Here is a 288,358-nt window from a genome sequence, read left to right as displayed (position 1 = left end):
TGAGACACAAAGACCTCTTTTTCAGGGGAAGCCTGGCCGAGACAGCAGCAGGGTTAAAAGTTACAACAATAGGACAGATCTTACACAGGATCCCAATTTTTTTTTTGCAACTGGTGTTGCAAGACAAAGAACTAACCGTGGTGAGTTCACTCTTTCGACTGCGGTCTTTCTTCATCTTCCCTCCAGCTGCCCGAACACTAACTCTGTTCTCGCCACCCAGGAAGCCTCTGCAGCTGGCTGCTCCACAGAAGCATTTCTGTGCTTCTTTACTGTAAGAAAAGATTAAACAAAAAAAGTTAAATTACCATTGCTAAAGCATCAACTAAAGAAGTGAAATAACCACTCTTTATGAACACATCTATGAGAACATATAACATTATCGCAATGTCAGACATAAGTGTTTCCTGGCATGCAACATAAACAAAGACTGCACAAAATGAAAAGTGTCAAGAAAAAAAAAATAACAGCAAAAAAAAGTACCCGTATCTCTGAAACTGGTAATCAAATGTCAGTTCAGTTCCTGCAGTGACAGCCTTGGAGGTGAAGAAGCCGACTCTAAGCTGGCCATTGACAGTCCACTAGAATGGAATAAAAACCATTATCAGGTAAGTCAGCTTTCTGTTAGCTAATCTAAAATAGCACTAATTTGTCAGCGCTTTACCTTTTGGGTCTCACAGTTGGGCTCGCAGCTATGGTTCATAAACCGTGAGCAATTACCCTTCAGTGTTGCATCAATGATCTGGAAAAAACACAATGCAATGTCAACTATATCTACCATTTCACATGAATCGTTAAACCAGTTATTATACAATTGAATTATTAACATTAACATTAAATACAATGAGTCATATCATCACTTACCTCATTATTCTTTAGAGACATGAAGTAGTAGTGGATGTTCTTATTGCGAGCATATTCTTTCACTCTTGTTTTGAACTCCTTGTGGTCCAGTACTTCCCCGCAATATTCCAGTACAAAGGTATTTCTAAGATAACAATGAAAATACAATATATTAATAATAATAATAATAATAATAATAACAATAACAATACAACACAATCGAGTACGTAGCCCCACAACAACTACTGATTCTGTGAATCTTTTAATTAAAAATGCTGCAGACACATTTTAAAATTTTAGAATGAAAGATTAAACTTACGATGCCAAATCTCTAGCTGCCCGCAGACCCCAGCCTTTGTCTTCTGTGAGGATAACCTCAAAGTCTGCGTGTTGTTTCATCTGAAAGCGTCGATTAGAGCAATAGGCTCCATTCAGGCACCGTGACGAGCTGAAGAAAAAAAAAAAACACCGTTCAGGACTACATAAAAACCTACACAAATTTGATTTATACTCTTAATAGGAAATCTGTGCTACTACATTCCCTAATGCTCAAGCAACAAATTTGCCAGGGTGTTAAAAATCAGAAAAAAGTACTGAAACAGTATTAACAGTACTATACATTTCTTCACTAATTGTGCAATCCTTTTCACTACTAATTCAATAGGCGTTTCTTGTCTTTTTGTTTTGTTTTTTATTTCCAGGCTTTCCTAACATATGAACCCTGCAAATGTTTCATATTAAAAGGTGCATTCTTGCACAGCTTTCTCTGTTACATTCAACTTACCACTCGATCATCAGCAGCCGGTTCAAACAGTCTTCCCCGCATGCTAATACTCCCCTTGAACGTTCCTCTCTAGGCAGTACTGGGCACTCACATTGCATTCTCTTGATATCTCGATGAGATTTACTCTTCTTTCTGCAAAAACAAAATGTAGAAAGTTTCAAGCAAGTGTTTGATTATGAGGTTAAGCTTTATACAAACAAAATGATTTGTTCTATTAATCAACAACTTACCTCTCAGTCAGATAAAGGTTCTCCTCAATCAAGTCAAAGTAAGGGGGCATCTTCTTCGACTTGGAAAAGTCTTTCCATTTATTGGCATCTTGAAAGTCTCGCAATTTGAGTGATGGACGCTGAACTTCAGCTTTGACAGGAGTTTCCTTGGAGATGTCAGCATCTCCTTGACGCTCCCTCTTTCCTGCAGGCCCAGCTTCTGCCTCATTGTCTGAATCAGATTCAATCTCTGGCCGCCTTTTCTTGGGAGGGCCCCGGCCCCTGTGGGGTCTAAAATTTTCTTCTCTAGGGGGGTCAGGCACAGTGTGGCCCCTGCTGTTACTGCTTATTTCATGCCCTTGAACAAAGCTTGATGACCCAGGAGTGTTAAGTCCACTGCAATCAACAGCTTTTTTACTGAGATCAGATAGTTTATCCCCATTGTAGTCGTCGTGGTCATTAGTCAAAGAGTCAGGATGGATTTCACTTGCAAGGTCCTGATAATGTTCATGCACATGGAGGTAGGGTAGTCTGCTCATCTGTGTGTTTGGGGATTGGTGGTTCCAGGTAGCATTACTCAGCCTGTGCTCCTGTCTCTGAGGAGAGTTTTCAGTCAGCTTAGTGTTTGGTAGTTGTGGCCCATGACTGCTATCAGGCTGCTGGTACGTACTGCTGGGCTGTTCTGCTTGCGAAAAATCCCAACCCAGGCTAAATCCATTCTGGTCATTGATATTGTCTGCACTGGAGAAGTCATCTTGTTGGTATTGGGAGAATACCCTGTCACCTCTGCTGTTTACATTATGTGGTGTGTGCCCTTGCTCACACAGTCTGGAATTATCAAGGCTGTTGACGGGATCTGCGACACCTCCATGGACGCTGATATGTCCAGCTATGGAAGGCTGCACACTGCTGGAGCTGGAACCCTCCAAGTGACTGGTGCTATCAATCATATTACTCTGGGATTGACACAACAAGCTGCTATGAGATAACTCATTAACACCAGCACAGGGACCACTGGTCTCCACAAATGCGGAAGGATTAGCCTGGCTTTGTTGTGGGCCTTGATTTGGGACTTTGTCAGTATCCATATTCTGCAGCTCTGAACTATTCAGTAGACTGCATGTGGAAGACCCTGTGTCCTGTGTATCCATTGTTAGAGAAGAATTCTTTGGCACCACCACCACAGAGTGCAATCGTTTAATGGCCTCGCCGCAATCAGAGTCATACTCAGAGTTGTCACTATCACTGACCTCACTCTGTCCTCCTAATGCATCCTGATTAAGTAATGTTCTCTTACTCAATTTGCTCCTGTTGGCGCTGCCCTTGGATTTTTCTTCGTGATCGTCACCATTCCAACTTTGCATCTTTTCGGCTTTGTCGTTCTGTGATGTGTCATGTACGTGCAGAGGCTCCTCTAGGTTTGTTTTTTGAGAAACACTTTGTTTTAAGTCACAGTGGTCAATGCTGGTGCTGGCTTCTGAAGGCTCACTTTGGTCTTTAAATGTATCGGTCATGGATGTGCTGTCTGAGCCAACTTCATGCTTAGAAATTTCAGTCTGCTTAACCAGTTTGGAATGTGTTTCGGCTTCTTGCTGTATAGTACCTTTAATGTCAGAGTCTTGTTGGCTATTGTCTTTAGAAAACTCAATCTTTTTAACAGAGATTACTTTTTTAACAGTAGGCTTAATCTCTGCACAAACTGTCCTCTGCGAATTATCACTCTCTGAGGTGTCCTGACCAACAATATCCCATCTGGATTTTTTGGTAGTACTGCTGCTCTTTTTAACAATATCTATATTTTGCTGTTCATGTGTCAGCTGATCCTCAGATTCAAGACATGATGTATCAGATTCGAGCAGCAAACTTGTGCCAGACGGCTGGTCGACTGTCATAACTTTAGAGACCTCTGGTTTAGTGTTCTGCTGGACATCAATGGTGACAGGTGTGTCTGTTGTATCAAGTAAGGAATTTTGCCCTGGTGAAGAGTCGAGAACTTTGTTGTCCTGGTTGCACATTAAACTATCTTTACTACTGCATGAATTTAAGACCGCTACATTTGAGTTCTCATGTGGTTGATTTTTAGAAGGAAGGTCACCCTGCACATCTGTCAAGTTTTCCAGGGTAGCATTTACATGCTTTAGGCCTTTACTTGAGGTTATAGCTGAGGTCTCAACTTCAAGGCCTGAATCTGTTTCTTTCGATATCCTTGAAGACGATTCTTGCAAGCTTTTATCAGTGCAGTTATCTTTAAAATCCTGACTAGTATTTTCATTTGAACCTTTTTGGGAATCTGATTTTTCTTTTTCACCCTGTGAACATATTTCTGTGGTGCTGGCACATGATGGTGCTTTGCCAGGGCTGTGAAATATGTCATTTGATTGTCTATCATGGCCGCTGGTTTTCACAGAAGATCTAGAAGGGGCCATCTGCCTCGAGTCTGACCTACTGGTTTTCTTTTCGGTTTTCTCCTCCGAGGCAGAGCCTTTGTCAGAGTCACTGGAGTTGCTTTTTTGTCTTTTTTCATATGTTTGAGAGTGGGTATGCGTACTGGAAGAAGAGGATTTGCTGTTGGTCTCTGACTTGTGATGGGTGCTAGATTTACGGTAACTGGAGTCCAGATCAGGAGAGCACTTGCGTTGTGAATCAGAGTCTGATAGTCGCTTGGAAGTCCTTGACTTTGACAATTGTGTTCTTTTGTCGAACTCTGAAGAGTGAGGAGAATCTGCAGATTTTGAGGCTTTCTCAGATTTTGAGTAGGAAGATGTTTTTGAATCTTTATGTGAGCTTGAATGGACAGACGATCTACTGGAGTCGCTTGTCCTTGTTCTCGTCTTCCTGTGGTCGTCCTCTGAGTCTGAACTGTCTCGAGTTCTGTCAGTGCGAGAGCGAGAACGTCTTCTCTCTCTGCGTGGAGAACTCCGGTGTGATCTCCGATCAGAATCGTGATAGTATGACCTTTCGGAGCGCGATCCTCTGTCGCCTCGGGATCTCTCTGATCTGGAGTGAGATGAACTGGTTCGAGACCCTCTTGATCTAGACCGTGATCTAGACCTGGTTCTTCTGCGATCTTTGTCTGATCGAGATGAGCGTGAGGAAGTGTGTCTAGAATCACGGTCTGATTTGGAGTAACTAGAAGACCTTTCATGATTCTCTGACCGCTTAGAGGAACTTTTTTCCTTTTCTTTTTCCTCCACGTGTGAACCCAAGGAAGCCTTTTTTCCCTCCTTACTTCTGCTATCAAAGTTTGTTTTACTTCTGGAGTCAACCGATTTGCGACTAGATGACAACTGGCCTGAATCTCCATCTGAATCTGAAGCAGGGAGAGCACTACCAGATTGGGACCTGGTTTTCCTTTTGTCTACCTTACTTTCCTGCTCAGCATTGTTGGAACTCTCTCCATCTTTTCCTGAGGAAGCAGCTGGCTTCTTAGGGTTTGGGGTTACCCTTGTCTCAGGGGCTTCAATGAGAGAATTCTCAATGGGCCAGACACTGACGACATCCTGAGGCTGGGGTGTTGAAAATTCAGTTACATTTGTTGGTTTCTGCAGAACCTGCAATTCAGGAGAGCACGGCTCCTCTGGTACGACTAATGTTGGTTTCTCTTCAGTCACAGAGACACTGAGAATTTGCTTCTTGAAATGCATCTTAGCTAAGCCGGGTTTCAGTGTAGTAGCTGAGGGGACTGGTGTTTGAGAAGGTGTCTCTGCTATCAACGTCTGCACCACTGGTGTCTGGTTTTTCTCCATTTTGCTGTCTGGAGTCTGCCCCTCTTTGTCCGGGGGTGACTGTGGCAAGGCAGCGTTCGGCTCAGCAGCAGACTTTTCAGGAGTGGAAGGGATAAAGAACAAGCTCTGCAGTGGCTTCTTGGTCTGTGCGAAGCTGAAGGACACTTTCTGACGACCCTGATCCTCTAGGTTGACCTTCATCTTGGTCCCTTTAGGCAAGAGATGGTTGGATAGCATGACTCTAGGAGACAGGCTTTTGATTAGAGCTGCCTTGGATAGGCCTTCCACCTTCACCTACAATAAAAGAGAGACCAATTGTAACTTGTGTTTTTTTTAACCGTGAAATTAGACATAAGGGGTATTAACTTTGTTTAGGTAAGACTTACCGAGGCACCACTCCCCTCTTCTCTGTGGTTACATAAGAGCATCATGGGAGCATAAAAAAAGAGAGGAGAGACAGACATCAATGAATACTGTTCACACAGCACAACAACATTAAGATGATCAGGAGGGATATGAGAATAGAAAATTCTCAATGTACCCCTTGAGGGAAGTGAACAAATCCCTGAACATATTGCATGTGCTCCAAACTGTGAATGACTTCGATGCACAACACCTGCTGCCCAATTTACAAGTGTTTGCTTTACTCTTTCCACAGTCTGCTCCTGTGACTCTGTTTTTCCAAAAATTGAAGATATACCATTAATAAACATACTCTAAGATTTGTTTCAACATTTAATAAAACACTCAAGCTATAAAATATATATTTAACCCACATTTGTCATTTACAAAGTATGTAGAGTGACAGGAAATAGGGAGAATAGCTGACATAAGAAAACTCCTACGATCAATGCTGGCTCAGGGCAGTCAAACTATAGTATGTGTCTAGGCTACATGCTCAACTTGGTGCAGTGATAAACAGACAGTGATTGGAAGTAATGGATTGAATGGCAGGTAAATGACAGGAAGCCCTTCTGTGGTTGCCAGGTTCACTGGCCTATTGATTGCAAATATACTGGATCACGCCAAACTTTACATGGAAAACAAATTAGGATAGCTGAAAGAAGGGAGTAGGTGGTCATAATACCTTGAGTAAGAATAAAATAAGAATGTGTTATTCATTTAAACTGAAGAATTACTGTGCTTTTTGGTGACAATCATTCATGCCATCCAATGATGTTGGTAAATGTAGAAGGCATCATAATAAGGGGTGCATGGTGCGAATGGTACTGAATGTTTCATCCACCAAACCTTGAGACCAAATGCTGTTTTGGGGAGGACAATATGACAGCTCAGCTTAAAATTTTTTAGAGGCCCAAGTGGATACAGAAAAAGCCATGATAAACCTAAACCTAACCCAAACGGGATTATATTGATTAGAAGTAGAAGAGTGTAGGTGTAAAAGAAAACTGATGCACCCATAGGAAACCCATGCAAACACAAAAAGAGCATGCAAGCTCAAACAGGATGGACAGGGTTGTCATTCAACCCCAGGATCTGTCTGCTATTGTGAAGCTACAGTGCTAAACAACGAGCCACCATGCAGAGAAAAGAAACGGTAGACCTTTTGTTAAGTATAAAATATGTGTCCAAGGAAATGGGCTCATTGCTAGCCTATAGGGCTTAACAATTCAGAAAAAATATGTAATTCTAATTACTTTGACCCACTTTGTGTGTGTGTGTGTGTGTGTGTGTGTGTGTGTGTGTGTGTGTGTGTGTGTGTGTGTGTCATTTTCATTGAAAATGATGATGAACACGGTGTGATTTACAGCGAGAATCTTTTTTTCTAAAGTCTTCGGAATGGAATTTGTAGGACTGGACACTTCAGCAGTATATTTACACGTTTTGCATTTCACAAATATCGCACTTCCTGCTATTCTGTTACTGAACTATCGTTCTTAAAAAAAAAAAAAAAAAAAAAAAAAAAAACCCAACATGATCAATTGTCCAGTCCTAGTACATACTTTAAATGTCTTAGGTTTTCATATCCTACTTGAATTCAGAAATACATTCTTGTCAGACATGAATATGGAAAAGGTTAGGCTAAGTGTACCTGACCAGAATTCATAATACACTTTTTCACAGAATACAAAGCCAGTGAGAAACCAAGCAAATCCACTGTGGCTATGAACAGAGGGAGCTGCAATCCCTCAATGGATTTTTTCAAAGGCAACGACTATATGAAACTAAAATCATTCGTGTGACAGAAAAGGCAATCTGTCACACTAATCTTTTTATTTTTGATTACATGCAATTGAGGTTTCCTGACAGATAATAGTTTGTTTAATCTCTCATTAAAGAGAACACTGAAATCAATGATAAAAAAATCATCCCAAATGACCAAAAACAAAGAAACACGGAGATGTAAGTATTACTCAGCAGTTAAAAAAAGTGAATAATTGGGTTTTTGCTCATCCTTATGTCCTATTTTGGTATGTGTGTTCCTTAGGGTAGGCTCAATATGGGTGCTGGGCAACAATTAGGTCATTTAATGCTTTGGGATTACATTTTTTTTCTTCCCTTTTTCTCTGTAACCTTCAAAATGAGACATTTCTGCAGTGACATTCTGCTATACAGAAAGCCTATAACAAACAGCTGACAATCAAATTATTAATGGACTGGCTCTACTAGCCCAAGAACTTTACCTTTTTAGTTTGATGATGCAGAAATATTTTATAAAATACAGGAATGTTATTCCTACTGCAATACAGATCTGTTTCATGTTTTTAGCCAATAAACAAACTGTGAGTGTGACTGAACATAATATCAAATAGCAACCATTGTGGTCATCCATTGTTTATGGTGACACAAATTGAACCTGAATTTATCTATAATAGTGTCTCCTGTCCTACTGATATCGTTATTTTGTTCATGCTAGAGAATTAAGCCTTTACTTTTTACTTTGAGATGATTTTTTACCATTTTATATGTTACTGTCACAGGCACCACTGTACTGGATGCTGTATGTGTGGCTAAACTACACAAAACACAGTTTAGTTATTCACTGCCAAGTCAAAAATAACAACATAGATGGATAGAAGCATGTGAAGAAAACATGGCATTAGATTTCTAAATTAAAAAAAGAGTCCAAAACATTTTGCAGCATATAGTCTTGTTGTTTAATTGTCATAACTATCAGTGCATAAATAATGACAAGGCCTTAGGCTTAGGATGACCTTGATATCAAAATGTTTAGATGCCTGAAATATCTGCACAGTGTGCACCCAAAACAAAGTACATCTTGGAAATCATACTCAAATTATTTCAAATTTAATATTAAACTACTTTAGACAGATCATACACTTTAAGTTGCATGTTGTGCTGTCTAATACCTGATCTCTGACTTGAGCCGAGTGTCCATTGAGAAACTTGTCTAGGATTAGTAGGCCTGAAGAGGCTGCTGGCCAAGAATAATCCAAATCAGAGAAATGAGCCCTCCAAAGTGACGCCACACCTGACAAAAAGAAAAATAGGGTTGTAATGAACTTAGTCTGTTTTGTCCACAACAGTTAATAGCTGCTCTGTTAGGATTTTTTTTAATATATAACTTTGACATTATGAAATAGAGAAAATTAACTTTAAAAATGGTTGCGGCTTGTGCAAAACAATTTTTTATATGCACGCTATGTCAAAAAATGTGTGGTGTCACATGCTTTCAACCGTTGAATATTAACGACTTCTGCAAGCTCCCTTCCTGAGATTCTTGTTATCGTTGCAATGTGGCAGAGATACCAGTTGCACGTTTTAACATCAGTGTCTTTTAAGAGACAATATTTCCCATTTTCTCACTTTGTTGGTCTATTATACTTTATTACTGTCGCCAAACTTGCATTCACAGAAACAACAAAAGTAAACCGATGATTTATAAACAGGACTGATGGTCGAAGATGAAAAACATGGATGCAGGGCGAGCAAATAACATGCACCTAATTATTATTAGACATTTGAATCGCAAGCAAATGTTCTACAGAAAACCAAGGTTGTACAATATGGATTTATGTTAAGAACAAATTAACACAGTTGTGAAAACAAACGGTGAATGGTTGAAGCAAAATGGGAAACTAACTAAAGCATGGCCTGTGCGGGATACAGCCAAAACATGGCCTTTAAAAAGGATGGTTATAACACTATGAAAACGAGTAGAGGATGTGTAACAAACCACCAATTTAGATAAATATGTTTCAGTATGTGCTAACTAGTCATACAACATGTATAAAAGTGGTAAGCAGGCAGGTAAGATGGCATGAGCTTAGCTGTTCGACTGTGGTGCTGTTTTATACAAAATATCACAACCAGCTAAGCTAGCTTGGGAAGCCAACATTAACAGGGAGCTTTCGTGTGCCATCTTTAAAGATAGCGTTAGCTCCTGTTGTGCTATGTACATTATATGTTGTTAATATGGACCGGCAAACAATCATATCATTGAAAATATAATCAGCGCGCTTTCGGTTACGCAGAAGAGGCAAACAACCATTTGTTTTTATAAACGAAGACGACTAGCCGAGGAGCTCTACTAGCATCAAGAGCTAACGCTAGCTAGGCTAGTCAACTCTCACACTCCACTAGCAGCCACTAGGCTAACGATACTGGCGTTCACTTCAGTTTTAGCTCTCGAGCTTCACTAAATATGTAAATTAAAAGTAATAAACTTCTCAACTAGTGGAGAGGTCGCTACTTTTCTAATTGAACGAGTGGACAGGAAGGGTTTATTTATACGTTTCCGTTTGAGGGTATAATGGAGCCGTACAGTCGAGTCTGTGCACCCGGCTTTACTAGCATGCTAGCTAGTGATGTTTTGTCTTGCTTGTCTATACTGAGATGGCTAAATTAACATAACGCTAAATAAAAACCGGCCGATCACAAGGTACTCACTTTACGAAGTGCTTAAGGTCACAAGGTTCCCCCATCTTCAAGATCACCGGTATTCGACCCTTTGTAAAACATCAAGCAACAATGTATGCCGACGTCAAATCCATACGGGGCTGTCGGAAATGAGGCTCCGCTGCTGTCGCTGCCGCTGCTGCGCCCCAGCTCCAGCTTCAGCTCCAGCCTGGGTCAATGTCGCTACTATCTAGTTAGCATGAGCTCACATAGTTAGCCAAGAGTTAAAAGCACAGACCAAGAACACAAATGACCACGAAAAACAAGCCCCAGAAAATGCCTCGATTTGGCCAACCTATAAATAACAATATGACTGACAAGCCGATTTGCTTGAAAGATTATAAACTTATCTTTTTGAATACCTTTTATTCCACACACCGATCCCCACAGTGTACCTTTTGCTGTGGCAGCTGTGTTCACAACATCACATGATGTGGGAAAATAGCTGGCGCGAACCCTGGAGCGCACTGCGGGCCCATTGCGACTTACTATATAAAATCTGTTAAAATAATCGCCTAACTCATTTTTTCAAGTTTTGCAGGAAACACAAAAAACTTCACCAAAAGTGTAACATATGACATTTATTGATCATTTAACTCAAAAAGGATGTAACAAAGGATGGCTATTGACATAGTAATGACACTGTGTGTAAATTATGTAACTTAAGAGAAATAAATGACTTAGGCAATTTTTTGAACATGCCTTTGTGACTTAAGCAAGTTATGGTAACACTTTATTTTGAAGGTGTCTACATAAGAGTCACACAAGCCTTTCAGAAACATGACATGACAAGTATCATGAGCATTACTGTAATGTTACTTCAAAGTGTCATTAATGTTCATGACACATCCCATGTCATGTTTATGACACGCTCGTGTCACTCTTATGTAGACACCTTAGATTAAAGTGTTACCAATATTAGTGTCAACAATAAAACACTAATAAACTAAACTGATAACTAAACAATCTCCCTCTAGCTCTCCTTTGCTGGGTTCTTATCTGATGCCTATGAATGTGGCAAATTGTCAAAGAAGTGATGATCTTAAAGGGGTAAAATCATGATCTGATCAACTGAGGATGGAGGAGATTTTACCATTGGTGGCCGGGGCCATGAGGAGATGATTTAGGCAAAACAAACAACAACAAAAAAAAAAACAACAACCCAATTTTGACAAAAAATGACTTAGACTTCTATTTTAGCAGTGTGACGATATGTTGAAAGTGCGACAGGGTGGTAGAACGCAGAAGTGTGTGAAGATAAAGGTCTGTGGGAGATAGGGAACTAGCAGTCGCATGTTTTGCATATGTAAATAGTATTTCCATGAAGCAAGTTTATGAAAACAAAATATTACAAAACAATATTACAAACTCCGGTACAGTAGGTGGCGATATGCACTGTTCATGTTTGTTTTGCAGCCAGTCATTCCACGTTAGGAGGAAGAAGAAGAAGAAGAAGAAGGAGGAAGCTCTGCGTCCACTTCGAGACAAGCGCGACACGAAACCGAAGACAGTTTCTCCTGAGGCTCAATTTAACTGATCTGAATCAATCCGCTATTCTCGATTTGTGAATCTGTGCTTGTCAATTGTGTAAGTGTTGTCGTTGGTTAGCTCGATATACTGTTTTTTTTCCAAGGGATACATTCACATTGCCGCATGTCAGTGTCGGTCGTCACATAAGCTAACGCTGAAGCTAAAGGCCTAGCTAGCTGGCTACATAGCTAACGACAGCTATGTTTGACATTTTGCTGAGCTTTGTGTGATCCAGTCAGGTGTGTGCATTGTTCGCCACATGTATAGCGTACGACCAACGTAGTAGCCGAGATATGTTGCATGCCACTTTGCAGTAGGTTATAGATTATGAATGTGTGACGGTGTTTTTAATGGCGATCAGTTTGCTAACGCTATGTGCTTTTGGTGGTGTAGTGTTGCTGTCTGTCTGGTTAGCCAAGTTGGGGTAGCACTGTTCTTCAGTAATTTTGTAACCTACGGGTGGATTTCCCTACATGGATGGATGGTGGATTTCCCTATATGGATGGACAGCTTGTGTGCCTTATCTCTGTGTCACTTATACGATATGCTAAACCGCTGTTGTATCTCTATGACCAATTTGGATCTCAGCAGATGCTAACCGTAATCCGTTAGAGCTAACGCTAGCTACCCTGAAAGATCGTATCGCGTTTTCATCACAAGAGGTCGCATTTCATCACCCTGTTAAAATAATCGCCTAACTCATTTTTTCAAGTTTTGCAGGAAACACAAAGAACTTCACCAAAAGTGTGAATTATTGATCATTTCACTTAAAAAGGATGGCTATTGGCATAGTAATAACTCTGTGTGTAAATTATGTAACTTAAGATAAATAAATAAACTTAGGCAATTTTTGGAACATGCCTTTGTGACTTAAGCAAGATATGGTAAAATTTTAATTAATGTGTCTACATAAGAGTCACACAAGCCTGTCAGAAACATGACATGGCAAGTATCATGAGCATTAATGTCACTTCAAAGTGTCATTAATGTTCATGACACATCCCATGTCATGTTTATGACACGCACATGTCACTGTTATGTAAACACCTTAGAGTAAAGTGTTACCAATATTAGTGTCAACAATAAAACACTGATAAACTAAACTGATAACTAAACAATCTCCCTCTAGCTCTTCTTTGCTGGGTTCTTATCTGATGCCTATGAATGTGGCAAATTGTCAAAGAAGAGATGATCTTAAAGGGGTAAAATCACATGATCTGATCAACTGAGGATGGAGGCGATTTTATTGGTGGCCGGCATCATGAGGAGATGATTTAGGCAAAAAACAACAACAATTTTGACAAAAAAATGACATAGGCGATTATTTTAACAGTGTGACGATTTGTTAGTTATGTGATAAGGGTCAATTGAGACCAGCCTTTGTCATATCTCTGTTGCAATATGGCGATGTTTCTGTTTGAAGAGGGGATACCGCCGCTATTGGATTATTGCCAGTTTCTGGAACGAACAGACTGCATCAGTAGTGTAGATTGCCAGACAATGCAATCCACAACAGTGTTTTTTTCTGCCATGAATGGAATATACTGGAACGGCTGTTAGAGGAGTAGGAGCAAGGTGGTTATGCAGTAGAGGAGCCTTTTTATGAGTTACAATAATTTTATTGTGTATAGTTATGTTGGATCAGTTATCAGTTTTGGTGCTTTTTGGCATGTGGTTGGTGAGGGACGGATTTGGAGCCACTTTGGTTGAAATGTAGCTGGTGCGTAGTTCCAGAATACCACTGCCTTTTGGATGACATTCACTTGGCTGCATAATTGTGTCCCAGTTGAAGAATTTCAAGACCGAATTTATGATGGATCAACAAGGCTGTCTCATTCTGGAGGACCCTCCAATAGCATCATTGTTACTGATCACCTTGCTGGCAGGCTATTGGGAAATATTTGGTGGTGGTAAAATGTCGGACCTGGATTAAGCATTAATGTTGGGGAAGGATACTTGTGAATTTATGGCTATGGTAACTACGTGGACATTTGCATTCAGACCCATTGACCCATTTTTTGTCTATTAGCCTTTTGTCTTTCCAAGGCAACAACCTTATCAGCTATATTGTTTTATTGAACAAGTGGGTTTCATCACAATTAAGTTGCAAGATGACTACTTGTAAATCAGTGAAGTCAGTTTTGGCTTTCATATCAACTTAGATTTCACTGCTTTAATTAAATTATATGGGATAAAATTGAATTGTTAACCAGTGGTGTAAATGATGAAGGGTTTGATGATGCCATATTATCCATTTTGAGCCAGTGGCAGACTACATTTTTTAATATTCTGGTGAATAGTGTGCCATTGTACATATTTTACTCTGTTGGTATAGCGGACATTTAAAGGGAAGGCAGATGCGAGTGTGATCTATAGTATGTGTTGAATTATCTTACCCTCACAAATTAGAATTCCTTGTCCGTTTCAGTAGCGGCTGTTGTGGACATTGATTGTAATGGTCTCCCTTGTCTCTGATGCCGTTTGTCTCACAATTTGTGTTCCACTTCAGTGGTGATGAATTGGAATTCCAGGAAATTGAGGCTGAGCTTGAGAAGCTCCGTTGGCAATAATGCTGTTCTATACCCTTCTGTTTGCAGGTGCTGTTGTTTGTACATCAGCATGGCGGTCGTCATCCGTTTACAGGGACTAAGAGTCACAGCAGGTTCTGAGGACATTCGCAAGTTCTTCACTGGCCTCAAAATCCCAGATGGAGGGGTGCATATAATTGGTGGGGATCGAGAGGAAGCTTTCATTATCTTTGCTTCCGATGAAGATGCAAGAAGGGCTATGACACGGTCTGGAGGTTACATCAAGGGCTCACCTGTTACATTACTACTAAGTAGTAAGTCAGAGATGCAGAACATGCTTGAAAGAAGCACAAGAAACGCAGAGCTAGATCAAAACAGACGACTTGAGGAGACTGCAAAACATGCTCGAAGATCTTTGGACCCTGAGGTGGGCAGGAGATCAGGTAGCAGGTCTGATTATACCCCTCCCCCCCAGCACCAAAGGGGTTCAAACACTAATGGTGACTCTGTGTACGTGTTTCTAGGCGGAATGCCTTTCTCTGTCACTGAAGCAGACATTCATGAATTTTTCAGTGGTTTACGTATTAATGATATGATCTTATTGAAAAATTCACATGGTCAAAACAATGGAAAAGGTCTCGTCAAATTCGCAACAAGAGAGGATGCAAACGAAGCTCTGGAAAGGGACAGGCAATACATTGGGTCAAGGTATGTTGAGGTTTCCAAAACGACAGCAGATTATTGGCGTCGGACTACTGGTAAAGGTTCAGCAGATCTCAACATGGATGTCAACTTTGAAAGGGACAGGTCACCTGTTCGCCATCAGAGGAATCCACATCATGCAAGGTCACAATCACCTTTGACACCGCAGCCCTCTGCTCCTTCCGATGAGGAATACTGCGTTTTTTTTGGACAATCTGTCCTACGCATTTGAAAAGGATCACATAAAAAGGCTTTTTCGTAATGCGAAGCTTGAGGATGATCAGATCCTGCACTTACTTGGTACTGATGGGAGAAGAACCAGATCAGCATTTGTGCTGTTCAAGAATCTGCGTGACTATTGTGATGCCTTAACTCCTGAAAAAAGGCAATTTTTGAACCGCTGGATTTCCACTAAGCCAATCTCAAGGGAGAAAATGGTCACCCTTCTCAGAGCTCAGAGCACGGATGTCAGATCTCCTGGAAACTCTGAAATGTTTCCAGAGAGGTCTCCATCCTACCCCCCCAGTGATCCTTATGACTCGGAGGAGAAAACATGTCTGTTTGTGAGAAACCTACCATTTGATGTACGGAAAGTTGAGATCATTGACTTCTTCTTTGGGCTTAATGTCACAGAGGACATGGTGTTAGTGCTGCGTGACAATCAAGGTGCTGGAGTTGGAAAGGCTTTGGTTCTCTTCCGCTCTGAGGCAGAGGCCATGAGTGCCCTTTCTCTTAATGGACAGAGGTTTCTTGGGTCAGAAGTCATACTGAAATGCATTTCACGTTCTCAGATGCGGCAGTTGGGTGTTGAACCACCTATGGTGCAAGAGCCCATTGTGCAGGAGCCACTGCCAAGAGAGGAGAGGTACTCGGGCAGGAGAAGCGGGGCATCCTATCCTGGTGACACAGACTACCCTGACTTTAGGATTCCTCGTGATGGTAATATACCAATGACTAACGTACAGGCTCCTATCCATGGAGGCTATGATTATGAGCCCCGTACAGTAGGCCCTTACGCTCCACAAGAAAGAGGAAATGGCTTTTGTGAGGGCTTTGGTCAGCCAGGGCGGCACCTGGATGGCCCCACCTGTGTGCAGCTACTTAACTTGCCATTCCAAATCCGAAATGAGGAAATCTATGACTTTTGCTATGGATATCGCGTTATCCCTGGATCTGTCTCACTGCAGTATGAGCCGAGTGGAAAACCTAAAGGATCTGCAACTGCAATGTTTGAGTCCCGTCAGGAGGCATTGACCGCAGTTCAGGAACTGAGTGGAAGACCAATAGGTCCAAGAAAAATACAGCTTTTGCTTGTGTGAAAATGACATTGCTTATCATGCCATCTAACAGTGTTGTGTGGACATAATCAAAATGTTGATTCAAGTAAGCAATGGCCTTTGCTTACTTTCCTTTTGATTTCTTTTTTGATATGGTCTGATTTTGACTTTGGACTTATTTTTATTTTGATGGCGTTGTTGTTGTTTTTTTTAAATGAAAACGGTGAGTATAGGGCTATAGTTCTTTACTAAGTGGATTTGTTTTAATTGTTTAAACAATGTAGTTGGTGACTAAATATGCTTTTTGTATACAATGCTAATTCTAAATACCGACTTCCTGAAATACTAAGTTGTTGGTTTTCTCACTGAAGTGTTTTTGTTTTGTTTAACATGCAACATGCTGTGGGAAAATGTATGTAAATATTATTTTACTAAGTGTGGTTGTTGCAGAAAGGTCTTGTAAAAATGCATACCTGAATTGTCAGCTTTTCTTCAAAGATCTGTCACAATGTAAACTAATTTGACTTGCAACATACATCCTTTATATACAAAGAACCAGTTAATTGTCAATAAAATGAATCCCTTCTAAAAAAAAAAAAAAAAAGGTTCAGTTTGTTACCTCCTGAGTGTTTTTTGTTTGTTTTTTAAATCCATCAGTTCAAGAGCAAGACTTGTAAAATGAGAGAAGCTAATGTGTATTTCTAATATTGAGGTTGCCCTTTCCCTTAAGTATTTTAAACAAAAAATGATTTGCATAGTCTTGGGCTGCTTGTTAGATGGACTGTTGCTAAAACACATTGTTATGCTTAATTTTTTTATCATCAACCTAACAGAAGATATCCAGTCTGTCAGAGCACTATTTGAACATTTTAGCAGTCTCTGAAAGATCTTCTTGCTTGGACCCTCGAAGAACAGGTGCAAAATTTATTTAAGAGATCTCAGCATCCTAGGTAAAAGCTACATATATTAACATATATTGCAGTCATTCTGGTTTTCCTTTTCTTACAAAGGGAAATGAAACGTTAAAGTATATCTGAAAAATCCATTTCCTCTATGGCATGGGTCTCAAACTCGCGGGCCAATTGCGGCCCTTGTGATGAGATTTTGTGGCCCCCGCCTTGATGTGAAAGTTTAATGTAAATTTATATGATTGGCACTTTACCCTGTTGTGTGTGGAAGGTCCCCTTAATTACTTTTTTGGTGGGGTAATTTTTTCCTTTTTTTTTTTAGTAATTTTGTATGTTTTTAGTAATTTTGTGTATTTTTTTGGTAATTTGTGCCTTTTTTAAAGTAATTTAGTGATTTTTCAGTCATTTTGTGTCTTATTTTTAAAGTAATTTAGTGAATTTTCAGTCATTTTGTGTCTATTTTTTAGTAATTTTGTGTCTTTATTTATAGTAATTTTGTGTCTTTTTTTTGGCCATTTTGTGTCTTTTGGTCTTTTGGTGTCTTTTTTTAAAATAATTTCGTTTTTTTCCTGTCTTTTTTTAAAAGTAATTTTGTGTCTGTTTTTGGTCATTTTGATACTGCCTCCAGCGGCCCCCAGGTAATTTGAGTTTGAGACCCCTGCACTTTGGTCTTGATGTTTTGTCATTGTGGTTTTATTTTTTACATTCTATGGGTCTTGGTAAGTACAGATTTTATTTTGAAAGCTGTCTACCGGAAGTTATAGTCTCGCCTTGACTACCATGACACATTCCGTGACACCGGTGAGGTGAGCAGGCAGAAAATCACGTCGAGGTAAAATTAATTGCAGGTGAATACTTTTTAACATAAAATCTCATCTTTATATTTTAAAAACGACGACGGAAAAAACTCGTATCAAGCTGATAATAGACATTAGCTCAGTTTTGCTGGTTAGATAAACGGAATTCGCAGAGTTCAAACTTGTGCATCATTTTGTAGTTTGCTTGTGACATCACTAACTTATTTACAGTCTTGTTTCGTTAATGTTTTAATATGATGTGTTAAATCGTTGAACACAGTCGCGACTGTGAGACTGATTGGTAAAGGCTAATGTTAGCCGCTGTCCGTTATCATGATGTACACAGATGTCTGCCATGAAACATGGTGATGAGCAACAGGAACCTTCCACCTGTTTGGCGTCTTTCACTCCCAGTTATCCTAGAAAGTTTTTCTAAAAATAGTTTCAAACGATTTGTGTTCACAGATGTTAATTTGTGTCAACTTAACTTACAGTTAACAAAGCGTAAAGCTAATAACGTTAGGTCCGTTAGGTTAAATTCTTCATGTTGCATTGCTCACGTTAGCTGTTATGCTAAATTACACTCAGCCTCGCGCATCCCTGGTCAGTGCTAAATGATTTTATTAATCCTTAATAATTTAGCTTTCTGATCCTATACTTTATTTTAGCTAATTAACCCTCTGGAGTCCATCTATTGAAAATACACATGTTTTATTTACAATAATAACCTTTTTGATATATCATGTAGACAAGCTGAGAAAGCCAGTTGAAAGTGCCATTTATGTTTCTAGACCTTTTTTTTAAATTGTGAATACTAAATACTTTATATTAAATACTTTATTATAGGGACCACAATGGAAATAAGCCTTAGGGCTTTATTGTGTCATCCCTGACTATTTTTTTAATCTATTTATATAACGTATGACACAGGTTGCTGTTTCATATTTTTTATATCAAGAATGGTCAAATAAAATCAATCAATAGATCAATCAATTTCTTTCTACAAAGAAAACTATTACTATTTTTAATTTACATGCAAATAGACTGTTTTGTAGTTTCATTATTTAGTTTTCCTCACTTTACTTTTTCATAGACACCTGTGTATTTTGTTTGTATATTGGCTTCCTGGCAGCTTTATATTTTGTTAATTAAAATAAAATGAAAAGTCTGACTGAAAGCCATGTTTGTGTGGAGAAAAAGGAGCCATGCATGTGATGTAAGGACTGACTGAAAGATGCTAAACACAGACAGAAATTAATGCATAGGAAGTTGACAAATTTGAACCAAAATCTCCTGGATTTCAGAAGTTTAATATGTTCAATCCAGCTCTCCGTGCAATGAATTGAGATAGCTATATCAGTTGAAAACTGGCTTCTGAACAGATTCTCAGAGTAATCATAATAGGCTACTAATTCTGACATGCAGCAGGTGGCGGTGTCCCACCACAGGGCCCCTAATGGTCTGAGAATCCCTCTTTAGAATGCACTGATGTAATTATTGAAAAATGAGTAATGCCTGCCTGTAGTAATACAGCACTATGCCATGTTAATGTGATGAGTAAGCCTTGTAGAGTGTAGTAGATTTACCCTCACTGCTTTAACCTCAACGACACCAGAATGGAGGTATCAAGGAGAAGAATCCTCCAAAAACATCTGGAGCCTGCAAGACCCCTGCGCCGCTGCCTACATATTGACAATGGTAAGTTGGTCAAACTTTTAAGGATATCAGTTTGAAATACACTACTGGTCAAAAGTTTTAGAACACACCAACTTTTCCAGAATTTAATTGAAAATGATGCAGTTTAATGTCTCAGTGTACTCTGAAATTAATGCACATTTGCAACATTTAAAATTATTTATTGAGCATGATAGTGTTTTGAAAGTAAAAAAAAAGATTCAAAATCACATTTTATGTTGGACTAAAGGACTAAAAAAAGACACAAAATGACAAAAAAAGACACCAAAAGACACAAAATGACCAAAAAAAAGACACAAAACGACTAAAAAAAGACACAAAATGACTTACAAAGACATGAAAAGAATTCAAAAATGGACAAAATAGCCCCAGACTCCATAGAGTTAAGTTGTTAACCCATTTCTTGTTCCCTGAAAAAGGCCTACTTGTATAATTCTGAAATGTACATTATTTTCCAGTTTTTGTTAAGCTTACCTTTTTTTATTTACCTCTGGCAGTTCACCACTTACCTTTGTACCCTTTCAAGCTGTTCATTTGACTTGAACTGCTTGAATTTCAATAAAAAACTGGAAAAATTGGGGTGTTCTAAAACTTTTGACCGGTAGTGTATATTGTATAGTAATATAAAAAAGGCATGCTCATATAAGAATTGTATCACTTCATCTAGAGCCCAAAATAAATGCTGCAACATGTGCACAGTCACTGATGGAGGAAGAGGATCAAGAGGTAAGAAATCCCAGAGAAGATGCTATTTTTAGGTTGAAGCTTACAATTATTTTCATTATGGATTGTTCTATTGATTAGTTTCCCAAGAATCATCTTTAAAATGTAAAAAATAAAATAGACAGGAACAGTCAGTCACATTTTAGACCATTATACTAGACATCATTCTGCATTTTTGCTTAATAAATGATAAAACATTATCAAAATTGTTGTAGATTAAATGCCTCCTGGCCAACTAGTTAATTCAGCACATCAGTATTTAAATCTCACCTATTAGTACTATGCATTTTCTCCCAATAAAAGAACATTGGTTGAAGTATTTGCCTGTCAAGCAGTGTATTTAGACAATATGTTTTCTAAAACTGTTCTAATGTTGCACTTGATAGACAAATATTGGCATAGAGCAGTTCTACAAGATTGTCAACCTTCACAAAAAGAAAGAAGGTAAGACATTGCTTCAAATGAAACATGCATTTCTGCTCATCTGGAGCCTGGATGTTTTTATTATAATGCTTATGTGTTTACTTTAAGCAGGGAAGTTATTTTCCCGAATTGTTATTTACAGTAGTGGCTTGGCACGAGGCGTCTGCATTGACAGATTAAAACCAACTTTTGCCTTTAAAAAAATGTTTCAATTGAACATTTGTAATGCTGTACTATATTTTCATAGGCAGAATATCTTACACAAGAGATTTTTTAATTGGTCTGGCAAGTTGTCCTGAGGCCAGGAAGAAGCCCGAATTCTTGCCAGTGCACCCCATAGTCCTTATGGAGGCAGTAAGTTGGGTGTTGGCTGTTCAATTTTATGGTGGTATCATCTCCAAATAATAACTCTACTTTTATGATTGAGATATGTTTGTTTACTATCCCAACAGAGAGATCGGCTTTATGAAATGACGTGGACCGGGGTAAAAGAAGAAATGTGAGTTTAATTTTTTTTTTTTTCTGTGTGTATTTATTTTTATTGTTTTCATAACAGAAAAATATAACCAAATTATATATACAAATTAGAGATAGTTGGTGGAGCTACACAGAACAATACATGTTTTTTTTTTTGACAGTTTTTGACATTAGACAAACAAAACAAGGGTATAACATAAATGGCACAGCAACAGAATAGCACTAATTCAGTTTTTAGACATTAAATCAAGAAAAGGTTGCCATATTTTATTATATTATATTCTTTAGTAGATATGATGTACCTGATTTTCTCCAAGTGTAATACATTTCCCAGCTCTCTCAACCACATTTCAAATGTAGGAGCCCTTTCAGATTTCCAAAACTGTAGAATTAACTTTCTGGCTAACAATGTTGAAAGGGAGATAGCCTTTAATAGCTTCATAACTACTTTTAACACTATCTGGATTAGCCACTCCAAACAACACGGTGAACAGGTTACACACTGCAAAAAAAGAAAAGTTGGGTGAACTCAAAATTTCAAGGCAACAAACTTGGATAACATTTAAAGTTGGACAATTAAACTAAATATTTTAAGTTTTGTTTTTGAGTTTGCTTAACTCTGAATTTCTCTGGCACGATTGTAACGGCGCTATGAAATGTCAGCTAATGTTGCGACCACAATTTTGAGTTAGCATTGATACGCTAATGGCTACTCTTGCCTACTAGCTGTCACAAGCAGTGACGCTAGCATCCGTTAGCCGCTAGCGTCAATTAGCCGCTAGCGTCAGTTAGCCGCTAGCTTTCGCTAATGACCAAATTTCCCAACAAAGAAATAAGAGTTATCAGACCCTTGTCCCTTGTTGTGAACCCCAACTTAAAGATATAAGTAACAACAACTCACCAACTTGTTTTTGAGCAGACAACTGCCTTCCTTTGTTGTGCTAACTTACATTATTGCCCTAAATGTCAATAATTTATATTTCCAAGTTTTACCAACTTAAATCACTGTTTTAGGCCAAAAAATGCAAGTTGGCTTTTTTGCAGTGTATGGATGATTAAGGGCCTTAGTGAAGAACTCAAACAAGGATGACCAGAATGGTTGTAGCTTATGACACGAAAAAAATAAGTGGGATAGTGTTCCTTCTTCACTTTGACACCTAATACATTGGGGTGACACATCCCGAAATATTTTCTGTAGTCTTGAGGGATAATGTAGTCTATGTACTACCTTGAGTGAGTTTAATTTTTGAATGTGAACTCAGTGTAACATTTTCAAACCTTTACTCTAACAAATTAGAAAATGTAGTGGTTGTTCTGATCATTGTCTTGCTGTATGCTTTTCTACTGGTGTTAGGTTCACTTTGGTATCCAAATATAACTAACAGTATACACATTACGGTACTTAAAATAAATAAATTGTCAATTTCATTTTCTGTTTTTAGGGTGGCAGAAAGACTTCACTCCGCTTAATAAATTTGCACAGGTGTCCTCATCCCAAAGTGTTTCTGTTGTTGTTGTTTTTTTGCTTAATGCTTTTCTTGTTGAATTTAATCTAACTTGTGAAGTTTGCATGTTTATTTTTTTGAATGAGACTCATAACAGTTTGAGGTGAAGTTGCACAGCCTAATAATACAAAAAAAAAACTACTTTATTTTCTTAAGCATGAGTATTAGTATTGCATTTTGGCTTTAATTTTCTGCTGTGAAAGATTTTGACTTGAGTGAAGTTTATACATTTTGTAAGAAAAATAATTTAAAAAAAGGTTTTAAACATTATATATGAATGCCTTCTCGTGATCTGTGGTGTTAATGTTTTGTTTTTAAGAAATGCCATTTAATTCAGACTCCTCATCACTCACATTAGTCTTAAAAAAAAATCCTACCTGAAGTGCCAGTGGTCAAAATGATGTTTGTCATCAGCTGTGTTAGCAGGGGATCACTTATAAAGGAACGTTGAGCTCAACAACTTGTGGTGTTTCTTTTCCATTTTCATTCTTGCATGTAAATAAAACTAATAGTGATTGCATACATTGTAAATAAAATCAAAGATTCATTGTCATAGATATGTCTAATGTGAAAGACATTGCTCAACAAACAGAAAAACATAACCTAACAAGTTCCATCAAGTATATATAAATTGTTTTTGAGGGGTTTTTGGCCTACAACTCCTCTATCATTCTCAATTCCATGAAACTGCTAAAAAATTATGTGGATTATCTTGAGTAACAAGTTGATGATTTCTGAAAAAAGGTTGAATTTCTCCGGATCTGTGAATCCTGTTTAAAAGATGTCTTTGAAGTATACAGTCCATAATATTATATATTGATCCAAAGAGATATCGGGTTTTTTTTCCATTTGGAGAGAGAAAGAGGAAATAAATCAAAAACAGCTGTTCGAATTGTTTTATCTATTTCTCTCCAGCCAATATCTCAACAGTCACAACTCGCAAATCACTTGCAACTCACACCAAGCAATCTAGGCTGTTAAATAGGACTACAGGGAACAGAACATTAATTAATGCAGCTTTAATTGTAGAGAATCTAATGTAATATTCCACTTTAGGGACTGATATGGCCTCTCTCAACAGGAACAAATTAATAGTTATTTCCTAGATGTTTGTCATATTCAACACCATCACTACAAAACCATATTTGCACGTTGTCACTTGTTTCCTTTCTTTCACTTGTCTATTTGCAGTGAATGTGAGGGAGTTTAATATTAAGCCCTGTATGTATTTCATAATAGAACCAAGAAGGAATGTGTTGTAATGTATTGAAGGTACTCAGTATTAAGAAAACTAACATTATTCAGTTTTTTCTGTCATTAAAGGGAAGTCAATATTAGCAAAGTGTTGAGTTTTTACAGGCCAGGGGAACAAAAAAAAGTACTTAATACATTGAGGTTAATTAAGGACAGATCTTAACCTTTTTTTCCTAAGTACTTGGGTTCACCAATGGCAAAAGTTCTCACCCAGTGGTAGGGTCCCCCAGGACCCCCAGGACTCCTTGATGTGTCCCCAGAAAAATGCAGAATAGTTTTTTACTATTTAGTGCTCTATGGAAATTAGGCCAGTGTGAATAGGGGTCCTAACAGTGATTATTCTGATTAAAGGTCTCACTTCCTCATCAGTTATTATCTCATTAACTGCAGTTGACAGTTATACAATTGTTAATCTCATAACAAATCATGGATGGATTACTAAGGCCTTTAGGGCCCCGTGTCAGGGCCCCCTGGCCTTCACCTGCAAAATGTCACTTGATGAAACAGGTACCAACCACAAAAATACAAAATTATCTACCACAGAGATGAAATGAAATGATTCGGAAGACGACAAAATGATTACTAAGAGACACAAATTGACAACAAAAGACATCAAACCAGTGGCGGTTCTAGACCAGTTTAACTGTGGGGGCCAAGCAGGGGCCAGTGTTTAATCAGGGGGGCATATTTAAAAAATGGCAAAGATGATATTTAAGCATTCAAACCCTTCATTTAGCTTATTTAAAAATCTAATTTAAATATGTTTGGAAGATACAAATGCACTGATTGAAACAGTGAGACTTACCAACAATAATAACTATTTTTGTTCGACAATGACATTTCTAATTTTTGTGCACAATTACTTTCTTTTATTTTGAAAGCTCTTATTGCACAATTAAACTATTATACAATGTTCACATTCTGGGTTCATTTTGTGTACAATGATATATTGTTTAAACAGAAAATAGGTAAGAATTGTTCTGTCGTTCATCGTTATAAATTGATCATTTTATTATTAATTTGACACGGGGGCCAAGGGCTTCTACACAGGGGCGGAGGCCCCTGTGTAGAACCGCCACTGCACCGAACCATGAAACGTTGCAAAATGTAATGAAAAACAATATAAAAAAGGCTAAGCCACCACAAAGTCTGGGTCTTGCTCCTGTATGCTGGAGAAGTGGTGGGCCTTCTGCATGTGCCCATTGTCTCATTATCTGCCCATAAACAGCCGGTCTGTGACCTTTTGTGAATCAATTTAGGGTTTGGCATATAACAGTAAAACGTACAGTACAGGCCAAAAGTTTGGACACACACCTTCTCATTCAATGCGTTTTCTTTATTTTCATGACTATTCACATTGTAGATTCTCACTGAAGGCATCAAAACTATGAATGAACACATGGAATTATGTACTTAACAAAAAAAGTGTGAAATAACTGAAAACATGTCTTGTATTTTAGATTCCTCAAAGTAACCACCCTTTGCTTACTAGAATATAAGACATGTTTTCAGTTATTTCACACTTTTTTGTTAAGTACATAATTCCACATGTGTTCATTAATAGTTTTGATGAATCTACAATGTAAATAGTCATGAAAATAAAGGAAACGCATTGAATGAGAAGGTGTGTCCAAACTCTTGGCCTGTACTGTATGACTAATAATAATGAATCATTTTGATTTTGTTCCATCACCCCAGTAACACTAATCTGGGCTATTGTTCTGATGGGTTTGAGGAGTGTCTATTATGTGGAAATTATTACCACTGTCATCATAATATGACCTGACTAAAGCTGCCAGGAATCATTTAGCAACATGGGGATTTTCATTATAAGCTGTGGTTTTCTGTGCGGACATCAAAGGATATGGTAGTTGCACGTCTGCTGTTTGGTCACATCTGTACGTGACCGAGGCTCACACCCAGTCCTCCCATGAGGAGGCTGCTTAGGAAGCTCGTGACGTGTTCGACGTCACGTCCTTGTTGGCTGGGGGTTCGTGTTACGGCGAGGACGTCAGATGTTCAGAGAGCGAAATTAATTTGTCAGCAACAGAGGAAGAGGACAGCCGGACAGCAACATACCGAAGGTTAGCGTCTTTCTGCTGTTTCTAACCTTTTGGCTTCCGCTGATGATACAGATTCAGATAATTGTTTATTTTTTCTCACGCCGCGAGCGATAAAGTGCTGCGTGACACAGTGTGTCATTAGGACTCTACGCTGCGGTGATGCTCTTAATTTGAAAAATGTCTTTTTGTGTTTTAGTTTACGCCAATTTCTCACCACAAGTAAGGTTAAGCATATAGCCCCAGTGTGTAACTGTAACATCAGGTGTTGTTAGATGTTATGTGATTTATTTTTTTGTATTTCTTTCCAGGAAGATGAATCCAAAGGACGACAAGCGGACCGGGCTTACCAGCAGGTGAGAACTTCCTCTATCCCAAGTTAACTCCCAGTTCAAACGTCGGGTTTAAATTATGTATGTTTTAAAACACTTAATATGCTAATTACTGCATGCTACGCTGTGAAGTTAATTTTGGATTCAGAAGCTAGGCGTGGCAGGATATCAGGACACACTTGTTTTCGTACAGTGACAGGTACGAAAGGTATGTTAAATGTTCTAAAATCAGATTAGTCTGGTTTAGTGATTCAATTACAATGGAATTTCATATGCAGTAGCCTACTCCATTTATTGTTTACAGCGGACAGGTGAACTTACAAATAATGTTTCTTATACTTAAATGGTCATTTAATCACATTATATTTCTTAATACATTTTCTCCTTTTTCAAGTGTGTAGAAGCCTTGATACTAAATTGCCAGATTAAATTCAATTAAGCTAAATAACAGTAAAAGATCTGTCTGGTTAATGCAATACAGGTCACCAGCACCACCAACTACACCCTTCATACAGTTGATTCACCTATTATATGTAAAGCAGTTGAAACAATAATGACACACATTAAAGTAGGATTGATAGCGGGACCGTTGTATTAGACTACATTAGGTTTAACTGTATGCACATAAACTTGCAGCTGAGTGTAAGTTTAGTTTCAGTTTCACTTATAAAGTTTAACAAGGCAGAGTATGTCAGCATAAAACATTTTTTTTAAACAGTGAATCCTAAAATATGCCAAACATTAGGTGAAGAACACAAACCCTTAATGTTAGGTCATTGACACTTATACAATCAATATTTTGAGATAACTACTTATGAATTTGTGTGATACAATGTAGACAAAATGTGTAAAATTAAAAATAAAAAAAATTAGATTTGCTAAACTTACTTTTTAATCAACTCTTCAGAAATACTCAGGATAACACACAGACTGGTTTTCATTTTGCCCATTTTTCAGCAGAATATAGTCCTAATCAAACCATTTCACAATTAGATCTGTGGGTTTTTACAAATTAAATTTTCCACCACCTGTTTACTTGAGTGGTGATGACCAAAGTGACACATTATATGAAAAGCACCCAGACCAAACCTTTATGGACCAAAAAACCAGCAGTGGATGGCTCCTCTCTCTCTCCGTTGCAGGACGGAGAGATTCAAAAGATCCTTCGCTCCTATTATTATTATTATTATTATTATTATTATTATTATTCTCTCCTACAGACATCAGACTGTCTCATTCTAACCACAATAACTGAATTTCCCCTTGGGGGTAACTAAAGTAATTTTGATTTTGATAGATTTTTGTTGACTATCAGTCAGGAAACAGGCATGTAACATCACTGTAGACCCTCCACAATCTGGACACAACCTGTTCCGATCTTTCCCCTCTGGTAGGCGCTGCAGAGCCCTGTTTGCCAAAAAAGAGCCATAGTTTAATTCCTATTTTCCTGAATTGTATGTGCACCCCTGGTTGGCTTAGTTCAGAGATGTCAAACTCTGGCCCGTGGGCCCAATTTGGCCCGCAGTATAATTATATTTGGCCCACGAGGAAATACCAAATGACAACCAGAGCTGGCCCGCTGGTATTATACAGCACAAATAATACTACAAATCCCAGAATGCTCTGCTGGTGTTTTGGCTTGAACACAGTAGATCAGTGTGTAGCAAACTGAGCAACAAGGCTTGAATGGCTGCACATTCATTGAAGAGTATTATTATTAGTCATTTGGTTTATTATTGTTATTTTATTCTTACATTTATTTTTAGCCTGTGGAAAAAAGATTACTGTTAAATTTAAATTTAAAGAAGGCCGCATATAAAATAAAGGGACGTACGATTTTTATTTAAATTTTATTGAAGAAATGAATGCCATTGATGTGTTTGTTTGTTTTATTTGATATTCGATTTTGCATGTTTGCAATATTAAGTTATATCAAGCTTTGCTTGTTCCATTTCGTTTGAACTTGTTTAGGTCCATTTTTTCAATAAATATCAATGTTGGCCCGCGACTTTGTCCAAGTTTTAAATTTTGGCCCACTGTGTATTTGAGTTTGACACCCCTGGCTTAGTTGATTCTGATTCTTATCATTTAACACTGAAAGTATTTGCTAGATAACATCGGGTTTACGTGAGGAAATATCTTATCTTTTTTTTAGCTGTGCCTGAACTCATCTGGCATCTCAGATGTGTTCAGCCAATGAATGAATGAAATGAAATAGCAACTCAGGCTATAACTCACCTTTTAAAATCTGTTATCCTCCTCGAAGCCCTGTTTCTGTGCACAACCCACACCTGGATGAACTGAAAGATGACGTGCTCTACCACTTCAGTTTAGGAACCAGAACTCACAACCTACCAGCCATGTTTGGTGATGTCAAAGTAATGTATTTTATGACACTCTTTTGTTGGAATATCACCTCCATATTCATCTTTATTCTGCTATTAATATGTTGTGTGTCTTTCAGTTTGTGTGTGTTGGTGGCAGTCCTTGGAGAATGAAATCCTTCACTGAGTACATTGCAGCTGAGCTCAGTATGGAAGACCCAAAAGCAGAGTATCCAAACATCTGTGCTGGAACGGACCGCTATGCTATGTACAAAGTCGGCCCTGTGCTGTCTGTCAGTGTATGTAAGACCTTTTTTGATTTTTGATTAATTCTTCTTTTCGAACCGAAAAAAATAAACAACATAAACTAAAACAGCGTAGGCTAGATGCATATACATATTCATACACATACTCACATAGACACCATTAAACAGATGTACACAAACATATAAACATTTACACACATACAGTATATAAAGCCCTATACATATACATGCATCTGCCCCGTTTAAGTAATAAGATAGAAATAAGAACCAGTTAACTTAATATTCAATATGCATTACCTTATATTATTTTGGTTCGAAAAAAAAGGAAGTAGGCTGAAGTATAAAATACTTATCTAGGCCTCTCCCCTGATACTCAACACTTCAAAAATAAGAAATTATATCTCTATATATAGCCACTTAATGTCAAATAAATATGTATTATTATTATCATTATTTATTTACTTATTTTCTTATTAGTCAACCATAGTATATCAAACATCTTAGATTTTGAGAATTTCTATTACTCCCGCAAAGAAAACAAACAAAGAAAAAAACAACAACAAACAAATCAAAACACTGAAGGCAGTTACAAGAACGTCCTCATCCAGCTTGTGAGCTGTACTTTTTTAGCATATCATTTTTCATAATAAGCCTTTTTAACTTAACAATTGTTGTGCATGATTTCATTTCATCGCTGCAGTTATTCCATATTCTCACTCCTTTACTTGTAATGCAGTGATACTTTGAATTGGTCCTTATCAGAGGTGTTTTTAGTACACATATACCTCTCAGGGCATGTGTACTTACTCTGACCTGAAACAACCCCTGAATACTTTGAACTCTGAATACCTATCCTAACATACAATAGTAAGCATCCTAATAATCTGCATACTAGGTGTACTTCTACATAGATGTGTGTGACATGTCTGTGCTTTGTTTTGCAGCATGGGATGGGCATCCCGTCTATTGCCATAATGTTGCATGAGTTGATAAAGCTCCTCCACTATGCACATTGCACAGATGTTACAATTGTACGCATTGGGACATCAGGTGGAATAGGTAAGTTTTTACCTGGTAATACATCTGATTATTCATGTATTCAATTCAATTGGCTTTATTGGCATGACGTAACAATGTACACTACCGGTCAAAAGTTTTAGAACACACCAACTTTTCCAGAATTTAATTGAAAATTATGCAGTTTATTGTCTCAGTGTACTCTGAAATTAATGCACATTTAAAATTCTTTATTGAGCATGATAGTGTTTTGAAAGTAAAAAAAAGATTCAAAATCACATTTTATGTTGGACTAAAGGACTAAAAAAAGACACAAAGTGACCAAAAAAAGACACAAAATGACCAAAAAAAGACACAAAATGACTTCCAAAGACATGAAAAGAATTAAAAAATGGACAAAATAGCCCAAGACTCCATAGAGTTAAGTTGTTAACCCATTTCTTGTTCCCTAAAAAAGGCCTACTTGTATAATTCTGAAATGTACATTATTTTTCAGTTTTGGTTAAGCTTACCTTTTTTATTTACCTCTGGCAGTTCACCACTTACCTTTGTACCCTTTCAAGCTGTTCATTTGACTTGAACTGCTTGAATTTCAATAAAAAACTGGAAAAATTGGGGTGTTCTAAAACTTTTGACCGGTAGTGTATTATTAAAAACTAAGCGTTATTGTATATATTGGTAGTGTATATATTGCCAAAGCAAGCATCAGAAAAAAAGATAACAAGATAAGGAAAGCAATATTTACAATAAATTATTATATTTAAAAGAAAAGAAAAACTAATAACAATAACAGAAAGCAATATTTACAATCATTGAATTACAATCAACATATAATTTATACAATCTAACTGTCCCAGCAAAAAAAAGAAGAAAAAATAAAATAAAAACAAAACAACCAACAGCTGTGATTCACTCGCTGTCCCTCAGTGTGTGACAGGCAGAAACATAGACTGCTGCTAATCTACAGTTATATTCACTAACAAACTATAAATAATGGTAATGCTCCAAGGATGCTAGCTTCTCTCTGATTGGGTAAATCAACTAACCAAACTTATATAAGAGGAAATGACTTTGCTTGATTTAGACTTCCTGTGTTGTCAAATGTCCTTGCTATCACATGTGAGTATTTGGTATTTTCCACAGATATCTTTTCTTAGATTTACCACAAGAGGGAGCCCAAAGTCCTTTAGGTAGAGGGGCGTCATTACAGCTTTTTGTGTATGACTATAACCATGACTACAGTATATACATTATATAATAGTAGACTGGACCACATAATTAATCTTAGACATGTATTTATTTGAAATATTTAGAACAAGAGGTTTAAAGTGATAGTTTAGCTTTTTTTTAGTATGAGGTTAGATAGATAGATAGATAGATAGATAGACAGACAGACAGACAGACAGACAGACAGACAGACAGACAGACAGACAGACTTTATTTATCCCAAGCTGGGAAATTACAGTGTAGCAGCAGCATTACACACAGAGACAATAACAACACAATTAAATAAAAAGAACAACCTAGGCATACTTCAAGCAATAAAATATAAAATTACAATAAAAATACAATAAAAAATAAAGTGTCTAAAGAAGGAGTATGTATTAAGGAGTAGAATAGAATTCCAGTGCAGAATAAATATGAATATGCAGTATAAAAATGTTGGTGCTATGAAACAAATAAGGTGCAATGAACAGTGTGCATAAAAAACACATAAAGTGCATAGACAGTATGTAATGAACCAGAATATTATTTGTAATTGTACAGTGTGATGGCATGTGGAAGGAAAGATTTTTAATATCTGTCCCTATGACAGCGTTCTTATCTATTGTCAGTGTATTACCTACAAAAAACAGTAATTTTAACATGCATAACACAGAAGTTTGTGGTCCACCACTGCCTTAAATGTTTAGTTTCTTTGTGCTATAGTGAGACTGTTTTAAATCAAAGGGTTAGTTTGGATTCACCACCAGTCACAAGTACCAATAAACCTGAACTTTCCCTTTAAGCATTTATTCGGATGTTTCTCAATTTAAAATGAAGGTGATCCTTATTTCACCAAATGTAGTCTGTATCAGTCCAGTATGTTGTTTCAACATGCATGAAAAATACTTCTTAATTATAACTGTCTGTACTGTCAGACTAGAATTTGTTTATCTAATTTGCCATTTTTTGTTTTCCAGGACTTGAGCCTGGCACAGTAGTGGTCACCAAGCAGTCTATGGACGCCACCTTCCTGCCCAAGTTTGAGCAGGTGATCCTGGGGAAGACGGTGGTGCGCAACACTGATCTGGATGAAGGTCTGGCGGAGGAGCTGTTCCAGTGCAGCAGGGAGCTGAACCAGTTTAAGACGGTGGTCGGAAAGACCATGTGTACACAGGATTTCTATGAAGGTATAATTTGTAATGCATTGATGTGTTAATCCAATTTTTCTCCAACATAAGAAATGTTTCTAGCCTGGCTAACACCAGACTAATCACAAATGAGATTCGGTCTGGAAACCAGCCGTTCATTTCTCCGTAGAGGAGGTGTGGTTTACGATCCTCCGGAGCCGTTTATTGGACGCTAAGAATGTCTATCAAAGCGTCTGTAGGTAGCTCTTAGCCAATCAGATCAGTTATACCAGATGACGTAGTAGAGCAACAGAGATGGATGTTTGTTGTGTGTGTGTCTGTGAGAGAGTGTTGCTTGCTGCGTTGCTCCTCCAGTTCTCGCTTTCTGCAAGATTTTTTATTTTCACGCTTTATTATTTTATACTTTATTTATGATCTCGCTACGAGCCGGGGGACCTTTCGCCTTTCAACTTTGGCTGTAAACTATTTAAAACACCATCTACAGCTAAAGAGAGTTTCGCGTCTGCTGCAGCCATGTTGGATCCGTAAGAAAACTACAAAACTACAAGCTTTCGTCTGCCGAGTAGTACGCGTCATCGTCTTGCCGTCCCTCCCCGCTCTGTGATTGGATCCATAAAACAGGGCTAAGAAACCTCTCTGGTTGCCAGACTGGATGGAGGTTCGAAATTAAATTTGAGCGCGCAAGGCAGTCTGGGTATACCCAGGCTACAATGTTTCATTGTCATGTTCATCTTTTAACAATATTTTCTGTCTGATCAATCACCCAGGCCAAGCTCGTTTGGATGGAGCTTTCTGCTCCTACTCGGAGCAGGATAAACAGGACTACCTCAATAAAGCCAGGGAAGCGGGAATCTGCAATATTGAAATGGAGTCGTCCGTTTTTGCTGCTATGTGCAAGCTGAGCGGTCTACGAGGTAAGATAATACAATATCAGAAATAAATTGTAGCTGACAAATTTTTCAGTGTCTTAACCTCCTGAGAACCTGCGTCCTCATATGTGGACATTACATTTTAGGTTTGCTGGACCTTTATACTTCATTCTGCTTAACTATGACATGTTGTCCTCAGCAGTACACACTCTAGAAAATAGATCAATGAGTGAAAAAATCAGATGGCAGCATCTTAGTAAAGTCAATCAACAGCTTATCCCCAGAAAAAAAGTGGACCAGGTACAAAACCTGATCCGATTTTATGGTTAAAACGTGTTTATTTGTGCTTAATAATGTTTGTAGTTTGAGATTCTGTACAAATTTGACTATTTTTAGCAATAGCAACAAGCTACAACTGCTAATCAGGAAGTTCTCATTTGACAATGAATAGATTTTGCTATCGTTCTTTCAAAGAGAGGCTGTAAATTTATGGAAATAAACAGATTTACACACTGGTGAATTAATTGTGTAAAATAGTAAAATAACGCTTAGTTTTTAATAATACACTACCGGTCAAAAGAATTGAAATTATTGAAATTCAAGCAGTTCAAGTCAAATGAACAGCTTGAAAGGGTACAAAGGTAAGTGGTGAACTGCCAGAGGTAAATAAAAAAAGGTAAGCTTAACCAAAACTGGAAAATAATGTACATTTCAGAATTATACAAGTAGGCCTTTTTCAGGGAACAAGAAATGGGTTAACAACTTAACTCTATGGAGTCTTGGGCTATTTTGTCCATTTATGAATTCTTTTCATGTCTTTGTAAGTCATTTTGTGTCTTTTTTTAATCATTTTGTGTCTTTTTTTAGTCATTTTGTGTCTTTTTTTAGTCCTTTAGTCCAACATAAAATGTGATTTTGAATCTTTTTTTACTTTCAAAACACTATCATGCTCAATAAAGAATTTAAGATGTTACAAATGTGCATTAATTTCAGAGTACACTGAGACATTAAACTGCATCATTTTCAATTAAATTCTTTTCATTTTCACTGGAAAATAATGTACATTTCAGAATTATACAAGTAGGCCTTTTTCAGGGAACAAGAAATGGGTTAACAACTTAACTCTATGGAGTCTTGGGATATTTTGTTCATTTTTGAATTCTTTTCTTTCTTTGAAAGAAAGTCTTGAAAGTCTTTGAAAGTCATTTTGTGTCTTTTTTTGGTCATTTTGTGTCTTTTTTTAGTCATTTTGTGTCTTTTTTTTTGCCATTTTGTGTCTTTTTTTGTCATATTGTGTCTTTTTTTGGTCATTTTGTGTCTTTTTTTAGTCATTTTGTGTCTTTTTTTGGTCATTTTGTATCTTTTTTTTAGTCTTTTTGTGTCTTTTTGTCATTTTGTGTCTTTTTTTAGTCCTTTAGTCCAACATAAAATGTGATTTTGAATCTTTTTTTTAGGAAGAAAAAAGGTAAGCTTAACCAAAACTGAAAAATAATGTACATTTCAGAATTATACAAGTAGGCCTTTTTCAGGGAACAAGAAATGGGTTAACAACTTAACTCTATGGAGTCTTGGGCTATTTTCTCCATTTTTTAATTCTTTTCATGTCTTTGTAAGTCATTTTGTGTCTTTTTTAGTCATTTTGTGTCTTTTTTGTCATTTTGTGTCGTTTTTTTAGTCATTTTGTGTCTTTTGGTGTCTTTTTTTGTCATTTTGTGTCTTTTTTTAGTCCTTTAGTCCAACATAAAATGTGATTTTGAATCTTTTTTTTACTTTCAAAACACTATCATGCTCAATAAAGAATTTTAAATGTTGCAAATGTGCATTAATTTCAGAGTACACTGAGACATTAAACTGCATCATTTTCAATTAAATTCTGGAAAAGTTGGTGTGTTCTAAAACTTTTGACCAGTAGTGTACTTTGTTTTTAATAATGCTTAGTTTTTGTACTTATCATGTCCTACTAATCCTAAATATTTAGGAGAAACTAACAATACTTACCAAACTAAAGCTTGGCTCTCAGAAGGTTAAAACACAGGAAGTTGTCTTCACCCTTCGTTGAGTTTCTAACATTTCTGTCTTGTTGTGTAAAGCGGCCGTGGTGTGTGTGACACTCCTGGATCGTCTGAAGGGGGATCAGCTGAACGTCTCTCATGAAGTTCTTCACAGTTACCAACAACGTCCGCAGATCCTGGTCGGCTACTACATTAAGAAACAGTTGAAAGCATTACGCAGCTAAGTGCAACTATAGCACTGGTGTGCAAGCCACCGTACATGATGCAATGCAATGACTCAGCTTTAAACATCCTTTCCTGATATTCAATAGCCATAACTTTTATACCGCCATAATAATCACTGAATTTTGAAATGATGTTCTGCCTTTTATTTATCCTGTAAGCACTTGTTTAGTTGATTGATTTCACCACCCATTACATTTTGTTTCCTCATGTTTGTAACTGAAATACAATGTAACTGGGCCTTAAATGCTATGTAGTAGTATATGGGAATCAAATGTCTTATTTTTGGCTTCCTCTGTTTTATATAACAGGTTACATTCCTTTTCCATTAAACCTGAATCGCCTCAGGACTTGATGTGTGCTTTCAACGGTGCTATAACAAAATCACCTCAAACTGTCATTATTGAAATCTTTCCTTGAAAACCAGAAAAAAAATGACACTGATATTGATGCATTTGTGGTCTAATGACGATATTAGTTGGTTGTTGTTTCTTGTGAAGAATATATATTGAACAGTTTGTTATATTCACTATTAGGCTTCTGTGTTGTTTCATTCAGAACTTAAAAACTGCATCAAAACATCACATATTTTAAGAGAAAAATCCACTGAATGTCTTATCACTAATAAATCCTCATGCAATTAAAGTTGTTTGTTTTATGTTCTTGGTCATGAGAGCACAACTCTTCAAAAAAATGGTGAAGTTCTTGAAGATGATCTCTTGAATCTTTAATTTGGCTGATAAATGCTGAAATTATTTCTTCCTCTAAACCAGTAGCTCTTAACCTTTTTGAGTCGCGACCCCCAATTTAACATGCAACCCCCCCTCACTGAACAGAATCTCACACGCACAGTCCAGATCACCCAAAAAAGAAACAAAATGACCAAAAAAAGGAAACAAAATGACCAAAAAAGACAGTAAATGACCAAAAAAGTTAACAAAATGACCAAAAAAGACACAAATTGACCACAAAATGATCAAAAAAAGACATAAAATGACCAAAAAAAGACACAAAATGACAAACAAAAAAAACACAAAATGACCAAAAAAAGACATTAAGTGACCAAAAACACATGAACACTTTAACACAGTGGAGACAGAGCTGACTCCCAAAATGATTTGGCGACCCCCAGAAATCATCTCGCGACCCCAATTGGGGTCGGGACCCCAAGGTTGAGAACAGCTGCTCTAAACTGATGCCCACCTAGGAACGTGCCTGCTGACTTCAGATCATTCAGCCTATTGTGAACCTCTTAATTACTTTTTTGACAGATACCCTAATGAAAATAAACAGCATTACTATGAGGTACAACTGGGGGTCACTGGGTTCAACCTGAATTTCCACAAATAGGCCTATCTACTGAGATACATGTTTTTATTTTGGAGGACATTTGAAAAAAGAATAAACCAACTGTACACCTCAGCGTCACTCTTGGAGCCAATACTGACGTCAGATGACGCCGAAGTTTAAATTAAACGGTCTGACTAATAGCAGGCGTCATTTTTAATAATATACTTTTGGTAGTAGGATAAATGGTCACAATTTATTGCAGATTGGCTCAATAAAGTCTTCTGTATACTTATTAACCTGTTTGGGGTTTTTTTGTTTGTTTTTTTTAGAAATTGCAAGATGAGTTGTAGTGTTAACAATGATATAGCTAAATGTGTATATTCAGTAGGCTGTTTCTCATAAATGTGGATACAGTGAAACACAAGTCGCAAGTATCCGGTCTGCAGATCGTATTTATCGACTTCCTCGTGCCTTAGTGCTTTAATATCCAGCTTTAAGTAGCTATACGTTTCTCTCAGGATGCTGAAAACCTCTCTGCGCGTCAGAGCGCGAGAGGAGGGTCTGTTTGCGCGCTCCCGTGCGTGCCCACCTCCTGTTTGCCATCCGATCCTACCCCGGTCTATTCGCTGACTCAGTGCCTTAAGCAGCATCACCGTTCACCTGAACAGAGCTACAGCATCCTCTGCGGAGAAATACATCAGCCATGGCCAAAACAGCATCCGGTAAGCTTGTTCACACTGGGGATTATGTTAAAAACAGCGCATAGGTAGATGGAGAGCCTGAATGGATGGATTGAAGTGCAAGTGACAGATCGTTTCTGTGTATGTCGGCCCGGTATTGTTCTTCTGAAATGGCTCCACTCAGGAATGTTCTTTTTTTTTTTAATGATTAAAACCAAAATCTGTCACCTTGATATTTCTCTATCGTCTGTGAGCCTTTTGTCTCAGCTCGAGACTGTGGTATTGACAGCAGGAATGTGGGCAGACTAGACAAGCAAGCCTCCGTCATTAGATTACTAAAATGTCTCCTTCGTGATTATCATCCACATCAATGTGCTACTCATCTTTTTTGTTCTTTTTTCTTTGATCCTATATTGTGTATCCGTTTATAATGAGATGATACGGGTTTGGCCCTTGACAGCTTTATTTACAACGCCGCACCTGCGGTTCATGCTACAGCGGCCCCAACATGCAGCATAATGCAGACGGACCCCACCCAAGATGCTGTGCTGCCGACCATTTAGCCGACAGCAATGCTGAGAGAGCTTTAGCCGTCTGCCTTTTACAAATTACCAGCTATGATTATTTCTATTGTTATTTTAAAACGTGTTTATGTACCATTAACGTCTTCTGTACGCGATTTGTTTCATTGGATTTGATTTATTTGGGATTGCTCCTTTTATTTGTGCCTATCCCCTAATTTCTTCCTTGCCAAGGATGCATCACCAGCTGTTACAGATATATTTTGCAAAAAAATACCTTGTTGGCATATGAGCAAATAAAAAGACTTCAGTTAGGCGTAGGAGTTAGCACACTGAATCTTATAATAGGCTTCTCGAGCCTGCATTAGTCATCCCCGCTGATGGACAGTTATTGTTGTAGGCCAGGCATTTAGCATATTTGTTTTCATGGGTTTGTTTAGCTGCTGTTTATCTAAAATATTAATGTTGCTGTGATAATAAGCAGCCCATTTGGTTGCTTTAAAATACAGCAGGGTGTGCAGACTGGTTTCATTCTGGTATGAGTGGTAGCAGAGGAGACAGGTGCATGGCAGGGTGGGAGGCAGGCCAGCCCTGCAGCAAGGGGCCACTAACACACTGGCCTTTGCAGCAGAAGGCTTAGACAATCTGTAGTCCCCTCTGAACAGACGGGCACTTAGTCAAATGCCAGGGAGAGCATGGAAAAAGTGACAGAATCTGCAGATGAGATTAAAAATAGTAAGTAAGGAAGTCAAGATTATAAATCAACTTTATTTGACAGCTATGACGGCAATACCCAGCAATAAAACAGGATCGGACAGATGGAAATAAATGCTTTTTATTATTGTGATCAAAAGATGAGAGAATTAGCTGAGACTTCAACAAGAAGTTAAATAACTTGACGCAGGCCTGTTTAATCACTCGAGCAGATAGATAGATAGATAGATAGATAGATAGATAGATAGATAGATAGATAGATAGATAGATTACTTTATTCATCCCCGAAGGGATGCAGGTGACTATCAGAAAAGGGGCTTTTATTTCTTCATTCAAATGAGTCACACATGTCTTACCATAACATCCAATGAAAGAGTCTTAGTTAGATCAGCCTTTGCTCACACATTCATCCAATAAATTATTAAGTAACAGGGCACTGATATTGATTTCAGGCACACTAGTTATATGATGCTAATTGTTTTACTGTGCTAATTTCCCATTCCTAACTTGTAATATCTTAATTTTGCAATATCTTAACATCCGTCTGTGATGTTATCTGCTTCTCTTCCACCAGCATATAAGGAGAAGATGAAGGAGCTGTCCGTCCTCTCCCTCATCTGCTCCTGTTTCTACCGAGAACCACGCAACAAGCTTGTGTGTGAGTTTGAAGGTATGTATCAGTTGAAACATTGGTTTTCTTTTGGCCCCTATAGACTTCATCCTCCCTGTGAATACGGATGTTAGTAATAATGACACTGGTTTTGCTTGAGCCATCATCCTGATTGTTTGATTTACAGACATGGAGGTGAAACCTATCAACAAGCGAGCCTCTGGCCAGGCCTTTGAGGTGATTCTCAAGCCTCTTTCTCCAGTGTCAGATGTAGCCCACAACCTCCCCTCACCCCCCAAGAAGGACATCTCCTTGGAGGACATTGAGAAGAAACTGGAGGCTGCTGAGGACCGGAGGAAGGTAAGTATTTTACCTGTATAAAATCAGGCTGTTTCTAATTTACTGTTTGTACTTTTACCTACAAAAAGTAATGCAGTATAATTCATATATAGCAAACAGAATTTAGAACCAGGAGGTGCAGATTATTTCTACCTATATTGATGTGTGATGCTAGGTGGACGCCCCTAGTGGCTGAAATAATTATGATAGGAGCAAACGAGGAAGTCGTAGTATAAGAGCTGCATAAGAAGGATCACACAGGACTTTGACCCAGGAAACCTGTTCCCATGTAAAACCACCCAGCCAAGGTTGTAATATACAAGTTAAGTTTCAATTTAACTCCTAAGTTAGCTTCTGTTTGTAGCTAGGTAGGGGTGTTGTAAAGGAAAGGCAAGGCAAGTTTATTTATATAACACAATTCGGACACAGGGACATTCAAAGTGCTTTACAGGGGCAAGATTAAAATACATAAAACACATTTACAAGACATTTAAAAGCGAATGAAAAAAAGGAAAAAAAAGTGAATGAATAAAACATTTAAGAGCGAATGAATAAAAATGACAGGTTAAAATGGAAACAGAAAAGTCTTCAGACTTGATTTAAAAGAGCTGAGAGTTGCAGCAGACCTCAAGTTCTCTGGGAGTTTGTTCTAGAGATTTGGTGCATAAAAACTAAACGCTGCTTCTCCTTGTTTAGTCCTAATATAACTCTGGGGACTGTAAGTAGACCTGTCCCAGACCACCTAAGGGCTCTGGAAAAGATAAAAGGTCTAAATATAATAGTTCTGCCCTGGTGGCAAAATGTGGACAAGTTTTTGAAAGGCCTGTGTGTTTTTAGTATCAGGAGGCCCAGGTGCTGAGGGCTTTGGCGGAGAAGCGAGACCATGAGAGGGACGTGTTGCTAAAGGCCATGGAAGAGAACAGCAATTTCAGCAAGATGGCCGAGGAGAAGCTCCAGCTGAAGATGGAGCAGATCAAGGAGAACCGTGACGCCCATCTGGCAGCCATGCTTGAGCGTCTACAGGAGAAGGTGAGTAATACAGGAATTTCTGTTGCTTGTGTTTTTTTTGTCCACTGTCAAGATAAGTATAACCGAGTTTGAGGGCAGCTTGATGACTAAGACTATGACTATTCTCTCTGTTGTTTTTTTAGGAGAAACATGCAGCTTTGGTGCGCAAGAACAAAGAGCTGAGGGAAGAGCTGACAGCATGAGCCTCACACAAGTCCTGACTTCCATAGTCCATCACTGTCCCTCCATCCAGTCCCGCTCCCCTTCCAAGCCCCGCCCTCACCTTCCTCAGAACAGACACCCAATCCTGGAGGTTTGAAGACCTCACCACCACATCACAACACACCACACCACCAGTACTCACCACTATCAGTATTATCAGTGGATACAAACTTGAATGGATTTGTTGATTTTAGAGAAAACGTGCGAATATGGCTTTTATTTTGTAAATAATTTTTCTTAAAGTCTATCTATCTATCTATCTATCTATCTATCTATCTATCTATCTATCTATCTATCTATCTATCTATGGTGAGTGAAGTACATACAAAGATTGTACTGTACTGCACTGTACAATTTCAAACATTTTGTTTGTGATTTATATTAATGTTTCAGTTCTTGAAATTTGACTCTACAACCATTTTCTTGTGAAAGCTGTCGGTGTTGTGAGTTGGCTGTAGACTGACATTTGCAGTGTTTCCTGATGATGTCATGATGATGATGATGATGTTTCTGTGTCTTTGTAAAGAATGATGGTCGGTGTAGCTACACCCAGGCTCCTCGAGAGATCAAGGTATCCCATCTGTATCTTCCTCACGCACACCCACTCATTTCTTAACACGCACGCTTGGAACTTAACAATACGCCAAACTCCACAGATCCATAAAGTGTCCACCTCCTCTGGTATGAGCTTGATAATGAACTTGATAGGTGCTTTATTGTTATTAAGAATGTCTTTGCCCAATGAGAGCAACTGTTTCTACATTTGCAGATTCCCACTTATCCTGACTACGCCATTTCTTAAAAGATTCTATCTTTAGCTAAATCAGTAGCTCCGTCACATCCACAGTATTTGGGCACTAAGCTCTTGAATGTTATGACACCATACTGGTACCATGCATATTGTCTTGGACAGTGGAATGTGCTGTTGTCCCACCTTGATATCGAAAGTGTGAACATAACGTATGCCTGTGTGGGTGTGTGTGAATGCGAATTTACCACAAGGCATCTCTAGCCTCTGCTCTCTTTAGGGGATTAGATGGAGAATGGATGCAGGACGCTTTACATTCAGCACACTGAACTAGTCTCTTTTTAATATACAGTACCACTGATATCTGCCTGCATCCTCTGCTGCTTGTGTTTCTCCCTTCATATATTTCTCTGTGAAAGCTTTGCTGAATAAAGGTTTGAGGTTCTGTGAACATGGCATGCACCATCTAATATGTTTCTGTGCTAAAAGAGGAGGGAAAATGTAAACTGCCAAATAAAAGAACCAGTTATCTACACATCCTGAGAATCGCCGTCTTCCACTAGTTGATTTTTCCTTCTTGTTTCATTCTAATGTAAATAATTTGGGATATTTTATACAAATTTTGGCATAATTTAAGGTATAGGCAGGTTTAAAAGGAGTACACCAAATTATCATATATTAGACTTTTATTACATATATTAAACATACTGTATAAAATTAGTCTATGATCATCATCAGGCATGTAATAGACAAAGTTCCTCCACTAGGTGGCAGTGACAGATTTATTTTTTAAATCAAAGAAACCAAGCTGGAGCCCACACCAATGCAAAAGTACAGCAAAAGTTCAGGTGCCAAATGCATAATATTGAAAACATATAATTAAAATAATAATAATTATAATTAAAACTAGATCGTTTGTTTTGTCTTTTCATAAGAATATTATACTTTAGTAGCAACCTTTATACAAGCTCAAAGTGCTTTACAATAAGGGAATTACATGCACCGAGTGCTTCACTCACAAATAGATTTGTAAAGATCTATTCGAACATTACATGCACTCTGTGCTTCAAATGCAAATAGACCCATTTATGATTTGGAATTTCAATAACATCTTCATTTAGAGGGAGCAAGATTTGTTCAATCACTACACCAAATACAGATACTTTTGCATATCATGTTTTAAACTGACTGTTATTTATTATATTATTATTAACATGAGGTCTAAGGGCTCAGGGAACAAAAAATGCCCCTCTTGGAAGCCTGAGGTGCTCCATGGATGATTAAAAGTGACTCATTCAAAAACAGTAAACCCCTAAAAATCTGTGTCACAGAATCAACACGGTGGAGCTGAATAGTGATTTATTGGTCCAGCTGTCTCGTGTATTGTTGTTACTTTTTAACCGCTTTCCTCCAATGTCCCCATCCTGTTCACACTATTGTCTCCGTTTCAGACCAACCCGAGCTGGTGAGGTCAGGGCAACATTGTAAAGGATTTCCTCTGGCTCTTAATGATTTCCTGGGTATTCAGAAGGGCAACAATGCTCTCAGATTTGGTTACTTACCTGGCACACAGTAAAGGAATTGCCTTTCAGTCAATAACCGGCGCCTTATTATCTCATGATTAACTTCTATGGGATTGTTACAAAAATGCACCTGCAGATTATATGTCATTTGGGAAGATAACGTCTAACTCAGATGGAAATGAGTCTGTGTATAAAAAGACTTTGTGGCATCATGGTAGCAATGAACCTTTGTACATTCTAATAAGAAAAAGAGCAGAGTTAGAGGAGCAAATGAAACAGAAACAAAAACTTTGGTTTCAATCCATGTTTCATACTTTTAACTCAATTTATTGGTACAAAAATATTACAAATAGATACAACAATGCGAGTTTCCAGTTCTCAAGTGGTTAGTTTTCCAACAATGGCACATATATAACATTCATTTACACAAGTTCTCATACCACTAAAGAAGCAGACTGAATTAAGTAACTCTACATTATGTTAAATACAGACATCCGGGCTCGACAAATGTAGAAGTTTCAGTATGGTCTGTAAAGTTACACCTCTACATTTGTGCTTACAGTAAATCTATTCATGGCCCATGCGTCATATCATATCCGTCCTCAGACTGGAGACAGTGCATGTTCACTAAATTAGTCAATGAATAACATAACATTATTTGGAAATGTTGTCTTTAGAATAATGACTGAGAGCAACCTCTTCCACTTTTTATTTATACATAATAAAATAAAATCAGTTTAATGTCCCCCTGTGTTTTATTGCTATAGAAACCGAGGCAGGTTGTCCTGCCTAGTCTGTGGTGGTGGGCACAGCTCAGCTGTTGCCTTCAGTCCAGTTCTTAGCTTCAGAAGGCCCCGATCTCCGTGCCCCACGGCCTGTAAGGCTTCGACAGGGTGGAGGAGGGGCTCACGGCGCTGAGGGCTGTCGGGGACACCAGAGGCAAAGCACCGAAGGAGAGGGGGAAGGCCGACAGCGAAGAGAGGGATGAAAGGAGCGGTGTCGAAAGCTTGGATGTTGGCACAGACAGACTGAGGGCCAGCGAGCCATTGGGAGGCACCCTGAGGGTCTCTGTGGGGGGCATGACACTAAGTCTGGATGTCCCAGATGCCTCAGTGGAAGGGGATGAAGATGTAGAGGAAGAGGAGGAGGAAGAGGATGGGCTACTGTTGCTTCTGGATGCAGGTGTCCTGCCCTGGGGGTGCTGCAGGAGGAGGGGGTGGGCGAGATGGGCAGGGGCAGACCCGTAGGCAGACCCCCAGGCTAAGTGTTCCAGTCCAGTGTGCACCTCCCTCTGAGAGGCGTAGTTGCTGAGATGTGTCACCAAACGTATACGGAGGGGGTCTGAACTGTCCCGACCCTCGATGATGCTCAGGTAGCGAGCCGTCTCCGCCAGGCACTCCCTGAAGCCCAGGCTGCGGTAATCCTTAGCAAGAGCATGAGCCTCAAAGTAGCCTGTCAGGATAAGAAGCACAGTGGTAAGACAAGAGATTCACAGAATATTAATTACAAGATTCATTTACTTATTCAAAGGCTGTGTTACCTTTGCCACCAGATGCATGGAGCATCTTCAAATGGTCCACCGTCATTTGCAAAATCTCAGCTTTTTCCAATTTAGCAGATCCCTGTAAAGGCATTTCAAATGTCACTTTTAATGATATTTATATTTTATATATAGAAAAAAATGAATGGCCAATGGTGTGCTTGCCTGTAAGGAAAGTATGGAAGTATGAGCCTTTTACCTGTTTCTCAAAAGCACTTGGCACCAGTCTTCTCAACTCTGAAAGGCTATTATTGATTCGATCTCGTCTCCGTTTCTCAATAATCTGTCAATGGGAAAAAGACATAATAATTTAGGTCACATGTGATAGAAAAAATTGTGGGATCCTGCAAATACAAGTGCGCAACTTGGCACCAGAGATGATGAGTTCACTTACCCCTCTGCGCCTTTTTCTGGCTTGAACTTGGGTGGTTGTGGAGGGTGACATCGAGCCGTGAGAATCAAGTTGACTGAAAGGTAAAACAGCAATAAATTATTTTTTTTAATGAAAGAAAACGTGCAGTCCTAATCATTTTTTTTTTTTTTTTTTACAAAAGCACGATTGCAAATTAAAATGCACGTGAAGTTTGCATTAAATTGCAGTTACTGAAATAAAACATAAAATGTAGATAATATGATATAAATATAAGACAGTGAACATACCCATTTTCGTCGCCACTATCCTTCTCCACCTCAATATTGTCGTCCAGGTCGCTGTCCGACGAGCTGTAATTGTGGCTCCGCTTCATTTTTCCAAACATACAGATATCAAAGTAGTCCTTCACACAAAGCTCCGCGGTGCACTGACAGCAGAGAGTCTGTGCAACAGTTTAAACGTCAGACCTGCTCTCTCTGATCATTTTCACACCGCGGAGAGGGGGGCGGGGCCTGCGGGATGAAGTGGGCGGTGATTGAAGAGACTGGAGCCTGTTAAATTCAAGATGGCATTTGAATGACATATGCTTTACAAAACAATGAACAAGCACAAAGTGTTAGAGAAAAGCTCTGATAGAAGTGCTGAAACTCACGTGTGCACTGATTTGAATTCACGTTCAAAATGTAATATAAATTATTTTTAAATGCACAGTTCACCTCAAAATTAAACATTTTCCTTTTTACCTGTAGTCAGTGGTGGAATAAGTATTCAGATCCCTTACTTAAGTAAAAGTACTAATAGCAAACTGTGAAATTACTCCACTATAGTAAAAGTCCTGCATTCAAAACTTACTGAAGTAAAAGTACAAAAGTATCAGCATCAAAATGCACTTGAAGTATTAAAAGTACTTGTTATGCAAAATAGACCCACTCAGACTGTTTTATATATTCCAAATATATTATTACATTATTGTTATTGATGCTTTTATGTAAACAGCCTTTTAATTTTCTTAAGCCAGGGCTCATTTAAACTACTTAATATACTGTTATGAGTCTAATCACTCTAAATTAATCACATTTTTTGCGTTAAATCTCAAAGTGAAAAGCAACTAAAGCTGTCAGCTAAATGTAGTGGATAATAAAGTATAATGTTACATAAAATGGAAATACTAAAGTAAGGTACAAGTACCTCAAAATTGTACTTAAGTACAGTACTTGAGTAAATGTACTTAGTTACATCCCACCACTGCCTGTTGTGCTATTAATTAATCTAGATGGTTTGATGTGCGTTGCTGAGTTTTGGAGATGTCTGCCTTCTTTAGAATATAATAAATGTATGGTGAACTGTCCCTTTAATATACGTCTTTTAATAGAGAGTCTGACAGCTCAGGCTGACCGGTAGACTCCTGGCCTCAGGTCCCCAGTCTCCCTGCTGAGATCCCAGTTCATGAGCAACAGGCCCCATTATTGCAGGAGCCCTCTTCTTCTTTGGTGTTGTGGAGGACACACGGCCTATTAGCAGAGTGTGTTGTTCATTGGCTGCTGTCAGCTGTGTGGTTCCACAACAGCATTGATCAGCCGGGAGGCCCAACATTAGTCCGTCAGCGTTGCCAGGCTCTCCTAGGAAACCCCCTCCACCTCCACCTCCTCCCAGTCACTGCAAACAGGTCAACTGACTGGCGCAGGCAGACCTTCCCAGGGAATCATTCATCCACAGTGAGCCTCGCTCTGCTGCGTAGTGGGAAAAAGAAACAGACATGCTTTCAGAAGCTCAAGCTACATGCAGCCATATAGGAATATTTTGCTTATGACCTACACTGTAAACAATTGTCTTGTAAATTAACAGTAAAATACTGGCAGTAGGGTTGCCAGCGTTCTACTGTTAATTTTACAGCTCAGCTATTGTTATTTACTTTACAGTATGTTACTGTGATAAAAACATACTGAATTACAGTAAAATCCTGCATTTCATTGATTTTTACAGTAGACTAAAACACAGTATAGTGCTGAAGCTAGTTGCAATATTGTTGCAGTATACAATGCAGTCATTTTTGGTAAATAGAGCATATTACTGTCTGAAAGCCAATTACTACGAATTAAGCACTGTCTTCACTGTAACCTCAGTAATTTTAATATTCCATATACTGATTGAGTTAGTTAAGTAAAATACAGCCATTAAAATATGTGGACAAGAAGAGACTTAGAAAATATCATATATATATATATATATATATATATATATATATATATATTTTTTTTTTATGGGAAATGGCAAGCTACCTACAGATATTGCCCAGAATGCATTGTTTTCTACAGTATAATACCTTTTTAATGGAAAACAGTATGTAACTGTCACAATTTGGCTGTTTTCTTACAGAAATTTGTTACAGTGTACACTAAAACAACAGCAAAGCATAAGCTCCTCACTATGGATGGGGAGCAGGGGTGGTCTGCAGAAGGTGTGAACATTTTGACCCTACTAATATGCTCGGGTCAGAGGACAAGCTATATAAAACACAGGAGCTTTAAATGTTTATGTTCCACTGTGTAACTGATCTCTTCTGGCTGTTGTTCTAGTATCACAGAGAAATATATATATATATGTATATATATATATATATATATATATATATACATATATATATATACACTACCAGTCAAAAGGTTTAGAACACCCCAATTTTTCCAGTTTTTAATTGAAATTCAAGCAGTTCAAGTCAAATGAACAGCTTGAAAGGGTACAAAGGTAAGTGGTGAACTGCCAGAGGTAAATAAAAAAAAGTAAGCTTAACCAAAACTGACAAATAATGTACATTTCAGAATTCGGAACAAGAAATGGGTTAACAACTTAACTCTATGGAGTCTTGGGCTATTTTGTCCATTTTTGAATTCTTTTCATGTCTTTGTAAGTCATTTTGTGTCTTTTTTTAGTCATTTTGTGTCTTTTTTTTTGTCATTTTGTGTCTTTTTTTAGTCCTTTAGTCCAACATAAAATGTCTTTTTTCAAATCTTGTCAAATGTCAAATCTTTTTTTTATTTTCAAAACACTATCATGCTCACTCAAGAATTTTAAATGTTGCAAATGTGCATTTATTTCAGAGTATACTGAGACATTAAACTGCATCATTTTCAATTAAATTCTGGAAAAGTTGGTGTGTTCTAAAACTTTTGACCAGTAGTGTATATATATATAAATGTATAACATGTAACATTTATTTGAGTAATGCTTACATTTTGATGCATGAATGATAATGATCTACAGCCCAAATTTCAAAACAAATTTCATGGAAAGAGGTAAAACATAACTTTGTTTCAACTTTATGGGTGACCGTGTATATGATATCCAATTGAAAACTGAAAAAGTTAGACCAAAAACCGTTTGGTTGAGAATCCATAAGACACTTTTAAAGCATTATAAGTCACATCTCTAATATCTTATGACTGTTGATATAGGTATAGTCATGAAGCATAATACATGCTATGAATGGCCTCATAAGGCACAATGTGGTATTATAAAGTGTTACCAAACATTTTAATGCCGGACATTTACTCACTATGTGTTTTTTTATAGTGTGGTATTGCTCCACTGCCATACCATATAAAACCAGCAGTCAAATGTCAGGTCTGGGGAACAACAGCACTTGAGGCTGGTATAACTCTGCAGCCTGACGTGTCTGGTAAGACCATCACTGGGAGCGTGACCCCCCTGCTGTCTTCCTCTCCAGCACCTTGTAGAGCAGCAGCTGTTTCTCCGCTCCGTCCGTCAGGTCAGTTGTTAACTCGGTGTGTTGGGAGCTAGACAAGTGCGGATGAGAGCTTGATCCCAGGGAGCAACTGCAGGCCAACACGCTGTTCCCAGAATGTCAGAAGGGTTTCAGTGGTGACAGATACAATGTGCAAGCTTCAGTCATTCTCAGTGTGGATGAGCCTTCACACTGTCCCTGACACTCCCCTCCCCTCCCTGTCAGCACACACTTTCACTAAGAATCATTCCTTCACCCATTTCATGCATTTCTACACTCACATACTGACAATTTGGTCGATTTATAGACCTTAACATGTGCATAATCCCGTGGTGAAAAACCCCTGAGTCCTGCACACTCCTACACTATCTGGGTGATGTTTCTCGTGTAGCCATCTATATTGTTCTTCCCTCCACAAAGTTTGGTGCATTTTTTTATTTAACCCATTGAAGCCTGGAAAGCGGATATGTTGTTTTGTAGTATTTGTATAAGCTCTCAAATACTTTTTGAATTTCATTTCTATCTGCTACAGAGGCTGAAAAATCTATTATTTAGTAGAAGAGTTGAATTTCCAGAAAAACTTCCAAGTTTTAGGGGCTTATTTTGAAATCACCCAGAAGTTTTACAGGCATTTTAGGCATCAATGGGTTAATTGCAACAACAAAAGCACATGTGTGATGTACAGATAGGAAGGGAGGGGTGAATACAAATTCACAACAAATAGAATATTGAAATGGAGAAATGAACTATAGATGTGCATGGAGGAGATGTGTGGTGAATGACTTGTCAGGAAGCACCTGTCTGGAGTCATTAATGATACATGTGGCAGCAATAAGATGTAAAAAAAAAGAGTCAGTGAGGCAACAGGTGAACAGAAATGAATGAGGAGAAAGAAAGATTTAAAGACATAAGATATATAAGTTATGTTAAAATATTTAACCACAATGAGATGTTGAGATATTTTCTGTTTCTCCAATTTAGTAGAATAGCTTTCGTGGTGATAGTTAGAGCTACCAGTAAAAGACTGTCCTTCATGAAAAAATTACCCTATAGGTCATTTGTACAGCAGCTTAAAAAGACCCATATTAACGTTTGTAGTTAGTGGCATCCTCTAGTGACCTAAAATAATTATGAATGTTATGAATTATGAGTGTAAAAGGCAAACAAGCATATGTATAAAGTATAAAGAACAATAAAGTCCACTTAATGTTTGCGTGCCAAGTAAAAACAAAAGTCAATGTTTTTAAGTACACTGTAAAAAATGTTTGTAAAAATTACAGTAAAACACTGTCAAATTGCATCAGAAATAGGGCGTAAAATTAAAAATGTAATATCACCGTAGTAGATGCTTGTAATTACCGTAAATCAAGGAATAATGCAAAACTTTTAGACTGTAGAAAACACACATTTTTTTCATGTAAAATGAATGGAGAAATACCATAATGTCACACATAAGGACACAATCACCCTAAAAATAAAGGCACTACTCAGTCTAAATTGCAGTTTTTGCTGATTTTTACATTTAAATTTACAGTAGAAAACTCACTGTATTTTTTACGGTGAAATTCTGGCAACCACAGCTGCCGGTATTTTACAGTAAATTAAACAGATTTTTTTTACAGTGTAGGTGTCACCTCTCTTCTGGTAGTTAGTCAATTTATTTAACTTCTTTAACTTTTCTACACCTAACCATGTTTATCCTCTCCTTGACCTCTGCCCCAGACTAAATCATACACGGCCTTCCCATAACTCTTTGCTGATGGGCAGCTTGAGTATATTTGGGATCACTTCAGTATTGTTTATGATGCTATTATGGTAATAGGGCTCTACAGGACAGACAGGTTCATGTGGTCTCCATTAACCACTCTCCTCACACCTGACTGTCAAGGTCCTTCACATTAGCCCTGACATTCCTGTGATCCATTAAACATAATTAAGATTTTTCCTCCAAAAAACCTTGACTTTCCAACAGTGGCATCACAACATTTTCTCAGCCTCCGCTCCTGTTGACTTTTGATGATTTTAGATGTGGAAAAGTATGTTTGGTTTGAGCTCATTTGTCTGTGAATGCCACAAATGCCTGAATTGGACCAAAAAAAAGAGCCTTTACCCTTAATCAGCAGTTGCAAGACAGGATCAGTGCATTTATCTTGGACACCACAATTTAAGGAGACTTGTTCAACTGCCAATCTCTTTAAATCAAAATGTGGTTATGGAAAAAAAGGATCATTACATCCATGCTATAATTGGGTAGTGAATGTTTGATTTTTACACAGAATTGCTTGGTTTTGCCCAATAAATCAGGATATATATCCCATCTTGCTATAAATATCACCCAATTGATAATAGTCTTAATAAGAATTGAAAGAAAGCATACACATGTGGATTAAAACCAGAAGTCCCAGTCCTCAGTACTGGTGAGTACTGGGCCATTTCAGGCGCTGATTGCCACGTTTCTCTAAATCTTTCACATTTAATAACCTGAACCTGCCAGTCTGCCTGTTGACCGTGGGCCTAACTCGGCACCAATCTGAAGAAACCACTCTCCAACCAGTGCCAGGAAGCTAAGAGGTATAAGCAAGCATTTGTTTGAAACTGGCGTGTGCCCAGCTGCCTTCCTCAATCTTCCCTCAGGTTTCCCTTGGTGACTCTTTGTGTGCAAGAGTGCGGCCTGAGTGTGTGCTGGTGTGTCTGCATGTGTTTATGTGTGTGTGACCGAGAGTGTGCGAGTGTGTTTAGGAGGTGCTGTTTCCCACAGCCCTGATCTAATTCCGTGGTAACTCAATCTCCGTGTGAGCGCTTCCCGGCGAGTGTTCTCCCACCCGTCGACAGTCTCTCTCTGGCTGGCTGAGTGGCTGAGTGTGTCTGACAGAGGCCGGCTCAGTCCCATTGGACCCCCTCCCCCCCCTCCCCCTCCACCGCCTCCGTCCTCCCCACCCTCCCATCAGGATTGATTTACTATGTCAACCGTTGGGGCTGTCGGCAGCAGCGACGCTCGCAGCCGTGCCTGCATCCTGTGTGCACACCATCCTGACATCTTATACCTGTCATTCAACAACTGCTACAGTCAAGTTTGCATTTGTGTGTGTGTGTGTTGGGGAGGGGGTGGGTGGGCATCTGGGGGATATTTCTGTGTGAGAGAGGTCATGCCTTGTTCATGCTTTATTCAAATAGCGTAGAGGTGTATATGAAAAGGTATTACTGCATTATGTATACTCTGACATATTATGTAAGAAAGAGAAAATGCCACCCATGTTGTTCCTAAATAGCTTGTCCCACTCAGGGAAATGTCTCCCAGACAACTTCCATACAACAATGTTATCCTATGGGCCACAGCTTCCTGTCTGTCCCCAACTGGTTCCAGTCAGCACCCAGGCGCTATATTGGGCAGGGACCAGGCCTGAGACCCATTCCCACTATTTGATTGTATTACACCCGCCTTCTCATTCTTTACTTTCCTGTCTTTGTTGGCATCCATTCTCCCTGTGCTTTTGGGATAGGTAAAGCCAGGGAGGATATGTCTACTTCCTTGTTTCTTTGTTTAGCAGGAACTTAAAAAAAAAAAAATCTCCTTTACTGAAGACAGCTCCTCAGGTCATACTACTGACACCAGGATCTCAGCACTGGCTGCTAATGACAGGGCTTTGAGTTAATTACAGGGCATGAACAGCATTAGAAAAGATTCAAGCACAACTTTGAACTCTGATAAGGACAGCCTTGTCACCTGGTTTTGAATAAATGTGAATGACCTGAGGCACAAAAAAATTATTATTTCATTATCCACAATGGCGCACACTCCTTCACAATGGCCCCTGACAATTATATTGTTCATAAGGTTTACCAGTATGCAGCCCATTACCAGTTAACACATGCAAGTCCACAATAGAGGGAAGGCAGATCACAAGACTGGTTTCCCAAATAAGCGCAACAGGAGACAGCACGTGATGTCCACACAGAGAAAGGAGGACTGCGGAGCGAGCTACTTTTAAGGCCACACATTGTGTTGCCACAGGAAAAACATTGTTTGCATATCAATGGAGTGTGTGTGTGTGTGTGTGTGTGTGTGTGTGCGTGTGTGTGTGAGGCAAGGTGGGGGGTGTTCAGGGCACTAATTGAAATGTATCTCCTGGTATACATCACGCAAGGGGAAGCACCCTGGCACAGGCCATATGAATTATTAGTTGAGTCAAGCTAGACACAATTCTCTCTGATGTGTGTGTGTGTGTGTGTGTGTGTGTGTGTTCTTGTACTTCCTACATAGTGAGGACCGGAACACGTTTTTAACCAACATTGTGAGGACATTTTTGCAAAGTGAGGACATTTCGGCCGGTCCTCACTTCCTTAAAGGCTTTTTTGAGATTTCAGACTTTGTTTTAAGGGTTAAAGGTTACATGATAATGATAACTAACTGAAACTGTATTGTGTGATTATAAAACTAACTAAAACTATAGAGAAAATGTCCTTCATTTTTGTCTTTGTCAACTTTTCTCATACATAATGAAGATGGATAATAAAAGGAAATAAAGGCAAAATTTACTGTGACCTCTTTTAATCTCCCACCCAACAAATACCCCATTACAAAAAACTAAAACCAATAAAAACTAAACTAAAACTAAAGCATTTAAAAAATAAATACTAGACTAAAAACTAGCAAACTCACTCAGACACGTCATTAAAACTAACTGAATTTGAAAAGAAAAATTCACAACCCAATTAAAACTAAAACTAATGAAAAATTCAAAACTATTATAACCTTGTTAGGGAATTCATTGTTCCAATGAGGGTCCTCACAAAGATGGAAGTACAAGAATGTGTGTGTGTGTGTGTGACATGATTGGTCACTGCAGAGGAAATCCATGTATTAGTCGCCCTGTTTCTGAAGGTCAATTTTAATGGTATGAATTATTTCTTTACATAACCTCAGACACCGAGGGCAAGGTCTTTTGTGTGCGGTTTAATTTCTGCCTGAAACAATTAGAAATAGAATCTGATGAGCAGTGACTATAACAACTTATATTTTTTTATTCAGAACTGAGAAACAGAAAAGAGTCAATTTATGGTGTGTCACAAGTTTATCAAAAAAAAAAAGAAAAAGAAAAAAAAAAGCTGCCTTTTTTTTTGCGAGCCGGCTCCTTTCCCAGTGGATGCTCTGTGCCAGCTGTCTGCGCTGCAGTAAAGTACTGCTTTCCCAAGCTCCGACCTGTGGGAAAATCTGTTGTGGCCAGTAATTGATTCCGCCCTGCCAGCCCCATTACTCTCCACTGCAGTCAAACTGCCAGTGATCTGCAGAAAGCCTGTTAGCACAGCCCCTTTACTCTTTCTTTCTCTCTCCCACTCACACAAACATGCATCACAATCCCACCAAGTCCTACTGTTAATTCCACCGCTACTTCTATCTGTCTCTATACATTATTTTTACTCTATAATCCACAAGCTTTGTGCATTTTATTTAAGCTTTTTTTCACTCTTTTAAAAAAATATTCATCACATGTCCTTATTGAGTTAAAAGGTGATTATGAATGTCATTTTTAACGGTATTTATAGATAGTTTTCATTAAAGAGACAGTTCACACAAAAAGTAAAAATACACATTTTCGTTTTACCTGTTGTGCTTAAACTATACAGATTGTTTTGATGTGTATTGGCAAGTTTTGCAGATTTCCACTATAGAGATGTCTGCCGTCTCTCTAATATAATGGAACTATATATATATATATAACTATATATGGTTCTCAAAGGAGCAAAAACGACATTTTACATACTCAACAGCAATGACTCTTTCCAGAAACCATGACCAGATTCCTCCAGATAATCCACAGTCCTTGTTGGGAGCAGTTTCAAGTTGGAACTATTTTATTTCTAGGGTTATTCTTACAGGAAATGATCATATCAAGGTATAAAAATGTGTTTTCTGATTTGGGGTTGAAGTGGCCTTCCCATTTACATCTTTTAAATTCTGACAACAATACAAGTATGTTCTCTTTTTCTGGCAACATTTGTTTGACTATTTAAACTTTCTTCAGTTCAATTCACTTTATATAAACCAAAATCACAAATTTACCTCAAAGGGCTTTACAGTCTGCACAGCATATGATGCCATCTGTCCTTTGACCCTCAGATCAGACAAGAAAACAAACAGATTTGAACTGACATATTACACTTGATGCTTCTACTGCTATTTACTACACACCACAATCACATATCCATTTGACTTAAAGATGATTTGAATGGGCAGGAAAGGTTAAAGAGGAACTGTCTCCTTACCCGGAACATGTCTCAGATATTTATGATCTTTGTCATTGTCTTGAAAAGAATCTTTGGCTGCAGAGCCCCCCTGAAACACCCCCTCCCTCAAAGTGTGTCATGAAATATTAAGTGCAGTCATCTGCTGAGATGGTTGACTTAATTATCACAGCCTAACACTTACCACATGTCTAAATAAAGGTAAGTGCTCCCCCCTTCCAATTAATCTTCAATTAGGGGTTCTGCTCTGTGCCTCTGCTTTTGTGTTTCCCAGTCTCCGCTCAGCAGGTGGGGTGTGTGTGTGTGTGTGTGTGTGTGTGTGTGTGTGTGTGTGTGTGTGAGGGGTTACATGAGGATTATCAGGCTCTGGGGGGGACACAGGGAAGAGATAAAATAGCTTTTTTCTGACACATATTCACATGATGCCTGTCATGCTGCCCCACTAATATCTTGCCATACTGATTACATGGCACATACACAAGCATGAACATGATCACAGCCTATAAAAAGCTTTTGCGGAAAGCATATTATATAGAAAATAGGAAGTAATCGTTCCATGTTAGATGCAGAGAGACATGAGAGGCCTCGAGCCAAGTGATTTATCAGGGATTCTCATGACTCTCAGGCTTTATATAACGACCAGCTGAGGGGTGCACTTTCCCATGTTGTAAGGGGTCGGGAGGCCGCCTTCTAATCACTGCGGCAGTTGTTTTTCACACAAGAATTCCAGCCCACTGTTGGGGGATCTAAGAGAGCATGAAAGAGGAGCAGAGAGCTGTACAGTATGCATCACTTTAGCTCCTGGTGAACCCTCCGCCCACTGCCCTCTGCACCCGCTGGCTGTGCCCCATGGCCAGCTCTCCCTGCACCTCTCCCTCTATTGACAGAACAAGCAGAGTCTCTGTGAGAGGCAGTCACCCCCTCCACCTCCCTCCACCTCCCCCCCACCTCCCTCCACCTCCCTCCACCTCCCTCTCCAGCCCCGCCGTCGGTGTGCTGCAAACCAGAAGCCTGAGGCGCAGGGAGCGTGTGGGATGAAGGGATGAGAGAGAAGATCAAAGCAGGAAGCATGAAACAGCTCAAAGCACACAAGCAAGAGGCACCTCTCTGACCTCCGCCACACACACACACACACACACACACACACACAGACACTCTTCATCCTGGCTGTGTAGAATGATCGCCTACTCTGGTTCCCTCTCATCCAGCAGCCATGTAAAAAGGCAGAGAAGAGAGGGCAGGACACTCAGGTCGTGTGAGCTTCTCAGCAGATGGTAGCGACCTGCTGGGAACCAGAGCTGAACTGGTGCCTGTGGTGCACAACCAATTCTGTCTGTCCCCTTAAACAACAAACTTACTTAAACATATCGTTAGCCTCATAGCATATTTACCTAAGTCGTATTTGAAAGTTTTCGGGAAACAAGAAAAAACACAATTTTTAGTAAGCCCATTGGTATTTTTAATTGATATTGTAACAGTAAGTTCAAATAGAAGTGTGAACAAGTTTGCATAAAAAATTAAACACATCGATTTCATAACAGATAAAAGTGACTTAGGCAGAATATGGCAATTTTTCTCTTACATAGAAATAATGTAGTTTGGTTTGTATGCAGCAGCAAAAATGTCTAAGTCACAGAGATGACTAAGGCAGAAAGTGATTTTGGACTCTAACAAGTGTTCTGATTGACTGGTTGAGAACATAGGCAATAAGGCAGAAAGATGCAGCAGTGGTAGGAGAGTAAAGTTAGGCAGATATCACAATTTGGCCAAAAAATGACTTTGGCAAATTATGCTATGAGGCTAACAATCCTTTTTAATCATCCTTTTTTACTTTATGGTTCTATATTTTTTTCCTCCAACAGTGCAACAGACCTTTAAAACTGATTTCTTCACTTTGTTATTGTTCTGTATTTACGGCATGGCTTTTTTATTGGTTAAATCTGACGCAGTACAAGAGATAGCATGAAAAACATTTTAATTGGAGAACATTTTAATTCCCGGCCATCGGAGTTCTCTTCTCTCCTAAACCACACGATAATTCTACTCCTCAAAGAATTGTCACTAGCACTTATTACTGCACTAATAGCTCTTATTGCAGTATACCTTGATTGTTTGCTTTTACTCTTCCTGTAAGTCGCTTTGGATAAAAGCGTCTGCTAAATGACTAAATGTAAATGTAAATGTAAAAATGTTTTGAATGAAAAATCACGACTAACATCAATTTAAAGGGACTACTTCTCCTTTAAAATTACCATTCACATGTCAGTTACTTATACTGTTTTACCTCGAGTTCTTGAAGAAAATATAGTTTTCTTAGGATTTAAAAATACTTGATGAAATGAAGTAAATAGGGGCTGTATTCAACAAAACATCCATTTTGCACGCCTCCGCAGGCATCAGACATCAGTGGTGAAAGCATTTTAAGATTTTGGTTGTGTGAGTTTCTAAATGGAAGCTGTTGTTAAACTTTTATTTACTTCAGTTCAACAAGAACTTTGGATTCTCTGTTCACTGTGGATGCATGTGAGAAAAACTAAGTTTTCTTCAAGAAAACAAGGTAACACTTGTAAGTAACTGATGTGCAAATGGCCATTTTAAGTTTTCCTTTAAACACCTTTTTGGGGTCTTGGACAAGCCAGCAGGAAGCAGCGAAAAATTATTAAATTGTCTGAGGGTTTTGGTTTAAATAGTAGACACGTCTCAACTACATGAAAGACACTGCTGGAAGGCTTACATGAGAAATGTATCCCCTGCTTTGACTTTAAAGCTTAAAAGTGGGGAATGCAATACAATTTCAGTTATTTAAAGAATATGAGGAAGTGAAAGAGACTTGCATGATTTGGAAATGTGTTGTTTAAATTTCATGTTCCCTTTTCTGTATATTGTCCTTTATGAAGCACCAAGGTTAAAATTGTTTTGGATTTTTCATTAATTTTAGTTTTAATTTCGTTGTAAATTTTTTTCTTCAAATTCAGTTAGTTTTTAGAGTGAGTTTTCTAGTTTTAGTTTAGTTTTTATTTTTTGAAAATGCTTAGTTTTAGTTTAGTTTTTATTAGTTTTAGTTTTTTGTAATGGGCTATACGTTGGGTGCCAGATTCAAAGAGGTCATAATAATATTTTGTCTTTATTTCCTTTGGTTTATCATCTCAGCCCCAATAAGGTGATTAACTCTTACAGTTCTGGGTGTTTTGTATTTTGGTTCTAGTGTAAACATCCCAGTCTCAGTAAACATATTCACCATGTGTTGCATGTTCAAATAGAAACACTGAATTATGAATGAAAAAAGTTGGAAAAAAACGAAAACTAAGGACATTTTCACTATAATTTTAGTTAGTTTTAGTTAGTTTTGTAACCACAAAACACAGTTTCAGTTAGTTATCGTTTTTTTAAAAACTCTAGTTTTTATTTTTATTTCAGTTATCGAAAATGTTTTTTCAATTCTCGTTTTCGTTATTTCGTTAGTTTTAGTTAACTATAATAACCTTTATGAAGCACCACTCCTCCAGATTCTCACCGTGTCAGATCATTGGCTGCAGAGAGTTGCAGCAAAGTTCGCCGCCAACATGATCAGCGGTGACCGCAGTTTTACCTGCCAGCACATAAAGCTGTAGTTTAGGTTTATAACGAGCCCAGTCAGACTTGCGAACTCCCCTTGGCCCTGAGGATCCTCTCTCCATTATTCATGAGTCCTCAGGTTGGACCCTGGGAACAAGCTGAGCGAGGCCCTGTGTCAATACGAAACACTGGCCGCCACAATGGGCTCTGCCTCCAACTACACTGTTGACAGACACCAACACAAAGGAGCTGAAAGGGGTCCCCCTCCGTTCTCACACACACTGAAGAATGAGTCAGTGTGCTGCCGCTCAGAGCTGTGTTTGTACAGTATATACAGCTTTTGTCCATGGCCACTGTTCTCCCATCAATGGGGGCTGAAGTGTTGATGAAAACCAGGAGGAAAGGACTTCTATGAGGCTGCCAGTGAGAGTTCATGTTCATTAGATGGGCTCTGCGCCTGCTGGAAGACACCTGTATGTGCGCAGAAAACCCCCGGGTGACAGAACAACAAGTAATCGGCTTATTGGATTGGTAAACAACATTCCATGATATATCACAGCCGGGCCTCCTTGACTATCACATCATTATTGCCTGTCATGGACGTTAATGAATAATTAATGCATTTGGACCATGTAATCAAATATTGCAGCCATGTGACATTCTCATTACGGCCTTTCTATATGCCATGCATTGATTCCACTTTCTCTGATTTTGCATTATACATCAAGCATCTGCTGCGATAAAAGGCTGAATCCACCTCAAAAGGCTTGACACGTATGTTATACCATGACATTTTAATTAATATTAATCTCATCTCTCATCTAAAGCTAGAAACTCTAGGAATAAATGATGATGGCATGCAGAACTTGGTGCCATAGTAACTCATTTTGGGCTGCAAACAAACAGGTTTTCTTCTTCTTCTTCTTCTTCTTACAGGATAAAAATGGGCTCTTGGGGGACATTTCACTGCACCCATAGTAACTGTCAGCAGCTCCCTAATTATTATGCTTACTTATTATATAACTGAAAGAGCTTTGCTATTTCTGTTTGAACTATTTTCAGCTTATGATAGACTGATAGAACAGATATCCACACACTCAGATCTCGGCAGTGTTTCACATTATTTTGAGCTTTCAGTCTAACACAAGTTCATCAAAGCACACTGATACTCATTGAGCCGCATAGATCTAAGGCTCTTCTATCAGTTTGAACTCATTGACGTTTCCAACACCTTAGCTAAGGTTAAGGTGGGTGGAGGCAAGGATAGATTACTGAACGGCCGACTGGGTACAGGCTCAGGGGTCCGAAGTGTCTGGGACCCCACCTGGCCTTCACCTACAAAATGTCACTTGAAGAGACTCATACTGACCACAAACAGACCTAACATGACCACAAAGAAATATAAAATCACTACAAAGAGACACACAACAACCACAAAGAGGCTCAAATGGCTATAAAGAGGTACAAAACTACAACAAAGAGATTAAAAGCAACCACAAAGAGAACAAAACATCTACACAGAGGAACAAAACATCTACACAGAGATGCAAACCAACTGAAAAGAGACAAAAAACAGCTAAAAATAGGGGAAAACGACCAGAAATAGCCACAAACTGGCTACAAAGAGGCACAAAACTACTATAAAGAGATGCAAACCAACTGAAAAGAGACAAAAATAACTAAAAAATAGAGGAAAACGACCAGAAATAGCCACAAACTGGCTACAAAGAGGCACAAAACTACTATAAAGAGATGCAAACCAACTGAAAAGAGACAAAAAAAACAAAAAAATAGGGGAAAACGACCAGAAATAGCCACAAACTGGCTACAAAGAGGCACAAAACTACTATAAAGAGATGCAAACCAACTGAAAAGAGACAAAAATAACTAAAAAAATAGGGGAAAACGACCAGAAATAGCCACAAACTGGCTACAAAGAGGCACAAAACTACTATAAAGAGATGCAAACCAACTGAAAAGAGACAAAAATAACTAAAAAATAGAGGAAAACGACCAGAAATAGCCACAAACTGGCTACAAAGAGGCACAAAACTACTATAAAGAGATGCAAACCAACTGAAAAGAGACAAAAATAACAAAAAAATAGGGGAAAACGACCAGAAGTAGCCACAAACTGGCTACAAAGAGGCACAAAACTACTATACAGAGATGCAAACGCACTGAAAAGAGACAAAAATAACTGAAAAATAGGGGAAAACGACCAGAAATAGCCACAAACTGGCTACAAAGAGGCACAAAACTACTATAAAGAGATGCAAACCAACTGAAAAGAGACAAAAATAACTAAAAAATAGAGGAAAACGACCAGAAATAGCCACAAACTGGCTACAAAGAGGCACAAAACTATTATAAAGAGATGCAAACCAACTGAAAAGAGACAAAAATAACTAAAAAAATAGGGGAAAACGACCAGAAATAGCCACAAACTGGCTACAAAGAGGCACAAAACTACTATAAAGAGATGCAAACCAACTGAAAAGAGACAAAAATAACTAAAAAATAGGGGAAAAACGACCAGAAATAGCCACAAACTGGCTACAAAGAGGCACAAAACTACTATAAAGAGATGCAAACCAACTGAAAAGAGACAAAAATAACTAAAAAATAGGGGAAAAACGACCAGAAATAGCCACAAACTGGCTACAAAGAGGCACAAAACTACTATAAAGAGATGCAAACCAACTGAAAAGAGACAAAAATAACTAAAAAATAGGGGAAAAACGACCAGAAATAGCCACAAACTGGCTACAAAGAGGCACAAAACTACTATAAAGAGATGCAAACCAACTGAAAAGAGACAAAAATAACTAAAAAAATAGGGGAAAACGACCAGAAATAGCCACAAACTGGCTACAAAGAGGCACAAAACTACTATAAAGAGATGCAAACCAACTGAAAAGAGACAAAAATAACTAAAAAATAGGGGAAAAACGACCAGAAATAGCCACAAACTGGCTACAAAGAGGCACAAAACTACTATAAAGAGATGCAAACCAACTGAAAAGAGACAAAAATAACTAAAAAATAGGGGGAAAACGACCAGAAATAGCCACAAACTGGCTACAAAGAGGCACAAAACTACTATAAAGAGATGCAAACCAACTGAAAAGAGACACAAAACAACTAAAATGATGCAAAACAACCACAAAGAGACTCAAGAACTGGTCTTCCTGGTTCTTGAATAAAAAGGGTTCCTATAGTTTTTAATATCAGAGCAGTATTACATGATTGAACAAGGTCCATGTCCTGAATACAGACACAGAGCACCACTTGCAAGAGTAACAACCTGACTTTTGTTTGTAGCCTTCCATGTTTGAACAACCTTTGATTACGTTGCAGATAGTGACAAATCAGTTTGTAGTTGTTTCATAAAGCATCTCTTTGCTTCCAAATAATGTCTGAAAGAGGTTTTTTAGAGCTAAATGTGAAGGTATTACATGGTGGGAGGCAGTGAGACGGGGAAGTAACAACTGAATTCATTTTAATCCTCTGAGGAGATATCACAGGGTGCTCATCTGATCTGCATCTGATCTTCTCTCAGCATCTCCGATCATTCCTTTAAATTGGCTTTATTGGCATGACGTTACACTGTACATATTGCCAAAGCAAGCGTTAGAAAAAAAAAGATAACAGTAAGGAAAGCAATATTTACAATAAATTATTATAATGCTATCATTCATTTTAAAAGAAAAGAAAAACTAATAACAATAAAAGAAAGCACTAACTATTATTAGTGGGGCGGATTAGCTCAATATTTTACAACAATCGTTCACTTTGTGATAAAAGCATGAAATTTGGTAGATGTGTTGGTGAATATGTTTCAAACAAATCTGGATATTGGGCCACCTCAAAAGCGCCCCCTAGTGGCCGTGGCAGGCATTTGTTATACGAATAAATCAATTATGAATAAAAACTGCCCTTTTAATAATACCAACTGGTCATGAATTGTATATTGTTGGAAAGCCTGATTAGTCACCTTTACAACGAGGTACAGCTTGTAAGGATCGTGCATTCATGGAATGAGCAACGGGGCTAAACGTGTGGGTAGCAACCCCCAAAAATGTGCATCCCCTGTGGGGCGGATTAGCTCAATAAATCACAAGAATTGTTTATTTTGTGATAGAAGCACACAATTTGGTGGATGTGTTGGTGGATATGTTTCAAACAAATCTGTATATTAGGCCAACGCAAATTCGCCCCCTAGTGGCCATAGCAGTCATTTTCTCTAGCAAATGAGCTAGCTATCATTTGCTTCCTGGGACAAGCAGTGCAGTGGACTGTCCATCAAGGTATGTCTAAATATTTTATTTCACCTGTTATAATTATGAATAAAATATGCTATGAACATCATAAAGGCTAAAGAGAAAAATAATCATCATGGGCCTTGGCGGAAAAGTAAATTAGCAAGATAGCAAAAATAGGTACTTAAGCTAGCTAGTTAGCTTGGAACATGTATCAGTGGCTGTTGGGTGTGAAAGCTTAATAAGACACTGTTAAATTATGTCCTGTGGAATGTGGACATCTCTCTCTGCACACACACACACACACACACACACACACACACGAACACATACACTATATGTCATATGTCTCCTTTGCCCATGTGGTTCTTTTTAAAAAAAATGTATTTTATAACTCCATCACAGTTAGGCGGCTTAGGACCAACTTTTGGTAGGAGTCACTTCATCAAGATTGCGGATCGGAGATGGCAGCCATATAAGCCATAAGCCATAAGTCTATGAGAACCAATATATCTTTCAAGCCACTTAGAAGGTCAATCTTGGTGTCAAAATATACATTTTCTGGGTCAAAGAATCATTTAAAGCTACTGAGAATATCACTAGATGAGTCACTGTAAATAATTTGTTGATCAAGATCTGACATGAGATGAAAGTGTACCCTTGATTTTTTTGAGCAGTGTACATGGCAGCTAATCCTCACTCTCCCGTGAGCATTGATTCCAAACATTTTCAACTCAGGATTCCCTGCTGCAGCACTTGAAGCGAGTTGCCCAGTCTGAGTGAAAAAGAACATATCTATTTGATCAAATAATCATCTAGTGATATTCTCAATAGCTTTAGATGATTCCTGGACCCAGAAAATGTATATTTTGACACCAAGATTAACCTTCTAAGTGCCTTGGAAGATATAGCATTTCTCATAGACTTTATATGGCTGCCATCACCGCAATCTTGATGAAGTGGCTCCTACTAAAAATTGAAACCTATAATGATAGAGAGTATGTGGAAAAAATGTGGTGCTTTTGTCTGGCGTGTCCCCTTTATTTGGCTAAGCCGCCTGACTAAGTCACACACCTCAGTACAAGGATTTTGCCAGAAAGAGTAAACTGCTACAAGTAACCCTAGTAGAATTTTTAAAATGTATGATTTTTTTCTCTGTCTAAATGTGTTTTATTTTTATTGTTGCAGGTCATACAATATTGAATTTTTTTTTCTTTTTAAGGAGCAACAGAAGAATACAAGCCAAAGAGGAGGCCGTAGCCTGTGAATGGGAATATCAAGACCTAATAAAATGTTATACAAAGTTAATGTTCTTTTCTATTAGACTGTAATAAAGCTTTTGTCACTTTAACATGTCTCTAAATTATATTTGTGGTGCTGAAAACATGAAACAGCAGCTGTAGGGTAGGCAAAGCATTCCACGCCAGTAACCACCGGCGGCCAATTTTACAAATGGCCGCCACAGCCATCAGAATTTTTTTTTGCGATGGCCCAATATCCAGATTCATTAAACATGTATTCAGCAATGAGTGTACCAAATTTGATGCTTTTATCACAAAATGAACTATTGTTCAGCTAATCCGCCCCACTATTAGCCTTTATGATGTTCATAGCATATTTTATTCATGATTATAACAGGTGAAATAAAATATTTAGACATACCTTGATGGACAGTCCATTGCACTGATTGTCCCAGGAAGCAAATGCTAGCTAGCTCATTTGCTAGCTAGCTCGATGGCTAGCCCGATTGTGGTGGGGCAGGAAAAATAACTGAAAGAGTGTCTAACTGGATTTTTGTTAATTTAATATGTGTATTTACATTTTTTTATTTACGTTTGTATATTTAGTTTACATTTTTTAAATATTTTAAGAAATAATTTAAATATTTTTAGTAATTTTAACGAAGAAAATGACTGCTATGGCCACTTGGGGGAGAATTTGCGATGGCCTAATATACAGATTTGTTTGAAACATATCCACCAACACATCCACCAAATTGTGTGCTTCTATCACAAAATAAACAATTCTTGTGATTTATTGAGCTAATCCGCCCCACAGGGGATGCACATTTTTGGGGGGTGCTACCCACACGTTTAGCCCCGTTGCTCATTCCATGAATGCACGATCCTTACAAGCTGTACCTCGTTGTAAAGGTGACTAATCAGGCTTTCCAACAATATACAATTCATGACCAGTTGGTATTATTAAAAGGGCAGTTTTTATTCATAATTGATTTATTCGTATAACAAATGCCTGCCACGGCCACTAGGGGGCGCTTTTGAGGTGGCCCAATATCCAGATTTGTTTGAAACATATTCACCAACACATCTACCAAATTTCATGCTTTTATCACAAAGTGAACGATTGTTCAGCTAATCCGCCCCACTATATCAAAAGGTGACCCAAATGTAAAAAAAAAAAAAATGATTTAATGGCTGCTTGTCTTGATTTTATTAAATTGATAAACAAAACTGTCTGCATGTAATGGCTTTCTCATGTAAGGCAAATCTCAGGCAAATCTCATGTTTCAGACATCAGCACAGTCTGTACTTGTTGACCCCTTGTTAAGGACAACGATGAACAATGGAACAATTCTAACCTTTTTTTTGTTATCTCATTGTACACAAAGGGAACCCAGAATGTGTACGTTGTATAATATTTTAACTCTCTGGAGTCTTATTGGGCTATTTTGTCCATTTTTGAATCCTTTTCATGTCTTTACATGTCTTTGTAAGTCATTTTGTGTCTTTTTTTGGTAATTTTGTGTCTGTTGTTGTGTCTTTTTTAGTTATTTTGTGTATTTTTTTTTGGTCATTTTGTGTCTTTTTTGTCATTGGTGTCATTTATGTGTCTTTTTAGTGTCTGTTTTAGTTATTTTTTGTCTTTTTTTGGTCATTTTTTGTCTTTTTTTGTCATTTTTATGTTTTCTGTGGTTTTTCTTTTTGTTTTTCTGTCTTCTCATTTTGTGTCTTTTTTGGTCATTTTGTGTCTTTTTCAAGACATTCAAAGATTTTGAATGCTTAAATATCATCTTTGCCATATTTTCATGTGCTAATGTGCCCCTCTGATTAAACACTGGCCCCTCCTTGGCCCCCACAGTAAAACTGGTCTCGAACCGCCACTGAGTCTTATAGAAAAGCCTTGATGGACAGCTACTCAAACAGCAGAACAATTAATTTTCATTTTGCTTCTCTCAAATGCACATTTAACATACTTGCCTTTGGTATGTTTAGTATTTTTGGTCATTTTTTTAAAGGCCTCAAATACGGCCTATTGTAATGTATTATTGAAACCATCGGGAGGCAGTGCAAGACAAATCTGACTCCAGGACACAAATCCACTGATACATGATTGTTTTTCTGCTACAGTGTTGAAGCACAGTTTTGGGGACTATACCTAACCTTTACAATTAGTCTAATATAGTTTATGTCAAGCAATGAACCTGTATATGTAATTTATTGTACATGCTCTAATAAAGTTGAAAATATACACAAGGAAAATATACACAGTCCTCGCTGTGGTGGAGCCGGGTTCGAATCCAGCCTGAGCTCCCTTTACCGCATGTTCTCCCCTCTGTCACCCCCTTTCTATCTGTCTCTCGCTTTCAATAAAGCATGTAAAATGCAAAAAAAAATAATCTAAAAAAAAAAAAATATACACAAGGAATGAACCTACAATACAATGACTAATGTTAGACTTTAATTTAATTTGCAGATCCATTTCAGCACTTACATATTTTTCAAATGCTCTAAAAATGCTCAGTTATGAACATAACCTACACTCAAAAAAATGTTTTGTTGAATGAACATAATTTTATTATAAGACAAATGGTTGCACGAAATAATTTTATCTGAATCTAGATATTTTTATTATGTTGACTGGAGTTATACATTTTAAGTAAATTAAAAAATATACATATTATGTAATTCTTTCTCAATTATTTTGAGTTCATTTTACTCAAATTTTCTGAGTAAATCCAATTAAACGCACTTTAAATGAACTTAAATAGATTGTGTATGTTTTTTTAAATATATTGTACTCTTTAAAATCAATTAAAATGTTTAAATTGTACCTTTTTTATTAAGTTGATTCTAATTAAATATTTTTTTAGTTATCATACATGACAGAGAACCACAATATGTGTAGACCACCAATGTTAATTGGTTAATTTTTTCGAGCTACATTTAATTAAATAAAATAAGATTGTCATAATTCTGACATTATATGTTGAAATTACATGTATTTTATAAGTGGAGTTAAATAACACATAATTTCTATTAAAATATGCTTCAATAATATATGCAACATTAACTAAGGGTCAAAATCACTCTTTTCAGTGTATAAAAACTATTTTATTTGCATTTTGCTGGCGCCATCTACTGGTCAAAACCAGTTTCACCGTTCACAAAGAAAAGCTGTGGGGTTTTTTATTGATAGAAGGTGATGTGATATGAGACATTTGAGACAGATATACAAGCATTTGTTGTGAAACAAATTGCATTGTGTTGCGAAAGCCATTAAAGTACATATGAATGTAATATTTATTCTTTTATTTTTTATTTTTCACCAGTAAAAAGCCAAAAAGCCGAAAAAGTGGCTTTTTGAAAGACATTTTATATATTTATTTAAAAAAAAACATTCAATCTAATTAAATAATATAATTTGAATGTACTATTGTTTATTTTAAGATACATTTTAGTATTTGATAAACACTTTTTATTTGTTTCATTAATTTTGTTTTCTAATTCATCTATTTAACCTAAACAAACATAAATTACATTTATTTGCATGATAAAGCATGTATCTGTCTGATAATGATGTTTGTTAATGTTCAATTATGGAAGAAAAAAGTGCACCTTTCCTTCTACACAGTGGAATGTAACTAAGTACAATTTTGACCAACTTGGAATATTTCCATTTTATAAATCTCCATACTTCTACTTAACTACATTTGGAGGCAAATAGTGATTTTTTTTACTCCACTACGTTTAACAGACAGCTTTAGTTACTTTTCAGGTGAAGATTGAACATGAAAACATGATCAATTTGAAGTGATTTAATTAGACCTCAAAGAATATTAAGTAGCTAAAATGAGCTCTACATTAAGAAAAAAAACGGTGCTAACATAAATGCATAAATAATAATAATAGTCATATAATATAGGCTATAAATCAGTCTGAGTGGGTCCATTCTGCATGAGTATGAAGTACATTTTGATGCTGATACTTTTGTACTTGTAGTTTTGGATGCAGGACTTTAACTTGTAAAAGAGGAGTATTGTCTCAGTGTGGTATTAGTACTTTTACATCCAATCAAACCTTTGTTCACCTCTACTAATGCTGCAGTCAGCAGACCTGGGCTAAACTCACATATTCAGTCCATTTTCAGGAAACACATCATGAAAATCTGATTAAAAACACACACACACACACACACACACACACACACACACACACACACACACACACACACACACACACACACGCCCATTAATCCGCCCGTTTCCATGGCAACGCCAGCGCCTGCTCCGGATTGGTTGGCCCTGAATGCAGCACGTGTTTTCACCGGCCTTCAAATATGTCTAATTTTTCCCCTGAGCGGCAGTCTCTATCTGTGCTTCACGGGTGATCCTGTCAGAGCGTGCAGACTAAGATTATTACTCTTCATCATGGTTGAGCAGTTTGTCGGAACCTGGACTCTCACCTCCAGCGAGAACTTCGATGAATACATGAAAGCAATCGGTATGGTTGTTTCAATTAGTGTTAATTGTTATATTACTTTGCCAGGGCGAGGTATCTTGCAGCATGTTCCCTTTTAGCAGAGCAGGATTAATTAATTAATCATTGTGTTGCAGGTGTGGGCTTCGCCACCCGCCAGATGGGCAACATGGCGAAGCCTAACCTGGTGATCAGCGTGGACGATGCTGGCTTTGTTTCCATGAAGTCTGAGACGACTTTTAAGACCACAGAGATCAAGTTCAAGCTGAGCGAAGAATTCGAGGAGACTACTGCAGACGGCCGAAAGACCAAGGTGAGCAATACTATCATTTAACACACCATGCTCATTTTATATTCCTTATGTTCTGACAAGACAAACATGATTTTCAGACCGTCATCACTTTTGACAATGGCAAACTGGTGCAGCAACAGACCTGGGATGGAAAGACAACCACGCTAGAGCGAGAGATTCAGGATGGAAAACTAACAGCTGTGAGTAATTAACTCAGCATCCATTGCTATTAAGATTATTTGTGGATACGTTTCACGTGCATCCCTAATGTTTGCATTATAAAAACGCATCTTTTGATAAGATATTTCTAACGTTTGAACATTGTCTCAACAGAAATGTGTCATGGATGATGTGGTTGCAGTGAGGACCTATGAAAAGGCTTAAAGATCTCTCATTTAGACTACATACAAGACCCCAAATGCACTGAGCTTTTGCCAAACATGCCAATAAAATCTGAACTGTGATTCTGCAAACTGTGATTATTGTGTGCATGAGAAACACATTTTGATGGTGCACCTGTGTTGTTTTGAAGTCAATATTTGCATGCCCCACCTAGTTTGTCCTTTTGGACCTAACTTATTTTCACATACACACTTGCTGAGGCAGCTGATGTCCAGCTTTCTGAAATAAACCCTCTTAGTTTTTTTTCTTTTTTTTTTTTTTCTTGAAGTATAACTTCCCTGAGGTCACAAATCAACAAACTGAATGTTTATTGACTCAGAAAAATGACAACACTGACCATTTCAAACTAGACTGGTGTACTAAATGCAGTCTTTTCATTTACTTTTGAGCTCCAATATCTTTTATTTCATAGTACTGGTTGGTGTAACAACATTCAGATGACAATGGCCAGCTAAAGTTTTAAAACTCCTAGTCATTCAGTCTTCTAAGCTGTAAGACATGGGCAGGGGCCTTTTGTTCAAAGAAAAAGCAACATGTCATGTTAGAGCAGGCCTCTCATGAGGGTGAATGGGAGGTGGAGAAGGACAAATCTCTGCTTGGGGTCAGAGCAGTGACCTCATTTGTGCCAGGCCCCTCTTGTCTTGGGTGAACAGACGAGGAGTTCAAGCAAGTGCACATAATTTGCAGTAATTAGGGTTTCTTTGGGGCAGTAGGTTGAGGCCCAAATTCTCTGCAAGATTTCCAGGATTTAGTGAATGACTGAGTCCCGGGGGGTGGCTCAGACAATGAGTGCTGACTAATGAAAAGCTGTTACCTCCAGTGCCACATAATGACCATGTCACATGGGCACCATTTTTTTAGGCATACATTCTGCAATTCGCAATGTTTTTGAATACATTAAAATACCCATGGAAGTTAAGAGTTAAATTTTAATTGTACTAAAAAATGTACAAATACACAGGTTAGCTCAGTTTTCTGAAACTGCTTTAAGATCTGTGAATACCCTATTGTTAAGGATTTAGCTTACTTGGGTTAGTGTGTGGGCAAGGGCTTTGGGAAGTGGACCACCTTGGTTTTACCTCTTTAAACACAATCACACCATGAGCTGATGATTTCCTAGAAACTGTTCAACTTAGCTGCTTTGTTGAAACAACCCAGTGGCAATGTACAAACAAATCATTTATTTTTTGTCATTATTAAAAAATAAATTGTTCTATATTAGTTTAAATGTATTAATCATTTAATCCATAAACATTAAAAATAATAATTACCTTAAATGTAACCAGAACCTAAAGTGATGTATCAAACTGCCTGATAAGCAGCCTGCATGTGAAATATTAATATTTATTATAATGAAATTAAGTAAAATATCTACTACTTTAGTACTAATTAATAGTGTAACAATCAAGCTTTCTGTGGCATTTCTGGTTTGTTTGCAATATTACATAATGTGAACTTGAAGACCCTCCCAAATCCCACTGCAGTTTATATTCTGCAGAAATGCTAGGCGTCCCCTTGCGGTGGGTAGTCGTTGTAGCAGGCAACTATTGGACGGTACCACTATATCCTAATGATGGGGGTGAGATGTGAGGGTTACATTATGTCGTGAACTGGACAAAAGTTTATCCGAGTGTGTCTGTCTTCAGCGAATAAATATTTAAATCCAACATACTTCCCAACGGTACGGTTTTCCTAATTATAATGCTCATTTTACATTTGACTTGTCTTCTTTTTTTCCTTCTTCTTTTTTTTTTGATTGACTTGTCTTCGCCCGGTTGATATTTTCCGGAGTGACATCATACGTGACGCGTCGCCATCATCAAACATGGCTGACGAAGAAAACACAAACATGGAAGTCGACGAGGAAAAGGATAAACCTTTTGATAAAACAGTTGAGCCACTAGTTGACAATGTAAGACAAATAATACGTAACCATGACAACGTCGAAGGCGCGAAAGACGCCGATGAAAGCCGCGCCACAACAGAATACTGCGAGAAGCTCCAGGGGTGGATGTGGCAGTACTACACTGGATATGGCAACTGGCAGAGCTGGCTGGCAGCGTCAGCCATGTCCTGCCCTTATTACTTACAGTCAGACAGCGGGACGTCGACCACAGCGCTTGATATCAACTCCCAGAACTGGTATAGCTCTCCGTTTGGTCTCCCGCTGTCGCCTTATCCACCTGCAGTCACCTCCCACAGCAGCCGCCCAGGTGAAGCCGCTGGCGGGGCTGCAGTGGCCGCTCAGCAGCCGCAGGAGAATGGAAATGCCCTGAGACCAGGTAACAGATAGCGGCTTTGCGTTGCCTTTTTAGTCTCCAAGTTGTCAAAATGTCATACAGCCAACCACCCAGTGTTGCCAAATGCCAAAAACTAAGTGATGACACCAAAACTCCAGATTCATCGTATTTTAAGGTAGAGTTTTTAACGTAACGCCATACGAATTGCTTCCTTACTTCAGTAAAATTACTAAAGCCACACTGTGAAAATGCTCTTACTATAACAAGTAAAAGTACTGCATTCATAACCTGGTTTAAGTAAAAGTATCACCAGTCAAATCTGCAGCACCAGCATGACATAAATGGAGCGCTGCCCAAAACACCACGTCATATATATATATATATATATATATATATATATATATATATATATATATACAGTACAGGCCAAAAGTTTGGACACACCTTCTCATTCAATGCGTTTCCTTTATTTTCATGACTATTTAAATTGTAAATTCATCAAAACTATGAATGAACACATGTGGAATTATGTACTTAACAAAAAAGTGTGAAATAACTGAAAACATGTCTTATATTCTAGTAAGCAAAGGGTGGTTACTTTGAGGAATCTAAAATATAAGACATGTTTTCAGTTATTTCACACTTTTTTTGTTAAGTACATAATTCCATATGTGTTCATTCATAGTTTTGATGAATCTACAATGTAAATAGTCATGAAAATAAAGGAAACGCATTGAATGAGAAGGTGTGTCCAAACTTTTGTCCTGTATTGTATATATATATATATATATATATATATACACATGAGAGTAGAAGAAAATACACGCGCACACACACATACACACATATATTATTTATTTTTTCTCGTTCTCCATATTACCACATACAGCGATTTACAATAATCTGTTTAACACACACAAATGTATTTACTCCAATGTGCAATATCTGTGCAATACAAAAATATCAACACAAAACTAGATATGTATATAGTTATTGTAATATTGCACTAGCTATGTACAATATTGACAGTAATGTTCAATAGCCATGCAAACCATGCAGCCTGATTACTATATTTATAGAAAGGCCTCGCTAGGAGAGTGGACTCTGTTGCAGCAGCACATATGAGAAGGTTTTTGGACCCGAACATATACACAATAACAATAACAAACGGGTGTATTGTTAGAGTGTTTGGTCATATAGTTTACAGTACCTCCTAATTGACTTTTTTTTAATGTTGTTGCTACTTTTCACCAGGCCGAGAGTATAGTATTCCTTCACCTCTCCAAAGACTCCTGGCTGAGATGGTGGATTTCTTCATATTGTTTTTCATCAAAGCAACAATAATCATTAGTATTATGCATCTGAGTGGAATCAAGTGAGTTTCTTTCATTTCTGTATACAGTGGTGATGAATAATAATAGGCCTGTGATTTTTAATCCCTTTAAATTGAAAAAAAAAAAAAAAAACTCTTTGGATTGATGTCACTAAAAAAAAAGTATTCATCTGTTTTACAGGGATGTTTCAAAGTTCGCCATGCATTTCATAGTGGAGGAAATAGACGAGGACACGTCGATGGAGGAGCTACAGAAAATGATGCTTGTTGCACTGGTGTATCGGATATTAGTGTGTTTTTATGAGGTGAGCAATCATGTGAAAGTGTGGAGAAAAAACAGTGATCTCAACCTAAACCAGGGGTGTCAAACTCAAATACACAATGGGCTAAAATTTAAAACTTGAATAAAATCGCGGGCCAACATTGAACAAATAAACCTTTTAATATATACCAAATATGTTTTGCTTTAACATTAAATATGGAACCAGCAACGCTTATAAACATACAATATATAACTAAATAGTGCAGACATGCAAAATCAAATTTCAAATAAAAAACACATCAATGTCATTAATTTATTAAATAAAAATTAAATAAAAATCGTATGCCTCTTTTCTATTTGCATCCTTCTGATTTAAATATCAAAATAAACTTTTTCAACAGGTTAATAAATTCTGACTTTCTTTTCTCCATTTTTGGGAAGGGGTAGCTGGGAGACAGCTCTATCTTGAGGTTGCTATGACGACTGTCACAGAGGAGCGTTTCTGGGTCCTGTCCTGATTGACGCGCCAAAACAACAGCAGGGCATTGTGGGATTTGTAGTATTAGCTGTAAATGCGCCGTATAATACCGGCGGGTCAGCTTTTATAGTACAATAATAAGATAATAATTTGGTATTGCCTCGCGGGCCAAATAAAATTACACTGCGGGCCAAATTTGGCCCGCGGGCCAGAGTTTGACACCCCTGACCTAAACTATCAATAGTTTCGTTGTAAACTTTGTAAAGCCCCTTCATGCAGTTCAGTGACAGCTCCTACACTATTCTACTTTTAGATCGTGTGCATTTGGGGAGCAGGAGGAGCCACTCCAGGGAAGTTTCTCGTGGGACTCAGAGTTGTTACTTGTGACTCATCAGTTCTGGTTCAGCCCAACAGGGTGCTAGTAGTGCCTGCAACAAATGTCTCTCTGTCTGCGTGAGTACTCATTTTTAATCTTATTGGATTTTTAAGTTACTTTATCTTGTTGCATCTTGCTGATCTATTGTTTACTACATCTCTTTGTATTGTGTTATGTATTTATTGTTTGTGCAGCACTTTGGAAACCTTGTGTTTGCTAAAATTGTGCTATATAAATATATATTTCAGAGTTTTCATAACAAACATTACCTAGTTTACAGTACAGGCCAAAAGTTTGGACACACACCTTCTCATTCAATGCGTTTTTCTTTATTTTCATGACTATTGACATTGTAGATTCTCACTGAAGGCATCAAAACTATGAATGAACACATATGGAATTATGTACTTAACAAAAAAAGTGTGAAATAACTGAAAACATGTCTTGTATTTTAGATTCCTCAAAGTAACCACCCTTTGCTTACTAGAATATAAGACACATTTTCAGTTATTTCACACTTTTTTGTTAAGTACATAATTCCACATGTGTTCATTAATAGTTTTGATGAATCACAATGTCAATAGTCATGAAAATAAAGGAAACGCATTGAATGAGAAGGTGTGTCCAAACTTTTCTGTACTGTATCTCTTCTCTATGTATTGTAATAAACCGTCTCCGTCTCTCTCCGCAGATCAACTGTCCGAGCCTTGAACAAGAACTTTTCAATTGCCTTCTTTTTCCCGGCTTTCATCACACTTCTGTTCTTCCAGCACAACAGGACTGTGTATGATATGGTAGCTGGTACGATTGTTGTCAAGCGCTCCAGGCTCAGATGACGTAGAAGAACCAAGAAGAGAGTCTCACATTGATACTGAGCAGGCACTGGGTGTGTTTTTTAAAGAAAATGGCTGCAGAACTCCGACATCAGCTGTTCAAGGTATCGTCAGAACACACAGGAGCATTAAAACGGTTGCAGAAAGTTTGATGCACATCAGTATGAACTATTTCAGTTCCTTACAACTTGGGTTTGGTTTGTGTTGGACACATACTGTATTCCTGCATGTATTTCTACATGCTGCTTTCAGAAACTGTTCCTGTGCCAAATTGACGTCTCCTTTGAAGACAGGAATAATAATAATGGTGTATGCCACCAATTCATGAACACATTTGCCTCTTTTTAAATACTAATCTTCCAGATTATGGGCGAATGTCTCATGTCACTCCGTATTGAAGTTGCTAATCATGCATTTATGAGATTATACCTTCAGTATCTCTTTGTATTAAAACTTTGTCTTAAGACTTGTATGCTCAGACTTTTGATCATTACTGCAGGAGTGTTGCCTCTTGATCAGCTTTTTCAGAAATGCTGTGGTTCTAAGGCACAATTAAATGTATTGAAAGGAAATGTAAACCTGATCACAATCACTCTTCCTTTCACTCTAACAGCATGTGTGTGACTGGAAAGTTAATGTATGACACACTTTATGTGATTAACTGTTTTTTTGCATTTAGGAGATTAAATGAAAGCACCACTATTCCCCTGCATGTCTGAGATGTCTGTCCTTTAGCAGTTCTCCTGCTATTTGATCATTCTTCTCATGTTTTGTTACTTATTAAAGACACAATGAGTAGTATTTGTCTGTTGCGGCTCGCAAAATACAACATTCAGTGTTGCCTTCTTCTCCGTAGCTCAATGTGACCAGAATCATTCACCCCTGGACTAAACAAACCTCAAATTTAACTTGCTACATTTGTATTTTTCAGGGTTCGTACGGTCATTAAAAACCTTGAAAAGTTATGGAAATTGAAAATGCAATTTCTAGGTCCTTGAAAAGTTATTGAAAAATAAAATCCTCTATAAGGTTTTGGAAAAGTCATTGAAATATTGCTGGATAATATTTAGAATGTGTAAAATAGGCCTATTAAAAATAATATAATAATCCCTATACTGTAGTTTTAGGAGTACGTTTGTTACCTTTAATTGTCGATGCCGGCTAATTTTTAGAACGGCGGAGCAGAGCCGTGAGCTGCTCAGAGCTATGCTACTGAAATTCATTGAAGGGTTATGGAAAACCATTGCTAAAAAAGTGTATGAACCCTGATTTTTACAGTGCTGTATCCTCAAATTCCGTAGCTTCCTCTTGGATGTGTGCTTATCTGGCTTGTAGTTGCTACATATTTAGAGTCCAGCCCTCCTAACATGCACATTGGCTGGTGGCTGAACACTCGGTGCCCAAAGGCTGGTGCTGAGAAACATCTTAGACATAGAAAAATGGGAAGAAAAGAGAAATTACAGTGTGTCATAAGTGATGATTGCAAGGGAGTACTTTTCTATCTAGTCAAGTATATACTTTGTTGTTGTTGTTTTTAGGAAAATCCTTATTGTGCCTTTTAGGTGGCTATGTTATGTCCATATTCCCTAATAGTACATCAGTCAAAGAGATAGCCAGAAGGCATCAAGACTCACTGAATAGTTTGATGTGTAAAAAAAATGATCTGAATAACCTACAGCCTTCAAAATCACCTTTGAAAAAGCGTGGACTGACTTTTCAGACAGGGTTCTTCAGCAGCGTTTATAAAATCCCAATAAGCAAATGTAGAGCAGCCCTGGGAGGATGTGGTAGCCTGACCACTGAAAGCACTATGTTGTTGTTGTTGATGCTGTTGTTGTTGTTTCCTGTTTGCTCTGCCCCATTACCCAGCACTGACTGGCCACCTTTTAACACCGAAAGATTTTGTTCAAATTGCTTACTCATAGTCCGTTTTTCTAAGAAACAGTCATTCTTGTACTTCAGAAGTAAAAACGTCAATATATTCCACTCTAATTCTTTTAAGAAAAATTAATTTTACAGCTAAATATGTCATAATAAATTAACCCTGTGACCAAACATGCAATCCATAAATTCAGCATTTTTAAAATGTGTTATTGCTCGGTTACAGAAGCTGAGATGGTGAAAGTGGTGTACAACAGAACACAGTGATCATACTCTGCTTAGTTACAGGAGTTTGGCTCCACCTAGTGTAGATTTAGGGTTGATGCATCATGCACAATAAGCCTGCAGCACTGTTAACCTGCATACAATGTATTTTAAAACTGTCTGTGATCACAGAAAAACCAATCACAGTTAATTATCTTACCAGAAAACAAATGGCTCCTGATTAAAATTAGGGACAGCCTGAATCATTTTCTTTTCAGACATTTTTTTCTCCCGTCTCTTGACTTCCCTGGCATGTCACCTGTACTGGAAGAGGACTGTTGAAGCTCCAATTGTTGGGGAAGTGTTGACGTGGTGATTGTGTTAGGCCCACTAAGTGGCAGCTTCAGCTGACAGCCACAGATGGTACTCCCCGGTTACAGAGCGACCCCCGCCACCACATGCTGCACCATGCACCATGCCATTACTGTAGGCGACGGAATAATATAACTCATAGTAGTGAAGGGCTTTATCGAGGAAGAGAAAAGTGTGGGCAGAGACTAACCACCACCCACCACCATTACTGCTCTGTATACCGATGAGAGAGCGCGGCTCTATTTGGAGTTGAGGCCTGTTTGTAATCTATTTTTGTATCGACATGCTCTGGCTCGTATCCAAAGGGAATGTGTAGGAGGAAGATTTTAGAAATGCTCAAGGGAACAATTATTGCTGCAATTTATGACAGACTTCATTGTGAAATGTTGCAACAAACATCTCAGCCCTTGAAATGAATTAGCAAGCAGCAATCAGTTATTAAAAACACTACTGAGTTATTTAAATCACAATTAAGATCCTTGTTTCTATGAATAGGAATTGTGGCACTTATGATGCTGAGAATTGGTTCCTGCTTTTGCCACTGTAAAAATAAATGTAAGGCCCATCCATCAAATGGCTTATTTTGTTCTTTTTCTTTGTTTTTTTTTGTTGTTGTTATCTTTTTATTAGGAAATTTCACAACAATTGACAAGTACAAATGGATTTACAGCTGTTGGTATCAAAATTGTACAGAGCCAAAGGTTTTGTATCAATAGCTTCTTGTTCCAAATGTTCATTGTCCATTCCCTTTTTAATAATATGAATATGTAAAGAAAAAACAAAACCAAAGACATACAATTTAACTATCTACATCCAGAGGGGTATGGAGGCAAAAAATAATTATATTATATGAATAAATAAATATAAATGTCTGTAGCAGTTGGGCATCATTCAGTTGTATTCGTGTCACTGAGCGGGAGACCCAAAAAAAAGAAAGAAATGAAATTATAAGTTTCTTCAGCTTGCTACCTTTACAAAATCTGGTCTTAAAGGTCTGATGAACTGCACCCATCTTTCCCAGTGTTTCATAAATATGTCTAACTTTAGGTTGAGAGAAAAAGATATCTTTTCCATGGTATTTTGTTCTTTTCCAATTATACATCGCCCTGGATTAACCCATAAGAACCCATGGTGACACCCGTGTAACAAACACGTTAAATCTTCTATTTTTTGTTACTCGGCTAAGTTTAAACCCATTTAACAATTCTAATCCTTTAATAGTTTGTCCTGTATTGCATTTAACTTGTTCTGACCATATTTCCTAAACAAATTAAAGTCACAATTTTGATAAACAAAAAGACACATGGTTATTTGTATTTATTTGTTATCGACGTATTATCATTATTATGCTACTTAAAAACAAATCTAAAAAATAATTTGTTGTTAAACAGAACTAATAATGTCACAATTTTGATAGATGTTGTGGAGATGCAGAGAAAAAAGCAAATTTGTGTTTCGTTTTTTATTTTATTTTAAAATACGAAATATTATAAACATAAATACTATAAGCGCCCAATGTAGCGTTTATGTCACATCACAGATCTTTGACATTTAGGGATAGTTTGAAAAAACATCAGAAATGGTGGTATATCGCCCATAACTTTCCTTTAAGGATAACTGGGTCTGGGTTCTTATGGGTTAAGAAGGTGGTCAGACATAGAGGAGTGTAACCTCACTGCAACTCTGTGAAAACAGTCTGTTTAATTCCCTGTTTTCTGGGCACGTTGTTTGATGCTATGCATGACAAATCCCGTTCCTTGCTGCCACATGGCATGCCATACGGCACTGAGTTGGTGAGGTGTCCAGCCTGAGTTCCTGCCACCCTTTCTGGCTCTTTTAACAAGGGAGTCATCTCCAGGCAGCATGGAGGGCTCACAGCTTTCTCTGACAGCCATGTGTCTGTGTCTGAGCAGAGCCACATACAGGTCACAGGGATAAGCTAAACAGTCTGGGCTGAACTGGACTAAAATATTCTCCATGCATGATACAATGTGTGTCCTTAAAGTCATTATTCATTCATTAGGAGCAGTGAAATGGCAGCTGGTAGTAGCTGCTGCTCTTCACGCTCACAGCAGCAGGCTGCAGGTGTTTTGAAGTCGTGGAAAGGTGCTGTGAAGTGAAATGCTGCTCAGAGTTGTTGTTGTTCCTCCCAGTGTGCCTGTGCCTGTTGGTATTCCTCTCAAGTGGAGTCAGTAATTACAGGCTGGCTGGGTTCTGCCTGAGTGGAGAGGGCTGCTGATGAAGAGGAGACCTGTTGACTGGGAGCGAGGCGAATTCCTGCTCCAACACTGGAGATGTCACCGGGGACACACACATGTATTATTGCAGAAAATTCACACACATTTTTCACAAACACTTTGAGTTTTTGTTATTCTTTTGAGACTTTTGGCACTACAGATACCACTGACATAAAAGGGACAGATACAAAAAATCTTTCCTGCCACATGCCATCACACTGAACAATAACAAATAGCCTGGTTCATTACATACTGTCGTTATGCACTTTGTGTTTTTATGCACACTGTTTATTGCACCTTATTGTTTCACGGCACCAACATTTTTATACTGTATATTCATATTTATTCTGCACTGGAATTCCACTCCTTAATACATAGTCCTTCTTTAGACACTTTATTTTTATTTTTACATTACATTTTATTGTATTGTATTGTATTTTTATATTTTATTGCTTGAAGTATGCCTAGGTTGTTCTTTTTATTTAATTATTTAATTGTGTTGTTATTGTCTCTGTATGTAATGCTGCTGCTACACTGTAATTTCCCAGCTTGGGATAAATAAAGTCTATCTATCTATCTATCTATCTATCTATCTATCTATCTATCTATCTATCTATCTATCTATCTATCTATCTATCTATCTATCTATCTATCTATCTATCTATCTATCTATCTATCTATCTATCTATCTATCTATCTATCTATCTATCTATCTATCTATCTATCTATCTATCTATCTATCTATCTATCTATCTATCTATCTATCTATCTATCTATCTATCTATCTATCTATCTTTCTATCTATCTTTCTATCTATCTATCTACATGCATTAACAATCTTAACTGATTTGAGCACAGTGTTGAATATTGACTTACAGGTGACTGTTTTGTTTATAATGGATTGTATGAAAATATTTATCAGTGAGTGTAGTCTTAACTATTTTGGAATAGTATAATTCTTGGGTTAAAAAAACAGGGGAAAAAGAAAGCATTTTGTCTTTTTTTTTGCTACATTTGCCATAAGTTCTAATGTGAAATCTGGTAGATATTGTAAAATGTATTGTTGCATTAAAACCAGTACACAATTTAAAATTCTTCATGCACCTTACATTTTTATGGTCAAACAAATTGTACCAATACTGTTTCATTATTATATATTTTTGAGCTATTAGGATAAAATAGACTTCAGCTAACGGCTAACTAGGATGCTTGCTCTGCGCCTACGTGAGAGAAAATAACTCTTCATACCAGCAGGTGGCAGTAGTCTGCATTAGTCTTTAAAAAATGGAAGCCAATGTGGATATACAAACTGTTGTTACATGCAGATTAGATGGACTTCAGCCGCTTCATTCCAGATGGCCAGGTCATTGAGAAGAGCCTTCAGTGTGTCTTTGTTTCTCTTCTTGTGTACTAATTTGCCTAAGCTAGGCAGGTTCATGAGGGAGGGTCCATTGGAAAGTTTAATAAAGCTGGGGAAGGCCCAAGGTTATAATAGTTTTGGATTTTTCATTAGTTTTAGTTTTAATTTTGTTGTGAATTTTTGTTTTCAAATTCAGTTAGTTTTAGTTAGTTTTTAGAGTGAGTTTTCTAGTTTTAGTTTAGTTTTTATTTTTTGAAAATGCATAGTTTTAGTTTAGTTTTTATTAGTTTTAGTTTTTTTTGTAATGGGCTATGTGTTGGGTGCCAGATTCAAAGAGGTCATAATAAATGTTTCCTTTATTTCCTTTGGTTTATCATCTCAGCCCCAATAAGGTTATTAACTCTTACAGTTCTGGTGTTTTGAATTTTGGTTCTAGTGTAAACATCCCAGTCTCAGTAAACATATTCACCATGTGTTGCATGTTCAAATAGAAACACTGAATTATGAATGAAAAAAGTTGACAAAAACGAAAACTAAGGACATTTTCACTATAATTTTAGTTAGTTTTAGTTAGTTTTGTAACCACAAAATACAGTTTCAGTTAGTTATCGTTTTTTTAAAAAACTCTAGTTTTTATTTTTATTTCAGTTAAATCATTTTTTAATCAGTTAAAAAATGTTTTTTCAATTCTAGTTTTCGTTATTTCATTAGTTTTCGTTAACTATAATAACCTTGGGAAGGCCTTGCTTTTTGAAAAGGAAGCCATTAAGTTCAGCTGCCCTCCTCACCATTTTCATTTTCATAAGGTCCCTAAGCCTTATTAAACTTTATGTGGGCATCACATTGTGCCATTTGGACGTACTGCTATTGACACTGCCAATGAATTATGAATGAACTCATCTCTAAAGTGAGTACAATATGAATAAACTTTTCCTGAATAGTATACTGTATGTGCTAAAGTTCATTTTCCCGTTATAAAAATAGCTGTGACTAGTACAAACTCAGGAAGTGTGATGCACAAAGAGAGACCTTGAGTGTGTATGCATTTTGAGGAGGAGTTGTACGACATTCTCATCATTTTCTATGACGTAACGTTAGGTTTCTATGTGTTTATGTTTTTGAATACAGTAGATTTGTGCTGAAGGCAGCGAGAAGCTGTTTTTTATCTGTGGCAAGAAGCTTGAGTTGTCAAGACAACCACAGAGGCTGCACTGGATACTGCAGAGACCTTCTGCTTTTCCCCCTCAATCTCAGATCATATTGCTTTTGGGTAATACAGCTTTGGATTGTGCATTTGCTGCATATAGAAGTCTGAAGAGAAACTGAGGGGTAGAAATTGGCCTAAAATATATTTGCCTGGTATCTTCTCTAAAGCTGCTTGACAACTTTTGACAGTCTGCTCATGTCAAGAGAGACTGTGCCGTGGTTCCACTTCAGCACTGATTTGGACTGAATACATTTGCCTGGCAACAGCTGCATTATTTACAATACATTCAACACAGCACTCTCAAGAGCTTTAAAACAGACAGAGAAACTAACAGACATCAAAGGAATGAAAGAGAGATCTGTCACAACATTTTTTCCTGATGTAGTGAAAAACGCCTTTTCATCAGCAACGCTGTAATCACGCAGAATGTACTAAATCACAGTTTAAATATGGTCAAAATTTAACACTTCTATATAACAATGTACTATGGCATAGGCTATAATGAACTAATCTGAAATACAGATGTGTGTCAGTTTTGGGTGTAAAATTATGGAATGGACTAAATGATGAAATAAAGATAAAGTGTAATTCTATGTTAGTTTTCAAGAAGACTTTAAAATCTAAAATTATCAAGGGTTACAATGAAATTTGATTGAATTTGATTTTTCAGTTTAAGGTATCATGTGTTTTGTAACAATGTGAATTACTCAGTTAATGTAATGTATATAATGTAATGTATATGCATGTAGATGGTACAGGAGAGGCAAAAATAAGCCTTTAGTGGGGCTTCAGCCTATTCCTTTTTCGGTTGCTGTCTGATGGATTCTTTTGTAAAAAACATGATTTTATTTTGTTGTCTTTGTTTTGTTTGTTTTTGTTGTTTTTTGTAACCGAAATAAAGCATTCATTCATTCATTCATTCATAATACATAATTGTTGGTAAAAACAAAAAAAGCAGCATTAAAATGTGTAATAGGAAATTACTGGCTAGTTAAGGTTCTATGTCCAACACTTGGCATCTCACAACAAAACAGATTGATAAATGGTACTGTCCCTTTAAAATAGCTCTTTGGACCACATGGACAAGCTGAAAAAGGGCATATCTTTTTTCTAGATGCTTTGTTTTCCTTGCACCCTTTAGATTGTCTAATTATGAGTGCAGCAGGCCGATCTAAATGTTTTTTCAGGTTTGTTGTAAAAAGATTAAAAATAAACCTAAAATGGCATAAAATTTAGGTTTTAGTACATTACATATTTGTTACACAATTAACTAAGAGCCTTCAAACTAACTCTGTAATACAAAGCCGATATAGGAAGGTATAGTTGACTCCTTTTTATACAAATAAATAACATTAAATATCATACTGAGGCAATTGTACGGTCTGTATTATACTATTTACAGGGAAATTATGAATATTTTACATTTTCTGGTAAATGGTGTAGCATATTAAGAAGATGTATGTTTAAATATTGTATTATGACACAGAATCCAAGCTGGAAGAACTCCAATATTCATGTGCACTTCATGCACTTTGAGTTGCATTTATATGTATGAAAAGCGCTATATAAATAAAGTTTGATTGATTGATTGATGTGCTCTTCTCAGTTGTTTTGAATTGGTCTCTGTATATTGTTATCATATGATTTTTAAAACCATAAAGATGAAATGTGAAAGGGTCACAAGTCATTTGCTTTTATAATTCTGAGATAAAGATATATTTACATTAAAAATCAATGTATATAACCAGCTGTCAGGTCCAGAAGTCCATACAGTGCCCTCTGTTGTGTGAATGTGGTATTGAACCAGAGTGGGCAGGCGTTCACTGAGGTCACTGAGGTCATTTCATTTATACTTTGGGTTTCTTACTAATCGGGCACTTATGAAAGAAACAGCATGGATCCATGTTGTTTACTTGTAACGTGCAACTCTATAATGGCATTAAAAGTTATAAAACGAATGGATAATGTTATTAATGGAGTTTTCTTGGCTCATTTCTGTTAAACAGCCTAACAAATCTCTTGTCGAGATTTTTGGAAACTAAGATCAACAGTAACTTTCCATCCTGGCTGCAAACTGTGCTCTGTGTTTCTTTCTTTCTCTCACCATTTGGTTACCATTTTGATTGATTTGGTACAAGCGTTTAAACAAATGCTACTGAGTCCCTTCAGTGGCTTGTGTTCCTCCTCCACAAATCACTCCCACCCAATCCTTTAGTTGCCTAAACTATGTTCTGGAGATGTGCGTAAGCAGTGGCTTGCTATTTTCAGCTGAATGAAAAGAGTCTTGGCTCTTGGACTCAGGATGAAATCTGTTTTGTTCTGCTGATTTTGGCTTTCACCACATTCACAGTATCTACATGAAACAGAGTTAAAGAACTCAGTTTAATGGCGTCTTACAATAAAACCACAGACATTTGACTGAGAAGAATAACATTTGAATGATCTGCTTGCTGTTCATCACATAAGTGGAATATGTTAGCAACAGAAAAACATGTGGCATTGTGATAGTGATTTAATAGCAAGATATATGTAGAAAGTAGTACTTGTAATAGTTTTTCATGTAACAGATTGTTGTACTCTCTCACATCAAGCAGACACTGCCTCAACTATGAATCACATTACACTTGTTATGTATGAGAAAAACATTCAAACCTTGAATAAACAAAACATTTTTCTAAACTTAGCACTTGTGATGTGAAATGACACAGTCTTAGAAATAGATTGCACCACAGCCCATTTTTATAGGCTTGTGTAGATAATCATTTCCTGGCTGAATGAAGACCTTGACCTTAAAATAAAACTTATTTAGCTTTTTAAATAAAAAAAAAAAGAACCAGGACAACAACTGATGTTTTTCAAAGTTTCAACCCCTTGTTCACCGACCAATCATTTCATCTCTAATCACATTTCATCCAAGGACACTGCTCAAGGTCATTTTGAACTCTCTCTCAGTTAACTCTCATCAACACAGCTGGGATTCAATGGAAACCTCTCATAGATTTTAACCCCAACCTGTAGGCCTATTGATCAAAACAGTAAAGCTCAGAGGATGTGATATTCTCACACAGCACTCAAAAAGTGCATGCACCCAAAAACAGAGGTGAGGTCAGTATCACCTGCCTGGCGGATTCGCTGTCCTTTTACTCTTTTCATGAACTGCTGAATTCACTGGCTTTCAATAGGCTCTTTCAGCGTGTCATGCTACACCACCATTGAGCTACAGCCACGTTGCCACCCATCTTTCTTAATGGGGACTGGAGACTGTGGAGCTGCCTTGTTGCCATGGCAGCAAGCGCTTTCACATTCTCCCCACATAGCGTGGAGTGTGCATGTTGTTCCCTCCAAACTGGAGCGCGCCACAGCAGAGACAGGTCTGCTCTCAGACAGGACCAAGCCAGGGTTATTTACCTCCTGCTCTGATACCAGATGCCCTTTTAATCCAACCACCCACACTCCACTTTCCATTCTCTTTATTACTAATGCATAGTATTTCCCACTGGCTGCTCTCACATACTGGACTTTGCTGCAAAACTTACTTTTTTAAATATTTCTTCAGGCTTTGTTGTTATTCTATGCTGGGGTGGTAAACTATGCATTATCCATCCATGTGGTGTATACCAGCGCTAGAGAGGGGTGTAGTGGGAATAACTAAGCCTCCAGCATGGGGATAGCCCTCAAAAAGCCTCATATCAAAAGTTTTTTTTCTGCAACTTTGAAATGTTGTGTTATTAGCATTAAAGCTCAATCATAGAATAAATATATAGTGTTGTATTTTCAGTTTCTTAAACCGTCTTTCAGGGGCCCTCCCCCCCCCCTCTAAAAGATGCACATGGTTTAGTCCACAAAAACAACAACAAACAAGAAATAAAAGCTAATTTTGCCAGTGCCTAAGACTTTGTGAAATGTTAAATCAATTAAAAGATTGCCAAAGAGAGAAAAAAAAGTCACAGTAAGAAAAAAAACAAACATAAAGTGTCAACAGAACTTGATAGCAGTGTCTCACAGTTGGTTATTTTTGTACTTTAATTAGCTAACATGGCTAGCAAGCTATTACTGCAATAATTAGCTAGCTTGCTAAAATTAAGGAGCCTTGCCTTCAGTTTCAGAAGTGAGTACTTCCTCTACCACTGGCTGAATGTCTGACCATGACTTCACTGCTTTTGCTGATTGTTTTGAGTAGGTGTACCTGGAAATGTTGTGAAAAATGATGGATAGGTAGGTTCATTAATGCCAAGAGTAGCACACCTTGGGAATCAGCTTGCCACATTTTGCCACATGGGACTGTTTGCATCATATATGCTTCCCTGTCCTGTGTGTGAGGATCCCAGTTACATGTCTGGACATGTCTGCTGCATAGAGGAGTAGCACTTAGCCACAGTGAGTGTATGGTAAGGATGCAGAACAGAATGTGGGTAATGATGGTTGGATAATTTTTTTTTTCCGGACACTTTCAAGGTAATGTGATTCATCTCTTCAGATTCGTGAGGAGGTAGTGATTGAAAAAGTTCACTTGAACTTGTGTTTTGTTTTTGTAAAGGTCATGCAGTGTTGTAACCTGCAGCAACCGGTGCCCACTTGAGCTTTCATTGTGTTTTCTGCTGAAGGCTCCTGAGTGAGTAAAACAGAGCACTGGCAGGCAGTGCAGAGAGGCATCTGTGTCTAAGCATAATGCAGCGTTGATTTGTTGAGATGTTGAGGGAGATTGCTACTACCGCAAGTGCAATTACCATCATTACTTTACCCACATTTATACTACTTCTACCCTTAATCAGAGGATCATCATCTTCCAGTAGTTAATGTTTGTAAGATGACAGATCTTGTTATGGTTTAGAGCACTCACTCTCATTACTGTATGTGTGCAGCACTCTGAGGAATGTAACACTTAGTTGTGTGTGTGTGCAGAGTGAAAGAGTATGTAACTAGGCCAGCAAAACCTCTTTGTCAGGTTGGACTACAATAACCAGCATCCAATAGTATTCAGAGTTATCTAAAAAAAAGGCAACAAAGATGAAATATTCCTGGATTTCAATTTGAAACTTTCCTGTAACACTTTACGCTCGCAGCACTCAGTGTAATTATCCCAATATACAGTGTGATTTTGTGGACTGACAGTGTACCAGTACATTACGCACTGGTGGGTAGAAGGGAACAAAATGTGAAGTTAGGGAATAAGGAGAAAACAATCTGGGAACTTAAAAGACTTTGTTCCGTAGTATTGTCAGCATCATGCTTTAGTCCTATGAAATATGTGCTGCTATTTATGTTGTAATGTAGGCCTACTTATGGGGTTGTACTTACAGTGGACTGGAGGTGGTTTGGGTTTATGCGGACTGACTGACTGCTGTTCATTGATGGAGGAGAGTAATAATGAGGTTTCTCCACAGATACAGCTGAACTGAAATCCAGGAGTAGAAGAGGTCCGTAAAAACTGTGTTGTAAGTATTTGCACAATATCAAAATGAAAATATGATATGAAAAACCATGGGTCACTTAATAACTTTCAAATTTAGTTGGTCTCAGGCAAATCTTTCTATGCAAAACATGTCAAAAGCATCATTATTTGTGACCTGTACACAGATGGTCACACTCATCGTAGTAGTAAATTCCCTCCCAAATGGCAAATTGTTTCTCTATCTTGTTTCTCATAGATAGCCATTTTTTTTTTAAGTTCCAAGATCGTTACCTTCTTGTTCCATGACTCTACATCTTGCTCCTTTCTACCTTTATGTATGTATCAGTGTGTACTGTACTGTAAATCTAAAGTGTTACTGACTTTCCTTGTGCAGAAATACAGGAAAAGTCTTTGAGGGAGCTACAAACAGCCAGGCATATTTGACAGTTCTGTCTTTGTGCAGTCTCACTCTTGATCTACTCAGTACAGTGAACATTTTTTTGCTCTGTGCACCTCCAGCAGGATTTGTGAATTCTCTAAGGAAAGCTTATTTCAGCTCACTTGGCTGACATTAATTCTGACCTTCAATGTACACTGAGACATTTCAAGGCAAAGAAAACCACAATCTCCTGTAGATGCCCTCATGTTTCACCATGGGGTTCTGCCATGTTACTTTCCATTCAGGATTGTGTAGCTTCTTTGAAGGAATATTAGTCACAGTAGGAAGATGAGGCTGTAGCCCTTTGGCTAGAAACACATACAGAACATGTATTTTCTGAGGTTTAACAGCCATGGAGACGCATCTTGTGGTTCGGTTTGTGTGTGTGACAGACATATGTCAGTAGTAGACAGATGTCAGTCCTCCTGGGCCAGGTGGGTTGAGGGATAAAGAAGGAAATTCTCCAAAATATACACTACCGGTCAAAAGTTTTAGAACACCCCAATTTTTCCAGTTTTTTATTGAAATTCAAGCAGTTCAAGTCAAATGAACAGCTTGAAAGGGTACAAAGGTAAGTGGTGAACTGCCAGAGGTAAATAAAAAAAGGTAAGCTTAACCAAAACTGAAAAATAATGTACATTTCAGAATTATACAAGTAGGCCTTTTTCAGGGAACAAGAAATGGGTTAACAACTTAACTCTATGGAGTCTTGGGCTATTTTGTCCATTTTTGAATTCTTTTCATGTCTTTGTAAGTCATTTTGTGTCTTTTTTTTGGTCATTTTGTGTCTTTTTTTAGTCATTTTGTGTCTTTTGGTGTCTTTTTTTGTCATTTTCACATAATCACATCACATAAAATGTGATTTTGAATCTTTTTTTTACTTTCAAAACACTATCATGCTCAATAAAGAATTTTAAATGTTGCAAATGTGCATTAATTTCAGAGTACACAGACATTAAACTGCATAATTTTCAATTAAATTCTGGAAAAGTTGGTGTGTTCTAAAACTTTTGACCAGTAGTGTACGTCAACATTTGAGCCGATACAGGACAGATATCTGGAATTTGGTACCCGCACCGAGCAGTTCTTTAGTGTCTTCGTAATACCAAAAAGGTAATTACAGTTGTAATAATATGTTTTCCCAGCCAGCTTTACCTTTTGCATTGTAAGTATTGTAGAAAGCATTGTATGCATCAAGTTTTAAAAAGTGTTAACACAGTGACTGTTTTTGGATCGCCGTTTCCCCGACTCACTGTGACTTGACCTGGCAGGGCTGACGTAGTCTCACTTTATCTTTCTCTCTATACTTTCAGTTCCTCTCTCATCCAGATGCCCTGTCAGCTACTGAAATTTGACACCAATTGATTTCACAACGAACCTGTACCAATTTAATTCAGTTGGTCCCATTAAAAGTACAGAGTTAGGTACCTAATCCTACTAACTAAGTGGCTTAATTGTTTAAAATGTAAAGGCAAATACACTTATTACAACATTTCTATATGCAATTTAGTCACTACTGCAAAAGATTCCCTTTAGCTATGCAAATTAACCCTTTTGTTGTATGCACCTGTGAGAAAGTTTAGGAACCCTCCTCCCAGGAGCCCGTGTAGGGATAATACCATTCACTAGGCTTGTTGTTGTAATAACAGCATTGCTTGATTTGTTGCATTCTCTGTGTTTTCCCCAGTCTGTCGTCGAGGTGGAGGTGGAGGGGACACCCTGCTTGTCCCGCCTGCAGAGGAGCAGATATCTGGCTGCCCTGGTGGTGAAACCGCTGCAGCCTGACTCTCTGTGCTGTGTGCTGTAGAGGATAAGGAGGAGGCCTTCGGGTGAGAAGGGCCACAGTGCCAAGTGGCTGGGCGGGGGGGTGTTTATCAGCGCTGCCTGCACTGAGGGAAATATCTCTCGGGGAGGAGATGGTGAGGCCTGGGGAGACCTGGGGAGGGGGTGGCAGGTTACTCTGAGTCACTTAGCAGCTGAATAGAGGTTGAGACTCTAATTGTAGAGCAGCTCACAGGGCAGATTAAGATGAGATTTGTCTCTGCAGGGAAAATGCATATGAAAATGACCAAGAAGGAAGCAGTGCATTAAAACAACTTTGACGTGCTAACACACTGAACCATTTAATCCTCCGTTGGTTTGTGTGCGTGCATATGTGTTAGTGTCTCTGCATGTATATGCCAATGTGAATATCCCACAATTATTCACATTCATGCAGTATGCCTGTCTGAGCAAACGCTTTCTGAATCTCCAGCTCTCTCCCTCCTCCCTCACCCTCCGTCTGTTGCTCCCTCCCCCTCCTTCTCTCTCTCTCTCTGCGAGCGTAGTCTGGGCGCTAAGCCAAGTAGAGTGTGTTTTTTTGAATGAATACCTGATGCGGCTGATGAGGCTGGCTGGGGGAGGAGCTGTGTCAGTGGAGTACTGAGAGAGAGAAAGAAAGAGGAGGGAGGGAGGTAGAGAGGGAGAGAGGCAGAAACAGAGAGAGAGAGAGAAGCAGCCAGGCAGAGAGGGAGCTGGCGGTCTGGTGGCCTTGCATAACACGCGTTGGAGCAGCCCTGAACGCAGGACTTGGTGTTAGCTTCAGCAGGGGGGAACTTCCTTCACCGCCAGCCCGTTGCAGGGGCTGCGTAGCCCCGATACCGGAGAGGGAGGCAGAGCTGGAGCAGCTACAGCACAGGCTCAAGGAGAGGAGAGCGGCACAAAGGAGAGATTCAGGAAGAGGAATCCTAGGAAACACGTCTCCAACACACACACACACACACACACACACACACACTGAGAGGCAGGAAGAATCCTTGGACATGCTCTGCAAGCAGTGGCTGTGGAGAGACTGGTGAGCTATTCTTAGTACTATATCCAGAGGAGGGGAGGAGGGGTGGGGGTTGTCTTTTCCTCTTGATTTGTGGCATAGTAGTATTTTCTGCCCTGCTACTACACTCATGCGCTCTCACTGTCATTCTAAAGCCCCCAGAGGCTACAGTCACAGCGTTTGTCCGGAGTCACAGTTGTGGGATTCAGCAGCAGTGACCCTGTTTGGTCGTGGTCGCTGAGAGGGACTCCTGCTCTGCTTGTGTACTGTGTGATCGGTGTGTGTCGGGCAGTGATGCAGAACTCTGGAGTCATTGTGAAGACAAACAGCCTGAACCCACTGCCTGTTCTTACTGTCTGCTTTAGTCTGCCACACGGTCGGTCCGCCTCTTAAAGGCACAGGCACCACTGTTGTACAGAGAAGGGGCAGTAAAATGGCTATTTTGGGTATTAGTAAAAGGCAGCATACTGTATTGATCTGCTCTGTGGTTAAAGCAGCTCTGTTTGTAAGGGGATTGAGGGGAGGTCCTATTGATATGCAGCAAATCACACATACATGCACAAACATATTGTCTTCCACAGTACCTCCCCTTCTGTTTCATGCCAGATTGATAATGATGTTTTTGTTTTCTATATATAGCCGTTAACCGTACGGGGTATTCACTGTGTATCTATGACTTGTCAAGCAGGTGAAACATGATGTTTAGCAGTATTGACAATAGGTTTGTCACCCCGGGGTCATTGCATTGGCTTTTTTGCACGAGTTTTGTGCTTCCACTCCATTTCCACTAAATCATTTTGTTGCCTCCCTGCATCATCTTGCTGCAGAGAGGTGTTATTGCTATGAAGCCGTGGATCAATGTGAGGAGTAAATAGTGGGTCTGGGAGCATGAGAGTCTCCGGCGGAAGGAGCGAGGACCGGAGGAGCTGGCGACTGCTGCGTAAGAGAGGAGATGTAACTCTGCTGGGGGGCCTCTCACCTGGAGACAACAGAGAGGAGGCTGAATGAAAACATCCCATCTCCTGCACGCAGAGTGACGGCAGACAAAACGCCGCTACACAAACCTATTTCTCTGGTTAGGGCAGGTTTTTTATGTGGGAGTATGAAAGAGGATCACTCAATCACTCTGTCTGAGCTGAAAAGCATCAGTGTGATGAGTGGAACAGAGCGCGTCCTGTCCTGTCCCCCCTCACTCTCTGTTGTCATCCCTCCATACATGTCTTGGAGGTGACGGTCCTGGGCCGGGGGCCTGACTCGGCTCCCGGGCTGTCTGGCTCGGCGTGACAGTCATGTCTTGATAGCTCGTCTTTGTTCTCCATAGTGTCACATAGGCCGTATGTTTGTTGGTGTCAGTGTTCTAATAATAGGCTGAAGCTGGAAAATGTAGTGAGGCTTTTGGCTGCTGCACCGTGCGTGTGTGTGTGTTTGTGTGTGACCATGTGCAAAGAGTGCTGTGTACAGGTCATATGAGGAAAGGAAAAACACCTTCTTTAAGAGCATCCTGTTGTATCTATAATGGTGTGTTTTTGTGGCATTTGGGAGTCAGATCACGCTTTGTCTTTCAGTGCTGCTATAATCGCAGGAGGTACCAGTGCTTCAGATGTGATGTCATTACAGTGTTGACACGGTGTTGCTGAGGTGGGGTTGTTGCCACTGAGCGATGCTGCACAGTGTAGCGGCGGCTGTAGCGGCGGCTGTGTTGCTGATCGGGAATCTCTCAGCGAGGCGGGGGCTATGGCGCTCTGGTGCTGCAGGCGCTGCTCAATGTGGGTCAGGAGAAGCAGCACTCTGTCTTCTCCCCATTCCCCATTCTCTCTCCCTTTTTCTCATTCCTAATCTTCTTTCTTCTCTCACCCCCTCCCTCTTGCTCCCTTTCCTCCTTCTACACAATTCTGTCATCTTATATTGCCTTTCTCCCTGTCCTCCCCCTCACTCACTCACTCACATCTTTCTGTTTCTGTTTCTCTCCAGCTCTGCTGATCTCCCCCCTTTGTTACATCTGGTGGATCTACCAGTCTGTATGGTTAGATGAACTGCACGGAGGTTTTCGCTGCTTTTGGATGCAGTGACCTTGTCAAAGCCAGCATTAGAGGTAGATGCATCTAAATAGAAACTGACCAAGGTCGCCTTCTGTGTTTCTCCCCCCCTCTGTCTTTATGTAACATCGTCTGTGGCTGCCTGCTGTAGTGAACCTCCTCTGTAATATGAAAACACAATTTAGCACTGTCAAATAGCCTGGCACCTCTGAATGGAATGCAGGGGGAGAAAAATGAATGGATGGATATGTGAGTGTGTGTCATACACTCCATCTCTGTGGTGCCTCTGGCTAATGAACAACTCAGAGTCATGTGCATTGACCCACAGATAAGCCTGCAGGAAAGAACAGTCAATCTGAAAGAGAAACTGTGAAAAAAAATGAGCTTGTAAGAAGCAAGAGGCTGCATGTTATTGTTGTTGAATGCATAGATGCATTGCATATCATTTGTGTTTTCTTTTGTGTGCATGTTTCATCCATGTGAGCATGCATACATATGAATCTACACTGTGTGAGAATGTATTTGACCTACTGGTCCTCTTAGAGTTGAGACATTCATTGTTTGTTGTTCACTTTGTATTCCCTTGAACTTTGAAACAAGCGGAAAGCCATTGTTAAAATATTTTGAAGCACTTCAGTCGGGCCCATTTACGCCTTCTGCAGAATGTTCCATAATCAAATTTCAAGCCATATTGTTTTCACTTCATTTTTCAGATGTGCCCACTGACCCAGAGTTCCTGTCTGGAGGTGGATGTTATATTTACAGTAGCCCCCCTGACTCAACACAAGGCTGGGGAGTTTTAAAACAAAGACTAAAACATAAGCTCCTCCGAGGCTGTTACTCTGCCTGATATCCTTCCACTGTGCTCTGCTTTCTTACCCTAGAGCCTGGAGCAAGATAACAGCCGACAGCAACGCACATACACTTACCGTGTATACACACACACACACACCCAGACACACAAACACTGCAGTTTAGGAAACTCCAGCCTGGTGGTGAAAACATGAAAGAGCTTTTTCCATGTTATGTAAATGATGACACACAACACTGCACTGTACTTTCCTGTATGTCATGTATCATTACTCATGGAAAGGCTGGTGGAGTTTTGGCAGATTATTCCATGTAGATCCTCGAGGGGCATCTTTAGAGATTGATGTGTACAAAGAATGGCCTACATGTTGTCTCCGAGAGTATTAGACTAACCCACATCACATGCAGTTGTTGCACCAGGTACCACCTTGTGGCAAAACAAAGAACAACACGCTCACAAACATGGAAGTGGGGGGCATTTTTAAGAGTGAAGTATTTTTGATGTTTGCTGTTTTTCAGCCCTGCAGGAACATTTTGTGATTATGGTTCATAAACACAGTCTCTCATACTGAGCCAGATCTGAAGTGTAATTGGTTGTAATGATACTGAGTTGAATTTCTAGTCAAGTTAACCCATTGAAGCCTGGAAAGCGGATACGTTGTTTTGTAGTATTTGTATAAGCTCTCAAATACTTTTTGAATTTCATTTCTATCTGCTACAGAGGCTGAAAAATCTATTATTTAGTAGAAGCGTTGACACTTCTGTTGAATTTACAGAAAAACTTCAGGTTTTAGGGGCTGATTTTAAAATCTCCCAGAGGTTTTACAGGCGTTTCAGGCGTCAATGGGTTAAGTCAAGTTTATCTATAAATCAGCTTTCCTAGAGGGCTAAAAATCTGTACAGAATGTGATTTTTAATTTTTAATTTCATGTTATCTGAGTATCTAATTCAAGCTTTTCTCTTCCATCAGATTCCTGCCGACTTCGTGGAAGAGGTGGATCGGTCAGAGATGATTCCTCATGAAGTCTATGGAGCTCATTTTGTGAGCTGGAGTGCCTCCATCTTCTCTGGTCTGAGACCTGGAGCTGACTCCCAGTGAACACAAAGAGAGCCAGAGCTACTCAGCACACAGAGAGGCTCATCGCTGCACATAAACAAGACGGATCCAGATCTAAAAGAACTTTGAATTGCAGCTGGGAATATTAAAACTACGCTGGCACAATGAAATCCAACCAGGAGCGGAGTAATGGATGCCTGCCTCCTAAGAAGCGAGAGATCCTGGCTCTGGAGCAGAGGCCTGTGGTGGTGGCCACAGCATCACCTCCAGCTGCAGTAGTTACTGACAGTCCCCACACAGAGAACCTAGCGTGGCTAGCTAGTGTAGCCAGTGAACGCTGCAAATCCAGAGACGCAGAGAGTCCCAGGTGTCCCATCTCCTCCACCTCCTCCTCCTCTCCTTCCACTTCTCTCCCCTCCTCGGTCACTCCTCTGTCTGCGGTGCCTCTGGCCTCTCTGCCTACAGTTTACCCCACGGCCCTCCCCCAGCAGGCCGGGACCATCCAGTTTGCCCAGCTCGGACCGAATGTTCAGTTCATCAGCTCTGGGCCCTATGCTGGCTACATCTCCTCTCACATCATCTCCGCCAATGCTGGCTCGGCACCCAACAGCTCCGCCATGGGACAGCGCCCCCAGCTGGACGGTTACACCACCGCCCTCATCTCCCCCAACACCAAAGGAGAGCAGCAGTTTCAGATAGGCCTCTCCCCGACGGAGCTGACTCCTGTGTCGCTCCCCAGCTCTCCCCAAGTCACCAGCCAGTACATTCACCTGGACAGCAGGACTCCTCTGGCCGTTAGCGGAAACGCCGTGACGTCACCCACAGCCCACCTCCAGCTCCACCCTCACACCGCCGTCCTCCCTCAGACGCTCACCCTCGCTCCCTCCCAGCTGGTGGTCCAGTATGCAGATGGTTCAGTTGCAAAGAAACCAGAAGGGCATGCTAAGGGTATGCTGAACGGAGAACTGGAGGTGATTAAACAGACTAAAACTCACAGTCCTCATGTCAACCATCAGCAGGTGCAGAGCTACGAGGCCAGACATATCCTCCTGCCTGCAGACTACGGCCAGAACCCTGCAGGACTCCAGACCTCCTTGGTGCTGTTGGCCCAGCCCAACCATGGAGCTGAACGTGATACTGGCTCAAATAAGATCTCCTTTGTCCAGACTGAAAAAGGAGGCATCTGTTTGGGAAAACCGGTGTCCAGGTCTTCGTCATTTACCTCCCTCGCTCCCTCAGATGTGGTTAAATCTGTTGCTCCTCATACAGTCATTCAGACCACGCTACCCCACGAGGAGCTGCCAGCCAGTCTCTACTCCTCCACACAGCCACCCATCATTGGCTACATCACCAGTGCAAACCAGCATGCTGTCAGCTACCACGCAGCGCTGCCTCAGCACCTGGTCATCCCGAGCGGCCAGTCCCTCCTCATCCCAGTCAGCGGCACCAACAACGGCACAGAAACTGAGGTCAGTCGTGCCGTCGGCGCCCTGACAGCCACAACTACTCCCCAAATATCCACCGCCATGCCGCACGCCTATCTGGCCACAGCCCTGTCCAAGTGTGAGGCGCTCGGGCCAGATGGAAATCAACCACCCCCTGCTGTTGCACAGGCACCGGCTATGCCAGTTCTGCCCTCAAACCCGGCTCCCGTAGTGGTGGCAGCTCCCTCCCCGACTCCTGCTCCTGTCCCCAGTCCCGCCCCTGTTTCCATCCAAGCCTCACACTCCATTTCATCCTCCTCTTCCCCCGTGGCGCTTCCTCCCTTCTTCATGCGAGGCTCGATCATCCAGCTGGCTGACGGGGAGCTGAAGCGTGTGGAGGACCTGAAGACGGAGGACTTCATCCAGAGTGCTGAGATCAGCAGCGAGCTGAAAATTGACTCGAGCACTGTTGAGCGTATTGACAGCGGACAGAGTCCTAATGCTGTGGTCATACAGTTTTCAGTGGGAGAGCTCAAAGCCCAGGTAAAACATTCCTCATTCATCGTTTGTGTATAATTATTAATGGGCTTAATTTTTAAAGCCACTACGTATAGAATTTGAAAGTCTTTGGCGCCCCCCAGTGGTGGTATCAAAAAGCCACTGCAGCCAACATGATCTCACAGGAATCCGTGGAATAGCCACGTAATCACTCAAATTTCCGTGAAACTGACATGGATTTCACTACAATGCAAGTTAATGACAGTCATATCCCGTGGCTATTCCAACATACAAAGTGATTATGTACATTCACTGAGTGAATATTTAGAAAATAAAACATATATTTCTCGCTAGAAATGTGATCAAAATCCATTTTAATGCAGAAACTAAGTCAAAATATTGATTTTTCACTAAAAATGAGAGAACTGTCCGCCATGTTTTTTGTTCTGACCGCCGGGACCTTGAAAGTCACGTGACTTGGAACAAACCAATAGCCACGGGATATGACTGTCATTAACTTGCATTGTAGCGAAATCCGTGTCAGTTTCACGGAAATTTGAGCGATTCTGTGGCTATTCCACAGATTTTGAGTTAAGCAAAATCCGTGGCTATTTCACAGATTTCTGTGAGACCAGGTTCCTGCAGCAGATGGCAATACACCTAAATAGAAAATAGTAACCATAACTATATGCATGTACATTCTATCTAAATGTGAAACTGAGGAGATAATGTATGAATTGATCCACTAGTGATAAGCATGGCTGAGCTCCCATTATGCACACTATGGTCATCATTTAAGCCCTCAGCTGCAAAATAAAAATCCATGAAATTCATCTCTGATGCAGAACTGAGAGAATCCAGAACACCCCTCTCCCTTCACATAGTTATTTTCCAACCTACCTATTATCTTCTATTTTCCAGCAGTACCAACACTGATCCCTCTTGTGTACCAGATGCCAAAATGTAACATTTAATTTCACAGATCGTGGCTTTTGAAAGGTCAAAAGTCTTTACTATTACAGATAAATAAAGCCAGTAATACATACACATTTTGAGAAGGATCCATTCAATGTGGTTTTTAAGAATTTTACTCTGCTAAAAAATGTACTCTTTTTGTCAATTAAAAAAGTATTCTGCAATACCGGTATATCTGTGTTAAGCTTAGATTTCATTAGATGTGTCAATATATTGGTCTGGCTCCAAAATAGTAGCACTAATAGATAATAATAATAATAATAATAATTCATTTTATTTAATAGGGTGCCTTTCAAGGCACTCAAGGTCGCCTTACAACATGAAAAAAAAACAATGCAGAACATCATACACATCATACAATCTAAACAAATCAGAACATTTACGAATACATAGATGCTTTTGACAAACGTAAATCACAGGTGTAATTAATAACATTACGATGGCTGAATTCCATTTAAGCCGGGGGCCGTTTTCTGGAAAAGGCAAAAACATTGGCAGTTGTTGCCAGTCGAGCTTTGATTCTCTGCCTGAACCCTTGTTGCCAACAGAATAATTTTTTATTCCATTCAAATTTGCACATAGTGGCTTTAACAGATGTGCTTCTTTTTTTAAATCCTTAACAAATGCTTTAATCTGTATCTAACTAAAAGCTACCTGTGTGTGTTGTGTGTGTGCAGGTGTGTGTGGAGGTGCTGGTGGAGTATCCCTTCTTTGTTTTCGGCCAGGGCTGGTCGTCCTGCTGCCCAGACAGGACCACCCAGCTGTTTGAGCTGTCGTGCGCTAAGCTGTGTGTGGGCGATGTGTGCGTGTCGCTGACCCTCCGCGGCTTGAGGACCACTTCAGTAACAGACAGCCAGGCTATGGGGACCAAGCTGAAGACTGGTCACCTCTCTGACTCCTGTCACAGTGTGGATGCCTCAGTAAGGAACAGTACCACTCCAAACTCTGCAGGCAGAAACGGCGGCCTCCTCATGAAGGCTTCCAGTGCAGACAGGCTGGAGAGGGAGCAGGTGACTGGACCAGGACCAGGAGCAGAGCTACCACCAGGAATGGGAATAGTTCCAGGACCAGGGGAGGTGATCTACGGGGCTGGACCAGTGCTGACAGTCTCTGGGACTGGAGAACTGAGACAGGAATCAGTGAAAACAGACATGCCTGCTCTTACCAAAATACAATGTGGTGATCCAGAGCGACCCACATCCCGCAAGAGACGCTGGTCAGCTCCAGAACGAGACCAGACTGAGAGAGTGGAGGAGGAGCCTCCTCTGACTCTGCCCAAACCCTCCTTCATCCCTCAGGAGGTTAAAATCAGCATAGAGGGCCACTCCAGTACTGGGAGTGAAAGGTGCTTGAACAAAAGAATAGATTGTTGAGAGAACTTTAAGGAACTTTGATTACCTGTGGTTTGCTTTGTGTTTATCCCCTCTCTTTCCTCTCTATCCAGACTACTGTAATATAGGCCGAGTTTACACAGTATTTACATGTTTTTTCTTTTCTTTTACCCAAGTCTGATATCTATGATGAAGTACAGTAGAGCACCTTCACACACGAGATCAGTGCAATCAATGCTGAAAGCAAAAATGAATGCAGCGTGAATGTTGAGTATGAATGGCAGTCAGACAGACTGAGAGACAGCTGACTGGCGCGTCACATATCGTAAGCTGGATCTCCTTTGTCACGTGGCTGAGACCTGTTGGATGAAACCAAGTGACCATTTTCTCTTATCACATGAACAAGCACAGACCCCGATGTCAGCGTGTACAGAGTGGGTAACCATATCTTGACTCTCATCCTGTTTGTTTACTTGGTGTGTAGTGACACTTATGAGTGGTTGGAGTCAAAGAGAGACCTTTTGGTGTTTCAGTGCTCAATCATCAGCTGTGATCTCTGCTGCCTTGTGTATCTCATGCTTTAGTATTCTTTCTTTTTGGTTGATTTTAATGTAATTTCATACCATTGCAGATGTGTGCACTGCTGCAGGTGACCTTGTGCCACTTGTCTCTGTGTGTGTGTGTGTGTGTGTGTGTGTGTGTGTGTGTGTCTGTGTCTGTGTCTGTGTGTGTCTCTGTGTGTGTGTCAGACAGAGCAGAGATTTAAGGTCTGATTGTGTGGCTGTAGCTTCAGTACAACCTGCTAATATCAAGACTAAAAAGGCCTGAATGTAAATTACTGAATTAGTCTAGTCTGCAACAATATTGAATTTAGTACCTCTGCCTTTGAAATGTGAGGGTGACAGCAGTTGCACGAAGGTGCATTTCAATGATAAAGTTCCTCTGATGTCAAATTTACCTTGATGATTTATAAGTCTCATAATTCTGCTATGCTATGTGCAGCATTGTAATTATGTACTAATAAGAAAAATCAAGGTTTTTCTATATTATACCTTCAGATGAGTTTTTATATGGACTCATACTACAATATAAACCCTAGTTGGCTAACTTAATTTAGCTTCTGGCCACACGGGGGCAGTGCAGAAACTAAACACAACACTGACACATTACCTTCTTAATGTGATAATGCAGACTGAGAAAGCTATTGAGTAATTACACATCCAGCAGATACAGACCATCTTTCATTTGGATACATGTTTCATTGGTCTGAAACATTTAAGTCCAGTTTGTTACGCATTGATGAAAAATACTACCTTCCCATTCTACCTTTTTTGCTTTCTTTAGAGAAACTATGGCCTTAGATTAATGCACCTAGTTCACAGCAGCACATGGTTTTTAGGATTTGATGGTATGCCTTTTTGAAGTCCATACCTGTTATATCAGAGTACGGCTGTTTTAATGAGAACAGCTTTGTTTCTCTTACATCCGTGTACATTTACATCCTTTCTTTCTTAGAGTAGAGCCAAAATAAATATCCTACAGTTCATACTCAGGAACAGTGTGTATCTGTATGTTTGTGTGTGTGTGTGTGTGTGTGTGTGTGTGTGTGTGTGTGTGTGTGTGTTTGTGTGTGTGTTTTTTGAGCAGCAGCACTTTGATGAAGCATCCAGCAGGAGTGTGTTAGTAGTAGTGGTGGTGGTGGTGGTGGTGATCCTGTTCATCAGCTGTTAGATATAATCAACTGACTGTTTTTCATCTGTCCTACAGGTTTATCATTGAGAGAAAACATTATATACCAGGGCAGGGAATGTAAACACACATCGGGCAAAACTATCTCAACTTTATTTTTGATGACTGATAGAGCTACTTTACAGAGAAAGAAAGAAAGAGCCAGCGAGAGTTGATCATGTACAGTAAATTGTATCCTAGAGTGTATGTACAGTGTGTGTATAGATATTCTAACCCTTATGTAGCCTACGTATGTACTGTATGTGCCACAGCGCCTCCTTCTTCAATCATTCCATGAACTCACCAATATCAAGTGGTCCTGCTATTGTTTTTGTCAGTTTCAGGTATTGATCTAATGTTCATGAATGTGCTACAGTTCTTTGGGAACATCTTCATACATTTGGCCGCCTCAGAATTTGACTTGCACACTGTAACATGCAGTATGTGTGAATATGAACTGCAGTTTATCATAAAAGCCATTATCCTTTTATAACTCCTGAGAGGTGTTTATTGTAAACCCAGTAACTAGACTGTTTTTCTTCTGTTTGTGTTTGACTGCTCAGGCTAAACACTGCCCAGTGACTGTTCTTCTCCAAAATGATGTGGTCTTATATTCTTCACTGTTACCAAGTAGAGGTACTGTTTCATTAGTTTGTCTCTGTAGCGATTTTCCTCCCTTGTGAGCCTGGCCTGTGTCTGTATTTTTATTTTTTAAGAAATTGATATTTTTTAAATACAGACCTGAAATGACAGCATAACACAGACACATCTGTGAAATGTAAGACTGATGCTTAAAATAGTAATTTCACATTTTGGGGAAATACTGTTATTAGTTGTCTTGCTTTGAGTTGGGTAAGATGATTAATACGACTCTTTGTACAATAAATAAGAGGCTACAACCAGCAGCCAGTTAGCTTAGCTTAGCACAAAGAATGGAAACAAGGGGAAACAGCTAGCGTGGCTCCGTCCAAAGGTAACAACATCTACAAACTCACTAATTAACACGTAATCCGAGGAGTAAAAACATCACATTGTGGTTTTACAGATGGGTTGTGTGTCAGACTATTTCTTGGCTGGACGCAAAAACTTCTGAAGTTTGTCAGGCAACTAGACTTCAGGAAATAGTCTAGCACATTCCAACCTATGAAAGCCACAAGGAATTGTCATTACATCTCAGCCTTTGAACAGATTAAACAAACATACGCTAACATGTAACCAGGCGGTTTCCCCATTATTCAGCGTTTGGCCAGTGGCCCTGCGTGTTTAACCACAATCGCTCAAAAAGTAGAAAGAGTAAAAGATTGTGTGTAGGTTGCTGAGGAAACAAACCAAACCAAGACAGGACTTTCAACTAGGATACAGCTGTTTGTGTCCCATGTGAAACCATAAATCACCTTTTTTAATTTATGTTTGCAAGGTAAATTTGTAAACATAATTAACTTGCATATGCAGCTTAGGTTATATAACAAACATACTGATTTAACCCAAACAATTATCTTTTTTCCTGAGTCTAAACAAGTAGTTATGTTGCCTAAGCCTAACCATCAAATAGCACTGCATTTAGCTGTGGTCTGATGGTGTCGATTTATAGAAATCTATGGGATTATCCTGTTATAACGTTAATAAGTGACACCAAGGGATCCTGACCAAGAGTGGGATGGCCAGTCTGTGTGCTAAACTAAACTAAGCTGGATTCTGGTGGTAGCTCAATATGTATTGTACAAACATGTAGTGAGTGATGTCAGTCTTCTCATCGAACTTTTGGCAAGAAAGCAAATATATGCATTTGCCCAAAATGATAAATGTTCCTTAAAAGGCCCTGCACACCCACAAAGTTCTGGCTAATTAGACCTCAGCTCAGGTCGAAGCCGGGAGGAGCTCTGCTGTGAATTACATGAAGATTCAAAACTGTGCAGTAATAGTAGTGAAGGTGGAAGCTGTACACTGAAAAAAGAAAATAGTTGAACCAACTTAATTGAATTGTTTCATTTGGTAACACCTAAATGAATTAAGTTCTTTCAGATTAATTTAAAATCAATTGTGTTAATCTAACTTATTAAATTAATTTGAAAAAAATAATTAATTTAGGTGTTACCAAATGAAACAATTCAATTAAGTTGGTTCTTTTTTCATTGTACAGTGTGTACGAGCCCTCACGGTCCTGAGAGGAGGTCTAATCAGTGCACACACCTGAAGGTGGACCAGGTGTGTAAAGGTTGTAAGTTCAGATGTTCAGTAATAACAGTATCCTCCTTTTACCCACAAATATGCGTTAGCTGGCCCCTTAAAATTTGTAATTTTTCAGAGCCTTTCTAAATAATGTTGAATATGGTGTATAAGCACCGCCTTGTGGTGATCTATGGAATTGCACTTTGTTATATGGGGCTGGGGGTGTTTTAGTGGAACTAATACACAGAAGTAATGTACAGCATGTCTGAGAGAGACTGTACACTAACAGTACAGCGTCTCAGTGATTTGTAAATAGCCAAAGTCTTCCATTATAATGTTGGTATGACCTTGCTGTCAGTGAAGAGGAGAAACACTGATGTGTACAGTGTACATGTACAGACCTTTGAAGTGAAGTTTACTTTCAAAAATACATCATCATTTATTTGAAAGAAGCACAGGATAGTGCTTCACCTAAGATATTTTCTTTTGCACCAGCTCAAAAAAACAGGAAATTATGGGAGTAAAAGACTTTTAAAAAAAAGGATTTTGTATTCGGGTCTGTTTGTTGGATAAATCTCAGCTAAGATACAGTATGTCCTACGTACAATATGTAGTAAGTATCAATAATGTTCCCTAATTTTGATGGTGTTGAGGTTTGCTAGTCAGAAACTGTTAAATCTTTACTTCAAATGTTTGATTTTACATTTGATCGAATATATTCAAAGAAATAAAAGAGTCTAAAGAAAAAAAAATGCAGTATGTCTCTTTTTATGAGAATGGCAAAGACGGAGACGGAGTGTGTTTTGGCATCTTTTTATATGTGAATATGTGGTTTGTCAACTGTGCAGCTGTGATAAATGTTTCCACTTGAGATTTCTCCTGATAATATCTTCACCTCCGCTCCCCTGCTTTGATATTTCCCACAAGAAACTTTCATTTTCTGAATACCAGCCATGATAAGACTGAACCAGGGACTATTTGGAGAGAGTGATTGCAGAATTTCTCGCTGCAAAATTACCAATGCTGTTTTGGCTTTTTTTTCATGTTGCTCGCTAAAATAGATATTTTTATATTCTGCTGTATATAAATCACGGAGAAATATTTCTTTTAGAGAACATATTTTTCTTTAAAATTGATTTTTTTCAAGAAATAATCATATTTGCTTTCATACCTGATCACTTTCCTCAGTTTTTCTCGGCACAACTTATCTCCTTTTGAAAAAACATACAGAAGAGAACAAATTGAGGGCGAACATGAGCATAATCAATATCATCCAGTGTGATGATTGATGTGATGAAACATCAGAAGGACATTTCCTATGAGCAGCATCATTTTTTTTTTTTACCCATCATCAAACTGCTTCAGGCACATTAAAAGCACCATTAAAGGTCACAGGCTGAATGTGTTTATTGTGTTTCAGGTAGTGTGGAGAACATGCAGCAGGCCTTCAGCTGGAGAAGAATAGATGACATGTAAATCACTCGCTTTGTGTTGGAAATTATCTGCGTTTCTCGCTGCACTGCTGATGAATAATCATACTATTTGCAGTTTAATAACTCATAAATGACAAATGGTGTTTAGATTCCTGCAATTATGGAAATTTCTAAAGACTAATCTGCATAATATCTGCAGCAGTCTGGTCTACATGTGCATAGATTCATTTACAGTCCACGCCTCAAGAAAGCTCAACAGTGCTGTGTGCTGCACCGTTTATACATTTTCATGAGCAAATTATTCATGTACAACTTGGCAAATATATAGATATACGTACAGGCATTCATTTTCAAAATTTACATCCAGGCTTTATTGTGAAATATAGGCATGCCTTCGAGCTGCTGTACTGGATAAAACTAGATATGAATGTTTTTTTAGGAACATTCAAGTAAGATGTACAGTGAGGATTCCTTCTCTGAAAATATATATCAAATATTTCAGAAACACGAGCATCCGTATCTCCCATAAGCCAAGAACTTGTGATGGTGTCAGTTCAGTCTGAGGCTGCTACCGACGAGGAATTTAGAGAAATGTCAGGAGCTTTAACAGTGCAAGTTTACATGTATGTCTCAGAAATAAAAACATGAAAAGATTTAAGACTAAATATTTTGTACTCCCACCATGCTTCTCTTTTAACATGCAGGAGTCAAGAGCCTCAAGTGTTTAAAGGTTTGGTAACCTTAAAGTCCAGTCAAAGGCCAAGATCAGCCCACCAACACAAAAACAGCCAACCCATATCAATCCCAGGCTGTTTTTAAACCCATTGACACCTAAAACTTCCTGTAAAACCTCTGGGCGATTTTAAAATCAGCCCCTAAAACCTGAAGTTTTTCTGGAAATTCAACAGAAGTGTCAACGCTTCTACTAAATAATAGATTTTTCAGCCTCTGTAGCAGATAGAAATGAAATTCTAAAAGTATTTGAGAGCTTATACAAATACTACAAAACGACGTATCCGCTTTCCAGGCTTCAATGGGTTAAACAAACCATAATCAGGCCATAATTGATTGATGGTTGAATGTATTGATTGTCTTTTTTACTGTTGTTTTGGTGTGATTTTGGGGGCAAATTTCCTACTAGGACAATAATCATAATATTAATTGCAGACTTACAATTTATGCAAGATGAATTCTCAGTCAACCCGACCATCTAAACCCTAAACAGACAAGTATCTCCACCAACTCATAGCTCAGCAATATTCAAAAACATATGCCCATCCTCAGCTATCACTCACACGTCATAAATAAATACTGATATTGATCAAGTCATCACCACACGAGGTCCTGTCCTGTCCCACACATCTTCAGATTTGACTGCGCTGCTCCTCCAGAAAAGTCCTGCAAGTTTATTTCTGCACTGCACCACCTGGGGGAGCAAGAGTCCTTCCACTGGAGTCATTATAAAATGGGACTGATAGGGTTGACAAGAATTTATTTTGGGAAGAGGCTTCAGATACAGCTACAATAATACAACTATGTGAGTGTGTCTATATGTACTTTGATTCCAAGCCTGTTAAAACAGTAGATTAAATGATTTTTTGGCAATATGCTGAACACATTTTAATTTCTTTTAGTTTCTATCCCGCAGCTATCACCATACTCAACTCAGACCTGAAAACAAACTCACTGGTCAAACAGCACTAATCAAGGACACCCACACCTAACACAATGCTCTGCACTTTATATATTTATATAATTACAGTATTGTTTTAATTAAGTTGATGGTACAGTGAATGAAAGACATGAATATACTAAGTGCTGAGAGAATGAGAATGTATCCTTTCTATTTACTATTTATTGAGATGAGATGATAAGAATGTATCTTGTTATTTCCTATTTATTATGCTATTTTTATGAGTCCAGTACCTGAGTGCATTGAATTTCGTTGTATTCTGTACAATGACAAATAAAAATCTAATCTAATCTAATCTAATTTCTTCCTTAGTTTCTTTTGTTCAGACAAGTAGGAGATGTTTTTACCTGACATGTTTTGACTGACAACTTCAGTCTTCTTCAGAGGTGTCAGCTGATCGCTGTGACGTGTCTTTTTGTGGAGTTCCTCAGAAAAAGACACGGCTCATCATCGTTGTGATCAGCTGACGCCTCTGAAGAAGACTGAAGTTGTCAGTCGAAACATGTCAGGTAAAAACATCTCCTACTTACCTTGTCTGAACAAAAGAAACTAAGAAATAATATTCAGATTGCTGGAAACACATTATAATTTCAATCACTTCTTGTCTCTTTGCTCTTTTGCAACAAAATCCATTGATGATTTCCCTTTCTGACTTCATACAGCAAAGGATGAACGTGAATAATCAAACAACACTTTATTCTAATAGTACTTCACACTTGATACAAAAAAAACAAATACGACGCAAACATGACACATTAAAAGTTAATTCAGGGTGCTGTTGATGCCCTCGCCTCTGCCTGCCTGTGCACGATACGACACAATAATATAAGTCAATGACAACATTAAACACACTGTTAAATGCCATACAGTACGTGCAGTAATGTACACAGTCTCAGACTGTCTACAATGTGTTTTTGATATGGACTTTTTTATCTTTACAGCTAGTTTTTGAAGTCTTATCATCTGCCGAGTAAGACAGAAAGGATCCAAAATAAACCTTGAAGTAGCAGGGCGGGGCTTCATCTGTGGAGATATGGTCTGTTTCTTCACAGATAAAAAGAGTAAAAAGTCACTCTGTCAAGACAATAATAAGTTAGTTATCTCGTGATAAAATCTTACGTGGTGGGGCTTTACTGTAAACCAGTCAACAATTGCTTTTGTTATTCAGCAACACAAACATTTAATATAATCCAAACAATGGAAACATTAAGCTCTAATAAAATAATGCCAGTGTAAACAAGCTTCAGTATCACGCAACGCCCAAATATTGCACATACATTCATAAATATAGACTTGTGCCTTTGTGTTTATGCATGTGGCTGCATCTGTATGTATGTGTGTGTGGTAAATCTGCCCAGTTAGAAGAAAACCAGGTTAAATTAAATCAGGTGTGGAAATAATTTCATAACTGAATGAAAAGATGACACAAGAGGCACCTAATAGACACACACATATGTACAGTACCTACACACATACACACACACTCACTCACTCACTCACTCACAAAAGCACTTGTGCATAGATCTCAAGTCTCTCTGTGTCTCACTTACACAGACACACGGAACTGTTCAGAAACATTTAAAGCATTGTCCTCACAACAAAGTCCATTCTGTCTTCAGTTTTGATGGATAAACAATGGACATGTGTGTGTGATTGAGTCTGTTCAGTGAGTTTTGGTCCCACTCGGTCTGGTTTGAACCTCGTTCTTTGGTCCCAGTCTGTGTGGCGCTGAAGTCTTCAGTCTGTCAGTTTCATTGAGGCAGAAGACCTCCAGCCAAGGAATGTAGGGTCCAACTAATGCAGATCTCAGATCTGATTTAAGTAACTCAGAAGGTGCACATCCCTCCCAAAACCACAGTCTTCCAGTCCGGAGCTGTCCGTGTCATCTTAGGCGTCCCCTGTTTGATCAGACGTCAGCTGCTCCTGGTCGGAGACGTTATCGTCAGCTGGTGGCCGCGCCCGGTCAAAGAACCCACACTGAGGGAATCACATGAACCCATTAGTGTAATACTGGATAATCAAACTAGCACAAGGAATGCTGGAGAATGTGTGTGTGTGTGTGTGTGTGTGTACCTTCCACATGGCTAATGTTAGCATGGCTAGCACCAGCAGCCCCAGCAGTATGGCCAGGATGATGACCCAGAGTGGAACAGCAAATGACACGTCAGGAGTCCCCCATAACACCAGGGTCCCCATCTGCAGAAAGGTTATAATAGTTTTGGATTTTTCATTAGTTTTAGTTTTAATTTTGTTGTGAATTTTTGTTTTCAAATTCAGTTAGTTTTAGTTAGTTTTTAGAGTGAGTTTTCTAGTTTTAGTTTAGTTTTTATTAGTTTTAGTGTTAGTTTTAGTTTTTTTGTAATGGGCTATGTGTTGGGTGCCAGATTCAAAGAGGTCATAATAAATGTTTCCTTTATTTCCTTTGGTTTATCATCTCAGCCCCAATAAGGTTATTAACTCTTACAGTTCTGGGTGTTTTGAATTTTGGTTCTAGTGTGAACATCCCAGTCTCAGTAAACATATTCACCATGTGTTGCATGTTCAAATAGAAACACTGAATTATGAATGAAAAAAGTTGGCAAAAACGAAAACTAAGGACATTTTCACTATAATTTTAGTTAGTTTTAGTTTGTTTTGTAACCACAAAATACAGTTTCAGTTAGTTATCGTTTTTTTAAAAACTCTCTTTTTTCAATTCTAGTTTTCGTTATTCCGTTAGTTTTCGTTAACTATAATAACCTTGGTCTGCAGGACACATAGAGACAGTTAGTTTGTAAGTTCATGTCCGTTTTCTCAAACACACAGACTCCTGTTACTGCCTGCTCCTTACCGAGGTGGTGTGTTGAGGCAGGGTGGAGGGCTGGATGCGGTACGGCATGGACGTGACTATGAAGGAGACAGTAGAGTTGAGGATGTAGGGGTCGTTACGACGCTGTAAGACAAAAATAACATTATTTTGTGGCAATAGACAATATTATTGCTTTAACTTATCATTATGAAGGTAATGTTAATTGCACAATATATTAGAACTAGAAAATTTCCTCTGGGGAAATTCTGAAAGGGCAGTTTTCTGTATTTTCGTATTCTGTAGAGAAAAGTAATAGCACACCGATCCCGATCAAACCGCACGTTTTGATATATGATTTGTCCTGCAACCGTTCAAGTTGCAGGACTAGTAGCGGGACGAAATTGCGTCCGGAAGAGGAATAAGAAGAAAAAATCCACAGTATAACAGTAGTGCTCGGTGCAATTGCCCTGAGGCCCTAATAATGAGGCCATCACTGTAGGGATTGCTTCTCTGTCTGCCAGGCTCCATCACGGCACAAAGCAGGAAGAGGATGGAACTTCTGTTGTGTCTATACATATTCATGAAAGTTCATAACATAATAACAAAGAGGCTCTGTAGTCTTAATCAATTGTCAGCATCAGTGCATAACAGCTTCACTCCTGCTGTTCTTACCTTTCACAATAAAAGCTCATAATACATAACTGCTCATCAGAGAGCCTTTCTACTACGAAAAAAAAACTACTATTAAGTAACAAAAGCTGCCTGTTTATTAATACTAGTAGGTGTTGTACTAGTAGGTGTTGTTGCTAGAGTTAGCAATGTTGCTAATGATATAACATTTTGAACAAGTATATTGATTCGGTCAGGCTAGATCTACAGAAAATATGTCATAATTTTTTCCACTTTAAAAGGTGCAATTAGATAAATTGATAAATATTATGTTGGGGTTGTAAAACATTTAGTGAACTTTAATTTTAACTTTGGACCTTAGCTTTTAGGCTTACATGGACAAGAAGTCCCTAAAGTATTCAATAAAATAATAATTTGAACTACAATCTACTATTCCACGAGCAAGCTCCATCAGCCAATAAAGGTCATGATTTGACTAAAAAGCTCAAGAAGTCCTACCTAATGGACCTTATTGTGAAACTGTCTTCACAACTGTTGTTTCAAATTTAGAAAAAAAAAATGATTTTGAGGTGACAGATGAAGATGCTGACCTGCAGGAAGGTGTGAGCCCAGAGCCTGGAGCGGATCTTCACCACTGCACTCTGCCCACGATCCAACCGGCCAACGATACACATGATCTTCAAACAGGATATGTTGGTGCAGTTCTGTGGAGAATAAACAGAGAGCAGATAAACATTACAGACCTGTGAACCACTAGAGAATACACTAGAGAATGTACATGTGTGAGAGGCTCACCAAGGTCTTCCCGCTGTAACTCTGAGCGGCAGTGACAGCTCGTTTGTGTCGGTGAGGAGGAGCGCTGGTGTTCCTCAAGAAACCCAATAACTCAGGTGTGTCCTGGAGAGCGGAAATCTGAGACAGAGAAAAAACAGAGACATTTGTTCCAGCAACTTAACTGGAAAGGATGTAATGTAATATAAATTGTTTATAGTATATGTATATATATAATTATTTATAATATTTGTATGTGACTATATCAGACACAAAATGACCAAAAAAAGACACAGAATGACAAAAAAAGACACAAAATGACAAAAAAGACACAAAATGACTAACAAAGACATGAAAAGAATTCAAAAATGGACAAAATAGCCCAAGACTCCATAGAGTTAAGTTGTTAACCCATTTCTTGTTCCCTGAAAAAGGCCTACTTGTATAATTCTGAAATGTACATTATTTTTCAGTTTTGGTTAAGCTTACCTTTTTTTATTTACCTCTGGCAGTTCACCACTTACCTTTGTACCCTTTCAAGCTGTTCATTTGACTTGAACTGCTTGAATTTCAATAAAAAACTGGAAAAATTGGGGTGTTCTAAAACTTTTGACCGGTAGTGTATGTATATACTGACCCGTTAAGGGGTAGGACTAGATACGTTTTTTTACTTCCTACCCCCTTTCGAGCTTGCAGAAAGTGTCTGTTTTTTTTCAATTTTTTTGCTTTTTTGTTTTGTTTTTTATTTATTCATCTATTAATATTTAAACTTGTTTTTTTTTATTGCCTGCATGTTCGAAATAAAGACAATCAATCAATCAATCAATGAATCTGTAAGAAGATGATCACATGATCACAAGTTGCTCCCCTGCTAACAGCTCTCTTTTTATCTTTAAACATCATGTGTTTGGGCTTTTTTGATGGCAGTTATTAGTCAGAACATACTGATTACCACATTTTTAGAGTGGTTTAGTGTGATCTGTGTAGCACATGGGCTCTGAAGCAGCAGGCAGCCAATAAGAAAGAGATGGTGGACCCAAGGACAGAGAATGCTTGTAAAGTAAGACTTTACAGATGTAATAAAATCAAGTCAAGTAATAAAACAACACAAAATCGCCAGCTGTTGGACATTTCAAATGGTGTTTTATAGAAAGAAGGATATGAGGAGATTTTATTTCCTGATTGCAGCTCATACAGTCGAGCTGACAGCAACAAGAGACGGCAGACTGAAAGCCTCGAGTCACTGCTTGCAGATAACAGCTAGATATTTTAATTGTTTCTCCAGTGGGAGGCTGGCTTCAGACAGAGGCCTGTGAGGGCAAAAAATATTTTAAAAATCCAACAAGATGTGGAGGATATCACTGACAGCAAACAGTGTCTTGTGTTTCTCCTGCAGCTCAGTGGGTAGCAGCTGCAGAAACAAGCCACAGATGACAATAACAATATTCTGTTTGAGGTGTATACACGTGTTACTGTTAAATATAAGTTTTACTAAATGTCACCTCATGCAGATTTCTCAGCCTATAGTGCATTGGGATAGACAGATGCAAAATCAATGGCTTGCCAAAATTGGAGAAATGGGTTCAATTCTTCATTATTTTTCATTTAATAATGTTTTCTTTGCTTCAGGTACATTGATTAATGATTTTGCCATAAAATGTTGGGATATACACTACCGGTCAAAAGTTTTAGAACACCCCAATTTTTCCAGTTTTTTATTGAAATTCAAGCAGTTCAAGTCAAATGAACAGCTTGAAAGGGTACAAAGGTAAGTGGTGAACTGCCAGAGGTAAATAAAAAAAGGTAAGCTTAACCAAAACTGAAAAATAATGTACATTTCAGAATTATACAAGTAGGCCTTTTTCAGGGAACAAGAAATGGGTTAACAACTTAACTCTATGGAGTCTTGGGCTATTTTGTCCATTTTTGAATTCTTTTCATGTCTTTGTTAGTCATTTTGTGTCTTTTTTGTCATTTTGTGTCTTTTTTTGTCATTCTGTGTCTTTTTTTGGTCATTTTGTGTCTTTTTTTAGTCCTTTAGTCCAACATAAAATGTGATTTTGAATCTTTTTTTTACTTTCAAAACACTATCATGCTCAATAAAGAATTTTAAATGTTGCAAATGTGCATTAATTTCAGAGTACACTGAGACATTAAACTGCATCATTTTCATTTTCACCATCAAGTTGGTGTGTTCTAAAACTTTTGACCAGTAGTGTACCTAATGTCTGTCAGGAGTTACTGATCACCATAAAGCAGGCATGTACATAAAGAGGAGACTTGTGGATACCCAGAGAGTCCACATTCATTCAGATAGGGTCGATCGAAGTTAGAAGTCAGAGGGCCGTTTTGAAAATTGCCATGTCTTTGCTAAAATAGCCTGACCCTCACTCCCTTCCTGAAAAGACATCATGGCAAGGTTGGTACCAATGTACTCCCTAAAATTAGACTGCTCCAGACTCTGAAAGGGAAAAAAACAGCAAAAAAAAATAAATGTTCTTTCCAAAAGCTGACTGATTGAAAAATTGATTGATCGATTAGGTGAAAGAAGTGTCTGCTGAAGCTGTGTATCAATCAGTCCAGTCTACACACAGGGACTGACAGTGATGGGGACACGGGAAATGTTGGGAAATTGGAAAGCATCAAATCATGAAAATAAATGTAAAAAATCTGCCATTTAACCACATGCTGCGTATCCGACTCATTTTGTTTTCGTATATGATTACAGCTTGTAGCATTTCACTCTGACATGATTATGCACTTTTTGAAATCACTGCATGTTTTCTTTTTGAATTACTCCACAGATGATATCATAGACATTGGAAACTATTCCAGCTCTAATTTCTGCTAATAAGCATAATACTCCATCCCCCAGCGTTTTGAGCCAACTGGCAAACAACATGGGAAGCAGCCAGAACAACGGGTACAATTATGTTTTAAATAAGCGGGTATGAATGATGGAGGACTGGACGGATGAATAGGCCCCTAGCAATATAATAAATAAAAGTATGAAATTGCAGTGGGTACGCTGGTTAGAATGCAAATAGCAGTTAGAAATACTATGAAGCACATTTATTCCCACGACAGGCAATGTGCCCATAATTATACATTCGGTTGAGGTTTTGAACATCTGTCTGTCTCTATAAGCGTGTATGTGTTAGTTACCTGAAGGCCCAGCGGGTTGAGGCTGGTGTTCGTCCGGCAGCTAATTGGTCCGTCAGTTTGAATCTCCATGGCATACAGCAGGTTCTCGTCACGGAAGCGGGAAGGCCAGCCGACCTGGAGCTCTGCCTCCCGAATACTGCTGGGACCAGTGTTATGGAGCTGGAGACAGACAGACAGAGGAAACAGGAAAAAAAAAAACAGAAAGTTGTCAGAACTGAGCTCTCTTCTGTCTTATTAGAAGGTCTCAAGTGACTGAGTCTATAATTAGGTTATCATAACTGTGGGATGATGACACAGGCCACCTGTGTTTGAGTGAAGATAATACCAAAGCAGCCTTCAGTCACTGGGGGATTGAAATACAAGACAAGGAAAACCTACAGCATCACCTGGCTCATCATTCCAAATCAGAATTAGGATAAATGAATTATGAGCTTAAATGAACCATCAATTCAATAAATCCTCATGTTTTACCCTGACCTGTATTCTCTCTCTCTCTCTACACACACACACACACACACACACACACACGGTCATTAACACTAAAGCAAGTCATCCAAACAGGACATGATCCTGGTGCTGCAGGGCAAGAATTCTGCAAGAAAAAAAAAAAAGAAAAAAAATCCGTCCTCTCTAACTGGAAGCAGCTGCCAACTGGGAAAAGTACCGCAAATGAAAATCATTATCAGCTGCAGGACGGGCCAGACGTGGCTGCAGTCCGGTCCAATGAAGCAGCCGTCCCTTTAAAACAAAAAGAAATCACATGTACGGCACAGAGACGCACACATACACAACACATACACTTATTGTAAAGTGTCGCCCAGTCTGTCTGCCATCCTCCCTCCATCTATCTATCTGTCCGTACCCCGTTGACCTTGTTTTTCCTCTCAGTGATTATCACTCATTACACTTTGTCCAGTCTTAAGAACAATCCTCTTTCCCTTCCTGCCTCCTGGCCTTGCTCCCCCCTTCTCTCCTTTCCCGCCTTCACAGCAGTAATTACTCCTGAGCTGGAGACCTTTGATCAGCCGGAGCCCAATTCTTTATAGAGCTACTGGTTTTTACTGCGTGTGTGTTGCTAACAGAGCTCCCCTCTCGCTGTAGCCTAATTTACAACTTCCAACACCTATTTTTCTGCTCTTTTCATCTTAACACTCCGCGACTTTGTGACCAGCAACAACAAAAACAAAACAACCCAGCCTTCCGCTTCTCCATGCCATCGTCTCGGAGCACACCTCTACTTTTTTCCTCTTCACGTGAGATTTAGCTTTGATGGAAGGCGTGCATTTACCTCGTAGATGTGTGTAACTTGCGGTCCCACTTCGTCCTCTTTGACAGGTTTCTCTTTGGGTTCCCAGCGTGGGAATGGCAGCACCACCTGAGAGGGATGAGACACCCTGAAGAGAAGAGAAACAGCTCGGTGACACTGATGCATATACACACTGGCAGGCTAAATATAATCCTCTGTGACTTTATGAATGTTGACAGAGTTATTGGCCACTGTGATCATTCACTTAAATGTTTTTGGTTCCCATTATGACAGTTGCATTTAAAGTACTGCACCTACAGGCATTGGGTGTGTAACAATAAGATTGACTTTTGAATATGTCCTTTAACAACCAAGGTGTCATATTGGAGGGTTTTGGAAGATATACACTACCGGTCAAAAGTTTCAGAACACCCCAATTTTTCCAGTTTTTTGTTGAAATTCAAGCAGTTCAAGTCAAATGAACAGCTTGAAAGGGTACAAAGGTAAGTGGTGAACTGCCAGAGGTAAATAAAAAAAGGTAAGCTTAACCAAAACTGAAAAATAATGTACATTTCAGAATTATACAAGTAGGCCTTTTTCAGGGAACAAGAAATGGGTTAACAACTTAAACTCTATGGAGTCTTGGGCTATTTTGTCCATTTTTGAATTCTTTTCATGTCTTTGTAAGTCATTTTGTGTCTTTTTTTTGGTCATTTTGTTTCTTTTTTTTAGTCATTTTGTGTCTTTTGGTGTCTTTTTTTGTCATTTTGTGTCTTTTTTTAGTCCTTTAGTCTAACATAAAATGTGATTTTTAATCTTTTTTTTTACTTTCAAAACACTATCATGCTCAATAAAGAATTTTAAATGTTGCAAATGTGCATTCATTTTAGAGTACACTGAGACATTAAACTGCATCATTTTCATTTTCACCATCAAGTTGGTGTGTTCTAAAACTTTTGACCACTAGTGTACATTCAGTGGCCACTTTATTAAGTAGATATTTACAATCTATTGAGTTTTAAAAACACCAGCTACACCATAAGTTTAGAATGTTAGGATTTTGTTGAAATTGTTGGAAATGTGTGAATGATAAGTTTATTATTGAGGTTATAGTGAAGTGAAATTATGGAGAGGAAAAAAAGTAATAATAAAATATTTCCAGCTGTTAACATGCACACAGTTACACTGGGATATTCCAATAAGCAGAATTTTGGGGCTTTGGCATGCAGGAGTTGAATAATAAAGCTGAATGAGGGAAATCCTGCACACAAACTGCCTTTGAACACTGCTCATAATTATTATAGTGATCAACATTTGGGTTCAAAGTGGGTGTTTATTCTGTGTAATGGAATTAAGGCTTGTGACTGGAAGTCTGGTAACATAAAAACCGCAATCTTCAAATTACATTACCTCAAAATATTTTTAGATTTTGTGAGAAATTTCAGTCAGAATGTGCTCGCTATTGTCATAATTGTACATCACGATATATGATTATATCATGATGCGATTCAATTGAATCAAAAAGATGATAAATGATCATATTGAGTTATCTCTGAGCCCTAGGAGGATGTTTTTAATACTATTGTTTTTCACATTTATTTACATGAGAGGGCAGAATATAAGAAGCACCTCTGAATAAACTGCAAGGCAGTGCAACACCCTCACTAACTATCACTGTCATGCTGAAACACATACCTGAATTAACACATTTATGATGCTATCAAACTAAACTAACCTAAAACTGCTATAAAGCTGATGCTGCTCCATTTAATTACACAAATCTGAAGATTTCAAAGCCAGTAGTTCTCAACCTTTTTGAGTCGCGACCCCCAATTTAACATGCATGTTGCTGTGACCCCTGCTCACTGAACACAATCTCACACGCACAGTTCAGATCACCCAAAAAAGAAACAAAATTGACCAAAAAAGACTCAAAATGACCACAAAATGACCAAAAAAGACACAAAATGACCAGAAAAGACACAAAATGACCAAAAAAAGACACAAAATGACACAAAAAAAGAAAAAAAAATACCAAAAAAGACACAAAATGACCAGAAAAGACACAAAATGACCAAAAAAAAAAGACACAAAATGACACAAAAAAAGAAAAAAATTACCAAAAAAGACACAAAATGACTAAAAAAAAGAAACAAAATGACCAAAAAAAGGAAACAAAATTACCAAAAAAGGCTCAAAATGACCAAAAAAGACACGAAATGACCAAAAAAAGACTCAAAATGACCAGAAAAGGACACAAAATGACCAAGGAGACACTAAATGACCAAAAAAGACACAAAATGACCTAAAAAAGGAAACAAAATTACCAAAAAAGACACAAATTGACCAGAAAATGATCAAAAAAAGACACAAAAATACCAAAACACATTAACACATGAACACTTTAACACAGTGGAGACAGAGCTGACTTCCAAAATGATTTGGCGACCCCCAGAAATCATCTCATCATTATTTACACGCCCAGCTAGTGACTAAATGGGCAACAATTGTGTCACAGTTTCACAGCACAAACACAGGAACTGGTATGTCTTGGTCTGTCTCATCCCAGGTCCTCCTCTGTTTGTATGTACAGCTGACCACACCCAAACAAAGCCATGCAAGGCTCCTAGTGCGCGTGTGTTTGTGTTTGTGTTTGTGTGTGTATCAGTGGGCACACGGGATACATGAACATGCCATAGCCTCACAAGTATCCCATGTGCACATGATTAGCTCAAATGTATTTCTCAAAATGTGCTTTCATGCTGTTCTACATCTGTATATAAACAGGCTCTGTAAGTTTAAACATCACAAAAGGGGCAGTAATACCCTGCAAACACCGAGAAGTTTACGCTGAAACCAGATCAAGTGCTTCTTTGTGAAACAGACATGGCAACAAAGAATGTTGTCACTGTGTTTGAGAGAAGTCCCAGCGCTTCACATGCAAAGATGCTTGACTCACCCGCGTAAATTAAGTTCAGCTTTGGCAGCGATGGACAGATTCAAACTGACTGGGTTGCTGTCAGAGTTATCTTTGTTGGAGCTGTGGAGAGATTCACAGGGAGTTTAAATAAAATCTAAGGCATAAAATAAAACACACACCATAGAGTCTATGCCCTGCATTCTGTATCTGTTTGCAAACATTTCACAGGAGGCTGTGGCACAACAAGAGTGAACCCAAAGGCTGAGAAAAGCTCAGAATAAAGATGTAATTCTATGTTTAGCTGGCAGCGATCTTGGCCGGCATTTAACCGTCTGCGACTAGTAATGTGATGTATCGAAATCAATTAAATGAAGCAAACAGTGGACATGTTGTGTAGAGCTTGTCTCCTCTTTGGAGTTCCTCTGGGCCATCTGTCTTCTTCTGTCTCTGCGGTTAGTTTCATCAAACCACAGCGACGGCATCATGACAGACACAGAACTTATTTACATGGCTCAGAAGAAAGACAAACAGCTCTTTGTGTGTTTGTGTGTGTGTATGCGTGAGAGTTGGTGGGCGTGTCACCTGTGGATCTGTAGCTCAAAGCTGATCTTCGGTCCTGCATCTTCCAGCCTTTGGACAGAAAACCTCAAACCAACAGACAGCTGGGAGAAAGAAGGAGAGAGAATGTATGAAAAGCATGTGACAGGAGAAAGAGGAGCTAAAGAGAGGAAAGAAAAACTAAGAATAAGATGCATCTGTACATCAAAGACCACATCATGTTTAACCCTTTGATGCACAACATGGGTAAAAAAGGACCCGCATTTATTTCCCCTGTTATTTAATGCTTGCTGTGTGTTTCTGTGCTATCTGTTTTGATATCAACTTATTTTATGATTGAATATTCTAAGTATGTTTAAATATCTTGTTTTTGATAAAAACAGATCGTTATTTTCATTTTGCTTCTAATAATTTATGAAGAAAAAACGTTTTTGTATTATTACATAGCTAACTACTTGGCTAAGTAGCTTGCTAAGCTAACAACTTAGTTAGCTAAGTTAGCTAAGAAGTTAGCTTAGCAAGCTACTTAGCTGAATACTTAGTCAAGAAGTTAGCTAAGAAGTTAGCTTAGCAAGCTACTTAGCTAAATACTTAGCCAAGAAGTTAGCTTAGCAAGCTACTTAGCTAAATACTTAGCCAAGAAGTTAGCTAAGAAGTTAGCTTAACAAGCTACTTAGCTAAAAAATGGATATGGCTCATTTTTCACCCATGTTGTGTATTAGAAGAGTAGTGACAGAAAAAGGGATTCTATTCAAAATAAATAAAGGAAAACATAAAAATTAGGATGTATGATGATCAAAAACAAACTAATTGAGGAAAACCTGGAATACTGAATGATGAATTATTGCAAAGATATAGAACATAAAAACTCTGTCGGGTCACTTTAGACCCATGTTGTGCATCAAAGGGTTAAAGTAACCAGTAATAGACAGTAAAATCCCTGTTAACTATACTGCCCTACAAAGTCTAACTGCAGTAACTACATTTTTGGTCGAAATTGAGTTATAACTAAAAATGAACTCCTTGACGTCTGTTTTATCTTGTGACAAAGTTTTAGATTTCAATTTTGCTTTATTTCAGAGAAATAATGATGTAAAAAATTGCAGTAACTACAAAATCCACTGTGATAGTGTAGTCTTGTACTTCTTCATTGCGCTGAATAGTGAAGACAAGAATAATAGAAACTATAAGTTTATTTGATAGAATAATTAATATCTAGATAGTGATTAAGTAAAAAGTAAGATAAAATGATATAAAGACTAAAGTATAACATAAGTTTATAATATTAAGTCTAAAATACACAAATCTTTGAATACAGTTGTTAAACAGCATTGTAGTTACTGCACTCTGTTTGTGCATTACTATTGGAACCTTTTACAGCAATGCAAAACCAGAGTGCAGTAACTACATTTTGGGGGTCATAGGTGAAATAAATTGTCATAGTTTTTGAGAAAAAAAATTACATCATCAATACATGTAGAAATAAGTGTCATATCGCTTACCTACCTATAACCCATTTGGCTTGCCAATTCAAAAAAAGTTAAAAAACAAACAAACTTTAAAGCAGTTTTTCTCAGTTTTACCCTTTGCGTAGTTACTGCAGTTAGACTTTGTAGGGCAGTATACATCCCCTCTGTTGTTGAGGATCAGCTCTGTGTGTGTGTGTGTGTGTGTGTTGACAGCAGCAGAAAATCCAGACTACACACATAAAAGCTACAGTTAAGTTTCTCGTCTCTCCCCAGTTTAAATCCCCTGTCCTCGAGGCTAACTCAAAACATGTGCAGGATTTAGTTCATCATCAACTGTACGAGGACAGTGTGTGCGTACGTGCGACAGCGTGGATGCACATGTGTGTGCGTGCGTGTGTGAGATCTGCTGAACAACAGGTCAAACACATGGCCCAGAGAGGAAAATGACAGCATGCAGACGCGCACTAACACTTCAGGAGGCAGGCCAGCGGGGGGACGAGGGCGCGGTGCAGGACTACAAAGTCAAGGAAAGATCTAAAGAGACAGACACCAAATGAGCCTTTCAGAGAGAAGACGTCACTATCAGCTAGGATACTCCAGGAGGAAAACAGCCCCACCAAAAAAACAGTCTGAGGACCAAGGTTATAATAGTTTGGGATTTTTCATTAGTTTTAGTTTTAATTTCGTTGTGAATTTTTGTTTTCAAATTCAGTTAGTTTTAGTTAGTTTTTAGAGTGAGTTTGCTAGTTTTAGTTTAGTTTTTATTAGTTTTAGTGTTTAGTGTGTAATGGGCTATATGTTGGGTGCCAGATTCAAAGAGGTCATAATAAATGTTTCCTTTATTTCCTTTGGTTTATCATATCAGCCCCAATAAGGTTATTAACTCTTACAGTTCTGGGTGTTTTGTATTTTGGTTCTAGTGTAAACATCCCAGTCTCAGTAAACATATTCACCATGTGTTGCATGTTCAAATAGAAACACTGAATTATGAATGAAAAAAGTTGACAAAAACGAAAACTAAGGACATTTTCACTATAATTTTAGTTAGTTTTAGTTAGTTTTGTAACCACACAATACAGTTTCAGTTAGTTATCGTTTTTTTAAAAACTCTAGTTTTTATTTTTATTTCAGTTAACGAAAATGTTTTTTCAATTCTAGTTTTTGTTATTTCGTTAGTTTTCGTTAACTATAATAACCTTGCTGAGGAGGTCAAGCGTGTCTCTTAAAAATCTGTCTTTTGAGCATTACACCCCAGCTTGAAAGGTGGCTGTTAAAGGTTTGTAGTTTGATCCTTTAAAGAGACCAGCAGCAGCAGCAGCAGCAGCTGTGGTCAGCTTAAATTTATGCTGGTTACAAAGGATTGTACATTTTCACGGTGGAGAAAAATCCTCAAAACATCCAAAGAAACTTTCTCAATGCAAGTTTACAATGCTGTCAGTTTCTCCACTGCATTTGTATTCAAAATAATTATGATTTTGCCACAATATGGCTAAATATGCACTGCTTCTGTGTTGGGTTGTTGCCCTCCTTGAATCTACAAAGCTTTGCCACAAACAATGTATTTTGGCCACATTTTGGCAAAATGCTGAGAGAAGTGGTTTCTGCTGAAGCAGTGGTTTGAGTTTCTAAAGGCTTTATAATACTTCAGACATACAAAGTTGCCACCAATGGCATCCATGGGAACAAATAGGAGTTCTGTGCTTAAAGAGGGATAAAACCAGAAACTTCTAACAGCTACCTACAGGACATACAGGCACCAGTAGGATATTCCTAAAAAAAAACAACTAAAAAATAAATAAAGACTGATATATAATAATATATAATATACTAAATAATTAACATGTGTGTTGGTGTCTATCTGCAGAAACCCTGCCCTCTGCCTGTGTTATCTCTTTTCTTTTCATTTTGCTGTTCAGGACGGTTCTGGACATCACCTTTTCAGCACAAGGATACAAAAAAATGCAAATAAAGCAAGGTGAAATGACAAACGGGAAAAGCTTTTCCAAACGAGAGTGAATCTGAGGTTTGTTTTCACTTTGATGAGTAAGCGGCAATTCCTGCATAGCATCCCTTTAAAAAAATTTATCATTTTGACCGGACAAAGCTGCAACTGGGATTAAATGTGTCGATTAAATAAATACATTTCTGTTTGGAGTCAGTTTGTAGGCATTACTCGATGCTTATTTTTACAGTAGCCTCGCACAAACGTGACCTTAACTAAGCTCCTCATGAAGCAAAAACGTAAACAACTCTTTAATTATTGACATTATTATCTATTATTTTGGTTAGAATGAAAAATATGCTGTTTTTCTAAAACAGTGACAGAATATGATCATTTGACCACAACAGGATTCCAGTTATAATCGATAGGTGATTATTTCACCTTCATGTTATCATTCATTGATTGCTACTGTAATATGAGATTTTGCTTTTCATAGGTTCTGAAATGAGGACATTTCTACTGAAGAGAGGGAAAAATGTAATGTGAGATATATTTTGTTTCACAATTACTTGTATTAAGTAGGCCTATTTTCTCATTTTCAATTTACTTAAATAATGTTATTGATTTGGGAAATGTATTGAACTTTAATAATTTAGCCTAACTATTTGTATATTTAATTTGGAACTAGTATATTTTGTTGTGAAATTACTTTTGGTTTTCCAGGTGAAAGGTGATGTTTTTTTCTTGGGCATGTGAGAGGAAAAACTTTGTTTGTTTTCTTCATGTCTGAGTAAACGGTGGAAACATGAACTGGTCCTCCTGCTTTTCTTTTTTTTTTTTTTACCAATGACTTTAAAGTAATTGTAAGTCAATTACCAAGTGAGACTATAAATGAGTTAATGAACAGAAAGACCTGTGTTTCACTACCAAAGCTTTGGAAAAACATGCTAGATTTTGCTTAACCCATTGAAGCCTGGAAAGCAGATACGTCGTTTTGTAGTATTTGTATAAGCTCTCAAATACTTTTTGAATTTCATTTCTATCTGCTACAGAGGCTGAACAATCTATTATTTAGTAGAAGTGTTGACACTTCACAAATTTCAGGTTTTAGGGGCTTATTTTAAAATCGCCCAGAGGTTTTACAGGCGTTTTAGGCCTCAATGGGTTAATGCCACCAAAGCTCATTGAACTAAAACAAAGACATTTACATTTACATTTTACATTTAGTCATTTAGCAGACGCTTTTATCCAAAGCGACTTACAGGAAGAGTAAAAGCAAACAATCAAGGTATAGTGCAATAAGGGCTATTAGTGCATCAAGACAGAAAAAGAATAAAACCAACAATTTTCAAAGAGAAGCACAAGAGAATCAGGCAGACAGACAAACGGTCATACTGGAGCCAAAACCAGCTCTCCTGCAGGCCTTTACCTCCTCCACTGACCCCGCTCACTGAGGCACTACAGCTGTGTCATGTGGCACAAGGAATGAACTCCAGTGATGAGAACTATTTGGTTGCACAATGTAACTACAGTCTGTATGGGGTACATGGAAGTATGTTCTGCATAAGCTCACGGATTCCTGAACGTCCAATGGGGCAAGGGGAGAGTTAAATATGGGAAACATCTGGACGACTGGGGAGCACACAAACACACAGGAACACACACACACACACACACACACACATGCACATGCCTTGTCCCTTTCACATGCCTTGTTGTGCTCCCCTCCCCCAATGCTGAAACATGACCACATAATTCATTTATCAGAATGCCGTGTGTCACCTCCAGAGCTCTAACACACCTCTGTGCCGGCCTTGACACCTTTAGAAAACCCACACTAACACACTAACACACACACACACACACACACACATTCTTGCACTTCTATAATTCCCTATCGAGGTTGTAACAGTTTTGAATTTTTCATTAGTTTTAGTTTTGATTCGTTTTTAGAGTGAGTTTGCTAGTTTTAGTTCATTATTTATTTTTTTAAATGCTTTAGTTTTAGTTTAGTTTTTATTAGTTGTAGTTTTTTGTAATGGGGTATTTGTTAGTGGGAGATTAAAAGAGGTCACTGTAAATTTTGCCTTTATTTCCTTTGTCTGATGCATCTTCAATATGTATGAAAAAAGTTGACAAAGACGAAAACGAAGGACATTTTCACTATAATTTTAGTTAGTTTTATAACCACACAACACAGTTTCAGTTAATTATCATTATCATGTAACCTTTAACCCTTAAAACAAAGTCTGAAATCTAAAAAAAGCCTTTAAAGAAGTGAGGACCGGCCAAAATGTCCTCACTTTGCAAAAATGTCCTCACTCTGTTGGTAAAAAACCTGTCCCGGTCCTCACTATGTAGGAAGTACAAAAACACACACACACACACACACACACACACACACACACACACACACACACAGACAAACGTGACATGCTTTGTGGCACACATATGTACATCGGTGTGGTAGAGTTTCATGTAGGAAGGGACCACTCTTTATTTTACAAAGCCTTGACTTCCTGCATGTGTCATCCATTAAGAGCAAAATGGATTATTATTAAACACTGCACACACTTATGCACACACTTATGCACACACACACACACACACACACACACTGAGAGTGAAGCATAGCCGAGGGAGTCAAAGTGTGTGGAATGAGGGTCAAGGTGATGATCAGTAATCATTGGAAAGCATCAATCAGTGTGAATTAAACCTGAGGAGTAACAGTCGTAGCTGCGTAGCATGGAAAGGGCTGTTTAATGAAAATGTGCATGTGTGTTTGTGCTTTTCTCAGTGCTAAAATGTAACTACTAACACTACCGGTCAAAAGTTTTAGAACACCCCAATTTTTCCATTTTTTTAATTGAAAATCAAGCAGTTCAAGTCAAATCAACAGCTTGAAAGGGTCCAAAGGTAAGTGGTGAACGGCCAGAGGTAAATAAAAAAAGGTAAAATATAATGTACATTTCAGAATTATACAACTAGGCCTTTTTTCAGGGAACAAGAAATGGGTTAACAACTTAACTCTATGGAGTCTTGGGCTATTTTGTCCATTTTTGAATTATTTTCATGTTTTCGTAAGTCATTTTGTGTCTTTTTTTGGTCATTTTGTGTCTTTTTTTTAGTCATTTTGTGTCTTTTGGTGTCTTTTTAGTCATTTTGTGTCTTTTTTTTAGTCATTTTGTGTCTTTTTTTTAGTCATTTTGTGTCTTTTGGTGTCTTTTTTGTCATTTTGTGTCTTTTTTTGGTCATTTTGTGTCTTTTTTAGTCCTTTAGTCCAACATAAAATGTGATTTCGAATCTTTTTTTTACTTTCAAAACACTATCATGCTCAATAAAGAATTTTAAATGTTGCAAATTGTGCATTAATTTCAGAGTACACTGAGACATTAAACTGCATCATTTTCAATTAAATTCTGGAAAAGTTGGTGTGTTCTAAAACTTTTGACCAGTAGTGTATATTTAGTGAAATTGAGTTACTTGTACTTTACTTAAGTCTCTTCTTTTAAAGAAACTTTATACTTGTACTCCACTACATTTTAGACAGAAATATTGCACGTTTTACTCCACTAAATTTATCTGATAGCGTAGCTACTAGTTACGTTATAATTTAAGGCTTTTGCACAAAATACAAATTACTATTGACATTGGTTAATAGTCAGAAAATTAGTTGGAAACTATTTTGATTAAGTCATTTTTTTATGTAAAAACATTTCATGGTTCCAGCTACACAAATGTGAATATTTGCTATTTTTCCTTTTAATAATTGTTATATATTAGTGATAATGTTTTTTGAGTTTTGAAAACAAAATGTGTGTCACTTTGGGCTTCTGGGAAGTGTGATGGTATTTATCACTATTTTTAATATTTTACAAGCTAACCAATCAGGAAAAAAAAATCTAAAATCGACCCATATCTATGTACTTTTATATACTGTATATACACTACCGGTCAAAAGTTTTAGAACACCCCAATTTTTCCAGTTTGTTATTGAAATTCAAGCAGTTCAAGTCAAATGAACAGCTTGAAAGGGTACAAAGGTAAGTGGTGAACTGCCAGAGGTAAATAAAAAAAGGTAAGCTTAACCAAAACTGAAAAATAATGTACATTTCAGAATTATACAAGTAGGCCTTTTTCAGGGAACAAGAAATGGGTTAACAACTTAACTCTATGGAGTCTTGGGCTATTTTGTCCATTTTTGAATTCTTTTCATGTCTTTGTAAGTCATTTTGTGTCATTTTTTGGTCATTTTGTGTCTTTTTTTGTCATTTTGTGTCTTTCTTTTGTCATTTTGTGTCTTTTTTTAAGTCATTTTGTGTCTTTTTTTGTCATTTTGTGTCTTTTTTTGGTCATTTTGTGTCTTTTTTTAAGTCATTTTGTGTCTTTTTTTAGTCATTTTGTGTCTTTTTTTAGTCATTTTGTGTCTTTTGGTGTCTTTTTAGTAATTTTGTGTCTTTTTTTGGTCATTTTGTGTCTTTTGGTGTCTTTTTTGTCATTTTGTGTCTTTTTTTGGTCATTTTGTGTCTTTTTTTTAGTCATTTTGTGTCTTTTGGTGTCTTTTTTGGTCATTTTGTGTCTTTTTTTAGTCATTTTGTGTCTTTTTTTTAGTCATTTTGTGTCTTTTGGTGTCTTTTTTGGTCATTTTGTGTCTTTTTTTAGTCATTTTGTGTCTTTTGGTGTCTTTTTTGTCATTTTGTGTCTTTTTTTAGTCCTTTAGTTCAACATAAAATGTGATTTTGAATCTTTTTTTTACTTTCAAAACACTATCATGCTCAATAAAGAATTTTAAATGTTGCAAATGTGCATTAATTTCAGAGTACACTGAGACATTAAACTGCATCATTTTCAATTTCACCATCAAGTTGGTGTGTTCTAAAACTTTTGACCAATAGTGTATATATATATATATATATATATATATATATATGTATATATATATGGCCTCACCTCCGTCCCAGCCACCATGGGGTTCCCGAGGTCACACACCACCATCCTGGAGTCATTGACCATCTTGTATTCGCAGTTCAGCTGAGACAGAGACTGCAGAGGAGAGAAGAAGAAATAAACAACTACAGTGAGTGAGATGATGAGGCAAAAATGAGTGACAGTGACAAAAAGGGAGCACTGAGAGTCAAGAGGGCAAAGAAACGCATAATGGAGGGACATACACCACCATCAAAGGGGGAAGAAGGGAGTGAGGGAGTGAAAAAGAGAAGGAGGGATGGGAGGGGGAGGCAGGAGAGGAAGAGTGATGAATGCTCTGACAGTAACAACCTCATCAATCAAACAGACCCATTACACACTCATTAGCGCACACACACACACCCACGTGCACACACACACACACACACACACACACACAGTTGACCCCATCCATTTCCGTGGTCACTAATGCAGCTTGTAAATCATAATAGGGGCTTTTGGGCTGTTGCCAGCCAAGCACAGCCTGCTGATAGCCTCGCCTTAATCACTCCAAACAAACACACACACACACACACAACACAAAGACACAACAGGATGTGATGTCATGCTGTAGCCTCAAATTGCCCACTTCCTAATTTCATGTGATCACTTGGTGTGTATCACTGCCTTGATCCTATGTGTCTATTTTCAGTATCCACCCTGATTTCAGATAAATGTGTGTTATTATGAGTGTATTCTTTTTACATTTCCTCATACAACAGTTTGTGATATCTTAGGAACTAAAACCATTGTATTAAACATTATGGAACAGTGTTTTTACATTGATTAGGTTTATAAAAAAGAAAAAAAGATCATGGTTTGGGACTTTTGATTTCACACTTTTGATTCTGGCCCTGTCCTGACTTAAACATCACATCTTACAGTCTTAAGAAAACATCTTTTATGAAAACACCATAATCATTTTAATAGTTTTTTTTCAATGAAAATGAGAATAATGATATAAAATATATAATTCCCTCAAATATTGCAAATCATATCTCGATTGAAATACAAGTCAAATTAGATATTTCTTCTAAATCATTCACACATAACGTGAATCATCAGCGAATTAGCAACACTTTGCATATCTACAAACAGGAAATGAGGATTTATTACCTCCACCTTGCGTTTTATTCCAATATAGTCTGCCTCCGGTGGTATCAGCGTGTGGAGCTCCGTCTCATAGGCTCCCTCTCCTCGGTTCACCGCCGTGATGGTCAACATGACCAGGTTGTCATCTCCAATCACCAGCTCTGAGCGGTCCCTGTGTGTATGTTTGATTAAAAAAAAAAAAAACAGTGCAAAGAGAAAAATTAATATTTTATAAAGGATACTGAAAATAATCTCAAACTTACACTGAAAAATGAAAATAGTTGAACCAACTTAATTGAATTGTTTCATTTGGTAACACCTAAATGAATTAAGTTCTTTCAAATTAATTTAAAATCATTAAATTAATTTGAAAGAACTTAATTCATTTAGGTGTTACCAAATGAAACAATTCAATTAAGTTGGTTCTTTTTTCAGTGTATGGAATTTGGTTTATAATTTTTAGGATTGGACTCTCTTGGTTCGTCTGCTCTGCTGACTCTCTAACAATAATGTGTGTGTGTGTGTGTGTGTGTGTGTGTGTGTGTGTGTGTGTCAGTCAGTAGAGGGTGACAGGATGTTTGTATAACGCTGCCATGGAGATATTGTACAGCTGGAAACACTATAGAGAGCAGGCTCACACACACACACACACACACACACACATTCTTGCACTTCTATATTTGTGAGGACCCTCATTGGAACAGTGAATTCCCTATCGAGGTTATAACAGTTTTGTATTTTCATTAGTTTTAGTTTTGATTCGTTTTTAGAGTGAGTTTGCTAGTTTTAGTCCATTATTTATTTTTTAAATGCTTTAGTTTTAGTTTAGTTTTTATTAGTTTTAGTTTTTGTAATGGGGCATTTGTTGGGTGGGAGATTAAAAGAGGTCACAGTAAATTTTGCCTTTATTTCCTTTGTCTGATGCATCTTCAATATGTATGAAAAAAGTTGACAAAGACGAAAACGAAGGACATTTTCACTATAATTTTAGTTAGTTTTGTAACCACACAATACAGTTTCAGTTAATTATCATCATCATGTAACCTTTAACCCTTAAAACAAAGTCTGAAGTCTCAAAAAAGCCTTTAAAGAAGTGAGGACCGGCCGAAATGTCCTCACTTTGCAAAAATGTCCTCACTCTGTTGGTTAAAAACCTGTTCCGGTCCTCACTATGTAGGCAGTACAAGAACACACACACACACACACACACACACGGTAAATGGAAGTATAATGTGAGTAACTTCAGTGTAAACGTTGCTCACTGTGTGAGGAATAACAGACGTAGTTTCTTTGGTTTAGCTGTGTGTGCATGTATGAAGTGTTGAGTGTTTACAGGTTAAGGTCAGAGGTCAGAGGTCAGAGGGGCGTGGCCGTGTCAGTCTTACATGCTGGCAGAGAGCTGGAGGTCGGGGATACAAATATTGTCGTCACCGCAGTCCAGGAGAATGTAGGCCTGAGGGGAAGAGGGGCACAGAGAGGAAACAGATGAGGTAGACTGCACATCATCATGACACCAAAAATAGAAATAAACACGCCAGGATGCAGGTGCTGAATATATACAGACACATGACATATACGGCAGAGTTGTGCTATCCAGACATTGGACAAAAAATAAGGTTTTGTTTGGGTTTACAACCCAGATTTAGGGTTGTTTTTTTGGTTATTTTAAAATGTGATTTTCTTCCACTCATCTGGTTCTGTTTTGTTGTTTGTTTCTGTTTCAATAATTATACTAGTATTAGTCAGGGCTAGACATGTATGTAACAAACTATCTTTATTTAATTTACTAGTATTATCATTTGAGTTGATGTTGCTCTTGTCATCAATGTTATCACCCCATGATAAGGTTCTGTTTGCAGAAGAAAACATGGATGAAGGAAGACAAACTCACTATTATTAAGGCTGTTATTATGATTTTCGAATTATCATTATTATCTTTATTTTATTTTTTTCTGATTTTCAAGTTGCCTATCAATTTAGGTATAAGTATGTCTTTGTCAGAGTATTGTGATAGAGTTTAAATGCTTTTGCAAGGATGTGATTTTGATTTAATTTATATTATTTTTTAATTTTTTAAAACCATTTCTTTCTTTTTATGTTTTGATGAAAAGGCTTGACATGTTTACAAGATGTAGAGCAACATGTATGTGCTGTTTTGTTTTTCTTCAAATGAAAAGTTTAATAACAATAAAATGTGATTTTCTTATAAAAATTGTTGTGCTTCTCTCTCTTTATGGTTTCTCTACTCTTCACTGCATTTTATGCAAGTGGAAAAGCATGCAATGTGTTTCATGTATTCTTCTTCAGGCTTATTTGACAAATAAATCAATTTAAGTTGGTTTAAGAGCTGAAATTTTGTGCATACAGCAATTTTGTATTCCTTTCATTGCCTACATCTGACTGACTTATACTGCCGCGCAGGAGAGTCTTGAGTTTCTTTTCTTTTTTTTATGTCTTAGGTGAGCATTTTAGTAAAAAAAAAAGAATGACTGGTTGAATTTGATTCTCAAATTTAGCAGTATGTTCTCCAGTCAAGTCAGTTTCATTTATTAAGACAAATGTAACGAATCACACATTTGCCTAATGGGGCTTTACATTCTATCCTCTATCTGGGTGAGTAAAAGCTCCCAAACAGAAACATTTTAACTGGAGGAAACTTTCCAAAGAGCAACAGAAGAGAAAACCCCTCTTCCAGGATAGACAAACATGCAATAAATGGAACCAAAATATTGCATTTTCCACACACACAAAAAACAATAATAAAGTGTTCAAGTTAGCTCACATTCTGTAGCACCACAAATGAGTTATTTCATGGACAGAATTACATGTGACTGAAGTCCAATCGTACAAAAAAACACGCAAAAGTGCCAAGCTGACCTTAAAAAAATTAAGCATACATTTTAGTTTATGTGCAAGAATGTTACCAGTAAAAGATTGTCCACTTGGTCCTCGGGCAAAATTCAAACAGGTGGTTGTGGTGAGCGATTAGTGATTTTTCAGCTTCAGTCAGGCTCTCAGGGTATGTACTGTTTTAGACATTGATTTTTATAGCGAGACCGTGTAACTTTTAAAAGAAGAAATGACACATAATTGCTCTTACAAACTTAAACCTTAACCTTTCATTATTCCTGATTGCCAGCAAGGGGCGACTCCATCACTTGCAAAAAAAAAAAAAAAGTATGATTATTTCGAAATAATCAGGACAGAGACTTAGATATCCATGGCATTGTGTACATTTAAAAAGCCGTGAACTTGCATGTTTCAACTCAGAACGTTGGCCCTTTCACACTGTTCAGTTCATTATAGTTAATTTTAAGTCACTTAAAAATGTCTTGTTCAGCATTCTGTTGCAATAAAAGACACTAGTAGCACAAATCACAATATAAAAATCAGGACAATATCATATTGTATATGTACATTATGCTTGAGCTGAATATATACTCACATGCTCTTGGAGGAAGGTGCTGCTGTAATGGTTGAGGACAGGTGGGAGGTTTTGGCCATGAGTAGGTGGAGCCAAGCTGTAGTTCAGAGCCAGGGAGATTGGAGTCAATTTGTCCCTGAAATCATCCTCCTCCTGAGAGAGAAACAACACCAAGGGAGGTGGAATGTGCAGTTAGTTAAGTTTGTTTGGGTTAAATAGTATCCAAGCAGTTGGACAGCTGTTATGCAAATCTCATAAATTTGTGGTTGTATATACAGTACAGGCCAAAAGTTTTAGAACACACCAACTTGATGGTGAAAATGAAAATGATGCAGTTTAATGTCTCAGTGTACTCTGAAATTAATGCACATTTGCAACATTTAAAATTCTTTATTGAGCATGATAGTGTTTTGAAAGTAAAAAAAAGATTCAAAATCACATTTTATGTTGGACTAAAGGACTAAAAAAGACACAAAATGACAAAAAAAGACACAAAATGACAAAAAAGACACCAAAAGACACAAAATGACTAAAAAAAGACACAAAATGACAAAAAAAAAAGACACAAAATGACAAAAAAAGACATGAAAAGAATTCAAAAATGGACAAAATAGCCCAAGACTCCATAGAGTTAAGTTGTTAACCCATTTCTTGTTCCCTGAAAAAGGCCTACTTGTATAATTCTGAAATGTACATTATTTTTCAGTTTTGGTTAAGCTTACCTTTTTTTATTTACCTCTGGCAGTTCACCACTTACCTTTGTACCCTTTCAAGCTGTTCATTTGACTTGAACTGCTTGAATTTCAATAAAAAACTGGAAAAATTGGGATGTTCTAAAACTTTTGACCAGTAGTGTATGTGTGATTTACTTACTCTCAGGTAAATAGTGTGGCTCAGACATGAACGTGGGCGATTGTGTCCCAGTTTTAGGAGCCCGGTGCGTTGAGGGTTCTGTGTGTCCAGGAACAACACTCTCTTAACTCCACCTCTGGTGCCTTTCAACCAGTCCAGCTGCAGCTCTGCTCTCAGGTCTGGACACAAGGTAATGATGCAGAGGTGGAGATGGATGGAAAAGTGAGAGAAAAACATGAATATAGGCCCCGTTTACACAAGGAAACTTGTGGGTAAAAACGACAAAATATTTTATCTGAAGTGCCTTTCGTTTAGACGGTGACGGCGTTTTGGGGGCTTAAAGACGCAAAAATCTGAAACCACCTTCCAGAGTGTAAAAGTTAAATCCTCTCCTCCGTAGCGTGTCGTCTACACTGACAAGACACAAAACTCTGATCTGATCTGCTCACGTCACGTATGTGTTTACGTCACATACATGCTCCAGTACAGGAAATAAACAAACGTGGGATTATTTCCATGGTGGGACCTTCAAGCTGCTCTGGCAGCTCTAATAAACTTACAGGAGTCTTTCCACCAAATGTACAGGATATGTACAGATAGTATTAGTGAACAGAGAAGGATCTGGAATTACCTCCATCACATTCTGGATGCAGCGATTGGTGGGAGGAGCCAGACGGCTTTGGAGGAGACCTGGGAGATCTAGTGATGGAGGAGAACTTTGTGGAAGGAGTAGCTGATGAAAATGTGTGGCGTGAAAACTTCTGCATGCCCAAAGATGCTCTTATGGCTTTAAGTGATGCCGTCTGGCTGCTTACAATCGAATTTCTCACACTTTTGCGTCACCGTATGCGGCAGATTTCCTCCCGAAAACGCTCGTCTAAACGAGGAATAAAAAGTGAAGACGCAACAACACTTTTGCGTCTTCTGTTCAGACCGTCCTCGTGTAAACGTAGCCTTAGTGACAGTGAATACGGTGATTCAGCCAATCAGATGCTCCTCAACTGTTGAATCCACATGGTCCAATCCCTTTATGTGTGCACATAACTTTCCATTAATTAAGGATAAGTAAGGAGCCATTGTAGGCGTTTTACTCCACAGAGCATCATTAGACAGTGGAAACAATGTGCTTTACACCTCCACAGTCTGTCTGTCTGCACTATTCTTGTTTCCAGCCTCCCTCCTGCCTTTGTTCTCCACTCTGATCGGCGCGGCAGAGCTGCAGTTTCACACAGCAGGAAACTCTAATGAGATGTTCATAAGAAGCGGCTCTGACTGCTGTTCCGCCCTCTGTGCTTTTCCCTTTTGCTTCCGTCTCTCATTCCACCATAATATGCACAGCTGCTTACCTACAGAGCTGGGGATCCCCACGCCGCTCACTGCTGCACAAACCTCCACCTTCAGACTGGAGGAAGAAAAGAAAGAGATTACAGAGGGAGAAGATTATAATCACTTAGTGTACATGGTCGACACATTATAAAGACACCCTATAGCTGTCTACTGATCCAGATCCACACTGATAATGTGAACAAAATGCACAGGTGCCAACATTTTTAGTCCAACTCCTACCTCTCATCTTGAAATGTTGAAACATACGGTTCTTTTTTATTTTTTTAAACTCTTTATTTATAGATCGTTTTCATTTTTCAGTACAGGAAAGTAAAACAAAAGACAAATACAAAACACTGAACAATTACCCATATTCCAGGTCCGGGGGTGATCAGTAAAATCCAGAAGACAGTAGTATAATACCCAATACACGCATACAGTCTCACTCATTAGCCATTTCTGCCATCGTTTTCCCCCTAAATCTTTTTGAAGTCTGACTGAGTAAGTCATTTGCTCTAATACATGTAATTGATTTACAATATTAACGAAGGAATCTATAGTGGGGGCATTTTTCTGGAGCCAACATTTTGTGATGGCCTTTTTACTTGCAGCCAGCAAGACCTTAAGTAGATGCATATCAGCTTTGCTCAGCCCATTTGGCATATTCCCAAGATAAAGAGTTGTAAATAATATATTCATATTAAAACATAAAACTTTTGAAATAATTTTTGCCACTTCCCTCCAGAAGAACTGAATGGAGGAGCAAGTCCAAAAAACATGAGCATGATCAACAAATACCTCTCCACATTCTCTCCAGCAGGCCAGTTGTGTACCAGTCTGTTTTGACTTCTGCTTGGGAGTTATAAAAAAACAAATTAAGTTTTTCCAACAAAAGACATACGGTTCTTTTGATGAGTCTGCTGATAAATCGTACAAGACAGAGCATCGATTGTGCACTGAATTTGAAATATACTAAGTGTAACTAATGAGTAGAATAACAGTTTTTCATAAAAAGGTTTGGTTAATAATTGAAAGATTAGTACAGCTGATCAAAATTTGGAATTTATTCATCTTGTAGGGTTTTTTCTATTGCATTTATCGGTTTAAGTAATTAAATAATTGAGGATGTTCAGAAATATTATGTTGTTAGTGTTATTTAAAAATGTATGCAGTGCAGTCTGAATGTGGTTTATATTAATTTGTGGTGTCTAGAGAGCAGATGCAGGCTGGTCATATTCATAAACATAATCAGCATATTTGTATGGTAAATGCGAACCAATTAGGTGCCGGTCACAGCAGTGACTTATTTGAAAGAAATCATGACCGTGCACTAAGCTCCAATTATATTATTCATTCACTGCAGTCATTTTGACCAAACTTCTCTTTTATATTTGTATGCATATCAAAAGCATGAAAACAAACTATATAACTGACTAAATAAACTAGCCATAAGCAAAGCTTTTATTCCTTCTTGTGCTCCAGGGGGCAGTGGGAAATACCGCTGAGTCCCTCAATTAGACACACGGACATGGGAGACTGGCTAACATTTCTGCATTTCCTCTATTTAAATGTGCATGAATGTATATGTAAGAATGTGTGTGTGTGTGTGTTATCACCTCTCTGATCGAGAACAGGAAAGTGACTCCCACACAGGGAGCTCTGCGCTGCTAATATTCACTAATCTGAGGAAGCTTACGGACGCAACGCTCCTGATTCTGAAGACTAAGCAATATGAGGCATGAGGTAACTGACTTCATGTGATTATTGTTTGTTTGGTTTCACTCCACAAACCTTCACATCCAAAGAGCAGATGTTGTGTATGATTGTGTGTTTGTTAATAATTAGCATCCCAATTAGATGACACAATAATGATGAGCTAGCTTTCCTGCGTTGTGAATGTGTGGGATGCAGATGTGAGTTTATGTGCGTGTGATAAAATACAGGTTTCTATTTTAAAAATTGCTCCCTTAAGTCATTTCGACGTCTCCAGGTGGTTTCATGTGTGTTTAATATATGTTGCATGTAAGCATGTGTGTGTTTTTGGGTGGGTTTTGCGTAAGTGTGACTCTAATAAGCACTGTGTGTCAGACTTAAGTGTATGCAGCATGGAAATGACCCCCATTTTACTCACAACAGCTCTTGTGCTGGGTTAGTCATTACTGTATTTTTCCCCAAAATGCATCTGTGCTGCACCACCCAACACACTGCTATCTGGCCCTCCCTGCAAACAGGATCACATAAATCCCTTCCCCTACTACCTCGGTTCGCTTAATGAGTAAGAGGTTCAATTTAAGACTGGTGATTAAGTAGCTGCCCCTTCTTTTCCACCACTCCTTCATCCATGTAGCCCTCTCATGCATCACCACTACATCCAAGTCACAGAGCAAAACATCTGATTTCCTGAAAAATGTTTCCTTGCGATTTCTGAAAAACCAGGCGGCAATCTCCGTGTCTGAGCATGGAGGCCACCAGGAAGTGCATTAAGCCTGCAATTCACCGAAACTTCCAGCAGGGGGCGCTAATTTTGGCTGCAAAAGAAATCTGCCCATTCATCTCAGTGCAAAATTTGAAAACTTCTCACTTGATTTATTACCTCAGAAAATTTTTTAAGGGACAACATAATGGTCTCAATCGCTAGTAAAAAATCTTCTTCAAGACAATTTGATGTCAATAGTTCTGATAATGGCCCCATTTAGAAGAAAATAGAAGATAAAGAATCGTATGATTTGGGGCGGGGCTACCTTTGATTGACAGGTCAGCAACAAGGCGAGCCGTCATCAGGAGAGAAGCAGAGCAATGCGTATCCACGGCAACGTGTCAATAAAGTTATATATAACGTTATATAGATAGAAAAGAGGACGTTTAGCGGTTTGGTCTCATAACTTTGACCCTTTCACTGTATTTTCACTTAATGACAGTTTATTTGAACGTTTTGTTCATTAAATGTCTTGTTCAGTGTTTGGTTGGACTAACAGACACTCCAAGGAGTCGCTGCTCAGTTTTCTGAGGTCAGAAAGATACATTTTGTTTTTGTTTTTTTGCTAGCCAAAACTAACATCCCAGTTAATGCTCCAGTCAATGCTAACATGAATTATCAGCAGCTTCTCTCAGTCAGGTTGAGGTGTAGAGAGGCTGTAGTCAGTGATCAGATCCCTCTCCTCCTCCACAGTCCAATTATGGTCTGCTCCGCGTATCACAAACAAGATGACGACGCAAGATGGTGACGAGTATAACGCTGAACTCGATGCTTCCAACGGGCCACAAACCAATGGGTGACGTCACGGTGACTACGTCCATTATTCATATACAGTCTATGTGAAAAACCCACAAATGTCACTTTTTGGCCACTTGGGGGCAGCAGAAACACTCACTCTCACCTTTTAAACGAAAACACAACGATTTGTAGTTTCCGGTAATTATATAATTGTAAATATTATGTCTATTGCTGCTGAAAGATTTCAAACTGGACCTTTTAAATACAGCCAGCAGAATATTCTTTCATCCAGATGGTTTAAAGAGTCTTTGAGGATTCGAGAAATACCTCCAGAGCAGCGGTCAGTGTTAAATGACCCTCTGGGTTTTCAAAGATTGCTAGGTAATTATTTTTCCAAAAATCCGATGCTTAACCCCGTGACTTAGATGCAATGGTAATACATGAGCGGCACAAACTGGAGTTAACCTCCCATCATGCGTCTCTCCAGCTCTCACCGCAGGGAAACAACTATAATGTCCAAAAAGTCTTCACACAAGAGCCTCAGACATCCATTAATGCTACAAGCTGCTGTTTGACTCTCTGTGTCCAGTGTCCTATCTGATTCCATACCTCCGACCAAAACTTTATGGCGGTTTATTTAAATAAGCTGAGTTATGTTTTGACAGAATTCCACAGTTTAGTGCTTTCTGTCAATCCGACCCAAACCCTGTTCCCTTTCCACCCACTGCCAACACTCACACACTACGCACACGGACACCACGGCGGTGGCAACGAGCCGAGCACACTTCTCCCATCCAAACAGTCTGACAGCGGTTCCAGACCCAATAAGTTAAGAGCAACAATAGACTGTGGCGAAGCAGCAGGAGACTTTAGACTTGTTCCCCTCCACTAAACTCACCCCCAGACTGTTCAAAGCCAGCCTGCTACCCACAGGAACAATAACATAATCAAAATAGAATTATTCTGTTTCAAATTAATAGCAGGGTCTCATAAATCTGCATTTCCAGGTTATACGAGTATGCCTTTTCAGTGCACTTCTAAATCATTGCATTAGACACACAGACAAACAGACCCTGGCTGACGGTAGACGTCTCGAGCACAGGGGTGAAATATTTGTCACATCTGTCTGTATGTGTGTGATTTGTGAATGTGTATACTTTATACCGCATACCATTTTATGATACAGTATAAGCAGTGAGATTTGTGGTGGAGCTCTGGGTTTCAGTGCAGCAGTGGGTCTCATTAGTCTTCTACTTCTTTAAAACTTTGATCCCTTTAGCTTTAATTCACCTGCACACGACACACACACACACACACAGGTCTGTTTCCAAACACTGAATTATAGCTGAGTGTTATCTGGAGCAGCTATTCTCAACCTTGGGGTCGGGACCCCAATCGGGGTCGCGAGATGATTTCTGGGGGTCGCCAAATCATTTTGGAAGTCAGCTCTGTCTCCACTGTGTTAAAGTGTTCATGTGTTTTTAAGGCCATTTTGTGTCTTTTTTTGGTCATTTTGTGTCTTTTAAGGCCATTTTGTGTCTTTTTTTGATCATTTTGTGTCTTTTTTTGATCATTTTGTGTCTTTTCCGGTCATTTTCTGTCTTTTTTGGTCATTTTGTTTCCTTTTTGGTCATTTTCTGTCTTTTCTGGTAATTTTCTGTCTTTTTTGGTAATTTTCTGTCTTTTATTGGTCATTTTGTGTCTTTTTTGGTCATTTTGTGTCTTTTTTTGGTCATTTTGTATCTTTTTAGGCCATTTTGTGTCTTTTTTTGATCATTTTGTATCTTTTTTGATCATGTTGTGGTCAATTTGTGTCTTTTTTGGTCATTTTCTGTCTTTTCTGGTCAATTTATGTCTTTTTGGTCATTTTGTTTCCTTTTTTTGGTCATTTTCTGTCTTTTCTGGTCGTTTTCTGTCTTTTTTGGTCATTTTGTTTCCTTTTTTTGGTCATTTTGTTTCCTTTTTTTGGTGATCTGAACTGTGCGTGTGAGATTGTGTTCAGTGAGTGGGGGTCACAGACAACATGCATGTTAAATTGGGGGTCGCGACTCAAAAAGGTTGAGAACTATTGATCTGGAGTGTTAACATCGAAAAAGTTATTAAATCAAGTATACTGAAATATTTCACTTTTCATTTTTAGCTTGAGTTGGAGTGTGGCGTTGATGGATGCTATTGCCCCACAATGCAAAGCCAGACAGAAGAGGAGGATGGTCTTCACACAGCTGGAAGACATTACAACAAATTGTGGACTGTGGTGAAGAGCTAAAGGATCATTTATAGTAAACTAAAAAAACTAAAAAAAATCTTTGTTTTTGTTTTTTGTATTTTGCCTGTTTAATTGTCAGTGGTGCTCCAAAGTCAGCATTTATCAGTTGGTTAATGCTTTATATTATGAAATAAATGTATTACCTCTGCCAAGGATGTTGTGTTTTTTTCTTGGCTGGTCTGTTTGTCTGCTTTTTTAACAGGATCACAGAAAAAGCATGGATCCAATTCTCATGAAACTGTGTGGAAGGGTGAGGTAAGGGCCATAGAAGAATTCATAAAATTTGGGAGCACATCTGAAACACAGGGCGGCTACACAAACTAATTTTCACACTCGTTATCATTGCAAGACAGGGCATTTGCGCTGCATTCATGTGGTGCTGAAATAATTAGAATTTACATGAATACCCCCCCCCAAGTCCAAACTCTGCAGTTTTTTGAGTGTCCTTCTCATAAATTAAAATTCTTTTAATTCACTTTTGAAAAAACACATATGTCCAGTTAGGATGCATGAATAGGATTGCGGGTCCAAAACTAAAATATATAATATAATACTAAAATATGAAATGCACATGGTCGCCCATGAAGATGTTAAAAAAACGTTTTTTGTTTCTTTTCCATGAAAAGTAAATTTAAAAGCATTTGCTCAACTCTGTTCTATATCTGCAATGTGAGAAGAATGCCATATTGATTTTGATTCCTACACATTCCTAGCTTGGGTATACCCAGACTGCCTTGCATGTTCAATTTCATTTCGAACTACCAAAGGGTCTGAAAACCAGGGAGGTTTCTTAACCCTGTTTTAGGGATCCAATCACAGAGCGAGGGGGGACGGCAAGACGATGACGCGTACTACCCGGCAGACGGAAGCTTGTAGTTTTCTTACGGATCCAACATGGCTGCTGCAGACGCGAAACTCTCTTTAGCTGTAGATGGTGTTTTAAATAGTTTAGAGCGAAAGTTGAAAGGCGAAAGGTCTCTCGGCGGCTCCGCTGTCCCCCGGCTCGTAGCGAGATCACCGGCTTTAAGGTAGTGGGGCTATTAGCCGCTAGCGGCGCTAATCACCGGCGCTACCGTAACGCCGGTGATCTCGCTTTATTGTTTATTGCCCATAAAATCAGTGGATGCGTGTGGCTGAATGACATGAGGGGGAATAAAGCGTGAAAATAAATAATCTTGCAGAAAGCGAGAACTGGAGAAGCAAAGCAGCAGCAACACTCTCTCACAGACACACACACAACAAACATCCATCTCTGTTGCTCTACTACGTCATCTGGTATAACTGATCTGATTGGCTAAAAGCTACCTACAGACGCTTTGATAGACATTCTAAGCGCCCAATAAACGGCTCCGGAGGATCGTAAACCACACCTCCTCTACGGAGAAATGAACGGCTGGTTGCCAGACTAGATCTCATTTGAGATTAGTCTGGTGTTAGCCAGGCTAACACATTCCTACAAGTCAACTATTGGGGATCTCTTGTATAAAGAGGGGACTGGAAGTGTTAATATTTAGTGCTCTACTTACCAGGTAACCATAATATCTGTTTCAGGCAGGTGACACTGTCGGTCATCGGGGTTCAGGATTCTGGGAGTCAAGATCATTGAAGCTTCCACAGACACCACAGCTCGAGACCTACACATGACACACACACACACATCCAGAAAACACTCACACACATATACTGTAATGCAATGTGACATACTGTAAGAAAACTTGAAAGTCTCACGGACCTTCAGGAAGGTGGAAATGTGAGAAACAAGCCTCTACTATTGAAAATGAGACACCTTGTACGTTCTTACCTATAGACTGACACCTTGCCTGCGCCGAACGCCCCCACGATCAGATCTGGAGAGAGAGAGAGAGAGAGAGAGAGAGAGAGACAGAGAGAGAGAGAGAGAGAGAGAGAGAGAGAGAGAGAGAGACACACAGAGAGAGAGAGAGAGAGAGAGAGAGAGAGAGAGAGAGAGAGAGAGAGCTTCAAAGAATGCCACAGATGGGACTGATTTCAAGGTCTCCAGCAATCTTCATCAAACACAGACTTCTCACGTTTAATACACACACACACACACACACACACACACACACACACACACACACACACACACACACTGTGATATTACCTTGACATTTTGATATCACCATGCTTTTCCTTTCACACATGACCCGGCTCAGACTAAATTCATAAACACAACATGCTACATGTTACTGTTTGTAAGTTCATGCTGCGTGTGTGTGTGTGTGTGTGTGAGACAGGGACCCCACGCTGCATTCCTGTGCCATTAGAAACTTCACATCACTCCAATCACATTTAGCTCGGCAACAACATTTCCCAACAGCTCCTAATTGTAAGCAGCAACGAATCTCATCTATATGTGATTTTTATTTGTTTTCATGAGTTTTGCGATGAACACACACTTTTAATTGGCTCTCATGAGTTTAAAATAGAGCCTGGTATTTAATGGCTGTGGTTAGGGGACACATACCAATAAAAACCACACACACACACACACACACACACACACACAGACACACAGACACACAGACACAGACATGCGCACACACAAGTGCTGATTAAAACAATGTGAAACTGAAGAGAGGCACTTAATGGATACAAGTCATCACTGCCAGATGCAGCACGACCAAGTCTGATCTTGAGAAAGACTGAATAGACTCATACTGCTCAGTGGGTCTGCAGCTAATGATTACTGTCATTATCAATTAATCTGCTATTATTTCTGAATGACTAATTAATTGTTTGCCCTAAAATGATATCATAAAAAAGAAAGCCATACTGACATAAAATGATGACGATGAAAAACACTAAATATTGACATTTGAGAAGCAACAAACTAGAAGCGACTATCACGCTGTGGTGACCTGCCACAGGCAGTGTTGGGCTAAGCTGGTGGAAGTGTACTCTTGTAGTCTTTGCTTGTCATTTACTGTGTCTTTCCTCTCCTGTGTGTGCAAGAAGAAAGGGACTAATTGAATCTGAGAGAGGCACATCTGTTTCTGCCTTTGGCTGCAGTCACTGAGTCCCCCTGAAACCACAACATTAAACATTTAGGCCCTGTCCCTCTTCCCGTGGAGTGCTATGTCGCTATGTGAGTGTGTGTGTGGCTCTGTGTGTGTGTGTGTGTGTGTGTGTGTGTGTGTGCGCTGTATCGAAAAGCTTGCAACCAGAAGATGTGGGTTTTGCGGGGTAGTTGGAGAGGTACGGAAAAGGGGAAAAAAGAGCTTTGGGTGGAGGAAGGGGGGATGATAGGCAGTGGATAGTGCACTTGGCCTTTAAACCGCAATCTGTGAAAACCATCAGAAGCAAGGTGTGTTTTCAGCAGAGGGAGAGAGACAGAAAACTCCCCGTCCAAATTCCTCTCCCGCTGTTGGAGTTGTGTAACCTCCAAATGCAACTCCACTCCTGCTATTCGTGGGCTTTTTTCCGACACAGTAGTTGTCTGTACTTCTTATCCTCACCCTTTTGTTTGCTCTCAAAACCACTGCATGACATGAGACTGATTTGTGGACAGGGCACCTTTGGGGTTAAGTGTGTGTAAGAGTGTGAGTGCGCGCATGGCTGCACCAAGGGCTAAATCAAATAACGGCCCACTTTCCTTTTCATGTCAATCCCATTTCCTTACGCACAGGAAAGCTTGCCTGCCACTGATGATTTGAGGTTTATGTGTGTGTGTGAGACACACAAAAGGGCTGACACACCAGTGTGTACACTTTCATATACACTCCAGTCATTGACGGCAGCTCTATGTGCAGGTATAGTGTGTAACTGAGCTGAGCTAGCTGACGGTGTCTGTCCCGGGCTGTGAAAACACAACCTCCATCTCCAGTTTAGACAGACTGTCAAGCTGTCACTGGCTGCCTGCCCTGACTGCCTGTTTGGCTGCAGGGGGACTGGCCTCCGTGATGAAATGTCAAAGGTCAATGGCACTCAGTGGAAAAGGAGGCGGTTTAAAGAGAGACATGGAGGATTCCTTAATTCTTGGATGCATGTGTGGGATTTAGAGGCTATTAAGTAACTTGCCAGCTATAAGGCAGATTTTCAACACTCATTTGTTGCACTGAAAAGTAAATCTTTTTTACACTGCAGACAGAAGGAACAGGCTGTGCCAGATTGGAGGGGATTTTGTTAGAAATTACAAATATGACAGGTATTGTTTTACGGTACATTTGGGGTACATAACTACATTGTATAAATTGAATTAACCCTTTGATGCACAACAAAGTGACCGGACAAAGTTTTTATATTCTATATCTTTGCAATAAATTAATTTCATCATTCAGTATTCCAGGCTCCTCAATTAACTTGTTTTTCATCATCATACATCCTAATATTTTGTTTTCATTTCTTACTTTTTGAATAAAAAACCTTTCTGTATCACTAATTTAAAAAAAATGAAAAATGGAAATAATGATCTGTAAAAAAAAAAGGTATTCAAATACACAGCCAGCATGAAATAACATGGGAAATTAATGCGGGTCATTTTGATCCATGTTGTGCATTAAAAGGTGTTTATATATGTTGTGCATCAAAGGGTTAAAAAACAAGGCACGCGGGGAAAAAAAAGCAAAACTAAGCAAGAAAAAGGTCCAAATCTGATCATTTTTACCTATAATCCAGATTCCAAAACATGTTTTCTGTAATTATTCAATATTTCAGTGTCCGAACTTTTGTTTTTTGTTGAACTTTATGCTTAAAAAGACATCCAGACTGAACTGTTAATAAAGATGGCTGCCGAATATATGAGTTGACATGGAGCCCAGTCATAAATTTTACACCTACTTACCGACCTAATGACCAACCTAATGACCCCTCGCCACCACACACATCCAAATCACCGACCCCGACATGTCCCTGTGTCTGTAACTCTCAGAAAGTCAGTGTGATTGACAGGTAAAACATTGTCAGTTTTTGACCTTTGACCTCTCAGCTGAACCTGAAAGCACCCTGAGGCAATCTGACCCTATTCCAATACACAAGTGACCCAAAACCTTAACTCCAGCATTTAGCCTGAGCCGTACTCTGCATAAGTCAACTCGGTGCTGCTTCTGTGTGATGCTCTCAGTCTGAGTCTACAAAATGTACATAAACACTTTTTAAAAAATGCACTATCAGTTAAAGTGTAAGCTATATTTAGCATATTTTCACCAGTTTTCTTTCCATCAGATAGCCCTGTTTAAGATTGAAACTGAGGGTGTTATCTGTGCTCTGATCAAAGCCACCAGACTCCATTGACAAAAACAGTAATTTTGCTTAGAACATGTGAGTTGCTGCCTTACCGCTGCCTCGATTGTTTAGACCAGCTATTCTCAACCTTGGGGTCCTGACCCCAGTTGGGGTCGCGAGATGATTTCTGGGGGTCGCCAAATCATTTTGGAAGTCAGCTCTGTCTCCATTGTGTTAAAGTGTTCATGTGTTAATGTGTTTTAGTCTTTTTGGTCACTTAATGTCTTTTTTTGGGTCATTTTGTGTCTTTTTATGATTATTTTGTGGTCAATTTGTGTCTTTTTTGGTCATTTTGTTTCCTTTTTTTGTCATTTTGTGTCTTTTTTTGGTCAATTTGTGTCTTTTTTGCTCATTCTGTGTCTTTTTTTGGTCATTTTGTGTATTTTTTGGTCAATTTGTGTCTTTTTTGGTCATTCTGTGTCTTTTTTTTATCATTTTGTGGTCAGTTTGTGTCTTTTTTGGTCATTTTGTTTCCTTTTTTTGGTCATTTTGTTTCTTTTTTTGTATGATCTGAACTGTGCGTGTGAGATTGTGTTCAGTGAGCGGGGGTCGCGGACAACATGCATGTTAAATTGGGGGTTGCGACTCAAAAAGGTTGAGAACTACTGCTTTAGACTGTTTGTGTTATTATGTGACATACATTGGTGTTTTAAACTGTTGCTTTGGATTCACCAAAGTCGCACAATAACACAAACGATTGACAAAAAATGATCAAGCCAGTTGTAGACCACCAACTCCCATGTTCCAGAAGGTAAAATAACTGTTTTTGAAATGGAGTTTGGTGGCTTTGAAGAGAGCAAAGACAGCTCTCAGTTCTCCCTGAAAATATTGTATTAATATGCTGAAAATGTCATCTGAAGTTGATTTTTTCAGAACTCTGCCTTTACGTGTGGGTTTCATTTTTGTTTCTGTGCTGCCTTCTTTGTCATCTTTCGTCTCTTCCATCTTTCTCTTCCTATCAAATTACATAATCTTTTAAAAACCAAGTCCAGTAAAGCTAAAAGTGGAGCTTAATCATCACCCTTCTATGTTCCTGCAGTAGACTAATGACATTTAAGGCTGAAGGGAGCATAAAGGGAGCATATGGCAGCTTCACCAGGCCTCCCAGACGCCCGTTCAGTCCTCTCATAATCCTGATCAAACATCTCTGCCTGCTTTGAACAGTGTGACTTTACTACCCTGCTAATGACACTCCTTGTGTGTGTGTGTGTGTGTGTGTGTGTGTGTGTGTGTGTGTGTGTGTTTCACTTCCGCCAGCCAGCTCTCTAATGACAGACGACACAAGTGCTGCACGTTTTTGTGTGTGCATGTTTATATGGTGTGTGTGTGTGTGTGTGTGTTGGCTGAAGCCTATGCCACCCATGAGTTTCTACTCCACTTCCTCCTCAGTTTCAACCTGTAGCCCCTGTGTGTGTGTGTGTATTAATTGTACAATGTTTTTAATTCGGGATTTAGAGCGGGTCTGCACAGAGTCTAGCTTTGACCCGAAGCCTGGCACACGCTCAACACACACTCTGTAGCCGCCAGTGAAACTGATCACAAGCCACACATGTGAACTTGTGTGCACTCCTGCGTGTGTACTTCCCTTGATATTCTGTTTGTGGAATGAAGAAATCTGTTATTATAGCCGAATGAAAAGGAAAAATGGGGAAAGGGAGTGGGGGTAAAGAAAAGAAAAGGTAAAACTAAACAAATTCTCCTTTTCAGCCTAATCTGCAGGAGCACAGAGCCAGAGTAATGCTGGGAGCAGAGTGGCTCTAAATTAGGGAGAAAATGAGGTAGTAAAACAGTGGTTTTACAGACCTGCTTTGTTTCAAATGGATTTCTTTCTGTACTAAAAACTCTTGTATATAAACAGCTTCACCCTCGTATAATATATCCTCTTCTTTTCTTACGATTTTAGTGAAGCTTCTAATATGTTTTGTAAAGTCAGAAGGTTGAGGTAAAGAAAGTAGGTGGCACATAAAGTATAAAGTTGCGTGCATGTAATCTGATTGAATGCTGCTTTGTCTGCTCACAGTTTTTTTTAGGGATATGTGCAGAGGCTTGAATGTCTGGCAGACTGAACATGCGGATAATGTATTATTATACTTCTTTCTTTCTCTCTATCTTGTGTTTTCTCTCCTTCTTGAGTACTGTAAATCCCCGAAGAATGGATGCGGCAGCAGTTCACTGGCACTCATCCCTATACCCCCTTCTTCTGACTGATGACTTTAGCAGAGAAGAGGAGGAAGGCAATACAGGAAAACATGGGGATGGTATTGGAGGAGTGCATAGGGGGAACCATGAAATGTGGAGGTCAAGAATGAAGAGGAGGGAGGCTGTAATGAGAGGAGCTGGAAGGAAAGTGGAAAAGCGAAGGAATGCAAGTTGAGAAAGAATTTTGATTATAACATGGGGAGTTGAGCGGAGAAGGATTGACTTGTTGAGTGTGAGTATTTACCGGGGTACTGATTGTTGTCCAGGTCTTGGCCTCCTCTCAGAGTGAATCCAAATCCAGGCAGGCTGCCACTGGGGGTCCCGGCTGCTCGCAGCTCTTGGCTCAGCGTCAGGCCTTGCGAGGACACGTCTCTGTTACCGTTAAAGATCAATACCCTGCCTCCACGGTCCTCGCCTCCAAACGGACAGCCCACCGCCACGTCTAAGAGAGGACACCAACGCATGGTTTAGACATCAGTAAGGTTAAGGCCCCTCTGAGGCAGAAGCAGAGGAAAACATACAGGTAGAAGGAAAGAAAGGAGGAAAAGAGCTTGACCTGCCTTTACCTGCACTGGGGGACCATGGTCCAATGGTCATTAACCTCTTCTTAACCGTCATTTGTTTTACTCATCTTTTAATTTAGTCTCATCTCTGGCTTTTCTGTCTGGGCACGGTTTGTGCAGGGTTGTAGTCAAGACCTACTTAATCAAGTCGAAGTCAGTAAAGACAAAATCAGGACCGAGTCCAGAGCAAATCAAATCCTGTTCAAAACCCTAATAGGCAATAGTACAGGGGTGGCCAACCTGTGGCTCCAGAGCCTCATGTGGCTCTTTAGGCCGCCTGCAGGGGCTCCCCGTGGCTGAGACAAAAAAAATTATATACATATTTTTACACTAAAATGTTAATTTATCAATGGTGTAGACCAAAAGCTATTTGTATTCATCAATTGTAAAATTGTATAGCCTTTTTACAGCATGTTAAAAAGGTTTTGACATTTAAGTCAACTAAAATGTGCTTAATAGCTTACAAAGTCTCCGGACCGGCGCCTTAACCTTTAAGTTTTGCCAACTTTGAGTTTAGTTTTGAGTTCCCCGAGATAGACTAGATTTCAAAATCATATTAATAAATGCTCAATGTGACAATTAATAATGTTGGTAGGCTAATTTAGACTTATTAGGCCGTTTAATTTTCATTTTAGGCTCAATATAAGGTTTGCGGCTCCATTTCCGCGATTTTCTCTTTTTTTTTGGCCAACAGTGGCTCTTTAGTTAGTAAAGGTTGTCCACCCCTGCACTAGTGTCTTTCCGAATTCTAACATAGTGATTAAGGAGTTAAAATAGACACAAGTTACCGATGTTTTAAGAAGATTGAGGAAATTTTCCTGTATAACTGATCCCAAATCAGAAGCCAGGAACAATTTGATAACTAGCTAAGTCTGAGACCAGGACAATTCTGTGTCTAATAAGGTTGAGACCTCAAGACTGACAAGTGCAAGACTTCAAATAAGGTGTCTTCGACTCAACCCCTGAAAACTATTCTAACTTTTAAATATGCTGCGCCTTCTGCCTGGAACATTGTGCAAAAGCAGCTGAAGCTGTCTGAGCTGGTCACATTGGGAGAAGTCAAAGGAATCCTGAAGGACAGAGAAGATAGTTCTCTTGGTCAATGCAATTGTTTGTAAAACTATTTTCTGATAATGGCCGGTGTAGTGAAGAAACTGGGACTAGGCGTTAGTTCAGGTGATTATCACACAGGAGTGTGATAATCACCGGAGTGCCGGCCAGAGCACCAACTTAAGGCCAATTAACATCTAGAGGGTCCAAATGATGAGGCAGGTGATGGCTAGTGCAGGTGATTTATTTCTCTCTTTTTGCAGGCAAGGTCATGTGTGGTTTTTCTATATCAAAGGAATAATAACAAATATACAAATTAATAAAGAATAAACTCGAAATCTCTAATAAACATAATAAAGCAGTAAAAGTAAAGTACCAAATGACTAAATCTCCATTTGTCTCTAATAAACACTGTCCCACTTCTGAAACACACTTCACCTAACTTACTAACTTCTTAACACATCTATAAACAACATCACATAGTAACATTTTCTACAGCCGGGTTTATTCATTCATCTGTCACCAGTTTATTTGTTTCATTTTTAACTGTAATTTAATTCATACAAAAAACTAAAAATTATGTGAGCATTGGTCCAAGTTTTCTTTTGTGAATGTTGTATTTTTGTACATGTTCTGTACTATCAGCGCTCAATAAAAATAAATGTAAAAAAAAAAAAATATGTGACCCTATTGTTCATAGTAAGAAGATATGCACATGAAAACAGGGATAAAACAATGAACCTACTGCTAGCACCTGTTCTCATATGAAAAGTAGATTCTTTACTCTCCAAACATATTTTGTTGTGGACTCTTTAACCTCTTAATATCAACACACTGCACTGTCCTGCACTAAAGTATCTTCAGTGCTGTAACCGTCCAAACACCTCTAGACATCCTGTTTGTCTCCGGACCCCCTCTCTCTCAGCCTAAACAACTAGTTCCACATGAAGCAGATTGTGGGGTAGAGAGGATAAATGCAACCATGTGTGTATGCAAGTGTATATATGAGCCTGTGTGTGTCGAGCCAGTATGTCTATGTGTGGGTATGTGTACATAACTGAATAGCCGTGTAAAAAAAACAACATCTTACTTAAAAAAATAAAAGTCTTCAAATAATGTGAAAGTCGCTCATGGGCATTGCGAGGCAGCATCCCACACAATGCAGACATCCACAACAACATAGCAGAACACCCACTGGGATCACTGAGACCAGAACTATATGAGAGTGTTACTCACACACAGAAACAGGCTGACACTCTGAGAGCGATGGTGACAGAGAGACAGTGTTGGTAAAAACAAAAAGAGCCACATGGCAAATTGAATTAGCTTAATTGTAAGGTTTCCTCACACAGCTGACATCATGAAGTGATGAAGACGAGAGGACATGGGGATGGTTCTGCTTTGTGAAGAATTTGGGAAACGGAGTATTGAAGAGCCTCTGTGTCATCACAGACAGGAAAGAGATCTGTCAGTGATTATTCACGGACGCATAAGATGACACAGGTAGACTTTTAAGCAGAAGTTTGACATGCTGCTGAAAACTTTGATCACAATGCTTCCATGGTGATGCCATAATGTAATGCCGAATAATGAAATCATGCACAGACATGGACTTGTACTCATTAGATTAACTCTCAACAAGTCCCCATTTCGGCTCCATCTCCTCTGAAGCCGCGTCACCACCCCTCAGAGACACTCACATCCTGACAGACAGCCTGATGTGATTTATGCCTCAGACCAGAGAAAGCCTCAGTATTGATCCAATGGTTATTGATCTGGTGGTTAAAGGGTTTAAAGGGGTGGGACACACATTAACACAGCCGGTGCATGAATAAATAAAACATAAATCAGTGGGATTGATGCCATACAAGGGCCAGATGTACATCACTTCATTCATTTTTAAGGAAGCATTAAACGAGCTTCATGGAGCATTTGGGCTGCAGGCTGCCCCATTTGTGTGAGTGTGTGTGTGTGTGTGTGTGTGTGTGTGTCTTTGTCCAATCAATGTGAAGATAAAACAAACACATTGAAGAGGAATGAACTCTGGGCTGCAGGACAGAAACTCCCAGATGATTTTATCTCAGGGCACATCTGGTGAGTTAAAAATAACTCCAACACACACACACTTACAAACACATGGCCTTATCCTGGATCATCACAGGCGGAAACAAGTTCACACAGACAACCTTTCATCGGCGCACTTCCTGATTGGCTGAAGAGCTTAAAGTTTTCTTAAGCAGCAGCATCTGATAGGATTTCCTCAGTCAGAGACAAAACAGTCCAGAAAAAGATTAGTCTGCCATCGAGTGTACCTGGAAACACCAGCCACACATGTGCAGACTAGCACACGGGGAAAGGGGTTCATGCACCGCCACACAAAACATATGAAAGAATTTTGTATAATTTTCTAATCTCCTTCTCTTTTCCCTCTTTGTTGTCTCTCTCATCTTGCATATTTTCGTTTCTCGGATGAATTTCATCTGGCTACAATTTCCTTTATATCTCCTCTTTCCCTTTCTTCTCCATCTCTTTCTGCCTATCGTGCTCTCAGCGTACCATTGTATCCGTCCTGGTTGACGTCTCCCAGGGGTGCTATAGCCGTGCCGAAGCGCCCGAAGGTGTGCGTGCCGGTGAGGGCAACAGGTTTGGAGAAAGTGAGCGGGGCCATCTGCAGGTACAGGTAGACCCTCCCCACCTCTCTGGGTTTGCTCTCCATCTCTCTCTCCATGTAGAGGGGCGCTCCAACCAGCACGTCGTCCGTCCTGGAGACATAAGCCACAGTTTTATTGCTGTGAAAGACAGAATAAAGTATGTGTCTGGAGTGTGAGGGGGATTTTGTACTTACCCATCTCCATTGAGGTCAGTGACAGCTACTGAGTAGCCAAAATAGGAGGCCATCTGGGAAAGGAGAAGAAAGGAACCTGTGTATTTTTAACCTTAGACCCAATATGGTTTCATGATTTTGATCTAATTTCATTTTCATCCCATTTGAATTGAATTTATTTAAAGAATGGAAGAAAATCCATATCAGCTGGTGCTCAGGGTTCAGTAGTTTACAGGCAGCTCTGCAATATGCCACACTGTGATGAAGGGTGTGTTGATGTTCCTACCTGTTCCCCTGTGAAGTTCTGGATGAAGGTCAGATTGGTGGAGTTGATCATTGCCACCTAAAACAAGCAGACACACTGTCAGATACAATTCCCCGTGACTAATAAAGCAGCAGGCCTTGTCCTCATAGCGCTCCAGGAGCAAACCAAGTAGTCTGACAAACAGGCACATGAAGAATGCTGGGAAAAAGTCAGAAACCGCATAAAAAAGCTTTTATTCTACTGAAACCCCTGTTCTTGTCTCTGCCCTCCCCCACCACCATCATCTTTGTGCCTTTACCATTTCCCCCCTCATCTTTCTCTCCTTCCCCCCGTCCTAACCCCGGTCGTGGGGAGAAATGGAGGGGGGAGGCTGAGAATTCCTTCATAAGACCTAAAATAACAACCACATGGAGACAGCCGGGGGGCTCCACGCACACACACATGCACAGATGCACACACACATGCAGGAGGATACACGCTGACCCAATCACAGATGTCTCAACCGGGGATAAACTTAGGAACACAGACATATGAGGATGTGTAAAGACAAATATTAAATGTTAACTTTTTATGCACAGTTGTGTCAGAATAAATCTGACAGCTACTCCAGTGTCTGGCCTCTAACATGGCCTACCAAAACACTCCCCCCTACTGCGAGCTGTGATCCTCCTCCTCTATGACACTCACAGTGCTCTGTCTGTACAGGAAGGAGCGTTCTTGCACCAGCTACAATCTCCAGACATGAAACACACTGTTGCAGTGTGTGTGTGTGTGTGTGTGTGTGTGTGTGTGTGTGTGCTCGGTGTGGTGAGCCCTGCGGTTGCACTGCAGGTTAGGGTTAGGGGTCGTGTGTGTGTAGAGAAGGGTTAGTGGGGTTAGGTGGGGTCACCGCCCTCCACATGCAGCGGAAGCTGTGTGTCATTAGGGAGGATTGACACTGTCAGCCCTGGGGACGTGTTCCCATAAGAGGACACTAGACTCACTACAGTTTACCTAGACACACATACAGTATTTCTCTGTACATATGTGTACAGTAAAAGCTGCAGTCCTATATCAAACACTAAAAGCAGATGAATCTAAAAGACTTGACTGTGTGCATGTGCCTGCACAAAAAGCCCATACTACACTGCTTATTGCAGTCAGAACAAACCCTGCCTCACATTCATCATCAGGAAATATCCTGTTGATAAACGGCATACAGACAGTAGAGAAAACAGAAGCCAGATACAGAATACAGAAGCAAATGAGGATGAGGATGGTGTGTTGAATGCACCTAAATCTCCCAAAGGTCTTCAACAGCACTACGATCTGGCGACTGCGAAGGCCATAGCATATGATTTATATTCATTTTCATACTCATCCAACCAATCAGTAATGACGATATATGAAACAGCCAACCATTCTGGGGTTTCAGTGTCGATATAAGTAGATATAAGTAGATATACAGATAAAGGATGATGGATATTTGGGCCAAGACTTCTGTGTCACAGTCTGATATGCAACTTGAGATGTGAGAAGGGTGAAAAGAACAACATTACTACTGATCTCTATAAATACATATCTGCATGTGAATGCAGCTTTTAAAAAAAGCTAACAAAAAGCTAAATTGTCATCAGATGATAGCCAGTGGGTTCCACTGGCTATCATCTGTTGCTCCCTACGGTTTACCTACATACAAACCAAAGCCATCTAAAATGTAATTCGTCAATACCACTTGGACTACAAATTAAATTAAAAATGTTTCTGATACCAAAATCTTGTTTAATTTCTCCATTCATATGCAGACATCTGTTAAGAGAGATCATTTTGTCACCTGTAACAATGCTGTTGCTGCAAAATTACCAAACAAATATCGTTTTTTGGATTATTTTGTCAGTTCATACTCACATATCCAAAGTTCTGTGCTCCTCTTGGGACTCCGGCTATCAGCTCTGGGAAACATAAAAACAAAAGAAGCCCTAAATTAGCATTTGTGTGAGAAAGAAAGGGGCTTGTGTCAAAGGCATGAACCCTCAAATCTGTGACCCGGCCCACCCTGTCAGAAGGGCCAAGTGTTGCTGAGAACACACTGAGTGATTGGGTGCTCTTTGCTTGTGTATTGATTGATGAGTGCGGCGCCGTGGACTTATAGGGACGATCTGAGGGACCCACCCAGAGAGAGAAGACAGGGTCCCCCCTTCCTGCCCTGCAGCTCTACCCAAAAGGCTCAACCACCAGCTTATAAACCAGGACTTCCCAGCTCCATCTTCACTCAGAATTCCCAGTTACGACCAGTTCTCCAGTCTGAAGAGGGTTTGGGGAACAAGACCACAACAAGCTTCGTACCACAACACAACACAACACATCCACAGGCATGTGTAACCTCTTAAGGCTCGCTTTAAGACCCTCTGACATGTGTTGTGCCGGAGGGGGTTCAGGGCCTTTGCAGGGCTGGTATGGGGGTATGTAAACGCGAGGTTGTCCCACAAAGATCCCACTAAATGGTGATTAGCATTGAGGCTCTGATAGACAGGAAATTATGAATGGGAGGCTGAGGCGACACTGGGGGAAGAGGGTCTCATGCAGCAGAAGAGTCAGTGTGGTGACAGTGTCTGCAGAGAAAGCAATAAAAATAGTTTTAAAAAATGATGTGGCATGACTGTGTTTGGACACATTTTTCCATATTTTCTTTAATAAAAGAGCTGAGCTTGTTTTGTTGAAATTACTTGTGTGTTTCATTTGCAGCACTGACAAACTGATGGCATGTGAATGAACGTCAGTAGCACCTGAAGTTCATATAGAGTGAATTAAACTGCCACACTGCTGGCAACACAACAGAGTGTGCATATGAGTGAATGAAGAAAAACTAGAATGTCACACGGACATCGCAGACCGCCGCCAAGGCCAATGGTGCGTTCACATGCATCTCAGATGTTTCCATTCCAGAGTTGGTAAGTGATTCTTCTGACTTCGGCATGTTCATGAGCTCCAAGTTTTTAATGTGGAAACAACATGGATGCTACAAAGATGTGAGTATTTAAACAACATGTTGATAGCTGTTTCCAGCATTTGCGTGACAATGGAGAGAAAAAGAAACTGATCAGGTGAGACATTAAATGTGTAGCAGTGTGTGGCGACTTTCTGAGTTGTTTTTGCGACTTAAGGGGTCGTTCATGTGAATTTTCACAGTCTGGAACTGATTTTTCGATTATTGCCACCCTATGAATGCAAAACATGCTGCAAGAGTTTCACCGAAGTCTCATGAAAAAAAGGCAGACATAGCCAAATACATCGCCTCCTTGACAGAGCTAATAAAAGTTATCATAACAGTTTCATTTTTGTGTTTATTGTGCATGTTTCAGACATAAATTCATAATAATTTAAGTTCATAAAGTCATTAAACGATGATTAAAAATGCTGTTGAAAAGGTTGATATGTTAATGTTTATAGGGTACTTAAAATGTTTAATTTAAAATGTATTGCCCTGTATGTAAAGTTTTTACTACACTGTGGGAAATGTGAGGTCACCTAAAGATGGTGAGGTCATGTATGCTGCATTATGGGTCAGAACAACATGGTAGCAGATTAAGAACATGCAATTTCAGAGTAATGATATTCTACATGTGGTCCAAGTGGCACACACGGTTATTTTCCTTGTTTATTTTCCATGTTTATGTATAATAATAATGTACCTCGTTATGGACATTGATGATGCAATAAACCTTCAAAGACATCTGTATGACATCTGTATCATGGCCATTATTTCTTTGGACCGACGTTATTACAACTTCTATGACTTTACTTCGGTCTTTCACATGAAAGATTCAGCAAACATGAACTCAAAGGCACTGTCCCCCACCTGCACGGCTTTAATAAAACGATGCTGTGTGTGCATGCCTGTCTCCCTTTCCATCTAATATTTCAAGTCCAGAAGAGATTCTGGACTTACTCTAGACCTGAAGAGGTCTGCGGAGCCTGCCACTAATCATTCTAATCAGTTAAAATGAAGGAGAGGAAATCCCTTTATCAGCAGTTCCCAAAGTCCTGTCCCCTCAGGGTCGCGACCCAGACATACAGAGACGGTTCTCATTACTGCCTCCGAGTTCAGACCGAGACACTGTCACTCAGCTGTCCGCTGCCTATCGCTCAGCCCTCACAGCGCTGCTGGCTTCCAGCCATGGAGAGCATGAAGAGTGTTGAGTGTTTCAGACGGTGCTGCAGGGTTCCTGCTGATGTTGTTAGTGGGGGATTCATCTGGCGCAGCATGTGGTTAGATGTAATGAATTGTTGGCTTTCTCACCTTGTTCAGAGTCTCCTGTAAACTCTCCCACTGCCACAGAGTAACCTAGAGAGGAAACGGTTGCAAATTATGACATATGGGAGAAAATCCCTGTACTAGAAACTTTGTGCACAGTGCTCTATGGGGTCGCGAGATGATTTCTGGGGGTCGCCAAATCATTTTGGAAGTCAGCTCTGTCTCCACTGTGTTAAAGTGTTCATGTGTTAATGTGTTTTAGTCTTTTTGGTCACTTAATTTCTTTTTTTGGGTTCATTTTGTGTGTGTTTTTGTCATTTTGTGTGTTATTTGGTCATTTTGTGTCTTTTTTTTTTTTATCATTGTGTGGTCAATTTGTGTCTTTTTTTGTCATTTTGTGTCTTTTTTTGTCATTTTGTGTCTTTTTTGGTCATTTTGTGTCTTTTTTGATCATTGTGTGGTCAATTTGTGTCTTTTTTTGTCATTTTGTGTCTTTTTTTGTCATTTTGTGTCTTTTTTGGTACTTTTGTTTCTTTTTTGGGTCATTTTGTGTCTTTTTTTGGTCATTTTGTGGTCAATTTGTGTCTTTTTTGGTCATTTTGTTTCTTTTTTAGGTGATCTGAACTGTGCGTGTGAGAGTTAAATTGGTGGTCGCGACTCTAAAAGGTTGAGAACTACTGCTCTATGGAAACTGTAAATTTTATGTGTCATGTAGTTTACAAGGCTGGGTATTGTTAAAAAATACCAGTACCTTTAAAGGGATACCAGTACCAATAGAATACTTCATTTGATAGCGTTTTCTTCAATCAGTACCAATCATACAAAAATAACTGTTTTCTTTGTGTAGTATAGTCATGCTTTCAAATGCAAGCAAAACCACACAAATAGTCATTTTTTTCTAGATCTGGCTACAAAAAGGATGGAACGTAGGTAGTGTTTGACTGGAGAAGATACTTGGTACTGGGTTATTTCAGTCGAAGTGATACCCAGCCCTAGTAATGTTGTATATGACTGCTCAGATCCAGATGTTTGTCAGTTTGCGTGTGTTTGCTTTATAAATGCATGTTACCAAGGTAGCTGTCGTCGTGTGTGTCTTCAGCAGCTCGAGTGTATTTCTCTCCTGGAACCCGTCTCAGCACTGCCTTCAAAGAGTAGCCGTTCAGTATCTCAGCTATCCCCGCTGTCATTACCTGACCTGCACAAACACACACACACAGATAAATATAGAGATAAAGAAAAACAAACACTCAGGGTGAGAGAGTCACATCTGTTCATGGCCAGTGGCTTCAGCTCGGACCCCATGAAGGGAGCACCACTGCCCTGCTATAGAAACCTGCTAGAGCAGTAGTTCTTTTTGAGTCGCGACCCCCATTTTAGTTTCAGTTCAGATCACCCAAAACCCCCACAAAATGACCAAAAAATGACACAAAATTACCAAAAAGACACAAAATCACCAAAAAAGACACAAAATTACCAAAAGAAGACACAAAATCACCAAAAAAAGACACAAAATGACAAAAAAGACACAAAATCACCAAAAGAAGACACAAAAATACCAAAAAGAGACAAAATCACCCAAAAAAAGACACAAAATTACCAAAAAAAGACACAAAATCACCAAAAAATACACAAAATGACAAAAAAAGACACAAAATCACCAAAAAAAGACATTAAATGACCAAAAATGACTAAAACACATGAACACTTTAACACAGTGGAGACAGAGCTGACTTCCAAAATGATTTGGCGACCCCCCGAAATCATCTCGGGACCCCAATTGGGGTCCCGACCCCAAGGATGAGAATAGCTGTGCTAGAGCTGCTCCACATGAAAGATGCACAGAGCTAACGACACATGGAAGTCTTCCCTGAGGAGAGCTAAAACACATCATTGGCAGAGGAATAGCTAGAAAAATACTCCAATGTTCCTGAAAAAAAACCTCAAGAAAACGCCTGTCCTCTCCTCAGCGAGGATTCTGAGTTATAGGTGAGTGAGCACAAACAACACCCTTCCTCTGCTGTTGAACAAGAGGTCAAACAAACAAATGATTTTATCTACGGCCGCCCTCAACCTTCCATAAATCCTCGGTAATGTGTGTGTGTGTGTGTGTGTGTTTTGCGTTCACGGAGAGTAAAATGTGCCCTCTAACCCTCCCTCCAACTCCTCCTCCACCTCTTCTCTCTCTTCTTCTCTCTCACACTGCGCTACGAGTTTATCTCCCAGAATAACACATCACTATATCAACTCATTATTAAACCGCCATCTGATTAATGAGACACCGTGTTACAAACTGTTAACACAGATGCATAAGTCACTGCAGCTAATTTGAAGTGTCCTTTACACCCAGAGATAACAAGATTGTATATAAAAGAGGTTTTTCTTATGATGACTCAGGCTGAAGGCTGAAGATAATCGTTGTATATTAGAGGCCATAAAATCCAGGCTGAGTGCTTTTATAAACATGGGGAGGAAGTGTTTTAACTGGAGGCAGCCAGCCTTGCCACGCTGAGGGCACAGAGAGAGAGAGAGAGAGCAGTCCATTAAGCTGTCTGTGATGCTGTCTACTGTGGTCTTATATGCTTGAACATTTATTATTTAACCATATGAAATAACAGCAGCAATGCCAAACAACAACCCAAAATTATGTAAAAAAAATGTGTAGCAGCTTTGAAATATCCATCACTGAGAAACTTTCCCTCTTTATGGCTTTTATGCTAACTTATAAGGTCAAGTATCATGAAACTTCATAACTGCTGGTCACTGACTGAGAGCTCATGTCTGTACATTATTATACATTATTAACACACTTTTGATGCATTATCGGGTTAGGATTGGCACTAGCATTAGCATTAGCATTATCGAGTTGGATGCATTATCGGGTTAGGATCTAACTAGTCTAACCCGCTACCTTAACCCTATAACTATGAAAACTATGACATTATTATTATTATGACAAAATAATAACACATCATGACCCTGTAACACATCATAAGTATGTTTATAATGCATTATAAACATGATTTTTGCAAAAAACAATGTCAGTCAGTGACCAGCAATTATGAAGTATTATATTTGACCTGATAATTATAATTATATACTTATTTATGTGTTGTGATTATTGAAACAAAGCATTACGAATAATCATTGGTGCTCATAACTATAATTATACATTGCTATAAGCAGATTATAATGCATTATAAGTATGTTTATAATGCATTATAGACACTGGCGCCGTAGAAAGTGCAGCCAAAGAGTCTTGTTCCATCTTTCTAAACAAATGAAGTGACAGATGAGGGGTTACAAAGAAAGGAAAGAAAAATTAGTTTGTGCAACTGATTAATAACTGTCTGCCTGCTCCTTACACACAGCTGCAGAGCTCATCTAAATTTGGACAGCGCACACACACACACACACACACACACACACACACACACACACACACACTCTCACACACCTGGAGTTGGGGGAGTAGCGCCACACTCCAGCAGCTGAACTCTGACACACTAGCTGTGTCTACACCTATTAAGACACTTCATCCCTCTGCGTCGACGGGCCCTGGATATCCAGCAAACGAGCCGACCTCAGCACTGCCTTTATCAAGCAGAAGATCCATCTTTTTTCTCTTTTCTCTGCATGTTCTCACTTTTCATTTTTTCTTCTATCATTTCCTTAGCGATCCTCTATCGCTCCTGCTGTCCTCCCTGCTCTTTCTCTATCAATCTTGAAATTCTCCCCACTTCTTTTCCTTGTATCTTTCTCAACCCTGCAGCCGGCCTTGACTCTCTGTGTCTCCTTGAAGCTTTTCCAAGCCCCTCTGTGCTTTATCACGGGGCAGAGGGGCAGTTCCTCCACACTCCATTACCCCCCGATCAGCTCATTACAGAGCCCAAACACCCATTTCCTGTTACACTATTACAGAAAGAGAGCGGCAAAGGAGCGAGGGAGGGAAAAAGTTACAGAAAGCTGCAAAGAAATAGAAAGAGACACATTTTTTTGTCCAACTTCTCCTAAGTAAGACTCCTGTAATGAAATTGCAGATTTGACAAGTGAGTGCATGCATGTGTATGTGGGCTGTTCTTGACTGTTATACTCATCTCTATTCTCTTCATTTGAACACCTTCCCATCTATGAAATCATTGCAAAAAGACACCAAAAAGCAGGTTTAAACACTGTTGCTGCAGTTACCTTGCCAGTAAAAGCTTCCAGGTCCTCCTACCACCAGCATTCCTTCCTGGAATCAATACAATTAGTGAGGGTTAGTCATGTGACAGATGTTTGTGTGTGTTTGTTTGAAACTAGCAGGGGTATAATGTGTAAAACTGTCTGTGCATATGATTCCTGCTGTCATGCCTGTTGTCATCCTGTGAAGAATGACAGCTTCCTGTACAGGAGGGTAGAGTTGGACCATGAGACAGAGGTTAGAGATCACATTGACTATAGAGTGAAAGAATGTGTATGTGTGTGTCCGTTTGGGCTATTGTGTTGGGAGGTGATGGGTCACAGCAGGAGTGGAGGCTCCTCGAGGGACAAACATGCTCTCATCTTCTAAGTGTCCATAAATCTCAGAAGGGAGTCTTGTGTGTGGAGAAACCCCTCTGCTTGCTCTCTGACAGCAGGCAGCATGTGTGTCATGATATTTGCTGCAGATATTTACCTTGGTGAAATCCACACTGAAGCCAGCCTGGCAGAACCCCTGTCCCTCTGGATCTGGATCATCTGAAAACCACACAAACATGTCTTTTAAACAATATAAAAAGCATCTTAATCTCTTGCTATTCGATTAAAGTTTTTTTTTTCCTCTGGCAAGTGCTAGGGAATAGTGTACCCTAGTAATCCCACAGTGCTTTTAAAAAATATCCCATCTTCTTTTAACCCTTTGATGCACAACATGGGTCTAAAGTGACCCGACAGTTTTCATGTTCTATATCTTTGCAATAATTCATCATTCAGTATTCCAGGTTTTCCTCAATTAGTTTGTTTTTGATCATCATACATCCTAATTTTTATGTTTTCCTTTATTTATTTTGAATAGAATCACTTTTTCTGTCACTACTCTTCTAATACACAACATGGGTGAAAAATGAGCCATATCCAATTTTTAGCTAAGTAGCTTGTTAAGCTAACTTCTTAGCTAACTTCTTGGCTAAGTATTTAGCTAAGTAGCTTGCTAAGCTAACTCCTTAGCTAACTTCTTGGCTAAGTAGTTAGCTTAGCAAGCTACTTAGCCTACTTAGCCATGTAATAATACAAAAACTTTTTTTCTTCATAAATTATTAGAAGCAAAATGAAAATAATGATCTGTTTTTAGCAAAAACAAGATATTTAAAGAATACTTAGAATATTCAATCATAAAATAAGTTGATATCAAAACAGATAGCACAGAAACACACAGCAAGCATTAAATAACAGGGGAAATAAATGCGGGTCCTTTTTTACCCATGTTGTGCATCAAAGGGTTAATTTATTTTAAATTAAATTTTGTTTTGTTTTTTGTTTTCTTTGTTACCTTTGTCAATTTTGCCAATTCTGTATTTTATTGCACTTTCTTGCACTTTTATGTGAAGCACTTTGGTGCGGCTCAGCCGTCTGTAAATGCGCTATATAAATAAATCTGACTTGACTTGACTTGACTTGACTTAATCTTTAAAAAAAACATACATTTTCTGGAACAAATCACTCAACTTACTTTGCAGAGAGCATCACGTCTATCTGATGAAACTTTCGCAACGACAAAAAAGTAAAACCTACATAGTTTACATAAACATGTAAAGCCACAGCAGTGTGTTTCTGTTTAAATATCTGCATGAACACACAAAACCTATATGCACATTAGAAATTGCTCTCTGTTTCAGAGGCACCCTGAGGTGAGGCTTAATGATGTGTAACGCCACACGCTCACATATAAACCAAGTGTAAGTTATTGTAATAGTCTGAGTGGTCGTAGATTCACATTAAGATGAAGCAAAAAAGCTGTTGGAGGCAGAAAAATCATACTGAGACATATAATTAAAAAGAATACTTCCTTCGGAGCGCTATTTCCCCCAGGAGAACAATTGAGTTTAGAACGTGATTACTCTAGTCTTGATTAGTCAGAACTGACATAAACAATAGAATAGAGATCTTTAACAACCTTCAATTACTAGAGGCACCATAAGCAGGAATCTGTGTGTATGTGAGTGTGAACACTGAGGGGTTTTTTATGTGGAGCGGATGATGAAGTGGATGATAAGCGCTGTGTTTGATCTGCTGTTTACAGTATGCTATCTGATAGCCTCCATTTCTCCTTATCACACTCTGCTGGTGCCTCATATCGCTGATCAGGGTGAGAGGGGTTGAAAAAAGAAAGTGAGAGAGAAAGAAAGAAAGAAAACTGGAGATGAAGATGTGAGGGGAGGGGAGGGGGGGTTTAGGAAAATCCCATGAATCCCTTTGCAGAACTGATGACAGAAACAAGAGGACCAGGGAGAGAAACAAATAAGCCAGTCTGCTGGCAGTCAATCTAACCACATATTAAATATACACATTTCCCCACCTTTTAGGTTTATTTAGGCAAGATTTGAGATGTGCACCTCTGAGTTTTTTGATGCCAAGGAAATACTGTAGAGTTTGAATAAACCTGTATTCACCCTCTGTCTGAAACACTTTGTTTTAGAGCCTGTCTCTTTAACCCCAACCCGAAAAGTTTCCTGTTTGTTGGTCTACATCTGCACTCAGCATTTCTGCACTGTCATTGCAGCCAGGGAATGGCTATAAGGCAGGGGTCTCAAACTTGCGGCCCGCGGGCCAATTGCGGCCCTCGTGACGATATTTTGTGGCCCTCACCTTGATATGAAAGTTTAATGTGAGTTTTATATGAATGGCACTTTACCATGTTGTGTGTGGAAGGTCCCTTTAATTACTTTTTTATGGTAATTTTGTGTCTTTTTTCAATAACTTTGTATCTTTTTAAAATTATTTTGTGACTTTTTTGGTAATTCTGTGTATTTTTTTGAAAATTTTGAGTCTGTTTTTGGTAATTTTGCATCTTTTTTTAAATAGTTTTGTGTCTCTTTTGGTAATTTTTGTATTTTTTGGTAATTTTGTGTCTTTAAAGTATTTTAGTTTTTTTTCTGTCATTTTGTGTCTTTATTGGTCTTTTTTGGGTCTTTTTTGGGTCATTTTGTGTATTTTTTTCATATTTTTTTGCCTTTTTGGTAATTCTGTGGCTTCTTTTGTCATTTTGTGTATTTTATACGTAATTTAGTGTTTTTTCAGTCATTTTGTGTCTTTTTTGTAATTTTGTGTTTTTTTTTGCTTATTTTGTGTCTTTTTAAAATGATTTTGTGTCTTTTTTGGTCATTTTGTGTCTTTTTTGGTCATTTTGACACTTCCTCCAGCGGCCCCCAGGTAATTTGAGTTTGAGACCCCTGCTATAAGGGCACTGTAGCGGCACTTTCTACCAATATAAAGCTTGGTTGTGACATCACAATGTTACAGAAACCAGTTTAAAGTCTCTGAAAATGGGCTGTGTGCATTACTCTATGGATTGAGCATTACCATACTTTTATAGGATTCATACAGCACATAAACCTTCTTTATAATAAAAGAATGTGAAACTCACTTTTTACAATATGGGACCTTTAAACTCATGGACGAGATATTACTTTTTATATGTCATATATGTCATATATCATGCCATATTATGACATAATACACTAATGGAAGATACAGAATATGAAGACATGGTCTGTTAAAGTCATGGTTATTTTGTGTTTATACTAACAGCAGAGAGAGGAATAGAAAAACAAAGGAAGTGAGGACGGAGGGCAATAAAAGGGAGATGGAGACAGTTGGAGCAGGCTGCAGAGTGACTCACTGGTCCTGCAGGGTGAGTACTCTGCGTAGGCGCTGAAGTTCTGGACGGCCACATAGCAGGTCCCCACGGGGTCCTTCTCCCCACTCATCTTCACTGTCCGCCAGTGGTAGAGAGGAGCACATGCCTGCGTAACAAATAATTAAAAGAAGCTCTGATTTAAAAGGCATTAACCTCCTGAGAGCCAAGCTTTTGTTTGGTATGTATTGTTAGTTTGTCCTAGATATTTTGGATCAGTAGGATCTGATCAGTACAAAAACTAAGCATTGTCTTTGAACAGGAAGTCGTTTTTGAAAAAAAAAAAAAAAAAAAGGGTTAATTTTACTGTATAACACAATTAATTTGCCAGTGTATAAACTGTTTATTTCCTTACATTTACACCCTCTTACTTAAAGAACGATAGTAAAAGTCTATTCGTTCTCAAATGAGTACTTCCTGATTAGCAGTGTCGTAGCTTGTTGCTATTGCTAAAATAGTCAAACTTGCACAGAATATCAAGCTACAAACATTATTAAGCACAAATAAACAAGTTTTAACCATAAAATCTGATCAGCTTTTGTACCTGGTCCACTTTTTTGGGTGGCAAAGCTGCTGATTGACTTTACCAAGATGCTGCCATTTGATTTTTACACTGATTGATGTATTGTGCTTTTTCTAGAGTGTGTAATACTAAGGACAACAGGTCATAGTTAAGCAGAATTAAGTATTAAGGTCCAGAAAACCTAAAATGAAATGTCCACATATGAGGACGCAGGGTCCCAGGAGGTTAAAAAAGAACAGATCATTTTGTGTGTAAGCTGTATGATGATAATGGGGCTCCATGTCTGATTGACGTCATGTCGACTAGGGGTGTGCCATATCGTATCGTTCACGATAATATCGGTATTTTTTTTTTACGGTTAAAAAAAAAATGCATATCATGATATTGGCAACGTTCCTACTTCTTGATGTAGTGGCGTAAGGTTAACAATTAAAGTTGTTTTAATCACAAAAAGCTACTTACTCCCTGTCGCTAGACACATGCAGCTTTCAAAATAAGAGCATGGTGTGTTATCAGAATCCACCACAGAACTTACAAGAAGACTGTCAAAATAAAATGCCTTAAATAAAACATACAAGAACCTTTATTCTCCTTTACAAAATTCATTAAAATATGCCCCCAGAACCCCTAAATGGTTATTTTTATTATTTGCTCATACTCAAGAGTCAAGAGTAAAGTATTTCGTAATATCGTCAAGAATATCGTCATCGCAAAAATAGCCTGAAATATCGTGATATTCTTTCAGGGCCATATCGCCCAGCCCTAATGTCGACTCACCACTACTTTTCCTTTGTGTGTCCTCACAGATGCTCCAAACCACTGGTGAGACTTAAACTCCAGAGGCTCCCTGGTGCCATTCACCTTTATCATCCTGTTATCTGGAGAGAGAGACAGAGACAGAGGGGAAGTGGAAAACACATGAAAGAGGGAATGAAGGAGACATTTCATAATGACGCCAGTAAAAGCTGATATTAACTGTGGTTATGTGAATCCAGGCTTGTGTGTGTGTGTGTGTGTGTGTGGAAAGCATTTGTCCTTGATAAGCAAGAACAAACAGCAACAGTGTTAAACAGGCCTATAACAAACATCACAACACCATTTGCCCCCCAGAAACAGGACATTTGTCAGGATGCTGCAGGCTTCTTTTCCACTCAAAGCTTTTCCTATAAAATGTAACAACACTTAAGACTCTAACTTGGCCGACACACACACACACAAGCTTGTACTAGAACACATTATGAGCATTTCCCAGCCGTCTCACAATAAAGTGTCAGATTGAGTGTGAGTGTATGTGTGTCTTTGCTCTGTTGTGGATATTTTCCAGCGTTATAAAAGAGCAGCTGGCTCTCTTTAGAGCCGTGCAGACCCCTCCACATTAAACACCTTACTTTAGCACATGCACACACACTAAAATAGGCACACAAACACACACACACATCTACACACACATACAGGCAGATAATAAATGCAGAGAGACAGGTGTACAGTATATTGTTATGGGGTTTATTTGATTTAAAATCTACTTCTGAATACATTTCTTGTTATATAATTTTGTTTTCAGACGCAATCATCTGTTAATTGTGGTTTCATTTTCATTGTGATATGTTTGGAAGAGATCGGTTGATTACGTTTTGAGAAGATATACACTTTATCTGTCAATAATAAATCACATTGTCACAATCATTTCATGGAAAGAAGTAAAAAAAAATGTATTCCAACTTTAAGGGCGACCATGTAATTTAAAGAGTGTGTGGTAAATCCATAAACTATATTCAGGAAATGGATGTAGCCACCATGATGTCACAAATAAGTTTGTGCACTATCATTTTGATACATTTTGGCTATTGCCATGTTGATTTTTTGGAACCAGTGCATATGCAGAACAGACATGGCAGCTGGGAATATTCTTTGTTATCAGCCAATGCTAGCTGTGTTTATTTCTCTAAATAATTATATGATTGATGCATGTAGGCGATGGTTTTCTGGCAGATTAAAAAGCAATAAATTTGAATAAATACAATTTGTTTTATTGATATGGCTGTACAGTCCCCATTCCATGTATAATGTTAAAACAGTAAACTCTCTTAGAACTTTCCATGTAAGGTCCATTATAGTATTGCTATTCTTGTGTTTGTTTACTTCTACCTATATCTTTATTTTATTTGTTTTTTATTTCATTTTATTTATTTTAGTTTATTTTTTGCCTCTCTTTCTATATATCATTCAGTCTATGTGAAGTATTTAATTGCCTCTGCTGTCATGTATGTTCTCTGTTTTGTGTCTGTTTAAAAATGAATAAAATATTGGTTAAAAAAAAAAAAAGCAATAAATCAGCATGTGAACATCAGGTCGCTTTACAAAAATCAGTCACCATCAGCACACTGCAAAAAAAGAAAAGTTGGGTGAACTCAAAATTTCAAGGCAACAAACTTCGATAAAATTTTAAGTTGGACAATTAAACTAAATATTTTAATTTTTGTTTTAGATTTTACTCAACTCTAAATGTCTCTGGCACGATTGTAACGCCGCTATGAAATGTCAGCTAATGTTGCAACCACAATTTTGAGTTAGCATTGATACGCTAATGGCTACTCTTGTAGCTGTAACAATCAGCGCTGCTAGCATCAGTTAGCAGCTAGCATCAGTTAGCCGCTAGCATCAGTTAGCCGCTAGCTTTTGCTAATGACCGAATTTCACAACAAAGAAATAAGAGTTAGCAGAACTATTGTCCCTTGTTGTGAACCCCAACTTAAAGATATAAGTAACAACAACTCACCAACTTGTCTTTGAGCAGACAACTGGCTTCCTTTGTTGTGCTAACTTACATTATTGCCCTAAATGTCGATAATTTATATTTCCAAGTTTTACCAACTGAAATCACTGTTTTAGGCCAAAAAATACAAGTTGGCTTTTTTGCAGTGCATATCGACCCTTGTCTCAACCCCCCTGCTACACTGGCAAGAATTGACACATCGTTATAACGTCACTGAAGCCACACACACACACACACACACACAAACCAACCGACCCACACAAACACACACATGTGAGGCTGATGATATTAACCGGTACAGTGCACACATATGTCCACCACTCATGCTGGTGTTTTGTAACAGTGTGCCTGAGAGTACATGTGTCTCTTAGTCTGGTTTATACCTGTAATAAAGGCTCTGCTGTAACTCTAGAAATATCCACCGTGGCCACTGTCATCAATCACCAACCCATTTGAGTGAATAGATACACACACACACAGCTACACACACATTTGTCCCCTGTGTTTATTCTTATATCCCCCAAACCTGAAATTTTCCCCAAAACACTTCACACTGAAACTAAACCCTTTTGTGAAAAATAACACATAATTAACTTTGGGAAAGAAAAGATAATAATCCTCACTTTGGAGGTTTACCCTGAACTGCATGGAGCCTTCCTTTAGTTAAAACAGAACAGTGCAGTGCTGCTTGCATCAGCTGATTGGATATCAGCTGTTATATTCATGCTTCAGCAGCTCATTGATACATCAGCTGATCAGCAAGCTGCCAACTAACAACATATAATCATATTCACACAGCAGTGTATGTAATATGACAGCCCTGCTGAAATTCTTATGCCAGTATCACTTCGCTGATGCAGCACCATCCACAGCTAAACCTTCTGAAATAAAACTTGAGTTTTTGATGTTAACTCTGTTCATGTTCACCTTTTTCCAAATTCTGTCAGCAGAATACTCGCTGCTGCTCTGATTCTCTGAGAGCAACTACCACTTAAGTTAACTGTGCAACAAAAGGTCACTTCCTCCTCCATCTCTCTTTGTGGTACTCACAAAGATGATAGAAATCCTCACAAAAAGAGAAAGAAAAAAAGAGAGAGGGACAGACTGACTGATGGCGAGCGAGAGGGAGAGACAAGGGGTGGGGAAAGGAGACAGGGATAAATTTTCAAGATCTAATAAAAAGCAGACCTCACCCAATCCCCCTTTCCTCCGAAGGGGAACTAAATTCCCATGTGCATACAGTTTACCCCCCCCCCTCTCTCTCTCTCTCTCTCTCTCTTTCTCACTTGTTCTCCCTCTCCACCTCGTGCACACACACTTACAGATGGAAAAGCGTGCATCAGGGACATTAGACGCACAAACACAGGCTGATTGGACAGTTAACATTGATGATAATATATTGAAAACGATAATCAACATGATGTGCCAGCGAACCCGCCAGCCACCTTGTTTAGCTAGATGAAGCTGATGAGACCCATATGTCTTATCTCTCTTTTTCATGCAACGGCACATGTGCCAACTCGTACACACACACACATACCAGACACACAGGTTACGAAACTCCAGTGGTTCCAGTAACATCTGGGGCCACCTATGGCTTTAAAAGGATCCATTTGGACATCAGTGAAATAAACGCTTGTACAAATCTGTTATTCACTAAAATACTGCTCATAAAACAATGACAATCTGACGCACAATCTGTTCAAATATAACAGTGAAGTTATTCATTCCCATGTCTTGTAATAACACAAATCTTTGACATGATTAGACCCAGAGGGGCCTCCAGGAGGTCTTGAATTTATTTGGATCCTTGATGTGAAGAAATTGAAAAAGCTTAAAGGTTACTCACTGGAATTATCAAAAGGTATCTGTCTGCAGCTGTCGGGGTGTCCAGGCCAGGGGCAGTAGTAGACGGCCCCAGCCTCCACAATGCCCGGCTGAGAGGTGTTTGCCTTGGGAGCCCCCACCAACACACTGAATCTGGTAGGAGGGAAAAGGGTGCATGCAAGACATGCAAAAAGTGTAGAATGTTTTATGCATTTGTCTCATGCAAACACTGTTTTATGCTTCACAATTCACAAGTTTTAATCCATGTAGCACAAATCTGAATCATTCATGCTTCTTCTATCCAGAGATGGTAAAGCCTAATTTCTTTTCATTTAAGTTTTATTTTCCCACCGCACATCATTTGGATTCATTTATATTGCAGTGAATCTTCTCGGCAGGTTAAACTAGATGTAACGGTACACTTAAGGTGTTAGGTCATAACTTTTGTGGGACCCTGATGGGACAAGTTCAGTCCTGATGGTGCCACTCACGTGTTGCTGTCGGAGGTAGCTTGGTAGAAGTCCACAGAATAGCCGAAATAACTTTCTTCGGGTCCCTTGTAAACCGTAGGATGCTCTGCGTAAAGGTTAAAACTCCAAACTCCATTTAGCGCCGACAGCAGCCCGAGGACAAACATCCCAGCGGAGGAAACACAGTCCCAGACACGCTCCATCCTCAAAGAACAGCCAGCTGCGCACTATTCCCTCCAATATAAGAGGGAACTGAGGGAAAGAGAGAAAGAGGGAGAGAGAGTTTCCTCCGTGCAGGTGAGGTAGCTTCGTCCCGGGATAAGTCCGCCGACTGGCTGTCACCGGATCACTGCGCTCCCCCAAAACTGCCTCCTGACACCCAGAAACCACCAGGTCTGCCCAGACTCTTAGCTACGAGACTTCACAGCCGCGCCCCCGCCCTCTGCACAAAACTTTACCCCCTACACACACACACACACACACACATTAGAAGGCACAGACCACATCTGAGCGCGCAACGGGACTGGCGCGTCACCGCTCCTTTTATGGCACTGACAAATTTTCTGTGGCGAATTGGAAGTTTCACCCTGAAACAATAAATAATATAAAAGTGAGATTTACAACCACTCTCTCAAATTATGCAGAAATATGCGCAGTCACAGGCGCACGCAGATGCAAATATGCGTAGTTCATAAATTACAACCTTTTATTGGCTACTTTGACCAGCCGTACCCGTTAAAACAGGGCTGCATTTCCTTCCATTGAGAATAATCTCTTGTAATTGTGTCAGTAATTATTATGTCGATTTGCAGCAGAAATCTCTTGAGCTGTGCAAGTTTAGGGAATTTTGGCTCGCTCACCGTTTCAGTCAACACCAGGCCATTTCTCCTCTAAACCTCCTAGGTAACATACAGCCTTGGCTGAAAATAATATCCTGCAATGAAAAACTGTTTAAAGAGCTGACGGGCCAGACCAGGCTTTTTATTGTATTTTTAGCTCAGCATTTCTGAACATTTTCTTATCATATTCGTGCGTGTGCAGACAGAGAGGAGTATTTCACCAGGCAAATTCCTAATATGCTGTTTATCAGCGTGGGGAGTTTGTTTTAATTAAACTAAGCTTTATAGGCACATTAATGATAAATTTAACTCCAGCGCCAGCCTCATGGTGTAGTAAAACTGCTTCCGAAGAGCTCTACAGTCATTGAAGTGTGTTTTCTGTCAGGAGAGTTGATAAGAAGCAGGTGAGAAGGTGAGGGAAAAAGTGAATGAGAAGAAGAAAAGACCTTGACCTGCCAGATGGAGAAGTGTGTCACCTCCACGCCCTCTACCTGCCCTGCTCTCCTCCTTTAACACTTTTCCTTCCATTCATCCATCAAATCTCTCATCTGTCATTCCCTTCCAGTGACCCTGCCTCCTTCCTTTATGGTTTCATTTAATTTGTGCAAAATGGGTGCACCTTGCCACATCTCCCCTATCCTTTTTGTGCAAGAGAGAGAGAGTCTGTTTGTGTGGGAGAGAAGAGTCAGGGTCTGTTCTTTCTCAGCGGTTTCTATGTAAATCTATGAAGAAAGGGGGGAAAAACATGAGCATATATAGGAGAAACAGAGGAAAAGGACTGAGAAGGTGATAAAGATGGAGTGAGGACATATTTCTGTTCTTTTGCCCCATTTGGCTTCAGAGTGGCTGTGTTAAGATGCCAGTTAACAAGCTTTAACCCATAAGAACCTATGGTGACACCCGTGTAACAAACACTTTAAATCTTCTAGAATCTCCCATATTCAGCTTTATGCTTCACCTTAACTCATTAAATCCCTAAGCGACACATACTCAACACCCTGGTCATGTAACTTTGACAAGAAGTGATTTCAAAAAGCTTATTTTTTGCTACGAGGCTAAGTTTAAACCCATTTAATTAAATTCTAATCCGTTAATAAGGTATCCTGTATTGCATTTAACTTGTTCTGACCAGATTTCCTGAATAAATTAAAGTCACAATTTTGATATATGTTGTGGAGATGCAAAGAAAAAGGCAAATTTGTGTCTCTGTAAGCAGAAAATGTGTCTAGTTTTTTTAAAATAAGAAATATAATAAACATAAATACCATAAACGGCCAATGTCACATAACAGATCTTTGACATTTAGTGGTAGATTTTTTTTAAATTAAAAACATCATAAATGTGTTCTATGTGGTCCACTTGGTCTGTGGTATATCCCCCATAATTTTCCTTTTAGTATTACTGGGTCTGGGTTCTTATGGGTTAAAGGCAGCTCAGTTTCACTTTCATCTGCAATCATTTTCTTTACTGTCTTACATCCAATAAAATTCTCACAGATATCCCATTTCCAGGAATACACACATTCACCTGCATACTGTTCAGGTTAAGTCCCGTCAGTCTGCCAATCACAGGTTTACTGCAGGTCCTTCTGGATTGACTACAGCCCCGCACAGTAGTGGTTTATCCTCTACACACTGTGCCTACTTCTCTCTTTACAAACTCCTAATGAGCCTGTTAAGCAGACTGTTGTGTCAGATTAGGCCCACATCCTTTCTGCATTAGACAAATCCATTAGACACACACCCAGCCAATAGTACAACTCTCTCATGCACAGATGCATGCTGGAGCCAGGATATCTGCACATACACAAACACAAATGAATAAATATTGAGTTAAGAACTCCTGAGCCAGAACTAAATACTTAAATAGTATCAAGTACTAATACTTGCTCCTTGTCTTGAGTGGTGACTTAATAACAGAATTGTCGTAACATGCCACTAAGTTTTAGGACGCCTTATAAAATGTCAGTGTTTTATTTGTCTTTTCAGGGTTCAAATTCAAGCTTTTCCAGCATCTAACAGCTGTACTAACATATACATACAATATATAGTATATAGAGTATATTGAGTATTTCACTTTATCACATTAAATGAGATGTTTTTGTGTTTCAAACAAAATTATGGTTTTTGGCAGCATTCTACTTTTAGGTGACAAATTAAAACATGTTTTAAAATGAGTCATATGCATACATAACATGAATTACAAGTACTTTCAAGCACTTTCCAAACCTTGAAAACAACATATTAATATTTAAGTGTAATTAAATATTTCCAGCACCCATAGGAACCCAGTCATTGGGGAATTTTGATGATGAGCAAACAGAAACATGCAGTTTTCTGTCTATGGGGGATCTTTTTCTGTTGACATAGAGCTACTTAAGTCACCATCAGCGTCTTGAAGATTTAGTGAATAACTGATTTAGGGTCTCCAGGGAAACGAAACACAAGTTGGTGTGTGATTTAGTGTTGAGGAGTCCAGGCAGACCTTGGACATCCTGAAACCTGAGGTTGTCGGGGTCAGGGTATTTGAGAAAAAGACACACAGAGGAGGACATATAGGGTTTTAAAGCTACTGAACGACAAAGCATTTGAACAAAAAGAGTGTTTATTCCAGAACCTTTGAGTGCGATAATAAATACATGAACACTTGGCCAACATCCTCGTGTGGTGCACTAAGCACACACACACACTGAGCACTTAAACCAGATTCATCTTGGTGAAAACACTGACGAAACCTCCTGTACACATCTCCATTTCTCTGCGTCTGGGTTGGTCCCTTTACGCTGTAAACGCTTATCAGTGAGTATAATGCATGTGTGTGTGTGTGTGTGTGTGTGTGTGTGTGTGTTCTCTTATGCGGAAGGCTTTGGTAGGTTTTCCCTCAAACAGTCCTATAGCTGGATTAACAGTAGTGTTTCACAGTCGACTGGCTGTACATGTGGTTCAGCATTTGTTTTGGTGACACACTGGCGTTGTTGAACCAAAGTTAGCTTTCTAAAAAGTTCCTAAACTGTCTGCTGCTTAACTGTACTGGAGGTGTCGGCACAGAGCAGAGCTGTAAAAATAAACAGTAATTTCATTTTGTTCCTCCTTTTAAATAATAACATCATCATCATCCTGCGTGTTAATTACAAGCCATAGTGAACAGACAATAGTGTGAACTGGACAGGTGATTTTTTTTTGTGTGAGTGAGGATGGAGGTATTGGTCTCAGGCATGTAGGTTTAGTCCACAAACGTGTTTTGTCTCAGTCTCTTGTGTAAATTTGTGTTTTTCTCATTCGTCTGTATAGGAAGTGTGTATGTGTGTTGCATGTTGTACGCTGACCCTGGAGAGTCAGTATGCAGCCGGGAAGCCAAAGAAGTGTGTGTGGAGCAGTAGTGGTCCATCCACATAGAACCATACAAACGGAGCGTGTCAGTGCTAGTTGAGTGACGGGGAGCGGTCGGTGGTCCACAGCAGCTCGATGTAGGGCCACCTGGTCTGGAGGCAGCGCTTCACTGGAGTGTCATCTGTCCGAACCATGGGGTCCTCAAAACCCAGCACCAGAGCCGTCCCCTCCACATACTCCACCTGAGAACGCACATGTGCATATAGTTAACCTCCTGTGACCCTGCGTCCTCATATGTGGACATTTCATTTTAGGTTTTCTGGACCTTATACTTCATTCTGCCTAACTATTACATGTTGTCCTCAGTAGTACACACTCTAGAAAAAGCACAATACATCAATCAGTGTAAAAATCAGACGGCAGCCAATCAGTCAATCAACAGCTTATCCCTAGACAAAAGTGGACCAGGTACAAAATCTGATGCGATTTTATGGTTAAAACTTGTTTATTTGTGCTTAATAATGTTTGTAGTTTGATATTCTGTGCAATTTTGACTATTTTTAGCAATAGCAACAAGCTACGACACCGCTAATCAGGAAGTAGTATCAGTCATTTGAGAATGAATAGACTTTAACTATCGGTCTTCCAAAGAGAGGGTGTAAATGTAAGGAAATAAAAAGTTTTATACACTGGTGAATTAATTGTGTTATACAGTAAAATTAACCCATTATTTTTTTTCAAAAACTACTTCCTGTTCAAAGACAATGCTTAGTTTTTGTACTTATCAGGTCCTGCAATTCCAAAATATCTAGGAGAAACTAACAATACATACCAAACAAAAGCTTGGCTCTCAGGAGGGTAACCAACAGGGTCCTACTGCAGAGCTCCAGGCTCAGGCTCACCATCCTTATCAATAACTGTTGTAGAAAATCTTTAAAGAAAACACTTGACGAACAAATAGATTCGAATCACAGCCTTGTGCGGGATTTTAATTGGCAAGTGTTTTCTTTAAAGATTTTCTACAACATAATGGCGAGCCAGCCAGGAGAGAAACTGGGTGTTGTCTCTCAGTGTTGTTCTGACTTTTGGATTCGTCTGACACATTTGGCATCTGAATCTGTTTTTTGACACTTTGACGCTAAATAAATCCCGCACAAGGCTGCTATTCGAATCGACCTGGTCGTCTTCTCTTTAAAGATTTTCTACAACATAACATCTACATGCCACTGTATTATTTGCACAATGTACTGTTTTATCGTGCATATCAAATATATTTTTAATACACTCTTATCACCTCCATACCACTGTATAAGTTTGCCTATTATAAGCTGAGTGATCACATTTGATTCCAACTTAGGCTACATATGTATTTTTGCTTTTTGTTCCAATGCTTCTCATCAAAAAGATGCCACTTTATTATATTGTTGGCAAATATACTAAGTGCTGAGAGAATGAGAATGTATCTTTTCTATTTACTATTTATTGAGATGAGATGTATCTTGTTATTTACTATTTATTATGCTTTTTTTTTTATGAGTCCAGTACCTGAGTGCATTGAATTTCGTTGTATTTCTGTGCAATGACAAATAAAATCTAATCTAATCTAAATTCATAAGGTGAGTACAAGTAATCTGCTGCTCAATATGATGTGACTTAAGTTTCCTAGTTTCAGTTCAATCAAAATAGTAAGCTTGTACTGTTTACCTTGACATGATTGATGGAGGTTGTGTGGCTTATTCAAACTAATGTATGCCTGCTATAATACCAAAAAGGGTTAGACGGAGGAGGTGACCTCCAGCCTGGAGTTCTGCAGCTAGAATTGTTTTCAGTTAACTCAGAGTTAACTAAACACATAACTTAAAACATTTGTCTGTGGTCTTTGACAGACTTCAACTCTATCAATCTCTTCTCATACATTTCCTCTGAGGGGGCCAGGGATGCAAGGGATGGATGCAAGTATACAACAGACGCTCACACACACCTACACACATACACACATACATAAACCAGCTGCAGGGGACTGTTGTCGGCAGGTCTGTTATTCCCATCTGGAGCTATGGGAGTGGAAATGCCATCACAACCTTATAGGCGCCGTGCTGCCATGTGCATGTGTGTAGGCGAGGGCTTTTGTGGGGCACACATGTGGTGCCGTTCTTACATTTTCAGGTAGCCGTATGGAAAAAAATCTGCTATACAGACTAGACAAAGTGGACGGAAGGAGAAAGTGATATTCCTGAGTACCAGGTTTTTTGCACAGCCACCATCTACATCCACTGACAATCATCCATCAAACTAAGCCTGCTTAATAGGCCTGTGTTTGAACATTTATCACAGCGAGGCCGTTGACAGTGGCCTCCGTGTTGAAATGACTCGGAGAAATAGGAGGCTAAGCCAGGGTTTTTGGATGGATGGACAGGCTATTAGGCTCGCAATAGCTACTGTTTGTTTTGGAGTGGCCATCCACCTCCAACTGTGTGTGTGTGTGCGCGTGCATGTATGAATGATGACAGGAAAAGAATAATAGGCAGAGACACAGAGGGAATATGAAGAGGAACCACCATCAGTTTCTATGACAAACCTGAACATGAAATAGTGTCTTACCCTCTCGTTGTGGTTGGACTGTTTCAGTCCATTGTAGTGGTAGATGGGGAATGAGTCTGGGATTCCTGAGTCCTGAAACACAGGCGGGGAGCAGAGTGAAAAACATGCTATGTTGTTTGAGAGTCTCTGGGCAAAGTGTTCTCACAGAGATGGAGGTAAAGAACCGCAGAGGCAGAACATTTTTGAACCGATAAGTCAAACCAACACATTTCTACAGCCAACAAAAGATTCATGTTAAATCCCACATGTTCAATTTAAACATGTGTGTGCAAAGCCCCAACTCCAATTACAAGAAAACATCCAACACTACAAAAACGTCTGAACAATGACATTGAGCCAAAACACTTCTAATGATTTGGCTTAAAGGTGCAGAATGCTAATAGGGTGTGTTGTCTGAGAGCGTGTCCAGCTTCTCGTGTTTATAAGCCTATATATGAAACCCTAACCCTCACCACAATCCCACGTGTGTCTGAGTGTGTGTGTCCAGTTGGCTAATGGTAGTATAATTTCTTTGCGGCTCGGGGCCGTTCCTCTGGTGAGTCCCTAAAGCCCTGATCACTTTAACACAGTTCCCCTCTATCTCTGCCTCTTCTGTCTTCCTCGCTCCCTCGCTCTGCCTCATAAAGGTCGTCTTACCGCTCTTTCTAAGCTTCTCCGCAAGTCACGTCATATGATGGTGAACACACACGCATAGATTTCACATGAGACACCACAGGAATGTTTTGGTGCATAAAAACCTTTGATTTGCTAAAACAGCACTTCACATATGCTTGGGAAAAAGACATTAGTGTCACCCACATGTGTGTGTCTATGACTCTTTGTCCATGTGTTTAACTGGGATATGAATTGCATGAATGGTGGAAGGGATTCGTCATACTGTGTGTGTATATACACTACTGGTCAAAAGTTTTAGAACACACCAACTTGATGGTAAAAAAAATGAAAATGATGCAGTTTAATGTCTCAGTGTACTCTGAAATGAATGCACATTTGCAACATTTAAAATTCTTTATTGAGCATGATAGTGTTTTGAAAGTAAAAAAAAAGATTCAAAATCACATTTTATGTTGGACTAAAGGACTAAAAAAAGACACAAAATGACCCCCCAAAAAAGACACAAAATGACAAGACACACCAAAAGACACAAAATGACCCCAAAAAAGACACAAAATGACCAAAAAAAGACACAAAATGACCCAAAAAAAGACACAAAATGACCAAAAAAAGACACAAAATGACTTACAAAGACACGAAAAGAATTCAAAAATGGACAAAATAGCCCAAGACTCCATAGAGTTAAGTTGTTAACCCATTTCTTGTTCCCTGAAAAAGGCCTGAAAAAGGTTAAGCTTACCTTTTTTTATTTACCTCTGGCAGTTCACCACTTACCTTTGTACCCTTTCAAGCTGTTCATTTGACTTGAACTGCTTGAATTTCAATAAAAAAACTGGAAAAATTGGGGTGTTCTAAAACTTTTGACCGGTAGTGTATGTGAGGTGGAAGTCCACACGTATGCATACCTGATCAGGGAAAAACTCCAACAGGAACGGGCCCAGAAGAATAATGCCCAAACTCTCTGGATCCAGCTTGCTCTTCACCAGACTGACACTGAGAAGACACAGTGATAGGACACAAACATGGAGAGGAAACGGAAGTAAATAAAGAGTGAGCAGAGGAAAACAGATGAAGAAATCCAGAGAGAGAAACATGCAGGTCAAAAAAAGAGAGGGGTTGGAAGGAGCCATCAAACCAGCACAAAATAACTGTCTGCAATGTTTTGTGTATGAGAAGCGAGTCAGATTTACGATCATCTCATCACTCAGTGTGGACTTATGATGCGTGTTTTGGTGCATGCCTGCATGTTTTCATGAATATCGTGGCGCAACTAAATATACCTCTTTCTCCAGACATTCCTACGTGTTAGATCAGTGTTATTATTATTCTGCTGTGATAAAAAAATTCTGGTCAGATTGCCCTTTTAAGGCAATCAGGAGAGAACCCAGGTTTAAAACCAAGACACAGAGGGAAGGCAGTGATGATTCCTTCATCTTTTGATTTTACAAGTAGCTATGCAGTGGGGCAGCATACAGTGGAGACAGTGACCCAAAGACACTACATAGCCATAAAAACGTCAGATGTGAAGCTATATTTATTCATTATTAACTAGTGGTTGTGTGGTGATGGGGATCAAGGGAATTGATTGTTTATGATGGGTTTGCATGGGAGGACTATATCGGATTTGTAAAGCAACTTGATGGGCTTCATTTAGAGTGATAAACCTCCAGCTGATCCATTATTTCTGGTCGAGGGCGACTGACTCTATGTGCAACTGGACCTTAACCCCCTGTCCCCCTTCCCTCTTATGTTGTCCCTTTCTGTCTGTCTGTGTCTTATCCTCCTTTTATTCAATTTTTATTATTATTATTATTATTATTATTATTATTATGTATTTATTTATTTATTTTATAATTTTCTCTTATATGTTTATCTTCATTCATTTATTTGTTTTTTGTTTTTTCTATTTGTTTTGTTTTTGTATTTTTTGGCAAGGCAAGGCAAGGCAAGTTTATTTGTATAGCACAATTCAACACAAGGTAATTCAAAGTGCTTTACATACACATTAAAAACAGCAAGACACAATTGAAAACAGTAAAAACAGTCAATTAAAACAGGGAAATAGAAATAAAAATATAAATAAGATAAAATAAGATACAGCAGGATAAAAAAGAGATAAAATAATAAAAAGCACAAGTCAAACATTGTGTAGTTAAAAAGTAAGAGCAGTAGAGTAGAGCAGATAAGTGTTAAAGTTAAGAGTACGCTGCAGTAAACGATAGTGTCTTTAGTCCTGATTTAAAGGAGCTGACCGTTTGACTATAACTTTGGTGTTTTCATTTATTTTGTACTTGCCTAGTCTATGGATGTATTGGATAAACTGATGTGTGCTCTGACAGCTGATATAATTATGCATCCAAGGAAAATCCAATAAAAAATAATTTTGAAAGAAAGGGTTTGCATGGGATCCACTGCATGACTCTAAATCATCATTTAATAATTGACTGGACATGAGATAATGGTGCATGTAAATGCTTACTTTTATCAGTTATTAGTTGTATCCAATCTATCCTTCTGGGATGTAATGCAGTCAGCTGATGTTTGTATAGACTGGTGTATTTCATTGGTAACTGTACATTGTCTTCTTTAAGAGTCACATGAAGACAGGAGATAACAATCTGCCTATTATTCATTTCAATTTTTAATTATTTCAATGTTACATTTGCTTGAATTGTCTGAACAGGGCATTTTGATCTGTTAATATTGCTTGCTTAAATAGAAAAGTGACTTTGTGGACACAGTAATGGTACCCAAGGCAATTTATATTAACCCATTGACGGCGGGAAAGCATTACCGCATTTCTACCATTAAAACCGGGAGCGCTGTTGCGTCACTCTACCATTAAGGCCGGGACAGCGGATATGTCATTTTGTAGTATTTGTATTTTTTTCCACCTATTTTCGGTCTCTAGGCCAATGAAATGCACCAGAATCATGATCAGAATACATGCGGGAGTGTCGCAATGCATCATGGGACTTTTCCAGAACTTTAAATCATGGAGGAAGACGACTATAGCGGAGGAGCTCAGCAGGAAGTGACGGAAGAGATCTGATGAAAACAGCACCGATCATTTAATTGCTGATCTGGACTTTGAACCCTCGGAACCATTCGACCAGATTTATGGATGAGGAATATGTTTTTAGACGACATATTTTCACCGAAGAACAGACAGATTTGTGGCCATCTGGAGATAATAATATTATTAATAATATATTAATATTGATAATAATAATAATAATAATAATAATTGATTGTGATGATGATATAAGAAATCATGACTGTTTATGTCTTATATTACTTTATGCGTCGTTGAGTACCCTGAAAAGTGCAATATATAAAATGTATTATTATTATGATAATTATTTTTTTTATTACAGTAGGCTAATGAGAACTATGTCTTGTTCTTCCAATGGTCATATCATGTTTGCATCTTGCTAATGGGCATGTATTAGTATTATGCATAGGATTTTTATTCAGTCAAATGTAACATTTGCTGAGTTTGTTGATTTAAAAAAAAAATATTGAAGGTTTGGACAAATACACTCAACTTCTCATGAAAGCCACGGGTATAAGCTCTCAAATACTTTTTGAATTTCATTTCCATCTGCTACAGAGGCTGAAAAATCTTCTGTTGAATTTCCAGAAAAACTTCAGGTTTTAGGGGGTTCTTTCAGAATCGCCCAGAGGTTTTACAGGCATGTTTTTCCAGGCGTTTTAGGCCTTAATGGGTTAAACTAGGCCAATGGTATATTCACATGCTCCTGGGATGGACTCCTGAGGTGGCAAGTTGTTTTTCCCAGTTTGGAGTATTCATGAGCTTTAAGTAGTTTTGTGTCACTGCCCGGAGCATTTAAACAATATTAGCGGTTTCCAGTATTTGTGTGACAACAAAGAGCAAAAGAAACAGATCAGGTGAGACAATGTGTACCAACATTTTCACCATCTATTTGTTTTTGTCTTGAGGGGATGTTCCCTTGAATTATCCCAATTAGAATAGAATAATAATAATAATAATCAATTTTATTTATAAGCGCCTTTCAGAACACCCAAGGTCACTTTACAAAAAAAGCATAAAATAATTCTAAATTAAAAAGACAGTTTGCAGAATCAAACCATTAAATTATAGCCATTTGGATTAAATGTTTAGGAATATAATATAACAGAATAGCCTTTATTGTCATTGTATATATACAACGAAATTGGAGTGCAACTCCCATTGGTACAAAATAAGAAACTCAAAATATATATATACATACATGGAAAACTTAATGTTATGATTATTCAGACATCACACGAATACTTAATCTTCCAATGTTAACGAAAAAGGAAAAAGAATTCCTGATTCTCTGATTCAGATCCGCTCCAAAATATAATGGGCTCTTCCTTGGTCCATGCAACACCCTTCCACCTAGTTTAATGAGATTGGGCTAATTAGGTTTTTTCCCATGATCCTGGTGCTTAACAGCAGTTGAGGAACTGTTTAAGTTCTTGAGTATGAATAGCTCAATCCAAAATAGCAAATGATGAAAAGAACATAATTCCTTGAAGCTGTATCGTGACTTCTGCTGAGAACAGCCAGTGTTCACAAAGTTGGTTTACCACAAATGATAGCAGCTGATTGCCATAGGTCATAGGATATGTAGAAATTCTAACTCACAGGCAACTTTAAAACGTACATCTTCCCCGAGTGATGAAAGGCCTCAATTTAGTACTTCTAGATACTCCTATTAATCATTTCTCCCCTGGGCACTAACGATGCTACTTTTTTTTCACACGGTGGAATCCCTGCAATAACTCTCTCGTTGTGTGGGAAGAAATGAGACTCGCCTGTTTGCACTTGGACTTCCCCCCCAGTTTGCCGTGTTGTGTTGTGATGTATCGCCCATCTGGGGGTCTGCAGAGCAAGTCAGTGGTCCAGTTACTTGGCCAAGGCTCATGGCTCTGGCGTTGGGGCTTACTGTTTCGTAGATGAGAACGTGCTTCTGTTTGAAGCGGCACTTTAAAGCATTTCCTCCCTCTCACTCTTTCTTCCTGCCGTTAATGATCTCCCTCCAAGCCCATGTTTCTGACTCTCTTTCTTTCTTTCCTTCTCTCTTTCTTCCTAGGCTTTTATAGCAGGCTCTCTCTCACTTTATAGTAGCCTGGTAGTGAAATATGAGCACTGGGCTGCTGACCTGGCCTGGCCGTGACTTAAGATTTAGAACTTTAGAAGCGCTACAGGTGCCACACACACACACACACACACAAGTTGAAACACACACAAACATAAAGCCTTGAACATGCCAGCACTTACTATTCAGGCTCTGAGACAAGGTCAAGGGCTTTCATCACGTCCTCCAGCAGAGATTCTGGGATGAAGCCATTATCTGGAGAGAGAGAGAGAGAGAGAGACATAAAGAGAGACTGATGCACTGGCTGACCCCGGACAGAACATAAAATACAGGCTACAGCTGGAAACCAGGGGAAGCCTTCACCTACACATATGGCATAAGCACTATTTACATCACTGGCCCCCGGGAATGAACTCATCAGACACAAGTAAAAGAGAAAAAAAAAAAAAAAAAAAAAAAGAGTAAAATCACACACACACACACACACCTTGTCGTTTCTTTCTGACCTACATTCCACAGCAGTGATGATTACTTTACCTGAAAGGAGAAGCTTTAAACACCAACATGTGTTTTTCCCTGCAAGAGTATCTGTGTGTTTTCAGGCACTTACAGATTTGTCTCATTTAAAGGAGAGTATGTAAGCCTGTGTGGCCTGTTGTTTAGACACACACATAAACCCCTAGTGTGTTGTGAAGGAGATTAACTGACAAGCGCTGTGCTTGTCCGCTCTCAAGCTACGCAATCTCGCCCTTTTCAATGCCAGATGTTATTCACTCAGAGTGACAACTGACAGTCTGACAGCGAGCAGGGAGGACACACACACACGGACACACACACACTCTACACAAGGACAAGGACAAACACTATATATTAAAGAACATCCTGAGACAGTAGGCTGCTGAGTGTGCACGCCAGTGAGTCAGTGTAGTGCGTGTGAATGCATCTGGCGCCTCTTTTCCACAACACAAGGAGCTGTGCTGACTCTACATGTGACACAGACAGATTTATGGGCCTCTTTCACAGCACTCAACTCTGCTGCTCACTATGGCATGTGTGTATATACTGCGGTGTGCGAATATATGTGCGTCATGTACGATACGTCTTGCATGTGTGTGCATATATGTTTGTGGGTGTACCTACTGTGGTCCATGCAGGCTTTTTGTGTGCGTCTTGGCACAAGTGTGTGTGGGAGAAAAGACCATATGGCTTGCAGAATGTCTTGGCAAATGATTGTGGAAGTGGATTGGAGAATGTGCAAAGCCAAGAAAAGACAGATAGAGAACAAGAGGGGAAAAAGGTGACAGACAGTTAAGTTTACATAGTTGTTGTTGAAGTTGGCGGAGCATGGAAGACGCCTTCAGCTGGTAGGATATATCTCACTAGAACATCAAGTCGCACACACACACACACACACACACACGTCTCTACAAATCAGCATATTGTTCCTATGAGCCTGATAGGGAATTATGTTGTTTATGGCGACAGAGCACGGCACACTTCATTTCACAAAAACAACACATAAATAGGAAGGTATGCGTTCCGACTGGTGATTCAGGCCCCGTTCACACGAGGACGGTCTGAACAGAAGACGCAAAAGTGGCGTCTCGTCTTCACTTTTTATTCCTCGTTTAGACGAGCGTTTTCGGGAGGAAATCTGCTGCATACCGTGACGCTAAAGTGTGTGAAATTGGATTGTATGCAGCCAGGCGGCATCACTTAAAGCCATAAGAGCATCTCTGGGCATGCAGAAGTTTTCACGCCACACATTTTCATCAGCTACTCCTTCCACAAAGTTCTCCACCATCACTAGATCTCCCAGGTCTCGTTCACAGCCGTCTGGCTCCTCCCACCAATCGCTGCATCCAGAATGTGATGGAGGTAATTCCAGATCCTTCTCTGTTCACTAATACTATCTGTACATATCCTGGACATTTGGTGGGAAGACTCCTGTAAGTTTATTAGAGCTGCCAGAGCAGCTTGAAGGTCCCACCATGGAAATAATCCCACGTTTGTTTATTTCCTGTACTGGAGCATGTATGTGACGTAAACACATACGTGACGTGAGCAGATCAGATCAGAGTTTTGTGTCTTGTCAGTGTAGACGACACGCTACGGAGGAGAGGATTCAACTTTTCCACTTTGGAGGGTGGTTTCAGATTTTTGCGTCTTTAAGCCCCCAAAACGCCGTCACCGTCTAAACGAAAGGCACTTCACATAAAATATTTTGTCGTTTTCACCCGCGAGCGTCCTCGTGTGAACGGGGCCTTAGTCAGGTCCTCAGCTGAACACTCTTGCATCATGGATAACTCTAAGTATGTGATAACATGCTCATGTCTTGAGTGCGACTCCCGACATTTTGCATCTCTCTCCTCTCTTGCCTCGACAGCAGAAGAAAAACATTACACAGCTGTTACGACTAAATGTTTCATTTCAATCCTCGTTCTTGTCTCTAAGTGCCCATGCACACACACCACACTATCATCTAGAAGCAGCAAAAATGAAGCCTGTGGACTTCCAACTTTTAGTTAATCTAACATGACAGTCGGTCTTTTCTTTCTGCTGCCATTTTGCCACTCTGTGTTTCCTTCCCCTCGCCTTTTACCCCAGTCACCTGGAAGTGACAAGAAAGGAGGTTTAGGAAAACGAGGAGGAGAGGGAAGGTTGACTCAGCTGTTCAGAGGAGCTGAGCTCACCAACCTAAACAACAACAGAGGAGATGAGAAGACCGAAACATACCCTCATTCTGCCTGCAGAAGAAAAATAATAGGGACTAGAAACAAGAGGCGAGGAGTGCAGTGGGGGTTATGAATGCATCTGCTCAAGCAGGAAGAAGGGAAGAGAAAGACAACAGGGCCAGGGTATTGTTTGCTCACATTATGTGTGTGTGTAGCTGTGTTGAAGTGAAAGTTTGGATTAATTAAAGTACATCTGTGTGCCAGGATTTTCATATAAATGGTGTACTAATGAGCAAATAGTGTGTCTATAAAACAAGTGTGCAGGGGGTGAAGGGCGGGAGAGCAACATAATGATAATGTGTACAATTACATGATGCAAACACTTGTTGCTTATTACCTTCAGGATCGAATGACTGGAAGACCCTCCTTGCTTGTTCTGATGGAGACTCTGGACCTACCAGGGACATCTCCTATAAAGAGGAAGAAGAATGAGAAAGAGAAGAGCAAAAGGTTAGAGAGATTGTGCAGCATCAAGAGGTTTGACCTGAAAGTGACCACACAGAGATTTGTGGCTACATTGTGGAGACGGGGAGGGTTTTAGTAAGACATTGAGCAGGGAGGAGAGAAAGAATTAGATCACATTGTGGGAGAATGTGGCTTCATAATTGCTGAAACATTAGAACAACCATCTAGATGTACTCACAGCTCGCAGACCTTGATTGTTCTTGTCAAGGTTTAGCAGCACTAATCTGCAACACACTACACTGAGCAGTCAATATACAGCACCATCCATTGCAGTACTGTGTGATGCACTGCTAATGTGCATTGTACATGTATGCGTGTGTGACGATGTGTAATCTAAAGGGCCAGCGCAATCACCGGAATCCAACGGGTTATTAACTGATCTGCTGATAAAGTTAGACGGCTTGTTTTCACTCCAAACACACAATCAGGAAATCGAGTCTTACATATACAGCCTGTGATTTATGACAAGCTTTACAGTGTTTGTTTGTTGGTGAAGTTTAGAAAGAGCAGTGTTGGCAGGCAGAATGGAAAGCGGGGTTGTGTATATATACATGTAGAAGAGGGTGATGCCCTTTTAGACCGCCCTAATGCTTATTAAATGAACACTTCCCTGTTTTCTCCACACTAAAAGCCTCAGCCTGCTTCAAACTAAATGCTTGTCAGATCATCTAACAGCATATAAAACCCCCCTCAGCGTCACATTCATCCAACATCTGCCTTTGACAATTTTTGTAACTTTCTCCGCTCTGCCGTAAGCCAACATATACTGGAAATAGAATACAGAAGCCTGGTTGAAAGCATTTTATCTCTGAACATAACAGCAAAGTGCGGCAACTTGAGTGCAAACATATAAACATTACTGCAGGTACCTCACATCTACCACACTCAGTCTGAGCTGCTTCTACCTGGCTGTTGATTTAGGGTCCCAAGGGCAAGCTGCTACATATAGAAGGAGTCTTTTATTCCCTGTGCCATACAGGCATTGAACACAGAACGACTGCATCGGGGAACACTGTTACCGTGTTTTCAGTTCCATTTCCATAAGGCAGGGGGGAACTATTTTAACATAAAATATGTTGTTTTTGTAAAATTTTCAATTGAATATATGTCACAAGTGAATTAGCAGGATCACGTTTTGTTTTATTTACTTGTTGACAATGTTTTTTGGAATTGTGCTTTTCACTTTTTTGCTGCTAACTGCCCATCTACAATATTGTATCGTGCGTACTTTATATTAGTTAAATTTTTGAATGTTTTTTGTTTATGATGTGTTGTGTTATGTGTACTGTATGTGAATTGCATGCAACTTTGCTGCATCTGGGAGAAGCCAAAGACAAATTTCAATTGAGAATGAGAACAAAAACTATCTAATCTAATCTCGACCAGAGCTTCCAGTAAAGTAAACAGCTGGTGATAATCAGATTCTGATGATGGACATCCCAAGCAAACAATGATAAAGTACAAGGGTGTCATAGTTCCTTGAAGATATATTGCATGATAATACCATTTAAAGAAGTTAAAGAAGCTCAGAGGAGACAGAAGGGATAGCGGATGAAATTAAATACTACTCAAAAAGATGACTTTCCAGCCTTCGCTGTCACACATAAACACAGTGTAGGCGAGAGTCAGAGGGTTCTCACTGTTCTTCCTTATGAGTGAAGGAGGGAGAGTATTTATGACAACGAGGCGCTGGACAAACACACAATGTTTTTGGAGAGCAAATGAACCCTGCTCATCTCCTTTTAGCTGGCCTTTATTAAAGCTTGAGCCTGAGATTCATGCAGGCTGCTAGTGTTTCACGCTCCACTTATTCCCGTATTCAAGGCTTACTCAGAGAGAGGGAGAGAGGGGTTCAGGGGGACACATCGAGAAGAGATGACTCCCAGCTGCCAGCTCTTCAGATGCAAAGAAAAACAGGCACAGGCCGGTGAACACGCGCACACACACACACAGTTCTGTCACACACAGTATATAGCAGGGTCCTGATGTGTTAACATTACAGGCTCCATAAATCTGACGGTAGATTTGTCATTCGCTAGATAGGTCTGTGTTTCACTTACAGGGGTGGACGAGGGTCATTTTGGTGTCTCGGGACGAATAAAGTGCTTAAAAAAGTTCCAGTTGACTGCAGTCTAAAGATGGATCAACTTAAAGCACGTGTCATGAACTGTTGAGATAAACTGCAGAACTACACACATATTACATTTAAAAACAGTATAAGTGAACTAAGAAAAAACGTATCGCTTCCCAAAGTGATGAGAAGCTTAACTGATCTTAGGCTGCCATATACAGCCCCGCTGCTGGAAGTCCAGTGTGCCTTGTGAAAGCTGGGTTAGCACAGTTTATTGTCTCTGAGAGGAGGATGGACACAGGCAGTGTAAATCAGCTGGTAATACCACAGTTACAAGATGTCAACACTTTACTGGAGGACATATGCTCTAACAACAGACCCCAACCCACAAAACATGCCATTACTGCCAACCTACACGCTTGTATGAGTCTAATGAACACACAGAGACAATGACTCACATGAGCATAAGATCATGCACACATCACACACAGACACACATAATGAGGGCAGAAATTACGTGATTGTGTGTGTGTGTGTGATGACAGGTCTGCCTGGCTGTCTTTGATCTGTGTTTTATGAGAGGCCTGAGGAAGATGCTGCTGAGTTGGAAAACATGTCATGGAGCTAACACACTCCACAGGGAAGCTATGTGTGTGTAAGTGTGTTTTTTCTTGTCTGAGAGTTTCTAGCTCCTCCATCCCACTGTGTGTGCGGGAGTGTTATCTGTGTAAGAGAAAGAACCTGTGCAATAATTAGGCCCGTCTCCTGCTGACGCTTGTTCCCTTACACTCGAGTACAAGCCAGCATCCTGTTCTCCCAAAGCGCACAAATATTCATACTCCTGCAGAGATGCTGTATAATGACACACTCACACAAAAGGACCTGGCATCAATGCAAAAGTGTGCCTTATGAAATCAAGGAGCACATTCCACTCCCCACACTCCGGCTTTTGTGCGCAAACCCTTGACCCCCTGAACAGAGGAACAACAAGCTACCCTGCATAGGAACAAAGCAAGAACAACACACACACACACCGCCCGAATGACTTAAATACACAAAGTAATGCAGAACATTTGCTCTGCGCAAAACAAGAATACATTTCCTGACATCAAACATGCCTTGTTTAAGAGCCAACTATTTAAAATGACCAAAAAGGCTTAGGTGGAAGAAGTGTCTGTGTACAGTAGTGTTCAATATAATAGCAGTCCAATGTGACTAACCAGATTAATCCAGGTTTTTAGTATATTTTTTATTGCTACATGTCAAACAAGGTACCAGTAGGTGCTGAAGATTCTCAGAAAACCAACAAGACCCAGCATTCATGATATGCAGCTCTTAAGGCTGGGCAATTGGGCAAAAAAGTTGAAAGGGGCGTGTTCAAAAATATATCAGTGTGGCATTCAATCAGTGAGGTCATCAATTTTGTGAAAAAACAGGTGTGAATCAGGTGGCCTCTAAAGATAGATTAAAGATGAAGCCAGCACTTGTTGAACATGTATTTCTCTTTGAAAGCCTGAGGAAAATGGGTCGTTCAGGACATTGTTCAGAAGAACAGCGTACTTTGATTAAAAAGTTGAGTGGAGAGGGGAAAACGTATAAAGAGGTGCAAACTATTATAGGCTGTTCAGCTAAAATTATCTCCAATGCTTTAAAATGGAGAGCAAAACCAGAGACACGTGGCAGAAAACGGAAGACAACCATCAAAATGGATGGAAGAATAACCAGAATGGCAAAGGCTCAGCCAATGATCAGCTCCAGATGATCAGAGACAGTCTGGAGTTACCTGTAAGTGCTGTGACAGTTAGAAGACGTCTGTGTGAAGATAATCTATTTACAAGAATCCCCCACAAAGTCCCTCTGTTAAAAAAAGAGGCATGTGCAGAAGAGGTTACAATTAGCCAAAGAACACATCAACTGGCCTAAAGAGAAATGGAGGAACATTTTGTGGACTGATGAGAGTAAAAATGTTCACAGACAGTTTGTGAGACAAGCCTCAAACTCTGAATTCAAGCCACAGTACACAGTGAAGACAGTGAAGCATCATGACATGTTCCTCTACTATGGTGTTGGGCATATTTATCTCATACCAGGGATCATGGATCAGTTTGATATGTCAGAATACTTGAAGAGGTCATGTTGCTTTCTGCTGAAGAGGACATGCCCTTGAAACACAAACACACTAGTAAACCAGCAAAATCTTGGCTCAAACCAACAGCATTGATGTTGTAGAGTGGACCTTAATCCAATTGAGAACTTGTGGGGTGACATCAAAAATGCTGTTTCTGAAGCAAAACCAAGAAATGTAAATGAATTGATGAATGTTGTTGAAGAATCTTGGAGTGGAATAACAGCTGAAAGGAGCCACAAGTTGGTTGATCCATCCACACAGATGTGAAGCGGTTATAAAAACTGTGGTCATAAAACTAAATATTAGTTTAGTGATCACAGGATTGATAAATCCTAGGAAAAAAAAGTTTGTACAAAATAGTTTTGTGTTTGTAAAGTCAACAGCAGACACTGCTATTTTTTTGAACACACCCCTTTCAACTAATTGCCCAATTGCACAGCCTTAAGAGCTGCATATCATGAATGCTGGGTCTTGTTGGTTTTCTGAGAATCTACTGCACCTACTGGTACCTTGTTTACCATGTAGCAATAAAAAATATACTAAAAACCTGGATTAATCTGGTTAGTCACATTGGACTGCTATTATATTGAATGTGACAATTCCAGACTTGTCCCAATTGCAGAAGATTAAATCTGACTGTACTGTAGATACTACAGTGTGATCCTTTTTTTTTTCTTTCATCAGACCAGATTTCCTGCATCACACCATCCGAGACAAAGAAGCCTGCTTTATACTGTACGTTACCTCTTTAACAATTTGTGTCTTTCTGGCAGAGCTCTACTGACTGCCTGAACCTTCACCTCTTGACATCTGCACTTCTGTTGCTCCTCATTAGACTTTGTGGCTCTCTTAGGTTGACAACTCCCTTTTCCCCTCTTGTTCTTTCTCTTGCCCAATTCTATACCTTTTTAACTTCCCTTTTCCTGTGCTAAGTTGCTACTCCACTTTGAGTATTTCCTCCACTCCAACCCTTGACTTTTTCTTCCATTCTTCCTTCCCCCTTTGTCCTTTATCTCCTCATGCAGGTAGGTACTTCAGGAAAGACAGGTAGGCATAGTACTTTACTAGAGTTACTCTTTCTTTCCCCTCCGGTCCAGCCAAAGAGCTATTGTGTGTGCTGAGAGGCTCTGAGTGGCCATAGAGTGCGTCTGAAGGGATCAGTTTCAGGACAACAAAGCAGAGGTCTCGGACAGTGTCTCCTGCCTTGTTCCTAGCAGGTAGCGACAGCCTCACTACATGACAGACTGAGAGTCTGTGTGCGAGGGCTTGTTATGTAGAGTGTATGTGTGTTTGTTTTGTTCACCTTAACTAGCCTGTGTCCCAAGTGATTACGAGTACAGAAAACAATTGAAAACCTATCTTCTTTTGCATCATAAGGAGTGTCTGCACTATCTACTGTATGTTTGTGTGTGCGTATGTTTCAGGTGTGACAGACAGGACAAAGCAGTGATTTATGGAGCTGTCTTGGGTGAGAAAGACTGTGTCACATCATAAAAAAGAGGCGACACCAGAGTATAGATATACAGTGTAATGATGGGTCCTATAACAGAGAACGACACACAGGGGAAAAGGAAGAATACAGAGCACACACACACTGACACAGACAGCTTCTCATCCTACTACAATACCCTATGGTCTGACCTGTCACAGATTATTAATGACTGTTAATCTACACCGCTTTGTTATTTTGCGATTGTGTGTGGCCCGCACCCTCTAATCATACCAAGAACAGAAAGTAATCCTCTTTAAGAGGAAGCACAAACTGGCACCAACTACCTTTTGGGGGGGGGGGGGGGGGGGGGGGGGTCATATTGTGTTGATCACATCATGTTAACATTCTCAAATTGCTATTCGTCCAAATGAAAGAATAAAAAAAGTTATTAAAAACCAATCCAATTTGTGTGATGGAAGTTAGACAAACATTATAAAAGGAGGGGACATAGCCACTGTGATATCACCCGTTGGCTTGTGGATTACCGTTTTGAAGCTGTCGCCATCTTGGTTTTTTGGAGCCAAAAGTGACCATATTTGGGCAAGAGGGTGGAACTGACTAAGGCCCCGCTCACACGAGGACGGTCTGAACAGAAGACACAAAAGTGGTGTCACGTCATCACTTTTTATTCCTCGTTTAGACGAGCGTTTTCAGGAGGAAATCTGCTGCATACGGTGACGCAAAAGTGTGTGAAATGTGATTGTATGCAGCCAGGCGGCATCACTTAAAGCCATAAGAGCATCTTTGGGCATGCAGAAGTTTTCACGCCACACATTTTCATCAGCTACTCCTTCCACAAAGTTCTCCACCATCACTAGATCTCCCAGGTCTCGTTCACAGCCGTCTGGCTCCTCCCACCAATTGCTGCATCCAGAATGTGATGGAGGTAATTCCAGATCCTTCTCTGTTCACTAATACTATCTGTACATATCCTGGACATTTGGTGGAAAGACTCCTGTAAGTTTATTAGAGCTGCCAGAGCAGCTTGAAGGTCCCACCATGGAAATAATCCCACGTTTGTTTATTTCCTGTACTGGAGCATGTATGTGACGTAAACACATACGTGACGTGAGCAGATCAGATCAGAGTTTTGTGTCTTGGCGTGTAGACGACACGCTACAGAGAGGATTACAGTTTTACACTCTGGAAGGTGGTTTCAGATTTTTGCGTCTTTAAGCCCCAAAAAAGCCGTCACCGTCTAAACGAAAGGCACTTCACATAAAATATTTTGTCGTTTTTACCCGCGAGCGTCCTCGTGTAAACGGGGCCTAAGAACCCATAATTTCACTTTATTCAAATGGAGGAGTTTGAGGAGGAGAATTTTTTTAAGGTGATGTCATAATATATGACAGTCATTTAAACCAGCATTCAAAAACCTCAATTGAAGCTTTGAATGTAGAAAAAAAAAAATCTGTAACTGACCTACATTAACTGTGTCTGCAAACGCCTCTTTCAAGGTAATTCTCCTTAGCATGAATGTCCATAAAGGACATTTCGCAGACAGGAGCTGGAGTCTTAAGGGACACAAAGCGCCACAGCGGCTGCTCTCTCTCCTAGTAAATCACTGACCCAGAACACGACTACTGTACGCATACGCATACACACACACAAACACACACATGTGACTCCCTTGAGAAGCAGAGATACAGCCTGTGAACCTCATCACTCAGCAAGAGAAGCAGAAAGAGTGATGAGAAATGTCACAGGAGGATCAACCCCCTACTTCCCCGAGTGACCACTGCACCACTCTTTAAAGTGCATCCTTCCTCTCTTCCTCTTTCCTTCCCATGAGGGACCAATAATCTGAAGAGGTTGGCTGAGGTGCCCAAAGGAATCCTTTACTTGGGCAACCGACCTGCTGTACACTGGAGTGGAGAGTTACTTCAAAGACAAGAGGGGGGGAAAGGAAGGAAGAAAGAATCCTTTTTTAAACATATTGCATATGATATGTCTCGTTCATCACCCATCCCTCTTGTCCTTCACTCTCTGTCTGTCTTTCTTCCCGTCTCTCCTTCCTTTGGCGTCTCACAAACTCTTGTCCAAAACCAGATCCCATTACATGCCATTATACACACTTAGCCTTTTTCTCACATGCACACACACACACATTAATACAACAGAGGACAGAGAGTGTGGGGGTGTTGTGGGTCGGAATCAGAGATGGTGGAATGGTCTTTGTGCAGGTAGATTAGATAAAAACACTAATGCTATTAAGCTGATGGTCTGAAAGCCACAGTCACACACTGACAGCGACTCGGGGGAATACACACCCGTCCCCAATGGCAGACAGAAGGAGCCGCTGACACATCAGAGGCAGGGATCAGGTTTTCTTCTTTTGTGGGGATGGCTCTATATCGGAGCTAAAAGCTACATAACCAGGTAGCGTGTATTTTTGTATCACCAACCCTGGGAAATGTCAGTGTGCTTCAAATTAGCTCCAAACATAGATTCCCTTTCAAGAAGGGCAGGTTCACACTGAGTGCAGTCTCAGTGCCAGCAGAGCGCTCTTACCATGTCTTCCCCCTTCAGCTTGAGCCCAAAGGCGGCATAGTGTAGCGTCAGCCATGTACGTCAGCACATATGCATGCATGTGTGTGTTCAAGTGTGTTCCCAGTCTCCAGTGGGACAAATGGATCCAGATGGGAACTCTGGAATCACATTCCCTACAGGAAGCCATCCACCTGAAGCCACACACACATACACACACAACACTAATGCTAATCAGGATTAGGTTCCCCGTGCTCTGGAATGTGTAAGAGTCAGACTGTGTGTGTGTGTATATGTGAACATGTCACTAGTGCCGGGGGAGTTGTAGCAATCGGTAAGTCATCAGTGCATGCATGACGACTTTGGTTCATCACTGAGCCAACACATGATCCACTCGCCTAGCAGGCTTGGGCTTAATGCATGTAACTGAGCTTTTAATCAATGGTATATTAAGGGTGTGGCATTATGATGGAGATGATTGCCTGGGATTTTTCTGCCTCTCTGGTGCCATTTTCACAACAGCAGGGAGAATCGATTTGCCACGACCAAACCTGCCAGCTTTACTACACCGGCTACAGCAATGTATCATGTTACATGTTCACTGATAGAGATGATAAACATGCTTGTTTGAGTGCAAACTGGGTGAGTGTGTATACTCGGATACGCACACTGATCTGGTGATTTAAACTTTTACCCGAGACTCAAAATTTCCCTCAAAATTGCAACAGGAGGGTTGACCTCAATCAGGGTGAGCATTATATACCATGTGGCATGGTGTATATCTGAGCTGTATGAGCAGGATCTTGTGGTTATTTCTCAGGAACCCTTTTAGGAAGTCTAGATATTTTTCCTACATTTTGAACAAATGAACCTGGTTCCTGAGATCAAAAGTTTGGTTTCCTGGACCATTATTCCTTTCATCCAAAAGACTGTTACTCTGCTCTACTGCAGTGATTTCTGATGGCTCAAGGATACATTATAGAGTAAAAATCTCACAGATTCAACAGACTCAAGGCCTTGTTATTACTATAATATAAAGAGGTCAGGTCTAATAGTGTATTCTGAACGTCTGAATGTCTTGAGATACGCTGATTGAACTGTTTGTTATTTAGTTCAGGTATTCTCAACCTTGGGGTCGGGACCCCAATTGGGGTCGCGAGATGATTTCGCCAAATCATTTTGGAAGTCAGCTCTGTCTCCACTGTGACACTTAAAGTGTTCATGTGTAAATATGTTTTAGTATTTTTGGTCACTTAATGTCTTTTTTTGGTCATTTTGTGTCTTTTTTTGTGTGGTCATTTTGTGTCTTTTTAGGTCAATTGTGTCTTTTTTTGGTCATTTTGTGGTCAATTTGTGTCTTTTCTGGTCATTTTGTGTCTTTTTTGCCCATTTTGTGTCTTTTTTGATCATTTTGTGGTCAATTTGTGTCTTTTTTGGTCATTTTGTTTCCTTTTTTTGGTCATTTTGTTTCTTTTTTGGGTGATCTGAACTGTGCGTGTGAGATTGTGTTCAGTGAGCAGGGGTCACAGACAACATGCAAAATTTGGGGTCGCAACTCAAAAAGGTTGAGAACTACTGATTTAGTTCCTCAGTGTTGTTTCTGGAGCTTTTTAGTTCCTGAGATAAAAAAACAAACAAACTTGTGCCTATGAACAAGTGCCAGAACTGAAAAATGTGTGATCCATGTTGATGAAATTAACCTGACGGTGAAGGCAGACAGAAGTTTACTGTAAATGGAGGCTCCCACTGGAGTCCAAATTCAGCAGTTTACATCATGGCCATATCTTATGAGCTACACATTGTTTAGTTGATCACAGATGGCTGAGAAACTAAAATCTTGTGTTTTCATGTGCGTGTGAGTGAGAGAAAGCATGAAGAAGAATGATTGTGTGTGTGTGCCTGCTATTGTTAAGGTCTTCTTTGGAAATGGAGCTTTTTCCCCCCTCAGTCCTGGATAGGTGTAAAGCCAAGAAATAGCACTGGCCATATATGTCTATCTCCTGCACTCATTTTTCCCTCCCCTCTCTTTTTTTGCAACTCTTTTTTCCCCGCACATTGATATCTGACCTGCACTATATTAAATCTGTTAAGCGCATTCCATATTTTGGTTTTTCAAACCTGCTGAGGAGACTGGCTTATGTTACGCAGTACTGTGTGCCTGTGTGAGTGAAATATGCGTTGCTTATGGATGAGTGGATTGGACTTGCCTTAGTGAAAAACACAGAGAGGTGAGTTTCGCTGCCAAGGATCCAAATAGGGAACTTTGGAGACTTGAGGAATGCCCCGACCTGAAACACACGCACAGAAAAGGAATGTGTAACAAATTAGTGTCCATTTTCAGTAATTTTTATTATGAGTCAGTAATTGTTTAAAGTACATTACTTTTTGAACGGAGAATACATCTCACGGTTCATAGACAGTATAATACTGGTCTGGATCCTGAACAAATAGTACTACATCATAAAATGTACATCATTAATGTTTATGTTCAACTACTTTTCACTTGGATCTTCTCCTATTAGTTGTTGGCTCTTCTTTTATATGCAGCTTGAACTTGGTTTCCATAGAAGAACAATAAACCAAATATAAAACCAACGTACACATGAGCTCCTTGTTTGATATTAGCCAGAGCCTTCACAGATCTCTTTGGCAACCATCTACTTGCTTTCAACCTATTATAGCTGCCTAGTTTGCCTATTTATAGAGTTCATGTCTGAACTGCAGATTTTTTGGGCTTGCTTATTTTGGCAATGATAAATAAATAGCCAAGATTCCTGTTCTGAAGAATACTAAAATGTGTTAGTCACATGTTTTTATAAATCTCCTTTGTGATCTAATTTTAGTACATTTGTGTTTTAGTACATGTGTTCCAGAAAATTAAAGATTAGTGGGAAAGAGTGGGAAAGAGTTTACAGTTAAGTCTGTTGGGAGTGTGCCTTCCAAACACATATTTTCACACGCAAGCTCTCCCTGTGGTTTGTGTTCACATGTTGGATATGTCGCACATCTTAGTCACAAGCAACAAAGAGCATTTGTGTGTTTATTTGTATGCCTATCACTCTTTCAGCTTAAACAAGTGGCAAACCTCCAGGGATGAAAAATGAAGTCACTGCAGAAGTGACAAAAACTGCAGCTCCTTGGATGGCCACTTGAAGCTGGCTCCAAAAGACAGCCCTCATGTAAAAATGCCCAATTTTACAGCAGAAATTAACAAGTTCACAGCCTGGTTTGAAAAACGTTTCTACATTTTTTTTTTTCTTTTAAGATTATTTTTTTGGCATTTTACTGCTTTATTAGATAGAGACAGATAGAAAGGGGGAGACAGAGGGGAAGACATGCAGCAAAGGGACCTCAGGCCGGATTCGAACCCGGGTCCGCTGCAGCAAGCACACGACCTTCATGGTAAGCGCTCTACCAGTGTGAGCCACCGGGACGCCCCAACATTTCTACACTTTAGTTAATTTCCAAGATCATGACAACTGTATGGGAGTGAATTGTTATAGTTTTGCATAATTATGGGTGTGGCTGCTTTGAGTGACAGGTGGACACACTGTTACAGATGGTGTATTACAGCCACCAGGCTTCATCCAGCCCGTCTCAGCTCCACCTCTTTGCACATTTTTGGATTAGCCGAGATGGAAATGGCGACGGCCAAAGCCACCCACATTGAGCTTCACAGTGGCTCTTCAGAAAACTGTGTGTGATGTCAGGGAGACTACATCCTTGTTTTATAGTCTATGGAGTTATACAGTGGGTGTCCAGCTCAATTCATATTAGGTCTTCATCAAAAAAGGTGCAGAGGATTTGAGGATTTTTATTTTTTGATGAACATCTGCTTACACTTTTATATTAGATTTTGGGAACCCATGTGTCTGTACCTTGCAGTAGCGTAGTGATTCCATAAGTGTGAGGAAGCCAACTGATGCCTGTTTATGAATACCATGCAGCTCTACAAGAAAGGGAGAGAAAAAAAAAAGCAACAAATTGAGAATTAGTCAAATTGCATCAAACTGGCAATAATTTGGGCCATTTGTGCATTGCTGTGGGATATAAAAGTTATTGCCCTCTTGTGGATATGGTTTAAAATGGGGCCACAAAACTGAGATCTGTGACTGTGATACATTCGCATGTGTCTGTTGAGTGACTTTCAATGTGTTTCTGTGTGTATGCAGCAACTTCTTGGAAGTCTTACTCATGCCAGAGCACTCCCTATCTCCATCCCAGACATTAGAGACAGCGTGGCCAGTTACAAGGAGGTTCACCAGGCTCTGACTGAAAGGATAGATAAGAAAGGAGATACCAGCAGATTCAGAGAAGACATATAAATATCAGATATCCTGTCCACTTTACCACACAGAAAAATGACCCTGACTTCATTTGTCAGTCTAACTAATGAGGACAATCAATGAAGTGAGGTGTTTTTATACCTGCCATGGCCATGCACAGGGTCTATGAGAGGCTCCATCGTGTCCTGGATCTCATTTCTTATATTCTCTATGCCCTGCACAGAAGATATAAGTCTGGTTTATTTTTTTTTGTATTTGAACATTGATGCAGGAAAAATGACCTAAAATGATATGAAGCTCATAAATAACAAATTGTACAGCATGTTTCAGATGTTTCATGAAGTCCTTTTTAACTATGACTACATTCAAATTACATGATAAATATGACAACAGACAACATCGCCAATTTCATCCTTTAAAATCAGAATTCAACATTTCTATCCATCTCTCTATGATTTCTTCTATTTTTTTTTTATACCTTGGTTAGGATGACAGAGTAGAGGAAAAGCAAGACTCCACAGCACCCCCTCCAGGTGTGGTAGAGAGACAACACCTCCTCTCTGAGACCAGACACTGACATTACGGTCCGCTTACTGCAGGGAGGGAGCATAGGTTGAGTTTATAAAAAAATGTTGGGTTTTAGGATCAATGACAGTGATGTATTAATTGTATTTATCATGCCAGCTTGGTAAGGGCAACTTTCACAATGGGGCAGGAATCAATTATTTGCATGGGAGGACAAATAAAAATCTAATCTTGTCTATTTGGAGTCACTACCCTAATTTTCTCCAGCCTGGAAAGCTTGCTAGAGGAGTTGTCCGTCTTAGTTAGCATGCACTTCTTCACTGTGAGTCAGCACTGCTTTTTGCTGACTGTGGTCTCAGCTGCCAGTATGCAGGGTGATGAAATTTCAATAGTCCTCTGGCGAATGCAGCCTTGCATACACTTAGTTTGTGCGTGTGTGTGTGACAGACAGTATGAGTGTAAGAAAGGTAGTGAGAGGTTGTTTTTTTATTAGGCAATCAATGAAAGTGCTGAGTCAGCAACTTGTGAGCAGTGTGAAATAGCTAATTCAATGTGAAAGCCAATTCTTCTGGACTAGATGAATAAATACCACCCCTCCTCTCTGCTGATACTATCTTCTGAGAAAGATGTAGTTCTCTATCTCAGTACTGCATATTGGCCATTGTAAAACAAGGATTTGTGAAGTTAATCCATCCAGAAACCCACAGCAATATTTAATGTCGAGAGTATCTGCTCTGGGGAAAACACAGTAAATGTATAAAGATGCAAGGTGTTGTTTTTAGTGAGAATATTAAGTGACACTTACTGGAGAACACTGTGAAACCGCTCAAAGCCAAGTTCCTCAGCAGCCAAAGCAGCTATGCACAAGAAAACACGTGCACACACACAAATACACACACACACACACACACACACACACACACACACATGTACACACACACAGTAGTATCAGAGCGTGGTACAGAAAAAAAACTACATGCTGTTAGATAGTTCTAAATTTAAAAAAATTGAATCATAAATGGTAAAGACAAGGCTTAGATGAATTTGTGAGATTTCATTTGTTTGTGCATTGTTATTCTGAATGTGACAGACGTAGGACTCACTGGGTTGCTGCTCCTGTGGCGTCTGGCTGCTCTCTGGTGCTGGCATATCCTGTGTTTGTGATTGTGACTGTGTCTGTGGGTTGCTATGTGTGCTAGTATGTGGGCTTTGTCCCTTGGCCCAGGTCACCAGGCAGAACCCTGTGGAGGGGCTGGAGCAGGCGGACTCCAGGATTTCACTCAGCGTGGAACACAGTGCTGTTTTCTGCTCCTCCTCTAACAGACACAAACATAAAAGGTGCATGATTTAACAAGCCATACCACTACATTAAACAAAAGCGAAAACATTGGCTTTGTGGACAATCTACCTGTCATCTGTCTCCAGTTGGAACTTTCTCTGCTGAAGAGAATGTTCTTTAAGAGGAAAGCCTGTAAGGAAACACAAACTCAAGTCTCAAAATTTGCAGGAAAATATTCCATGGTGCAACAAGCTACATTTGCGATTACTATTTGATCATAGTCCACTCCAACAAACTTTGATTTTTATATATGAGCAACCATTTTTAGTAAATAAATTACCACCAGTGTATATACCTGTAGGATTCACAGACTTTGATGCACATTTCAAGTCAATTCAGTCTAATAGCTGGCTCACTGTAAAATTCCCAAGTGAACTTAAAGTGTTTTGCAGACTAGATTTTCCTTTTCTTTACAACATAATCTGGTTTTATGGAATACTATGGTGTGAAATGTATCATACCATGGCCATTTGCTCTGTGGAATTGCAAAAAATAAAAAGTGAAACATTTTACATATACCTGAAAAAATGGTTTTGAAGTTTCAGGTTTCAATAAAAAACAAAGTTCTAGTTCAACCAAAAAAAACCCTTCTGTTTTCATTACTACTAAAGGACTATTGTAAGTTAACTGATAATAATTGTGTAATGCTGTATAACGTCATATCTACTGAGACAGTTATTGTACTGAGGAAAATATCATACTGCTGCAACCTTACTTCCACCTGCTGATCATGTAGGAGGTCTGTGAGAGCTTAATACTGCAAGGTTGAACTAGACCATACCTGAACAGGTGCAATGACAGCACACGGCCCTCCTTCAAACTGCTCAAGTGCCGTTTGCTCATTCTCAGAAAAAACAAATCCTGCGAATAAAGACACAGAGAAGGCACCCTTAAAAGTGATTGCAGTAATTACAATATTTATTTTAGACATTTGTCACCCCTACATTGCACATGGGGAACAACCCTGTTTTTGAGTGAAACGTGGTGTCTTTTCTGTCCTGCAACAACATTTTCATTCATGCAATAATACTGAGGCAAAGCATCCTACCTTGGGTCCATCTACGGAAGATGGAGGCAGACACTCCTCCACTAGAGGGTCTCCCCCAAACTAAATCCACCACCTCTTTATTTAATTCCGACATGCTGGTGAGTCCACAGGCACTCTCCCTTCAGTCTCAGAGCCACGAGGGGACAAGAGATGTCTGTTGAGGCCACCTTGGTAGCTCTTTCCGAGGTTGACAGTCCACTTCTCTCGGCAGGTCGAGCCTGTGGCATTGGCCACAAGCTACCTGTGCTGCACAACACAGTCTGACTCTAGAGGCTGACAGCAAACTGGCGGGTAGGAATGACATCAACGTCGCCACACCAGCCTGCAAAGTAATGTGGCAGAAGCATACGCTAAGGTTACTATTTACAAGGGACCACATTTTTTAAAAGCACAGACAACTTAAGTGCACATTGGATACGACATACCTAGTTTATACATAAGTGTAATGCTACATACTCGCTCGTATTATTCACAAGCGAGGAAGCTAACAGTTGCGTTAACCTCAAATACTTGCAACGGATGGTTAGTCATAAAAGAACTGACAGCAGGATAGCGATTAGCCTTTTCTGTTGCACTCTTTTAAATTCTTCTGTTAAACGGATGTGAAAAAACTGTGCCAGTGACAGGTTTTAAGAGCCAAGTTGGCATGGTAATGTCAGCAGTTAGCATTAGCATTACTACTAGCAGCTAATCTTTCATTGCTTTGTCATTCAATTTCTTCTCACGCTACAGCGATGCCGATAGTTGCTGTATGAATTCATAATGTATGTCAACAGTTATACAACGTTAAAGCTTAGTTACCTTGATACACAGTCGAGTAATGGGATTCCGTATTGATTCTATATTTTCGTAGCAATTTCACTATCAGCAACGTCTCTGTCATTCGTTTATTTACAACAGAATTTGAAGGAAAAAAACTGTGCGTACATTTGACGTGACCGCCTATTGGTTGAAATCCAGAAGGTTCGAGATGCGTCAAGGGGTACAGCTACAACGTGTTACCCCATTGGTCTACATGCTTGTCAATCATATCGAGCACCCGCCCACAAACTGGCAACCGTTTAATTCATTTAAAGCCCGCTTTAAGTAAGCGGCAATTTTGAGGGGAAAAGTATAATTTGTGGAAGGTTATAGTTATACCAGTATTAAAGAATACGTTTAAATGGCGATGTAACAACTTATGACAGCATACATGCCCTCTTTGCTGTGATTTCGTTAAAAAAAGGTTATGTGAGAGCCGTTCATGTTATGTCCACTACCTCTTTCCGTAGCAGACACCCAGCCGCTGCTTCGAGCATGCGCAATGCACTCCTTTAGCTTTACACGCGTGTAAGATTCATACTTTGGGAAAAGTCTCTTTTGAAGACATAAACTGTTAAAATTTAAGGCCTATTTTCCAGCAACATGGGAGGACAGGCAAAGGGCAAAAAGAAAAGCAAGCCGAAGAGAAAAGACAATCGCCTAAACAGTAATTTTCTTCACTGGTTCAACATTTTGCTAGTTATTTACAGTATTGAAACCTCTTAGATAACAGCTAGTAGAAATGAACCTGTTGTGCTTTGTTTTAAACGCTTTACGTGAGCAAATGAATCAAAACTAACGCTGACTCTCCACTTATTTATTCACAGGAGATGCAGGACCTGTGGCATTGTCTCCTCAAGACAGGATGAAGCTAAGAATGCACGAAAAAGCAAAGAAGAAGACATCTGAGAAATACTCTGTGCAACAACTATTAGAAAAGGTGACATTGGCAGTATATCCACAACAAAGATATGCCATGTCTTGTTGAATGCATTTTAATACTCATCATCCACTGCATGTCTGTTATATCATGTGATCATCCTTTGTGCAGACAGAGGAATACATGGACAGTTTTGACTTTGAGATGGCTGGCCTTTTCTGTCAACGAGCCCTGGATGTGGATTCCAGCAACCTGCAAGCTCTAGACATGCAGGGACACATCTGCTCTGAACTAGGGGACACACAGAAGGCTAAAGGAATATCCTTTATGCAGGTTTATGTTTTCTTGTGGTTTGCATGTCATAACTTATTTAATCAAAACGTTGTTAGATAGCAGCTAGTAGAAATTAACCTGTTGTCATGCTGTTTGAGAGGACAGAGTCTCCTTGACCAATCATCTTTAAGCTTTTCTGCGTGCAGTGGAGCTGAGCCCAGATGTAGGCCACAGTAAGTACATGTACCTGGGACAAATCCACACAGGCCAGGAAGCCGTGGAGTACTACACTAAAGGAATACAAGTCCTGCTGTCTGTATTGGAAAAACAAGCAGAAACCACAGTGAGTGCCCCCTCATACATGCTCACTCACTCTGTATGGTTACTTTGGGATACATACTCAACATCAACTCAGGTGGAATGGCAAGGCTTGAACCCAAGTCTTAATGTTAGTGTAATTGTATTTATCTTCACAAGAGGGTGCTGTTGAACAATGTATAAAATAATTATCTATCTATCTATCTATCTATCTATCTATCTATCTATCTATCTAAAGTACATATCACCTTGTTATGAAAAGTATATATTGAGGTGTTTCAGTTCAATTAACAACATAAATTAATCATGTCATAGTGGACAATACAACACATATGTTTTGTAGTTTTACTTCAACCCCTGCACCTGTCGTAGTGTTCTTGGGCAACTGAACCCCAAATGTGGTACTGCACCATCATTGCTTGAGCATGCATGTGATATATCTATTTCTACCGATGAGCAGGTGGCACTGTGTGTGTGTGTGTGTGTGTGTGTGTGTGTGTGTGTGTGTGTGTGTGTGTGTGTGTGTGTGTGTGTGTGTGTGTGTGTGTGTGTGTGTGTGTGAATGGGTGAATGCAGGCTTTTGAATTCTTGCTTGGGTTGTAAAGGGTTAGCTTTAGGTTAGGTTAGGCTTTTAGTGTTTTCTAAGACTAAAAACGTGCTGTATTAATGCAGTCAAGCCATTCACTATTTACTTATTATTCATTATTTTATGTATTAAAAATGATACTAATCACATGAAGTACAGCGTATTAGAAAAAACATTGTCAAATTTACCAATCCACAAAAAGCCCATATTTTATGCTGAAAATCAGAAATCCTGTGAACTACTTGTTTCAAATGTTTTTATTTTGGAGCATCAGTCACATACAGTACTTTAATAGAATACAACAACAACAAAAAGAAGCAACATATTTAAAATGCATGCAAGTACAAGACAGGTAGAAGTGAAACAAAATCTTAAAACAAGCCTCCTAATCCACACAACCAAACTTCCTAATACCATATTCCAATATTTACTTTGAAAGCTTTGCAATGGCTTGTCAATTTGCCATTGCACTCTTTTTAATTCTTGTATTACTTTTGAACTCTTGTATTGAAATCTACTTCAATGAAATTGACAATGCGTTGCACTTTATTTGTTTTAGTTTCTTAAAATCTAAAATAGTTTGTATGTGAAGCCTACATATATGCCTAAGCCTGCTTACAGTTCAGGAAAATTGCATTGATATACATTTAAATGTATTGCAAAATTGAAATGCAATGTAAATTTATTCAAAAAGAGCCGTGATGTGCTTGGCAGTATTGGTTTTGGCAGATATCCAAATTCAGGTATTGTAATGATCCAGATCAGACCTGGCAAGAAATGGATAAAGTGCATCTCTACTTTTCTTAAGTATTCATAAGAAATAGCATACAAATCTTTGAATTGACAGCCTCTTCATTATTTTCAAACATTATGTTATATATAACAAGAAAAAGGTGTGAGTTATTGTGTATAATTCAAATCTTCACAGGCCTTTTGTGCTGCAGACATTTTCACTTGTCATAGCTGGAAAGCACCGCTGTTACTAACAATATTAACAATGGCTCCATTCTCGCCAAGTACGCCGTGACAGTGAGCCAGCATTGACACTACCGGGACCCTGAAACCGAAGTAACTTAATGGAATTTAGCTGCCATTAATTTTATGATTAACACCTGTGCTTTTACTGTGAAATGTCAAAATGTCCGCTGTAGACTCAGACGGAGTTTCTCTGGGATTAAAGAGAAGTCGTGCAATGCTTTCTTTATTTGATAACTCTATTGTTAACAAAAAACGTGCATGCAATGTTCAGTATCTTTTGATTTATTTAACTTTTTTTTAATTATTATTTTTTATTGATGTTTATGCCAGACAAATACAAACAAATACATGTTACCTTGTTACAGTTACATGGATAAGAAAAACATCTTATGAGCATTTATCAGTATCTGCCCAGTCTTTTTTTTTTTTTTTTTTTTTTAAACAAACAACCAAAAAAAGAAGAAATGCAGTCCAGCAACAATGTAAAAACAAGCCAGATCTACTTGATGTACACTACTGGTCAAAAGTTTTAGAACACACCAACTTTTCCAGAATTCAATTGAAAATGATGCAGTTTAATGTCTCAGTGTACTCTGAAATTAATGCACATTTGCAACATTTAAAATTCTTTATTGAGCATGATAGTGTTTTGAAAGTAAAAAAAAAGATTCAAAATCACATTTTATGTTGGACTAAAGGACTAAAAAATACACAAAATGACCAAAAAAAGACACAAAATGACAAAAAAAGACACCAAAAGACACAAAATGACTAAAAAAAGACACAAAATGACAAAAAAAAGACACAAAATGACAAAAAAAGACACCAAAAGACACAAAATGACTAAAAAAAGACACAAAATGACAAAAAAAGACACCAAAAGACACAAAATGACTAAAAAAAGACACAAAATGACCAAAAAAGACACAAAATGACTTACAAAGACATGAAAAGAATTCAAAAATGGACAAAATAGCCCAAGACTCCATAGAGTTAAGTTGTTAACCCATTTCTTGTTCCCTGAAAAAGGCCTACTTGTATAATTCTGAAATGTACGTTATTTTTCAGTTTTGGTTAAGCTTACCTTTTTTTTTTTACCTTTGTACCCTTTCAAGCTGTTCATTGGACTTGAACTGCTTGAATTTCAATAAAAAACTGGAAAAATTGGGGTGTTCTAAAACTTTTGACCGGTAGTGTATTTAACTTAGCAAAACTTTTGAACTCTTTCCATACATTTGCCCTCTCCTCTTGCAGCAGGCTCAGGCTGGAGCTGCTGCCCCACCAGATGAGAACACGGAGCTCCCCACAGGAAAGGATGTTTGTGTAGCCTACTGCTCCGTGGCAGAGATTTATCTCACAGACCTCTGGTACAGAACACACAGAGTTACACTCTTGACACTTATAACCATATTTCATGTTGCTGCTTTGGTAATGAGCTGAAATTTGTCTTTCTCTCTGTCGGTCTGTGTGCATGTAGCATGGAAGAGGGAGCTGCAGACAAGTGCAGAGGGTTCATTGAGAGAGCATTACAGTATCACCATGACAACCCTGAGGCTCTTCAGCTCATGGCAAGTTACCTGTTCAGTACAGAGAGAAACCAGGTCAGTCCAGACACACACACACACACACACACACGCGCGCACTCTCAGGATGAGTTATCGCCACATTAAAGCAGGAATCTGCTGAGTTAATTATTCTGAGCAAATTGAATTGTATGCCATTAATCAGCAGATGGACACTTGCATTAACACGCACACACACAGACGGGTCATGCCGATAGGAATGTTAATTACTGGGCAGATCGTTGAGGTCATATAGTCATCTGATAAATGAGAGAAGGATGAGACAGCAGCCTATTGGACTCAATTTGGAAAATATGCTCCAAGTAAGTTTGCAGTATGAAACATCTGACATGAGTTTGGAGGAATATCTTTATGACATTATTCTATTTTTTACTAATTCGAAAAAGGAAATTCAAGAGACATTTCAATTATTGCTGCTTTACCAACTTTTTTTAAAAGCCAGACATCATTTAAGGTGAAAAAAAAAATCCTGTGAGAAACAAATGTAGAGCCTACATGCATAAGAATGTGTTTTTTTTTCTGCAAGAAATGTAAAAGTGGTAAGACATTGCTGCCTGTGATTCAGGTCGCTAATGGATCTTTGCGTTAAATAAAAGACATGATTTACATCCATTAACGCTTCTCCCATGTTGTTGAATAAAATATGCTGCAAGTCTGGGATTTCATATTTTAACACACAATAACTGTATTTCAGTGTTCGCTGTAACCATTTAAAACTAAAAAGGCACTGAAAAAATTTCACAGCGAAGTCTGGATTAATCTGAGTAGTCAATGCATTCTTAATGGAAAGGCACTTTTCTTTCATGGAATCCTTCAAGGCCATGAGCACAACGGATAAAATTCAAGGCACCTCCTTTGTATTGGCAAGGTGTCAGTGGTGGATAGCTCAAAATCTGAGTAACTAAACGCAAAGTGTCTTCCACAATCATTCTTCATGCTCTTGCATCACCAGACTGGGGAAAAACAAGACGTTCTGCTGAGCTGAAGTGGGTCTGTAGTACCAGCTGTCAACTGTAGGGGTCAGACTGGCTCCAGTCACACTTCATAGCATCTCCCATCCAGCTACAGTCTGTTCTGGAATACTCTGGTACTAATTTTGGAAAAAAAAAAATCAACCTTATATTAATAAAAATTGTATTGACATCTACAACGCACTTGGGATCCAGCCTGTGAAAGTAATTTAAACTCAAACAGATTCTTCACCTTTTAGTCAATTTGTGTCTTCATTGGTGTGTGTATATGCAGGTTTAGTTGTACATATCCTTGTGAGTTTACACATGCGTGCATTTTCTGTCTTCAGGAAGGCAAAGAATACCTGTTGAAGAGTGTTGGGTTATGGCTACCTGCCCAGAAACAGAGTGAAGCTTCTTGCAGCGCAGAAGAAGACATGCAGGTGAGTTTGGAGCTGTGCTTAGTACAACTCTGACAGCGAGCAACGCTCATAAGATCCCAGTTTATTTATAAAGCACTTTCAACTAACAGGATTGTCACAGTGTGCTCTGCAGTGAAGCACAAACACAAGGACACCAGTAGAGATAAAAAGTAAGAGATAATGAAACGAGGGATAATAAAAAATAAGAGATGGAACAAATACTCCACAAACCTGTGTGCTTTTGTGTGTGTGTGTGTGTGTAAAGACAGAGCGGATATGAAAGCACAAAGCAAAAGCAGGAACGTGAAAAAGGAGTAAGCAAATTACTACAAGGAATTTGTTCAACTGAAAGAAATGACTGTAATGTCAAAACTAAAATGGGTTCTTAATGAAGTCAAATAAATGGCAGGCAACTGAGTCTACATTCAAATAGTGAGAGAAGAAGATGTAGGGTGATGATATGAGACAGGAAATCCCAGTAGCACCTCTGTTATGACTCTTATCTTCAGGAGCAGGTTGATCTGAAGCCAGCCTGTCCACACTCTCTCTGTGATTAACAGCCACGTAGCTGCAGAATGTTTTGTACCTTGAAATTGGATCTTGTTATTATCAGACAAAGAAAGAACTCTGTGTTTGTGTAAACACTGTAGAGGTGAAGGTGTTGTGTGTTTTTTCTTTTCTTCTTCTACTCCAGAATGAGATCCCTCCGTACGAGTCTCGTGTCACCACGGCCAAACTGCTCATCGAGTCTGAGGAATACGAGGTAAAATGTTTTGCTCGTGCACTCTGCTGTTGTTGGTTTTTGTATGATTGTTGGTGGGAGGGCGGCTTGGCATGTGTGTGTGTGTCTCTGTCTGTGTGTGTGTGTGTGCTTTCCTTTCTAGTGAATAGCACTGAAGGTGGCAAGGCCATGCCTGGTCTTTATCCCTTCCAGAGTTCAGTGTCAATAATTGAAGAGTGGTATTTACAGAGAGGGACAGGGGTAAAGGGGTGCACAAAGGAGGAGGAGGAGGAGGAGGAGGAGGAGGAGGAGGAGGGGGGATGTGAATAAGGGGAAAAAAGAGAAGCTTTAGTCTGATGAATTGCTGCCATATCTGTGATACGGCGCACTTCTGGATCACTCATCAATTTCCAGTATTAATGGCCTTGATTTTAGTGGCTCAGTGCCTTCAGTTCGGTGCTAAAACCCCTCACAGTCATTAACGCTTGAAGTCATTCTCTGTGATTACTGCCACACCAACAGCAGTTCAGCTATTTTCTGTTGTGATCCAGTGATTAATTTGTAGTCACTCTTGTTGAGTGGTTTATGGTTATTACTGACAGGAAATGAGAACAGTGTCCTTTTTTTCCCCCCCTCACTCCCAAACGGCTCAGCTGCAGTTTGTGTGTGTGTGTGTGTGTGTGTGTGTGTGTGAGAGTGTGTGTGGCTGTCAGGTGTATCAGTAAAATGACAACGTCCCGGTCCACAGTTTCTGACATGTCGTTTGTCTTCATCCTCCTGTTGGTGTCATCAAGCCCCGGAACACAAACTGCACAAATTCTGAGTGCTTGATTTTGCAGCAAGCACACATATGTACACACACATCCATGCACAGCGTTGGTTGGTCCTATTTGCTTTTAGCCATCCACCGTGTGAAAGTTTCTGATGGAAATTGAGCTCAAGGATGGAAGTGGAGTGCAAGCAAGATATTTTCTGTCCGTCTCTCCCAGACTGGGACTTAGCCGGATTTGATAAGAACATCCTCTCTTCTCTTTCCTTCCTTTTTACTTCTCTGTCACACATAAACAAACACACTCACTCATTTTTTTGCTCACTATCTCTCCCTGCGGACTATAAATCTATTCACAACTAAACTCTGTAAAGTCGTGTGTATCAGTTTGAAGGCTACCTTCTTAGCTGGGTGCCAGTGTGCGACAATTTTCCTGTATTTTTTTCCCTATTGAATATTTTGTTTGGTCTTCCGAACTGAGCCAAGGCTTTGAAAATTTGATTAATATATATGCCAAAGAAACACATTAAAGCATTTTTTTGTGTTTTCTGTAGCTGCATAGAGTATAAAACTCTTTCTGGTAAATAGTTCATTTCAGAATAGAAAAAGTGGAGTAAAAAATCTACCATATTCTTTGCCAAAAAAGCCTTTGTTTGTCTCTCTTGGAGGTTATGTTCTTTGTCTGACAAATGTTGTGGCCTTGTTCATTCAGTCCAATAAGTGGTTCGAGTTTGAATCGAGCAAATAAGGCATTTGGAAAAATAATTTAATTATATTGGCCAAATTATCTGGGTTTGATATGATATTGTCTTGATAGTTATTATGGAAAAATCAGTGTGGAGCAGACCGATTAAATCAGGAGGAATGGCTATTAGGAGTTTTCCCCAAAGGCTGTCAATGATACATAGATGGCATCTTATCGCTTGTGATGACTTTACTTGGTGACAGTTGAAAGAGGATTCTTGTACATTATACACGTGACTCATGACATTTCAGCCACTTAAAAAGTAATCAATATCCGTTATAGTGTAGGCTGTGTTTTGAATATTTTCACTGCTTAACCTCGCCATCAGTCAGCCTGTTTAAGTGCACATGGAGGGAGCTGAAGATGTTCTCTGTGCTCTGGTGCTCTTAGGGGTTGGTTCAGATTCACCAAAGTCACACAATAACACACTATATAGATAAACAGTTTAGGTAGCAGTAGACCAGCAATTCTGTGTTCTTTGTGGTAAAATGGCTGTTTTTGTCAATGGAGTCTGGTGGCTTTGAAGAAAGCGTAGGATGCTTCAGGCTACGTTTACACGAGGACGGTCTGAACAGAAGACGCAAAAGTGGCGTCGCGTCTTCACTTTTTATTCCTCGTTTAGACGAGCGTTTTCAGGAGGAAATCTGCTGCATACGGTGACGCTAAAGTGTGTGGAATTGGATTGTATGCAGCCAGGCGGCATCACTTAAAGCCATAAGAGCATCTTTGGGCATGCAGAAGTTTTCACGCCACACATTTTCATCAGCTACTCCTTCCACAAAGTTCTCCACCATCACTAGATCTCCCAGGTCTCGTTCACAGCCGTCTGGCTCCTCCCACCAATTGCTGCATCCAGAATGTGATGGAGGTAATTCCAGATCCTTCTCTGTTCACTAATACTATCTGTACATATCCTGTACATTTGGTGGAAAGACTCCTGTAAGTTTGTTAGAGCTGCCAGAGCAGCTTGAAGGTCCCACCATGGAAATAATCCCACGTTTGTTTATTTCCTGTACTGGAGCATGTATGTGACGTAAACACATACGTGACGTGAGCAGATCAGATCAGAGTTTTGTGTCTTGTCAGTGTAGACGACACGCTACGGAGGAGAGGATTTAACTTTTCCACTTTGGAAGGTGGTTTCAGATTTTTGCGTCTTTAAGCCCCAAAAATGCCGTCACCGTCTAAACGAAAGGCACTTCAGATAAAATATTTTGTTGTTTTTACCCGCGAGCGTCCTCGTGTAAACGGGCCTCAGTTCCCCGTGTAAACTTAAACATGGCTGTCTGATGGTAAGGTTAAGTGGTTGAAATATTCTAAATATACTGTACATTCAAATTGACGGAGGCTGAAATAAGATTTGCTGCTGCTTACATCCACAGCAGAAACTATTGGAATGGTTTCCAAATCTTTGCCAGTGGGCAGCATCTGCAGTAGTCATAATGATAAACCCAGAGTGGGAGAGTGTCATGCATAAATGATAGGAGTATCCATGCTGTATAAACAATTATCTTTTAATGCACTCCGCCAACACCATGACTTCTGAAACAGTTTTGAGGACAATTCTTTTTAAAGGAGTATTTTTCTTCCAGCTGAGCTCACGAAAGAATTTTAAAATGAAGTGCATTTGGCTGGAAGTGGTTATTTTATGATACTTGAGATACTTAACTCGTAGGGTCCAGAGCAAGGAGACCATGACATCAACTGATGGTAATACCACTCGATACTTGTCTCATGCTATTTGCAAATGGCATTGAAAAAAAACCAACAACTGTGGGATATTAAGTCCTTAAAATGTTTCACAACTAATCTTCAGTCTTCTGTCTCAGCAAGATGTGGTTCTCTGCCACTTAATTTGAAAGGGGCAAAAAAAGTCACCAAAATTGCTTTTCAAGGTCTTTTTTTTTCCTAGTTTGATTGCCTTTGTGGAGAAACACTTGAATGCGTGCCAAACCTGTCTGTGATTTCTGTAGCTGTAATGGAAATTAAGTAGAAGCACATGAGCGCTGCCTAAAAGCTGCATAAGTGAGACAACTGGGAAGCGATCAGTGTCCGGCAGCTTGAGGTTTTGTTTAAGTATTTCTGAGCCGGTTTCTGAAGTGTTGAAATAACTACTTAATTATAGGTGGATAAAAGAATAATTGACAATAGCTTTCTTAATTGATTCATTTTTTATAATCATGATAATAGATAATTGCAAAAACACCATTCTCTGATTTTCTTTCATGTGAGAATTTTTCAATAATGTCTTAAATCTTAATTATAAAGACTTAACAATAAATCATTAAATCCCAAAATATTTTTGATAGTGAAAAAATGGAGAAGCTTTCTTAACCCATTGAGGCCTAAAATGGCTGTAAAACCTCTGGGTGATTTTAAAATAAGCCCCTAAAACCTGAAGTTTTTCTGTAAATTCAACAGAAGTGTCAACGCTTCTACTAAATAATAGATTTTTCAGCCTCTGTAGCAGATAGAAATGAAATTCAAAAGGTATTTGAGAGCTTATACAAATACTACAAAACAACGTATCCGCTTTCCAGGCTTCAATGGGTTAATTGATTTATTTTTTATAATCATGATAATTGATAATTGCAAGAACACCATTCTCTGATTTTCTTTCATGTGAGATCTTTTCAATAATGTCTTAAATCTTAATTATAAAGACTTAACAATAAATCAGTAAATCCCAAAATATTTTTGATAATGAAAAAATGGAGACGAACAGTACTGTGCAAACGTTTTGGGCAATATTTAGTGTGACCACCCTTTGCCTTCAAACCAAGGTAATTATAGTTAACGAAAACTAACGAAATAACGAAAACTAGAATTGAAAAAAGATTTTCGTTAACTGAAATAAAAATAAAAACTAGAGTTTTTAAAAAAACGATAACTAACTGAAACTGTATTGTGTGGTTACAAAACTAACTAAAACTAACTAAAATTATAGTGAAAATGGTCCTTAGTTTTTTTTTTAGTTTTTAACTTTTTTCATTCATAAATCAGTGTTTCTATTTGAACATGCAACATATGGTGTATATGTTTACTGAGACTGGGATGTTTACACTAGAACCAAAATACAAAACACCCAGAACTGTAAGAGTTAATAACCTTATTGGGGCTGAGATGATAAACCAAAGGAAATAAAGGAAACATTTATTATGACCTCTTTGAATCTGGCATCCAACACATAGCCCATTACAAAAAAACTAAAACTAACACTAAAACTAATAAAAACTAAACTAAAACTAAGCATTTTCAAAAAATAAAAACTAAACTAAAACTAGAAAACTCACTCTAAAAACGAACTAAAACTAACTGAATTTGAAAACAAAAATTCACAACGAAATTAAAACTAAAACTAATGAAAAATCCAAAACTATTATAACCTTGCTTCAAACCAGCATCAATTCTTCTAGAGGCATTTTTTACACCTGCACTGTACTTTTGGTTGGTGCTTGAGTAGAGTTGTTTTCACATGATCCAAATAATTATCAAATGCATTACCACATAAATTCAAAATACAGCCACTAAACAGGTCTGCTCTGTTCTATTTTATGTACACATATTGTGCAACCTTGGTAGAATTTAAGAGGCCAAAATAGGGGTGTGCCATATCGTATCGTATCGTAACGTTTTTTATGGTTACAAAAAATGCATATCATGATATTGGCAACATTCCTACTTCTTGATGTAGTGGCGTAAGGTTAATATTAACTAACAATTAAAGTTGTTTTAATCACAAAAAGCTACTTAGTCTCTGTCGCTAAACACATGCAGCTTTCAAAATAAGAGCACAGTGTGTTAACAGAATCCACCACAGAACTTACAAGAAGACTGTCAAAATAAGATGCCTTAAATACAACATACAAGAACCTTTATTCTCCTTTACAAAATTTCATTAAAATATGCCCCCAAAACCCCTAAATGGATATTTTTTATTATTTGCTCATACTCAAGAGTCAAGAGTAATTTTTTTGTATTTGGCAACTGTTGAGATTTGCACTTCAAACTACATTTTAGATTTTTATTTATTTATACAGACAAAATAGTGGAGCGGCTAAGTGATATAATCTTTCAGTTTATGATACAAGCGTGAAAATTGGCATGAACACTCTCCATGGGTCACTTAACAAGAAAATTGTCCGAGACATTTGAAATTTTAAGATGGCGGCCATTTTTCAAGATGGCCGACACCTAAGTGGAGCAGTTAAGTAATATAATGGTTTATTTGGTGCTACAAGCCTACAAATTGGCATGAGCAGTCTCTGTTGGTCACTTGACAATGACCCACCCACAGTTACTTGAAATTCCAAGATGACGGCCATTTTTCAAGATGGCCGACACCTTAGTGGAGCAATTGAATGATATAATGGTTTGTTTGGTGATACAAGCATAAAAATTGGCATGAACACTCTCCATGGGTCACTTAACAAGAAAATTGTCCGATACATTTGAAATTGTAAGATGTCGGCCATTTTTCAAGATGGCCGACACCTTAGTGGCGCAATTAAATTATATAATGGTTTATTTGGTGATACAAGCATAAAAATTGGCATGAGCAGTATTTCAAATGTCTCGGCAATTTTCTTGTTAAGTGACCCATGGAGAGTGTTCATGCCAATTTTCACGCTTGTATCATAAACTGAAAGATTCTGGCAAAAATGAGCACTTAGCCGCTCCACTAAAAAAAATCCTATATTCTATATCTTTTTAAGTATTTCGTAATATCGTGAAGAATATCGTTATCGCAAAAATAGCCTGAAATATCGTGATACTCTTTTAGGGCCGTATCGCCCAGCCCTAGGCCAAAATACTTTTTTTGTTGTCTCCTAGTTGGTGCTGAATGTTTCCCACTGGCACACACTGAATGTCCATTTCCATGATTCAGTCTGCCTCTAAAAGCAGGCATTTATACTGACATATTACTTCATGTTCTGATGAAAAACAAATACTCTTTGTAGTAAAATGCATCCCTCAGAGACTACCATTTTCTCAGTGTCACTGTCAAACACACAGCCACACATATTATCATCATCATCACCCATCACCACCACTAATTCACTTGCCACATAGCAGACAGACAGTCAGACAGACAGACAGACAGGCGGCCTCCCCTGACAGCCATTAAGGTGTCTGTTCGCCGTAGTTGTCACAGCAGCTGATGGTTAGTTACTCTCCTTGTCGTTGTCACTCTGCTTCGCTTTCATCTTATTCCTTGAACATTTCTGTTCTTAATTTTTAGCTCACTATGAAGAGCAGCTTGTACTTCCCAGTGTTGCTCACAAGTACAGTTAGCACTGACATCCCAAGGATTTATTTACTTAAGTGTAGATGTCCCTGTTTCTGCGCGTGTGTGTGCGGTGGTGTGTGTATATTTGTATGGGTTCCTGTGTGTTAGAGATATGGCTTGCCCTCGCTTGTAAAGTGATTTGTCTTTCTCCTGTCTCTGCTGTGCGCTCCGGTAAAATGATTCTGTTAAACAAAATTGCCTGAAGATCACACAAACACACACACAAACACGCACACACAAACTGCACACGCGCACAATGGCCATTATAAATGAGTTCCTCCCCAGAGTGCTGCTTTAAAAAAAAAACAAAAAAAATCTTTAGCAGGTTTTGAAATAAAGAGGACAGCATGTACGCAGTGTCTCCGCCACGGTGCAGGGTTGTTGTTCATGGACCAGTTTTGCATTGTTTATTGAGACTTTTTTTGCCCTTGCTTCCAATTTTCACACTTTTTCCCTCATAGTACCCCCTCTCTTCCCCTTATCTTCACATGATTATTAATCTTGTTGTTGTTTAGAGCGTGAAGCGGCTTAAGAATCTCTGAATCTTTAATCACTCGCCCCTGGGTTGACCAGTGTAGTTAGGAAGGAGTACAGTTGGAGACGATATAATGCTTATCATCGCTCACTTATCCTGGCTCCCAGATATCTCTTGTTCTATTTTTGTTGCTCCAAAACTGCCTGTTCTATCAGTTGTTTAATACCCAGACAGATCTTTACTCCTATCTCCCATATCTGGCTCCAATTTCTGCGCGTGTATGTGTGTGTGTGCGTCTGCCCGTCATATCGGCGTGTTACAATGAAAGTCAAGCAGATAATTCAGACGCTGGGCATGAATCCATTCATCATCAGCTGGGATTAGGTGTTTTTGTTTGTGTATTTTTAATCAGTCATTAATTAATTAAAGACAATGGGTTCTCAGCTGATAATTGGTCTAGCAATCAATCAACTGACTCCCTAATATGCACATTTGCACACTCTTAATGAGATACTCTCAATTAACCCGACTCTCCCTCAGCCTACCCAGGAAACTGACCTCTTTATTGCCACCGGAAGCACGTCGGCTTAATGAAAAGAGAGGAGAACTCTGAAGAGCGAGCGAGCGAGAGGGGAGGAAAAAAAAAATTAGGAAGCTCTCCAGCTAATAAGACTGCCTTAACAAGAAACAAGTGCTGCTTGTTGTGCTCACTGTTGTGTGCTCCTTTGTTGTAGTGTGCGGCAGTGTGTCTGTGCATGCACAGATACGTGCGTGTCTTTTATTTTTGCCCTTCACCATGGGTGATTGGCTAACAGTCGCCTCCAACCTGAAGTTGACAAAAATCAATATATCATCACCTGGGGCCACACACACACACACACACACACACACACTCCACAAGGAGAGAGGCAAAGCAAAACAAACACACAGCCTACTTTAGTCAAGGTCTGTTTTCTGTAATAGAAACTTCCCACAGAAACTGACCCAGACAATGACGCTCTGTGGCAAAGGTCATCTAACATTAAACTCCTTTTAGACTTCAAAAGGAGGGGGAAGGGGAGGGGTGTTGTTGAGGGTGTTAGAGATGATGGATCAGGCTGATATTTGAATGTATTATGTGTCCTATGGCGTGGTGCCGCTTCTTAGAATATATTGACTGTTAATGTCTGTAAATGGATTAAAAGGGCTATCGAACTAAGCAGCCAAAGTGACTATTGACTGTGTGATAAGCACTGGTGAGTGTTTCTATCGACGGTCATGTCTGTAGTCTTGTTGCTATCGACGATGTGTGTATGGGACACTGACCTCATAGACGCTTATCAAACCCTCTGATCACTCTGATTGATCGAGCTGCACAATGCTGTGTGCAACAGCAACTTGTTTGCCCGTGCATGTACGTTGTTGCTTGTGTAGGGATCGGGCTGTATCTGTGAATGTGTGTTGATGAATTTCTTTAACTCTAAAAAGTGTTTTCTTGTATTAGTCTAGACGGATTTCAGAAAAAGGGCCTTCTATAAGAAGTGAGGAGCATTTATGGGTACAAGTCAGGAACCGGCCTACCTTACATATCTCAAGGGTGCTGAGTCCATAAAAAAAAAGGTTCCCAAGCCAAATTTTGAGTTTTTGACCTTCTAATTTGTATATCAAATGTCCATGAAATTGCCCATCTTGCACAGTCATTGGACCATTTCCCCTTAGTTTTTTGTAAGTAGACAATCAAGATGAGGAAATTAAGTTTCTGGATCTATAGTCTAGAGTCAGAGCAAGGATATAGTGAAGGCTCAGTGTCTTTTTTATGTATATATATATATATATATATGCAAAATACCAACTGGAACATTTAAAAGTGATATTGATTGAATATTTATGTCGGCCTTAAAAAAAAACACACAAATAATGCTTAATTTCACATTAAAAGTTGTTATTTTGCAAATATATATATATATATATATATATATATATATATATATATATATATATATATATATATATATATATATATATATATATGCATAAAAAAGACACTGAGCCTCCACTATATTCTTGCTCTGACTCTAGACTATAGATCCAGAAACTTAATTTCCTCATCTTTGATTGCCTACTTACAAAAAAGGGGGAAATGGTCCAATGACTGAGCAAGATGGTCAATTTGGCCGCCATATTGAAATGCAAATAAGAAGGTCAAAAACTCAAAATTTCGATTGGGAACCATTTTTTTTGGATTCAGCACCCTTGGAATAAGTAAAGTAGGCCGGTTCCTGACTTGTACCCATAAATGCTCCTCACTTTCACTTTTTGAACAGTTCCGTCTAGACTATATGACTTCTCTCTGACAATGTTAACGAGGATTTCAAATTTCCTTTCAATCTGTTAATCCTCTTCTCTCTTTGTCTCTCTCTGCATTAGATGGCGGTGGATGTGTTGGAGGGTCTTCTGGAGGAAGATGATGAAGTCATCCAGGTAAGCAACAAAGTGATGACCCAGCTGTTTTTGTCGAGTAACATATGCGGTGGTCCATTTATGTGTTGAATTTTTCATTACCGTGTGTCAAAATGCGAAGAAGTTTTGTGTCTCTGAAAATGTGACAGAAATCAGGACTACAGCAGCTGTTGTTTTTTTTCTTTTTTTTGTCTTTTGCTTTTACCGGTTTTCTATTTCCAGCATATCTGTCTGTAGCCTGGCTCGCAGCCCATATCTTTGATTTGTTCTGCAATACCAGTTGGTCTGGTGTCATGCACACATGGTTGTACAAACAAATGGACCATTCAGAGCTTTATAGAGATCAAGAATGGGAACAACAAGTTCCTGCGTATATACCAAGCTATTTTCAGGAAAAATTGCAACAGACAAATGGTTTGTGGAGGGAGTGTTGGATGAGGTTAAAACAGCTGTATGTTGTTAGAAATAACAACTCTTAAATCTGCACATATCTTTTATCCTTTTGAAAAACTTGCAGATTAAAGCAACAGCTAGCACAGCTTCATCGATGTGCCTGCACTGACTGACCAGAGCAAAAGGAAACAATATATCCCTAACAACAAGAAAGAGTTTGAACAGAATGGCCCTCACTTATCACACAAACATAGAAACCAGTGCACATCTGAGCATACACACTACCGGTCAAAAGTTTTAGAACACACCAACTTTTCCAGAATTTAATTGAAAATGATGCAGTTTAATGTCTCAGTGTACTCTGAAATTAATGCACATTTGCAGCATTTAAAATTCTTTATTGAGCATGATAGTGTTTTGAAAGTAAAAAAAAGATTCAAAATCACATTTTATGTTGGACTAAAGGACTAAAAAAAGACACAAAATGACCAAAAAAAGACACAAAATGACAAAAAAAGACACCAATAGACACAAAATGACTAAAAAAGACACAAAATGACCAAAAAAAGACACAAAAGGACAAAAAAAGACACAAAATGACAAAAAAAGACACCAATAGACACAAAATGACTAAAAAAAGACACAAAATGACTAAAAAAAAGACACAAAATGACTTACAAAGACATGAAAATAATTCAAAAATGGACAAAATAGCCCAAAACTCCATAGAGTTAAGTTGTTAACCCATTTCTTGTTCCCTGAAAAAGGCCTACTTGTATAATTCTGAAATGTACATTATTTTTCAGTTTTGGTTAAGCTTACCTTTTTTTATTTACCTCTGGCAGTTCACCACTTACCTTTGTGCCCTTTCAAGCTGTTCATTTGACTTGAACTGCTTGAATTTCAATAAAAAACTGGAAAAATTGGGGTGTTCTAAAACTTTTGACCAGTAGTGTATATTGTCTTAGGACAGGGCTCACATGTGATTCATGAAATGTTTGTATCTGGCCAATCACAGCTAAGAATGATCGGCTGTTGATAAATGTGGTGGCTGGAAACAAGCGTCCACGCCTGAATATATATACAACACCGAAGGACGCATTATGGCCAAAAAGAAGATTTTTTTTCCCTTTTTCTGTTTTTATTCAATTCAATTCAACTTTATTTATAGAGCGCATTTTATGCACAAGGCAGACTCAATGTCCTTCACAATGTATACACATAATTACAGTTAAAAAAAACGAAAAACCCCACAGAAAAACAAACAAAAATCAATTACAAACTAGGTGTGCCAGGTGTGACTTATATTTAAAGTTTAAGAGTTTTGGGGTATGTTCAGGCAGTGAAAAATGCGATCATTTGGGAGGAAGAAAAATAATAATAAAAAGAATAATCATTCGAAATACAATAGGGACCTCGCAGGTCGTTGCCTGCTCGGGCCCTAATTAATTGAAGAGTGCAGGTAGACAAGCTATTCCATATTCTTTTTTTAAGTCACCTTTATTTATTATTATAAGTGCACTGTTACAAATAACAACACAGAGGAAAGCAATAGACATTTTACAGAAATATGCAGCTACAGGGATTTATGAAATAAAAGTATTCATAGTTATATACTCATAAGTTCAGTGAATATTTTACATTTGGAGCACATTTGCTTTTTGGGTTGCAGGAGGTAAACAATGTTTTAAAGTAAGTTAGTAATTAAATTAAATTATTGCAAACAAACAAGTGTTAAACAAACTAGAACATGTTTTATTATATTATTTATTATTAAGTAGCCACCTTTTTCTGTGATGACCTCGAACATATTAAGACGGCAAGAAATTCCACACATTTTTGACAAGACGCACAAGTTGAACCATTCCAGGTGATCGCCTCACGAAGCTGACTGAGAGAATAACAGAAGTGTGTAAAGCTGTCATCAATTACTGTGAAGGAGCTACAATCTAAAACATATTCTGGTTTGTTTAACTTTTTTACCACATAATTCCATATGTGTGCTTTGGTAGTTTTGATGTCTCCAGTAGTAATATACTATGTTGAAAGTGGGTTTCAATACTGGCCTACAAAGCAAAAAGGCGGTAACTACGCAGAGTGCAGAACTGAGAAAAATGACTTTAACCTCCTGAGAGCCAAGCTTTTGTTTGGTATGTATTGTTAGTTTCTCCTAGATATTTTGGATTTGCAGGACCTGATAAGTACAAAAACTAAGCATTGTCTTTGAATAGGAAGTAGTTTTTGAAAAAAAATAATGGGTTCATTTTACTGTATAACACAATTAATTCACCAGTGAATAAAACTTTTATTTCCTTACATTTAAACCCTCTCTTTGGAAGAATGATAGTTAAAGTCTATTCATTCTCAAATGACTACTTCCTGATTAGCATTGTCGTAGCTTGTTGCTATTGCTAAAAATAGTCAAAATTGCACAGAATATCAAACTACAAACATTATTAAGCACAAATAAACAAGTTTTAACCATAAAATCGCATCAGATTTTGTACCTGGTCCACTTTTGTCTGGGTAAAAGCTGTTGATTGACTGATTGGCTACCGTCTGATTCTTACACTGATTGATGTATTGTGCTTTTTCTAGAGTGTGTACTACTGAGGACAACATGTAATAGTTAGGCAGAATGAAGTATAAGGTCCAGAAAACCTAAAATGAAATGTCCACATATGAGGACGCAAGTTCTCAGGAGGTTAAAGTTATCCTGTAATCCAGCTGTTTAGTTACTGTACAAACCACTACCATTTTTCTCCAAAACAACACACATTTGAGATAAGAAAGTCATGAAAATGATAATAACTAATTTTTGACCAAAAATGCAGTTACTGCCTTTTGTTGTATTACTTGTCATGGATCAGGATTATAAGTGATGTCTTTTTATGTTTCCCCTTGCAGGCAGTCTTATTATAACACTTTAGCCACTGCAGGATCAGAACAACTTGTAGGCAAATCTTTTATCGCCCCAGTGGGAAGGAGAAAACCTCAACCTGTGCACTTAGCTGCTCCTGCAGAGCCACTTTTTATGTGTGCACAAAGAGAAATGTCGACACTTTTGAATTACTTGCCCTCAACAATGGCCCGCTCACACGCAGAGTATGACTGAGAAGTTGAATGCTTATTAGAGAGTGACGTAAATGGGAGTATTTTCTGTGCTTTAGGCCCCGTTTACACGAGGACGCTTGCGGGTAAAAACGACAAAATATTTTATCTGAAGTGCCTTTCGTTTAGACGGTGACGGCGTTTTGGGGGCTTAAAGACGCAAAAATCTGAAACCACCTTCCAAAGTGTAAAAGTTGAATCCTCTCCTCCGTAGCGTGTCGTCTACACTGACAAGACACAAAACTCTGATCTGATCTGCTCACGTCACGTATGTGTTTACGTCACATACATGCTCCAGTACAGGAAATAAACAAACGTGGGATTATTTCCATGGTGGGACCTTCAAGATGCTCTGGCAGCTCTAATAAACTTACAGGAGTCTTTCCACCAAATGTACAGGATATGTACAGATAGTATTAGTGAACAGAGAAGGATCTGGAATTACCTCCATCACATTCTGGATGCACCGATTGGTGGGAGGAGCCAGACGGCTGTGAACGAGACCTGGGAGATCTAGTGATGGAGGAGAACTTTGTGGAAGGAGTAGCTGATGAAAATGTGTGGCGTGAAAACTTCTGCATGCCCAAAGATGCTCTTATGGCTTTAAGTGATGCCGCCTGGCTGCATACAATCCAATTTCACACACTTTAGCGTCACCGTGTGCAGCAGATTTCCTCCCGAAAACGCTCGTCTAAACGAGGAATAAAAAGACGCGACGCCACTTTTGCGTCTTCTGTTCAGACCGTCCTCGTGTGAACGAGGCCTTGGAGAGTGATGTAAATGGGAGTATTTTCTGTGCTTTAGTAGGAAGTATGTGCTGTCAGTGTGCTCCAAATCCCCACTGTCAGTGGCAGATGAAGTGAAGGTGTGCCACTGAGTGTCAGTTAGAAGAGCACGGCAGCGTCGCTCTCTCTCCCCCACTCCCCCTCAGGCTCAGCCTCCCACACACACACACACCCGTCAGCTGACAGATTGAGAGCAGTCATCGGGGGGCTGAACTTTTAAACTCGCTCTAGAGACGTACAGCTGTGACACTCGATTTGAGCGGGCCTGCAGCCAATCACACATGCATACAGTAACCCAAGTTCTAATGGTCAGAAAGTGTTTGTCAGATCATGCCACGGTTATGTTGCTAGTGTCATCTTAGTGATGTCAGAAGTGTGTGACAGACACATTCGACTCCTCTCCCCCTCCTCCTCTCCCCCGCTTTCTCCCCGTCTTTGTCTTACTCTCTTTTTATTTCCCCTCTTAAGTGCAGCAGATATGTTGTTAGCTCTCGCCTCCGTCTTCTTACTCCTGCGTATCTCAAAGTTGGAGCCTTACTTATAAAATGTTAAGTCTGCACAAACAACTGAGCGAGTTCCTTGCAAATCTTGTTTCAAAGGTATTCAGTTGATTCATGATGCTTTTGTTCTTCCTTCAGCAGCACCATATGGGAACTAAGATGTGCCTTCACTTTGAAATGACAATAGTCTCAGTGATTTGATTGACAGACGCACCATTTATTTTATTACGGGTGCTACTGTCTGGGGTTGTGGTAAGGTAGAGCGGATTCTCTAAAGTTCTTAATTAGCTAAGTTTCTCATGTTTTAATTTTGAGTCTTTACCACACACACAATACTTCACAGTGGACCATCTGTAAAGAATGATCCAGCCTTGTTCTCGCTGTTTTTGAAGGCATGCAGTGGTTCTCAGTTGTGAAGAAGTTAAAATTCTGAAATAATTTGACCTGATTTTACCCTTTCCCTTTCTGTATATACACATATATACACAACAAGCTGTATTGCATTTAACTTGTTCTGACCAGATTTCCTGAACAAATTAAAGTCACAATTTTGATATATGTTGTGGAGATGCAAAGAAAAAGGCAAATTTGTGTCTCTGTAAGCAGAAAATGTGTCTAGTTTTTTTTTTTATTTTAAAATAAGAAATATCATAAATACCATAAACGCCCAATGTCACATCAACATAATAAATGTGTTCTATGTGGTCCACTTGGTCTGTGGTATATCCCCCATAATTTTCCTTTAAGTATTACTGGGTCTGGGTTCTTATGGGTTAAAGTAATAATCTCAGGTTTGTATGTAAATAATGTCTTAAAAAAGTTGCTATATGAGGTAACACAGTGGTCACTGAGTCTATAGCTCGCTGATGAAGGCCCTTGCATTTGCAGTATTACAAATGTTCTTAATTAGCTAAGTTTCTCATGTTTTAATTTTGAGTGTGGAGGCTCAAGTCGTCTTTACCACACACACAATACTTCACAGTGGACCATCTGTAAATAATTATCCAGCCTTGTTTTTTAACAAGACTGTTTTTTTAAAGCATGCAGTGGTTCTCAGTTGTGAAGAAGTTAAAATTCTGAAATAATTTGACCTGATTTTACCCTTTCCCTTTCTGTATATACACAAAAATACACAAGAAGCTGTTTTTTTTTCCCAGGTTCTGCATTCACAGAAAATGCTTCACCAATATAAATGTCATAATGCTGGTTCTGCAACATTACTCCACATTTATCCAGTGCTGCTGTTGTTCTGATAAGTATGGCTGCAGGGGGTAGCCTCCCACTCAGCATGCTTTGCGGCAATTCAGAATTCAGTGTGGTATGCCTTGATGTGTTTGTTAGCTAAATGGTTGATTTGGCAGAGGTGCAGGTCCCGTCTTCCTCTGCCCTCAATGAATAATGAATAAAGAGAATATTTGTGTCTTGGTGCTTGAAGAATAGTGGGCGGGTGAACTTTGGCCTTAGATGAGAGGAACACACACCTCCAAGTTCACCCAGAGTTGAGCGCGAATGTGTTTCGTGGTGGAAAAGCAAGCAAAGCACAGTGTATGTAATTATGTAGGAGAAAAAAGTGTGAATATGGAAAAGAAAGAAGATTATTTTTGGTGGGTTTCAGCATGCTAACTTACAGTTAAAAATATCCCTCCCTCCCACTGTTTGAACTCTGTGGAGCAACAGGAATATTTCAAAATGATGTACTTGTTTTTTTTCATACATATTTTCATGAGGTGCCAACTTAAGTTCAATTAGTCAGTTAAGAGATCCTTAACACCTCTCTCTTCATGGTGCTCTGTTGAATTTAAGCAATGCTCACACATCTGGTGGAAACATCTTGATTAGGGATTAATTTTGCGGGATTGGTGATCGGCCGATTCTTTTACGTCAAACTGATCTTATCTAGCGATCTTATCTACCTCCACAAAGGTCTATTTGCTATTTATTTTAACATTTGAATAGCCACAAAGCTGCTGCATTTGGGCATTTGTTCTTGTTGTACTAAACAAAACCAAAAACTCAGGACACTTTATTTATGGTTGCAGTTCTTTTATTAGTTTGTCTTGTAAATTGTTGCTATTTATTTTAAGTTCAATATTTTATTAACTACCTCAGACATTGGGATTTCCTTTATTTGTTAAAGAAAAATACTTATGTGTTATTGTTTTTCAATAAAATAAGATTCAAACATTGAAGGTGTATGCTGTGAGTTATAAAAAAAATCGGAATCGGCAGGTCAGGCTTTTTAAAAATCGGTGATCGGCCAGAAAATTGCAATCGGTGCACCCCTACTTATAACAAAATATTACCAATAGTTCAGGCACAGATACCACTATTTTTTAATGTAGGACAGCTAACCTACTTGAGTGACACACGATAATGATCTTATATTCCTGAAATTATATTGTCTCCATGTGATTGATCTGATTATTCTCTGTGCAACCCAGCTGTAGGGTGTGTTGTATAACTGAGGCTGTTAAGGAGATTTAAAAAACAAAAACTGCCACATTGATGGACCCAAAGCTCCTAATGTTAGAGATTGTGTTAGATGTTATATGCTAATAAAAAGTATTTTAAAAAGAAAGGAAAATATGGAGGAAAAAAACTGCAAATTCAACTTTTTTTTAATTGTATTTTTTTTAAATCAAACTTCATCCAAAATCAATAATTTCTTAAGCATTTTATTATGTATTCATATTATAATTTATATTATATATGTATATATATATATATATATTTATAAAACCCAATGTAAAAGCCCCCACCAAAAAACTAAATACGTAACTTCTTGTCTCTTTGTAAAAAAAAAAAAAAAATGTAGAAATTGAACCGACAGTAAATGTTGCTTAAAGAAAGTCTCATCAAAAGACTCGGACTAAATTATTATGACACAGTTTGAATGATTATCTAATCAGATAGCATTGGTTTTAAAAAAAAAATCTTTTTGCAAATAAAATTTTTGCATCCATGGCTTTGGGAATAGTGGTGCAATTGTGTGTTTTTGTGAGTGTTTTTTCCATTGCATGTTTGCATATAATGCCTTTTAATGTAACCTGCCCTGGAGCAGGATGATATAATTAACAGTCTGATACAGAGAATATTTTGCTATATTTTCCCGCTCTAAATTAATACCACGGCTAATACTGTGCACAACACAACCTGTGAGTATAATGTGATTTGAAATGCAAAGAAGATATTTGCCTGAAGGAACCTGTTTTTCATTTTATCATACTATTTTGATATATTTCAACAAAAATAATTACATTTCTTGATATAGAAAGATGGAAAACAAATTGGTAGTGACAGATGGTAGGAGTCACAAGTCAGGTTTGAATTAATTGTGAAGCTACATGTGAGCACATGTGCATTCACATTGATGCGGCATTTGTAAATGCACTGTAAAAAATGTTTGTAGAAATTACAGTAAAACACTGTAAAATTGCATCAGGAATGGGGGGTAAAATTAAAAATTGTGTATCACCATAGCAGACACTTTTAATTACCGTAAATCAGTTTTTACTTTTACGGTCATAAACTGTAGGAAACGTACAGTTTTGCTGTAAAAATATAACATTTTCATGTAAAGTTAATGGAGATTTGCCATGATGTGTGAATGAATGACACAATTACCTTAAAAATAACGAGAATATTCAGTCTAAATTAGTTTTTGCTGATATTTAAATTTACAGTAGAAAACCCACTCACTGTATTTTTTTACGGTGAAGTTCTGGCAACCACAGCTGCTGGTAATTTACCGTAAATTTAACAGATTATTTTTTTACAGTGTGAGTACAGGGTTGAATCGGGTTGACAGTTAGTATGTGAGTGATGGATTGCTCTGTGATTCCATGTAGTATGTATGAAGCCTGTTTGTCAAAGAAGGACGTGGGATTTCATGCAGACGCTCTCTGTGAGGGTTACAAATCTGTTTCCCTTGTCACAGCTCACTTACTGCAACAAAGCCCACTTTCTCTCTGTCAGGATCTCTGCGCCTCACGCCTCCTAACACGCCTCTCTTTCTCCCTGTCTCCCAGGTGTGGTATCTCTCCGGCTGGGTGTGCTTCCTCCAGTTTGAAAAAGCAAAGGAGCATCAAGAAAGAGAGGGAAGAGAAGTAACGGAGGAGCAGACGGAGGAGTGGAAGGCATTGACGGAGGCGGCCAGATCGTATCTCACCAATGCTAAGAAGGTAAATCAGGTCATAAAAGCTGCCCACCAACCAGAGATTGATGCTGTTTGAAGATGCAGCTACAGTGTAATGTGGTTCATCTCTCTTTTGAATGTGACTAAACGATTTGACTAATTGTTCAGTAGTGGATGACCAGTGGTGGTAAAGTAAGTACATTTACTGTACAACTGTTCTTAAAGTAATAATCTCCAATCCATTTTATTTATATAGCACAATTTTAGCAAACACAAGGTTTCCAAAGTGCTGCACAAACAATAAATACATAACACAATACAAAGAGATGTAGTAAACAGTAGAACAGTCAGATGCAATAAGATAAAATAAATTAAAAATGGGATAAAAATAAATAAAATAAAATGTAAAATGTACTGCCCGCACAAAATAAAATATGCATGAATACAATATAAAAAAAAATAAAAAATTTTTTTTATGTAATTTGTATGTAAATAATGTCTAAAAAAAAGTTGCTATGTATGAGGTAACACAGTGGTCACTGAGTCTATAGCTCGCTGGTGAAGCCCTTTGCATTTGCAGTATTACAGTAGCAGTATCGGTGTCTTTGGCCACATTTGGCACCCAATTGGTGACCAATTACCATTTTCACCAAACAGTACCAGACACAATAGACTGGCTCTTCGACTGGTAGTCTGGTACGAATTTGTGGACTTGGTTCAATATACGACATTAAAAACCACTATTGTAGCACAACAGCAGCAGCATCTCAGACCAAAACAAATGTGCATCGCCCACACACATGCATCAGGACACTAACATGCACCCGCGGCCGGCCCGCTACCAAAACAAAGAACAGAGGAGTATGGATTGCTTCACACACTCAGAGGGAGTCTGACTTCTACTCAGGTTGTATTACTCCACTGTGTCTTTGCATAGAAAATAGTTTCTTGCGGCCATATCAGTGTTCAAAATCTCACATATGGAACCTTGAAATATTTCCATTTCAGCATACTTCATACTTATACTCAACTAGATTTCTGAGGGCAATGCAACTCATTACACCACTGCATATATTTGTCAGCCAATCAGTTCCTAGTTTCTATGGTTACAAGTTACTCCATAGTGCCTAGTTGGCTGATTAATTGACTAGTAATAAAACCTATTCTTAATGGAAAAAGGCCACTTGATAGTCTCACCTTATCAATTGTGATGAAAACCCATGTCAAAAAAAACCTGTCATGCAGTATTTTCATAGTGGGGGTACTAAACACTGTGAATACTTCTTCCATCATTGTGCACGGCAACCGTGGGTACAGATAGATGCATCAAGCACGCCGTCACAATAGGTAAGACTCCTAAGAACTGGTTCTTGTCAGAGAAGGAGTACATGCCGTACTGAGAGCATGAGAGGATTCTAACTAAGCTGCATTGTTGCCACAAAAATGTCTTAAATCTCAAAGAGGTTTAAATATACCGCTGTCTCTCTCTCTCTCACACACACACACACACACACACACACAGAGTGATGTGTCTCATTCATTCTGTCATTCTGTCAGGGAGCAATGCCTCTATGGGATTGTGATTCATGTTAGTCTAAAATCCAATAGGCTTGTAAATCAGACAGCACAGAGTGAAGGATAGCAGGCCCCACCTACCATTTCTTCTTCTTCTTCCTTTTTACTTTCCTCTCCGTTACCCCCCCTCTCCCCCCCACCCAGCTACCCACCTCCCCCCCTGCTCTCCTGCCACATCGTATTCCTCTCTAGATGAGTAGGGGCAGCAGAGTGGCGATATATTGATGTGTGTCTCTCTGGCCTGTGGTGTAGTGACAGGCCTGTCTAACCAGCATCCACTGGGAACGTCCACAACTGAGACAGCAGCGAGGTGGGCTTTGAGCTGCCAAGAGGGAGATTGGAAGAAACTGTGGGGAGAAAAAATAAAGGCACAGGGAGGGTATAGATTTGCGCTGCCAGCTTTGTGTTGAGAGTTAATAGAGAGAAAAAAAAACAAAAATTGAATTGAGAAACGGGGTGAATTAAGGACTTAACTATTTTTGCACAGAGTCAAAGAATGCAGAGGAATAAAAAGGTGAAAGACTGGCAAAAGAATTGGGTGAGGCGTCGGAGCGTGACAAGTAAACAGCATAGCTGTTTCTTTGTAGAGTGAGTGAAGCAACTGGCGCAGAATAATGCGAAAGGTAAATGCACAAAGTCCTTGAAAAGGTGAGGTGGAATGTGGAGAGAAAACAGCTTTTCTTGTGGTTCACTTAATTCCTCATCTCATTGCTTTTAGTCATATGTGTGTGCATCTGTACATTGTGTAGTCGAGTTTCTCCCTTGTTTATATCAGAGCTTTGTTTCTGAGCGTCACTGTGAGTGTTAATTATTAACGATGAGTCAGTCTGCTAGTTAAAATGGGCTCCAACATGGAAATGAGGCCTCAAAGCCCAACGGCTTGTTTTGGCGCCAGTCCACTTCTCTGCATACTTTATGACTTTGCTAAGTGTGTGTGTGTGTGTCTGTGTGTCTGTGTGTCTGTGTGTGTGTGTGTGTGTGTGTGTGTGTGTGCTGGTGTCTGTGTGTGTGTGTGTGTGTGTGTGTGTGTGTGTGTGTGTGTGTGTGTGTGTGTGTGTGTGTGTGTGTGTGAGGGGAGAGACAGTGAGAGAAATCATGTGGGTATGCGTAGGCGCACCTTATGTGGATGCACATATTTAATTATGGTTGTGTGTGCCAACTTGCATATCTAATTATTTGTTAAGAAATGTCTTCATTATTCATCTCTTCTGTGATCGATACTCGCACACAAACACACACACACACACACACACACACACACTGCTCTAAAAAGGAATGATGGGGAGGAATGGATGGGTTGAGAGGACAAGAAAGAAGTGTAGGAGAGGAGCAGGAGAGTGAGCAGTGGTGGGAGAATGAGAGGGGAGGCGAGGAAGGGAACAGATTGGATGGTGTGTGTTTGTGTGTGTGTGATAGAGAGGTTGTGTGTGTGTGTGTGTGTGTGTGGGGTTGTGTGTGTGTGTGGGTGCAGGGGGTGTAGCTGGTGAATAGTGGCGAGGGTAAAATCAATAGTAAACCGGACGTGAAATGGAATTTGAGTCTCAGCCAGATAGGGTGCGATTGAAGAAGGATCTGCAGTGTATGCACAGAGGACACCGTTATATGTGTGTGTGTGCATGTGCGCGGGTGTGTACGTGAGCGTGCACAGAGGCGGCTAGGGCAAACGGAGGTCAAAAGCTTTACTATTTGATGTGGCTGAAAGGGTATCCCATGAGCACGGATTGTGGCTGGGTTGGTCCAAGGTGTGCTCATCATGTAATTTTAATGCCTTTCCCTACCAAGGATGTGACTGGGGGACTGACGTGTTGAGTTATGTGTGTGTGAGTTTGTGTGTGTGTGCGTGCATGAGTGTGTGTTGCGGCCAGCCCTCTTGAGACTTCCAGCGACATGCCCTGTTCACACTCCAGAAGGTCTAATCTCAGCCAGTGTCACACTCTTGCCAGCGAGGAAGCGTGTGTGTGTGTGTTTGTGTGTGTTTGTATGACCAAGTGAGACACAAGTTAAAAGGAAGAAAATGTGTTGGAACAATAGATCTAATTAATGCTCTTTTCGTGATGAAGAGATGTGAATTCTTAGTGCTATGCTGTATATACTAACCAGGTTTGGGAGTGCAGGATTGAGGAAACACAGGGAAGTTGATAGGAGGGCACGTTTTTGGCTTTATTCAGCCCAGATGGTGCATGCAAGTGTAAGTACAAGTACAAGATGTAAAAATGAAGAGTTATCTATCTCCTTGACAGGAAGGTTATTTGGTGAGAGTGTATGAGTGTGAGCGACAGAAAGCCAAAGACGGGAAAGCATGAGGGGAAAATGGTCAGGAGACAAGCCAGCAGAATGAAGGCATTAGGAGACGAAATGAAAGAGGAGGTGAAATGAAAGGGGAAGTTTAGCAAAGGTGTGAAAGAGAAGGTGAACAATGATGGAATGATTAGGCTTTTACCACATAATCAGCCTGTCTTTATTCTGCCATGAGTTGGTTTTCTATCAAAGGTTTCCATCAAGAAATGAGGGGAAAAGAATCAATTTAGGTATGAAGGGTACATTAGTGCTCATTATTACACTCTGGTCCGCTGCATACTGAACAAAAGATGGCACTTGCGGATCAACTATGCTGACCATTATGTGCTTTGTATCCAAAGAAATTAAATAATTGCAGTGAAATAAATGGGTGTAAATAAACTCACAGCACTTATTTATATTTTCACTTTCTTTGTTACTTCTTTTTCCTATCAACTCTGTACTCCTTTCAACCAAGCAGTAAGCCCCTGCAGGCTGCAATATAATGACCATAAAAAGGGTGAGACCTCATTCAGCGCCGGCAGCAATTGCGCTGCATTGTGCACCTTAAGCGAACATAATTCTGTTTTGTATTAAAATCCACAGGACTATACAATTCTGTTACTAAAGATTGGCGGCGTTACTGTTATTATCATCAAGTCAAACTTTCCAGCATTTCTTTTGTTAGAGTTTCTTCAACTGTGAATGCTGCCATGTTGATTTATGCTGCACAGTGTTTGGGAACTCAGAGGAGAATTAAAAAGTTTCAAATTGGTTTTCCTGTTAGCCACTTCACGGGTGAACGGACAGTAGCAAAGGGCATTGAATATGACAATATGTGAAGCATGCAATAAGACATTTTGTAAAGATTTTATTAAATAGTAGAGAAAAAAAATAGGGATGCACAGATCTGACCTTTCTGTCCCAATACTGATACCTGGGGTTCTGGCTCAGCCAATACTGAGCAGCGGTCTGGTGTTAATTAGTTGACATTTATAGACTTACGTGTTGCTTTCTTATCTTTGTAAAACAAAATTTACCAAATTAATACATAGATATACACTACTGGTCAAAAGTTTTAGAACACACCAACTTTTCCAGAATTGAATTGAAAATGATGCAGTTTAATGTCTCAGTGTACTCTGAAATTAATGCACATTTGCAGCATTTAAAATTCTTTATTGAGCATGATAGTGTTTTGAAAGTAAAAAAAAGATTCAAAATCACATTTTATGTTGGACTAAAGGACTAAAAAAAGACACAAAATGACCAAAAAAAGACACAAAAGGACAAAAAAGACACAAAATGACAAAAAAAGACATGAAAAGAATTCAAAAATGGACAAAATAGCCCAAGACTCCATAGAGTTAAGTTGTTAACCCATTTCTTGTTCCCTGAAAAAGGCCTACTTGTATAATTCTGAAATGTACATTATTTTTCAGTTTTGGTTAAACTTACCTTTTTTTTATTTACCTCTGGCAGTTCACCACTTACCTTTGTACCCTTTCAAGCTGTTCATTTGACTTGAACTGCTTGAATTTCAATAAAAAACTGGAAAAATTGGGGTGTTCTAAAACTTTTGACCGGTAGTGTACATTAACTGAATTGTTCTTGATTATAAAAAAAAAAAAATGTTCCACCTGCAACTCAAACAAATAAAACAAATCCTCAAACTGAAAATGAATATCGATTCTTTAGATCAGCGGTTCCCAAACATTTTTAGCCGTGCACCCCCAATCCCCCACACCTTAAAAAAACTAAATGCAATAAGCTTTTTTATTGCCATATTAAAGGCGGCATGTTTAATCATGCTCAAATGAGAACACACATATAATTAAATAATCACCATCACAACAATGAGCTCTCGCATTTGAATTAATCTGAAACACAGTTTCAATATAATGCAACAAAGTTATGCGTTAGCTTCCACTTTAAAGAGCAAAGAGGATGATGACAGGCTCAGGATCAGAGGCAGAAAGCACATAAGTTGGGGAAAATATTATAATATTTTGAGCCACGTTGAACAAAAATTGCAGCAAGTTTAAATGAGCGTGGAGCTAAAACACAACCTGTCATCATAACACAGGCTGGAAAAATGGAAGAAGAGAACTTCTTCTACGCTTCATTTGAAGATGAAGTGCATTTTGAATAGCCTGCATTTATTTATTAATTAATATTACAGTTTTTGATTTTACATTTTACAAAGGAAATGTTTATTTACACTTCTTTATTGTGTGGGGGGAAATAATGTAATTGTGTAATTATCAGACCGCCATTACATTTTTCATCTCGCGCCCCCCCAGGGGTCCACGCACCACACTTTGGGAACCCCTGATTTAGATCATTCAAATTTAGCAACAACTTAGTAAAATCTATACAGGGATGACAATTACAGTATATATTGTGTATATAGTAAATAAACAGACTGGAACAAAGAGAGTTCATTCACTCACCACCAAACAAAGGGTTTTCTTTTTGAGTGGATTGGTGTGAAGTGTGAGTTGCGTGTGGAGCGATGTTTACAGGAGCATGTTTGAGCGGAGGGAGCTAACGGCTCCATGAGCAATAAGCAGACGCTGTCACCACTCCACTCTGCTCATGTGCTCTGGTATCGCTGTGTCCCTGAGAGAAAAGCAGTAATTACTCAAATTCATCAGAATACATTGCTGATACTGCTGCTGCTGCATTGGGTCTGCACTGAATAATTTGATTTTTTTGTTGTTCTTTTTTACCTTGTTTATGTCGTAGAATTAATTTGAAGATGTATTAAAATATCTGACATATAGCAGTTTAAATAAGCATCAAATATGTTTTGATAAACACACAGAAATCTGACCAACAGTCACAGTCTCTTTACAGGAAACTTCTGCTTGATTGAGATATGAACAGCTCGGATTTGGGAAATCCCAAGTGTGCTCTTATATCAAGTGTTCTTCATCACAGGAAATGACAGGACGTTGACCCTTAGTTACACAGAAACAATGACACGCCAACCTGCAAAGTAAAAAGAGAGAAACTGGGTGTTGTGTCTCAGAGTTGTTCTGAACCTTGGATGTCTTGTCATCTGTTTTTACTATCTGCCAATTAAATCCCGCACAAGGCTGCTATTCGAATTCATCTGGTCGTCAAGATTTTCTACAACATTTACATCCATTATGAAAACTGTTGCTCACTGACAGTGGCTGTTTGTCAGCCTGGGTTATTAAGAGTGGCTTTAAATCAAGGCACTTTGAGTAAAAAAAATCATTCAATAGTTGTCAAGATATTTCACTCTGAAACACAAAGGTCAAACTCATTGTGGCACTAGCGCAAAGTCAGTAGTATTCATGTTCGGGGGAACTTGAATGGCAATTCATCCAATACTTATTTCAGTTTGGACCAAAGTGGTGGACCGAATAGCCAGTAGGCGGTGAGGACAGATGTGTGTTTGCTCCCCTTGGTGTGTAGGAGTAACATATTGTGTGTGTTTGTGAGTTGTTTTAGTCGTGGTCAAGTGTGCTTTGGACTGTGACTTAGAGCTTGAAAGTAGAGCAAAGTGGACCATGAAAGAGTTATACGATTACATACACTCACACACACTCACACACACACACACACACTCTCCCGCCCTCTCTAGGCAGCTCTCTGGGCCGTGAAAGTGAGAAGAGAAAACATAGGCTGTTGTAAATGAGAAATGCCTGTGTTTCTTGCGACGGCGGTGCTGATCTCAGCAGCGTTCGCTGCAGAAAGTGTAAAGAATAGCTCCTGTTTGTTTAGCTAGCTGAAAGCATCTCAATGAATAATCACAACCTATTCAGCAGACACACTGTGCTATTGAAGCGTGGGAAAAATCTGCACGTCCAAATACAATTTCTAAATAGCATCCATTATTGTAGAATATATATATATTTTTTTTGCATACATTCACTGAATTTCTTATGATATATCTCCTATGAAACTCATATTAAAGACCCTTCACCTCTAGCCAAGGCTGTAATATTCAATTATTGTAGGTATTGAGCCAAGCCTATTCTAAAGCAAACAAAAAAACTTTTATTCAGTGTGCTCGTTGTGGATAAACATCTCCAGGCATTTCAGAGTGACATTGGCAGAATGAAAATCAGACTGTGTGTGTGTGTGTGTGTCTGTGTGTGTGTGTGTGCTGTGCTTTAAGGAGGCTGAGAGGGTCAGCTCTCCCCCGGTATCAGACCCTGTGCCTGGACCTGGGTCACGCTCCACCTCCCTGGAGCTCCAACCTGAGGAGACAGCATCCACTTAAATAAATACACACACACACACTGCAGATTCTTACACTCCAAATGAGTTCCCATGAGGCTGCGTGTCTCCTGTCAGGACCTGCTGTTGCTTAGAGACTGGTCCTGGGGCAAAGCAGTCACACACACTCTTCTTCACTCTCCTGGCCTCGTTACACTTTTAGTAAGAATGATGGCACTCAGCTGCTTATTGTCCGCAAGCTCAAGGGACTGTGTGTGCATGTGTGTGTTTGTTAAATAAAATAATATTCCTAGATCCCATAAACCATTCCCCACGCTGTTTTTCTCTCTAGTTTTGTTTCTGGAAAGTAAAGCATACATATAAATTGCCGTATCAGTCCCCCTTACTCTGTATATGCACACACAGACACACAGTGTTATGCTTTGCTGTCCTTGGTGGTAGCTCCAGTAGTTTTATCACCCAACTCCACTTTGAGTTCAGTAATTACACACAAGCAGAGTATTTTACAGAGATAAATCTGCAGGCTGCTTTGAGAACAGGCCTTCTTTTTTTTGTTATCTTGCTCCTTCACGGCATATTTCACTGAGATAACAACTTTGATTGTGTGTGTGTACGTGCACATGTACGCCACATAACCATATGTGCTCCAGGATACATTATTCCGCGTGTGTGTGTGTGCATGTTGCAACAGCAAGAAGGAAGATAAATGGTCTTTTTGTCTCTTGTGCGGCTGAACGGTGTATCAAATGTGCTGATTTGCCAAATGAAAGACAAAAACTGTTTACCAGCGTTTTGTGAGCCGTGACTGCCTCGCTGACAGAATGCAGCTGCTGTTGGATATTTCAGGCGGCCTAACCAGCACTCGGAGACTTAAAACCTCAGGGCTGCTCCCTTCCTTCAACTCCAAGCTGCTGCTTACTGATGCCATGGCGATGCACCGTTATCTTCTGTGACACAACGGAAGAGCCTCAGTCTAGAGCTTTTCACTCGCCATATCTCATTTCATGTATTGCCTCTGCAGTATAATTTTGCACTTCATGTTCACATTTCTGCTGTATAACCTACTTTCTATTTAAAATTTCCAGTCTACTTACGAGCCCATTACACACTTGCATCATCCTTTTTTTTTGTCTCTTTTTTTTTCCCCCCTCTTCCTCTTCCTCTTCCTCTTCCCCAGCTGTACAGTAAGCTGCGATGTGATGACCAGCCGATGCTGGAGCATGTGGAGCAGCTGCTAGGCGATCTGGGAGGAGAGCTGGAGGGAGACGAGGGAGAGCCGGTCCTGGATGAAGACTATGAACCCTGTAGTGATGAAGATGAGGACGAAGCAGAGGCACCCATGGAACACTGACCACAACCTTGCTCATACTCTGAATCCCCCCCCAATCATGCTTTCCCTCTAGTCAAAATGCTTGAGTGCACTCTCTGACGTGCCTTTTGTACCGGTTATCCTTTCACACCAGTTTATCAAAGATGAATTTTTGAAAATCAAGTGAGATGCACAAAAAGAGTGGCATTAAAAGCTGCAGTCTACTCAATCTCTTTCAGTCGGATGTTTAATGCTTTTGGTGAAATAAGTGCATACTTGAGTAATGCTCCCCCTAATCTCCTTGACAGATGTTGATGAAAGAAATTAGTTTTAGAGCTTTACTTCTTACCAGCCGCAAAAGCAAAACACCTTTTAATGCTTTTACCTCTCATACACACCCACGCTTTGGTTTCTACAAGCAAACACTGGGCACATGCGCACACACACACACACAAACAGAATCACACAAACAGAATCGCACAAAAGCTTCACGTTAATTACTTGGGCTCTTCCTCAATACAGCAGCAGCAGCAGTAGCAGCCGTATATCCCTCTCAGACTGCAGTAAATTGAAATATCTCAACGGGGAAGGAAGCATTATTAGAAAGCTGTGTCTGCCAACAAACAGTCAATGCTTTCTTTACATGTAACAGTTCAAATATTCCAAGCTTGCATGCAGTTTTTATGCTGTTCAGTTTATTTTCCTGCTCTGGGCCCTCCCTCCTATTTTTTTTTGTTAACTCATCGGATTCAACAAGAAAAGGCACAGTAGAGAGAATTTGACTTTTACTTATGCAACATGCGTCTCTCTCTCTCTCTCTGCCAGTCTGTTCAAAGTGTCTGACACAAAGCCTTTCAGAAACGAGAAACGGGCAACTCTGACTACTTTTTTTTTTTCAACTACTTTTCACATTGCACCCTTTTAAAATTCTGAGATGGGGTTAGGTAGTGAAATGGCACAATAATTGACCAATGCTTTTCACTTTCTCTTATATATATATATATATATATATATATATATATATATTTTATTTTTTTTTACAATAGAGTGCAGCAAAGTGTAGAGCAAGAATTTGTACTTAATGGTCGACTGCTGCACATGGAGCTCCTTTCTGTGGACCGAGAACATTATAACATTTGAACCATTTTATTTGTAGCCATCTGCAAAAAAAAAACTCTAAATGGAAGACGTCCACAGCATGAGATTCTTTTGGTTCAGTCAAAAAGAGGTCAGACTGAAAGTTTTAAAAATAATGTGAAAATACTGGATACATTCATGCCAATGTATTGAAAAACAAACCAACCAAGACCCAAAAAATAAGGCTGCAACAACTTAATTTTTAAATTGATTATAAAATCATCAACTAGTTGGGTCTATGTTGTGACTCATGGCATATTTTCAGCTAATTACACTTAGCTTAATTAATCTCTGTTTTGATAGATAAAGGCACGTTCACAGGTTAATTTAAAAATGAACTTAACGCCTGTTTTGTTGTTAGCTCTATCAGGGGCACAGCTACATTGATCCATTAAAAAAACATAGTAAACAGATGGGTGATAACATTGTCTATTATTTTTACTGTTAAATGAACCTTCATGTCATTACTCTAAAATCATTCTTTTATTTTCTTCACAACAGAAAGCACAATTTTGGATCCAATATACAGTCATGGAAAAAATGATTAGACCACCTTTATTTTCTTCAATTTCTTGTTAATTTAAAAGCCTGGTACAACTAAAGGTACATTTCTTTGGACAAATATAATAATAACAACAAAAATAGCTCATAAGAGTGTAATTTAAGAGCTGATATCTAGACATTTTCCATGGTTTTCTTGATAGTAACCAAAATCATTATCAAGAAAACTATGGAAAATGGCTAAATGTCAGCTCTTAAATAAGCTATTTTTGTTGTTATCAGGATATTTGTCCAAACAAATGTACCTTTAGTTATAGCAGGCATTAAATAAAAAAGAAAGCAAGGAGAAAACAAGGGTGGTCAAATACTTTTTTCCATGACTGTATATTAATTAAATTCCCTTTTATTGTCGTGCATCCACAGCTGCAACCCCATTGTCTATTTGTTTATTTTAAATTCTATTTATATTAGATTATTATATTTGCCTTTTATATCATTAACTAAAAAAGCAAGGTATGAATTTAGTTAAATGTAACTGTTAATATTTTAATTAACAATATACAAGTAGATGAGAATTACACTTTTTTTTAAAAATGCTTGAAATGATAACATTTAGCTTCTCTCTTATCATCCGATTAACCCATTGACGCCTAAAACTTCCTGTAAAACCTCTGGGCGATTTTAAAATCAGCCCCTAAAACCTGAAGTTTTTCTGGAAATTCAACAGAAGTGTCAACGCTTCTACTAAATAATAGATTTTTCAGCCTCTGTAGCAGATAGAAATGACATTCAAAAAGTATTTGAGAGCTTATACAAATACAACAAAACGACATATCCGCTTTCCAGGCTTCAATGGGTTAATAATCGATGAATCACAGTCAAATCTGTCAGTTACAGCCTTAGTTTGAACATGACATGCACCTTGCAAAATATACTTTATACAGCAGCTGTTACTTTTCTCAAGCTCTGATATATTTTTGGTGTATGTCAAGAGTTTTTTTTTCCCATAAACTGATATTTTGCTGCCAGATACCTTTAGCAGTGGGACTGTATGTGAGGTGCATGCTGTAGCACACATACACTGCAGCCCAGGCACTATGCTTGTTACAAACACAACACAACACACCACGGGCAACCACTGCTGCACGGCCCCTTTGAAGAATTTCATAACCGGTAAATGGGAACGTTATCTGAGATCTCGCCCCCGATAGTGACCTAGCTGCAAGCTGAGAGGCCTGTTTGGGAATTCAGGAGTTCAGATACCGAGATGTGATTGTGCGTGTTTGTGTTTAAGGAGCGTAAAATAAAGCTCAGGAAAAAACGCAAAAAAGATATGATACTGTGTTTGTGTGTGTGTGTACATGCTGCAGCTATTGATAGCTTAATGTGATATGATGTGTTGTTATTTGTGGCCCCGGCTTTGTTCAGAAATATTCATGTCTTTGATATTTAATGTATGATAATGCACCAGGAGTGCAGGCCTGTAGGACTGACTACCTGGAGCGGTGCTGTCATCTAGCATTTGGCTTTATAATTAAAGCAGGCTCCAGTGTATGCGGGTTTCTGCATGTGTGTGTGTGTGTGTGTGTGTGTAACCGTGTGCCCATGCGGCTGATCTGCAGTGCTGTGTGATTAATGACTCCAGGGGTGAGTGAACATCAGCGGTCAGCCCTTTCTGGTTATTCTGAGCTGACCTAGTGTGAGTGGGCCATAGTGGACACAAAGCCTCGGGTGATCCGAAAATCCTTGGCCATTCTCTCACCTGTACGTCAGCCTCGGCACTGCAGGAATGTTTTCACTCGCTGGGAGAGGGGAGTGCAGTTTCTACACAAGGACACACATTCAATCATGGGGAAAGGACACTCGCTGTTTACTCACATTCTTTCCCCTTCTATGCTGAAAATCGCTTTGTCAAAGGCCTGAATGGCTCTCTGAGAGGCCAATGAACAGAAATAATCAGCCTTGTGTACATTTATCGCCACGCTGCAGATCTGCAAGGTTTTATCTTTCATGTATTTGTGTTTCAAATGTCTGGGAATTAACAAATATATGCATAAACATGACATGATGCCTCATTTAGACATAAAGCAAATGTGTCTTTTTTTTTTTTTTTTTTTTTACCTGTATGTCAAGATGTCTTTGGAGACCTGAGCAGCATGTGTTCAGTCTCCAGGGAAACCAACCCATAATTAGTATTTGTGTGTGCCCGCATGTGCCTGTATGTGTTTTTTAATAATCGACGGTAATGAGATGAGCGGAGGGGAGAATAATCCTGGATTAACAGCTTAAAAATGCATGTGTCGTCATAACAACATCCTGATTGGGACTTAATCATTGAAATACACACAAACAGTAGCCATACACACACAGACACACACACACACACACACAGCACCCACCAATTGTCCCAGCATCAGATACCCAAATGCTACAAGCTGTGTGTGCATGTGCTGTTTATCCCGTGTCGATGTATGTGTGTATCGTTGACTTAATTAGAGACTTAAGCGGGGTGCTCCTCTGAAGGGATTAAGGGGGAAATTATCAGAATCTGGAGACTTAAAGCTGAAACCAGTTAAACGGAAACAGGAGGAGGGAGATCAGGACTCGGAGGAGAAAGGAGTTTGAGAGGCAGTTTTACTGTTTATACTCTGTCACGTGTTAATTTGTCCGCTTGGAGTCACGTGCAAGCACTTGAATTTGCTTCAAGGTGTAAAAGCTATTCTTTCAACGCTCAGAGCTGTTATTTGGCTGTTTTTAAATAATGTGCACCCTGTGTTTGCCTGCAGAGGAGGTTTAATGGATATTCAATGATGCTAAGTGACAGAAATTCCGACAAGCGGCACAAAGAAAACCAAGGACAAAATCGACTTCTGTGACTTGAGGATTGACGGATAGGAACTGCATGCCACTCATCTACATCCCTTTCTTTATGTGGCTCTGCATTCAAACTGTGAATTAACGGCATAATGGGAGTGATGGTTATCTGACCCATGGGTTTTTCCTGACAGCCACAGTGAGAAGCCATGAATCAAGTGACCTTTATCCTCTGCAGTGAAACCATTTCCTGTACAGGATAGATTTCCTGGGTAATAGATTCAGTGCGTGTGACCTCGGTAAAGCTCTGCAGCAGAATGGTTGACACAAAGGGTTAATTCCCACAGCTTTGTGAGGCTTAAAATGATCATTAAAAGGTGCTATGGTTTGTCTCTGAGTGGTCTCATTGGAAAAATATGCTTTTTCTCTAATCAATAAGCCAAGAGGTCAGTGACAATTATATGATTTATTTGTTTGAAATGAAATATTTGCTGAGCAAATGTTTCTGTGAAAACTGTTGTTTTTTCTCTTTATTTATCATAATTAACTCTCGGAAAAGTCGTCTTCATCATCGATCTTGCACGTTTTTGGTCAATAAGACTATTTTAGACTATCCTGCTGCTCCTATTGTCTGAGGATAGAATGTGTTCATGCATCTCTCTGCATGCACAGTTTGTGTTGTTTTTGTTTTGTGTGTGTGTGTGCGCATAGTAATCTTTGGTGGGAACATCTGTCTCTCAGAGATAACATAACCAGGGAATTAGCCATGCTGTCTTACAACCCGAGCATCACATCTCACTATTACAGCCTCCTAAATTATACCCTATTACACCTCTATGCATGTGTGTATGTTTAGTGTGTGTGGGGGTGTGTGTGTAGATGAGTGTAAGCAATGTGCTGACAGTGTCATGTCCTTGGGGCGGCTGCCAAGTTTAAGAGTATCACAGAGCCCACTACCTCCTCTAATCCTTAAATCCATCGTAGAACAGAATCCACATAGTTACTTGTACATAATACAAGTCCTACACAAACCAGTCTCTCCTCTCCAAGGGAGCCAAGTGAGTGAATAGACTAAAACAAAAAATAGATTGTGTGTTATAGGATAAAGGTGCTTTTTCTGGCTCAGAATTATACACTGTACTATAGCGTTTTGATGTAAAAGCTGCCAAAAACAGCCTGAAGCCACTTAACGTTCCATATATGGCACCTGCAGTAGCACCGGTGCCTCTTGATGCATCAGTGGTGACAGGATACTCTTTGAAGTGTACCTTTATGGGAGTTCAGAAGCTCACAAAACACAACAAAGTGATGCATCAACCTGAAATCATCAAAAATGATGAAAACTATACGATCAAATGGGGTGATTAAGAGGGCACCTGATGGAAACCTGAATTTTCTATTCAGTTTTTAGTGCACTCTAATCTTGAGAGGCTCAATCCCTTTGAACTTTATTTTCGCTTGTAACTTTTGAATGTCATTTGTTGGCTCAAGAGTTGAAATATTATCCCCGCTGTAACAACTATTCCTGAGAGGCACAGAGATTCAGTAAAAAGATAAATTGGAGTGGAACAGCCTGATACTGTATGTCACACTCTGCCACGACTCAAGAAAACTTTTAATGAATGTCACTGCGAGAGAAAAGGTATGGGAAGGGCTCTCCCTGTGTGATAATAATACTGCAAAGCACATTGTGCTGTGAATGTAGGTGCTGCACAGCGTTCGAACATATAAAAGAAACATATGTAGACTGTGAATGAGGGGAGCGGAGAGGATGGAGTGTAATAGTGCCTTTTCTTCGACACAGTCGGAGAACAGCCGGGGGAGCTGAACGCAGCCCCACTGACCTGGTTGAATCAAAGAGAAGGGTAAGAGGCGAGACCACAAAAAAGGAATGAAAGGGAGAGAGCAGGAGATGGGAAGTGTCTCATTTATACAGAGCTGCAATTTGGGTCGATGGATCGCTTCAGTAGCCGTGAGGGGCTCTTTTTGTTCAATGCAATCTATACCCACAATCTAACAATCAAATGTGGTGCCAGTAGAAGTGGACCTGCCCTAGCACTGAGATCTCTGTGGCTGCTGGTGTATTTGACTGAGTGCCAGCTTTAGTTTTTATACCTCATTAATTCACAGGAGCGATTGACTGAGGAAACTGCTGCCTCTCCATCATAAATCAACACACACTCCTGCGTGCACGTACACACACACACAATAGCAAAACATGAACACACCAGGGGGCGAATCTTGGGGCTTAGGTAATGATTTAATCAGTCACTGACAGAAAGTACAGTGATATTGTGATTACTAATTTCCACATGACCCCTGTGTGGATAACTCCTGTTTCTATGTGTGACTGGCAATTTGGCATTATTACACAGCAAAGGTCTCAGCCACTTCATATTCATGGTTACATTTGCTTTTTAAGAAAACTTTGTGTTTTTGTTCAGGTCCTGTAATTGCTTTTAAGCTTGCCGACTTTTCCCATCCCCCCCTTAGACTGGTTTTAATTTTAATGCTTATGAGCTGGAGAGAAGATGGAGAAAAAAAAACAAAACTGAGTGGGTTGATTTTGTACAATCTCCACGATTATCAGTATTGGAGGACTGAGAAGTTGCAGCACATTTGAGTCTAAATTAAAGTCTGGGATAAGAACTTAGCGCTAGTGTGTGTGTGTGTGTCTGCGTGTGTGCGTGTGTGTTGGAAAGAGGGAGAGGTAGAGATAGAGAGGTTTGATGCTGTAACAGCTGCTAATTATTGCTGCTCTATATTTCACACAGTCTGTTTGATCTCCTGTCCTGTGGAGAGAGATAGGGATTCTCTGTCTCTGTTTCTCACAAACTCACACACACACACACACACACAGACACATGCAAACACGAGCGAGCTCAGGGGTCACAAGGAGGAGAAAGAGGAATTGTGCTCTAATTACTGAATCTCTGCAGGGGTTGACTTATATTTCTAGCCAACACCTCAGGACTGGGAGTGTACATTTTCTGTCTTGTTTTTGTGTCTGTATTTATGTCACCGCTTGCTGTAGCCCCCCCAGTGTGCTGGGCTGTGTTCACTGATATCACGGAGGGCAAATCAATCCAATCTCTCAAAGCACTCTGGGTAGTCCAAGTCCATAGACCATCTGGATGCCGCTCTGTTCTCTTCTGTGTTCTGCTCCCTGAGTGCCGGCCGCTGCAGTGATCAACTGTTTGGCAAGCAGCTTTAATACATCCGAGGCTTCACCAATCACCAGGCATGGGTGCATAGCAACAGTTACTAACCACCATAACCTGTGGCAAAACATGCAAGAAAGAAGCTCTTCGATGTTTCATTAATGATGCGAAAGGGGATTTTTTTTTTCCATGGAATGTTTTGATATCCAAGCACAACATGCACTTTAAACCTGTCTGCTGCAGATTAAGTGTCTTGAAAGTGAGTGGAGATTTCTTGGCTTCGGGAATCCCCAATGCAGTGAACCAAAGGTCAAACTGGACGTTATGATGAAATGCGATCAGAAAATGTGCTGCTTTGGAAAGAATGATCTGTCTGTTTGGCAATAAATGGCAATAAAAATGACTAGCAGGCTTATATATATATATAGGTATTATTCCAGAAAATAAATTGTTTGTGTTGTTGCAACCTGCACTAAGGCTGCTAAATTTAATTTTCTTCCTCCAAGTGATCTCCTGCAGCAGAACTTCTAGTTCTGAACTGCTAAAGTTTTTTGTTTTTTTTTTACCTGTGCTCCAACGGATTCATGCTTTAGGCATTCTGTTGCTGTTTCCTCTGTGTGGCGTCTGCACACGGCCCTGCAGTCCTTTTTATGGGCCCTTTTATGGGCATTAATGGGCAGTTACCTATGCTAATCCTATGCTAATTGGACTCACCTGGCACACCCGCTCAATTTACGAGGAGATGGGATTCATCAATTTATGAACACGGCTGCGAACAATTCAGTTGATGAATCTGACGTAAGGTCTTCTTAGAAATCTTCCTAAGAAAGAATCTAAGATTCTTAAGAAGATATTAGTGAATGAGGCCCATTGTTAGCATTCTTTGTTTGTTTGTCAGCACGATTACAGAAAAACTACTGGCCTTATTTTCATGAAACTTGATAGAGAGGTGAGGCATAGACCAAGGAAGAGCTCATTACAGTTTGGGTTGGATCCCAATTTCAGGGTGAATTCATTTTTACTTTCATTAACCTTGCAAGACAGGGCATTTGGGCTGCATTCATGTGCTGTCAGAATAATTGGAAAAATCAGTTCCCAATCATATGTCAAGGCCCAACTTGTTTGTTTTTCTTCTTCTTTGTTGTCAACCAATAGAAAGAAGCTAACAACGTGTGGTTGAAACGCTTTGTGTAATAAATGCAGAAACAATGGTATTAAAAAAAAAAAAAAAAACCTGACCTCCCAACTTGTGAGATGGGACCACACACATGAATGTCCCATTGGTCTTGGTGATGGTTTGCACTCCCTGGGTACCATTCTAGTTTATTAATTTAAATAGCTATAAAACTATTAAACATCATCAATACTTTTTCAGACACTCTAGGATAGTGTTTTTTTTAACCTTGTGAGAGGTGTCGGAAATGTAGGACATAAGCAAATCTAAGTTTATTTCATTGTTTTGTTTTGTTTACCTTTGCACATTTGCAGTTTTGAGAAGTAGTTATAGTGCTATACCTGTGACAGCTAAAACTTGTTCCAAAAAAAAAAAAGCAGCCCGATGAGGGAAACCCCTTTGCAACTGACTTGCTCAGTTAATGTGCTATGTTAAAAGTTGGTATTGCTTCTAGTTATGGAGTCACAAGCAAGAAATGTTTGGAGCCACTGCTCTACAATCTTTTAAATGAGTCTCAGGAATTCTGGGCCTCGTTTTGAGACGTGATAAACCACACGGTATTAATTCTTTATGTGGAACGTATTACAACATGTTGCACTATCAACATGAATCAAACAGAATAAGAAAAAGCATTAAAGCCTGTTTATTTTCACCCAAGTTTTAATGTAACAGTTCTGATTCATTCATTGCTGCGTCAACAATTGATGTGTTAAACTCTGTGGGAAAAAAACGTATCATTTCACAAAGCAATATGAAAACATGAAGTTTTTTGTTCCATTGAAGCCGCTAAGTGTGGAATAAACGCTGTACCACTGTTCAAGGTTAAATTCACCCTTTATTTTATTGTTTGGCATGATTCTAATGTTATTACTCACTGTCAGAATATTTACACTATAGAGACAAGACAGATCTTTACATGTGTCAGATATGGAAATTAGTTGTTGTACTTCCTACTGTGTATGTGTATGTGTGTGTGTGTGTGTGTGTCCACACAGAATTACCTCTATCCTATACACACACAAATACAGTATACACCAAGGTTAAAATGGCTGTGGTGTGCCCCCGGTCCCTGCAAGGTTTTTATGTTTGTTGAAAGTCACACTGTAACTAAGATAACCTGTATGAAATGGAGATAAGGGGAGAGTATTATCACTCTTTCTTGCCCCTCTGTCCCTGGCATGAAGGATACTTCAAAAGGCAGCTGGTCTGTCTGTGGTTCAGAAGGAAAGAGAGAGAGGATGACACAAGCCCAGCTTGTCTTTGAATAGCAGGTGCACCTTCCCTTTATTCCGGGACTGAATGAGGAATGATGGAAAAAGCAAAGGATCAAAGTCTGTTTTCTCAATGTCTGCTGAAACACAGCAGAGGCTAGATGGAGAAACACATTTTCATTTGAAATCAGTCAATAGTTGGGCTGTTTGTGTGTATGCATGCGTGTGTGTGAGTGAGTTAGGGCATATGGGAATAAGAGTTGATTCTAGTAAAAGCACTGACACATCACCGTTTCAAATAACAGGCTTTTGTCCAAACCAAAAATTCTCTCTCTTTGTCTCACTAGTCTGAGTTGCCAAGAAAGATTAATAAACATGGCAGCCACTCTGTGAAAATCACAACGCCTTCTGTTGAAACCTCACTGGCCATGCTCTGTCCATGAAAGACTGAGGGTTCAAGGGTTGCAGGGCTACTTGGGAGAGTGGAGCAAGTGGGGTTGTGTGAAAGGCGGCAGACTGGGGCAGCAGAGGGATGGGGTGATGGGACAGCAGAATAGAGGGAAACAGGGAGGATATGGAGAAGGGAGAGAGGTGAAGGTGATGAGTGTGAGACGGGTGGAGAGGGGGGAGCGGGTGAGGGAGCTGAGCTGGGTGTGGGTGGATGACAGGAGAGGTGGATGAGGTGGAAGAGGAGGAGGAGGAGGTGGGCATGGAGAGAGCTGCGTGTTGTAAGATGATATGATGAAGGCTGGAAATGGGGGGGAGGTTAGGGACTCTCAGAGCCATGGGTTGGGTAAAGTTCTCTGGTGGGGTCACTCTGTGTGGGAGTGGGAGGCTGTGCTGTGGTTGCGTTTGCATGGTGTCTGTGTGAAGCGACTGGGTCTGAGGCTGTGAAGGGTTGTGCAAGGCTGCAGGTGTGTACTGTTCCTCTGAAGTCCCACAGTTCTCTGTCTGTGGCGTGTGTGTGTAGTTTGTCTCTGCATGTATCTCTGCGCTCTCCTGCGTCTGCTCCAGGACTTTCTGCATGTGCTCTCTCGCCTGCTCTTGCAGGAGGCGATATTTGTCCATCTCCTCAGCCGTAAAGCTGATTGGCGGAGCTGTCTCTCCACCTGTCTGCTTGTCATCAGTCCTAATCTGCGACAGGCAGAGATTTGGCGTGCTGCTCTGGTTTGACTCAACCATGTCTAGAGGACATTTTTGACTGCGGACGGCCGCTCTAAGCTCCACTCCAGTGCCCTTTGCCACCTCTTTCTCCTCTCCCTCCATCTCCTGACTCTTCTCCAGCAGCCCTTTTTTCCTCCTGGCCTTTCTCTGTATTGCAGGTAGTTTCCCTATGAGAGGGAGAAGCATCCTGGCTGGTTTCTGTGGCTGAGACTTACTAGGGGAGAGTCCTGGAGTTGGAGGAGTTGTACCTGACCTACTTGTGTTGACAAGGGCAGAGGGTCCATGGCTGAGGTCACACTGTGAATTAGACTCCTTGAGCTGAGAAGGGCTTGTGTCACAATTGTTTGTGTTGAGACCCAGGGCTGTGGGAGTGAAAGAGGAGCTGTTGGGTGAGGAATGTAAGAAGGAGCAAGAGGCAAGGCCAGATGAAGTGGACGTGGGGCTGCTCTGCTTCTTTGCCTCCTGAGGGGCCTCGGATGAGGCTCCTGGGGACGTCCTGCTGGAGTTAACTGTCACCCCATCAACTGTAACTCCCGAGCAGGTACTGCTCCTGCTCCACTCCCAGCTCAGCTCGGACATGCTGGTGCTGCTGCAGGGGCTGCAGGAGCGTGGGCTGAGGCATCTGCTGGCCCGCGTGTTGACCACGCTCTGAGGACTGTATGTCTGCGTACTGGTCCACCACTCAGGGCTGGAGAACTGTCTCGAACTTGAGTGTCTGGTGCCTGCAGCTTTCCACACACAGCCTGGGCTGTCTCTGCTGTCTGCCCCTGTCCTGGAGCCTGACCTTGATGTGTGTCCCCCCCTGTCTTCCCAGCTGTCGCTGCTGCCCCACGTCCATCTGTCCACGCTGCATCCTTCCCAGTCTACGTCTTCTGTGCTGAGATGTCTGCCTCTCCTGCCCCAGCTGCTCGGACTTGGGCTAAATCTCGCCACCTGATCCCACTCCACTGCTCTGTTTCTTAATCTCCAACCGCTCCTCAACCTGCCCTCCTCACTTCCTCCGTGACACCCCCCTCTCATCCACTCCCACTGCTCTGTGTCTGACATCAGTCCCCTGTCCCTGCAACCTGAACGCCCTCCCGTTTTCCTACCCCTCTCCGTCTCCTCCCAGACTTCACGATGCCTCGAACTCTTCCTCTTACTATGAATGAATTTCCTGTCCCTGTGGAGGAGTTTTCTCTTTCTCGCCGGGCTGCAACCACAGCTGTTGTCAGGGTAACAGCAGTCAATGAAACTCCTGGGGTTGCTATGGTGACCCCTTTCCCAAAACAGCTTTGAGTTACATCCTGGTGAGAAGGAGTGCACGGAGAAGTGAGACCGCCAGGGGAAAGTCGCTGCGTCTTCGTCTCGATTGCCCTCCCCCTCGTTGTGTCTGTCTGCCGTGTGTCTGGCGAGCTGGGAGTAGGCACTGCAGTGCTCTGCCTGAGACTGGGACTCAGTGCTGTGGCTCCTGTGAGGCCTCCTCTTCCTGACAGAGACAGATACTGGCTCAGCCTCACATCTCCCCAGGAGACAGCTGCTCCCTGCTCTCTTCACCCTCCTCCTCCTCGGCATCTCCCTCATCTCCCTTTGCCTCCTTTTCTTCCCCCAGCTCCCTCCAGCTTCTCCACTCCTCTCTCTGCCAGTGGAGACTGTAGAGACAACACTCCTCACTTTGCACCTTGCTGATTGGTGCTTGTTTGAAGCTTTTTGCTTTTCGCCCCTCTTCCGCTTTCCCTGCCTCTGTTTCTTTGTGCCTTTGGCTTTCCTCTTTTTGGGTGACACTTCTGAGACGCCCACGTTCGGCTGTGGAACGCTGGCACACTTGCACATTGTCTCACTCCCACATTCACACCTGGACGGGCTGATGCACATTCTCTGTGCGCCAGGCTGGGTGACAGACTCTAATTTACAGCTCAGGGCTATGATGGCGCTCTCCCTGATCCCTCTCGCACCCCCTAATCTGCCTCCCAGAGGATTCTGGGAGTTTGTGTCAGAGCTGTCACTATGAGCAGGGTCAAATGGATGGGAGGCTGCCCTTACACAGCTCTCTATACTTACTGTGCATCCTCCTCTTTCTGGTCTTGTTTCTGATGATGAAAGGTTTTTGTTCTTTAGGAACAGGTGTGCTTCTGTCTCCACCTCGATATGCTGCTCTGCCTTGAAATTATCCTCGGCTTTCTCCTGCCTGTGTGCTTTCTGCTCTTGTCTTGTCTGCCTGTGTAAACGGGAAGCAGCGCCCGGTGTAAGAATAGCTGGCACACGTAGATCTGATTCATCTGTGGGAGCGCTCAACTGATTTTGTTGTGACTCCTGCAGATCCTCTGTCAGCTCTGGTTGTTGTCGGTTGCAGCTGTAGGAGATGTGTGGTTGAGATTTGGTGAACTTCAGCAACCTGACAGGCCACCTCAGACGGGCAGAGCCATCTTTCCCCAGCACGTCAATATACCGACTCCCCTCCCTCCCTCCATCTGCTTCTTGCTTTCTCTCTGTCTCGCTATCTGTGTCCATGTACACCCCTGCTGGTTCTGTGCCCCAAAGGGCCCCTTGGGTCTGTGATGGCGAGAATAGTGAATCATGACTCTGATTATCAGGTGCTGCTGTGGAAATAGTAGAGTGTGCTTTCACTATGTCTCTTTTTTCAATCTCCTCCTCTTCTCTGGCAGGATCTCTAGGGATTGGCCCCGTGTCGCTTGATCCAACACTGTCAAATCTGGACTCGTGCTTCTCACTGTCGCTGTGTTTCCCCTCCTCTGCTGCCCCAATTTCCCTGTCAATGTCTTCCATCATCCCCTTTATCCTTTCTTTCATCTGAGCCCTCTTCTCTCTCTCCTCCTCCTCCAGGTCCGAGAAGACGGAGGCGGAAGGCTCGAGCCTGGGACCCCGGCGGGAAAAGCAGAAGGACACACCGAGCCTGCCTCCTGCCCTCCCCCGCCCAGGGAGAGACAGCTGGGGGAAAAAGCCCAGGCAAGACTGGGGGTTCACTACGGGAGCTGGATGTGTGATTAGAGACTCTGCTAGAGTAGAGGCCGGTATCTGACAAGGAGACTGGCGAGGGTCATCTGGCTGGTGGCTGAGACGAGGTGTCCTGGGTTGCGTAGGGGTGTGTGTCTTGGTGTGGTTGGAGGGTTCAGGTTTGTCCTCGGGGCTGCCGTCTCTTTGGTCCACGTCTCTATCTGGCTGCTGTCTCACAGCCCTGACTGCACTCCGTAGTCCAGAAGTCCTTCCTGGGACTCTACATCAAAAAGAGAGAGAAATATTCTTGATTTTAGTTCTTTAGTAACTTGACTTTATTAACCCATTGAAACCTGGAAAGCGTATACGTGGTTTTGTAGTATTTGTATAAGCTCTCAAATACTTTTTGAATTTCATTTCTATCTGCTACAGAGGCTGAAAAATCTATTATTTAGTAGAAGCGTTGACACTTCTGTTGAATTTCCAGAAAAACTTCAGGTTTTAGGGGCTTATTTTAAAATCGCCCAGAGGTTTTACAGGAAGTTTTAGGCGTCAATGGGTTAAAAGGTGCAGTATGCAATTCTAGATAAAGATAGTTGATTGTTGAGGCTCATTCCCAGGTTGTCAAAGAGAGAGAGAGACAGAAGAGGAAGAAAAAAATAAGCAGACGCTTAATATTGGTAGACAAAAGTAATGCTGTTCACATAACATTGCCTGATTATAGGAAAAACACATTTAATTGCACAGGGAATAGGTCCAATCAAGATGATTAGTACGTGATGTATTGTTATTTTTATCCACTGTTTTGATTACTTAAGGACGCAAACCCAGAGGCAAGTTTCATCTGAGTTTCATCTTCTTTACTCATTTTACTTTTTCCATTTCTATCCTCCCTCTTAAAAGAGTGCCAGCAAGTGTGTCTTCATGTTATATTTACCTCACCTGTGGCCTATCTGGGACAACTGGGTGCTCTAACATCTGTGGATACATCCATCAAATCTAAGGAACGTTGACTGGATGTGACATGCTCTAACCCTTCTGGACTCCTGCTCCTGGTCTCATTACACTCACACACCACCACAGACACACACATGTACACTCTCCTCCCACTCACCGCTGTGTTTCCTGTTGCAGCTGTGCGAGCTGGTGCAGGCGTCTGAGAGCTTTCTCCTGTTTGCGCTGGTCCTTCCATGATTTCGAGGCCACGTTACGAGCGAACTCCCTGTGCTTGAGCTCCTTCAGTCTCTGCAGGAAGTGGAAATTAGGGATGATAGAGGGAGGGACGGAGAAAATACGTGGAGGGCGAAGGGTAAAGAGAGGCACAAGAGGGGGACAAAGAAAAGAGAGGAGTGAGTGAGAGATTAGTGTGAGGAAGCTCTCTGCAGGCAGCTGTCTTTCAAACTATCAGTCAGCGGCGTTTGCAGATGTTCTCCTCCAGAGCTCATGTCCAATTAACTCCATTCAGCCCGGAAGAAAGCGTCTTTCCTCCAACACACAGCTTGAAAGCAAACACAACCCAACTGGTGAATAGCAGATTACAGACCCAGTTGAGATGATTGACATCAGTAATTTAATGACGGTTATGCTTTTGCCAGTGAAATTTCCTTCATCAGTCATCACAGCTTTGTTTGAAAGACCTTCTGATCCAATCTTGAGCTGGAGTGTACCAAAGGCACTGATATGCTGGTGCTGAAATTACACGTCACCAAACACAAAAGTACAGCCACTTATTGGCAAAATAACCATCCGAGACACATAAAACTCTCTCTTTCAGTGCTTGTGCATATATATTTGGCTTTCTGGAGTGCCTACCATCCCATAAACTGTGAGCTAAGACAAGCCAGTCAGTCGGTTTTTGTTGGATGCCAAGATCAGAAAACATGGGATTCAAAAAGACATTCACATCTGACTCCCTTTCCATTTCACACGTGGGCTCATTGGAATATACAATCTTTTTTTTTTTTTTCTTTTTTTTTTTAAACATTTGTTCAAAATGTCAAAACAGTGTCAAGTGTAACAAGTATAATAATAACTAGGACTGCGCGCAGTACTGAACGGGCCCTCGCAATACACGCGTGTCGGGGTATGCTGCCGTCGGGGTTGTGCGTTACAGGGGCCAGTCTACACCACCCCTATGAATTTCATTGCCTTAAGTCTTACGGTCTGGACACAGTGGGACTTATTAAATTAAACTGCCGCCAGAGCGCCACCTAGCGGCCGATCAATAAAACCTTCAAGGGTTATCCTCAGGAGGGCATTGACAATAAGTATACCAATTTTGGTGTTAATCCGACCAACCAATGTGGAGATATAAAATACTTCAATTTAAAGAGCGCCACCTAGAGGTCATCGCCCAAAATTTTGCAGAGAGGCTCAGGGGCTCATGGGGAAGTAGTAACCTGAGTTTCATGTCATTCAGACACACCAATGTGGAGATATGCAACACTTTGTGTTTTGTGTTGATAATAGCGCCACCTGCAGGAAGTTGTTATTTAATAACTTGAGTATTCTTTGGGTAATCAAAATTCTTTTAATAACTTTTTGTCATGAGGGTCCATAGATGCTGTGTGCAAAGTTTGGTGCAAAACGCTGAAATTGCCTAGGAGGAGTTCGAAAAAGTAGGTTTGCGACATTTTGCGCATTTGCGAAAAAAAACGTTAGGCGAAAATGGGAGTGGCCTATATCACGAGATTCAGCACAACTCAGTGAACGCGTGGATATAAGTTTTTTGAATGTGCGATAAAGTATGTGGGAGTTATTAGTCAAAACGCACTTTCCTTTATTATAGCGCCACCTAGTGGTGGAAATTCAGGATGACAATAGATTATAAAATTTTTCACCAGGTGTGACTTATATTTAAAGTTTCATGAGTTTTGGGGTATGTTCAGGCAGTGAAAAATGCGATCATTTGGGAAGAAGAATAAAAAAAAAAATAATAATAAATAATCATTCGAAATACAATAGGGACCTCGCAGGTCGTTGCCTGCTCGGGCCCTAATAATAAAAATAATACATAAAATAAAATGCAATCAGATAAGGAATAACTAATAGTAAGAAGAATTACCAAAAAAATTAAATAAATCAATAAATAAATAATTAAATAAATAAAAAGCGAACAACAAATACACGGAACAAAACAAAAACACAAATAGGTCACCCACTGCTAAATAAAAGTCTAATAATATGTTCACTTAAGCAGAGATAAATAAAAAACATTCCCAGCATGCTACAAAATCACACAAGAAAAACTCACAACTAGTAGACAATCAGGGTGGCTACTCAGGAATAGCCGTAAAAATCAATCCCTCAACATGTGCAAAAAATGGACCCCAAGTTTTATCAAACTTTGGAAGACAACCATGTATGGAGCACCTAACCTTCTCCAATTTTGGAATATACAATCTTAGTATCTCCACCTACGGCTTGACAACTACCTTTGTAAAGGTGTGTAGCACATGATAATTTAATAATTTCCTGATAATGTAACAACTTCTGAAAATGTAATTCATTTGGCACTTGTGATACACACAATGTAATCAGTAAGAAATGTATTATATTAATCATGACATGTTATTACATTATTGGTCTAATTATTACATTATCGGGTTTTATTACATTTTTATTTTTACATTGTGCCAAATGTATTACATTTTCAGGAGTTATTACAATATCAGAAAATTATTACATTATCAGGTGCTACAAGGTGTACCACTTAAACTATCAAGCCAATCAGAGTAGATTGAGCTATTTTTCTACTTGGAGGCTTAAAGAGAAAGGTATAACAATGGAGCATTTTTAGACAGGTATATTGAAAAATAGAGAGACAAATTAGGGTGTTTTTTGCAAAGTTAAAAATGAAAGCAGAGCAGAAACTCAAAACACAGATATAAATAGGGCTTTCACAATTGCAACATTTTTGTCGGATGATACATCGTCTCATAGATAATTGTGTTAAACTACATTGCCATTTTACCATTTTTATGCCACTGATATAATATCACAGCTTTGCAAATACCAATTAACTTGTAATACTAGAGAATATTCACACATTGGAGACTGAAAATCCTAAACAATATATCAAAAGGACTCTAGCACTCTAGTTAATAAATACTGCACTTAAATAAACATTTAGCATTTGGCACAGTCATTCATTCTTTAACAGACAATTTACTGCTGGTCCACAATGGTTAGGACCTTTGTTAACCTCAGCAGAGTTTTTTCTGTTCTTTCGGCTGATGTACAGGTGCAACACTCAAGTCTCATAATGTTTAGGCAAACCCTGCTGTTTTAATGACATTTGAAGGCTAAATGTGGGTGACATTCTGCTGTAAACAAACACATGTAAACAGAGCAGGCAATATTGAGCGATATAGGCACATGACCTTGATCATTTTTGCTGAGCTTTATAAATCGATGTTATAACCATTATGGCAGGCCTAAGTATGAACCTGAAAATAAGTATAATAAGTCCACTTTGAATGGCAGAAATCTCAGTTGAAAAATGTTAGACCATTACGTGTGTGTGCGTGTGTGTGTGTGTGTGTGTTTGTACTTCCTACATAGTGAGGACCGGAACACGTTTTTAACCAACAGAGTGAGGACATTTTTGCAAAGTGAGGACATTTCGGCCGGTCCTCACTTCTTTAAAGGCTTTTTTGAGATTTCAGACTTTGTTTTAAGGGTTAAAGGTTACATGATAATGATAAATAACTGAAACTGTATTGTGTGGTTACAAAACTAACTTAAAATTATAGTGAAAATGTCCTTCATTTTCGTCTTCGTCAACTTTTTTCATACATAATGAAGATGGATCAGACAAAGGAAATAAAGGCAAAATTTACTGTGACCTCTTTTAATCTCCCACCCAACAAATACCCCATTACAAAAAACTAAAACTAATGAAAACTAAACTAAAACTAGCAAACTCACTCTAAAAAACTAATAAAAACTAACTAATTTTGAAAACAAAAATTCATAACGAACTTAAAACTAAAACTAATGAAAAATCTATTAAACCTTGCAAGGGAATTCACTGTTCCAATGAGGGTCCTCACAAAGATAGAAGTACAAGAAGGTGTGTGTGTGTGTGTGTGTGTGTGTGTGTGTGTGTGTGTGTGTGTGTGTGTGTATGGTGTCCACATGCCACAGTGTGAGTGATTCCATTTTGAGCAAGCTGGTGGGTCTTCACCCGAATCATAGTGCATAAAAAATTAACAATTAGCTCCATTTTGTGTGTGTTTTGTGTGAGTGTGTGTGTGTTTGTAACGATGTGTCTACAGCCACTGCGCCAGTCCTCTCAGGGAAACAATGATACATGCCTCTCTCTCCAGTTTCCTTTTCTGACACACTTTAATCCCTGCTTTATCCATGCTTGGCAGGTGTGCTTGTGTGAGCCAATGTGCATGTTGGTGTGTTTCTATTTGTCTGTGCATGTGTGTGTCTGACGGCTAAAAGGGGACTAAGGAGTTTGGGAATAGCTGCAGCATGGTGCACCACTATCCCTCCTATCTCCCGTCTTATTCTCTCTCGCTTCCCACTATATTTTACCTCAGTATGCAATCCACCCAAGGCTTACAATTCAGGATTTGTTGTTTATTTTATATATTTGTGAGTTTATCCTGTAGCATAAGTTGCAACAGGATTACACCACTCTCACTTTTAGATTATGTTACACTATTATCCACCCCAACAGCGCGTATCTCACACACACACATGCACACATCAGATTAGCCCCTCAGACATCAGATTTATTTATACACTCACTCTCTTTCACACCCAGATCTTATGCTGGAGCTGACAGTCGTCAGGTTAATCTCTGCTGAGTCTTACACAATCGGGTGTCTTTTTACATTATTGCTTGATGCTTAACATCCCACTGTCAGCTCACTGAAGGCAGCTTTAAGTATGTGCCAGCGGAGCAGCACTTGTGGGTCTATAGCCCTTAAACATGTACATACAGTATAGGTGCTCGTGCATTGTAGATGTGTGCGAGGTCACGTGTGCGTGTTTGTTAGTGTGCGGTAAGGAGCTTTGAGGGCCTTTGATGCCAAACTCATTCTATGGGAAATATTAATCATGTTCAAGCAGAGACGCATGCATAATGAACGACTGCGGACAGAGCCAGGAAACGGAGGAAGAAAAGATCAGAGTGGTTGTACTGTAGCTGTCCGTGGCAATGACCGAGAGAGAGAGAGAGCAGTCTATAATAGATGGAATATATGAAGATGAATTCTTCCTCGTTCCTCTTACGTTTGCACTCTGCCAGTTTATTGTTCTCTCCTAAAAACAGGTCCCACTGCAGGCAAACCTGTAGCTATATTTAGAGCCAAACAGAATATTGCGAGCAGAAACATTTTCACTGAACACACAGGGCAGAGATATTTCCGTTTAAAGCGGATACTTTTGTCTTGGAGATGATGTCATGTCCCCAACAGCGGGAAGCGATATTACTCTTGCTCTCCAACATGCCAGTCAAGCGATGTGCTGTGAAGCTCAATCCGTCTGTCAAAGCCCCGATCAATATTCCTTTAGATGTGTTAAGGAGTGCTCAGGCTGAGGCAACTATGGATGAGTCAGAGTTGATTCATATCCACCAGGGCCTCAGAATGAGGGATGATGTATTCTTAGGTAGCATGTGAGGGGCCATGCTAATGGGCTGATTGCTCTTTTATTTAAAAAGGGAGCGTAATTCTCTTGTAATGAGCAATTTCTGTAATCAGCAGTAAATGCTGATAAAGCGCTGCATTCAGACATGTTTATCCCTGAATCGATGACAAGGAAAGGAGACAGCAAACGCAATCAGCTTCTATTCTCTAAAGCCAATACTCCTGCAGGGAAGCTGTCTTCAGCTAGAATTTCATCTGTTGTCTGCTCAGTAGGCAGTGTGCGCATGCATGCCTTTGTGTGTGTGTGTGTTCGTACAGTGCCAGTGGCCACTGTCAGCTCAGTGCCTCATGCAGCTCGTTTCATGTGCCTGCCGCTGGCTAAAACAAAGCATTAACATTGGCCTGCAGTTGCTTCGATTCATTTTCAAAGAACAATGACAGTGAAGGAACAGTCTTATTTAATGTTTATTTCATGTTGCACAGTGTGGGCGTTCAGAAGTGGGAAGTGGCTTGGCTTGGTGGAGAGATTGCTTGTGTTTGAGGACGAGTGTGTACACGGGGAAGTGCATGTCTGTATGTTTTTGTATGTGAGTGTATGCCTTGGCATGACAACAGATAGCTGTAGGAGTATGTGCTATCAGCAGAACCTTCAGCTTGTTAGTTCAGAGTGGAGGTTGTGTATGAAAATGGATGTGAAAGCCGAATGCAGGAGAAAAACCTGCTGCCGGGCCTTTTCCTAATGGTCCATTGGCCTCATCTTGTCCAAACCGGAATAATAGAATCATACTAGTATGGAGCTATGACTAATAGCTCCATGTTTTATTTGGTTCAGAATATTTATTTTTCTTTTGAGGGAAGTACAAATTGGAGAATAAAGTGAATTCTGGAGCAGCATCTTTATGTACCAGACACATGCAAATCAAGTGCTCTAAATTTTGAACGGAAGATAAATTAATCTTCCATAATCATAAATGTGGGACTTGGGGATTACGTAAAACTTGCTGTGCATGGACTGATTTATTTTTATGTTTCAATTCATCTTGAATTGGCTACTGTTTTTTTTCTTTTCTGCAGGGTTAAGGAAAAAAATGTATCCACCTGATTCAATTCCTCCAGTCGATTTTGCTTTTATATTTATTGTAGCCTAGTTATTCACCTGGTTCAATATCTGGGTCACATTATTTCTGATTCAGTATAAACCTGAATGATCTCCTGGGACCTCTAACAGCTCAAAACACACTTAACATTGTTTTATCACCTTGATACTTCTAATTTCCCTAATTTTATGAGAATTGCTTTGCTTTTAATGGTCCACCAAAGGTGGCCCTTTACTTCTGTAGACTCCAAATTTGAAACATGGTTAAATAAAATGGGTTTTCATGTGCTCTATATCTGTGATTGATGTGGACAGCATTTTTATGCAGGACTATTCAAATTTGCATAAGTACTTTTTTACATCTTGGGTTTTAATAAGGTCAGAAGATAGGACATACTTTTTTTTTTACTTTGCAACTGTTACTCCTAGACATAGCAGCTGGGTAAAAATGTCAACTGAACCCAATGGCTTCTGATTCATATTTGTATATTGTGCATAGAACTATATTTCTATTGTACACTTGATATTAAACTGTATATATACAGTTTAATATCAAGTGTACAAAGTTAACAGCACTACAAAGAAAGAATATATATATTCTTTGTAGTGCTGTTAACTTCAGTTGCCTTGGATGGGATCAATAAAGATCTCAGCCTGTTAAAATAGAAATCTAAAGTATAAATGCAGATCTGTGCGTGTGCGTGTGTGTGTGTGTGTGTGTTCTTGTATTTCCTACATAGTGAGGACCGTAACATGTTTTTAACCAACAGAGTGAGGACATTTTTGCAAAGTGAGACATTTCGGCCGGTCCTCACTTCTTTAAAGGCTTTTTTGAGATTTAAGGTCTGTTTTAGGGTTCGGGTTACAAAAAAATGATAATTATTATCACTGTATTTTGTGGTTAGAACTAAAATTATTGTGAAAATGTCCTTCGTTTTCATCTTTGTCAACTTTTTTCATACATAATGAAGATGGATGAGACAAAGGAAATAAATGCAATATTTACTGTGACCTCTTTTAATCTCCCACCCAACAAATACCCCATTACAAAAAAACTACAACTAACACTAAAACTGGTAAAAACTAAACTAAAACTAAAGCATTTCAATAACTAAAAACTAAATTAAAACCAAGTGAATCTGAAAACAAAAATTCACAACGAAATTAAAAACTCAAACTAATGAAAAATCCAAAACCATTATAACCTTGCAAGGGGATTCACTGTTCCAATGAAGGTCTTCACAAAGATAGAAGTACAAGAATGTGTGCATGTGTGTGTGTGTCAGGATACATTGTATGTGCGAGTATCTGCCTGAGTTGAGGTGTTCCACCTCTGTGTGTGTGCTTGTAAGAAAAGATGTGGTTGTCACACTTCTACTGTTACCTGCTGGGAAACTGTACCCAATGGGCAGATTGACATAGAAATATGAAGCAGCTTTCCGTCAACACACATAATACTAACACACCCAAATTCAATGACAAGGGATCATAAAAAAGTGTCTGCTTATGCACTGTTATGTGTGTGTGTGTGTGTGTGTGTGTGTGTGTAGCTGAAGTGGTGGTGCATCCCATGTACCTGTTTGTGTGCATGGTCGTAGGAGTTGATGTGGTTGTCAAACTCCTGGTGTCTGAGGTACTGCTTGTGACACAGCTCACAGTAGAAAAGAGCCTTCAGATCCTCCACTGAGCAGCCCAAAGCCCTCTCTGCACGCTCCTGGAGAAACAGACAAGATGAGAGAACGAGTGAGTGCGTTGGAGGGATAGGGGGAGAGAAAAATGAAAGAGAGACTCAAGATTGAGGCATAAACAGAGACACATAAAGGGTTAGAGGGGCAGAGATAGAGAGTAAGAGGGGAGGGGGGAGGGGGGTTGAAAGAATGGCAGATTGTTAGCCATTTAGAGCAAATCTGCATCCCAGAGACATCAGCAGTAATAGCCTCTACATGTGCTCTGCATAAAACTGTTAAACGGCTTCCCATTAAAGTATGCTGCCTTTGCTGCTACTGCTGGAGGTTGGACAAAGGCACTGAAGCCCTGTGCTCATGGCAACTTGAGCCTGGGGACACATTTAATACAGCCACTGTAATAGAAACCTGCGTATGCACTATAATAGCAAATAGTCTGACTGCAGAGAAAGTGGCAATTGTGGCCGACAGACAGAAAAACTGAGCATCTAAAATGCACAACTTAGTGTTTTGTACACTGGCAAAGATCGTGCATGAGAAGAAAGTTCCAGACAAACACACACACACACACACACACACACACACACACGCACACCATGTTGCATAAATGGACAGACATATACACATGCACTGTGCAAATGGCACATGGACCTCAGGGGATAAATCGCTTGTCTGCGTGCTCACATCAGCCAGAGGGCTTTCTTTTTTCTTCTTCTTCTGGTCCGAGGACATGCACGGTGTTGTGTACAATAAATGTGTGTGCTTGCGCGCTCATGTTCAGGAGTATGTGCGCATTCATGCCATGCTCTGCTTCAGAATGTAATTTCCCTGAGGCAGGGGGCTGCCAATAAACACTATTGAATTCTGTTCTACACTGACATGATGGGAATTTAATTTGAGGTTGTCACTTCTTTCTCTCACTCTCTATCCTCCTCTGCTTCTTTCCCTCCCTCCGTCCATCTCCTGGCTCTTTCTCCCTTTCTTTCCGCAACTCTTCTGCTGTTCCCCTATTTCCTCTAACTCACTCTTTTTCTCCTTTCCTTTATCTCTCCTTTTATCCCCTCTATTTGCCTTTTCCTCTCTGTCTGGCTTGCTCCTTTTCTGTTTGGTGAGCCTTGGGTCATGCAGTGACAGAGTCTATTGGCCCCAATTTGCTTCAGTAATATGCCTGCACACAGGAACAGAGGTGAGAAGAAAAGAGAGGGAGGATGGGAATGCAAGCGAGAGAGGAAATGACCCCTGCCTGCCCTGGCAGACACACACAAAGAGACACGCACAAACACCTAGCATTATTACCACAGAGTCTAACGATCTGTGCTGTACACGCCATCACTTTTCACACATATTACTGATATATCCAGGTATTCTCTAACTACACACACACACACACACACACACACACACACATTTACACACACACATACACAGTGAAAAAAATGTCCTTCCTCTGGCTCTTTCCATCTGGCCTTCAGTCACACCAGGTGAAGGAACGACGAGGCTGTCAGGACTCTCCTATAGTGAAATCACCAGAAAGGTAACTAATATACATTGATCCTGTGTTGCTCTGGGCGTGTGTGTGTTTATCGATCTGCCTTGCAGGCTTAAGTCACGACCAGCAAATGATCCAATCACCCAGAGCGGCCTTCCTATGAGTGCTGCCAGCCTGATGAGATTAAGATAATGAAGGCTGTGTATTTGTCAACCTTATGCAAGATTAAAGGAGCAGTGTAAGTGCACGTCTTCACATACTTTCTATATGTGTGTATATGTGTGTGTACGCTCTGCTTTGTACCCCCTAACCCTTTCTTCTCACCTCTCTGTGTTCTGTCAGGGTAATTATTTTGAAGAGAGAAAAATGTATGCGGCACGAGGGGTGTATGTACATGAGAGCAAAGGTGTGACTGCATGAAAGTGTGTTAATAATTTGTTGATGTCAGAGAAATCCTGACATGTGATTGCCCATTTTCCTGCTGAATACTAAACTCAAACAGGAGAGCTTTCATTTTGTTTCAATATATACAGCTCATAGCATTTCTGCCCTGATGCACCAACACAGAATGCATAGACACACTTAGAAAATATACACAAACACACTTATGCATGCACGGTCACACACAGTCTGTCAACCTGATATACCAGTGCTAAATTAATCTAGACCTCAATTTACCTCACTAGCATAAATCTGTTTGCAGAGGAAGCACGACTGATATGTGCAGACCTGAATGGACAGTGATTGTTTGCATGATTATGTGTGTGAGTGTTTGTGTGCGGCGGTGTGTGTTTTTATGCTTCTTTTTTCCTCCCTCTTTCGTTTATCCCCAATTGGTGGGAGAAGTGCCACGTTATTCCTCTTCATAGCTGAAATTATGCCACAAATAAGAGTCGTTGTGAACCATAACTGGAGTTTCAGGCACACACACGCATGTAATTCAATGTTTAGAGCTTCTGTTGAAATGAACAGGTCACGCTTAAAGTGTTTTACACACGTGGTGTGTCAGTGTTTGAAAATGCGTGCCCAGGAAAGTAATGATATACAATGTATTCATGAAAAACTCTTCAGAGAGACAAAGTCCCTTGAGGAACCTCTGCAGAGTTCTGCAGATTGAAGCTATAACAGCCCCTCTCTGATGCAATCACCCCGTCAGAGCCATTGTACACATTCAAACTGCCCTCTTGCTTTTTTCTGCTGATCTGACTTTTATAGCTTATAAAATCAAAAATGACCCACATAAGTTGTAAGGATGCTGTAGGAAGATGTGGAGATTGCAAATAAGCTTTTCAGAATTCTCTGTCTGTTGACCTTAAAGACTGCAGACATACGGAGAACCAGAGACTCAGATAATGGTTTTGATAAGGGCTCAGCATCCTTAGGCACGGCTGCCACGACTGGCACACGGTGGCTTAACCAGTGGAACACAAGCAATAAATGAACAAGAGAGTTTTTTGAAAATGTTGTAGTGCCCTCACATCTGCATGCAACATTCTTGAATAGTGCTCATATTTCTGATTGTTACTTAACTCTCCCTTTTTGACATTTGCTGCTTTTGCAACATTTTGTAAATGAGTGCATGCCATTTAAAGCAGTACACTCAAATGGGAACCCTGCTTATAATTTGTACCTACCTTGTACTATTTATTAAGTTTATTCCTGCCGAACCAGATTGCTGGATGGGTGGGAGGGTCATTGATTTCAACTCTGATGTGATGTTTTCATAACCTCTTTGTACCTTCAAAAGTACCGGCTGGACTAATTACCTGGATCTTTCTTGGTCAAAACACAGCTTTAAACTATTTAAAATAAAGAAGCTCTCTGGACCCCCTGTGAAGTTTAACGAATCCTACACTTAAAAAAATAAGTCATTGGATGAACTCAATTCAATTGTGGGCAGAATTTCCATCCAACAAATATATGTAGCCCAAACTCAAAAGAAGTGCATTAGCAAGTTAATGTAGCTCACTTTTTTACATTTGGTGGAACTCAAATTAAAAACATGTATGTATTGTATTTAAATTAAGTTACGTCAACTCATTTATGTCGAGGAGAGCTAAAATAAAGAAATTGTGTTCGTTCAACCTAAAAACATAGAATTGGAAAACTGAAACTCATTCTTTTTGGGTTGAAGGGAAGGACAGGGGAGTAAATTAATACAATTTAGGTTACACTTCTCAAACTACTTTTGATTTGAGTTTAATTGATATATTTTCATTAGACAAACAATACATTAATGTGTCACATCTAAGAAGGGCTTGAATCATTTTTTTGAGTGTAGTGGGTGTTGGGACCCACAGGTTGGGAGCCAATGGCCTACATGAATGAAAAAAATAGACTAAATAAAAAATAAATGTTGATATAGTGTCATAATTAAACTTAATTTCAACCTTAATGTTTATTTGGGACACTGATTAAAAAGAAAATGTGAAAATGGCACTCAATATCACCCCTGTTTAGATAATAGTTGAATAGTTTGTTATTAGCTATTTAACATCCATATGTCCAGTGACTAAGTTAAAAACAACCACATCTAAAAAAGTGTTTCATAAAATGTGGCTTAAAACTGGATTAAATGTCAGTTTCTGGCAGACAACCCCATCGCTGTCACAAGCGCAAAGGAGATATGAAAGCATTGACAGGTGACCAGTTAAACAGTAATGGACCGCTACTTTAATTAAAAACTCTGTACTTTGCTGCATTATCCGCGGTGCTAACTTAATGTCCTGAATTTCTTCTACAGAACCCTTAATGCTCAGAGAGATGAAGATAATCGTGTAAACTTCATGTGCAGTGACTTGAATATGTTCAGTGCAGTGTAATTTTTGCACAATTTGTTATGATGCAATCAATTACATTCAAATAAGGAATTCAACGCGTGTACAGACACCTACTGTACTTGCGCTTAATTGTTTCACTCGTCTCACTGGTCACTTTCTCGCCGGTTGTAATTAAATATTGAACAGCATTTTCATGCATGGCTAGACTCATCCTAGAGAGAGTTTGAGAGAGGACTAACAGACTTATAGTACAAACACTTACTCTGACACAGCGTTTTGAGAACACTTTACTGCCTTAATTTGACACCATTCCCATTAAAAGGGGATGTTTAGATGGGACATAATGCGGGAAGAGATCAACTATAGGCTTAACCAAATGGGATGTCACTGTGTGAGGAAAATAAATAAATAAAGAATAAAAACAACTTTATTTAAGCCTACAATTATGATGAGATAAGCCCTCAATACACATAAAGAATGAGATTGTGATGTAAATATGCATGTGCAGAATTATAAAGCTGCTTTTTGCACTTTTCTTTTCCGTCCCCCTTGTGCCTGTTTTTCTTTCTGCTTTTATCAGCATGTGGATTAGTGACTGTGACTAGATGAGCATAGGCAAGTGGTGCATGCTTGAATACCATTTGCAGAGAAGTGTGAATTTTTTGGCTTGGTCGTAGTGAGACCAAATTGGTCAGATGTGTTAATTGTTAACAGCAGGGCAACACAAGTTTTAATTGCAATCTTGGTTCCGTATGAAATTCAAAACATATTTGAAGTAGCAAAAAATAGGCCGAAATAACACTCAGCATGCATAATAAATCCAGAGGGAGAGAGAGAAAGAGAGAGAGGGAGGCAGAGAGCCCAGTGGCTACATTACTGCTGGTAACAGATTCTCTCTGTTCAAATATATTAACTGAGGAGAACTTCTTCTGCAGGGGGTAGAGATGGTAAAACTTCATGCATATGGCTTACTTTGAGGAAACCATTGTTACAGTAATTGCAGTTGCAGAAATGATACAAGCCCAGGCCATTTAAGGTTACATGCTAATTATCCAAAATGATCTCACAGAAATCCGTGAAATAGCCACGGAATCACTCAAATTTCCGTGAAACTGACACGGATTTTTGTACAATGCAAGTTAATGCCAGTCATATCCCGTGGCTATACCAACATACAAAGTGATTATGTACATTCACTGAGTGAATTTTTAGAAAATAAAACATATATTTCTCGCTAGAAATGTGATCAAAATCCATTTTTATGCAGAAACTAAGTCAAAATATTGATTTTTTTCACTAAAAATGAGAGAACTGTCCGCCATGTTTTTTGTTCTGACCGCCGGGACCTTGAAAGTCACGTGACTTGGAACAAACCAATAGCCACGGGATATGACTGTCATTAACTTGCATTGTAGCGAAATCTGTGTCAGTTTCACGGAAATTTGAGTGATTCCGTGACTATTTCACTGATTTCTGTGAGACCAGGTTCTAATTATCATTATGATTCTTTATGAACCCTCTATAGTGCTGAATATGTCTGTAATAACGCCATGATCACGCATTGCTTCTGCATATTATCTGCTATCACGTCTTATCATGATTTGCAGAACTTCTCCTCGTCGGTTCCTGTTTTTTTTTTTTTTTAAAGGTTACATATTTTCTCTGTTCATTTACTCATGTTGCTATTTTTACCTTTTATTCTACCAACTGGAGTACCCACAGACTGCAGAGGCATGCTTTTCATCATATCTCAGAGGTGCTTTATTCCATCATTCCTTTTTTTTCGAGACTTTCCTCCCCCATAGGTTGTTTGTACTGCAGCTTAAAAGGACCCATATTCATATTTATTGTTAGCAGTGACTTCTAGTGGTCGTAGTAATTGTAAAGGACGTCTTAAGTTACCATAAGCAAGTATTTTTGGTGCCTAAACCAAAGCAAACCATGACAATTTCACAACTTAACAACATGTTTGAAACAGAGATTGATGAGCTCCTGTGGGTTATATGTAAGGGTTGAAGCAAACAACCTATTTGGACATACACTACCGGTCAAAAGTTTTAGAACACCCCAATTTTTCCAGTTTTTTTATTGAAATTCAAGCAGTTCAAGTCAAATGAACAGCTTGAAAGGGTACAAAGGTAAGTGGTGAACTGCCAGAGGTAAATAAAAAAAGGTAAGCTTAACCAAAACTGAAAAATAATGTACATTTCAGAATTATACAAGTAGGCCTTTTTCAGGGAACAAGAAATGGGTTAACAACTTAACTCTATGGCGTCTTGGGCTATTTTGTCCATTTTTGAATTCTTTTCATGTCTTTGTAAGTCATTTTGTGTCTTTTTTTTGTCATTTTGTGTCTTTTGGTGTCTTTTTTGTCATTTTGTGTCTTTTTTTGGTCATTTTGTGTCTTTTTTAGTCCTTTAGTTCAACATAAAATGTGATTTTGAATCTTTTTTTTACTTTCAAAACACTATCATGCTCAATAAAGAATTTTAAATGTTGCAAATGTGCAATAATTTCAGAGTACACTGAGACATTAAACTGCATCATTTTCATTTTCACCATCAAGTTGGTGTGTTCTAAAACTTTTGACCAGTAGTGTATGTTTTGGAGTAATTTGTTTTATTTTTTAATGACTTTGTCAGTCAGTTTCCTAATAATTTCATACCATTGTTTTTGGTTTCTGTTTTAATTAGAGCCTGGATGTATTGGGGTCCTGGGGGACCAAAAACAAAAGCACTCAATTCCACCAATGCACTTTTAATACATGGAACTATTTCTTGAGTGCATGTTTGCCTAAAATTACTGAAAACTTTATGATAATGGAATCAACGGATAAGCTTTTAAGAACTAATGTGGATTGTACTTGTGACAAAAAGCTGCAATTAATATCCAAGAAAAATATATAATTTTATTTTACACAATATGCAAATTTAACTGGAACTTTCCTAAACAAACAATAATATTTCTTCCCAGATGCCATTGTTAACATAATTAATAATATATCAAGAATAAATTAGTTAGTCTAATTTTGCTATGATGGTTATAAGTTAAAGTACACTATGCTAGGCTGAAGGTTAATTATTAAAGTATTGGTTTTATTTTTGACAAAAACAATTGAAATACAACAACCAACTGACTAAAAAAATGCATGTGTCTGTGATTCAGACACTTAAATATCAACTGTATTTACTGTATTCATACAATTTTTTAAGCAAAGAAATATTAAACGACAGGATATGAAAAGAAGCAAAAAATGTATCCTCAATACATTGTTGCCTGTCACAAAGCAACATTTTGAGAAGTACAAGAAAAGGTTATCTGCCTTTTTAAAATGAATACGGCTACACAATGCTTTGGAGAGGAGAGGAGAGGAGAGGAGAGGAGAGGAGGAGAGGAGAGGAGAGGAGAGGAGAGGAGAGGAGAGGAGACGAGAGAGTGACGAAGGGCTAAACTGCAGGACATTCATGAATTCAGAGAACTTATAATTGCTACTGTGCCTTGTGAGAACAATTCAATAAACAATTCATAACTGTTTATCAAGCCCAATTAAGCCTTTAATTATCTTCAGCTATAATTATCACCCTAACTTGGCCACTGTAATGAATAGAAACAATTCCATTTGTGTTAAAAAATAATTCAGCAAATCTGTTTGTCCCGCTCAGTCCCCGTCTCTCAGTCTATTTACATGTATCTGCCTCTCTCTTCTCTTCTCTGCCCGTCTCCAAAGTGTTGCAGTAATTCTCTCCATCAGACACACACACACATACATTCACATTCACACATGCACATGTGCAGAGAGTCTGGCGGTGTGAGAGTCTGGCGCTGCCGTGTTGATTTCTGGCCATTCTTCTGTAGCTAATGACAGCTGACCTGAGGGCTGAGTTGCTTGTTACTGTAATGACCTGTAGATCTTGGTGACAGACACACACACGCGCACACACACACACACACACACACACACACACACACACACACAGGAGCACAGACTGCCAAACAGGATAGCTGACTGTTAATGAGATGATGTTTTCAGCCATAATGCATTTCCCTTGACTGCCTTTAATATGCGTCCATGGCCAGTACCCCACATTTATTCATTTGATGTGTGTGTGTATGCTTCTGCATGTGCGCTCCAGCATGTGTTTTTGTTTATGTGAAACCATCTGATAGTGTTTTGTGTACTTTTTTTGTGTGCTCCAGATCATTAAAGCCAGTTAGAAGTATGGCCAAGACAAGCACATTGAGCCACCATCGCCAAAACCGCAGATGTGCCGACCGTAGATACGGTTTCTTTACAGCCAAAAGGACAGATGTGTTAGTACCACTGAGCTACGTCATCCAACACACTGCCAGCAAACAACTCTGTGAAGGAGACAGTAGACAGCCTGAAATAATTCACAATACGAGCTTACCACTAGGTACACAGAAAAGCACAGAATGTATCTCAATCAGCCAGTGTAAGGTGTTCTCTGACTCACGTCTCTGTCTAAACTGCGTGCTATCTTGGGCACCGGCCTTTACACCATGAATCACCAGCATTAGTCCGCTCTTTTCCTTTGTGTCTTGCTCAAAATATAACCAAGTGTTCCATCTCCCTCTGACCTTTCAAGTTGAGCAGCATGCAAGAAAACTGGATGAATAAATGATGAAGGGATTACATTAGCTAATTTGCCCTGTGCCCTTTGTTGCCTTGTTGAAATCAGGAGTGCATCGTCCTTAAAATGAGTCTGCATCTTTGTAACAAATGTTAATCTTGTCCACCACTCTATGAACTGCTAAGACCTTCACAGTCACCAGATTTCAACCCAGTGCAGTTTACTTTTTAGCACAATAGTATGAGTGAAATGTGTCAATATTCATGGCACTGACCAGCCAGTTGGAGATTCTCCAGGAGCTGCCAACTCTGGAGTGTGAGTCAAGAGGAGAAATATTCTGGTGAATTTACATTTCCTCACCAGTTTCTCCAGGAGTTCCCAGTTTTAACACTGCAAACCTGACTGAGGTGAGTATCTGGTTTATTTATTGTATATATTGGTAAGCAGATGCTGTTTCTCTTTTGATTTCGTGATTTATGTTGTTTTAGGGCAGGGGTTCCCAAAGTGTGGTGCGTGGACCCCTGGGGGTGCGCGAGATGAAAAATATAATGGCGGTCTGATAATTACACATTTTTTTCCCCACACAATAAAGAAGTGTAAATAAACATTTCCTTTGTAAAATGTAAAATCAAAAACTGTAATAGTAATTAATTAATAAATGCAGGCTATTCAAAATGCTAGCATCTCAAAATCATCTCAAAATAAAGCGTCTTCCATGTTTCCAGCCTGTGTTATGATGACGGGTTGTTTAGCTCCACGCTCATTTAAACTTGCTGCATTTTTTGTTCAACGCGGCTCAAAATATTATAACATTTTCCCCAAATTATCTGCTTTCTGCCTCTGATCCTGAGCCTGTCATCATCCTCTTTGCTCTTAAAAGTGGAAGCTTCAACATAACTTTGTTGTATTATATTGAAACTGTTTCAGATTTATTCAAATACGAGAGCTCATTGTTGTGATGGTGATTATTTAATTATACGTGTGTTCTCATTTGAGCATGATTAAACATGCCGCCTTTAATATGGCTATAAAAAAGCTTATTGCATTTTGTTTTTTTGAAGGTGTGGGGGATTGGGGGTGCGTCAACCCTGTTGGGACATAGAAGGGGGTGCACGGCTAAAAATGTTTGGGAACCGCTGTTTTAGGGGATCTGCATGAAAAACATTTTGAGTTAACTTTCTTTTTGTGGTTGTGGGAACAACAAAGCGGACTTTGCTGAGTGGACTGAACATGGGGAACAACAGAGAATCATCACTAATGTGACACGGGACATCCTGCACAAATTAGATTTTTAAATAGCCAAGCTACCTTGAATAGCGACTGCAATTGTTTTATTCACTGATCCCAGATTTAGAAACTAAGCCATACACTACAGTGAACACAGTATGTATATTATGATGTACACTGACAGTGCTGACATTTTTCCTTGTGCAGACAAGGATTCAGCGAGTGTTAAAGGTGAGATCACGGCAGTTTCATGAGCATGCCATGCATACTATCAACAGTGGAAGATAAAATAGAGAAATGTATCCAGGACCGAATGTGAGTCAGGTAGAGTAGAGCCATGCAGAGGAAACAGACAGACTTTCTGTTATGAACTTTAAGTCTCAAGTCCAGTAAGAGATAGCCCTGATGACATAATTTTCATATTTTAAAAAGATTACAAAGAGTGGCTGAGTAGTCCTAATTTTTACAAATACATTTGTTGTTAAACTCTTTACGTGTAAAATCAGTGGTGTGCCCCTTTAATCTAAGGCCATTTATGCAATTAAGTTTAGATAAAATAGGGTGACCATATTTTGATGCTTCTCGAAGGTTGATGAGCATGCTTTATTATGCTTCAATGGTGCAAAATTAACTTCTGTAATAAAATAAAATGAAATCTGTAAAAACTTGTAACAAAATAATAGCTCTCGTAGACTCTTTTCAAGTAAATGAATAAATAATATGAAATAATGTTCTAAATATGAACTCTTCTGTTAGAAAATCTAGCTTCAACAATATATCTCTTAATAACTGCAATAAGATAAATAATACAAGAGTCTCACAAAGATACTAACTTAACAAACAAAAAGGATCTATACTTTTCATCTTTAGTTGTCTTTGAGCTTTAAGCATACCAAAATTAGAACCCTTTTAAAACATAACTTCTGATTTTGGTAAGCCAAAGTTAACAATGAAATTACAACAAACTTAAACTTTACTGAAGTCAGCATATTTAACATTTGGTTGCAATTCCAAGACATCAGCAGGCATCAGTAGCCTCCCAGGTAAGGATGTCAGGATGGTAGTGCAGTAATCTCCAGGGCCTTTTTCTTTTAGTTTTACCTTCAGTAATTAAACAGATGTTCAGCTGGATTGAAATCAAGAGACCGATCTGGTAAGTTAAGAAAAGTTCAGTTTTACCTTGAAAAAACATCTCCATTGTCTGTGTGTTTAGGATCATTGACTATTCATAAAATTGAATGCTGCATGTTTTACAATGTTCACTCAATATGAGCATAAGCATCCTCAGAAACACTTAAGGGTGAATGTCAGCACTTTAACCTTGTATTCAATCAAATACACAACAGCACATAAAAAACCCAGAAAATATGTGTGGCTAAATAGTTACAGGCTACACAGTAAGTGCTGCTTTCACACTCTGTTTACAGTACTGTGTAACAGTTGTACTGTTAAAAATAAATGTACTCTAAACACATCTGCAGGCACCAATGCTGCTGATAGATTTTTAAGACCTAAACAAACTTGTCTATAAAAAGGAGAAAGCTAGAGGAAAGCGGCCCATGAAATATCACATCCAAATATAAAACATGGTGAAAAATAATAAGGGGAGGGTGTTCAAAGGCCTCAAAATAACTGCACTGCTTTTGTCTGGGGCAGCAGCAGGAAGCTTGTGGCATGAAGGAATCCCACCGTTCTCCTGTTTGAGTCATAAATCTTTGATTCGTCACAAGGCCTGACCAAACAATCACTCAGCGAGCGATCAAAATTTAATTCTCTGTCCATCATAATGCAAGGCCAAAGAGCCTGTGTGCTGATCTGTCCAGCCTGCCTGCCTTCTCTCTCTCTATCTCCCTCCATCTCCTCCTTATTCAACAGGGCTCCCTTGTTTTCGCAGAGTTATTCATGCGCTGTATCATTGATCAATCCTATTCGGTGCCACATTTAAAATCTAGCCACCTCTCCACATCCTCCCCCTCCTCTCTCAATCTGTCTGTGTTCGTGTCATCCTGAATACAATGAGAGCTCAGCTGCTGGCTCGTGCAGGACAAGTTGAACTGATTCACCGGGGCAGAGCATAGCTTTCAGACAAACATAAAAAATAAATCTTAAGACATTTTCTCCACTTGAACAAACATGACCAATAGTTTCTTTCTTGCTGTTTTGTGGATAAAATTTGTGTTGGGTGGGATCAAGGCAGAAGCACAAATGCTTGAAAGCATGCATGCAAATTCCTAAAGTACCCCGCCGTTCTACAAACTCTGGTCTCTTCTGTGTCTTTTAATGTATTTTTATGATCCTACCACTCACTCACTGTGCTCCTCGGGGACTAGTATTTGTTTCTCTAAAAGGCGAAGGGTTCCTTTCTCTTCCTTTCAGTGCACATTAAAGAGAACATCATAAACCAATTACATGGAGACAAAGGACGCAGGTATAAAGGACAGAGAGGTGAACTGAAGGCCTGAAGGCCTTAACAACACACCTTTTTTCCCCCCACACTTCAAAACATTTCTGTAACACAAATATTACATGGCGCAAAAAAAAAAATTCTCCTAGGACCCAAAAAAATGTTTTTTTTGCAACATGAATAAAGGCATTCAAACAGTCACGTTGTCTTGTATACTTATGTGGATTATAAAACAACAATGCAGAGGCTTCATTGAGTGAACCAAGCTGGTATTCATATTGCTTTAAACGCTAACAAAGGCATACCAGATCCAATCCTTCTCTTCTTAGCTTTCACAATAAAAGTCCTTGACAAAAACACTGTGTAACTGTTTACAGGAGTGAACTCAAATTCACTTGGAGCATTTTGCTAAAAGGAAACTCAGTAGCTTTGTCTTTTAACAACTGGCTAGTACCAACCTGGTAGTTGGTCCTCTACCTGCATAAAAACATGGTTGAACCTTTTATTACCACCATTTTTAGTGTTTATGCCCCGCGAAAGTGGAACACCCTGCCTGACTCAGTTAAACTTGCCAAATCAGTAGCCTTTTTTAAAAACAGATTAAAAACCTATCTTTTTTCAACAGCATTCGGTTGAACTGTGTACGTGTGGTTGTGGGAGTGGGTGCACATGTGTGAGTAAGTAAGTGTGTTTGTGGTGAATATGGCATAGCTTGTCTACCTGCACTCTTCAATTAATTTGTAATTGATTTTTTCTAATTGTTTGTATTTGCTTGTTTTCTGTTGTTTTGTTTTGTTTTTTAATTGTAATTATGTATATACATTGTGAAGCACATTGAGTCTGCCTTGTGCATGAAATGCACTCTATAAATAAAGTTGAATTGAATTGAAAATTGAATTAAGTGTAGGCCCGTCTGTATGTTTTTGCACATTTATGTCAGTCAGCTGAAGGACCTCTTATGGTTGAGGTGAATCACAGTTTTTGATGGAGCAGTTTTATTGTTAGTTTTATATTGTCATTGACTGTTGGCTCCTCCAGCTGCTAGTGGCCGAAAGTGATCTACAGCTACTTCAGTTAGATAACAAAAGCATTTCTGATCATTGGCTAAGCTAAAAACAGGTCTTACCTAGTCTGTTGCGGGCCACATTTTGGACTATGCAGCATGTGCATAGTAGAAATGTAATGCTTTTCATTTAGACCTCAGGATCAGATTTGAGATGCACCAGTGTAAACAATGCCGCCACTGCTTTCCCAGATACGTCGGAGAAAAAAAATTCTGGCCCCTCTGGATTGATAATATCATCAGGAGGTGCACACAGCTGAAGTTGCTACAGCAAGGATAGGAAAACCGAAATAAATCGATATTGCTGTTATTTAATTGCAACAAAAATGGATCAAAAGAATGCTGAAATAAGAACAACATGATGCTGGTACGTACAAAGTCTGAATTCATGTTTTGTCATGTCTGTCTGCCAGATGAGAAGCACACAATTTTTAAAATGCTTTTTTTTTTTTAGCAGAGTTTGGGTCAATCCGTGCTATGATTCTCAACACCTGGTGGAAATCTCAACTCTACTGAGTGCACTTTTTTAGCTGAACACATGTCGAAAGCCTCGCGGATGTCTCGCTGCTGGTGTGAAGAGTTATGATGCAAAGTTTTTGCAGGTGAGTCTTTCACATTTTCATGTTGTTTATTTCACATGGCCAGTCTGGCAACATGTTCAGGGTGTACCTGCCTCTCACCCAATGTCAGCTGGGATTGGCTCCAGCGCCCCCGCAGACAAGATTAATGAACGAATGAATGATTAATGTATCTACGCCCCTGGTGTGTAAAACCATTAAGTCTCTGAAATGTATACATATATCAACAAAAGATATACTCTTAAGTATATTTTGTATACAGTCTGTTTGTCTTACAGCGTTTGTTTTCCTCTTTTATACTCCCTCCACAACTGATGTCTGGAGTATAAAATGACATAAAAACGGCCTTGGATGGCCAGATTGCTGAGATGTGATCATCTTTGATTCTTCCACATTCTCCCCTCAAACCATATCTTTCAGGTATTTTTTCTATTGTAGTCTTAAATAATATTTTTATACTGTCTCTGTCAGTTCCTCTCTCCTTTCTGCTGTCGTCTTTCATGCATTAAAAGCCCTTGTCAGGTATGTGTCCTTCCATCTGTGTGCCTATCAGGCTTCTCTCCTCTCTTGCTAAATGTCATCTCCAGTATTAAATGCTTTTCACTCCCAGCTGGGAGAAAAATGGAATTATATGGACCATACAATCTTGACATTTATATTGCAGACACAATTGAAAACCCTGCATGGATAAATGGATATACAGTAAAGTTAAGTTGACACACACACACACACACACACACACACACACCCACACCCACACACATACACACACAATGTACAGGACTCTGTCTGTCTGTTGAGTCTGATTGACTGCCTGATTGACTGCCTCAAAGGAAGAAAGATTGTGTTTCTATCTGTTAATCAAGCTGGAGCCGTAATCCGTCAGTGTGATGATACAGATTAGAGTGAAAGACAAGTTAAGAAGATGAAGGTAATCAGTTTGGGAAGATTTAAAGAACAGGATTAATACTATCGCAGATTACACGCCGCACGCCTTAAGTCTCGCCAACTCAGAAACTTACAGATGGGGGGGGGGGGGGGGGGGGCGAGGACAGCTGAGTGAGAGCGATGAGTTGCTGCTGTCGGTGAATTTGAGGAATGATTGCTGTCTTTCAGGCATTTATGATTGCGGTTTCGTTTGAAGCTTTGAAGCACTGGTGAGCATTTGTCTGCGTGTGCATGTTGGCTCTGTGTGGTTCATTTGTGCTATCAGGGAATAACAAGAGTGTGTCCAATAAGAGTGAGTGATCCTTTCTCTGGTACATTAGAGTATGAGAGCATGGATGGCTAATGATACTACAGACAGGAAGGCTGGATGGATGTGCAGTACAACATCATCACACTCATACAGGGACACACAAACTCTATGATCTACTCTGTGGTGAACGTCAGTCCGACTTTGTTAAAGCTGGTTTCGCTGTGCTCAAAGATTGTGTAGCAGTTAAGACCCTGTGCTGGCCAGGGATTGAAATCCCGCCAGGACTCTCTCTGCTTTCAGCATCCTGCTCTGCCTCCTTCCATCTCTCTGCTCTCCACATCTCCGTCTTTCTCAGTGTGTCCTCGCTATCGTTCTCAACTTCTATCCAACCCTCTGTATGGCTGCATTAGTATGTATGGCCGTGTAGCTCGGGGTTTAGAGGTTTATGTCTCCTAATAGACAGAGATTTGTCCTGTCACACCAACACCCACATACAGCTTAAAGAGAGAGACAGAGAGAAAACGACTCCCTCCGCTCTGTGTGTGGAAGAGAGAGAAAGAACATTTATGTTGCTGTCTTATCTCCAGAGAGAAAGGTTCCATTTCTGAACAGACAAATTATAAAGCATTCATTTGTGGCTTTCTCTTCTTTTCTCCCACGCTTTCCATCTCCCTCTTTCCCCCTTTCCCTCTACCCCCTTTCTCTCCTTCTATGTGATTGGATTAAGACCAAAAAAGCAGAATGAGGAGATGAAGAAGGGATGAGAGCTTATTAAGCATGTGAGAGGTGAGATGACATAAGGCTGTACTGGGAAGAGATAGGAAAGGTGTGTGTGTGACCAAGTGTGTGTGCATGTACGGCACATTTCTGTTTTTATCCTTGCAGAAGGTAGGGTGAGAAGAGGGAGGAAGTGAGGCGTTTAGCTGTGGAGCACTTTAATCAAGGGGCGAGCAATCCTGCATGACCCACTCTGTCATCCATTATTGATGCCTGCCTTAGCCAGGCTGATGAATCATTAAGCCACTCATCAGGCCTGGGAATTCTGCCTCCTCCTCGGCCGGTGACACTCATTTACATAAATCACACGCTGCTATTTTTCACACGCTCGCACATAAACACAAACACACACCCACATGCAGCCGCACACACAAAGTTCATAGATTTTGGCTTCCTTTGTGAAGCATGGCGCTTACTCATTTTTCTTTTTTTCCTTTTATTTATTACAAAGCTTTTCCAAAAGCACACAACTATGTCATCTATGTCAGAATGCAGGATGGGGCTTATGATGAAAGATCACATGCTCAGGACCTCACATTATACCTGACACGTTTTGCACATGTAATCCCAACAATCATACACACATCGCTAACTTCACACGTGGAGAGAAGTGAGTGAAAACGGGAGGAATGACAGAGAGGGTAACAAAAAGAGGCAGAGAGAAGGAGATCTTACAGAGTTCGTGTTTACTTCTTGCCGCTGGGTTTTACGGCAGAGCCAAAGTGGAGAATCTTAGGGAAATTGATGAATACCCATGGCATGCACTCACACAATCCACCCACATGTTTCTTTTCATCTTTGTGGGGGTTTCCTCTTCTCTCCTCTCCTCTCCTCTCCTCTCCTCTCCTCTCCTCTCCTCTCCTCCCCTGCTGCTGTTTCCATGTCGTCCCATTCAGTGTTGTGACTAATCCCATACCACAGGGTAAGAATATACCTCACAGCAAGGGTAAGAAGGCCCCAAAGCTGACTCATGCAGAAACGCACACACACAATCACGCCAAACATACATACACAAACAAACAGACAGAGGAAAGCGGCACCCTGCCCATGTAAAGGAGGTAGCCAAGGCCTGGTGGCTGGTAGCTGGAGGCTGCTTTCAGACCACTGTGATCCTGCCATCCTGGCAATGCGCAGCCAGGACATTTCTGCACAGCGCTAAGCTGAGCGCCTGGCATCTCCAATCTGCTAAACACAGGAATGCTGCTGCTCATGATAATTGCGGCGGGTTGTTCTCTGCATCGCGGCTGATGTGAAGGCTGGTGGAAGCAAACGGCATGAATTATTAGTGTCTGCATCATGGCTTGTGCTGCTGGTGGAGGTAAGTCTGATATAATTTGATGCATTGTTACTGATGCATGACCAACCCCGTGCTATCAGAATGTCCTAGTAGGTTCTATCTGCTTTGATAAATAAACATGAGAGCACACCAGAATGAGCACACGAGAGCACACACAATGTTATTATAACACTACATGGATTTTTGCTTTTTTTTTTTTTTGTCCATCTTGTATTTTTGTATGTACAAGATAGAGCCTGGCGATATGGGATTTTTGAGGCCGATATCAATATGAGAGAGGGAAAAAAATCACTGATTACTGTAATTATGGCAGCAGATATAGTGAGTTTTTGAGCTGGAATGAAAAAAAACTTTCTTTTTCTATGTGATATTCATACGCCACATAGGCCACATAGGCCAATACCAGCTGATACATTAGTATCATGATATACTCCAGTACAAGGACACTCTACTGTATGAAATGTGTGCACATATAAGCAGTATATTTCCAGCTACACAGAGCTATAATAAGGTAATAGTTCAATAATACCTCTTCATCTCTCTGAATCCTTGACCCTAACATTGACCTTTTCATCACTTATTTTCCTCCGGGGCTTTCCGCCAGAGGTCAGAGGAGAAAGGTGAAAGGTCAGGGTTAGGAGCCTGTGGCTGAGACTGCAGAAACATGAAAGCCTCTCCTCAAAGCCACACTGACATTTGATTGCAAGCATTTATCATTCTTTCAAACTATTGACTGAATGGGATTCTTAAAGTTCAAACATCAAGTACTCATGTCAATAAAAAATAAATCCCCATTTTCTAGACGGCAGACATCCACATGAAATTTTTAACATACAAATTGCCACATACACATGCTTTGTAATAGATTTTAAATCATTACTTCAGTCTCAGTTCTCCTAATTCAGGCTATAAAGGGGTTTGTGTGAGTGTATTGGTGTACTCAGCAGCGCACTATGCACCAGAACAGCCTATTCTGTGCAAGGCACAGCAATGCAAAACATGAAAGCCTTGATCTTATGTCAACGATTTCAGGGAAGTGAAACTTGTTCATATGCATTAAAATTCCTCTGCCACTTTGATCTATAAATGCAACGTGCCTGCTCGACTTCTTTCAGTCGCAGTTATTTTTATAAATCGGCCTTATGCACATGAAAAGTGAGAAAAAAATTATGATCTGAGCATCAAGCTGAGGATGAAATCCAAGTCGCTTTATTCAGAAGGAGACCCCTCGGTGTCGACTAGGCCCAGAGTAATTCCTGGGCCTCTGCTCAACCATGAGGTGCTGGTTCACAGCCTCTCTTTCAGTGAGTCATCTCTCCTCCAGAGAAAAGATAATTAATTTGTCTGAGCTGCTCTTAACCTCAGCCTGGTGTGTCAGTGTCAGAGGCACACGAAGGCATTCAAGCACACAGGTGCAAATATGTGTAACGTACACACCCACACGAGCATGCAGGCACATACACAAGCTGGGTTAATGGAGCTATAATTGTATCCCCACATCTGCTGCTACAGCACATGAAAACATGGAAACATGGATCCAGGTAGAGCAGCAGGATAAGAAGCAGAGCCAGAGAATAAAATGGGGGTTATTGAAGAACAAAAATACTGACCAGCAAATAAAGTACGCCCTCTCTTTTCTTTCATTCCTTCAAGGATTTTTCAGCAATATTGCTACTGCAATATTACTCCCATCGCCTACACACACAAACTCACATATAGGTGTACTGTACGCGAACACACACACATGCGCGCGCACACACACACACACACACACACACACACACACACACACACACACACACACACACACACAGACACACACACGATTTAAAGGCCTAAACAGTTGAACCATTGACCTGCTAAAAAATGAATGGGCTTGAGAGATGAGACGAAAAGCAATAGGAGAGGGAGATAAAAGGAGAGTCAGGGAGAGGGGGATGAGAGCAAAGGTATCGCCTGGAGAAATGGATGGAGGAAGAGACAGACAGGCAGAGGCATATGATGTTTAAAAAAAGAAAAAAGGCAGAGATAGAGGATGTGGAGTCAAGGAGAATAAAAGAGGATAAGACCGTACCTTGAATGAGACATGACATCTTAATGACTATGAAACAAAAACGCTTTCATCTCTTCATCTCTCACCTGTCGTCTTGCCATCCACTTTTATTTTGGCGGGCAATGATACTCTCTTTTTGATAATTTGTGCTTTTGTGCGTATGATTTTGTTTTGAGCGTGTCTTTCAGTTTCTACCTGTGCTGGTGTTCCAGATGGTTCATCAAACATCCTGTAATTATCAAACACTCACTAATTGTATGTGAGTGTGTGTGTTTATGTGCTGGTGTGTCTCCAGGTAATTATCTGATGCTGCGATCACTAATGACCACACAGACAAACATCTGTCCCGAGGTAATAGACAAAATGAGAGGTTGGCCATCTGCTGTGTGCGTGTGCACGTTTACGCACGTATGATAACTTGTGTGTCACTCATGTCTAATAATGTTAACTAATACAGAATGTGCACTTTACAGATGTTTTAAACCTTCATGATGCAAATGTTAAATCAACAGAAGCAGACAAACACTCTCAGCCCACATTATGCCCTCCAAACATGCTCACACACACCCACACAGAGCTCACACAGGTCAGTGCAGCATCAGAGACATCCACATAGCAGATTTTACCTCTCAGACGCAAACACAAAAAAATTGTTGCTTCCGATTCATAAACCAACATCTTAAGTGTGACTGAACTCTTAGTCTGAATGCAGTGTTGTAAATATATGCAAACATAAGTGTGATCAATTTGTGTGTGTAAGTCAGGGTCGTGTGTGTGTGTGTGTTTGTTTGTGTGCATGCTTGTGTTTCCAGTCAACAGAAGGTCAGAGATACACAAATTAAGAGTGAGTCAATTGTCAGTAAATTGAATATAATAAAGATCATCTTGATCTCAGAGGTGAACAAGCACTACAAAGCCGGCGTTAACACTCGAGCAGAAGCACAAAGACTCCTATACATAGGCAGAGATGAATGCACTTGTACATCTCTCGTCTCCCTCTTTCTCTCCATCGCTCCGGAGGAGTGCTGCACTGCTGTTGAGAGACTGGCAGGTTATGTCACCTCAAACAACGGGTTCATTTACAAGTTACACAATGCAGCACAAACAAACAGGAAGGAAACTTGCCAGGTAAAAGAAAAAGAAACAGAGATGGAGCGGAGGGATGAAAATAAAAAATCAAAGAAAGCTGAGAATGAGTTTGGAATAGTCAGAAAAGACTGAGAGTAAAAAGATCCTCTGGGGAGCCATCCTGGTTATCAAGTAGAGGTTATTATGCTATGAAGCACTAATGAATTCATTAGCTAAATGAAATGTCAATAAAGGCTTGAGAGAGTGTTAAAATCAATGCCAACTGTCTGACTCCCCCCCTCTCCCCTCGTCTCTCTCCTCATCCTATCTCCCCCATCTGTCCCAATTATCCACCTTTCTCCCCAACACACACTCGTGCACACACTCTCTCTGGAGTGTTGAGTGTAAACTGTGATGGAGGACATTAGCGGTGATCAGTGGGAGCACTTTGCAGTGGTCAGCAGGAATGGTCCAGTCATACAGGACTTTAGTATTCAGCAGCACTCACCTGCTCACTCTCAAAGTGCTCCACTAGGGACTGATGACTGAGTTGGTGTGTGTATGTGTGTGTGTGTGTTAACATTACACTGTATGAATGTGAGTGACTGCAGCGTTAGGGGCCTTGACTCTCAAACAGCTTTTCTGATGATACAAGATTCAATAGTTCCATAGCTGCTTTAAAGCTCGTATCACAAACACCTTTTCATCTCAGGCTTACATTTAACTAATCTTTTTCTGACATTTGTCGAACTTCATAAATGTCAAGATGCTATTACCAGCTTGATCATCCTCTGGGAGTTCTTTGATACTGAGCCTGTATCACTTATTATTATGATCATCATTAACAGTGCACAAAGATTCCTGCATATCCTGTTTACACCCATAAGCAAACTGGCACGCCAAATGGTGAGCCAGTTGGCTCGTCTCACCTCTGTCCCCTCATGATGGCTTAATATTTGTAGCTAAGTACTTGACTCACTCCGAACATGGCCGTGTTTTTGTGCAGCTAAATACTTGTTTCAAGATAATTGTTCGGGGCATATGTTTAAATGCCACCTCATTTACATAAACACTGTTCAGCTCCCTGCGGAATCAATGAAGACACGAGGGTGCAAACGTAGAGTCACACACACACACACACACACACACACACACACACACATTTGCACTCACTTTGACACCGTGCTGTATAGCAAACGATTCATCTGTTTTCTGCAACGGTGGTGAAATATACATCAAAGTGGTCTTCAATGGATGAGCAGCTAAATATGCGCACACACAAGGCTATAATATTCTATAGAGGAGGGAGTTTCTAAAGGGAAATGAAAAAGAAAAGGAAGTTGTGTATACATTTGGATTTGCTGTTTGAAGCACAGGTGTGATTTACACAGGGGACATGTCCACCACCATTTTTTGAAATGGCTAATTTGTTAAAATAGATTGCATCAAGAAATGTTGAGTAAAAAAGAGAGCACCAGGAAACAATGTGCATTGCCCAAAAAAGTGATGTAAACTAGAAAAAAAACAGAAAAACTCCAGAGCCTTCTTATTCTAAAATAACCCCCAAACCATGCATGCAGCAATCATTTGCAGCTGAGGATGTAAAGCATATGGATGACTGTTAATTGGGTGTTTTTCTATTGTAAATTCTAGTTGGCTAAGTCATTCCCAAACCACACAGCCACATATGTTGTTTGTGCCTACTCAGGCTGCACAATATTGGAAAAAAAAAACTGACAATATGATTTTTTTTTCTGCATTAAAAATTGTGATATGAAAAAAATTGCCTACAGGAATTTTCAGCCCTAGAGGATTCCAGGAGCATGCTCCCCTGGAAGAAAGTTTTGTACATTTTAAAGCGAAGTGTATCAATCTGGTGTACTTTAAGAGCAAATCCTCCCACACCAAATGGATGTCCCTGACTCACCAAGTTAAATCCCCCGGGCAGACTCTGTGGACCCCATCCATTGAGAAGTGTAACATATTATGTGCTGGGCCTACCTAAACTCTAGGTAATGGGAAACACTGAATCAGTCATGGAAGATGAGAACTGTGTGAGTTTTCTTTTGTGTCAAGCAGCAAAAAAGTTGTAGCATGACACGTTTCAGTTAATTTGCCTTATTTAACATGATATGTAACTGCAACTGCTATGTTTTGCTTATTGCAATGTTGATACTGAAACAATATATTGAGCAGCCCAAGTTCATACCCCCTACTATAACCCACAGGAGCATAATCAGAATTAGCTCCCTTACTGGTGGCAGGAGATCACAACATCTTTATACCTTAACACAGGGGTTCCCAAAGTGTGGTGCGTGGACACCTGGGGGTGCGCGAGATGAAAAATGTAATGGCGATCTGATAATTACACAATTACATTTTTTTCCCCACACAATAAAGAAGTGTAAATAAACACTTCCTTTGTAAAATGTAAAATCAAAAACTGTAATAGTAATTAATTAATAAATGCAGGCTATTCAAAATGCACTTCATCTCAAAATAAAGCGTCTTCCATTTTTCCAACCTGTGTTATGATGACGGGTTGTTTTAGCTCCACGCTCATTTAAAATTGCTGCATTTTTTGTTCAATGTGGCTCAAAATATTATAAACTTTTTTCCCCAACTTCACAACTCATTGTTGTTATGGTGATTATCTAATTATATGTGTGGTCATTTGAGCATGATTAAACATGCTGCCTTTAATGTGGCGATAAAAAAAGCTTATTGCATTTTGGGTTTTTCTGAGGTTGGGACACAGAAGGGGGTGCGCGGCTAAAAAAGTTTGGGAATCACTGCCTTAACATAACGATTGGTGTTTTAAATATGAGGTTCAAGGTGCTCTATTTGTTTGACCCGCCCATCCTAAGTGGACCTGGTTGTTCTTTATACTCTGTATCCTCACTTCCCCCTTTGCTTTTTCACTCCATAACCTAATTTAACTTTTACATCCTTTATAAATACGACAGCCGCTGAGGATATACCTAACTGTAAATATGGGTTGATTAAAGCTGGTGGGAGACAGTTTGCCGTTTTTGCGTTTTATACCTGTCCTTGTTGCACACACCTTTCTACTTCTCTCCTCCTCCGTCCCTCCATGTGGACACTAAGAACACAAAAAACCTTTGAAGTGTTAATGAGAGTTGGAAGAATGACTGACGAATGATGATTAAGCACTAATATGCATATGGGAATGGGAATGTAGACACGTCCGCAAGACCTATCACAATGACTAATTACTGATGATAAAGTAGTAATGAGCAAAATCCTAATCTAGACATACCGCAGCACTCCACAGGGAAGCTATTCAAACAACAAAGCGCAGAACTCTTAACAAACACAAGAGGATTTGTTGTGGAGGGGAAAAAAAGGCGGTTGTGTGTCTAGACGGCTGTTTTTTTTTTACCGCTCATAGGCACCACAGTGTTTTCTTAATGCTGCAATGCCTTATCAAAGTGAAGACACAAAAAGTTGCCCCTGACAAATCCCAGTTGTGATATCCTTTGTACTCTACTGATCTAAGCTAAATCAAAGAGCTGCTAGCTGTTGTGCTGGCTGCCGCTGCATCCTCTACAACGGAACGGACAGGAGCAAAAGATGTTGCTCAGCATGTCTAACAGTCTTGAGGAGGTGTGTTCAAACTCACCCGCTCTCGGCTCAGGGTTTTTTTTTTTCTCCCTCCTTACACAAGAGGTTACTTTTGAACTTCTTGACCACAGCCTGTTTATCATGCTGACAGGCTCATAAATTGGGCCATGTCTAAACTAATATGGATAAATCTGAAAGCACATCTTTTTTTTTTTTTTTTCAACCTTCCTTACTTACTTAGCCAGCATTTTCCAGCAGCAGAAACTTTCCACATGAGGATTTATCTACATTAGTTAGGACATGGACTTGCAGGTAAATTATGTCCTTCCTACCATGAATGACAGCCACTGAAAGGAGAGAAAAATATCTACTCCACATTTTTATTTTTACTGGGAACATCGAGGTCAGGATATAATCCCTGAAGCTGCTGTGGATTCAATGTTTTGCTCAGAAACACTTTAGCACACTGAAAGCTTGAATCTAGATATTTTTGTTGAAAGGGAATCTACTGAGTCACTTCCACTCATGTTGTTTGCTTGAATTAATTCAGATGGGATGGATTTAGATTGGTTAATGCAGTATTACAGTCTTTTACTAGAACTAAAGGGCGTCAACAAGAGAGGATGTTCAAACTGTCACTGCTTGTAACAAGATAACTGCATAATGACTGTATCAGCCTGGTATTGTATGAAATATTTGCCAGTACAACACACCCATATATATTTCTTTGGTATCAGGGAATAATTTCATGCAACATTTCTAGTGTTAAAGTAACTTAAGCACATCAAATATAGTACAGTCATGGAAAAAATATCAGACTACCCTTGTTTTTTCCCCAGTTTCTTGTTCATTTTAATGCCTGGTTTAAGGTAGATTTGTTTAGACAAATATAATTATATAATAATTATAAATTAGCTCTAATAAGAGTTTCATTTTAAACTAATATCTAGCCATTTTCAATGGTTTTCTTGATAATGAATTTGCTTATTATAAAGAAAACCATGGAAAAAGGGTAGATATCAACTCTTAAATTAAACTCTTATGAGTTTTTTGTTGTTGTTATCGTTATATTTGTCCAAACAAATGTACCTTTAGTTGTACCAGGCATTAAAATGAACAAGAAATTGAATAAATCAAATTTTTTCCATGACTGTAAGTACTAGCACAAGTTAGTAAGCCTGCTTCTCATTTTGTCAATTCATCAGTTATGTTGCCATCAACAAACTTTGGTGGGCATTTTAAAAATTTGCATGAGAAAAGTTTGGAAACACCAAAATTAGAAAAAAAACAACATTTTTTTAAAATGCATCAAAGTTTTTTGCTTGCTTGTGGTGTTTTCCCCCCGGAAAATATTTAATCCACACATTAGCAACCGATTTTTTTTTAATATAATTTTTTCTCCCTTGCTAAATCTCTTCTTCCACTGTTTTCTTTCTCGCAAAACCTCTTGTTCTACTACTGTTTACTGACAGATAAACCTACAGCAATATATTACACTGCCATCTTCTGACAAAAGAAGGTTTATGCAGCTTTGTTTATTGGATCTAACCATTTGATGGAAACATAATTTGCATTTTCTTTAATGCGACATTTCAAAATTCTGTTTCAAAATTCAATCAACTCTAATGGAAACACTGCTAGTGAATAATTATGTCAATAAAATTATATATATATTATATTCTGCATCATTATATATTGGAATTTCACCAATTTGTCGCTGCATTTAAAAGGTTTGTGTCTCAATTGTGATTCCTGTTAATTTTAAATCTCATTTACCAAGTTCCTGGTGCATGATTTATTATTATCAAAGTAACAGTTCAGTACATTTACATCTATCTATTTATCTGTTTAGTTTTGTTTTACAAAGTTAGGAAAGCCTGATGTTGCCTTACACATCCCAGTCACTCCCAAACAGCGAGGCATCCAGCATATTATTTAAACACTGGTTTTTAATCAGAACTCGCTATCGGCTGATACCCAAAGTGCAGGTATCAGTATCGGTATCGGGACTCAATAAGTCGCATCAGTGAATCCCTACTTACTGTAAAATTGAAAAGACATGGTACATTGTGATGTACGGCTCATCCCAAACAACTGTCAAGTCTCTTCAGATTCATTTTCATAACATGCTAAAAGGAACATAAATTAGCCAGTGCATAATAAGTACGCAAATGCATTCATCAGTCTAAAAATGTAGATGTGCCTAATATAGTCAGTACGCTCCAAGAGCAGCCAAATTAGACTTTTTCTGAAAAATTAGGAGACAAGACAAAACAAGTTGCAGGCACAGTATAAAAAAAAGAAAAAAAGAAAGAGCATTTGATGATTCTTCAAGGAGATGAATCGGCTCTGAGACAGAGGATACAAATGACCAAATTTTAAATTGGAACTCTAATTTGTAGAGATTTATCCATAGTGTATATAAAGAGCGTGTGCAGTTATTATCTCATATAAGATATGTCATATAGACTTTCAGCCCATTTTGAATAATGTGCATGTGTGTGTTTTTTTAGAGTGTGTGCAAAAGTTTCTAAGTATATTTGTTAATATGACTCTTTGCAGCATCTCTGCCAGTCTGACTGTAGATCTGCTCAACACTGCTCGCTCATTCCCATCACACAGTGAGCGCGGGCCGAACATGACAGACTGGTAATGACTTGAGTATGAACACGCACACACACACTCACAGAGACGTGCTCATAACACACACACCAGCTGCTCCTTCCCTCCTTTCTCATCAAACTTGTCAGCAGCTCCGCCAGTTTGTCTCGTCTCACATTAAGAGCTCATGAATAATGTGTGATTACCAGAGACCCTCCGAGCAGCTCCTGAATCCACACACACACACACACACACACACACACACACACACACACACACACACACACACACACACATACACACACACACTCCCACTCTCTCTCTCTTTCTCTCTCTCACACATACACACACATTTACACGGTCAAAAATATCATATACATATTTATATTTATTGCTGTTATTTTTCTTTGCTTCTCTCTCTCTCTCTCTCTCTCTCTCTCTCTCTCTCTCTCTCTCTCACTGTGTCTCTGTTACACACTCTTTCTTTGTCTCTGCATGTGCACACATACAACAAAAACAACACATGCAGAGTAAGTGCACACAAACTGAGAGCCAGTTTGCAAATAAATGCCACTTTGGTGGCTCAAAGGAACCACGGGCATCAGGGAAAGGTCAGGGAGTTACCCCACCAGGCTAGGCAGGTCACACTAACACACACTGACTCACAGACACACACACACACACACACACAAAGTAAGACTGACACACACCTAACAAATACTCCCCAGGTAATTAGTGCTATTTTCGGCTGGGCAACTCATCTCCTCCTGAAAGCACTAATGTAATTTGATTCGTTTAATTCCCATAGCTGTGAGAGAGAGAAGGAGGCATGGAGGGACAATGGCTTCATGGTTGGATACCCAATTTCTCTTCTGTTTAAAATTCACATCTAACTGTCCTCTGCAATAAGAATATTTATATTTTTTGGCCCACAGAAAGAAAACAATTACCCAATGTAGAAATCCACCTCCTCAGTGGATGACAGAGCCACTGGGTCTTATCATGCACACACTGTTTACTCCGTGACAAACTCACTTCTTTTTGTCTTCCTATACTTGTAAGGGACTTCCACCAACAACAACAATTCCCTAACCACCATAATAAACAAGTAGCCACAAGAAAAAATGCATAAAAGTGGCTGAAATAGACTCTTTTACAAGCTCTAACTCTAACTTTGTAACACACACACACACACACACACACACACACACACACACACACACACACACACACACACACAAAGAGGAAATTTTATCTAGAACTGCGTCGACTCCTACCGGTGAATCACTGTTTGCTGTGGGGCACAGGGGTCCTCTGAAGACCCCCTTGACGCGCCGGAAGTGTCCATTGCTCAGGTGTGTGGAGCTGATAACCAGGTAGTAACACGCGCTGCACGCCATCCCAGGGGCCTCGCGGGGCTGTGGGCCCATAGAGCATTCACAGTGGGCTCCTCTACGTCGGGTCCTGGGTGTCTGCGGTACCCCGGAGGGCGCCAAAGTAGGGTCCCGCACGGATGTTGCGCAGGTGAGAGCGCAACCGAGGACGTCTCACTCCTGTCCTTTGTTGGGAAGTCTGTGGCTGCGTTTAAAAAGGAGAGGGAGACAAGATGAGAATGGCTCTGTGGGAGAATCTGCTCAAGTGATGCGTGTGTGAGAGAGAAAACTATAAACAGAAAGAGACAGACAGACAGAAATAAATGAGAGACAGTGTGAGAGACAGGGATGTTATACTGACCGAGCTCTGCCGCTGGAGTCTGCGCTTGGCATGCTGTCTTCGGTCGGGCTTAAATAAATGAATGAGCGCCTGTGGAGTGCCAGAGGAGGAGAGGAATCCATCCAATCTCTGTTCCACGCACTCTCTCTCTCCTGTTCCCCTCACTGTGGCTCACCCCTCCTCTCTCTTTCTCTCTTTTTCTGTCTTTTCCCCCAGTCCACTGGTCCAGTCTGTGAAGTGTATGCAGCCTCAGCCCAGCAGCAGCAGCAGCAGCAGCAGCAGCTCTCCAATTGGGGTTCTCAGTACAGAAAAGGGGAACAGGCACTCTCGCAGGTGCGCCTCCGCTTCACGCGCATCGAAGTAGAAAGAAAGGGAAAACATCTGACCCCCCTTTACTTCTCCCCCCTCTGCCCTGCTCACTATCGATTACCTTTAAAAAAAAATCTCCGTCTCGTCTTGTGAATGAAATTCCGGCGGTTCGAGGTGTGAGAGACGGTTACATTCATCCATCCAGAGCAGTCCTGTAGTTATTATCAGGGCTCCAGCGCAGGCAGGCTGAAGTGGTTGAGATTCCCTCTCAAGGAAGAAACACACACTCAGTCTCTCCTCCTCCTCTCTCTCTCTCTCTCTCTCTCTCTCTCTCTCTCTCTCTCTCTCTCTCTGTATAAGTGTGTGTCTGCCTCTCTTTTCGGGGGCTGCACCGGATTCCTGTCTGCTGTAGCCTATAATATGCAGCCCGAGCCCATGCGTGGGTCTGGGATGGGGGAATCACTTCTGTCCACGCTAAGCTTGAGTAACTCCGAATTGAAGTGCCTCCCCCCCCCCTCCTCCATCTCTCCTTTCAGTTTCTTCTTCTCCCTTTTTCATCTTTTCACGAGAAGGAGAGGGGGATAAACTTTATTTACAGTGTGCGCCATTGTGCGTGATTTATCTTCAATGAGCCACCGACAATATGTTGGTGTCAATCACTCTCTCCTGGTCCACCCTCATCTCCTCTTTTCCCCTTTTGAGGGCTTCAAAGTAAAAGCGCCCTGCTTTTACAAGGTCTCGGTATCGTCAGGGGGAAAGGAAAACCTCACTCAGTTGCAACCTCGGGGCCAATGATTTGATTACAGATAAAAGGGTCTTTCTCCAGCTCGGCCTGTCAAACTGTGCTGGCTGCCGTCAAAGAGCAGCTCGGAACTCGCTGCTGCAGCTGAGCCTCAGTGTGTCTCAGCGGCGTATGGCGCTGTTCACCAGCGCGGTGCTGAAACTATTAAGCTGCGAGCAGCCACAGCACTGCGCGGCGCGTCATGCATATTCAGCCCGGGA

General features: G+C 39.5%; 13 protein-coding genes across 17 annotated transcripts in view; 8 read left to right on the top strand and 5 right to left on the bottom strand.

Annotated features, from left to right (window-relative positions):
* The window catches only part of setd2 (SET domain containing 2, histone lysine methyltransferase), a 21,519-nt gene extending 10,667 nt beyond the window's left edge, over window positions 1-10,852 (bottom strand). Inside the window, exons 1-9 of the mRNA XM_059338700.1 lie at window positions 10,431-10,852; window positions 5,945-5,966; window positions 1,855-5,852; window positions 1,625-1,756; window positions 1,160-1,288; window positions 862-985; window positions 662-739; window positions 481-578; window positions 137-269 (exon numbers count right to left, since the gene is read on the bottom strand). Coding sequence (XP_059194683.1) covers window positions 137-269; window positions 481-578; window positions 662-739; window positions 862-985; window positions 1,160-1,288; window positions 1,625-1,756; window positions 1,855-5,852; window positions 5,945-5,966; window positions 10,431-10,465 — 4,749 coding nt within the window. The 5' untranslated portion in view covers window positions 10,466-10,852. The remainder of the gene's footprint in view (window positions 1-136; window positions 270-480; window positions 579-661; window positions 740-861; window positions 986-1,159; window positions 1,289-1,624; window positions 1,757-1,854; window positions 5,853-5,944; window positions 5,967-10,430) is intronic.
* A 936-nt stretch (window positions 10,853-11,788) lies between these two features.
* Window positions 11,789-17,598, top strand: rbm12bb (RNA binding motif protein 12Bb). The gene is given in 3 exon segments (XM_059338688.1): window positions 11,789-12,026; window positions 14,567-15,401; window positions 15,403-17,598. Coding segments are annotated over 2 exon segments (1,929 nt in total). The 5' UTR covers window positions 11,789-12,026; window positions 14,567-14,588; the 3' UTR covers window positions 16,519-17,598.
* A 559-nt stretch (window positions 17,599-18,157) lies between these two features.
* gra (granulito) lies at window positions 18,158-22,998 on the top strand. Of its 2 annotated transcripts, none has more exons than XM_059338698.1 (7): window positions 18,158-18,232; window positions 19,797-19,879; window positions 20,544-20,602; window positions 20,986-21,043; window positions 21,270-21,376; window positions 21,475-21,521; window positions 22,942-22,998. In XM_059338698.1, the coding sequence occupies exons 2-7, from the start codon at window positions 19,798-19,800 to the stop codon at window positions 22,967-22,969; spliced, it is 381 nt and encodes a 126-aa protein (XP_059194681.1). In that variant the 5' UTR covers window positions 18,158-18,232; window position 19,797; the 3' UTR covers window positions 22,970-22,998. The 2 variants fall into 2 exon arrangements, with proteins under 2 accessions (XP_059194681.1, XP_059194682.1); XM_059338699.1 differs by having other exon boundaries at window positions 18,168-18,216.
* Window positions 22,999-26,247: 3,249 nt separating this feature from the next.
* On the top strand, window positions 26,248-36,183 carry upp1 (uridine phosphorylase 1). 2 transcript variants are annotated; one of them, XM_059338694.1, is made up of 8 exons: window positions 26,248-26,342; window positions 26,630-26,674; window positions 28,917-29,028; window positions 29,115-29,273; window positions 30,185-30,299; window positions 32,441-32,650; window positions 33,379-33,525; window positions 35,571-36,183. In XM_059338694.1, the coding sequence occupies exons 2-8, from the start codon at window positions 26,634-26,636 to the stop codon at window positions 35,714-35,716; spliced, it is 930 nt and encodes a 309-aa protein (XP_059194677.1). In that variant the 5' UTR covers window positions 26,248-26,342; window positions 26,630-26,633; the 3' UTR covers window positions 35,717-36,183. The 2 variants fall into 2 exon arrangements, with proteins under 2 accessions (XP_059194677.1, XP_059194678.1); XM_059338695.1 differs by lacking the exon at window positions 26,248-26,342 and adding an exon at window positions 26,374-26,540.
* Window positions 36,184-37,577: 1,394 nt separating this feature from the next.
* stmn2a (stathmin 2a) lies at window positions 37,578-42,392 on the top strand. Its single transcript, XM_059338696.1, has 5 exons — window positions 37,578-37,726; window positions 39,494-39,589; window positions 39,717-39,889; window positions 40,706-40,897; window positions 41,020-42,392. The coding sequence occupies exons 1-5, from the start codon at window positions 37,708-37,710 to the stop codon at window positions 41,077-41,079; spliced, it is 540 nt and encodes a 179-aa protein (XP_059194679.1). The 5' UTR covers window positions 37,578-37,707; the 3' UTR covers window positions 41,080-42,392.
* Window positions 42,393-43,658: 1,266 nt separating this feature from the next.
* On the bottom strand, window positions 43,659-45,757 carry LOC131975881 (hairy/enhancer-of-split related with YRPW motif protein 1-like). Its single transcript, XM_059338693.1, has 5 exons — window positions 45,570-45,757; window positions 45,304-45,376; window positions 45,109-45,192; window positions 44,910-44,991; window positions 43,659-44,821 (listed from the first exon to the last, which is right to left on the bottom strand). Exons 1-5 carry the CDS (start codon window positions 45,665-45,667, stop codon window positions 44,214-44,216), a joined length of 945 nt encoding a protein of 314 aa, XP_059194676.1. The 5' UTR covers window positions 45,668-45,757; the 3' UTR covers window positions 43,659-44,213.
* Window positions 45,758-68,666: 22,909 nt separating this feature from the next.
* Window positions 68,667-69,557, top strand: fabp4b (fatty acid binding protein 4b). The gene is made up of 4 exons (XM_059338697.1): window positions 68,667-68,825; window positions 68,939-69,114; window positions 69,192-69,293; window positions 69,427-69,557. The coding sequence occupies exons 1-4, from the start codon at window positions 68,753-68,755 to the stop codon at window positions 69,475-69,477; spliced, it is 402 nt and encodes a 133-aa protein (XP_059194680.1). The 5' UTR covers window positions 68,667-68,752; the 3' UTR covers window positions 69,478-69,557.
* Window positions 69,558-71,310: 1,753 nt separating this feature from the next.
* Window positions 71,311-75,729, top strand: LOC131975880 (protein FAM8A1-like). Its single transcript, XM_059338691.1, has 5 exons — window positions 71,311-71,777; window positions 72,990-73,110; window positions 73,250-73,373; window positions 74,122-74,261; window positions 74,876-75,729. Exons 1-5 carry the CDS (start codon window positions 71,321-71,323, stop codon window positions 75,018-75,020), a joined length of 987 nt encoding a protein of 328 aa, XP_059194674.1. The 5' UTR covers window positions 71,311-71,320; the 3' UTR covers window positions 75,021-75,729.
* Window positions 75,730-90,607: 14,878 nt separating this feature from the next.
* Window positions 90,608-102,173, top strand: LOC131975875 (ataxin-1-like). Of its 2 annotated transcripts, XM_059338687.1 has the most exons (4): window positions 90,608-90,942; window positions 92,890-93,010; window positions 94,735-96,788; window positions 98,396-102,173. In XM_059338687.1, exons 3-4 carry the CDS (start codon window positions 94,986-94,988, stop codon window positions 99,089-99,091), a joined length of 2,499 nt encoding a protein of 832 aa, XP_059194670.1. In that variant the 5' UTR covers window positions 90,608-90,942; window positions 92,890-93,010; window positions 94,735-94,985; the 3' UTR covers window positions 99,092-102,173. The 2 variants fall into 2 exon arrangements, with proteins under 2 accessions (XP_059194670.1, XP_059194669.1); XM_059338686.1 differs by lacking the exon at window positions 92,890-93,010.
* Window positions 102,174-106,622: 4,449 nt separating this feature from the next.
* Window positions 106,623-168,887, bottom strand: itga8 (integrin, alpha 8). The gene is made up of 30 exons (XM_059338702.1): window positions 168,561-168,887; window positions 168,092-168,222; window positions 164,247-164,347; window positions 162,932-163,055; window positions 159,731-159,792; window positions 159,262-159,307; window positions 156,146-156,271; window positions 155,122-155,166; window positions 152,730-152,773; window positions 150,864-150,920; window positions 150,599-150,651; window positions 150,310-150,515; window positions 146,385-146,582; window positions 140,502-140,547; window positions 140,227-140,334; window positions 133,241-133,296; window positions 131,916-132,073; window positions 131,064-131,195; window positions 129,004-129,071; window positions 127,643-127,790; window positions 126,512-126,604; window positions 118,175-118,254; window positions 117,632-117,712; window positions 114,715-114,820; window positions 113,427-113,585; window positions 110,286-110,402; window positions 110,081-110,194; window positions 108,903-109,004; window positions 108,146-108,268; window positions 106,623-108,049 (listed from the first exon to the last, which is right to left on the bottom strand). The coding sequence occupies exons 1-30, from the start codon at window positions 168,740-168,742 to the stop codon at window positions 107,960-107,962; spliced, it is 3,156 nt and encodes a 1,051-aa protein (XP_059194685.1). The 5' UTR covers window positions 168,743-168,887; the 3' UTR covers window positions 106,623-107,959.
* A 3,818-nt stretch (window positions 168,888-172,705) lies between these two features.
* Window positions 172,706-199,915, bottom strand: mindy3 (MINDY lysine 48 deubiquitinase 3). The gene is made up of 15 exons (XM_059338689.1): window positions 199,611-199,915; window positions 199,344-199,423; window positions 198,632-198,692; window positions 198,327-198,539; window positions 198,029-198,080; window positions 197,177-197,291; window positions 196,840-196,913; window positions 196,605-196,684; window positions 196,291-196,361; window positions 194,620-194,700; window positions 184,107-184,179; window positions 181,217-181,289; window positions 176,829-176,916; window positions 175,309-175,380; window positions 172,706-172,949 (listed from the first exon to the last, which is right to left on the bottom strand). Exons 1-15 carry the CDS (start codon window positions 199,702-199,704, stop codon window positions 172,800-172,802), a joined length of 1,377 nt encoding a protein of 458 aa, XP_059194672.1. The 5' UTR covers window positions 199,705-199,915; the 3' UTR covers window positions 172,706-172,799.
* Window positions 199,916-200,760: 845 nt separating this feature from the next.
* si:dkey-12j5.1 (uncharacterized) lies at window positions 200,761-235,369 on the top strand. Of its 2 annotated transcripts, none has more exons than XM_059339702.1 (11): window positions 200,761-201,078; window positions 201,239-201,351; window positions 201,463-201,609; window positions 201,755-201,907; window positions 204,704-204,813; window positions 204,924-205,047; window positions 206,330-206,422; window positions 207,096-207,164; window positions 216,808-216,861; window positions 225,658-225,810; window positions 235,009-235,369. In XM_059339702.1, the coding sequence occupies exons 1-11, from the start codon at window positions 201,015-201,017 to the stop codon at window positions 235,180-235,182; spliced, it is 1,254 nt and encodes a 417-aa protein (XP_059195685.1). In that variant the 5' UTR covers window positions 200,761-201,014; the 3' UTR covers window positions 235,183-235,369. The 2 variants fall into 2 exon arrangements, with proteins under 2 accessions (XP_059195685.1, XP_059195684.1); XM_059339701.1 differs by having other exon boundaries at window positions 200,762-201,078; window positions 204,701-204,813.
* Window positions 235,370-244,742: 9,373 nt separating this feature from the next.
* On the bottom strand, window positions 244,743-287,633 carry LOC131976598 (G patch domain-containing protein 8-like). Its single transcript, XM_059339698.1, has 5 exons — window positions 287,069-287,633; window positions 286,612-286,912; window positions 258,514-258,651; window positions 250,351-250,481; window positions 244,743-249,516 (listed from the first exon to the last, which is right to left on the bottom strand). Exons 2-5 carry the CDS (start codon window positions 286,762-286,764, stop codon window positions 245,535-245,537), a joined length of 4,404 nt encoding a protein of 1,467 aa, XP_059195681.1. The 5' UTR covers window positions 286,765-286,912; window positions 287,069-287,633; the 3' UTR covers window positions 244,743-245,534.
* Window positions 287,634-288,358: the final 725 nt, after the last annotated feature.

Source organism: Centropristis striata, chromosome 8 (genome assembly GCF_030273125.1).
Source record: "Centropristis striata isolate RG_2023a ecotype Rhode Island chromosome 8, C.striata_1.0, whole genome shotgun sequence".
Lineage (NCBI taxonomy): Eukaryota > Metazoa > Chordata > Actinopteri > Perciformes > Serranidae > Centropristis > Centropristis striata.
Note: the sequence above shows the minus strand (reverse complement) of the source record. Positions and strands in the feature narration are given on the sequence as shown.

What these genes read in the sequence shown, in the direction of transcription:
- gra (XM_059338698.1), top strand. Translation starts at nt 19,798, where the DNA reads ATGGAGGTATCAAGGAGAAGAATCCTCCAAAAACATCTGGAGCCTGCA. An exon ending in TGGAGGAAGAGGATCAAGAG is followed by an intron (nt 20,603 to 20,985) that starts GTAAGAAATCCC and finishes TGCACTTGATAG; the next exon opens with ACAAATATTGGCATAGAGCA. An exon ending in ACCGGGGTAAAAGAAGAAAT is followed by an intron (nt 21,522 to 22,941) that starts GTGAGTTTAATT and finishes TTCTGTTTTTAG; the next exon opens with GGTGGCAGAAAGACTTCACT.
- LOC131975880 (XM_059338691.1), top strand. Translation starts at nt 71,321, where the DNA reads ATGGCTGACGAAGAAAACACAAACATGGAAGTCGACGAGGAAAAGGAT. An exon ending in TGGAAATGCCCTGAGACCAG is followed by an intron (nt 71,778 to 72,989) that starts GTAACAGATAGC and finishes ACTTTTCACCAG; the next exon opens with GCCGAGAGTATAGTATTCCT. An exon ending in ACAAATGTCTCTCTGTCTGC is followed by an intron (nt 74,262 to 74,875) that starts GTGAGTACTCAT and finishes CTCTCTCCGCAG; the next exon opens with ATCAACTGTCCGAGCCTTGA.
- LOC131975881 (XM_059338693.1), bottom strand. Translation starts at nt 45,667, where the DNA reads ATGTTTGGAAAAATGAAGCGGAGCCACAATTACAGCTCGTCGGACAGC. An exon ending in GATAGTGGCGACGAAAATGG is followed by an intron (nt 45,377 to 45,569) that starts GTATGTTCACTG and finishes TTTACCTTTCAG; the next exon opens with TCAACTTGATTCTCACGGCT. An exon ending in CCATGCATCTGGTGGCAAAG is followed by an intron (nt 44,822 to 44,909) that starts GTAACACAGCCT and finishes TTATCCTGACAG; the next exon opens with GCTACTTTGAGGCTCATGCT.
- si:dkey-12j5.1 (XM_059339701.1), top strand. Translation starts at nt 201,015, where the DNA reads ATGGGAGGACAGGCAAAGGGCAAAAAGAAAAGCAAGCCGAAGAGAAAA. An exon ending in ACACACAGAAGGCTAAAGGA is followed by an intron (nt 201,610 to 201,754) that starts ATATCCTTTATG and finishes AATCATCTTTAA; the next exon opens with GCTTTTCTGCGTGCAGTGGA. An exon ending in ATCTCACCAATGCTAAGAAG is followed by an intron (nt 225,811 to 235,008) that starts GTAAATCAGGTC and finishes CCTCTTCCCCAG; the next exon opens with CTGTACAGTAAGCTGCGATG.
- stmn2a (XM_059338696.1), top strand. An exon ending in GCTTGTGTGTGAGTTTGAAG is followed by an intron (nt 39,590 to 39,716) that starts GTATGTATCAGT and finishes TTTGATTTACAG; the next exon opens with ACATGGAGGTGAAACCTATC. An exon ending in CTGCTGAGGACCGGAGGAAG is followed by an intron (nt 39,890 to 40,705) that starts GTAAGTATTTTA and finishes GTGTGTTTTTAG; the next exon opens with TATCAGGAGGCCCAGGTGCT.
- itga8 (XM_059338702.1), bottom strand. Translation starts at nt 168,742, where the DNA reads ATGGAGCGTGTCTGGGACTGTGTTTCCTCCGCTGGGATGTTTGTCCTC. An exon ending in GGACAACAATCAGTACCCCG is followed by an intron (nt 140,548 to 146,384) that starts GTAAATACTCAC and finishes CTCTCTCTCCAG; the next exon opens with ATCTGATCGTGGGGGCGTTC. An exon ending in TTTGAGCTACAGATCCACAG is followed by an intron (nt 117,713 to 118,174) that starts GTGACACGCCCA and finishes ATCTCTCCACAG; the next exon opens with CTCCAACAAAGATAACTCTG.
- upp1 (XM_059338694.1), top strand. Translation starts at nt 26,634, where the DNA reads ATGAATCCAAAGGACGACAAGCGGACCGGGCTTACCAGCAG. An exon ending in CGGACCGGGCTTACCAGCAG is followed by an intron (nt 26,675 to 28,916) that starts GTGAGAACTTCC and finishes TCCTCCTCGAAG; the next exon opens with CCCTGTTTCTGTGCACAACC. An exon ending in CCATGTTTGGTGATGTCAAA is followed by an intron (nt 29,029 to 29,114) that starts GTAATGTATTTT and finishes TGTGTCTTTCAG; the next exon opens with TTTGTGTGTGTTGGTGGCAG.
- mindy3 (XM_059338689.1), bottom strand. Translation starts at nt 199,704, where the DNA reads ATGTCGGAATTAAATAAAGAGGTGGTGGATTTAGTTTGGGGGAGACCC. An exon ending in CTTCCGTAGATGGACCCAAG is followed by an intron (nt 199,424 to 199,610) that starts GTAGGATGCTTT and finishes CTTTATTCGCAG; the next exon opens with GATTTGTTTTTTCTGAGAAT. An exon ending in CTGTCATTGCACCTGTTCAG is followed by an intron (nt 198,693 to 199,343) that starts GTATGGTCTAGT and finishes GTTTCCTTACAG; the next exon opens with GCTTTCCTCTTAAAGAACAT.
- fabp4b (XM_059338697.1), top strand. Translation starts at nt 68,753, where the DNA reads ATGGTTGAGCAGTTTGTCGGAACCTGGACTCTCACCTCCAGCGAGAAC. An exon ending in TGAATACATGAAAGCAATCG is followed by an intron (nt 68,826 to 68,938) that starts GTATGGTTGTTT and finishes ATTGTGTTGCAG; the next exon opens with GTGTGGGCTTCGCCACCCGC. An exon ending in AGGATGGAAAACTAACAGCT is followed by an intron (nt 69,294 to 69,426) that starts GTGAGTAATTAA and finishes TTGTCTCAACAG; the next exon opens with AAATGTGTCATGGATGATGT.
- LOC131976598 (XM_059339698.1), bottom strand. Translation starts at nt 286,764, where the DNA reads ATGGGCCCACAGCCCCGCGAGGCCCCTGGGATGGCGTGCAGCGCGTGT. An exon ending in ACGACCATGCACACAAACAG is followed by an intron (nt 250,482 to 258,513) that starts GTACATGGGATG and finishes CACTTCCTGCAG; the next exon opens with AGACTGAAGGAGCTCAAGCA. An exon ending in CTGCAACAGGAAACACAGCG is followed by an intron (nt 249,517 to 250,350) that starts GTGAGTGGGAGG and finishes TTTTTGATGTAG; the next exon opens with AGTCCCAGGAAGGACTTCTG.
- LOC131975875 (XM_059338686.1), top strand. Translation starts at nt 94,986, where the DNA reads ATGAAATCCAACCAGGAGCGGAGTAATGGATGCCTGCCTCCTAAGAAG. An exon ending in TGGGAGAGCTCAAAGCCCAG is followed by an intron (nt 96,789 to 98,395) that starts GTAAAACATTCC and finishes GTGTGTGTGCAG; the next exon opens with GTGTGTGTGGAGGTGCTGGT.